This window comes from Lichenostomus cassidix, chromosome 1Aa (genome assembly GCF_008360975.1).
Source record: "Lichenostomus cassidix isolate B80296 chromosome 1Aa, HeHo_3.0, whole genome shotgun sequence".
Taxonomy (NCBI): Eukaryota; Metazoa; Chordata; class Aves; order Passeriformes; family Meliphagidae; genus Lichenostomus; species Lichenostomus cassidix.
In genome coordinates, this window is record NC_139480.1 from 46670852 (window position 1) to 46906015 (window position 235164).

General features: G+C 39.5%; 4 protein-coding genes across 22 annotated transcripts; 2 read left to right on the forward strand and 2 right to left on the reverse strand.

The window, feature by feature from the left end:
• The first annotated feature begins 388 nt into the window (after window positions 1-388).
• On the forward strand, window positions 389-72191 carry ATF7IP (activating transcription factor 7 interacting protein). Of its 16 annotated transcripts, none has more exons than XM_085048021.1 (16): window positions 708-834; window positions 2108-2201; window positions 32535-33586; window positions 35757-35840; window positions 37858-38003; window positions 39152-39289; window positions 40394-40459; window positions 40993-41138; window positions 41648-41736; window positions 43061-43699; window positions 45202-45269; window positions 60316-60394; window positions 65994-66173; window positions 67044-67229; window positions 69459-69568; window positions 70930-72191. In XM_085048021.1, the coding sequence occupies exons 1-16, from the start codon at window positions 735-737 to the stop codon at window positions 71344-71346; spliced, it is 3594 nt and encodes a 1197-aa protein (XP_084904147.1). In that variant the 5' UTR covers window positions 708-734; the 3' UTR covers window positions 71347-72191. The 16 variants fall into 16 exon arrangements, with proteins under 16 accessions (XP_084904118.1, XP_084904136.1, XP_084904149.1 ...); XM_085048022.1 differs by having other exon boundaries at window positions 710-834; window positions 65997-66173; XM_085047992.1 differs by lacking the exons at window positions 708-834; window positions 60316-60394; window positions 65994-66173; ... (1 more) ...; window positions 69459-69568; window positions 70930-72191 and adding exons at window positions 389-600; window positions 46707-57758.
• A 7841-nt stretch (window positions 72192-80032) lies between these two features.
• Window positions 80033-118001, reverse strand: PLBD1 (phospholipase B domain containing 1). Of its 2 annotated transcripts, XM_085048024.1 has the most exons (11): window positions 117842-117997; window positions 111072-111291; window positions 104769-104852; window positions 102700-102838; window positions 96108-96272; window positions 94813-94957; window positions 87945-88145; window positions 87695-87835; window positions 83578-83763; window positions 81805-81911; window positions 80033-80284 (listed from the first exon to the last, which is right to left on the reverse strand). In XM_085048024.1, the coding sequence occupies exons 1-11, from the start codon at window positions 117918-117920 to the stop codon at window positions 80117-80119; spliced, it is 1635 nt and encodes a 544-aa protein (XP_084904150.1). In that variant the 5' UTR covers window positions 117921-117997; the 3' UTR covers window positions 80033-80116. The 2 variants fall into 2 exon arrangements, with proteins under 2 accessions (XP_084904150.1, XP_084904152.1); XM_085048026.1 differs by lacking the exon at window positions 83578-83763 and having other exon boundaries at window positions 117842-118001.
• A 2364-nt stretch (window positions 118002-120365) lies between these two features.
• GUCY2C (guanylate cyclase 2C) lies at window positions 120366-162038 on the reverse strand. 2 transcript variants are annotated; one of them, XM_085048029.1, is made up of 27 exons: window positions 161828-162038; window positions 160786-160898; window positions 159507-159574; window positions 157420-157635; window positions 154877-154998; window positions 153902-153998; window positions 151057-151186; window positions 149706-149841; window positions 148808-148893; window positions 148281-148392; window positions 144832-144913; window positions 143703-143808; window positions 143161-143223; window positions 142534-142605; window positions 141455-141559; window positions 140192-140278; window positions 136018-136150; window positions 134095-134232; window positions 129788-129876; window positions 128983-129074; window positions 127242-127400; window positions 125656-125848; window positions 125093-125267; window positions 124087-124185; window positions 123214-123308; window positions 122517-122593; window positions 120366-120999 (listed from the first exon to the last, which is right to left on the reverse strand). In XM_085048029.1, the coding sequence occupies exons 1-27, from the start codon at window positions 162036-162038 to the stop codon at window positions 120822-120824; spliced, it is 3234 nt and encodes a 1077-aa protein (XP_084904155.1). In that variant the 3' UTR covers window positions 120366-120821. The 2 variants fall into 2 exon arrangements, with proteins under 2 accessions (XP_084904155.1, XP_084904163.1); XM_085048037.1 differs by lacking the exon at window positions 161828-162038 and having other exon boundaries at window positions 157420-157597.
• A 10044-nt stretch (window positions 162039-172082) lies between these two features.
• IFT56 (intraflagellar transport 56) lies at window positions 172083-224083 on the forward strand. Of its 2 annotated transcripts, XM_085048055.1 has the most exons (19): window positions 172083-172192; window positions 172303-172440; window positions 172753-172845; window positions 178274-178388; window positions 193394-193443; window positions 195074-195219; window positions 196444-196615; window positions 197021-197095; window positions 198346-198448; window positions 201535-201590; window positions 203346-203399; window positions 203826-203889; window positions 210880-210968; window positions 214802-214885; window positions 217040-217109; window positions 219527-219633; window positions 221800-221933; window positions 223314-223448; window positions 223529-224083. In XM_085048055.1, the coding sequence occupies exons 1-18, from the start codon at window positions 172190-172192 to the stop codon at window positions 223423-223425; spliced, it is 1665 nt and encodes a 554-aa protein (XP_084904181.1). In that variant the 5' UTR covers window positions 172083-172189; the 3' UTR covers window positions 223426-223448; window positions 223529-224083. The 2 variants fall into 2 exon arrangements, with proteins under 2 accessions (XP_084904181.1, XP_084904176.1); XM_085048050.1 differs by having other exon boundaries at window positions 223314-224083.
• The last annotated feature ends 11081 nt before the right edge of the window (window positions 224084-235164 follow it).

Here is a 235164-nt window from a genome sequence, read left to right on the forward strand (position 1 = left end):
GGACACAAGGAGTGATAAGGGACGAGCAGCGAGCAATGCAGGACACTGATAAGGCAGGCTGGCGGATTTCAGGCAGGCTTTCGAAGGTGTCAGAGAGGCTGCAGAGGCACGCAGCCCAGAGCTGCCGTGGCGGGAAGCTGCGGTAAGGAAGGCAGGAAGGCAGGCAGGCTGGCCGGCTGCTCCCGGCGCCGCCCCTCGGCCCGCCGCTGCGCCCCCTAGCGGCAGCGGCCGCAGCGCGCCCCGGCGCCTCACCGCGCCTAGCCGGGCACGGCCGCGCGCCAAGGGGCGGGGCCACCGCCTCATTTAAATATCACGGCCGTCATTTGCATACCGCCAAGATGGCCGGCCCTGCGATTGGCCGGTTCCGGAGCAGCCCCCCACTGCCGGCCCCTGTGCCCACGGAGGGGGCGGGGCGATCGCGGAGAGGGGAGGGGACACGGCTTCATTTGCATAGCGGCCCGGCGCGTGCGACGCGGGGAGGCGGCGTTGGTGCCCGGAGCGGGTTCCGAGTTTGAATCCGCGGCAGCGGCGGCGGCGGCGGCGGCACGGCGGCGGCAGCGGCCGCTGGGGCGGGAACTGCCGCGGGACGCGCGGGCGCAGGTACCGCGGGGCGCGCGCGGGCGCGGGGACGGACGGGGCTCGGTAGCGGCGCTGCTCGCTGCTCCGCGCGGCGGCGGCGGCGGCGGCAACAGTGCGCACGCGCCGGGGAGCTGCAGCGCTGTACACGCGCCTGCATGGGAGCACGTGACCCGGCTCCAGTGCAGCAGCGGTGGCGCGCGTGCGCGTTCCCGCTGCTTTCGCGCGTTGGCGGCGGCGGCGGCGGCGCGGGCACAGGTGGGTCCGGCGGGGGCGCGCACGGGGAAGCGCCGGCCGGCCGGCCGCCCGCCTGGGCGCGACCCGCTTCGCGCGGCCCGGGCGAGGCGAGGCGAGGCGGCGGCGCGTGTTTGGGTGGGACAGGGGCGCGCCCGGCGCCTCGAGAGCGTGTGCTCGCTCCGTGCCGGAAACAGGGTGGCGTGAGCTGGGCGGTGCTGCGCGCCGCCGGGAAGGCCCGCAGCGGCAGGGCGGGCGCAGGGCGTCGCAGCGCATGGGCTGCTGCAGCAACGAGGGAAAACTGCTGGTGCTGCTCTTACACTGGCGGGCACCAGGGCACAACTTCTCTACCGTATGGACACGCTCGCTCGCTGGAAACAAAACCGTTTCTGTGTGGGAACGGAGAAGGCCGAGTTGTGCTTCTTTGCGTGATGCCGCCAGTAAACAAGGCCCGAGCGGCTCCTCGAGGTGTCATGGCCGCCCACAGCGAGCAACATGGCGGAACAGCTTAAGTCATGTGCTGAGTTAAAGAAGGTACATTCGAACCTCTTCCTTAAACTAGGGTAACTAAAATATCGAAACTTTTCACGGTTGAGCGTTTCACACTTTAATTTCGAGGCCTGTTAGAGGTGTAACTCTATCCTAGAGTAGTTTGCTCAATCATCCTTCTTCCTGGATCTCCCAAGCTTTTGCGGATATTCAGTGGAAATGCTGATAGTAGGACGTCTTGTTGCTTAACAGCAGTCTTGAAATTATTTTACATAATGTCACGTGACTGTGATCCTTACCGTAGACACATTTACTGGAAAAAATGGAGTTGTTGATGGAAAAATATTACCTTAAAGTCAAGGGGTGAGCTGCTCTGCTCTTCTAAGCAGCAGTCAATGAGTCTAAAAATGCAACTTTTATGCAGTTACAGAAAAATATCAGTTGCACATCCAGACATCTTATTTATTGTGCTAATTGGCGGAAGTAGGAGTAGGTATGTTTGTTCAGTATTCCAAACTATACAAGAAAATGTAGTATTATTATGAGTAAGTTTACTAGAACATGATTTTGCAAGATCAAAGTATTTTACAAGCATGCTGTTTGTCTCTCTTTTGGAAGTTTAAATACATGATTGCACTTGCTGCAGTTCATAGCACTTACACTGATGTTTTCAAAAACGGAAGTGTGGAGAATGTGCCTAATCTCTATGTAAATCTGGAATTAATAAATTAAATACTAAGTTTGTGCACAACCATTGGCTATCAATCTAAGAAATAAGCGGTGTTCTAATTAGGAACTGGTTTTGCAGTCCTGCAGGAAGGTATGAAGGAGAGTATTGCCTCAGATACTAAGAATTCCTTGGAGAGGAAGAAACCAAACACAAAAAACAAACGTGGTCTTGGGTAGGTAATTTTTCAGTTTCAGATCTTTGAAATGGCATAATGGTAGTTGTCAGGCCAATCATAAAATGAATTTACTAACGTCTGCATGAGGATTTACACAATTCATGAATCACAGTAACTGCACCCACTGTTTTTTTCTCAAGTATGGCAGCTACCTTATTGTATACTCTGGAGTACTAAGTTAAATTTCTGTGTATATATCATCTAGATAGTATTATACTATTTTGGATTATTGTTCTTAGTTTGGAAAATTTAGTATATTGCTTAGAGTAAAAGGTGTTTTTATTATGTGCAGCTTTTCTACCAAGCGTAGCAGTGCTGAGCTGATAATGTGCAATAGTGTTGTACTTTGCTGTACAAAAAAATTTAGCAAGACTGTCTTGGATGTTGTGTAGACTTAAAACTGATGGTAGCAGAATTTATTGAGGGAAACATACAGTAATTACTATACGCACCAAATTAAACAGTTATTTTGATGCTGTTATTGAGAGATCTCTTATTTTTTATACTGTATGAAATTTGTTTTCAAAAAGATTCTGATTCCAATATATATACACACACGCCTTACTTGCCACATTTCCTATAACTTTACAAGCTGTAGCTTGTATTGTGGTCACTTCACAAACTTAGAAAATCATCATGAACTGTTGTATGTTAGCTTTTCTCTAAAGGTTCCTTTAGTAATGCTTCCATTTGGGACATAAACCACATAGGCATATGCTTTCCTACCAGCATGGGAGGTGATTTTGCCAGACAAAAAAGAGCCTGAATAACTTAAAAACAAAAATAACTTAATTTTAAATACTGATTTTACAGTATCCAGTGCAAACAAATGTTTTATGCATTCAGTGAATTCTAAAATGCTGACTCTTATTTGGTATCTAAATCGTTATTTTCATTGTGTTTGCACATGTTTTCTGTTACAAACTAGAAATACTTCCACAGTGATAAGAATTTGACTAAACCAAATACTGTATTTTTTTTTTCATTGTTTTGAAAAAAAATCATACCATCTAGATTATTTTTAAAATATAGTTACTTCTTAGATGTTTGTGGACTTAATTGTGAGAAGCCGTACTTAGGGCAAAAATTTCAAGTCTATTCATGGAATGTAAATAGTAAAGCCAAAACATCCTTTATCACTATGTTGTTTTTATTTAATAGTTTGCATGTCAATACATTTTTTTTCCTATATGTTCTCTCCTTGGTGTCTTTTCTATGTTGTGGATTCGTTTTATGGTCACATGATTTTGTTTTGGAAATTGCAGCAATGACACATGCGCTGCAATTTTCATAAGGCATAATAAAGAAAATAGGGTGCAAGTTAAAGAATTACTCTGATATGTGAATATGGGGAAATTTTGTTTCTTCTCTGATATATTCTTATGTAGTACTTGTCTTAAATGCAATGAAATCCAATATTGTTAATATTTTTAGAGACATCTGTTGCTGGTCCCTTTGATTGTCGTTATTATGTGACATTACTCTGAGAGATTCACCTATTCACACCAAATAAGTGGTAGCTCATAAACTGGTCAACATGAATGCTATTTTCATTATGTGTATTTGTACTCCGGATGTTTCAGTTCCACTCATTGCCCTGTATGCTGTACTGCATGAAGAAACTCTCCTAGTTCCACTGTACTGTTAAAAGCTGTTTATCAAAGAACACTGACTTACCCACATACAGGATGGAGAGTAAGATAGGGCTGTTGTGTGGAGGAGCTTTTTTTTTTTTTTTTTGATGGCTCATTTAAAGCAGAAGGTTAAGTTGTTTTATAAAGTGATCTTTTTCTTGTCAAGTCAGACAGCTGCAGAATGTCTTAAATTCTGAGTGCAGTTTAAATGTGAATTCTGTAACACTTAAAATTTCTCTACTTTGGCCTTGATTTGAATAATAAAACTTGGTGACTGATTCCAAAGAAAGTAACTGTAAAGTAGTATTAATATTTGGTTAGGAGGATCTGGAATAGAGGTAAAAAAACTTTTGAGTTTTGGTTGTTTCCTTAAGAGCAAAATTTTGCATGATACTGTGGGAATCTTAGTTTTTATCTGCCTTAAATTTTGTGTATTGCTGGTAGTGTTTTTAGATGTGTTACATTTTTTGTTCATGTTCCAGTTTTCATAGTTTTTGGCTTTTTTTTTTCCCTCCATATTTCTGTAGCAACGTGTGTCAGGAAATAATGTCTTGAGTTCATACATACAATGCTTAAGTCTTTGGAAGCATCTAATTATTTAAGTATAATGTTAGCCCACATATTAAACTATAAAAGTGAGTGTCATCAGTGTGTTCATTGTAGGTATGAAGTACCGACATTGGTTATGTAGAAATGGAACCTTCAGAAAGCGTTAGTATGTTTTTATACTGGTGAAGATTGAACTAATGCAATACATTCTCTGTGTTTCCAGGGTGTAAACAATTGAAGTGTGATTCAGAAAGGGGAGTCTGTTTTGTTCATTTGGAGGGGTGTTTTTGGTCTTAAGTTGCATAATCTGGTTTTAGTTAATATTCTAGTTCTTATCTATGTTCTTCCTTGATTGTCTGTCTGGAGATGCATATATATGCAAAAAAACATCCTGAAGTTGAGAATATATTATTAGTTACGTGAAACTTTTATGCAGTTGTACATTTTATGATTTTATTTGGAGTTGTATTACAGAGTGTTAAAAAACCCGGAGTGCTTTTAGTGAAAAATAAATCATAAAATCATAGAATTGTTTGGGTTGGAAGAGACCTTAAAGATCATCTAGTCCCTGCTGTCCTGCTGTGTGCAGGGAGACCTTCCACTAGACCAGCTTGCTCAGAGCCCCATCCAGCCTGGCCTTGAGCACTTCCAGGGGTGAGGCATCCACAGTTTCACCACCTCACAATGCAGTGCCTCACCACCTTTACGTGAAAGAATATTTTCTAATATCCAGTATAAACCTGGTAATTTTCAGCTTGAAGTCACTACCCGTTTCTGTAACTATATCACCTTGTAAAAAATCTCTTTTTTTAGTTCTTCTCTAGATTCTTGTTTGTAGGCACTGGGAGGTCCTCTGAGGTATCTGTGGAGCCTTCTCTTTTCCAGGCTGAACAATCCTAGTTCTCTCAGCATTTCCTCTTGGGAGAGGTGCTCCATCTTTCTAATCATCTTGGTTCCCTGCCTTTGGATTCACTCCAATAGTTCCATGTCCTTTTTGTCCTGAGGACCTCAGAACACTGCAAGTGGGGTATGACCAGAGCAGAGCAGAGTTCTCCTGTGCTGTCCACACAGCTTTTGATGCAGCCCAGGATACAACTGGCTTTCTGGGCTGTGAGTGCACGTTGCTGGGTGATGTCCAGCCTCTTGCCCACCTGCACCTCCAAGTCCTTCTTGGCACAGCTGTTCACAATCTGTGCATCCCCAGCCTGTACAGATACTGGGGATTATGCTTCCATGCAACTTAGGTGTTGCATGCAAGCTTTAAGTTTCATGCCTGCATAAAACTTTAAAAAATGCATGAGTAAAGTTACTAAAATGATGCTTAATTCTGTTGAGAAGACAAATGTGGTTAACAAGCTTATTTTCTTGCTTAAGCAGAAAATTGCAGTGCAGGTATGTGGTAAAAATACCAAATTTGTGCCACAGCCCTTGAAGTTTTCAGAGAAGTCTGCTCATTTCTGGTGCAGTAGTCCAGTTTTATGTGAACGCTGCTTGCCAGTTGTTCTGTTCTTAGTAATTCTTGGAAGACTTGTTGGTTTTTAGTAAATATAATGCATAGCAAGTAGCAAAGATAATTAATACCTGCAAAACCTGCGAAAACAAACAGCTGGGGTGAGGAGAGGCTACCAGTGTTGGCGGTGAGGAAACTTTAAAATTATGTATTGTTTTAGGGGGATAACTTGCTGTCAGTCAGGACATAGGTATTGTCCTTCAGAGCTGTGTGGAGGTTGTCACATCAGCACACAGCTTTAGACTAGCAGTGCCCCTGCACTCAGTGGCCTGGTGTAGTAAGGCACCAGTGATAACCTAAGTAAAGAGCACCAAGACAATGTTTATAAACCCGCAGGAAATATGGATGCACTAGATCCATCGCTTGCTCCTGATCTTGTTTAGTACTGGTCTACCCTTTTTAAAACTGCCAGTATATTTAACAGCAAGTCTGCCCTCCCCTTTGCATTCCTCTCCGTATCTTCTGGGCGTTTTTTTTGAAAGTAAAGATTCCCTGGTGGCATAGCTGAGAGCATGGTACTAACTATACGGTATTAAATAACTGCCTGATTTTCAGTTGTATGTCAGTTTCCATCATGTCACAGTGAAGGAATTCACAACATTGTGTAAATGTATGTATGTTTTATAAATAAGTTCGTTTTGTAGTTAGGGGGAAAAAAGCAAACTGTGCCTTTTATTTTGAGCTGTGCTTGTTATAAATGTCTAAAAGTGTACACAAGAGTTACTAGCTCTTATTTTTTCCATGAACAAACATAAAATAATTTGAGATCTTAGGAAATTTGATGGCTGGATGTAAAGTATTCTTTTGTAAAAATACATTTCTTTAAATATTTAGGTCAACTAATAGAGTTAGTTTGCTCCATGTAATGTGAATTTTTTTCATACTGGAAAAATGTTTTTTCTCTTCTAGATGCATTTTATGAAAGTGCTTTCAAGTAAACTCACACACTGAATGCATAGGTTTTGATGATTATATGACTCTGGTATGGCAGGTAGCTGTTAAAATAATCTGTATATTCATTCTGTCTTTTTGTGCTGTCTCAAGCATTATCTTTCATTTCACAACAGTGCAAAGAAATGTTATCATAGAAAAACCCAAACCAAATAATTCCCCAAACAAACCAACATCCCCCCCGAACAAGCAACCCAAAAGCTGCCATGTTACTTCTAGCTTTGCCTCTAGCATATCGTTATTTCCTTAAGGTCATTTTGAAAAGATGCTGCATTCTAATTTTGTGTTTAAACAATACACATGCTGACTTCAGTTAATGCACTGAAAATCTCATTTATCCATTCTACTAACAAATAGCGTAGACTTAGGAAGAGTCCTTGAATGTTGTGCAGACTTCTGGGGTTTTTTTGAATTTCAGTATTCTCAGTCTCATTATCATGGACTCTTCTTTTCTCTAACTGCTGAAGTAGTTTTTATTTGTGAGGTTCTTGCAGTCCTAAGTGACAGCCAAGATGTTTCGTAAAGTCAGCCTACCAACCTGTGTAAAAATAGGAATAAAGGGGGGTTTAGTGAATGGTGTTTTGAGAGTTCAGTTGAGATACGTACAAATAGCAGTAGATTCTCCTGGATTTTTTCTGTGTAAAAACTGTTTTGTTTGCTTAATGGTAACTGATCTTTATAATCCTATATAACAAAACAAAAAAGATCAATGAAGAGGTTAGTAAATGTGAAACGTGGATAGGATATGGTTTGGACACAAGGATTTGTGGATAATATGCAGCAAACGGGTTTTTAAGTATTTATTTTGAGCAAAAGAAAGTATTCATGCTTTGGCTGCTTCTCTTCTGCCCTTGTGATGTTTAAATGACATAAAGTCTTGTCTGAAAGTCCAGAAATTTCTGTCTGCCCTTCATTCTTTAGGGTAGGAGCCCAAGTATGAGCTGTGGCTCTATGTAATGATGTTAAAGAAGTGTGTGTGAAGATGATATTTACACAGTGTAATAATTAGAGAAACAACAGGGTGCCATTCTGTTGCTTTTCCCGTTTGATGTTTTATAAGAAATTTGGAAAATGGACTCCCTGTTTTAAAATTAAATTTATAACTACAGTAATTGAACTTATTGATATGACAGTAGGATGTTCCTGGCATGTCATCAAAAGAGAACGGAATTAAAAGTTGTTTGGAGTTCTTACCGTAACATGTTAAGTTTAAATTCCATTCTGTAGTCTTACTAAAGTCATTTATTTTCTTGGGGTTTTGATTAGAGAACCCCTATATACCATGCAGAATACCAATGAAAAATGGTAGTCGTATGCTAGTATAGGAATTCCATATTAGTATAGATTCTATCTAATGTTTCCTGGGCCAAAGCACTTTCAGAAGAGTTATTCCAGTCACAATTTTGTGTTTACTTAAATATCAGGTTTTATTTTAAAATTCATTTGTTTAATAACTTTTAACTTACTAACTTCAGTGTATTAACAGAGATATTGAACTCGAGATTTACGTTAATGCACATGGTTTCTTACTATTCAGTCAGATTTTTTGCATCCTTGTGTCTGTTAACGAATCAGTGCTTCTGCATGTTCATAAAGCTTTCTGACAAGCAAGATGTTTGTAGCAACTGAACTGTGACATGGATTCTGTTTTCTCTGGCTCAGGGAAAATGTTCTCTGAAATTTTCTATGAAGTTGTTGTTTTGCCTATTCAAACCTATTTAAGTTATTCAGTTTTTATACATCAAGCTCCAACACTCAGTGTTACAGAGAACGCAGTATTGTACAAGTATACCCTTGGGTTCCAGGTTAGAAGATCTCTATGTTTTTGGAGATACTCTTGAAATTGAAAGACTTGAAGTCAGAATTCACTTTTTGATGTACAAATTTTGTAGATACACTAAAACATAGAATTCTGTTCTATTTAAAGTATTGCTGCTGGGAGACAATCACAGTATATGCATATTTGTTATATAAATGGGATATTCAAGTTTAAATTCTGAAAGCTTACCAGTTACTGTAAATTCCCATAAGCTGATAGTGTAGTATGTATGACGTTCAGAGTAAGCAGCACGGAGTATATAACTGAATAATACTAAATATTTCTTTTGAATTTGTTTGTAAGCTTGATTTCTAGTTTAGTAAGAGGTCTTGGTGAAGAAAAGATTCATTGTAATGGGTAGTTTTAAATTAACTGTAATGAATTTGTTCTCCAGTGTTCACAAATTTGTTTTTTGAAAAATATGTCTTTTGGGCATTTGAACCTCAAGTATATTTTAATTTAGTTTTCTAAATGTGTACTCTCAGAGACAGTCAGTGGACTGGTCTTACATGTAGCATGTGCCCTTTCTTGTACTGCAAGTCATGCCAGTACAAGGACAAAAGGAAAAGCCAGATAGTATTGCACCGTTTTTAAGTTAAAAATACTGACTTTGGTGCTGATGAGTGCATCAGACAACTAATGCTGGCATGATTAATCAATCCTGAAATAACCAGCTACAGCTGGCAACAGACATGCACAGTTACATAAGTTCAGACCTTTTCATAATTGAAGTGGTTGGAGGGCATGTTGTTCTACTTTTTGGGAGGAGTGGCTTAATATGTTGGGCTAATTTTGGATCATAAAGACTATTTTTTGGTAGAAGATTAGGTATTCAACAGTAATTTCTTTCAGAATTGCCCCATGGGTTTTTGCAGGTATTTAGTTTTAAATAGGCAATTTTGGATTCTGTAGACAAGAAGCAGATCTAGAGGAGCTCCCTCCAGAACTGATCCATCATTGCCTCTACAAGAGCACATGATTAGCGGTAATTAACAGATACTAGAGTGAAACCGGTATTGGATTTAATTTTGTGTTAAAATTTTGTGTCTCTGTTTGACAACCCCTTTGTCCCTGCCATAGGTTGTCAAACCAGTTATTCAGGAACTGCTCAGTTACAAGAAGATTCCAGCAAAATTCCTGAAATTATTCTAGATACAGTTTTTATTTGAAAAACTTGAACAACAAACTGCATTGCAGTCATAAAAATTAGATACGTGATTTCTGCAGGTATTGAAGTATTGGAATGTTCTTGAGGTTTTTTGCTAGCTTTCTCATTAAGCGAATTTTTTTTTGTTCCCCAAGTTAATCTTTTATTGGGTAGCTAATATTACAGAATAAATCAAAGTAGATAGAGTAGTAAAAATATATAGATTAATTTCTTAAGTGTTTGGGGGTTTTGGTTTTCTTGGTTTTTTGGGTATTTTTTGTTGTTTTGTTTTGTTTTGTTTTTAAGATGCATTGTAATGAACCTGCTCTTAAAAAGCGTTCCCTAATGTTTGTCAGTTCTGTGCATGATCTGGCTCTGCGTCTGCGACCGTTAATATGCGACATGGATTCCGAACTGCCTTGGAATTGTAAGGGATCAGAAGTATGCCATACAAACCCTGGATGACAGGCCTAGCAGGATTGCCTCTCACTGGTTTTCGGTTTATTTCAATTTTCTCTTTACCAGTGGTGCTGGGTTGCTGCAGTGCTGCAGCTGTGCATTAACCACTTCCTGTCTGTCAAAGAAAACATTGCTCTGCTCACACCCACCCGCCTACCCTGCCTGTGCGGTTTGTTGCAGTGTGGTAAAAAGGAAGGTGCTTTGCCGTGTAAACGTTTTACCTCCTGCTGAGTTGTCACTGAGTGGCTTGAGATGTGCATTGCAGCCTTCTTAGCCTTACTTTCAGTACAGCTGAGACAGAGCAGTTTCAGAATGGCTGACAAAGGGCTCTTCAGTGCAGTTCAGCTTGACTGTGTGCAAATGAGCAGAACTGTTGCCATCACGTGCTCCTGACCTTAGAGGTGAGCACCAGGTCTGCTTTGCTGAGAAGCAGTTTCCAACTTTGGTTAGGCAAGGTTAACTAATTCTAAATACATAAAATACCTTGAAATGCTGTTGTCTTTTATTTTTTGGTCATTTCCAGTGTGGGGGTTTTTGTGTGTGTGTTTTGGTTTGGTTTGGTTTTTGTTTGTTTTGTGCAATTTTTGTTTTTTCTCCCTTTTCTCACTGAATTAATTCACAGACTTCTATCTTGTCTCAGCTACAGGATAGATTAGGTGGGACAGGACAGGTCAAATGCCATAACTGTCTTGCTAATCAAATTATTTTGGTTTGGCTTACCTTCTTACCAGGGTAGAAGAACTCTCATTCTATGCTGTCCGTTTTTCCAATGCTTGCCTCATACTTTAACTGAAATATGAAATAAACTCTTCACGGACTTCATTAAATTTTTGTAACTGAGTGATTAGATTGATCATGTTTTCAATGTGTAACTTTTCCAATGGTGGATAATTACATTGCCTATATGAGTACATTAGAATACCAATAATTATATAAATGTTAACTGTTTTGCAGGTAGCACTTACTTACTACTCAAGAATAACACTACAAGTTTTACAGAATTACTGCAAATGAGAAGATGGATGTTTTGAGGTCTATCATTGTTCCTTTTGTATAACTTAATTGAAATCTGAGTCTCAAAGTGATAGTGGTTTCACATAGCCTTGTGTATTCCTCTGTGTGGTACTGGTTGGTGGCCTAGTCATCCTTTAAACACATTAAAAGGTACTGTTTGTGTCCAGGGAGATAAAGGTAGGAAAAAAGTAATGCTCAAGTTTTTTCTGCTGGGGAGCTGGACAACAGAAAATCAGAAAGAAAGCATTTTTGTTCATTACTGTAATTTTCTTGTTCTGTCTCTTATACCTAGTCTAGGTCTTCATGGGTTCTTAAGTTAAACCAAGGGTAATAAAACAGGGAGGTTCTTGAACTTCTCCAGAAACATATCAGGAGAAGCAGACGAGCTACGTAACTCATCAGAGTGTAGCTCATAGTATTTTCCTGGCTGAAGTTGAACTTAGTGCTAGGGATGTGAAAGTCAGTCTAAATGCCAAAAAGTTTAGCCCTTACTAAGAATTTTTGCACATTAATTTGGTGCTTTCAATATTATCTATAACAAAGCACTTGGTAGTTCAATTAGTTTTTAATGTCTCTTCTCATATATTATCTTCTACAGTTAATGGCAACACAGTGTTTATAAAGACACAAAGTACTCTGTGCAGAGAGTGCACATCAGGCTCTCAGGAGATGTGGTTTCTGTGTGTTTATTTTGTTCATTTGATAAAAAGAAATTTTAAAAGTCAGTAAAATACAGAATTTTTAAGCTGAGATGGACTGGTGATTTTAACTAACAGTAAATTTTAAAGTAATTGGTCATCAAATTTTTCTGCTTTAGGGTAAGAGATAAGTGAGAAAAGTAATGCAAATGTGTGGTTAGAGGGGGTGATGAAAAGTGAGTAGTTACTTTTGCTATTTTTATTGCCAGTGGAACTTTATTTAGTGAATTTGATTTACAGCAGATTTTAGTTCATAGTGGCTTTTTTTTGATTGGGTAATATCGTTAAGATCCTGGGAACATTTGGGTACTTCAAAATGTCTGAAAATTCAAGGCACAAATCCTCATGAAACAAATTTGTCTTGATAAAATGTGAAGTTTTGCCATACATTTACTTCATCTACTGAATGTAGGTTAATAACGTAGCGAAACAATAACCTTCCTGGTTTTCTTCAAGATACTCTGAGTCATCCTGACCCTAGTCTTATAAATTATTACTGAGGTTTGTATTTGTGGGATTTTTAGTCAGTTATTGTTGATTAGTTCCAGATGTTAATAACTCATTGTTCACAGGAAGCAGAAACATTTCATTATCTGAGATCACTAAACCCCTACTTTGTAATCCTTGAAAGGGATGAAATTTTATGTCTGAAACATACTTCACCATACACATCCTGTGGCGGTTTGTTGGTTTTTTGGGGGTTGGGTTTTTTGGTTGGTTGGTATTCTTTTAAAGAAAACAGTAGGTGTACAAAAATTGTCCAGTGCTATTTGTTCTGTTGGTTTAAGATTTGTCTGTTAAACTCTACTTTAATGGGAGCATGAAAAGTATTTTGGATAGTCACTATAAGGAGTGGTTTTTCACACGTATTACGTTTGAGTAAAATACTGTACATTCAGAACACATCTTTTATGTAGTCCTTTTAGTGACTTTTTGTTGCCCATATTTGTTTTTTGTTTCTGTGAGCTGAGTAAGCTTACTCCTGTTTTACAGAAAAAGTATGGAGAGATTGCCAGAGCTGAGAGAAAAGCTCTTGTCTGCATTTCCCCTTCCCTTTGGTTTTGGTTTCCTTTGCTTTTTAACAAGCCATTTTGAACACAGTTCCATTTTTGGAACCGCTGTACAAAATGACTGGCCCAGCAGGGAGCTGTAGTGTTTTGTTGTATGAACTGCAAGAATAGTGTGGTTTGGGTTTTTTTTGGTTGGTTTTCTTTTTTCTTTCCTCAAGTAGGTGTTGGAATACTAAAAGTATGGTACGTTTTGAAACCTGTTTTGCATATGGAATACATTCTCGTTTCTAGAAGTCCAAGTACATAGTAATGCTTCTTTTTATGGTAGTACTAGTAGCTGAAAGCATAATCTCTTCACTCCCATGGTGCTAATACTTTGGGTTTTAATATTAAAAAAAAAAAACCCACCAATTTATGTGCATAGGAACAGGGGATTTGAGTGGATGCTAAAACACCACCACCACCCTGCTTTTATTAAATACATAAATTATATGTTCATGGTTTGAATTAGAGATAGATATGTGTAATGAAGTAATGACTTCAACTGAATTAACTGCTATACATTTTTAATGTGAGATGGATTGTCAGACTGCACTCAGAGTTCTCACGTCCGTGTGTTCTAGAAAAATTAGCTTTGTACTTCCGATAAAAAAACTTGAAGGATAGACTATATCAGGAGTTAAATAAATTGCTAATAGGGTTATAGTCCCCAGTCAACATGATTTTCCAAGAGAAATACAATTTCCAAAAGAAAACCAACAGTTTACCCTGAAAAAGTGTATAGATTACCTTTTCTTTTTCCCCTTGCAAATGCTGTACTTTAAAGGAAGAATTGCCTTTAATTATTTTCATTAATGCACCAATTATTTGGATAGTTTTTCATTACTAAATCGTAGTTGTGTGGAACCATTTTAACATGGCTTGGTTGTTTTTTATGTTCCTCTTAAAATTCAGAATTGTCTCAATTTGCACAGCTGCATCTTCTATTTTGGTAGGAATTTCAGGAGCAAATGATTTCAGGCAGAATTTGAAATGGATTGGAATGGACTGCTGAATTAATGCAATACTGTTTAATGTATGCAAATCTCTTCAAAATAGCTGACTTGTTTGGTTCTTAGGTATTGGAAATAAATGGTAACCAAGCTCTTAGAACTGTTTGGAATCTTAATTACTTAATCACGTTATGATTGTTATTAAACAGTTGAATCAGACTTTCATTTTTCAGCTGTAAAATTTAGTAGATTTTTTGAAGCATGTATTGTCTTTGAAGGAGTTAGGAGTAAGGCAAAATTTTTACTTTCCTCCATCATCTTGATGTTCAGGTTAAGATCAGTCAGCTTTTTGGTATTAGTAAATAACAAAATTGTTCATGTGAAGTTAAGTGAGCAAAATGTGGGGGTTTTGAAGTTGATAAGGATACTCATACTGAGGATTTTCCATTTCTAGAAGAAAGGGAGTGCAGTATTAGACTCTGTTATTGCCTGGAAATTACCCGGTTTAGACGCTTTTTCACTCCTGTTCCGCAACAGAAAAGCGGATACAAATATTGTCAGCCCTCCCTCCCCCCTTTCCTGCCTTTCCTGTTCTTTCTGCTGATACAGGCTTCTGTAAAATATCTTCAAATAAACCACAGCAGCTAAGATAATGGACTGATACACAGTTCTCCACTTCAGAAATGGACATAATTTTCTTTGTTTTTCGAACACCAATGCGAGAAAATTTTGGAAATTACTAAAGCTTTCGTGTACTCTTAGATGAGTAAGAATTCCATCTGGTTTTGGAGAAGAAAAATGGGGGGAGTGTTTTGGACTTCTGTATGTATTTCTTACAGAAGGCTCAGGGCCTTTCATTTTCACTCGCTCTGTGGTGGGTGTTTTTTGTTGTTTGTTTGGGGTTTTTTTGTTGTTTGTTTGGGGTTCTGTTTCAATTTTTTTTTTTAGGTCAAGGTACTAGTGATAGATTTCATCATAGTTATATTTATGGGGTTTTTTGCTTTTATTTTAGACAAAGTTTGTCAATGAATTGCTTCAATATTTAAAATTTTCTGGATTGGGGAAATAATTTTGTGTGACATTTGTTTTCTACCTTTCTATGTCGAGAGAAATCAACGAACATTTTAAGATCTTTGATTAGTACTTATTGAACTTATGCAGTTAATTATTTTGAACACGGCTGGCTTTATTACTTCTGACTGCAACATCTGCTCTTCAAGGTCACCTCTCATGAGGGAGTAGGAAGCTGTTTGCATGTTGGGAGGAAGAGCTCTGTTCACTGGCTGGGAGAAGGCAAAGTCGTAACAGCTTTTAAGTGTTTCCACTGTCGCAGGAAAAATGCGGGAAAGGCAGGCAGACATTTTGGCTTTTTCTGTAGTGGCAGTCACTGCAGAATTATAATTGAGTGCTATGATTTATTCTCAGAGTTGCCTATTAAAAATAAACAAGCAATCCCAAAACAAGCCACACCCCCCCTTCCTCCCCCCCCCCCGAAAACAACAAACACAGCAACAAAACAAAAAACCAACCAACCAAAACAAAAACCAAACCAAAAAACAGCAACAACAAAAAAACCACGAACAACAACAACAAAAAACAAACAAAAAACCCCACCAAAAACCAACCCCCCCCCCTCCGCAAACTGGAAACAGAAAAACATCCCAGTCGCACCCAAATGCTGTGCTTTGGTGGCTGCTGCAGGGTTCCTGTACTTCCCTTGGGCTTGGTTGCTAGCCCTGCGTGTGGCAGACAGAGGCTGCCGCTGCTCTGGGGCTCAGCCCTACCCAAGTCAGCCCACTCTGCCCTGTGTAACCGAATTGGTTCGTTTCTAACTCCTAAACCAATTGCTCCTCCTCTCCGTGAAAACGTTTTGTGCTTGAAACGGAGCTTTGTCATAGCCAGTGGCGTGAGAGGGAGGAAAGCAGACCGCAGGGGTGAGGGTGACTCTGCCCGAACGTTCTGGAAGCAGGGTGGTGCTTCCCGCAGACTGCAGATGCAGCGCTCGCCCGCAGGGCTGCCGGCAAGTTCTGGCACGGATTATCCCTAATGGACTGGAGTCTGGAAGAGAAAATGTTCCTACTTTGCAGTATATGTTTTATTGTGTTGAGAATCATATTATTATTTAGGTATTCGTGCATAGGGCTATAGAGCTGAGGGGAGTGTAGGGACATGGCAGTATTTGGGAAATCCGAGGGTTTTCTTTAAATTTTTTTTTTAAGCAGCACTGGTGCCCTTTCTTTTTAAGCTCTGAAGCTGTTAATCCGATGAATCATTCTGCAAATGACAGGCGTCTCTGAAAGATGTATTCTGCATGCACTTAGATGTGCTGGCATACATAAATCAGTCTGGAAGTAATGCAAGTCAGAAAATGCGGGTAACATAAAAGGGATGTTAATGGCTGTCATTTTAATATGACAGTCATTCTGGAAAAATAATTAGCTTTCCCTTACAAATCACTCTAGGGTTTTGGATGCAAAAGGTGAGTATAAACTGAGCAATGAATGAGGAGTAATTTGCATTGCTAATTATTTTCAGACACAAAAATAGTATCTTTTTGACATTAGGGATGAGCATATTGTGTTATGCTCAAATAACCTAGAACCAACCATTTATAAGCAAATCAATTTTGTAGCAGAAAATGGGACATATAATTTGACTATATGTAGCCTTGACACCATTGGCATTCTGAAGAGGAACAATGCAGGGAACTAGAAGAGGCCAGGGTTGTAAAGCAGGCTCTTCTGGTCCTGAGATGCTCTGCCTTTGCCATGTTCAAATCCACAAGCATTGCTGTCTCCATCACTTTGCTTTTTCACTAAATGGTGCTAGGCTACAACTACAGCTGCCTATGGCTAGATGTGTAGCTAGCCAAACTCAATTTTATTTAAGGTCCCACAAATTCATGTTTATAGCTAGTATAATAGTGTATCTATTTGCATTGGTTCTTTGATAATGTAAGAGTTCTTATAAGGCAGCACATGGGGGGGAGTTTTTCACACACACACTCTTAAAGTCCAGCTCCTTTTTTCTTTCCCCAAGAAGAGTATAATGAATTTTAAAATAGTCATTTATAAAATACAATTTATTAATTTATTTAATGGGACTTGGACTGGAAGGAAAAAGCTTAGAAATTTAAAATTAGCTGTTAGAAGTCAAAGCTGCTGCTGCTGTCACTGTACCTTAAAAGTACGTGGAAAGGTACTTCTTTCTACTTCTAAAGGTACTAATTAAAGTTAAATGTTAAATAGAAACAACAAATTAAATGGCCAGATATGTTACTTGTCAGCATTAGGTTAAAAATGAATTTGTATTACTTGGAACTAATATTTGTTGTTGGAAATCTGCAAAATACTGGAAATACTAGGTTAAGAAAACCTGGTTGCTGAGCATTGTGCATATCTATTTTTCTGGTGTTACTTTTATTACTAGAAAATGACCGTGAACAGTGCTGTGGGTAGCATCCTACTTGAAATAAACTGCAAGGTGAAATTTATTTTGCAGACACCATAGTTAATTTTCATTTATACGAACAATGAGAGCAGCACTTGACTTTAGACACGGATCTGGATTATTAATAAGTAAATACCTAGAAGCTGTATTCTAGAACCCATAGGGAGGGGGAAGGTTTTCCTCAGCAATATCCTGCTGCAATTTAGTCTTGAAATGAGGCCCCTTTATGTAAATTTTTACTGGCGCCAGCTAGCTGTAACTGCAGTCTGGCTCTCTGTCGGCAGCAGCTAACATGTGTCATGGATTTCTCCTTCACACGGGTTGCAGGAGCACTCTGGTTTCTGGAGAGAAAAAGCAGCACTGATGAATATGAAAAGATGTACAAAGGAACCTAGGTGTAATTAGATTGCTAATAAGTGAAAATAGTGAGGAAATTCAGCTTTCTTGGGTTTTTGTCAGTGTGCTGTCTTGCACTGTGCTGTAATAAATCTATGCTTGTTGGTACTACTGTGTGGTATGTGGGAGGTACTTCGCTGCACATAGTTGCTGCAGCACTAATAGTTGGCAGCACAGAAGGCAGTACAAAGAGTACAACTGGAGGCACTTGCATTTGCAACAGTTTCCTCAGAGGCTGTGGCATGCTCAGTGAGCTGCAGGGGCACTCTGACACATTCAGCCACTTAAGTGCAGAAGTAGGAATTCTAGCAGGCTTTAACAAACAGATGTAGGCTACTAACTGAGAGATACAACAGCACAGCTCAGGCTGGCTAAAAACCACTACTCATACTGCTATGTAAACAAAACAAGATCTTAGTATCAAGATGGCCGACCTGGAAGTCTACTTGTAGCTCATAATACTTATGCAAATGAGTTGCATGTCAGTGGCTTACTCAGAGGAGGAAGCTCATTTTGCACGTGCCATCTTCTCACCAGGTAAGAGAAGCAACTCATTTTCTGCATTCATGTTGCATTCATGTTTTAGAGGACTTTGAAGTGAATTTTCTGCTTGGGTGCCCACTGCCCCACTTTGGCACAATGCCAGGAATTAAAATTGAATGTAAGTGGCATTTTATGGGAAGCTCAGAAGTCATTTATTTTGGATGTGATTATTTTTGGGTTGCTGTTTTTAGGGGGAATGTTACCTTGAAATTGTTGTAATATGTTTACTTTAGTAAAACCAAGTACTTAAAAAATATTAGAAAATTTGGTATGGTGTTTTTGTTTGTAATATTACTGCTTTTGTTTGAGTCAAACCTCTGCTGTTGTGCTACTATATTCTTTTTGTCTCTGTAGTGACACCAGTTGATGCACATGGAGGCTTAGCAATAGTGAGAGCTTACCCCGGAAAGGGTGCAGAGTTGACAAAGTTGAATCCGCCAATTGTATTTTGGCTTCATGGTACTATGAAGGATCTTCCTTATCCTAGCTGTAGTTTGAATTCTTTTCTTGTTGAGATTACATGTTGTTAAAACCATGCGATACTGAACTGTTGTCCGTGAATCTTTTCGTATAAATACCTTCACAAATGACTGTATGTAGTTATTAAAAAGTTGGTTTTGTAAATATGGAAAAATACGGTATTTTTATGGTCTTTTCCCCTCAGAAGACAATAATCTTGCCCTAGAGTAGCAAATTTTAACAGAATTTAAGTGTTGTTGATTACATAATATGCTCTAGTGTGGTTATGCATGTAGTGAATGAAATGGCTGCATGGGGCAGTTGTTCTAGTTCTGCACAAACATATTTCTGTTGTTCCTATTTCATAAGTCAAAGTAGTGACAAGATGAGAAACTAGAAAAAAGAGATGGTAAAGGAAAATTATTGCATAAGGAAGATCACTGACCTAGGGAAAAGAAGTAATTGGAGATGAGATGCATGAACAAGCCAACAAAACATGGCCACTTAAAAGCGGACATCAGCTCAAGATAGGGATGTGGAACTAGAAGTAGACAGGCCTGTTTTCGTTGAAGGAAAAATAAGATTAATTGAAGAGAATGAAATTAAAAAGGTAGAAGGATAAAACAGGCAGATAGCTTATTAGGGCTTAAAATGGCAGTGATAGGTACTGAAAGTATTGGAGATATTTCAAAATAGCCTGGGAATTGAGGCCTATGGAGTAAATATGCTAGGAAAGAGAACTGTAACTGCTTGATACTGCAGAGGGGGGAACTTAATAGTAATAGAGAAAGGTAAACTTCTGCATTGATATGGCAGAGGAAAATGCTGCATGCTTGCAATACAGGCCAAATGAGTTACAGTTTGTAGTTAGCTCATATGCTTTGAAACCTTAGATAACTTTTCAGTGCTAATTTAAGATTTGATATAGACAAATGTTGCTTGCCATTTAGAAGTCTGATTATGTGCGTATCAAGACTACAAAAAAGTGCAAAAATGGGCGTGTAAGAGAGTACAAATACAGATGTATGGTAGATTTTCTCAAATAAATTATGCTAGAAATCATCATTAACAACTGTAAAGGTTAAAATTTGACATAAATGTCAAACTTTGTTAGAACCAGTCTTGCTTACATGGCTAAATGAAGGAAGCAATTCAGGGCCCCTCCCTCCTTTTGTGAAGTCTGAGTGTGAGGATGGTAGAGGAGAAATTGCATTGAGTGGGGTGTGAAAAATGTAGAAACGGATGAAAATAAAATGTTCTGGAGGGTACAAAGATCATCAAGTCCAACTCCTCACCCTGCACAGGACAGCCCCAAGAATCACACCACATGCCTCACTGAGTTACCCAAATGCATTTTGAATTCTTGGTTGCCATGACTGCTTCCCTGAGGAGCCTTGCACAACCACTGTGGACAAGCCATTTCAATGTTTGTCCACTCTTGTAGTGAAGAATTGTTCTCTGTATCTGTGTGGAATTTCTCTTGCTGCAAGCTGTGTCTGTTTCCTCGTCAGTGTGCTGTGCATCTCTGAAAACAGTCTGTCTTTGTCTTTACTATGAATGCCAGTTAGTTTATTGTTTATTTGCTTGAGCTTTTTTTTTAAATAATTTTGCTGTGAGTGAGTAAAGGAAGAGGGGAACTTTTTGTCTCCTTCCAGAAAAACATCTCACTTTGCTTTGAAGACAGGCTTAAAAGAATGGCCAACCTCTGAAATTTAGATGACACATGGATTTGAAACAACTGATGTATGGCTTGCCCACTGTGGCAACTCTGCAGCTGGGTTACATGGGATAATGCTCTCATTAAGTCTTCCATGTAATAAAAATTTCTGATATTGTATACAGTTACCTAGTGGGGGTCTGGTACCACTTTTATTGCTAGTTTGACTTAGTGATGAGACCCCACTAAAGTTGTCTAGTTCTCCGCCCCAAGAATAATTTCTGGACTGTCTCATCTTGTGGCTCTTAGCCAGATGAGTCTAAGCCATGAATCTAGCCAACAAGTCCCAAGTGCCTTTTTGGTTTCAGCAAATGGATGTCTAAGGACATTTAGTGGTGTGATGAGCCCAGAAATTATTCTTTTTGTTGTCGTGTGTTACTGTGTCTTCCTTAATTCTAGCAGTTTGCTATTTTTCACCAGACGTGGTGCAATGATTTTGGATATTTCTGTTGTTTCTCTCGATCTCCTCCCTTCTGAAAGGACAGTGGGCAAGGCTTAATCTCCATGCAGCAGAACTTGTAACTGTTGAATGAAAACCTTCATGGTTAAGAAAAGTAAAATACATGGTAATATTCAATCATCTTAATGGCATGCAGTCAGTGACCATATCTTGTTCTTATTCACAGTTGTGAAGACCCTTCATTGCTGGGGTCTTTTTTCTTAATTAGTTGTCAGACCTGCCCTAAAATTGCGCCTTATGTGATGTGTTCCTTTTGTACTTAAATCTGTTTTGTTGGTTTGCTGCAGTGTTGTTTTTTTGGTAGGTTGTTTTTTGTTGTTGGGGGTTTTTTGGGGGGGTTATAATCGAAGAGAGCAACATTTAAAACTGTGAGAAGAGTGACTTTCAAGCTGCGTTGTTTTAGAACTTCAGTGACATTATGATAATTCACAAACATAGCTGTCAGCTGTAGTATAAGCCTGCACTCTGTAAGTTCTGGGGTGGGAGGGGAAGAGGTGCCTTGTGTTGTGCATCAGCAACCCCACAGAGAGAAGGGTGAAGCCCACTTTAGCTATTCTGAGTAGATCTGAACAAGAGTTTTTCTTTGGAAAGATCAGCTGATTGGTGGTGCAGGATTTTGCGCTGACTGTCCTAATGGCAGTCATTACACATTTGACAGCAGTGGGGAGGATGAAACTAATGTCTCATGAGCTCGTTTGCAACATGAGAAAGGTGTAGAATTGCATCTGCTTGCTTTTATTGGGAACAATAAACTGAGTATTATGCATGCCAGCATAAGAGAAGCATGTATATTCCAGGAAGTGCTGCTGACAGTGTAAGACAAATTTTGTAAATATATTGCATTTTTTCAGGGTAAGAAATTATTGGTCAACTCAGTAATGCAGGAGAGGCATTGCAAAACCAAGTCCAAGACTGTTCATTAGGCACAGAGAATCCAGCAAGCATAGGAAATACCAAAATTAAAATGTTTTAAAGTTTAACTTCAGTGCCATTTGAAGTAGACAATCCAGCCTGTCAGCTGGCTTGGACATGTGGTAGTTCCATATTGGTGTGGGAGGTGAGGGGAGCTACCTCTAGGGGGAAGGCCTTGCTTGAGTCTTCTAGAAAGAAGTTGCTGTTTCTAGCAAAGAACTAAGATTCATTTAACAAGGATATCAGAACAGCAACCTATAGAATAATAAAAGTGCTTTAATGAATGCAAATGACTGGCTGATACCTTGGCAGGGGAAAAGCTAATACGTTATATCCCTTAAGAGCTACAGTGCTGCTTGAGTACATTCAAAATCTGACCATCCAAATTTTTAATGTCAAAGCCCAGTTGTTATCGTTACCTGGTTCTTTTGAAATACCAGGTCTGTTAATGAAAGAAGTACATATCCCTGACTTATTAGTACCCGTTTGCTGCTAAGTTTCCCTAGAGGAAGCTGAAAGCACTTTGGTGATCAGTGCAATGGTTGCTTATATGTTTGATTTTAAAACGTTAAAAGGACGTTTTAAATTTAGGTGACACTTCGTATAATTTTTGTTACAAGTCTTTGCAAATGGGAGATATGACAAATCTTTGCCTAAATACAGAATACAGAAAATACAGAAAAATAATTGTCCATCCACTGACCCAGAAGAATTTAATCCGCTATTATACACTTTTACTACGGTAAATAAGGCTTACTCTGTTACATGCTTTGTACAGTAAAAAACTGCCATAGAACTTTATTAGGAAGTGACTGTTTATCATTGTAAAAATGTTAATTACCGGCATTGTCTAGGATCCTTAGCATATTAATACAGTGTGTTACCAGTACTAAAAATATGCCTTTTTTTTTTTCTCCTTCTGTATCTAGTAATGAGTAGAACATTACGTTGACATTTTCTTTTCTAGTTTGCATCATTCTACAACATTAGCTTCCTTTGGAAAACATTTAGCCTCTGATAAATGAAAAAATGTGTTAAGGGACACAGTCTCTAGTAAAATGCAATAGGAGTAGCTAATTAACATCTGCGCATTATGCTACCTTTCCTTAGAGAATGCTTAAAAAAAATAGTCCTACCACTACGTAAAGGTAATAAAGTTTGGGTAAACTGTAGCTTTCACAAGAAATTTTGTGTGTTTTGGTTTGTTTGGTGGTGGTGATGGTGGGATTTCCCCCCTAATTTTATTTTGAAGCTTTTTTATAGGCAAATTTTTGCTTACTTCACTTACTTCCTATTGGGATTTCTGGTTAATTTTTGTGATCCTGTTTTGTTGAATCACTCAAAAGATATCAACTGTCGTCAGCAGTCACTGTGACTGACCACCTGCTTTAGCCGCTTTTTTCCTTTCCTTATTTAATTGTGACAGTCTTGTAGAAAATACCTTTTCATACCAGCAGTGCTTAGGTATACCTTACATATCAGATGGCACGTTTCAGGCTGACAAAGAGCTGGATTAGACAGCTGTACGTGTTGTGTGCGCACTGAGTCCTCCAAACATCTTATGATATTGGCTTTCGCCTGTCTTTAACCAGTTCCATGAAACAGAAACCTGGGAGTGGATGTGTTGAATAGAAAGGTGTGGAAACCTCTTTACTTGCTTCTGCTGCAGTCAGAAGAGTTTATGCTGTCAGTTCAGTACTGCTGAAAGTGAAACTTTTGTGGATGATTCCTGTTTCATAGGCTGAAGTCGTAAAATGCTGTACATGTAGATTACTGGTGGAATTACTCATTGTAGAACATCAATGTGCACAGTATCTTTAAAATCTTGCATTTTGCTTACCTCATTTTGTATTTAATTTTTATTCTCAGATGCTTTCTCTATTTACAGAATTTCTTTTCTTGGTTCGTCCTTACTTGCCCTTCCAAATCTCACACTGTCTTTAATTTTGAGTGGAGGAAATGTACAGGTGTGTTTCTGGTGAGGTGTGATTATAAAGGGATAACTCAGGAGCCGAGAAGAACTCTATGTAAGAGTCCCATCTACTAAGGATTAGGTGATGTTTGTTGTGGTTGTGGATTTACTCCATTGCCATCGCACCAGACCGACATGCGGTATTACAGTAATGGTTTCTGTCCCAGCTTGCTTAGAAACGAAAGTAAAAAAGAAGTTAGCGTACAAATTATAGTAGTTGATATTTTCAGTATATATTTTTGTCATTTAAAAAGCCTCCCCAAACCCTGAGGGAGTTCCGTGCGTGGTGCCTGCGCAGAACGCCACACCAGGATGGCTGCGCTGCCTTGGCCCCTCGCGTTGGCTGAGCCGCTCTCCTGCCCGCTGCAGTGACACGCCCAGCAGCAGCACCAGCTATTTTTAGCCTGTTGCCAGGCAGATTTGGTTTATGCAAAGCAGCTCTGCCGCAGCCAATACCGAGCGGGTATGCAAATCTCTGGCAGTCCCCGCCATCGGGTAGGGAGCTGATGAGAGGACAAGATGGCTGCCGAGGCACTGCCTTGGCCTGCATCAGACACTCACTGAAAGAAAACTCATCCTTTAATGTGGGAAACAGGAAATATTCTCCCTGGCCCGCACATGTCAGAGTCCCTACCAGGCTTCAGCTGGATGAATTTACGGAAGAGCTGGTTCCCTTGCGCCCTGGAGACTTGCCCCCTGCAGCCCTGGGTGCCGCGCCTGTGCGGGGCAGCTCTGGTGAGGCGAGGCAGCAGGTGCACTGCTCCTGCCCAGAAATGCTGTCTTCCACGGGGAAAATACTGCTAACCCTTTCAACCGCCAACTTACTCATAGCTGGTTTATTTCCATTTTAAACTTGCTTTTTTGTTACTGAGAAAACACAATCTTTGCAAAAAATCTCGTAAAAGGCCGTTATGTGTGTGGCAAATGCTCAGTAGCGTTTCAGTGCAGCATCCCCTCTTTTGTTGCAAGTTTTCGCTTCTGCTTCTTCTGGCATTAGAAACGTGACTCTTGGGAACGCTGTCAGCATCAGGCAGCTCACCTCTGAATTCTGATGCCACTGAGCTGCCAGTTGGAAAGGCAAGGTTACATCACTGCAGCTAGTTGCATATGTGATACGGGAACTAGTCTAGGCAATAGACTGTTCAGGGTAAATATGTTCATTTTTTTCATTACAGTAGTTTTATTCTGCATTTCATCTAATAAAAAACAAAGGATGCAAATGTGGGTATTTTAGTGATACCTTCTCAAAGTTGTAGCCTGTTCAATTACTTGAAATCATACATTTAAAATTTATAAATGACAAATTCTTTCCTTATACAAAGAAAAATTAGTGTATTTTATAATGCCTGGAAAAGTCTAAGCATGAACAGAACATCTTGCTTTTTTTCTAAGACTTTTTTTTTCCACAGAGTGTCTCATATTTTTTGATCTGCATGTGCATGAACAATTAATTCAGGTTGTTCAGGTTTTAAGTTTGAATATCAGAAGTAAGTTCTTAGTTGTAGATGAATTTTGGCAGTTAGTGGTATTCCACATCTATGGAATTTTTAGGTCCTACTCATATTCAAGGATAACAGTAAGGAAACTCAAACTGTTAATCCTATGCCAGTGATAAAACTGTAATGTAACATTGCAACTGTGTGTAATAATTCTCATCAAATGTATCTTAAAATTAACAAATTCGACTTTATATTCCTTTTTTTAATGAAAAACCCCATACTTTGTGTTTTATCTTGCGCTAGAAAAGTAATTCTGTAAGAAAGCTGAATTTTGCTGTTACCACTGTTTCAAACTGCAGAACTTGTTCAGTATTTGGAGATCTCACAGCTGAATTGAAAGCTGATGTTTTGAGTTCTTGATAAAAGCTGAAATCTGCAATACTTGTGGGAAGTAAGAAAATACATTATCACAGCCTTATTGCGCTGGCTGAGTTCCAGTCATAGTGTTTTACTAGTTTAATAAGCTAAGTAGCTGTTAAGATCTTGTATGCAGGAAAAGATAAAACTCTCCTAGGAGAATCAGCTTAAACTCCATGTGCTAAATGGTGGATAGTTTCCAAGGGACTTGAGTTGCTTGTAAAAGTTGTCTAGGGAAGACACTCCACTTTTTTTTCCATTTTTCCATGTCCCAATGTATGCAGTTATCTAGGCATAACATGACCGTGTTATGACAATGAACATGTAAGGACACTTCTCCAAAACCACAAGCAGATGAAATATTTTAGCCATGTAAATGGCTCTGACAGTTATTTTTGTCCCATGAGGAATCCATTTTTCCCACAAGGCATTGCAGCCTCGTGGGAAAAAATCTCCAAAATTTGGTATGAGAAACAGGTTCATGAGTCAATGTCGGAGGAGGTATGGAAGACACAAGAGAGTTGCTTAACTTACTGTAATGCCAAAGTGACGAGAGCACAGTTCAAGTTGGTATGTGACATTGTCCATCATGTACAATACACAAGACCAACATCTTAGAAACTGTGCCATGACTTTAGTGTGGTTTAAGAAGGCTTTTAACCATACAGACAGCTGTTTTTCTTAGGCATAGGTACACCTGTGGGCTTAATGTTTTGCTGCATTTCAGAAGGCAGTTTGCAAGAGTGGGGGAGATTGGTTTTCAAGGCAGAATTATACTGCAGGCGTGACAGAACACCAGCTTTCTGTTGGAATACTTAAAAAGCAGCGGCAGTGCGTACGATCTGAAGAAAGGAAAGTTTTCCAGCTGCCATATTTGAACCCACGTTGGATCCCAGCGGTTTTTCTGACTGAGCATTGCAGGAATTCAGCGATCGCCTAAAAATGCTTCTGCGCATTAAACACCCGTTGTTTATCGCGGCTGTGCTCCCGCACTCATGGGTCAGCGCAGTCGTGCAGCTCCAGCTCTCACACAAAAAGCCCTCGGCTTTCTATTGCCTGCCTGGAAAACGCGGTCGGTTGAACGCGCGGCCCCGCGCTCGTGCCCGCGCCCGACGGCTGCCGCGTGCGGCTTGTTGCTGGGTGGAATGTAAGTAGCGCCCGTCTGATTGGCTGCCGCGCGGCCGCTCTGTTCAGCCAATGGGAGGCGGCCCCGCGAGTCCGCCCCGCCGCGGCGCTGGCTGCTGCTGCCGGCGGGGCCCCGCGGGCGCCCCCTGGGGAGCGCTTGGGACACTGCAGGGCTGTGCCGCAGGGGAACGTGCCGCTCGCTGCCCGCACCGCGAACCGCAGCTCGGGACGTGGCGGCGACAAATTGGCTAAAGGGAATTTGAATCACAGCTCACCTTGTTCTGCTTTGTGGGCACTAGGTGAAACCGGGCAGGATGGTGACATAATTTTTTCTTAGAGAATGTTATATTTTTCTCCTACTCCCAGCTAACACTAACATAATTTTAGCCTAAAAGGGAGAAAAATTCAAATAGTCTGTGGTGTTCTAGAAAACATAGTATTTGCACATATTATAATCACGTGACCTCTGTTTTGTTTATTGTGTTTAAAAACAAAGTCACAGTTGTATGTGGAGCTCACTAGGCTGGTGGTGTGTATTGCATTCAGCCAGATCAATAGACTTGTGTTAGTGGTAGAAAAACAAATTACTGGCATGTTATTTCAGCATGCCATCTATAAGAATAGGTGACAAACAGTATTTGTTTTTCTTTTTGAAAATAGTTTTTTAGTTCTTAACAACTCAAAATTGTTATGGACGATTTCAACTGAAAACTGCATTTTATGAACCACTACTTAAAAGGTAGGTTTTATTCACCACTTTCATTCTCTGGAACTCTCCATCTAGAACACAATGCTCATGACCATTTGCTGCCTCACTTTCCTTGATTTGGCTATGCTACGCTTTAAGTAGGCTTGCATATTTGAGTAGTGATGTTCATGATCAGTGAACTTTACTTCCTCTGTGTAGTTCTTGTGTGTTGGCAAACATTTTATGGTCATGGCGCTTTTGGCTAGTCCTGCATGCCCTCCAGGAGCCCTTTGCTGGTGCTGTTCTAGACCCACGATGTTGTGCAAACCCCATTGTGTACTATTGTTTAGACTGCAGTTTCTCCCTCCCCCCCTCATTTTCCCATGACCTTGCCTTTGTCTGCTGGCTGTCACCAGGCAGGATTCAGGCAGCTCCTTACTGATTGGCTTAGCATTTCTAGCAGCTCATGGGCTGCTTAGCTGAGCACATGATCATAGGCTGATCCATACCAGCTAATGCAATCCTTGCTTGCTTTAGTGCTGCATTCTCTTTACAGAGCAATAAAAGAATAAGGAAGTAGCGGGAAAACTTTTTAATTGGCTCAGAAAAGGGACGTTCCTGTATTCCTAGCTGCACTGGCACGTTTTGTGTTGTGTAGCACACAGATTTTGTCACAAGAAAAATTTCCAAATTTTGGAGGGAGGTGCCAATGATGTGCCCATGCCTCACATTAATAAATATATATTAATTTCAAGCTTGAAATGAATAAGAGAATTTTTGTATCCAGACAAATTACCACAATGTATATGTTGGTATATCAAAATTGTTGACTTTAATAGAATCAAAACAAAAAAAAAATCAGCCCGAAACCTACTTCCTTACGTGCAGGAGTAATTTTGTGCTAGTGCACATAAAGCCTTTGTTTGAAATAGAAGGTGCTCCTCCATTGGTGCCTGGGCCATAGGTTTCCTCCTTGTGACTTGGTCAGAGGATAAGTAAAAAAAGAAAATACCCAAGCATCAGGTGAGGGAAGCATTTAACAAACGTAGCTAAACTTCACGTTAATTATTAAGTATAAAGGGACACTACCAAAATACATTAATTTATAATACTAGTAGTTTGGTACGTTTTATTTGTGCATGACTTAATTCAGGTAAGTTGCTCTGTTGCTCTCTGAAGGGGCTGCACCTTGCTCCTTTGAAAGACTGGAAACCAGTATTTCTCAGATGGTGGCGGATTGGCTCCCACTGGTGTGACCAAGCCTGTCTGGACTGGTTACCAACTGATTTGTTTCTCTTTCACACAGCTCTTCCGTGAGATCTGTTCTTTAGCTGCACTGTGCTCCCTTGTGGGTATGGCTGGAAATGCTTTCAATTGGTCTGCTCTGGGACAAGATATTTCACTATTAAAAGATTAACTCAAAACACTGGTTGATCTCATCTATGCTTATAATTGTGTCATAGTAGTCTTTATTGAATATTTTTGGTAGTTTTTATCAAATATTTTTTGGTTGCAAAAGATTATGGGATTGAGTGGGAAAATATACAAGTTACTCACATAACCATGTAAGAACAGAATTTTGAGAAGCATGTATTTCCTACAAGCTCTCTCTAGAACTGTTAGTGCTTAGTTTTTAACTAGATTTTTTAATAACATCCTAAGATAAAACGTAAGCGTAATTTTTAAACGTATTAACAATTCAAGCTTGTTCAGCCTTGTTTTTTTTTTTTTTTTAATAAAGAAGTAAGGATGCATCAATATAAAGGGATTCTGATGTTTGAATTTTTTAAGACTGCTCCTCTTGGCAAATGTAAATAGAAGTACCATGTATTTTCTTATTATTTGTTCTATTTTTTTTAAATATTAATGAAAAATTGCTTCAATGACTAAGGAAATTAGAACAGAAAATATTAATTTGGAGTTATGTTTATTCAAGTGATGCCCTTACAAATTTGATTTTAAGACATCTGTAAATGTTACATTAATCTGCTAGTGTATTTTCTGGTCATAGGAAAAATAAGGTTGTGAATTTTGTAATATATTTTGTAGATTCTAGGTAATACCTGTGAAAGAAAACACTGTAGGTGTGGGAGATCAAACTGCTTGCCTATTGTATTTTTGATGCAAAGGCCAGATTCTTGTACTCTGCTACCAGGGGGCTCTCACTAGTGGGTCACCTATTAGGATTCTTTGGAATTGTTTAAAGTTGGCCAAGCCTGATTTTTTTTCCAAATTGACTCTAGAAGATAAAAATCTGTAACAGCATGTGTGTTGATTATAGGAATTTATATGCATGGAACGTGAGTATGGCAGTGAGTATTGTATTACATGGCAGTTTCATACATACTTTTATAATGATGTGAAAAGGTGTGCCTTCCATTCTGAGCTCTTGGGAAGAAGGAAGGGATGTGCTTTCAAATGCTGCACTTGCACTTCTGAAGTACTACAGATTTTTTACACACTTCTTGTAACTTCAGGTCTAAAATTCTTGTGTTAAATGCATTCTTTTCTGAAAGAGTATGAAGAAACTGTATTCAGTATGTAGACAGCTCTGGAAAAGCATTAACAGCTCACCTGGGGTTCATAGTTCATTTGACTGAAAATGGTTATGTTATGAGAACCTTTTTTCAAATCAAGTAAAGTGATGTTTCAAATCAGTGCTCCTGTAGGTGTTATATTTTGCTCCCACTAGTGGCAATGCAGTAGTAGACAATCCAGTTAAAAAAGGCTAAAAAATTGTCATAATGGTATAGTTGAGAGTCTGTAAATAGACCCGATAAACTTTTTGTTTGTTATCTGTTCCTGAGGTGTGAGTCAAAGTGTTAAGTACTATCAGTAACTCAGATCTGAGAATTCTAGGTTGTTTTGCAGAAAATAACTGAAATTAAGTGGAAGGGAAGTTCAATGTTAAGTTAAAAGGAAATGCAAAAATTGATTTGTGCTTTGTCCCTGTTTTTGTCAGGTCATGTTAACTAAGTGTAAAAGAAGCCTTGTAGTTGTATGGTACATCATGATTATGGGGTCTGCAGTTTGGCTTGATAGTTGAATTTATATTGTATTTTAGAATATATATTCTTACCTTACAATGTAGAATATTGTAGTTGGGGATAAATAATTTCCTTCCCCCAAAAATTGTTCCAAATAAACTAAGAGAGATCCAGCAGACCAAAATGATAGGAGCTAAAGCATGTGGCCTGTGATGAGATGCTGAGGGAGGTTGACAGCTTCAATCTGCTGAAGAGAAGGCTGAAGGGCAATATTAGGACTGCCTAAATAAAATTTGTAGGCAAGGTTGGCTACCAAATGGAGTGGAGCCAAATTATTACTTAGAGGCTGTGGCATCTGTGTTCTGAAATTTGTGGCTTGGTTAATAGAATTAACCAAGGGGACCCACAAGGATTGAGTCCAGCTCCTTGCCTGGCACAGGACAACCCCAAGAATTGTTCCATGTGCCTAAAAGGGTTGTCCAATTGCTCTTGGACTTGTGGTTACTCAAAACTGTCATTGATCTGAGTTAGTGTTGGCAGTAGTCCTGCTTTCTTTTACCCAAAAAAAAAAAAAAAAAACCAAACCTTTATATCCCATCTGAAAAGACAAAATGCAGTTTATTAATTAATGTCTCAGCTCTGTAAATGAAAATTGGTTGGGGGTTGATGCAAAGTGAATCATGCTAAGTAGTTAAAGTGCATCCTTCATCTAATAATTCTGCTGTGTCAGTGTTATAAATGTTTGCCTGTCTGGTGCTTGTGGGTAAGAAAGTCATATAGAGATAACTGCCTGATTATTTTCTCTTTAAATTACTGTTTATATAATTTTTGCATGTTTCTGAGAAACTTAATAAAAGTTATATGCCTGATAGGAGTAACTTACGATGGTTTGTAGCTTCACTAGACCTAAATTGGTTAGCACCAGCTGATTCAAGATTTTAATTGTTGTTATACTTAGTATATAAGAACTTCCTTAGCTGCTTTCTACTCGTGAACATTATCATAAAAAATCCTTTAAAACTAGGCCCTTAGGCAAGACCACATGGGTAAAAAATATATTTTAAAAATCCCTATGGATTTGTTTTGTTTAACGGAAACATGAAATCAGGTTCTGTTGTATTTCAGCAAAATCATTATAGCTTCCTAGGTAATGCTGGATTTAAACTTTGTAGTGATTTGACAAAAGAGATTTTCTAACATTTTTCTTACATTTTTAATAAATATTTTTAGTTTTCCTAATACTTGTGTGGGTAATGAAATGAATATAACTCTGTTGAGGACAAACCCACCAGTTTTCCTTGCAAGAGGAACTTTTTCTACAAGATGCTGCAATACCTGTAGTTTTTATGGCCACAAATAGTCTTAGTAAGGTGTTATTGCAAATGGAATGAAAGTGGTCTAAAAAAATCCAAGTTCATTTAACCGTTGTATAGCTATGGAGGATGAATGTCTATTTTATTTATGCAGAAGAAAGTGGCTTAATGATACATTGAGAAATTCTTTGTATATAATGAAGTTTTCTTAAAAGTGACTTGGTATAAAAATCTTTTCATTTACCCCAGTTATTAATTCTATTTGAAATTAAGGAAATTAAACGTATTTAGAAAGATGGAAATATTCTTGATCCATCAATTTACATTTCTTTCTGCCTTTCCATGAGAAGAGAGGCTGCTGGCTCTTGCCTTAGTATAATATCTATTTTTAATAGAATACTGTGAGGCAAATAGTCTAAAATGTATAGTCAAAATGTGTGACTTCTGTGACCTTTGCATAAATGTGTTTGTGCAGCACATATAGAAATGAATTCACTTTTTTGAGGTCAAATAAAATCTAAGTTCTGACAGGTGTTTCTTTGTTTTTATGATAACATTTCAACTGGTTTACGTTAAAATGTGCTAAACATTGCAGTCTTTCTTAGTAACACTGTAATATGACGATGATAAATTTTTATCTTTACAGTTCTTTCTGAACTTTTTTTTAAGGGCTAAGATGGATAGCACAGAGGAACCTCAGAAAAAAGTCTTTAAAGCACGAAAAACAATGAGAGTAAGCGATCGGCAACAACTTGAAGCTGTCTACAAGGTTAAAGAGGAGCTGTTGAAGACAACTGAAGTGAAACTGTTAAATGGAAAACATGAGAATGGAGATTCTGATATAAATTCTCTGTTAAGCAATACAGACTGCATAGAAGACAAGAAAGAAATTAATGGCGTAGTTGACTTGTGTGTTAACTCTGAAGAAGGAAGAACACCTAATGAAATTAGTGAGGCCAAAAGCCCTGAAAATAGGGCAGGAAATACAGTCAGTGACATAGAACCCAAACCTCTAATGCTGTCTCCAGAAAGCGTTACTCCTGAGCAAGCTAAAGATACTGGCACTGCAGTAAATTGTGAGGCTGAAAATGGAGTGGTTGGTAGCAATAAGGATAACTTACATGAAGAAAATAGTAGAAAAGATCATTTGGACCAAAGAAAGAGTGATATCCCATTGGAAGGTGAAAGTAAATCAGTCTGTGAAGTTAGTGACTCTTCTAAAGAGAAGGGAGAAACAAATGATGTAATTGTTAATTCCAATTCATCTGGTGAGGAAAAGAGGACTGAAGAAGTAGCTATTGAAGAGGCTGTTGGAGAAGCAGCCATCTCTAGCAGTATGGAAACTGACCAGGAAAAACAAGAAGGTAGCACAGGAGTTTCAGAAACCGCTGTTCTGAAGACACTAAATGAGTCAAACGAAAGTCTCTTGGACAATTCTGACTGTATGGAAACAGACGAAATTATTCCAATTTTGGAAAAACTAGCCCCTGCTGAAGATGATCTGAGCTGTTTTTCTAAAAGTTCTCTGCTTCCAGTGGATGACACAGTCCCAGATTTAGAAGAGAAAATAGACAACTGTTTGGGTTCACCATCCAAGCAGGAAAGCAATGAAAATCTGCCAAAAGAGGCTTTCTTAGTGCTGTCTGATGAAGAGGATCCCTGTGATGAGAAAGATGAGAAGAGTGTTGAAGGGATGCTACCAAACAAGTCAAGTCTTCCAGGTAACGATTTTCTAAATTGTCAGTTTATATTCAAATTTGGGATTTTGGTAATTTCTTAGAATAACACACCTCTGGCAGGTTTCTAAATCAAAAAGCCAGTCTTACCCACCAGTGATGTTATGTAGTGTTAGTTTTCAAGGGTGGTCGGTGTTTGAGGTCCAGGGAAAAAAAATAGTATAAAAAAATTGTAGTCTTTGAGATTTGGGTTGTTTTATTTTTTTGTTTGTTTCAGTTTTTGTTCATTTGTTTTGTTGGTTTTTTGTTTTTTTGTTTTTTTTTTGTTGGTTGGTTTTGTTGGTTTTTTTTTAACTTCTCTAGTATTCACTTTTAAATTTATGATAAACAGAGTTAAATAGAGATAAGGTAGGTCCCATAGTTTCTGCTGAGGATGTTACTTGGGTGTTAGCTGTTGTCAGCAAGGTTGAAAAGGTGATACCATTGTTGTGCACTGAAGTCTTTGAGAAACTATTGGAGGTGGGGGAAGCAGAGGGAAAGAAGATTGTGTGTAGTTTTGTCAAAATTGTAGTGTGTTACAAGTCCCTTTTATGAAATGAGCATTACAAATAAATTTATTATCTTTTTCCTTACTGCAGTTAAAGGGTTCTCTTACTGAAACGGTTAGGTTAACTTCTTTCATCTCACCAATGAGAAAATACTCTTGGGGTCACTGAGGAGTTTGCTATGGAGCAAAAATACTAAAATGAATATTAAATACTGGGCTATAGTTTGCAGAAGTTTAAAATTAATGTATCCAGCAATAGTTTTTCAGAGTTTTAGTTTTGGTGGCAAGACAAATTCTTTTAAAATTACTTGTCCTCCATGCAGAACTGAAAAACACTTGGCTTTGAAGCTTGTAACATATTTTAAAGACAATCTAAGTGTGTGTATCTTTCCATGAAATATTTGTCTTTCAGCTGAATATTAAAATCTGTAAATTGTGGGAAAAGTTGTCTTGAACGTAGCAATTCTCCTTTAGATTAATAGGTAAATGAGTCCCTACATTATTCATAACAATTAAATACATTAAGCTAATCTCTAAGTCTTAAAAATCAATAGGCATATGTGTTATGTAATTTTATTACCTTAAATGTAAATCAGAATTGGATTGAAGAATTTATGTTATGAATATCATTTTTTACATAAATAAGAAAAATAAAATTCTCATAATACCAGATTTTTGGGTTTTGATGGCTTCCTTGTTCTGATTTATTAAGTAACTTGTTTTAAATAATTTCAATATTCTTCATAATAGAAGTGAGATTTAATGCTAAGAGAGCATCAGGTATACCTTTGCAACCAGAACTTTCCCTAGAAAAGTTAGTAAACTGCAGTAATAACAAAGTGACTATTGGAAATTGAAGAAGTGTACAGATCAAGATGTGCATAACTATGTTTACTTGCATTCTTATATTTTGGATAGATTTTACTGTAGTCTTAAAAACAGTCTTGTACCTAGCAAGCACAGAAACACAAAATGGAAGCTTGTTTTGTACACATGTGTATAAAACACATAATGGAAGCTCATGGAACATGGAATAAAAATTTTCAGGAAGTGTTACCTTTTTTATCTTTGTGTGTTTGGGGGCTTCAGATTTTTGTCTGTTTAAGCATTTCCTAAACTGTATAATTTTAAATGACTAGTCCTAAATTGTGATACTTCATATTAGCAAGAAACTTCAAATTAAAATTATTATTTGTTAACCAGAGAAGAATCTAGGCCTCTTCTACCATGAAGATTGTGGCTGAATTTACCAATTGTAAATAGAGAAACATATTAGTATTTCCTTACTGAAATTTTTATACTTTCTCCATAAGTGCAAAAATAAGATAAAATAATTTGTTGAGAACTTCAGCAACATTAAAAATACATCATTTTGTTTCAAAGGTAACTGAAACATGTTACCCTGGTAATTACAGTTAGTTATTCTGGTTTAAATGCTAAGCAAATTCAGAAGTGAATCTTAAGGTGTTGCATGATAGTTCAAATTTTGGTTTTGAGGGTATCCCCTTATTTTTTTCATATCTGCATTCCCTTCTTCTCGTACTTATTTCTTTTGCCTTCCCTGATATTTTTTTCATGAGTGTTCTGAAGTCATTCATCAAAGTAGGACTGTTATGAGACTTGTAGGTCTGAGTCAGTGATGCATGGATTTTTTTCTTCTGTTTATAGAAGAGGTGGAGGGGGAGATGAAAAAGGAGTGTGAAGATAAAAAAGAAGAGGTCCACAAAGAAGAAGAGAAACTAACAGAGAAAAGTATGTAATGTTAAAACCGTTATGTTTCGCTGGGTGGTTCTTGTTAGAAACACAGAATCATTGGGATTGGAAGGGACCTTTGATGACTATCTAGTCCAATGCCACTGTTCAAAACCAGGTCAACTGGAGCAGTTTGCTCAGAACCATATCCTGACAGGTTTTGAGTATTTCCACAGATGAAGATTCCACAAATTTGCAGTGTTCTGCTTTGAGTGTTTGACCACCCTCACAGTAAAAGAGTTTTTATGTTTGAGTGGAAATTCCTGTGTTTCAATTGACATCCATTTCTCCTGTCCTGTCACTGCTACTCACTAGGAGTCTTGCTCTGTCTTTTGTTCATTCTCCATCCATCAGGTTGTTTACACACATGATAAAATCTCCCCTAATGGCCTTCTCCTGTTGAACAATTCCAGCTTTTGATGAGAGCTTTGATCTCTAAAACATCTTGGTGACTCTACACTGCACTCTATCCAGTATGCTTATCCAGTATCTTTTGTATTTAGAAGCCCAGAACTGGGCAAAAGACTCAAGGTTCAGGCTCAGTTTCCCTGATTAGAGGGGAATTACCTCTCTCAACCTGTTATCAGTATGCATTCTCAGGCAGCCAAGAATGTTGTTGGCTGCCTTTGCCAACAGGGCATGTTGCTGGCCCATGTTCAACTTCATGTCCAAGAAGACCACCAGGGCCTTTTCTGCAAAGCTGTTTTCCAGCCAGTGAGGTCCCAGCCTGTACTAGTACATGGTTTTATTGCTACCCAAGTGAAGTACTTGGGCATTTCCTTTTGTTAAACTTCATGAAGTTCTTGTTTGCCCATTTCTCCAATTTGTTAGTGTGACTCTGAATGGCTGCATAACCTCCTAGGAGTGTACAAATCACTCCTTCCAGTTTTGTATCAGCTGCAAGTTGCTGCAGATGTCCTCTTACCCCATTACCTAGGCCATGAATGAACATGTTAGTGTTGGTACCAGCAGCATTTGCTGGTGTACATTACTGAGCTCCAGTTGGACTATGTGCCAATAATCAGAACTCCTGGAGCCCAGCAGTTGAGCCAGTCCAGTTATCTAGGCCATACCTGAGGAATTTGTCTCTGAGAATATTTTGGGTGTCAGAAGCATTACTAAAAGATGCTCTCCTCTCATCCACCAAGGCAGTTGTCTCACTGTAGAAGGCTATCAGGCTGAGGATGCATGATTTCCCCTTGATAAATCCATTCTATTCCCCATCACCACCTTCTTAGTAGGCTTGGAGATGATTTCTAGCTAGACTTACTTGCTCTGTCATGTTCTCAGAGATTGAGGTAAGGTTGATAATCCTGTACTTTCCTTGTTAAATAAACTTCCTGAAGATTATTTAAAAGCAAATCTCCCTCCTGTCCTCAAGAACCTGCTGGACACAGTGCCAGAAGCTGGAGGAGTGAATGAAGTCTCTGGTTCTTTTGTACTTCATCACTGACTTTTATAATATAGTTCTGTTGTGAGCCTGTTATTTTGTTAGGTTTTTACTTTCCTTCTTACCCAAGAAATAAAAAAGTTTGAATGCTTTTTCAGTCAGGTGTTGGAGGTACAAGTTAAAACTTCATGGCAGATAAATACAGTTAATTGCTGGCTCAATTAAAAGAGATGTAGTTTTATTTGGGTGGAATTATGAGAATTCCTTTTACAGAAGGCTTTATTTTGCTTCTCAGAAGCCATGTCTCATTATAGCATGGTGGTGATAGGAGCAGGAAAAACTGGAGGGAAGTTTTGGAGAGGGGAATGGTGGTCCTAGAACCATTTTGCATTTGGGACAGCAATAGAGTGAATCACAAAGCAGAACTCACTAACAGGTCAGTAATATACGGATAGCAAAAGGACTGGGTTTGTGCTTTGATGTCATCAGGCATGTTTTCCCAAAGGCATTCTTACTGGTTTAGAATGAAAAGCTTGAACTGAGGACAACTTCTTAGTAAACATGGCATTCTGAAGATACCTGTTTTTTCAAGAGTTCCTCATGAGCAGTTGTATCTAATTGTTCCAGGTGAAGCATCAAAGAGAAAGCGTTCCAAATCTGAGGACGTGGACAATGTTATTTCTAAACATCGTCGGTACATGGGAGAAGATTATGAAGCAGAACTCCAAGTAAAAATTACAGCCAGAAAGGATGTTGACCAAAAATTACAAAAGGTAGAATAGAGATGCAGAGCAAAGAGCATGTTGCTTGTGTTACCATCGTTAATTAGCTGTCCTTCCCCACACACTCCCTTTGTCCCCAAACACTTTCTCTTTTTTGTGGTTGAACACTGAATGTAATTCAAATAACAAAGGTGCTTAATTCATATAAAGTTCTACACAGGCCTCCTCTTAAGAAGAAACCAAATACCCTTTGAAAAGTTTGCTGTACTAATTAATTTGAAATGTATAAAATACTTCAAGTCTCATGTCATTCTAGACTAAAAATGTTAGTAAAGGAGATATCTCACTATGGTGAAGTTTATATGTGATGCACTTCATTGTGTGCCTACTTTTAAAGAAAGTCTATCTCCAAAGAATAGTGTAATCAACCTGGCATTTTGCAGATTTTTGCAGAGCTGTTAATAGCCTGATTGCACCATTGCCATATAAGGAACCTGTGGTCTTGAAGAAAAGAAAATTGTGTTATCCTTCCATTAGCTAGCATGTGTTATAACTTCATTAATTTACAATGGCAGAAAAATGAACCACATTTGTTGCCTTTTTTTTTTTTGGTGGGTTTTTTTTTTTTTTTTTGTTTCTTTAGAAAACTTCTTGCACTGCAGTAGGTATAAAAGGGAGAATAACATTAAATAATAACTTTATCAAGTAAACTTTTGGAAAACCAGTCTTATGTTTTTAGCTTCTGCAAGAAAGGCAACACTGCATTTTTGCTTGGGCAAAATATGTGCCATAAAAAAGGTTTTGTTAAATGACTTTAGTTTCTGTTCTTTGAATGCCAATGTCCCTTTCAAGAACAGAAAAGTAACAGCACTTGATTTGTGTAAACACCACACTTCAAGAAAATATCTTCTGTTTTTAAGGTTGTTTTTATATATACCAAAATTTTATACACTTATACTGCAAGGAAATTAATTTCTTGAATTAATGGCAAACCATTTGTATTTCCCAAAACAGATGTCAAAACTTCTTAGCTGTGCAACCATATGCTTATTGGTGACTATAGATTTACTTGATTGACAGCGTACAACAGTAGTAATTCTTCTGGTTTTAGCAGGCTATGAGAATATTTTCATAGATGGTCTCCCAAATTTTGAGATTGCAGTGTTGGTTTTGTTTTTTTTTATATAACAATTTTGCAGATTATCCAGAGACTGTTAGAAGAAAAACTTACGGCTTTACAGTGTGCGGTATTTGACAAGACTCTGGCAGACTTGAAAACCCGAATGGAGAAAGTAGAATGCAACAAGAGACATAAAACTGTGCTTACTGAACTGCAGGTGAGTGTTTGTGTGTTCAGCTGCATACTAGGGTCAAATTAGAAAATAACTTACTCATTATTTAGTAGTAAGGTTCCTACAGTTGTCAGTAGGGAAACCATTTTGATTCTGCGAGGGGAGGAGCTGTGGTGTGGGAGCAGCAAATACTAATGTTCCTTTTGAGTTGTGAAGCTGTATTTTCCTACTCAGAAGGAGGGAAGCAACCAATTGATCATACAGAAGCCCCAAAGCAGATCTTCTTCTGGCAAACTGACTCATTAGCTGTTAGTAGACCGCTTTTCCACTCTTCTGTTCCATTTAAACATCTGTCCAAAAGTATGAAAATATCTAATGTCTTTATGAAGCTGGAAATTTTCCTAAAAATGGAAACATGCATTAAGGAGAGGACAATAGCACTGGGCTTTTTGAACATTCTACATCAGATGTTGCTTCCCCAGAAAGTAAACAGTTGATGTTCTAGCAAGGAAGCAAATAGCTAGTGTTGAATGTAGTAAGCTTTCCTGTATTCTCTATAGCAAATACGTATGTAGTGTTGGCATGAGGAATATCACAAAATTCAAAGAATTTTGAACTGACAAGACAATGAAAAGCTTATGCCATAACAAATTCAAACAATTCTTTTTGCATTAAAAGAAATACGGAGTTTGCCAGACCAGTTCCTGCTGTACAACTCTTCTCTCTTGTTGCCCCAGACATTTTATGTTGACTTTTTAAGTGCTTTCTAAGACACTTTCCTTATACTTGTTTACCAGTATCTTTAGCTATCAACTAGTGTCAATTTAATAACATCATATAAGGCTTTCATTTATGTAGTTTTGTGTGAACATGCAAGATGGATTCAATTTGTGCAATTGTGAATAGGAAGGAAAATAATTAAAATTGTCTCTAAGATACCTTGATTGTGATACATACATTTGTCTTTCTTCTATAATATAGTTGAAAATAACACCGTTGTACTGTATTTCAAGGAAGAATAATTTCCCTCATATGAAAATAGCCTTTCACTTGATGTCTTAGTTATATATCTTTGAGTAGTATAATTTCTTTGATGCTTCTTGGGGGAATATTTATGGTTTTGTTTGTTTTCATCTTCCTCCTGTTTAGGCTAAAATTTCAAGATTGACAAAGCGGGTTGGAGCAGCCAAGGAGGACTTGAAGAAGAGACAGGAAGTAAGAACTAGATTTGTTGGGGTTTGGGGATCTTTTCTGAGTTAGCCTAAACCTTGTATTGGAAAATAAAGAAAATTTATATGCACAAAGGTGGAACTTGTTTATTCAATGGCATTCACAAAGCAAGTTTGTTTGGTTTGGTTAAAGAAGTCTTAACATCTGTTATGTAGTTCTGATTTGTACAGAAGCTTCTTTAGCCATTGTAAGTGTGAAAACACCTTAAACTGTATGTAACTGAATCTAATTTACTTCAGTATGAAGAGTACAGTGTAAATAAAAGTGAATCCCACTGCCTTGATTCTGAGTAGGGAGAGGGGGAAGAGGAAAGAGAGGATATAGGAGAGGCAGGCAGAAGGACCAAGGAGATTTTGGGTGGTTGTAAAATATGTAAAATTCTCCTGCAGCATTGGCTTCAGGAAATGAATCTCTCACACAGTAGTGGATGGATATGAAGTAGAATGAAAGCATAAGTTTGCAAGCCGACTTAGAGTTGTTCTGTTATGGCACCTCTCTCTCTCTTTTTTTCTGTGTAGAATGCAGGAAGTGCAGGAACTGCAGGAGCTGCAGGAACTGCAGGAGCTGCAGGAACTGCAGGAGCTGCAGGAACTGCAGGAACTGCAGCTGCATCTCCAGGGAAAGCAGCAGCTGAGACTGCAAATGTAAACAATTCCACATATCGGTAAGCAAACCACATCGCTGTGACCATGTTAACATTTACTACAGGATACTTCAGATACTTAATGTCATGGACAATCCCTGTATTTTCTTTATTTTAATTGAAGTGTTCTTCCTTTTCCTTCATTGCTCTTCACTTGTAAAATTTGATTTGCTTTCACAGAAGTCATAAACTGACAGTATTGAATCCATTCTTGGGTAAATTTAGATGTTGTTTTGCATCAGTTTCAGTGGTTAAAAAATTCTGGATAGAAGTGGAAGTTGAATTTCAAGAACAGGAAAATTTTCGTGACACAAGGCATACGTGGTGCAAGCACTTGAGAATTTATAAATAATTGTCTTTTTTTTAGTGGGGCAATACCCAAAGTCAGTTTGCATGAGAAGCAGAAAATGGGTTTAGAAAATCTCAAAAGAACAGCTGTAAAATTAGGATTTTTTTCACCATTGTACTGTTCATAAATATATCATATGTGGCTTATTGAGAGAAATGCTAACTGAAGCTTCATTCCTTAGAAATGCTGGCACAGTGAGGCAGATGCTGGAGTCAAAGAGGAATGTAGGAGAGAGCACACCAGCAACTTTTCAAGCCCCTGTGAATGCAGGTAAGAAACTCCCTATGGACTACAAAAACACATTTCTTAAAAGTCTTACTGCTTTCCATTAAAGGAGTAACCAACTAAACAGAGCAAAACCAATTTTACTTACTTTTTCTGACATGAAAAATCATTATTTTTAGCTCTCTAGCGCATTCCCAGTTAATATTTGTGTAGTGTGCTTATCAGGTATGGGAAAAAATGTGTTGATTTGGCCAGCCAGAACTCCTGGGTAAATTAGATGCTTCAGGAGACTGCATGGTAGGTATGGTAGCAAAACTGGCTGCCAAGAAGTGAAACACATGGCTCAGGCCCCTTACTGTACTTCATCATAGTAGGATACTCACGATAGCCTTCCCTCTACCTAATGACTATAGAAATTGAGTGGGAAACTAAACAGCAATTATAAACCCCATTTCTTATATGGTGTTTAAAAAAATGGGATCTTCATCATGTTGAAAAATGGAATTTCTACATTCAAATTATGTAGGAAATGAAGACTCAAACCCAACATTAATTACATTCATTGTAGTCTCACTGTCCTTGGTTTAAAAATTGCTTAATATTGAATGCTGCATCTTTCCCACAGCATTAGCTTATAGTAGGCATGTACTAGCTTTCAGTAGTGTATTTTGCTCCTGATCTTTAGAATTCATCCTGAAATTTTGTCACATAAAAGTGAATATCTTCTCTGACACATTAATACTTGGTTTTGGTAGAACCTTCTGGATACAAGGTCCTACCTATACAAGGCAAGTTAGTCGTAACTGACAACGTTTTTCTCTTCTTGTTTTGTGAAGCACCAGTTGCTTTGCCATTTCTTTAATTGTTGTTTGAAATGCTATATTTTGTGCTTTTAACAGTTAAATCTTGGAGCTTTTTTCAAGCCTGTGTCATAATTCTTTACATATCTTTTTTCTGCCATTTCTTATAAACAGAAATGAAATATTGACGGTATCTTTAACTAGGCCATTGAATATCAGTGTACAACAGAAGAGTAGTATCTGTAGCCTTTATCTGCAAAAAAAAGTAATTATACACCACCTTTTTCATAGAATCATAGAATAATTTGGGTCAGAAGGGACCTTTAAAGATCCATCTAGTACATCCTTGCAGCCATGGGCCAGGACATCTTTCACAAGATCAAGTTGCTCAAAGCCCTGTCCAGCCTGACTTTGAACACTTAAAATGATAGGGTGTTCACAGCCTCTCTGGACAACGAGTTCCAGTGACTCACTGCAATCATCATAAATTGTTTCCATTTGTTGTGTCGCAGTGAAACTTCCCACTTGATTCAAGTGCTTAATTTTGTTATTTATTTTTTTGTGTGTAGTGCCTGCTCCCAGTCTTGCTGCTTCTCCAGCAGTTGTCAGTGGACATCCTAAACTTCCGACTCCAGTGTCCTCCACCAGCTCTTTGACAACAACAGTTCTTCCCACAGCTAACACGGCTACAGTTGTAGGCACTAACCAAGTGCCTGCTGGCAGCACTCAGTCGGTGTCTGTCTCATTGCAGTCTCTGCCCGTAATCCTGCATGTCCCTGTTGCAGTGTCATCCCAGCCTCAGCTTCTGCAAAGCCACACAGGGACTCTGGTCTCTAACCAGCAGCCAGGCAACGTTGAATTTATATCTGTACAAAACTCGTCTACGGTTGGTAGCCTTACCAAACCTATAGTGTCTTTGGCATCAACTAACACAACTAAACCAAATAACATCCCACATGTGCCCAGTCCTGGTATTCAGAGGACCTCTACAGCCAGTGCTGGGTCAATAGGCACAACGTTGGCAGTGCAGGCTGTTCCTACTGCACATCCTGTTGCTCAGACCACAAGGACTTCTTTGCCCACAGTGGGTACTCCAGGACTTTATAATGCGACCGCCAGTCGAGCGCCCCTGCAGATGAAGATTCCCATCACTGCATTTAATAGTCCAGCTCCTACTGAGCCACCCACCATTGCAGCACCCAAGACTGGTAAGTTATGCTTGAATGTTGACACTGGGGAAGGAAGATAGTGGTCAGAAGGAAACATAAAACTGCACTCTGTGGAAAATTGTGTGTTAACGTGTTTTACAGAGACGGTTCTTCTAGGTTGCATTTCTGTAGAAATTTTCAAGATCAAAATCGTGATAGATCTGTTTCAGACATTGTTGAAAATAATCTCCCCTTAGAGGGAGTCAGCAGTGTAGCTTTGTAAGCTTTGTTTTATTGGAATTTGATTTATATAATTCTTAGCATGAAGTCAGACACTCTTACCATTAAGAACTTGCTATTTATTTTTAATACAGCCTCTTAGAGTAATATTAACTGCCTTTGTGAGCAAAGACATACTGAAGGAAAGTATAACTTAATTTTCACAACACTTAAAAGTAAACAAGACAGGAGAGAAAAACAACTGAATATTAACCTAATTCCAAAGGAATACACTTACAGTATTTAAATGAAGTGTCTAAACATGATAAATGCTCATATAACAATATTTAGAGTAATTATTTTTAAATACTTTTTTTCAAGCTTTGGCCATGCCCTGATAGTTCTCTGCACTTTTGATTTTACATACCTCGAATTTTTTTTTTCTAAGAGGTCTTTAAGATTTGTGAGTGAGTTGCAGTTACAGCAAGTTCCTCTTTGGCACAATATAATGTTAGAAGGAGCTCAAGCAGGGCTTGGTACCAGAACAAGTTTCCTTTCATTTTCCTGTATCTAAGTTACCTATGCTAAAAATGTGCACCCTGGAGTTGGACATTTATATGTTTTATATTGATTCTTAGCTCTAAAGCAAGTAGAAGTGATTTAAGACAACATAAAAAGGACAGATGAGATACAGTGGCAAAAGGGAAGACCTTTGTGTCCAAAGAATGTCCCTCATTTTATGGCATTCCCATAGACTTACTTTATACCATAGTGGTTTTCTCACCAGAATTGAAGCACTGATTAGGGCCAGCACTGTTGCTGATAAGCTCTGGTTAAAATAAAAAGGCACGAGAACAGAATTTGGATTTATATATTTACATCAAATATTACAGTAACTTCTTAAATTGCTCGTTTAATGTTTGGCAGAGCTAATAAAGGTACTCAGTCGCCCTGTCTCAGTTATATATTTTGCAGTCTGTTTAACCATCCATTTTTCAGTCAGTTTTTTAAAATGGAAATATTTATTAATTTTGTTAATTTTCAGTTTAATATCTTATTAGTTTGCCTACAGAGGAAGAAGAGGCTGTAGTTATACTTTGTCCTCAGAGCAAGGAAGCTGCTCATAAAATGGTTTTAATACACTGTCAGACTTATAAGGAAGGGAACACATTAATCAAACTTGAATATACTTACAATTGAAAATTGGGGCTAATTGTAAAATATGTCACATACCGAATGCTTAGTATCAAACAAATTTGAATATTGCCCCCAAATTTGTCTAGTGGATATCAATAATTAGTAATGATTAGATGCTGTAAATGAACAATTTCTTGACCCCTCAGAAAACCAGACAAGCAGGCCACCAACAGATACTTCGGCAAACAAGCGACCTGCTGAGGGAACAACACAGGTAGGCTGTTGACTGTTTCTATATAAAATTCTAAAGTTACAATCCACAGGAGAAAAGTTCTTTACCTTTATTGCTTATAATGAAACACTTCTAGTTTCTTTTGTGCCATCCTTTCTAATTTCTCTCTGTTTTTTTCTTCTGGTTCACTGTGATTTGGAGCATGAGATTCTGATAATTTTGTCAGAAGTTTTTTGATGGGGTTTTTGTAGGTAGATGAGTTGGTAAACCAGGAGCAGACTATAAATTGTCTGATAAAACAGAGCTAACATATAAAGAAAAGCCTGCCCAATCTTTGTCTGAAAGGCTTGAACTTAAAGCTACAAATATTTTATAAATTATTGCAGTGCTCTCATTTCCACACTAATCCAGAAGTTAAAATTGGAATTCTAATGTTTGATTGCCGTATATCATGGGAGGAAAAAAAAAAAGAAAACAAACATTCTTCAGGAATAGCTGCGTAATAATAAAGGATAACTTGCAGTGCTTCTGGATTCCTTGTCTAAGATTTGTTGAACTTACTTTGAAAGTTAATGTTTGAAATTAAGTCATTTAAAATTCTTCATAAATAATTTTCTTTCTGTTTATACATATTTCACAAAGCACCTCATACTTAACTATTGCTGTTAACCCGAAGTAATTTTATTAAGGGGAATAAAATTAATGTATTCCAGCCAACATTTCCAAATTCATTAGTGTCTCAAGGTACAGTTAATCTAAATTGTATTTCAAAGCAAGAAGAAAATATACTGGACAATATTCTGGTTTTCACCTGTTGGAAGTAGTCTGGCAAAGGTAGCCAGTATTTTAGAGTATAAACTGTGCCTCACTCTTTCTAGTAAGGCATTTCATAAAGAAAGGTTGTTTGGAACTTCATTTTTCAAAATGCCTGTGGATTATAGCTATTGAAACCCTTGTCAGTAATTGATATGTAGGAAATCCAGTACCATAATGGATGACAGTAGTACAGTTCTAAGATTTAATTTTCAGTATAAGATGCATAATTTGGAATTTTTCTTCTTCTAAGCCTGAAACCTGGAAAAAAAATGGGAAAAACAGATTGTGTATGATGGTGGTATTTAGCAGCGGAAGGGGAGCTAGGAGGAGGGAAATAAAAGACATAGGATGTTTTCTGGTTTTCAGTCTTCTGTTGTGTAGTGTATGTTCTAGGTTTGCTTTCTGTGAAATCAGTTAAAGCATGTGTAATGCCATGGTTAAAACAGAAGGACCTGATGCATTTTAATTGGCTAGTGAGGCATGGAATTGACATGCCATTCATTGGACAAATCCAGTTAATGCCACCTGCTTTTTGTTATGTAAAATCCAAAGTATTATGTATTACTCCACACTTCGCAGCTGTCAGATCAAAGAGTAGTTCACTGTGTGCCGTATACCTGTGGCATATTTGATGGTACAACTTTGATCAATTGTTTCGAAAAGCAGTTGAAACAGGAAGAGACTTCATCAGAAAATAAAGAAGCAGTAGAAGCAGCACAGACGAATTTTAACTTCCCTGAGGATGTCCTCTTTGGCTTGGAGGAAGAGGAAGAGGATGCTAAGAGCATCAAAAACACGCACAAGCAGACTGGCTGGGCAGCTAACCTGTTAAAACAGTGGCTGGCCAAAAATGGCAAGGATCCTAGCTTTGAATTGGTCCCAGTAAGTGAACTCAATGATATCTTAAGAGAGTTTTATTACACAATAAGAAATCACGATGGAAATACCTACAGTGTGGCAAGCTACAAGTCAATGCGTGCTGGCTTAAACCGGCATCTCAAAATGCCACCTTACAACCGTCAGATTTGCTTAATGAAGGACAAAGAGTTTGCTAGTGCAAACATGGTGTTTGTGAGCGTGCTGAAGATGCTGCGCATGCAGGGCAAGGATGAGACTCACCACCATCCTCCCATAGCTGCCGAGGACTTGCGTAAGATAAAGCAATCTGGTGTGCTGGGTTTGCACAGCCCGCTGGCACTCGTCAACAAGGTGTGGTTCGATTTGCAGTTGCATTTTGCCAAGCGAGGGAGGGAAATTCTGAGAGATCTGGCTCCAGATGCGTTTGTTGTTGAGAAGGACAAGAATGGGCGTCGATACGCTATGTTTAGGTATCCTGGCAAAGGCAAAAATGGAGAAGATCCTCATAAAATGGGTAAAATGTATGATATGCCTGGGGACCCAAACTGTCCTGTTTTTTCCTTGGAACTTTATTTGTCCAAGTTGCCTCCAGAGCCCCCTGCCTTTTACCTGCACCCTCTAAAGCTAACATCAGAGCAAATGCAAGAACAGCCTGTCTGGTACAAAAGAGAACCGATGGGTGTGAACTACCTGGGTACCATGATGCCCAGGATAAGTGTGGCAGCCAGGCTCTCTCAGCGGTACACCAATCATTCTCTCCGAACTACCACCATCCAGCTACTGTGTGAAGCAGGACTGGGGCCTAGAGAAATAATGGCAGTGACAGGCCATCGCTCCGAGTCTGCTATTAGACATTACTGGGGATCTGCAGAGGTTCGCTACAGGGCCTGGTCAGATATAATGGAAAATAATGCCCCCAGTTATCTATATAGGAAGATCCCAAGTGAAGGGATAAAAAAATCAGCATCTAGTGCATCCACCTCTTCTGTAAAACACGTTGTTCTAGAACAAAACAAAATTTTATTCCCTACAAAGTCTGTGGTGTCACCTGGCACTAACTCTGTGGCTTTAGTCCCTGAGGGACACCCAGCTCTGAATTGCAAAAGCCCTGTCCTGATGAACCACAGTTCTTCCAAGGTGTTTCTTCCCAAGAGCATGACCAGTGGGAACCTAACTGCCGGTCCCCTTCAAGGCTGTTGTAACAAACCTGTCTTTATAAAGCGTGTGATAAAACAAGAACCAATGACTTGATGCTTCTGTAATAGAACTGATTTCAAATGAATTGCTAAAATGGAAAAAATTGTTGGATTTGTTTTTTCACTTGGTCTTCTGAGGAAATTTCTTATGGTCTAGTTCAGCAAGAAGTATCCTGTTCGCACTCAAGATGTGAGCTATGGAGCAGAAACTTAAACAGAGCAGGGCTTGGAGTTTGTATGACCTTTTGTGGCAGCTAGGACTCTAAGTGGCTGAGCAGAGCTATTTAAAAAACATTAAAGGGAGATACTGATTTCCACTTAGCTGAAGATATGTTTTCTTCACTAAGAGTGTGGCTTTTATATTTTGTGAAGAGTGTTATTTATCTACCATTTTGTGCCTGCTGGCACTAATGTAGCATCTTACAAATCAAATACTTGATTACTTAAGAGCACCAGGAAAGTAGAAGCTGAATGAAATAGACACAGACACACTACAAATATGTACATACACATGAAAACACCTGGAATTGCTTAACTACTCTCACCCTCTGTTCAAATTGTTGTCAGACCTACCAGAGGATTGTGCCTTTATTTTCTTTTTTTTTTTAAAGCATTCTTCTAAATTGATTTTCTCTGTGGGCTGCAGATTTGCACTGCAGGTCTTTCCTTTTCCTATTTAATATTTTTGGCTTAAGATTCCAGTCATTCTGTTCTCCAAAGGCACTATTGATATGCGTGGTATTAAAACTGGGATCTCTTCAGTTGTGCATGAAATGGGGAAAACATTCTGAAAAGAGCTGAAAACAATTTCTTGCCTAAATTCCAGGTAATTAGAGTTTAAGTGTTGTCTCCATGGCAGAGTGTTTAAGTGTTGTCTCCATGCTTAACCTGTGAGAGGTTTTTTTTGTATTTTCTCTCACCAGCCTCTTCATTGTATTTTGCATAATCTTTGCATAGTCTTTGTCAGTATAATATAATTCACAAGAAATACATCCTGTTCTTCCCTACTGAACCCTGTACAAATATTATTTTGGTTTTAACTTCTTCAGATTAGTAAACTGATCCTGTCATTATATTTTTCATAGATTTTTACAGGTTAGAAATTCTCAGTATAGTAGATGTGAATAATAATTTTCATCATAGATTCTGCCAAGATATTTTCCTGTAAATAAAAACAGAAAATTGGTTATAGAATCACAAATTATGGTAGGTCCACTTTGGAAGAAGAAACAGTGTAGCATTTAAATCTGTTTTCCATTATATTAACTGAATGAAATAGGAATTGCTTTGTCCTTTTCAAATGTGTGTATACACATGCACTGCACACACATGGTTTATCACACTAAGGACTTCACTTGAAGTGTTGCTGTTGCTGAGCAATGGACAAAGTATAGAAGAATCCCAGCTGAAATTACAAATTGACCATGATAATTCTGTGGAGAACTAAATCTCTGAATTCTGTGGAAAACTTTCTTGCTGGCATAGGCCTTCAGATATTGAACGAGATTTATCACTCTGTTGTAGTGTGTAGTTTGTATAGACACTGCTGTAGTTTGTACAGAGGACTTGATGCCTGAATTTTGGAGTTTTTATCTTTGCTGATAATATTTGCCTTTGTTGCCTTGTGTTATTCATACTTAACTGCATCAGTTTTCCAAAGTGTAAGACCAGCACTGTGCTCTATTTTCTGATGGATGATGTTAAAGATTAAAAGGTTTTAGAAGTTCTGTAGTGATCTTATACTCATCTATGATTGAGGTAGTTGATAAGATACTCATTGTAGTAATAATTGTAATTGTTAATATAAAAATTATTTCTGATCAGTCCTACTTCTTTAGTTGGAACATTAATTTTGATACCAATGACTAGAGGAAGGAAAGCATGGATCATTTTGTCAAGGCTAAAATAAATCAGAGATGGCAGAGAAAGTGATCCTTTCTAATGGCTAGAAGAAAAAGTAAAGAAATCCCAGGGCAAACAGTTCTCAAAACATAGGTGAATGGTGCAGTAACATATTCTAGGATATTTTAGGGTGACACAGATTTCCAAATTTTAGGGATTCATAGAATTCATAACTCATTCAGACTGGCAAATTAAATTTCTCGTTTGAAGAAATTTATCTAAACTTTCACCAGGATGGGTATGCATTACTATTCCCCCACAAAAAGTGTTCCTGTCTTTGCCTCAGGCAGTTGCCTCTTCCAGCATACTGGCATTGAACATTTATCCTCCAGAAAAACAAAAAGTATGTTGCCAGGAGATGTTTCTTTTTTGTTCCCTCTTGCTGCATACTGTGGTCATACTGACCACATGCCCTGCTCTGGTTCTGACTGCATCTGGGTGACTTAGTGCAACAGCAAATTTCTGATGGCTTTGTTCTCCAACACAAAACTAGTTGGTGATTAAAACAGAAAAAGGGACTCTCTTGGCCAATCTTGGCATGTCTCTCATTCTTTTTGATTATCATTTGACTTCTAACTTGACTTCCATTCTTGGTTTATAATTGGGTATTTTTGGATGCTCATTTGTTAAATTCTAATTCCATTGGCACCAACTATACAGCATCCTCTTACTACCTTCAATTTGAACCTGATACTTCAAAGCAACTGACTGCAATATTACTAGCTTCCGGTTTTTTGCATGGGAGATTTTTTTTTTTTTTAAATGAGAATGTATTCCTGGTTTGGGATGGAAGTATTATTGCTTCACAAGACCTGGGGTCATTGTTTACTAAGCTTTCTGTTAAAAATGGAATTAAATCTAAGTAGCAGAACATCGTTCTAATCTTCCAGAGCTGAAAAAATCTTTCTCCTGTTTCCCTTTCCACCTAAAGTGTTAAATGAATCTTTCCTACATGTATTTTATTTCTAGAAAAACTGAAGTAAACAGAATGCATATTTTGCTGCTTTTGTGAAGTCAGTTTTGGCTGTGAGTACAATAATATGGGGAGCAGGGGGTCAAGTTTCAAGTCAGTGCTGTTCGTGGCAGTACAGATTATGCTGTGTGAACATAATGAATTCTATCAAAATGGACATGAACTGTACTGCTCAGTTGCAGTATCAGCAGAGAACCTCAAACAGCAGGATAACAGAGTTTCTTGGGTTTTTTCCCATTGTTTTGCTGCTGTACGTGAACCTGGTTGGTGAACCAACAGGTTTGTTTTTCTAAACTTAGATTTAGACTTTGGCTGCACCTTTAATGCAAAATTGTCAATGATCATTTAAAATTCCCTTTAAAAATCTGAATTAACAAAAAAAATCTCCAAATCTGAATTTAACAAAAATCTGAGTATAACAAATATTCTTTGAAAGAAATTATCTATGATTCTTGAATTTTCTAATTAGGTCTTCACCTAAAATAAGACAGTTTCATTTCAGTTGGAAAAACCCCCAAAAAAACAAAACCAACCAACCAACTAAAAATCCCCCACCAAAAAAACAAAGCCAAAACAAAAGAAAAACAACACAAATGAAAAACCAGCACTTAGTCCAAGTCAACTAAATAAATTTTTTAAATACCGGCTGCTATGTTATTGATTAAATTAAATTTCCTTTGATGGAGATGACCCTGAAGACAGTGGAAAATGACTGGTTCCTTATATAATACTTCCACAAATTTAGTTTTGCATCTCATTTTCATAATTCACCTTTCGTACTAGTGTTGTGGATCTAGAGCTTGTTTTCTCTATGTTTTCCTGTTAAGTTTGGAGATCTCAGCTGTTACTTTAAGGGGTACTCCAATTACTTCTTGTTTTTATGAATTTGGTATGATGTCTTAAAGTATGTTACATTTTCTTTGCTGTATGCACCTTATCTGTACCATGTGAAGGGCTCCACTGTGCACAGTGTCAAATACCTGAAGGCATTGGTAGGATGCTTTGAAATTGAATTTGTTCTTGGTTTTGTTGTGGTTTTAGTCTAGTCCCTCTGGTTATCCTGAACTGAACAGCTTCTCAGCAGTTGCTCTTTAGGTCAGTATAGTCAAAGTTTTCAGTAAGGAGCTTGGAGGTACAATTTTGCTTTATGACTATTTCTTCTTTTTCAGCCTTTCTACTTCTTGCTCCACAAGGAGTGGCTGCAGGAATGTGGAAGGGGGCATCTTACTATGCTTGTGTTAGTCTTTCATCTTCAGCTTTTGTCTGTGTACACAGAAATTTAAGGGTTATTATTTGGTCCCAGTCATTTTGCCAATGGTGGGTCCAGCGACTCGGGTCCTTGAATTGCATTTCTGAAGACATGACAAGCACTTTTAGTGTATTGGGATAAATATTATTGTTACAGAGGCAAAGGAATTATATAGCAAATCTTTAGAATGGTTTTAAAGTATTTTAGTACAAATCCCAGTTATAGATACAGGATTTATATATATAGATTATATAAAAATATAGCTGTGATATACTGAGAGAATCTATGAAAGGAGTTTTATTACACTGTAACATAACGTAACACTGAACAAATCTGAACAGGGTTTGATGTGTTAAAAATGTCTGGCATAAGTGAATCTTTAAGAATGTTTGCATTATATTTATTTAAACACCTGGTCAGATGAATAGTCTTTTTTCCTGTTCCCTTCTTTGTGTGCACCTTATCCTCTTAAGGAGCAAATCTTCTTTTCAGTCTAAATTTCATCTGTGCATTTCACTTTACAGCTATTATTAATTTATTAAATAAAAGTCCACCAGTGTCCTATCCATTTCCTATTGTTTCTGACAAACCTTGATTTGTTTGGTTGAACTAGAGTTTAATTTAAGCTATTTTGCTGACTATTGAAAATTCATCTGGTAAAACATTAATAAAGTACATTTATAACTCCTATCTTTACTCTGCAATGTGTAACAAACTTTGTGAGTGTCTCTTGGGAAATAATGTGAGCAAAGTGGATATGTCAGCTTACAGTTTATAAGCAGCTATTAATTCTATATTGTTGAAGCATTATTGATGAATACGTTTCCTTGCATTTCATGGTTATGTCTCTGAAAATAAACATATATAGTTATATATGTAAAATGGGCTACTTGACTTTTGTCTCTGACCCTGGGGTTATGTTTGTGCTGTTTAAAATGCAACTAGTTCTCATCTGTTAGGTGGAACCTTTGCCTGAGACTCATTACAGAACTAAATTATAAAGTTGCGAGCGGGACACCATGTAGCTAAATTGGATGGCTGTTTTAATGAACACAATTAAAACGAGACTTTTAATTGATTTGTCTTTCCCTGGGACTGTATCTGTGTTATCTAAACCACCCCCAGCTACTAAGAGCCACTTTTAATGGGTAAATATACTTGTGTATTATAAACTCAGGTTTGTCATTTGGGGCCAAAAAATTTGGGAGCGATATTAAAACAATCTAACCGATCATGTCATTACTCCAGGCATGGACAATAGCTTTTAAAAGCTGCAGTAAACTAATCTGAAAAGTATAATAAATATATTTACTGTTCAATAAGAGGGTCTTCCACCATCCAAGATGGCCATCCCACATGGTACTTTTGGGAAACTCAGTGAGTCTTGGGGAAATAAGGTAGATGTTTCACTTTCATCAAAAAAGTGTGTGTGCATGAATGTATGTTTGAGTTTATTATATACCCATTTAACTGTTTGATAAAAAGAGAATCACATCTGTAAAAGAAATACTTCTAGCACTGTATCAAGTGTTTCTTTGTAACTTCTAATTGGGGCTGTGATTGCTAGCATCTAAAACCAGTTATTTTGGCAACCAGTCTCTTATTTATTTGTATTGTTGTTAATAGGGGTAGCCAAGCCAACATCTGCTCTTTGCACCACAGAAATGAGAGGGTGTATAGTACTTTGAGGTTACTATGACTGGTTGTTCATTTTTTCCATGCTTGCATTGTTCTTGTTCTGTAGGAAGTGTTGCACAATGCCGGTTAAGGGTGAGGGGAATGTAGCAATCTTGTGAATGCAACACATAAAATGTCTGTTAAAAGTGTTTTTGAGTATTATACAAATACGCAACCGCACACTATCAAAACATGTATTGTAGCACTGTGACATTTTGTTTGTGTAAACTGTGATCTTGGTGAACTGCTTCCTTTAGTGCATTATGATTTTCCTTTTTATGTTGGTAAGAGATGGCAAATGTGTTTGGTACCTGGTTGAGTAGATTTTCATGGCATTTTTGCAAGGCTGGAATAATTACTTCAATTTTGTGGGAGTTACTGCATTGGAAAAAATAACAGTTGAGAAGTGATAAATCTGACACTGAAGCAGTCAGTGACTGAAATATGCTCAAAAATGTGAAAGAAAGTAATTTTCACAACTGCTTAAACTGTGCTTGAAATATGTAATTTTGTATATGGATGACTAAAAATGAAATATTGACCTTATCATTATGCATACAAACACAGCGTGGCCACTCTCTCTACACACACCCTGTTCCCAAACCATTTTTTTAACATCACTCCCCATAATTTAAGATTGATTTTGCTATTATATAACGCCTTGGTGCGTCATGTATTGTTGTGGTGGTGTGATGCTTCATGAGTTGTCTGGTTTACAGCCTCCAGATTTTTTCTAGTTTGTTATAGTAGAAAGTATTAATAATAAAATTGTCTGCACCGTGTCAGTGTGCAACACCTAATCTTCAGAATTTTGGTCTTTACTACCCTGGAATTACTTTTTTATTTTACAATTTATTTTTTTGTTTTTGCAGGTTTTTTCCCCTTAAATTTTCACTTTTACATATTGAAATGTTCCTTTATGAAAAGCAGGTGGCATTACAATCAATAACCTTGTTATCTCTTCGTGATGAACTGAACTATGGCGTTATATAATACCAAAACTTTTTTAAATCATATCTATCGTGTGACTAGAGAAGTGCAAATTAAGAACTTTCTTCAAAATACCTACTTGTAGCTTTTGGTTTTTTCATTTGGTACAATACATGTGCATGTTGTTGAGCTGTTCAGTTTGAGCTTTAGAAGTTTCTTTCCCAGCTTTCTACAATAGTTTGCCATTGGTGGATATGTGCTGTGGTGTTCTAACTTATTCTTTCTGTGTTAAATTTCACAGTTGCAGTTGTGGTGGGAGTTAACTTCTTTTCTCAATATCATGTCTACCATATGTGCTTTTGCACCTCAGTTGTGTCCTTTCTTACTTTTGTTTTTGTTGTGGTACAGCTTTTTTCACAGACACCCATCCCCTCCATTTCTTCTTCTTCTTTCTTTTCAAAATTCCAAATGGTGAATCAACCTCATTTGCAGCAGTAATGATCTGAAGAAGTTGCTGGATTGCAAAGCTAAGGTGATATTCTTTCTCCCTCTCCAGTGTGTTTTAAAACATTGTCAAATGGTCTCTGCAAGTGGAAAAATGCGTGAAATGGTAGTAGCCTGTCTCAATGTCCCTACTTTTCTAGGCAGATGAGGAAACTGCTTCAGAATCCCTTGAACACCAGAGACAACCTTTCATTTTATTGCAAGGCTGATGCCCGATTCCCCTTATTTTTAATTATACTATTTCCTAGCGTGTAGATTAATTATTTGAGATTGCAGTCAATGACATATGGGATATAATGACAGTCTTCCAAAAGAAGGAAAAAAGTTATTCATTACAAAACATTAACACTGGTTTTATTGCAAATCTTAGTTGTGGCTTCAGGTTCAGATGACACCGTATTTAGGCATTTTTGACAAGTTCCATGAATTTTATTACCTCTAAGAGCCCCTTTTCTGTTATACTTATTGTATGAATTTCTAAAATTACTATATGACACTGGTTTTAGAAAGTCGATGTACGATTCTTTTCTTTCTCAAATCAAACTGCCTATTGCTGCTTTTTCCTAGCAATTATCCCCATAAGTATATCTTATTTGTCAGACCATCTGTTTCTCAGTACTTCCTTCAGTTCTTGAAAAGACTTTAGTGGTGGAGATTGGAAGAAAGCAGCGATTATGTTGCCTAGGCATATACAGTAGAAAATGCATGAAATTGTGAGCTTAGGTAATTTTTACTGATTCTTTGTAGAAAACCCTGAATTGAAGTGTAATTACTGAAATATAAATAGAGATTTTACATCATTAATTAAATCAAAGTCTGTTTCTAGTAGTTTTCATGGTAAAGAAAATCTGAAAATGTTACTTTTAAGGAAAAGCTTTGCAGTTAGCACACCTAGAAATACCAATTTCTAATATTGAGGAAAAAAATGCACTGATTTGAATAGTTGCATTCATTTTATGCATACTTTTCATTGTTTTAACTTCCATATGCACAATAAAGCAGTTTCCATGTAACTGATGAACAGGCATTTAGAAGAGGCTATGACATCTCTTTCAGGACTTGGCAGGTTTCACTCAGGTATATGAAAGGGATGAGTATTTACTCTTTCAGTTTTGCCCTTTCTTCTGGGGTCTTTCAGTTGCTGCTTTCAGAAGTTCTGTGCTTGCCATTAAAATACTTTTCCTTCACACTTGCCAAGTGAGATGCCTGCCTGGGGCATTTGACACACAAACAGATCATTTCGTGTTGGTAATTGCAGTAGGTGTGAACGTGACTTTGCAGACTAAAGCAGCTGGGGCAGAGAGGCCTCAATTTGACAAGATTTTCTTTAAAAAACACACTTTTCAAAATAGATCAAGATTGTGATTCTCCTTGATGTGCTGTTTCAGGAAAAATGCACAACACTGAGAATAGTGAAGTAACTTTGCAGTCCACTTACCCCATCCTTCCATATTTGTGCTGGTGCATGCTCAGTTGCTGCACGGCTTGTTATTTTCTTTTCCCTTGCTACCTTTTTTCTTCCTCCTGCTTCTGGTTTTCACCTTCATTTCTGCTCTTAGTTGTACCTTGCAGTCCTCTCCCCCCATTTCACCTTGTGTTTTGCCTTTCACCTCTAAGTTGCATGTGTTTTCTTGGGCTGGATGAATGTTAGACTTCAGTATGAAATGTTCAGTTTCAGGAGATGTTGCTTTTATGCAAAGTTATCTTAATTGCAAATTGAAATTCACCTACCAGTTGAAGACTAGTGATGTGGCTATATTAAAACTGGGAAGTCAGGAAAATATGAAATCTTGTATTTTTCTCACATTCTTCTGACAGCTTTTTTCACATATGTATTTAAAACTCTGGCATTTCAGAGTGGAACTTGTTAGGGTTGAATTTTTAATTCACTTATTTCATTGTTTTGTGTTAAGATTGTTGCACTGCTGACTGCCCTATGACAGGAGAGAGATGTTTAGACTAAGGCAACTCAGATACAGTTGAGGTTAACTGGATGGTTCAGTCCATGATGTTGCTGCTTCCAGGCTGTACAAACTTTGCTCACTCGCTGTGGATAAAACTGGTCCAAAATGGCAATGTGAATGAATGTATTTTGGAGGATCTCGACTTCTTTGGAGTTTAAAGGCACATATATTAAGATACATCAGCTGTAAAAGGATGGAAAAGGGGGTTTGGTAGTTTACATTTCTTTTAAATCTCAGTGTAAACTTTTTTTTGCTAGATTACTATAAATTGCCCAGATGCTGTTGTAAACAATCAGATCTAAGTGCAACTTCTATTTGGTCTGGAGACTGGTGTGCTGGTTCTGACAAATGAGGAAAGGTTGGCTTGGGAGGGTTGTGATTTTGTTCGCTTTGGTTGGGTTTGTTTGGTTTTGTGTTTGTTATTTGTAACTGTGGTGTTTTAAATATATACAGATCACTTTCTATTGCTGTGGTTGTTTTTTTCTGTTTCAGCTTGTGTTCTAAGGTGTGTGAATCCTTTGTTACTAAGACTTGCTAGGCAATATATAGACTAAACCATCAGGCATATGTTTGGGGTTCTCGTTAATGGTTTTAATTATTTCACCAATGTGGCTGCACTGATAAAAAGGTGTTAAGATGGCATCAGCTTGTTCTTGTGCAGAGATCAGCTGAAGCAGTTTCATGTTGTTGGCTTCCTGTGTTTGAGATACCTAAAAAGTGATAGCAGACCAGAAAGCTCTGCTTTTTGACTGTTCCAGTTTCTACCCAAATTCTTGCTGGAATTTAATATTAGGAGCTGAAAGACTTGTTCTCTTGTTTCAGTTTTTAATACAAATGGAAGTGTTGTTCATATATGACTGAAAGTCCAATGCCAGGCTCCCCTTTGGCTTCATCAGGGCTGCGAGCATTCTGAGGTTGGGTCCTCATTTTGCTCAGAGCAGCACATATGAATCTGCATTTCTAATGGGTAACATGGCAGTTTGCTCCAAAGAATCTCTGTTTTAAGGAAGAAAGAGCAGTTGTTTCTCTGTAGCCTTGACTCAAACAGAATTTTGTTGTAAACTGGAGTTTTCACAAGTCCTTGTACTACAAAAATTTCACTGAGAGAATTTCTGGGTAAAATATCATGATAGTAAAAAAGAGGTGCGTGTATTTTCTTGTTTGGTTGGCTGCAGGGTTTAACACCTGATTCCCAGCTCTTCCTGAATTTCCTTTTCATCTCTACAAGTATCTGAAAACGGTGTGTGCCAACACCACAGGATATAGAAAGGGATACTTCCCCTCCTTTTGAGTTTAGGTGGATGCTGCAAATAGTCAAAATCCTGACCTTTATGATAGGCATAATGAGCAGTCTGTTTTGTGTGGGGATGTCCTGCCTGCACCATGTTCCGCTGGGCAAGAAACACAATGTTCAGCTTTTTCATTTTTTTCAAGTTTCCTTAAGATTTTCTTGTACCCCTAAATGTCATTTGAGGGAAATGCATGTTTGGTGAAGTAGGGGAATCTAGATGGGGAGGCTGGGGAGAGACAGGACTTGATGGTGTGCTGTGTGTTGAGTACAGCATCTGCTTGGAGTAGCTGGAATGTGTGCCCTGGATATTTCTTACTCAAATTTGGTATTGTATTTTATTAGGAGAATTTCATCAGTGCCAGCATCAGAACCTAAGGCAAAAAGAAATCAGGTTATAATAACACATAATGAAGAGAACTATCATGTCAGGCACTCCAAATTCAGTGACTGATAATTCAGACAGCTTCTGCTTGACTTTCAGAGTTCCTTAAAGGCTTCAGTTTACCTAAATGAAAGGTCATAGAGCAGATAATCTCAATGCTTAGGCTTTGTGCATCTGTCCCCATCTGACTGCACAGAAAGATCTCTAATATTCCTAGGGTGTAAAATGTTGGCATTTGTACAGACCATGTGGGTCTGATAACTCCTATGCTTTTTTCCGTGTTAATTGCTCAGAGATTTTTGATAATTGTGGTGCTTTTGTAACTCTGTCTGCCCTAAGGAACCTTGTTGACTCTAATCCATAAATCAGTAGCAGTTCAGTCCAACAATAAGTGATAATGTCTTCCACAAAACAGCACAACAAAGAAAAGAAACCACAACTAATTTTCATAGCAAGTTTAAGGAGCTAGATATTGATATAATTGCATTTTTTTCTAGAAAGTATATTTAAAAACACGGAGATATATAAGGCCTCCCCCACAGTTTTTCATCACCTAAGGGAAAATGTTGATGGTCCCCTCAGTCTGACCAGCCAAGGCACAGCAGTTGATCCAGAAGATAAATCTTGTTTGGTGGTCTCCTAGGGCTTTTTGCTAAAATATTTAACTTTTGCAATAGCTTAAAAAAATCCCTTTATCTAAAGGGATGGTCAAAAATAGATTTGTATGTAGAATAATAGAATGCTAAAATTCTAGCATGCTAATGGGTTATAATGGGTGAGAATACAGTAATGAAATTACTGGATACGACCGGAGTTTTCTGATGGCTTTTGATACGTTTTGTAAGCATAAAAGTTCCAGTGTAGCTTTCCCTTTTTCTTAACATGAAGTCAGTGCCTTTGTAAGCACACAGGCCAAGCTGTCTCAAGATAAGTAATACATTGTCCTGAAGACTGCTCTGTCAGAAAGTTACACCACTACAGAGGAGAGCACAGATTACACCTGGATTACAGTGTTAGGAATCATAGTTGAAATATACTTTATAACAGCAAATTGTTATGTATTAACCTGCAAAACAGTAATATGCTACTATTCATCAGGGCTTTTTAATCCTTACAAAGCTGAAAATACTTTAATATTTATTACTGCAATACGGTCATTTGGTTATTGCCTGTTTTTCACGTCCTGGGATTTTTGTCTGAAATTACCTTCTCTTGCTCATTTCATCAGTTCCTTTCTAATAAGTATCAGTTCTGAGACCTCTCCTTCTGAATGTTCAATTTGTGTCCCTTTTCCACCTGTGTTCCCTGGATTTGCTTTTGCAAAACAAAGGAGTTTTGTCTTTCAGAGCGGGAAGGTCACAGGAAATGAATCAGGAGGTGTCATTGATCTTACTCTGGATGAAGAGGATGATGGCTGTTCTCAAGGTAGGTGAAAAATACTTTGCTAGCTGCAGGGATAATTGAGCTGCAAGTGTTATTTCATCCAGTGAATGACAGAAAGGAACAAACTTCTGTTTCTGCCTAGGGTATTTTTTCCCTTGGTGTTTCAGTTAAATAGGACTGTTAAAAAAAATTGTTAGGTGTTAAATAAAAAGAATTTTGCTTAATTTTGTTAATTAAGTCTTTAGGATTTTTACCTTTCCCTTAATTTAAGCATTATTGGTGTCTAGGCTTAAATACCTCAGGCTTGGGGAGTAATTTGAGACATTTGAGCTCTTGATGGTATTTTAGAAAGCTCTTCTAGATATATTTCTTTTTTCTGTTTACTGATTATAATTAAAGACCTTTAAATTCTACAGTTGATATTTAGGCATTAGAGTATTACGGCTTCTAATCTTTTGTTTAGTTAAAACACTTTGTATGCAAGAATTTAAAGACCAAATGCAAACTGTTTGCTTTAGGACAGTATGCCAAGAGCAGAATAAATATAGTCGTGCTCTTATATGCTTTGGCAGTTTGGATGCACTTCATCTTTTAAAAGAAGACATTTCTTTTTATATAAGTCTTGTGTAAATGTAGGCCAGTCTAATTATAGTTAGCACTGGATTAGTGAAGAATGATAGTACTTCAGAGAAGTAGTAAGAGTCTCTACTTAAGACCATGTATTGTGTTGTCAGTTTCATTGGAAAAAAGTAAAAGCACATTTCTACTGCTGAAGATAAAATTTGCTTTCTGTGTGGTCTCTAAATGCATGTCCCTGCACTGCATTCTGAAGTTCAGCCACCTAGAAGTTGGATTCCTTTGGACAGCCTTGATAGTTATTTCTCTAGCTGGTGCATTCAAGTTGTACACAAATGTTCTTAATAGCTTAACTTGCTTTGTATTTATATTACACAAATGTAGGAAATCATATTGGCATGTGGTAGGATTTCTTTCAGTGAGGAAGAAATCATAGAACCATGGAATGGTTTTGGTTGGAAAGGATCTTAAAGATGATCTCATTCCAACCCCCCTGCCATGGGCAGGGACACCTCCCACTAAACCATGTTGCTCAAAGCCCCATCCAGCCTGGCCTTGAACAGTTCCATGTGATGTTATCACCAAAAGGGGAGTGTGTGAGGTGCACACACACACAAGTACTAGGGAAGCATGATGAAATTCAGATAGCTGACTGTCTGGTTCTCTTATCAGCAGAGGATTTGTGGTGCACAGTGAATTTAGTATGAGCCAACAGTGTGTTCTCATTTCAATTTAAGTAAGTGTTCCCCCAGATTGACACTGGTGGAACCACAGCTGAAATACAGCTGTGTGTCCAGTTTTGGCCAGTTTTTGGCTCCCTCTTCTTCAAGCTCAGAAGAGTGGTGGTAGCACTGGAGAGGCCCCACTGATGGTGTCAGGATGGTGAGGACCTGGAGTGCACGATACATTAAGGGGCAGTGGCCATGAGCTGCAAATTCAGGAGGTTCAAGTTCTGCTTGAGGAGGAAAGAAATCACCATAGTGCTGCACAGAGGGATGGTAGAGACTCCCCTCTTGAATGTTTTCAAGATGCAGCAGGGCAAAACCACAAATCATTTGAATTAATTGTTACTGACAGTCCAACTTCAACAAGAAATTGGACTACACAGCCACCAGAGGTCCTTTTCAGCCAGGATTTTGAATTGATGAGTGAGAGGCAGAATAGCTGAGGCGAGCAAGTTTTTATCACTGTCATCTCTTCTGAGGCTTAGTTCTCAAAAAGATAAAAAAGATTATTGCCTTGAGACTGTGCAAGCCTGTCAGGTAAGGTTAACCTCCCCAGTCCTACTTAATATTCTGTAAACGACACCCAGCAGATAGATCAAAATGGATTTGTGGTATGTTTTAAAGTAGCATGTCTCCGTATCGTAATGTATTGCAGCTTATCTTTTTCTATCTAAAACCTACTGAGAGTAACATTTTGCAGAGAGTTTTTCCTTCCCAGTTGCATTAAGTAGATGTTCACCTCACAATAGCCATAAAAGGTCAACATTACAGTTGCCCATGCAACTGTAAAAATGCTTCTCTAGATAGGAGTGCCACAGAGTCATAGCTCCATTACAGCTTAATTCTTGCTCAGTTTCTTTCTGGGGTTTGAGCAAGTGTCTTAAAAATTTCTCCAGTGTGATATTCTGAGATTCTTTCCCTTTAGTTGTCAGGTGTTAGAAAATTGTCCTTCCATTAGGAGGAAGGTTGCTAGGGCTCTTTGCTGATGGGTTAGCTGCTGTGTGTCTCTTCACTGCAGAGCAGAAGCTGATAGTCTGAAGCCAATGCAGATTAGATCATGTTCAGAGTTTGTGTGAGAAGTCAGTGGTTTTTAGAAAAAAATTTTATATATGTTTTCTATGTAGAAACATAAGAACCAAAACCCTAATAAAAGTTTGAGTTTCACCATACAGTGAGAACACAGCACAGGGATTTTTGAGCAAGTTTCTCAGGAGTGTGTTCTGATAATAACTTTGATGTTAAACAGAGGAGGAGTACACTTGTAACAGCTCTTGCATAATCATAAGCATCTATGTACCTTTGGCCAAATATTTTTTCCACTGCACTTTGTTTACAGCAAATGTGGAGCAGGTTTTATTTTTTCTAGATATACACAACCTCAGCATAGAAAATACATTCAGGATTATGGTGTTTACTGCAGGAATATTAGTTCAGTACTAATTCAAATAGAACAACACTTACATAGTGTTCTTGGAAACACTCTGATCCTGATAATTTTCTTTAAAGCATTTTCACCCACATAAAAAGTAAATTCTGTTACTTGTAAAGGCTATTTAAATAGATCTTAGTATCTTCTAGTATCTAATAGCACCTTCTGATGTGTGCAAAAATTAATGATAATGGTGTGTAACTTTTGAGAAACCATGTCAAAAGTAATCTAGATACTTTTCTGTGTGCAAGTATCTTGCAATAATTGCACTTGGGACCTTGCTGTCCACTTTATAAAATATTTGCATAGCACACTGCATCAAATTATTTTGTATGAATATTAAAGCAATTAATAGATTTAGTCTAAAGTGGGTTTGTAGTCTCAGAAAGATACAGAAGTACACTCTTAAAAACAGCTATGTTCTAGTTTTTTATTATTTTGTAGGAAATATTATTAAATACATAATCCGGTTTTTATTTTATAAGGTGTTTTATCTGGTTAGCAGATCTGTAGTTTCCTGGATAATTTTTTTCTTATTCTTGGACATGCCTGTGGCATGTTTGCTGTTCTGTAATCCAACTATACCAGTTATGAGTTAGTACACTGTTCAAAACTCCCTTTTTTGCTATAACTGCAGTGTTTTAGGCTGTTTCTGGCATGGAAATTAGCCCCTCTTTTTATTTTTTATTTCCATTATGTGTATTAAATTAGGAGTTTTGCTTACACCTCCAGTAGTAATGATTTCCATTTTATGCTCATTTCCATAAATCATATTTTTCTGTCTCCTCTAGCTCCACAGTTGTTGTAAATATGATGCTGTGTTCATTTAATATTGGAACTGTTCCATAATTACTTTTAACCTTAGTCCTGTGCTTACTATGTACCCAGTTTCCTTTGCTGTTATTTTTTTCACTTACATAGCCTTTACCATATGTTTCCATTTATTTAATGAAGTCTAGTTGGTTATCTGTCATCATTTCCTGTGGCTGGTGCAATCCTGACCTAGTTTCCAGTCACTGGAATGTCAGCAGGGCTCTTCTTGATTCGTCAAGGGTAAATTAACTTGCTCTGTGTAAAATTAAAAACAAAAGCAAAACTGGAAAAGCCCTCACATTTGTCCAGTCATCTTTCCTTGAACCACATTTACACAGCAGTAAGGTGTAAAGGTTTTTGCTTATTGGATTCTAAGTGCATCTTTTAAGTCATGACTAAGAATGCACTCACATCACTGAAATGACTCAGTGGTAGTTGAGATGTGCATCAGTCCGTAAGCATTCGAAGTAAACTCATGTGTGCATCTCTGCAGGGATCTGTTTGGAGTTAAGTAGTTTACTGAACCCTGAGAAATTTCTCATATTCCTGGAAAATAAAAGAAGCTTGAACCAATCACAAGGCCTGTTAGTTGATGAAAGAGCAGGAAGCATCTTGCCTTTAGATTGCAAAATGAATATCCCTTTACTGCTCCTTTTATAGACTTCGGGGGGAAAAAAGAAAAGAACATTGTATTTTCATCAAATGGCTTCATTGAGGTAGCTTGGCTATTGAGTCTACAGAAGGACAGTATGGGCTGCAATTCATACTGTTTTACTTTTGAGGTCTTGAATTTGGGAATATGGTCTGGGGGTGCTGGTATGCTGGTGCTGGGTTGGTGGTTGGACTAGATGATCTTGAAGGTCTCTTCCAACCTTGATGACTCTGAGATTCTGTAATTGTGTTTCATAGAATCATACAGCAGTTTGTGAAGGGTACTGCTACTTCAAGCTGTTAGTAGCTAAACACAGCTCAGTGAGACCATCAAAATAGTCTCAAACTGCTAAAAAAACCAACATTTTGAGCTATGCTGGCATTAACCTGTTCTTAATGCTTTGAAATCAAGTTCATATACTTAATTGAACATTTTAAATGTGTACTTCGCTATACTGTTATGTTTTCTCACAAGTAAAATGAATATTTACATATTTTCATCTTTATATTCTGTGCTCTTTTACTAAATTAGTGGCTGATGCATGTACAGTTTTATTAGGGAAGAATCCTTCTCAATGACTGCCCTTAAAATCTACTCTTTTATCAAGAGTATTTGTGGTTTTTAGCTCTTCAGTGGTGCCTTCTCTGCCCATTACTACTTTAATGTAGCTGAACTATTCAGACAAAAGCCTCAATTCTTCTCTATTCAACTTGTGCAAAGTCTTGATTAGATACAGACTTGCATTCTAATGAATATTTTATGTAGTCACAAATAAACTAAAGCAGGAAAAAGTATTGCTGTAGTAAACTACAGATACAGGCAATATTTGTCAGTATCACAAGTCAGTAAGTCATGTTGAGGAGGGTGTCAGTGTGATAAAACAAGTTTTCTTTTTAACGTTTTCTATAACTAATAGAGTGATTCCCCCTTTTTTAAGCAAATAGCATGACAATTCAAAATAGCAACAACAGGACTGACTAACAAATTGAACAAAGGAAAAAGTCAGCAAATTACAAAAATGTGTAAACATCAAAGGTAGGCAAGACATTTAGGGAATTATAATTGAGCACTGCAATGTTTAAGCCTTTTAAAGGTTTTAGGATATTTTTTCTTTATAGAAACTTTTAAAGACTTTAGCAGTGTTCCATTGAGTTCGAGTTTCCAGACTGCACTGAAATATGCAGACTTCATGATGATAGAATGAAACAGTGTGGAGAGTGCTTGGGCGGGGGAGATTGTGATGATGAAAGCAAGGAGAATCGAATGAGTTTTCTGCAGAATTGTTTGCAGAATAAAAAGGTCAAAGAAATGTCAGGCATGGAATATCCTCACCAGTCTGTAAATGGGAGAAGATGGAAAGGATTTTAAAACTCTGTGATGTTTGAAACTGATTCAGAAATGAAAATTTCTGTTTGCTATTGTCTATAACTTTATTTTATTTGAAAGCAGATGGCAAGAAGCAGAAGCAGAACCAGAGCCAGGCACCTGCAACAGGACTGAGCATACCCACCCAGCCCTTGACTCGACCCCTGCAACCTTTGCCACCTTTGCAGCCAAGCCCTGTGCAGCAGCCAGGAGTGCCAACAAGTGGCCCTTCCCAGACCACCATACATGTGTTACCCACAGGTAATTAATTTGATGTCCTTGTTTGAGTGCAGTGGCTTCTTTTTTTCTTAAACTTAGACTGCTGTGTGTTCTACATTGTGCTAATCTTTTAAAGTGACTATTCAGAATATTGGAATTGCTTCATAGTTTTTCATTCTAGTCCATTTCCCATAACATTTTTTCTTTTAAATGGATAAAGGAGAAAGGTAGTACTATTGATTTGGAAAGAATTCAGTATCAGTTTAATTCCATAGAGAGGAAGAAATACTGCTGAAGATGGTCACGGAAATTATTAAATATACTGTTGTACCTTCTTTAAGTAATGGGGGGAAAAATTACCAGCATCACTCCTACTTCTGTCCCTGTGCACATGGCAGTTAATTCTTTTGGCAGAGGGAATGGCAAGACTGACATTGAATTTCCATCCCTAGTTAAATATTGCTTTGTAGTGTGATTATGTTTTTCCCTTTCTAAAGAAACATAGATTCTCTTTTTTTTCTTTCTTTTATTCTTTTTCTGTATATGATTGTTGAAGATTGGTTGGCATTGGAATTATCTTATGACTGCTTTGTCCTGCAGACTCTTTGATGGTGGATTTTATATTTTCCACCACTGTCCTTACCTGCAGAATCTTTGCAGGGAGGGGAGGAGATACTATATTTGTATTTTCTGTTAGGAAGCTGTATATATATATAGACATAAATATTTCAGCTGAAAATACTGTTTAGGTTGATTTCATTTTTCTTGCATTATCCAAGGCAGACAGAGACAGTTTTTATTTTACATGGCTCAGATGAGTCAGTTTTCCAAAGGAGATGTGTGCTCTGGAATAGGCATATGGCTTCAAGTCATGGAATTCAGTTTTAGAGTGTGCTCTGTCTTTTTTTTCAGCTTCCACGACAGTGAATGTAGCTCATCGGCCTGTGGCTCCAGCCGCTCCCAAGCTTCCTATCCCCAGAACCCCTGCTAACCATCAGGTGGTCTATACCACTATTCCTGCACCACCAGCTCAGAATCCTGTAAGAGGAGCTGTCATGACCAGCCCAGGCTTAAGGCCAGTGACCCCACAGACTGGAGGTAGGGGACAGTTCCTTCCATGTGCTTCTTACCATGCACTGCTTGGTGTGTTCTACCTGATGGGTGTCGCATTTGGTTTTTTGATTTGGGTTCGTTGGTTGGTCTTTTTACAATACCGGTCATAGTTAGAGAGGTTAGGGGGTTTTTTCCATCTTACAGAGTTGAGAAAACTCTTAGGCTATTAAATAATTCTACCTGCAGGTATATGAATGAAGAAAAATTGGATTTAAGTCATCCCAGGCACTAGCTCTGCCAGTTAAGCATCTGTGGTTGACATGCCAAATATTTTTCTAGGTAGTGGAAGGTAATGAGACAACTGCTACTGTTCTGAGAGAGACCTTTTTTATTTTTATTATGGTGGAAGTTTAAAAGATAATTATGTAGAAAATCATGTTTGATTTCCTGTCTAAAAGTTAGATTTCTATCAGGCGTCCTAATGTAACTCTATAAAAATCTCTGATGTCCTGTGCTCAGCAAATTTCCTTCCTTTCTCAAGGCCTGAAGTGATGAAATTTCTCACCGGATGTGTCAGAAATTGATACATGCTTGAGTTTCCTTGAGTGGAGATGTTGGCAAGTTCCCCTTGACTTTACAAAATGTGTTAACTGATATCCTCTCCTGGCAGTAAACTCATTTTTTGAAATGAGTAGTAGATGTCAAAAATAAGGAACTTAAATGATATTTTGTTACAAAGTGGTGGATTTTAACTGCCTTTTTTTTTTCTCTCCACAATTTCTACACTATTTATTATTAAAGGTGTTATTTTAACACCTTTATGTTTAACATAAATTTCCCTGTTCTAGTGCACTGAGTATGAGCCTACTTTTGTGACATCCTGGTAGTGATGCTGCTACTGATGTGTATTGGTTTATATTATCATTGCAACAGCCTGTAGTGCCAGTAGCAGATGCTTCTGGAGTAAAGTTGCTACACATTGTCTTTGAAAGATTGGCTGTGAGAACCCATTCAAAGTGTTCTGCAAATTTCAGTTTTGTATTTCTGCCTCAAGTGAGTAGTACCCCTACCTAGAAATTATGCTACATTTGTATGTTACATCTTAAGGCATTTCTGACCATCTTCAGATGGTTGTAATTTCCTGAGACAGAACTACAGTCTTATTAAACCGGCATATTGTATCGGATTGTCATAGATGAGAAGTAGCCAGCTCAGGTAGCTGTTCATCCTACAGGAGTTTGCACAGCTTCATCAGCTTCTTAGATAGATTGCAGTAGGAAAAAGATGTGAAGCACCGACCCAGTGTTTAGCACTTTAGAATAAAAACATTAGGATTTAACACTCTGAGCTCCCTGCCTTGGACTCACAGATCACACAGACTTCTGACACTTACCCCTTATAGACTGTAGCTTGACGAGTGCTTATAGAGAGAAGAAATTGCCATACAATAGCTGTGGTTTCCTGATAATGTGTTGCTCTGTGAGCTTGTCTTCTGGAGTATTAGAATGCCTCAGTGTCACACAAGTGTGGAACTAGGGTATGGTAGAGATTGTCCCAAATCTTTTACTTCTAGACAGAAATGGAGGGACACTCTGGGCAACCCATAACAATGAGCAAAAGCTTTTGAGTTCACAGAACATACATGTTCCAACAGTGAACAGATGAAGTGTTACTGAAGAGAATTAGATGTGGTATAAAATGAATGAAAGCTTGGTAGCTTGCAAGAGTTTTGGATATTATTTACAAAGCTGTAAAACTGTCTAGTTTATTCCTGCCAGGCAGGTCAGTTTGCCGTGGCAATGACTGAAATGGTGATGTCTGTGTGTAATATCCATCATGGAGTCTGTTCTGTGCAGGAGGATAAGCTTCTTGGACAGTGACTTAGCTTTTTTTGCTTTCTGTGCCATCCACAGCACAGCCTTCTGAGTAGATAACATTGTGCTGCAGCAGCATTTCTCTTCTCCTTTCTGAATCCCAAAATGATGTAATTTTTCTTTTCATACTTAAGCCCTGTATCTCACACGCTTCTCCTCCTCACCCGTTTCTTTCATACTACATAGTGAAAGAAAGCACTGTCCCCTCTGCAAACACAAGTGCTTGCTCTCTCTCACTTTCATAACTTCAGGGAATAGGTGATTTTGTCGTTATGCAGTGCTTCATCAGTCTGCTGGCAGCCAGATGAAATTTGGCTTCATCCAGTTGAATTGGTCTTCCAATGTAGTTTAGCTGCTCGTAAGTACTGAATGCTCAGAGTGTTCCCTGTGCTCCTTGCAGGTATGACAGTGCGAATGCCTCAGACAACCTACGTTGTGAACAACGGGCTGACTCTGGGCTCTGGAGCTCCTCAGCTCACGGTGCACCATCGACCGCCGCAAGCGCACACTGTGAGTGGAAATCACCTCGTGCAATGTGCAGCCTTGGCTCTGCACTGGCACCTCTCAGGCTGCTGCTTAGTGTCAGCTGCCCTGTAGACACTTCTCAGCCAGTTCTCATGCATGGCACCACCCAGTCACATACAGCAACTCCTGCCCAGAATGGTAGCAGCTGTGCAATCTATTAGCTCACCCTGGCCTTCTCCAAATTACCAGGAGAACATACTGAGAAACAGTGCATGAATTGTCTGTAGGTGACTCATGGAGTGAAGGGTACAGAAGAACTGCCACTAAAATGTTTAGTCATGGTTTGGCTATGAATTGGGTAACCAATTTTTCAGTACAGCTGTTTGCAAAACTGAGGTTATAGAACAAAGTACAGACAAAATCCCCAAGGTTGCAAACAACCAAATTCTGGAGGTTTTTAGTCAAAGTTGAGGGTGATTACTTCTGCATCACCTGAAACCCCTTTTGATAATTTAAGAATTCTCTCTGACTCAATTTCATTTCAAATACATTGCTTGCACACTCACTGTTGGGCAGTCACATTACTTACGGTGTCCTGAAGTGGTAAATGTATTGCCAGGAAGGTGGTTTATCATCCTTTCAGTCTAGACACCATCAACTTAATGCACTCTCCAGTGATAAATAATAATAATAAATGAAACAAATATCATACAGAACACTTAAGATGCCAAAAATTACCCCATATTCCAACCTGAAAGATCCCAGGCTTGAAGCATTGTAATCACATTCCTAAATTTATCTTCAAGAACACAAATGAGAGACCTAGGACTGTTTTTGCAATATAAAAAAGAAATATCCCTGGAAAGACACATTTGTGCCCTTATTTCAAAATTTTCTGAGAAGTGAGGCTGAGCTTTTGTGATCAATTTAAGAATCCATGTTGCACCATTAGCCTTTCTTCCTTTGGTGACTGAACATGTGTCTGTTGAAAAGATGAGTTGTCAGCTTAATGCTTTGCCTGGGGTGTGTTGGGTAGTGTGGGAACAGCAGCTCAAATGTAGATTGGCTCGAAGTCATTGTAAAGCTGCCTGCTCAGTCCTGGAAAAGGGCAGAGTGTTCAGTCCATCCCCTCCCGGCTGGCAAGCAAAGAGCATATAGGGAAATTACTGTGGCAATGGTCATTTGCACAACTGGGGATATATATGACAGTAACTTACAAACTTATGGCATCCTTGGTCCCACCCCTTCTCATCATTTGCTGCTGCTGCCTTGCCTCTGACTGAGAGTTGTGATGGCTGGGGGATTGCAGGCTCATCTGCTTCCAGTTAGCTTGGGAATGATGAATTAAAGTCTCTTTCCATTGCTATAGACTCTGACCTTTCCCTTATTTCTCTTATGCTGCTTAGGAGCCACCGCGCCCCGTGCATCCCGCCCCGCTTCCAGAGGCACCACAGCCACCACGGCTGCCCCCAGAAGCCGCCAACACTTCTCCACCTCAAAAGCCACAGCTGAAGCTGGCCCGGGTGCAGAGCCAGAACGGGATTGTGCTGTCATGGAGCGTGATGGACGTGGACCGGAGCTGTGCCACTGTGGACAGTTACCACCTGTACGCCTACCACGAGGACCCCAGCGCCACCATGCCCTCGCAGTGGAAGAAGATCGGGGAGGTGAAGGCCCTGCCGCTGCCCATGGCCTGCACTCTGACACAGTTCGTGTCTGGCAGCAAATACTACTTTGCAGTCCGGGCTAAGGATGTCTATGGACGCTTTGGACCCTTCTGTGACCCCCAGTCCACAGATGTGATCTCTTCCCAGAGCAGTTAAACTAGAGATCTTTGGACCCTTTGAAGCTGTCCTGCTACCAAGAATTACCGCAGTTTTGGGAGGGGTTGATCCCATGCATGTAATTCACCTTTAAATCCACTCTGCAGGATTATTTTAGACAGTTGTGTGATACACTACATGAATTCAGAACCAAAAGAAAAATAAAGTCTGACCTGCAGCAAGAGAGCTTGTTTCTTCTGAATAGTTCATGTCATGGGCCATATGAAAATTTTGTTTTTCCCTCCATGACAGGTGTTCTAACTAGATACCTACTATCCTTTATCTCAGGGCATCCTGAATGCCTGGGATTCTGCTTCAGAGTGGAAACAAAATAGTAGATTGCAGTTTTTCTGAAGCAAAACATGCACATCCATAATGTCTACTGAGACACCAACACAAGGGCAGGAAGGATCTGCCTCTTGCCCCCCACCAGTGAACAGGCTGTGGCGTGAAGGGTGATTCAAGGTCTCACTTTTTGTACTGGAGGCTTGAGTGGTCTGGTCTTACCTTACGAACTGTAATAAGCTCTCTGAGGGGAGGGAAGGAAACTTGGGTCTGACCAGAACAGGTATGTGTGTAAATTTGGAGGTGGTGGAAAAAAAGAAAATAAATCACCCCACAACCTCCTACCTCTTCTAAATAAGAACACTCCTCTATTTTCACCATCCTCCCCCACTCACCTTGGGAGCATTCCCACATCAGATCTGAAACTGAATTGTAAAGACTGCATTCACACCTCTCTAGTTCAGACAGTTTCTGCCCCTCCCCTCTTACATCCAGCCCTGTTTTTTTAGATTTATTTTGTGCCTTAAAGAATAATTTCAGAAATAAAATGTAGCCAGATACCTTGTGGTGTTCTTTTATTTGCTTGGAGTTTTTTTCCCCCTTGCCCTTCTAGTCTGTTACCAGTGCTTCTCATTTTCTAGACCTGCAATAATTATTATTTCTGTAAAGACAAGAAAGTGTAACATCTGCTGATGGTGAATTTGTTCTTATCTGCAGTATCATTCAACCCTTTCCTCACTGTAATTCTTGAGTAGTTGTTTTTGTCCTTTACAGACATTCTTTTCCACCAGAGCCTTTCCTGGTTCTTTTGGGAAAGCTGTATGCTGCAATTCAGCCAAAGAACAACCCCTGTGGTGCAGCGCCATGAAAGCTTCTACCTGTTTGCACTCATTTGGATGCTCAGTGAGTACAAAAGGAGGACTCTGCTTCTCTCTTCCATCACCTGCCTGCCTCTGCAGAAAGCCAACACAGCCAAGGGAGTTTAGAAACTATTTTAGACACTGGCCTAAACCTTTGAGTGATTGCAAATGTTAATGGATGCTTTCATGATGCTTCTGAGCTGAGAAAAGAAATTGGTGCATCTCCCCCACTGTCATTGACATGTTTAACTTTCTGTTCACAGAACAAAATTGTAATGCACCTGGACAAGAAAGTACATGGAAGGTTTTGATTTTGGCAATTTTCAGTTGTATTCCTGCCCTACAGAACCAAACAGTGAGTTTAGAGGGGAAAGGTTGTTCTTTTTTTAATCCATGATATAGCAAAGCTGCAGAGTACAACATTTTTTATTTCAATGCTCTCTTTCTCAAAACCAACAAATTGAAGTGTGAAGCAAGACTGAAGAAGTGTCACAGAAGTTAAATCCCTAAACAGGGCTGATGAAATATGCTGTGAGATTATGGGTTCTGTAGTTGTTGTTCCTTTTGAGAACTTTTTAACTTCTTACAGTTAAAGAAATGGCACTGTAGACCTCTGGTTTACTGGACTCCTTCATGTAGCTGGGAGTCTCTTCTGTGAGGTGAGTAATGAATATTCTCTGTATGGAAACTTGCATTTAAAGTATAGCAGTTCTGTTGATTTGGGCAAGCAAAAATTCTGGCTAAATCCAAGTACCCTCAGAGAAGGTTGACATGGTGTGTGAACAATGTGTAACCCTTCCTTTGAACTACAGTTGTCCTTGTATTTCTGATGCCAATCAAAAATGCCTTGAATTTTTCTGTTTAAATGTTTTGTTTGCCTATTTCAAGGAATAATTACTTAATAATGCATTTAGTCTATTTATGGAAATAGATTAAATTTGGGTTCTTATAAAGACATAAGTTCTGTAATAAAGATTAGAAAAGTTCTTTCCAGTTGATGGCTGTCAAATTGGGCAATTTTTTTATTAATGTGTTTTTGAGGTGGTACCAAAGAGCCATTGGCCATATCAATACTATGAAATTTTATGGTTTAAAAGTTAAAATAAATGGCATAAGTTCTAGGTTGTATTCTCATGTTTATTTAGTTGTGATTCCAGCCTAAACTATACATGAGCTCTGCTGTAGCTTGAGCATGCATTTAGATCTCCCTTGTTCTTAGGTTTTTCTTTTTTGGGATAGACAGGGGATGCGAGTCCTGCATTAGAACCTTTTTCTTTCCTCCAATGGAGGTATTATTAAGGATGGTCTGGCATTCCATGTAGATTTTTTGTGGGCTGCATCATTAGAGAAAGAAGACTCATATTTATTTCCTTAAGATTTAGTTCTTCACTGAACTGGATATAAAAACTGGCTTCTGGAGTAACAGATCCATTTCTGCTCTGCATAGCAGCAGTTCAGTTGTTTTGGCAGGATTTTGTGAGGCGTTGTTGCTGACCAAAGACATCTCAGCTCAGGGGTGAAAGATCACTTCCCTATTGTTGATCCCAGCAGAGCTGTTAAAGGTCTGATATCAATATCTTGAGCAAGTACTGGGGGAGGTACCTGATAAAGCATGGCTTGACTTTGAGATGCCTAATTTGGTGTGGAGACCTTCAAGGGAGCTGCTCCCTTCATCACTGATGCCCAAAAGAGAGAACTTTGCCATTTTTGTGAAGTCATTGTCACTGTGAAGCAGATCTCTGCAGTGAGTATTCACCCCTTATGCTAACAAACAGGAGCAGTGCTTAATTCCTTACCTCATGGCACTTTTCCCCATGTGGTTGAGTGGCCAGTGGTTTTATTATCCTTTATCTCCCAGAAAGAATAAAGCTATTGAGAAACTAAATTTCTCCTAGCAACCATCAATCAGAAACAATTTGTTTCCTTTAGCAGACTTTATTTGGCAGTATTACCAAAATATTTGGGACCATTCCATGCAGGTGTGTTTATTTTGTGCTTCTAGACTGGTCTCTTCATTTATGAAAAGTGTCAGTTGTCAATAATCCACTTTTAAATATGTTAAAAATTTCTATATGGCATTTGAGTGGAAGAGTTGGGTTTGGTTTCTTCTCTGCACTTTGTGCAAGTTTTTTCATCTTTCAATAGCTTGATATAAAGTTCCTGACTCTGTTTTGCTGCTGCCTCTGTGTACATGCAATTTCAGCAGTCCCGCCTTGAACCGAGTTGCCCATGTTTTAACAAACAGCACCAACTAGAGCTGTGTTTTCCATCCTCGTTTACTTAATGTTGTGGTTTAGGTTTGGGTTGTTTCCTCTGTGTGATACAAGGGTATTGGATGTCCAGGTTGAAAGTAATTTGAGTTAGTTTATCTACTTGGAGAGGAGCCCTGCTGTGGAGTGCTGATGGCAAAATGCTGTTCTGCATTTCTCCTAGTTACAGCTTCATTGGCCTCCTTTATTTTGCTGTGTGTCTAAAAAACTTTATTGGATACAAGAACCTAAATCCTAGGAAGGGGCAGACTGCAGGTATAGCATCTGTCCTGTGTCTGCAGTGGCAGCTTCACGAAACACAAGGATGCAGATCCCTCAGCCTGTAATTACTTCCATGCTCTGAGCAGCTTCCCTTCGAGTAGCAGTTGGTCTTAGATTTTGCTCCTTGGAATTGTTTGTGCTTCCCTTGGCCATGTTAGATCACTGAGCACAAGCACTGAGACACCCATTCCCCAGGTTTTTAGCATGAGGCTGGAAACACCCATGACATTCTCCCTGTAAAATTAAGGGGTCTTGCCCTGCTTCCTTTGAAAACAAAGGCAAAACCCACCCCTCAGTCTTCACTGGGACCATGGCTGGTCTCTAGTAAGATCCAAACATCATTTTGTACTGTAACAGAAACCCTCACTTCAGCCATTCCTTGATGCTGTTTGTCTTAAATTAAAATCCTTATTATATGTAGGGATGGGTCACATCTGCTTCTGCTCCCTAAACAGCCATTCCCCAGGATGAGTATTGCATACACTGTACAAAATCAAGCTGTGATTCTGCCTTCTTATAAACTCTTCAAGTATTTTCCTTTTGTTGGAAATATCTATGCAGGTGTTTTAAATAGAAGCTTGATATATTAAATGTATATTTTTTTAATTTGTTGATTTGGGTAGGGGTGGGCATTGTATGAAAACACTGGAGGAAGAGGTGATCAAATGATACTAAGCCAGCCCTGCCATGCAAATCTGTTCTCTTCCAAAAATCTTCCAAGCAGAGAAGGAAAAAAAATAAGGATAGCTAGGAGAAAGCAAATCAATGATTTTTCCTTTCCATCCCTTTTAAGTTAAAAATGCATCTTTATTTTTCATTGTCATTATGCAGGCTGAGCATTCTTCTTTTTTCTATACATATACACATGCATATATATATATATAGATATATATATTTGAAATGCTGTCTTAAATTAATGGGGTGTAGCTGTAAATAAGATAGCTGGGTAGTAGCTGTTCAGAGATTCCTGTTCAGCATTAGTAATTTATTGGCTATTGGGAGTCAAATGTGCAAAATCCTTTGTTGGGAAACTCCAAATCTGATTCCTTGTTTTGTTTTGCAGCTGGACTTGTAAATGCAAAAGAAAAGATGTAGGACTCATTTAATGTCCAATTTAAACTGGGCAGTTGCCAACTTTCCCCATTTTTGTATGTACTGTAGATTAGTCTATGTCTGTGTTAACTGTAGTGGGGTTTTGTCTCACAAGCCTGGAATTTGTACTTTGAAATAAAACTACTGGGTTTTTAACATTTTGAGTCATCTGTGCTTAGTTCCTGACACCTCAGGAATCAGCTCTCAAAAAAAGAGCCCAGAGTCTGCTCTTCCTCTTCAGAGGTGTTGCCACCTTGCTCAAGTAACATTGAACACCAAGGATTTGGCTTTTGGTCATTCCCAGGAAGTCACCTGCACGGTGCTGCCCTCACAGAAGCAAAAAACCAAAGCAATGCTGTAACTTCTGGAAAGTCACCTTCCATGCATTTCTGCAAAGCCTGGACAGACATAATCAAGTGACTTGCACCCCAAAATTGCCGCACACGGATACAGGAATGGAAATCCAGTTGCTGGTGCTGCTCTCCTTGCCCTCCAAGATGCCAGCTTTGACCTCTGGAACAATGGTCATTCTTTCAGCAAGAGGCTTCAGCCAAAGTACTGGAGTTTTTCAGAGCACCCTTCAAGCATGAGTGCCCACTCACCTGGCCAGGGAGCAGCTGCTGTGCACAGCATGAAGTGCAGCACTCAGGGATGATGAAATCAGGATTAATAAAAATGGTGTTCCAGTGCAGACATCCTGAAGGGCTCTGCCCCCCACCCGGCTGCTTCAAGGGTAGAAGCCAGGAACAGCACCATGACAGATGTGCAACTCATTTGGGACCAATAAACAGCTGGACTAGATGGCAGTCTGGAAAAATCTACCTCTTGAAAAATCAACTCTGCTGCCAAAGTGTAGAGAACTCAAAGCACTTAGAACGTGGAGTTACTGACATGCCTACGCTGAGTTAGTGCTGAGCCTGTACTTCAAGGGCATATGATTAATTTGTGATGGTAATAATTAGTTTCCTTGCACTTACTAAAATTTGCTTCAAGTCACACTGACCAGAAGATGATGGACTCTTGTGAAGTGATGCCTCAGCACAATCCCACTTGAAAGCCCTGAGTTTCTCAAACTGCCTGTTTAGACTAAGAGTATATGTACTGCACATAGTGTAGAACCTGTGTTTTATCATCAAATAGAGCATAACCACTCTGCTCAAGCACTGCTGTAACTGCAGTTCCTGCTGGAGTAAAGCAAAGTGAGTATGTGAATGTGCAGAATACTCACTGTTTGTTGCAGGGTGGCTTTGGCACACACTCCATGGTAGGTCTGGAAAGATGTGCTACAGCCTCGGAGCAGAATGTGCAAAGTCCATCTCTGATGCACACCACTGATACTTCTACTAAGGAAACTGGAAAAAAAAAAACCAAACCAGCAGCCAGCTGAGAAGCAAATCTGAGCCAGCAGCACAGCACCAGGACACTGCCAAAGGAGTGCTGTTGGTTTCTTCCTGGAAGTACTGTGCAGCCTGGCCTGGGCAGGCACTGGTAAGACTTTGCCCTGATGTCTCCTGCTACAGAGCAGAAGGTGTTGTGACAGAATGTGGCTGTCACATTCTGTAAGAGCTGAGGTCATGCAAGGTATGATCAATAGAAGCAGGAGGGATGACTTTGCCACTGGATTTCAGAAAAGGGGAATGGTAAAACAAGTGAAAGCTTGCATTAAATGTGAAATTTTGATGGTCGTGTGGGAGGAGTGATTTTCTCCAGGTATTGACTGAACAACAGGACTTTTCATTACGGCAAGAGAGATTTATCACAACCACTTCCACCTTCCACCTCCCCACCAAATAAGTCCCTCTTCAGCCAAACCTGGAAAACTGAGGATAAAGTCAGAAGCCACCACACTTGGAAAAACCTGGAAGCAGGTATGAAAAAAGGGGCAACTTCTGCCACAAATCCTCTGCTTAGAGCATACCTTCCTTTTTTCTTTTTTTTTGCCAAGTGGGATCTGCAGAAGTAAGATACTCAAGATGCTCCAGGAGACCTTTAAACTTCCTGCAGCTGCCTGAGACTGAAGCTGCCAGTTCTTTTGCAGCTGTGCAGGGAAAAGGAGCTGGACCTGGCTGCTGTGGTCAGGGCTGGCAGATCAACCCAGGCTGGCCTGCCAGCAAAGGAAGCACATAGGACAGCACAGCAAAAGGAATCCAGTGGCCTTTAGCAGCACAACCAAAGGTTAAAAACATAGTCACAGTCACATGGATTCCAGTCCTAAGGCTCACAAGGTCCCATTGACGTGAATACTTATAAAAAGGGACTCTTAAAAGTAGAGCTCTGTTTGCCTGCAGCTCTGGGTTGGAGCACAAAGCAGGTCATGCCTCAGGGTAGCAGACTCAAGGTGAGAGAAAGGCAGAGCTGCCATTTCCATGCATATTAGGCATGTCATGGGCACATCACATGTGCCACACAGCTCCACTCCCTGCAGGTGGAAGCATCTAGCTGTGCCCTGGGTCAAGAACACTGTTCACCACAGAATCCATTGGCAATTTCCTGGTTCCTGGGAACCAGCTTTTAAAGAGTACTTCTCCATTTGTATTTTCATATAAAACTGTGTGAAAAAGCAGTAAATACATCCTGTAAAGTTGCTGTGTTGTCTATGAGTGACAGTGAAGTCAAGCCATCTTCCAGCCCCTCTGTGCTTCCAGTTTCAAACAAGAAGCTGACACTTGGTCCTCTGCTTGCTGGAGCTCAGATTCCTGCACTGCTCTTTGTGACCCAACTCCATTCCTTCTTTTAAGTGTCCTCCTTAATGCCTGTTGCAGCCTGTTGAATCCAGGTCAATTCAATCCAATCTGTGGCAGTGGCTCCACCACCACATGGAGGAGGTCTCTGCTCCACAGCATCTCAAACCTACCCCCTTCTACCTCAGCAAACAAATCAGTCCCTTCATGGATTTTTCATCCTCAACAGCAGCTTTGCTGTAACTTCTGGTCTCCCTCTTCCCTTGGCAAAAATCAGCCTTACTGTGACAGCCAGATATTTAGGGTGGAACCTCACCCACATTGCAGTAGCTCACTCCCTTTCCCATCACACAAGCTAAACTCCAGAGGCTTCATTAAAACCTCACACTGCCCATCATTCTTCACCTTCATAACATAGGGCAGTGCTGTGCACTGTTTAGCTTGGACCATCAAGGACAAGAGGAAAGAGCTGTTTATTTTGTTTTACTTAATTACACATATAACATCCAGCACAAAACAGCTCAGTGACTCAACTCCTTGGTGTAAACACATGTAACTAAGAGTAATGTGCACAGCCCTGGCCCTCACAACCATCTCACTGTCACATTCCCCTGCCACAGCTGAGGGAACAGGCAAACATGTCACTGAGCAACTGCATGGGCTGATCCATTCCAAGAGGGCTGATCCATTCCATCCCTTGTAAGGATCCATTGCATCACATTTTCTGTCCTTGCAGCCTGACATTGCCAGCTGCTCTGGCCACACAAAGGAAGTCTTGCCAACACCACTGAAAGTCACATCCTGAACACAACAGACTGATCTGCCATGGAAAACACACCCTTGACTTGCTCTGCTAGTAACATTCCTGGATGGGAAGCAACTTGCAGCACACTACTCAGACAAAATGCAGACATCAAGCCAGCACTGAGGTAAGGCCATCATGGCCCAAAGCAGCCACCAGCTGGCTTGGCCCAGCCCTGGAGACAGGTCCCATGTTGGTACTGGATCACACTCCCTGGTGGCACTGCTCCTCACTCCTGCTCTAGGAACAGCTGTGATGATGGCTCAGCTCACCAGAAAGCTGCGCCACCTGCTTCTCATCAATCCTAGTCAGAGGAAGGGCCACCCAACCAGCTGCTCAGAAGAAAAGAACATGCATTGGGCTGCAGTGAAGCAGCCAATATCAGTACAAAGAGCCTAGCAGGCAGGACATGGGAAGGCAGGTAAGGCACAGGGATGTAGACATCCAGGTCGATTTATTACACACAAGAAATAAAATTTCCATTTTAAAAAAATCCACTTGTGGATACTGATGCTGGTTTTACAGAATCGGCCTCATGGTGACAAAATCAAAGTTGTATGACTCTGGCAGGCCCTGGTGCCGTGTGCGGTTGAACCTCCTCCAGGTGAAGACAGGCAGCCCGCCCTGCACTGGAGGACCATTGATGGCAGAGGCTGTGAACGCTGCAGCCAGGCGGAAATCCGACACCTGCAACGAAGGACAGGAACCCGGGGCAAAAGGGCAGCGTGGGGTTTGACACATGCCCAGCCCAGACGGCAGGAACAGCTCCAGGAGATTTGATTACAATAAGGTGAGAGAAGCAAGCAGAGGGAAATGCATACAGGCAGCAATTCCTCCCCTGTGCAGAAGCATCTCCAGCCACACAGCAGCCAGTGCTGAAGGGCAGCAGCAAAGCACAAGCCCACACTTGCCCTCTAGCCCTTGCACTAGCCAGGCTGAAAGAGCCAGTGCATCTGCCCTCAGGACAATCCTCCCTAGGTTTATGGGGCTGCAGCAGGCAGATGAGGGGGGCTGGCCTAAGCTCTGGTGCATTAGGCACTTGGGCCATCCCTTGGGGCATTCAGGGTAATTCAGGAATGGGGAAATGCAGCACAGAGTTAATACTGCTACCCAGACTCTGCCCTGTTCCTTCATTGTCTCCAAAGAGGTCCCCAGCCTGCTCCATCTTCCCGAACTCAGACACTAAAATTGCCTTTAGGGATTCTAACTGAACAGGTTTGGCCTCTGCTCTGGCTTATTTCTTTCAATGCCCTTCTTAGGCCCCTTTCCCCCCCCAGCCCAGCCCATTCCCCTTGCCTAACTGGGGTGACTAAGGCACCACTGCATGCAGTGACCAGACCCCTCTATGCAGCCATTTTCTGCATTCCTCTTGTATTACCCAGCTCTGGAAGCCTCCCATTGTCCACTGTAACAGGCAGCTCACCCAAGTTTGTGCAAGCTGGCTGGACACAGCAATGGAGATACCAAAATAGCTTCCCCAGGCCCATCTTAGCAACCAAACTTGTAATCCAGAAATGCAGCAGGCTGGACCCCACAGGATAAAACATTGTACAGCTTGCCAGCACACCAGGGCTAGACAGCTGCTTACTTGGGCATTGTCCCTCACAGTGAAAATACCATATAACCTCCCCAAAATAAATCATGCTTTCTCTAGGACAGTGGGTGTAAGGATTTTCCCACATTGTGCTAAAATGCAAAGTGATCTTCACCAAACTTTTCAGAAAGCAGTTTTGCAGAGAGGTGGAGCCCCAGAGCAGGGTAGCTCACTAGAGAGCCAGGCTGTTGTAAACGTAAAGCTAGACTGTAACCACATTCCTGTGGGCTCTGGGAGGCAACCACACAGTCCCCATGAACAGGAGGCTGAGGCTGTACAACAGTCACCTTCCCTGAGTGAGCTGAAGACTCATTTTCTGCTGTAAGGCTTTGGGGTTTAACTCCTGAACACCACAAGCTCCCATGGACAGTTGTTTCACACACCTCCCCCTGTATCCTCTGCCACTGTGCCAGGACTGGTGTCAGGGACAGGAAATGAGACTGCAGAGAATTCCCATCTGAAGATGTGCCCAAGCACTAGAACAGCATGAAAACAGGGAACAGACATGCCTGGCCATGCTTGCCCTAGTGCAGGGAAACACGCTACAGGTCTGACAGGAGCACGAACAAGCTGCAGCAAACATTCAGCAGATGTTGAAATGGAGGTAATTTACCTTGGAGTCATAGCAGCCTGCAGGCACTGGTAAAGAAGGATTCAGGTCTTCCCGGCAGCAAATGGTGTTGCAAGGATTGTGTTCAGCATAAGGATCACGCTGATAGTCTGGGGTGAAATGTGGTGGGAAGGGAGGGAAGGAAGGAAGGAAGAAAAGAAGTTAATCCCCTCACAAAAAGCTAATGCCAGGTATTGGAGCCACTAGTAGCTGGGCAACTGCACCCTGTCACATTGCTCTTGTGCTTCTCCCTGGGTACCAGCTACAAGTCAGTGCTCAAGACAGAATATTAAGTAGACAAGTTCCTAATCCAAGGACATACAGCTATTTCTGCATCCCAGGGGCACCACTGCCAACCTCTAACCACAAACAATTGCAGTTCCACCTGATGAAATTCCACATGATGAAAGCTTGTAGAAACAGGAGAGAAAAGCAGAAGAGAAAGCGAAGTGGCAGGTGGAGGGGAGGGGGGGAATGGAGCAATGAATGGAGCAATTGTTTTCCTGTTCTGGACTAAAATAAGCGTCAAGGAGCAAAAACTTAGAGCACCCACTGCACTAACTGCAAGACAGGAGGGGAAGGTAGACAAGTTTCAGTGTCTACAAGCACTCTGCTACTCACAGCTCAGACAGGAACAATACCCACCCTGGGAGAGGCCACCCAAACCTTGAGCCCAGTAATCAGCAAGCTCCCTATAATTGGGAATAAAAATATAGCATCTAAAGCTATCACTAGTTTGAGACAGGCTTAGCCAGAAGTTAATTAAGCTGGGTTTAATCCAGTTAAGGAGAGCCCTGTCAGGAAAACACAACAGAACACTAGCTACTGTTCTGGTTCAACCCCTGCTGGCAACTAAGTACCGCACAACTGCTCATCCACTTCCCTCCAAACCCCACCCCTCATGAGATGGGGAGGAGAATTGGAAAAAGTTAAACTCATGGGTTGAGATAACAATTTAATAATTGAAATAAAGTTAATAATAAAAAATAATAAAAACTAAAAGGGAGAGGGAAGGAGGGAGAGAGAAATAAACCCCAAGAGAAACAAGTGATTCACAATACAATTGCTCACCACCTGCTGACCAATGCCATGCCCATCCCTGAGCAGTGATCAGCCCCTTCCAGCCAATTCCCCCAGTTTACACCATAAGCATGAGGTTCAATGGCATGGAATATCCCTTTGGCCACTTGAGGTCACATATCCTTGCCATGCTCTGCCAGCTTCTTGTGCATCTGCTTGCTGGCAGAGCATGGGAAACTAGAAAGTCCTTGACTTAACAACAACTAAAACATTAGTGTGCTAAGTAATGCTTAAGCTATCAACATTATTCTCATACTAAATGAAAAACACAGTACTGTATTAGCCACTAAGAAAATTAACCCTACCTGCAAAAGACCATCTGTCTGAACATGGAAAAAGACATTAAGTTTTACACTGAATTCTCTGGTCTGATCTCATCTAACAGTTGCTTAGGCTGTAAGCAACTGTAGGTGATGGGAGTCCACAGGGTCTCTTGGAGTACTCTCTCTTGGAGTCAGAAGCTTTCTGGAAAAGTCATACAGCAAGCCCATGGCCCTTGCTCTTGATAGAGCAATTTTAACTCAGTTTCCTACCTTGAAAATAAACTTGTGTTATCTTTTTGCTTTGTGTGTATTCTGCATTTAGGGCAATATAACTGATCTGCATGTGAGGCTGCAGCTTCCCACCATAATCCAAGAAATAAAAGTAACACTGCTTATTAAGATCAGCTCCACAGTACACAAATATGTGTCTTACTGTTGTATCTCATGATGTACTTCATGCTTTCCAAGTTGGTCACCTTGCCCTGGTCTCGACGGAAGATTTTTGCTCTTGGAGCAAGCTCATAGGAGAAATCCATGCCGTACTTGACAACGTATGATGCATACCCACTGAGATTGTAAATCTTTTCATGGAAAGGGATATTGTATGAAGGCCAGTAACCTGCCAGAGACAAACCCCAATCTGTTAATCACGTAGGAAAGCTGAATGCTTTTGCTTATATCAGAAAATAAACAATTTTCCATGTTGCACTGCCTTAGCAGCATGTCCAGGAACACAGAAAACTGGTTTCAACACAGTAAGGCAACAGTAACTGGCATGACAGGGGTTGACTCCCAGTGTAACACCCCTGGAGACTGAATGTACCCAGGCAATCCACCCCCAGGCTCAGGACTCATCCTGCAAAACAGCTGAGATCAGACCTGCAGGAGCCCAAGATGAACATGCAGCATGGCCACAGCCCTCTTGCAGAGGTTTCCCTGCTGGACCTCAAAGGACTGCAAGATCATTTACCTCCACCAAACTTCAGTGAGAGGCTTGAAGTCACTCTGGTTTTGCCCCCTTCCCATCTCACCAATGGAGAATAAGACACCACGCTGATATGTCAGGGATGGACTGACACACACAAACACACACAGAGCACAGAGCTACTCAGGGTGAACAGGAGGCAAGCCAGCACACACACACGTTTTATGCAGTGGGAGTTGCACACAGTGATAAAGAAAGATGGAGGGATTGCTGCACATTTGCCAGTAGCTGTCTTTGAAAGTTAAGAAGTAATTGATCAGCAGAGCAGAGCCCTGTTCTAACTTTTCCAAAAGCAATTCTGCAGTTTTGTTAACTCTTGAAGAACAAAGGTTGCCAGGCAGAATTCCAGAGAAGAGTTTTAGTAAGTGACTTAAAACTGCCTGAAACAAGACCACTGTAGAAAGCTCTTGTAAAGAGCCAGGAGACCTTCCAGGTCACAATCTGGATGAAGGAAGTCCCAGAATTAGTAAGAATAGATACCTTAACATAAATTTTTTTCTTATTTTTTAGGCAGTGAGTATATAACATGAACGAGGCCCAACAGTAGCACACTTTCAAGTTCTCTCCAAAGCACTAACATTCCCTGTTGCTCATTCTCAAAGTGCACACATCAGGATTTGGCTTAGAGATTTACTGTCTAGGCACTGGTAAATGCAGTGCTCCACGTATTAACACTAACCCAGCACAATGTGAAGAGTCTGGCTGTAAGATGCTCAAGAAAATCAACTGGGAGCAATATATGCAAATACAAATCAAACTTCCTGAAGGACAGATATGCACTGGAACACTGCCTGGGCAGAGGCCTCTCACCAATTTGGGTCCTGCCTAGGATAGGGAAGACAGGAATACCCTGTCTGCTGGCATTTGCTTACGTGACCTAGAGCCTGCCTGAAGGAAATAGGTTGTGTACAGGCTGTGTTGTAATACAGTCATCTTCCAGAAATGAGCAACGTGCCAGCCTCTAACGACGCAGGCTGGAGGATATGGATACAGCAGCTTCCAAACCAGTGGGGTTTAGCTGAGATTCAAAAGGTGCTATTGGCTCACATGAACACAGTGCATACAAATGACCCCTCTCTCTCACCTGGAAAAACTTTTTGTTAAAATTGCTAAAACAGAGGAAGCTATTGAAGTTCTCCTCCAGCAAGAGCTCTTCTGTGTCTTGGGCTCTGCAAGACTGCAAATCACATGCAGAGAGCACAGCAGCCAACCTAAGCAAGGCTTTACCCACGGGCTGCTGTAAGCCAGTGAAACCTGGCAGGGTGCACAGGGACAAAAAACAAGCCGAGAGAGGATGTAAGATTGAAAGGGCAGGGAGCGGGATGACATGAAGGCAGCAAAAATTCCCTGAATCAAAATGCTTCCCTGCTCTGCCCATTCAGAGCAAAAGACATCAGCAATATCGAGAGACAGAGCAATGAGAATATTGTACATATGGTGGAAGACACTGAGATCCCACATTTTGCTCTGATGTATTGCTTTTGAGGTATTACTCATTTATCATCAAGAAACATGAACTGCAACCTACTCCTGTGACCTATTCCTTCACTGGAGATAGAGTTGTCCCTCCCTCACCTCCTGTAAAGGATTCCTGAGTTTTCTCTGTCAACATGCAGAAAGCACCTGAACATCTTTGCACCTGAACATCTTTGCCTGGAAAGGGCAATGTAAGAGATGCCTGGTTTTGAGAACTCATCTGCATTGGCCTACAAAACAAGATGACAGAAGCCGTAAAGAAAAAAATCTTTCCATTTTCAAACCTGTGTAAGGAAATGCTTCCTTTTTCCACAGTACTACAGCAATACCTGCCTTTGTTCACCTGAGATTTCAATTCTCATTCTCTGTTGTTTCTAGGTTTTTGCTTCAAAGAAACTTAAAAAGCCAATGCAGGTGGCAAACTCCCTCTGACCAAACTAGAGTGTTCAAAGTGCATTATCTTTGGACACCAGCTACAAGGCAATGATGGAGTGTGCCAGGGTCAGCTATTCTACAAACACTTTAGGACAGCATTGCTCTTGAGAAAGGTAAACCTCCTTCACCTGAGCTGCTCCAAGCACCTGGGAAGAGGGCAGGGGCCTCCAAGGGACTTGTCTGGTGTCCTGCATGGCATGGAGGAGTCCAGATCTGCTGCTTACAGGAGCAGTGCTGGCTTACAGCAGCTGAGGTCTCCAAGACTGCACTTTGGCAGTGTTTAGCCCACCCTGTGTGCTAATGGCTGTCCTCCGAATGTTCAAACTCCCAGAGACTGACTGCTCTGTTATGCAATACACACAAGGTACATTTAGGTATCTGGGAAAAGACATACTGTAGGTCTAAAGTAATGTGTAACCTCTATTACATGCTGCCACCTTTGAGAACAGAGCAGCCACAACATCTCAGAGGGAAGAAGTGGTCATTGTGTGCCCAAGCCCAGGAGCTGGGCTCAGTCCCATAGGGAATGAATGCCACCCAGCTGCTCCAAAATCACTGCCAAAAAGGAACTTGGGGTACCTGCCAAGCCTGGCCTATCTGCACAGCTATAGCACTGCCATGATGGGGTTGCGATCTATCACATATGCGAGCTAGAGGGTCTCTAACAAACAGCTTCTTTGTCCATACCTCATGCACAACACAGCATTGAGAAGCCCAAGGCAAAAGAAGCCAAAAGAGCCAAAAGATGCATGACAGAGACAGAGGACTTTTCCAAATTACCAATAAGAAATATAATATAAAACCATACTGACAATGTGGCAATGCCTAGAGTAAGCCAGAACTTTCCAGAAGAAGCTAGACACAAGGAAAAATTTCAAAGGGAAACAGTCCCAGTTGCTAACATAGGTAAATTTCTCGTCATTTTGATGATGAGTAGTTCATCAATTTACCTCCTCAGCATGTGGTTAGAGGAGGGAGCACAAAGCACCAGACACACTTAAAACTCAGGCTTTTTGTTGCTGATGTAAGTGTTTAGTAAACACTTGTGAATTAACCTGACAGTGAGTGTTTTGCTTCACGAAGATTTTTGTTTGTTTTCCATCAAGTTGTTGCTAGTCTTGCTAGGAACTTAAAGAACCTTTTAAAGAGCAAATATTTGTCAGGAAACAGAGATACAGGAAAGTTCAGGAGATGAATTTAACATAGAACTTCTTTCATATTCAAAAGCTCATCTTCTTGCAGGGTGACCCCCTCAACAACCATTTCAAGTAGCCCACAGCATCTGTTATTTAATACTGCTCCAAACAGATCTCACATTTTCCCTCATCAGTCTCTAAGACAGGACAAAATAATGCCAGAAAAAAGGCAAGGAGGCAAACAAGCAAGGAAGCAAAGTCTATTTTTCCCTCCTCTGCTTCTAGGAGACACAGATGCTCACTGCATTGCTGCCACAGCACACTGGATAAATGAATGCATTGCAGTTGACCCAGATACAGAGGGATGCTCAAACAAAGCTTTCTGAGGGTTGCTCACACAAAGCTTCCTTACTTTAAACTCAGAACTAGTGTTCAAACCCTCCCCTGGAACAAAGCACAATTCTCAGTTCGCATAGAGATGGTTGTCCTACGCCAGTAACTACTATAGGATCTCTTACCTTTCCGGAGAACGTTTGTTTGATCAGAATACTCCACAAGGGTTGGGATCTGCTCAACAATGTACAATGCACCATCATCAAGGCTCCTCTGCAGCTTGACCTTCTTCAGGTCTAGAACCATGTACTGATTGTTGTAGGTTCCTGGGTATGAGAGCAGAGAGTGTTACACGTCCTGCCAGGGGAAGGAAACGTGTACAAGAGGTAGAGGGAATCACCTGTTTTCCTAAGATGCATATGAAGGTGTACTTACCAGAGTTGCACTTGGAGAAGGTCTCTGCCCAAGTTCTGCCATCCTTTGCCATCATGTTGGCAATGCGGACCCTCTGCCAAGCTAGCAAGGATTCAGGCACCACTTGCTTAATGAGGGTTTCATTGAAAACACTGTTGGTAGTCTGCAACATTACCAGGCCACTGCCTAGTATGTAAAAGTCATCCAGGGACACCAAAAAGCCTTAAACAGCAATAACACAAAATTTGTTATCTTTGTGAACCTTTGATATACTCATAGAACAAAACAGATAGAGAAGCCATGAGGATATGAATGAGTCAATGCACGTGTGTGTGAAATCAAACTGCACAAAGATTAAAGATGAGGAGGTAACTTCTGCAAGAGCTTCAGGCCCACCTGTCAACACAGTTTGCAATGAGAAACTGTGTCACACTTTCGAGACACCCAATTCTTTGTCTAATGCATTTGCTTTGTGCTTGTATGCCAAGCTTGGAAGCTTCTCCATAAATCAACCTATGTCTTCTGCTGAGGATTACATACACTAAATGCCTAGAATGTTTGTTTCTAACAAATAAATGAACTAAAAAAATCTAGAAACTCAACAATGAAAACCAAAGCAAAGTACAAACTCCACAAAGACATTTTCATCAACCAGTTTCGTATTTTTACTCTGTAAAGACAACAGAAGTTAATTTAACTAATTTGAAGTAAACCCCTTCTGTATTAAATCAAGCAGAAGAGTCTTCCTTCTAGTTTAACCTTTTACCATCTAAAGTATTCTTAAAAGCATCTCCAAGAAACAGATACCTCTTAAATCATAACCCACATCCTGTGTATGAGGAGAAGCTCTACCTACTCCTCTTTCTGACATGTTGTCACTGGGGTTTTTTATGCCTACGAGCTCTGCAAAGTCAATACAGTGATGGATCTGTGGGCAGGATTCCCTCCCAGGTTACATGCCAACAGAAGTACTAGGTCCAGTTGCAAATCCTTCACCAGGAGGTGGCATACAGAGCTGCAAAGGTCAGCTATGCCTTGGATAGCATGGGGACTACTTGTACAGCAGAAATAACTTGGCTTTTAGATTACTCAGCAGATACATGGCTGCCAGGCTGGGGAAAAAGGTTGTTAACTGAGCTCCAGATGGCGAAGTCATAGAGAGCCTAGACTCCTGTAAGGAAGTTTTTAATAGTATCAGGTCTTCAAAGAGTACAAAATGCTCAATGTTGTGCAACACCGTAATTCTTGAGTTCCTCTGAGAAAGCCTTCTACAGCAGGCTTTATTAGTGCACTCTGCAAACAAAGGTCACCCACCTATGACAGCAAAAAAGACAACCCAGCTCTGCCTCCTGTTCCTGCGCTTTTATCAAAAGGCAGACCACCTTCAAGCAAAAGTAATGTTTAAGGGCCCTATTTCAGCAAAATTTCTTTAAAGTTGCAAATTCTCAAATTAGAACAGATCCAGGAAAATACACTTTGTAGTCACCTGTTCTCTAAAAACGTATGACTATAGAATAGACAGAGAATCTTGGCAGCTGGTGTTTTACGCATGGAGAGAGAGTCAATTATGTACATTATGTACATGAGCAGCAGAGACCTCTCTCAAGTAAGTAAGGCAAGAGGAACACCCTAAACCTGGCTCTGCCAGTGTATTTTATACAAAGGCATGGGATACTCCAGCAACAAACTGCTGCACAACAAGTCAAGCACTTGCCCAAACAGAGACAAGAAATGAAATTGTTAAACAATTTTGATGTGAATTGAGGATCAGTTCCTGTGGGTGACAGTGACAAGTGTCCTACTTTAAAACAAACCAAATAGTTTCTTTCTTCGATTTTAATCAACAGCTGAGATAAATCAGAAAAACTTGACTCAAAACAAGTGCTAACACAAGGAATGATGCTGAATTAACTGGAAGTTGAACTCTGTAATTCGAATAAATTGCAAAGCTCAGCTAAGCTGAAAAGAAGGGGATTTCCTTCTGGGCCTTAGTATTTACCAAGTTTTATCCTGCAGTGTTTTATAACATAACATGCCCTCCATGATACACCATCACTAGCCTAATTATTCCAAGATGGCATATACCGTTTTGATTTAAGGCACAGGCAACTCTGAAACAAAGGAAAGCTAAAACCAAAGCACCAGGTTTACCCACAGTAAAGACATCCACAAAAATAAAACCTGGGTAGAGAAGTCTAGAGATATCAGCAGGTATTTGATATCCTCTTGTGCCATTCTTCTCTTTTTAAGTGTGTATGAGAATCCGTTGTAATTGAAAGTTACACTCACTGTACACTTCTATTTTTTTTCTGTAAAACCATCTCTGTAAACCCACCTCCCATTTTTGTCAGGAACACTCAGTCAATTTTTTTTCTTTTTTTTTTTTTAACCTCTCCCTCCAATGAACCTGACAACTCCTACATAGAAACAAGCAAAAGTACTTCTCATTGCATCTTCTGGATCTGAGCCATTTACATTCAGTTTCCAAACACCACTGGAAAACTGAAGTTTCCAGAGTCTGGAGTTTCACTCATCATGACATTAATCAGCCAAGCAAAGCAAAGTATTTTTTGCAATGTGAGCCAGTGTTCTCCAGAAAGTCAGCACATCAAAGAGCATGTGGGTGGCAGCACGTTCCTGGCAGCTATTGTTCCTAAAGAGGTAGACTGTTGCTTTCTGAACCAGACAGCATCAGCTTTTTTTTGGTGTTTTAAAAGGTCACAGTGCTCATTCAAGTGCAGACAGGGTCAGCATTACAGGCTGGAAGTCAAAGTGATGAGGTCTAGCCCACCTCTCAAGGATGGGAGTAGCTCCTGGCTGAGATGCCCAATGCTCTGGTGTATAAACACACTTGAATATGGGAAAGTAGAGGTATTCTCTGGATTAGCAGAGAATCAGCAGCTGCTTCTCCTGTCAAGACTGAACACCCAACAGCTGCTTTCCTGCCACTTGCACATCTCTCCTAGGCACTAAGAAACAGGACATCCCACACTATGGCTCTGGTCTCTCGTCTCCAAACTTCACCAGACACTTTGCTTTGCTTCCCTCCAGGTTTTAAACTGATGTTGCAGGAAGCAGGGAAGCAGGAAATGGTCTGGCAATACCTCATGAGTAAGCTGGATCCCTGAGAACAAGAACTACCACCCTTTTCCATGGTTTGTTCCTCCCAGCTCTTCCTCAAGCTGCGGGGAAGGATAATGCTGTACTAACACCAGATTACTTCGAAGCAGGAGACGCAAACTACCACTCTCTATTCCTGCCTTAGCAGCAGATGTGTAGCCATCCATCAAGACAACTTGTGCCATCTTACTCCTATGTCACAGCCTAGTGGAAGCAAGAAAGATCCCAACAGTGGACCAGAAGAGGAAAAGTAGCAGTAAAATTCTTCAACTCTTCAACTGTTTTGTTTAAACTGCTAAAATCGAATTAACATACTTTAAAAGATTGTGGCTCAGCACAGAGAAAGTAGTTCACTATCCAAATCAGAGTGATTGGTCAAAATTACACACTCCCATTCTTAAATGGAGTTGAAAAGAGCTCCATCCAAATGGATGGAAATCCTGGAAGCTGCAGCCTCCCTGCTATCCAAAGAAAATAGCAAATTTTATCCATTAGTTTGGCTAATTTCTTTGAATGTTTCAATGGGCAGTGTAAAGAAGTGACTGGAGCTGGGGGAAAAGTGGTAGAGAGGGAGGAGACGTGCAGGTTTCTCTCCGATCCACCACTAAATATGTCACACAAAACATAGCACCTACCTTGTCTCTATCATCCCTTTCTTACTACTTCAAATGAGCACAGCTTCACTCAACATTTGTGAGGAACAGCAAGTCTCTGTACAATTTAAGTTCTCTCTGCTATGCATTGATTCACCAGCCACATGAGGTACTTATGTCCAAAGCTTGAAGAAGACATGAAGCTCAAGCTTTCAGTTCAGAGACATTCCTCCTTTCCAAAGGTTCACAGAACTGTCCTACGTGCAGCTCTGCACAAAGACTGTCAAGAGCCTTCTTGTGAAGAGCAGAGTTCAAGTGAGGATTAAGGTGGGTTAGAGTAGGAATGAGCAGCAAGTGAAGAAATCATTCTGCAAAAACAGAGCTTACAACTCCTGTTAATTCCCACTTGACTGTGCCTCTGCAGCACTATGGCTGCTCTGAAGGAAAGAAAGCAGCAAAGAGAAATATGCTGTTAACAATGGACATTTAAACATGGTGGCAGAATACTGATAACTGCTGGGGCAGCTGGGATGGACTCTAATTCCTGCCTGTCCTCCTACCAGCTTAGTCACAACACAAGCAAAGAAGTGCAAGGCCCTCCAGCTGTACCACAATGCACACCCTAACACACATCATGGTTAGTCAATAGCCTCAGAACCTCTAAACTGAGTCACAGAAAACACCAATTTTTGCAATCTAGTAGGCTGTCTTTTGAAATTCAGTAAATAAAGAAATAATATGGATAGGTTTACTCTGTGATCCCAGGAGAAATCATGGATTTGGCACATTCCTTTTCAGAAGGCAAATGACCCCTTAACTTTTTCTGACACAGCTTTTGGACAGCAGCATAGTTTTACTTTATATCCAATCTTACTGGATGACAAGAATCTTTGAATTACTCAGTTAAGTGTCACTGAAGGCCTGGAAAGACATCTGTCTTTTAATGCTCTCTGTTTCCTCCAAAAGTCAATACTTCTATGTTCACAGGATCATATTACTATTCAGGAGAAATTACTAGGTTGGCCTTTCTTACTGGTTCTTAGTGTCTGTCAGGACGGAGAATAAGAGCAGGAACATTTATGCAGGGAGACATTACAATTGCTGAGTTGAACCATGGCCAGGACCTGCAGAGTCAAATGCTCTGAAAATATCATCTCTCATCATAACATAGAGCAGAGGAATTTGGCAGCTCCCTCCTTCCTACATGATGTCCCTAGAGCATTACTAGGCCAGTGCTTACTCATCCCATGGAAAACTGCAAGTCTGTGAACTACACCCACAGCTAATGCAATTTGCTGCAGTCAATGGACCATGCCTGTCTAGTGCTTGTGATAGCACCCTGTAATCAGGCAGCCAGTGAGCACACTGTGCAAACCACAGGCCTCTCAAACTTCACTGTAGCCATGGGAACTATGCTTTGCAACAGTTCTCACTCAGTTTTGTTGGTAGAAGTACACCTGCCTGCATCACTATGTCAGAATCCATGTGGCAATAGAGAGCTTTAAAATAAGCCATCTCTGCAGACCTCAACACTCTCAGGGAAGCACACTGGAATTTTGCACGCCAATGAACAGACCTAAATCATTTCAGCACAGCAGTAGTTGATTTTCAGGTATCCTGCCACACATGCCTTATCAGTCTCATGAAAACAGAACCTTTGTATTTTCTTATGCAAAGAATCCACAAAAGGAACAACTGAAAGGCATCACCACAGCCATGCACTAAAAATAAAATAATAAATCCTCTGTGTAACTGATCCTGATCCCCAGTTTTGAATCTGCAGCACAATGCAGCACACAACAGAGCCACAATATTGCTAAACAGAGCCACATTCCTGTGAAGTGTAGTGCTATCATCAGTACTTCTGCTGAGAGATATGAGAGCCAGAATAACCTTATGAACATTCATGTGATGAACAGTGCTCAGAAACCTTTGCTTTCTACTAAATTATACAGACTTGGCAAAATTCCTTGCAACAAGAGAGCAAAATCCCCCCAAGGCAATTGCAGGAAACCCAAGCTCTTGAAAAGCTCTTGTACACTTAACAGACATTCAGACTACCTCTATCCCTTCTTCAAATTAAAAATCTCAGTTGTCAGAAAAAGTTGCATTCCTGAGGAGAGATCACTGAGGAGGGTTAGAACCCCACAGAAAAAGGCTTTTTTCAATGTGAAATTAATGCAACTGCTTTTCAAAACATTTTCTCAGTCACAGTCTCACGAGTCCCTGCCATGAAGGACCCTTGCCCTGGTAGTAAGGAACCATAACTCAACAAAGCACATTTTGAAATCATCAACCAATGAAATTTCACGAGAATGAGATAGTCTCATATGGTACATACTTCACTAAAACGTTTTATGAAGATTCTTGAGTGTTTGGATGATATTTTTGAGCTTGAAATTTCACCCTTAAAAACTTATGCAATGTCAGCTCTAAGAAGGAGTAATAGATTTGCTTTGTTTTTCACATTCCCATTTCTTGGTGCTGTTCTGTAGCAAGTACACATATTTTGCCACTTAAATATTACTTGCTGGTGGATTTCTGACATTTGGCCTAATCTTCCCAAAAGAGACTCTAAATATTTTGGCTGGCTACATTACTAACCAAACAAGCATTAAAAAAAAATATTCCCCTCTGCAACAGCTTATAGAGAAGGTGGAAGAAGATGGCAGGGGGGAACAAACCAACAAAACATCTGAAGGCTTCTGAACCCAACATCAAAGCAGCTGATACACTTTCAAACCGGGAGTGTTTGATATTCAGGAATAATCCCATTACAGCATGAGTCATGTCACAGTGGTCAACAGAAGTGCTCAATATTGTTATTTCCAAACATGTGAATGCTGTAGGCAAGGTGAGGAGTTCAACACTTGAGATGACTGCAGACTACACAAGAAGAATTCAAAGCAGCATGTTTGTGCCAGAGGTAAAATATTTAACCACTACTATTCAGAGCAGTGAATGTGATTAAACAACAACAAAAGACAACGACAACAATTTTCAAGACAGAAAATTGAACGTGGCATCTTGTCCTCTTGGAAGCTAAAAGTTTTATGGTAGATTGCAGCCAGTGCTTGTTGAGTTACCATCCATTTCACAGACAAGGCAACTACAAAACAGTAATGTGGCCCCTGCCAAACTGAGTATCTACATTATTTTGATTTTCTTGACTTTACCTGGGTAACTGCTGAATGAGACACGGCCGGTACTGGTGTATGGATCAACTATATTGAAATTCCAATGCTTATATATTCTCAGTGTGGCTGCATAAGTAAACCAGCTAGAATGGGCAAAATATATATTCTCATATCCAGGTAGAACCTGGAAAACAAAAGCAGAAAGATTAATAATTTCAGACCCCATGATATTCTAAATTTTTCTACTTGATAGAAACTGGGATAACTACTTGTTTTAAGTAGTTTGATTAGTTGCATTGTTAAAGAAAGAGCAGGTTCTTGTGTTTTTAACTGTGTACTACATGAATTTCTGAAACCTCTGGAAACAATTCTTCCCCATGTGCTGTTTTCAAAACAAAACACCTTGGGGGTTATTGGGAATACCTGCATCACACAGCATGTTTTCTCCCCCAGTTTCATTTTGAATATTTGTATTCACATATTCAGATCAGATCTTTGCAAATCTATCCAACATTAATTTAAAGCATGCTGTTTCTGTGAGAATTCCACTGGTTCACTCTGAAGTGAAGTACAGAAGTAAATGCAAGTAAATTCAGTTCGAAAAGGTTATACACATATTGATAATACATCTCTTAAAAATATTTCCCTGGCTCTACAATTTATTATTAGCTCAGAAACCTCTTGCTGTAGGCAAATGCTTCAATTAATGTTTCTCAAATTAAGGTGAATACTGTTGCTCTGTGATACATGTAGTCTCCAGATAATGATTAATTAATAATTTTAACTGGAAAATTTAATTGCCACCATGATGCATCAGTCACTTATCTTAAAAACGTGGGGTTTTTTCTGTCATCACTCCCATTGGAAAGCCATTCACTACCAACAGAAAACATCAGCCACTTGCACCCATTTGTTTTTATGTTAGCACTGTCCTTTAGTTTGAGTCATCCTTTTCCTTTTCTCCCTGCCTATTTGCCCACGGTATTTGTAATCATTCACAATATTCCTTTTCAGACTTCACTTCGCTAGATGAAATGAGTTACTCTCTTCCAGTCTCCTCTCCACGGTAGTTCCTCATTCCCTACTCATTCTAGTAGCTTTCCATCATACATGTCTGTGGCTTTGGTCTTTTCCCTCCCCTCAAACCCAAGTGAGAAAAACTGGACACAAAATCCTATGGAGGCACAAATGACTACTCCATAAATTTGTCTTGATCATTGACAAAAGTCCCTTGCTTTATGCACACACAGCATAACACAGGGAAGACTCCAAAAATGATGACTCGTGACACTGCAAATCAACACAGTCACTGGAGATGAAGTTCTGGTGCTCACCTTGATCAGTGCAGAGCAGTGTCCCATATCCCACTGGTATCTCCCATGGCCTCCTGGCTCCCCATTGCATTGTCCACCCCGTGCAGAATAATCAAATAATGCAGGAATAAGGTCCAACAAATCTCCAACTGCATTCAGAAACTGGACATCAAAGTTGCTCAGTGGCTGAGGAAAGAAGAAGAGAGATCACAAAAAAACCACTTTGAGACAGAAAAGCATCAAGACAGCCTCAGTGGTTAGAATTTTTCTTTTGCTCCCAAAGGAAGCTCTTGTATGGTCTATGAAATGCCTACTGACAAGATGCTACTACTACAGATGCTCAAACTCAGTAGGGCACCAGGCACTGGGGAAACCTTCGGGGTCTGGCCCTTGTAGTGGCATTACCAGTGCTACAATTTCTGAGGAAAAAAAGAAGACATAACTGTAACTTATAAAACCTTAGTGTGTGTTTGCAAGCAGAATACCAATCAGTCTGCTGTTAGTGGTACACTGAGGTAAGAGTAAGATTTTTTGTTTATCTAGATGTCTTTGAAAAGTCTTACACTAACACTCTTGGGAGCCCTTGAATGCTTATAAATCTGCAATTTAAGATATCCTCAGGACTGAGGAGGAAGAAACAAATGAGGGAAACAACATTAACAATATAAATCAAACTAGCTGAAAAAGGCAAGTCAGACAAAAGGAACTCTGCTATGTGCTTTTGATAACTCCCTATGGTTGGAGCTAGCCAGGGTTAAGAGGGTTAACTACACACAGCTGGTTGTGCAACATGCTCTTTAGAACCTCTTCTTACTTTGCCTCTGCAAAAATAAGAGCTTAATAGTGGTTTAACCTCAACCTTCAAATACTGTTTTCTAAATCTTTCCTGTTCTTGCTTTCACTGTGCCTTTAGTTAAGGCAAGGCTTGAGGAAAAGAAGTCAGAACACACATTGCTGTAGGGCTGTGAATAGTAATTTTAGAATGCCACATAATCATATAGCAAAGAAACACATGGCTTGCAATATAAATCACTGTTATTAAATCAAATAGGTGACCTCTCTACAAACCCCAATAAAGTGGGACAAGGAAAAATTAAACAGCATCAAATTAATTTACTTTTTATTCAGAAGGCTGAATGCCGTGTTATTCATCTGCTGTTCTGGCAGAGAGAATAACCAACAGGAAAACCAGAAATAATGTAAACTCCAGTCCATGTATCCCATGGGAAGGAATTAAACCTTCCCCCAGTGCTTACAGAGACTAGCAAGAGAAATGAGCCATTCTGACAACTAAAACCCCTCATGGCAGAAGGCCCCCATAGCAGCTATTATTTGAGGAAGACATCCTAAATAAACTTTCATGTCTATTTCATTGCTTTAGTTCATCATGTTTTTGCTGTAAGGATCCAAAGATCCAACATCAAGAGAAGTGTCTTTGAATAGTTTTAAGCAGCTTAGAGGTATGAAGCATTTACTAACCAGTCACAACTTCTATTTCATTGGAATGGATATAGAGAGACTTGGCACTGTTTTAACACCATTTTCCCCCATCCAGCTGCACTGAAAACCCACCACACAAGAAAAAAAAAAAGCTGTTTCCCATTGTCTGATTCACTCAGACATTACTGTAGAGTACCACCAGGAAGGGAGCAAACTGGCTTGCATATGAGCTTGCTCAACCAGCCCCAAGACATTTTAATTGTACTTGACATCCATTTGCTACCACTCACTATTCTTCATAAAACCTGCCTTCACTGTAATACCTACAAGCAGCTACACTGATACTCCTACAGCATCAGTCAGAATTGCCTGTGTGTTTTAAAAAAGTTTCACATTTCTGTACTTTCTTTCAGTCACTCCAAGTCAAAACATCTGTAGCTTTTAGGAAGTCCATTTAAATTAGAACAAAAGGGCCAAGGAATGATGCTTTCTGAACAATAGGCACAGAAAGGTGTCCAGAGTGCAGGAGGAAAGACGCACTCAAAGCACGGGTTATGCAAATTGCTAAGGCATTGGGTGGGATTAGGTTGCTGACTGCCAAAGCCAGCCAAAATATCAGAGATGCAAAAGGGGGACTAGGTTGTTAAGCATCCCCTAGGGTTCATTTTTTAAGCATCCCCTAGGTTTTCATTTCCCTTTAGAGGGCCAAGCAAATTTTGTTCTACTTTATTCCCAAAATTCATTACTCTCCTTGAATAAACCTGGTTTTGTGTGTAAGACTGTCTGATGTGACATCACATAACCACACTGCTTCTCTGGAGTCTCAGTAAAACAATGCATTCAAACAGAAGACACAGGAATCTGTACTGCAGGCCAAATTTGGGAGTTTCAGGAGTGGGCTGGGGCATCTGCAACAACAGGGCTGAGAGCCCAGTTTTGGAAAAACTACAGCTGACTTCTAGGATATATAGAGAAATCTTCTCCATGAGGAGTTAATCAGCATCCACCAGCAAGAATTAGACCAAAAAAACTTTGCATCATAACAAGTGCATAATATGGGGCATATTACAATTTTTTGTTATCACCTACTCCCATCTCACACAGCAATGTCAGGAAAACTCCTTGTATACATGGTTTACATCCTGAAGAAGAGTGAATGGATGAGCTAACTGACAAGCAGAGAGGTGGTAAAGCCACAACAAAAGTCCTTTTGCTAGAATGTGTGGCTCCTCCAGGGTACTGTCCTGAACAGCAAAACAAAAAAATCAATTTAAGTTTGAGTTACATCAGAGGTAGGGAGAAATAAACTTACAAAGGGCAGCAGGAAGGAGAGAACCAGCCTTAAAGGCTTGTTTACATGGGACATTAAAATGGACAAGTTATTCTATAACAATTGTTTTCCAGTAACTTCTCCAAGCCTGAGCATTCTCTGTACAAAATAAGGAACTACAAATAGAGAGCTATCCTGGAGTCATTCTAGTATTTAAAACTCTGACACCTCCTTATTCAAGAGTAATATCCCTGTGTAGACAAGCCCAAGATTAATCACAGCGTTGGTAGAGCATTAGGCAGATGAAAAGGCTTTATGTTGTTTGAGTGCCCCTCCCTCAGAAATTGTCTTGACAAAAGGGTTGGGTTTGTTTACTGGATATAAAATGTTGCTAAACCAGATGGAATAATGTCACACTTGAAGATGTATTCAAATTTTGACATCACTCTTAATGATACCTGTAAATATCAAATTCAAAATACAGACATTTACAATGTACATTGTCCTCATGCAGGTCTTAATGGAAGCACCTACCTAAAATAGTCCTCAGGAACACAGACTTCATGCAATAAAAACCTAAAGTTTAGAACAGTACACTACAAAGCATTTGCTTCATAAAGAATAAAAAAAGATATACTAGTGCTACTATCAAACTATTCAAAGTCGAAATTTTCTTCCTGCAGTAAGGCTCAGTTACTTGTGTTAGATACAATGGTCCTACAATATTCAAGTGAAGTAGATGTGAAGTTTAGGGGAGAGGACAAAACCAGAACATTTCAGACTGACTTGTGTGCATATAATACAGCACTCATGTAAGCAGTATCTGGATCTGGTTTCAAACTACCATGCATACTACCAGACAATGCAAAGTCAGACCTGTCACATGTCTTCCTCAAAGTGCACATCAACTAATCCACCAAATGTAAAACTCCAACCACTTGAAAGTTCAAAAAGGTTATGTGTAGTGCTGTTGAGTAAATTTGAAATATGAAATGCATAAAATTCAAAGCAGATTAGCTATGAAACAGCTTGTTTCCATTCTCCTGAGAAGGAAACAGTACTATACAACTTTGCCCAGGGCTCAGCAATCCACAGACTTTGGAAACACAGCTCCTTTTCTTCATCCCCTTTATCTGTTTTAGCCTATTCTTGTCAACCAAACGACTTCTCAGTGTTCAGGAGGGCACTTTGCCCATGTAAGATCATTGATGATGCAGGGGAACATAACTTCAAAACCCATCTCCTCCTCCCCTTCTCTTTTGCATGTCTCTGATATTTTGGGAGTTAAGGGGAAAAGCTTCCCAGCCTTTCTTCTCCAGCAATTATTCTTATTTTAAGCTTAAGACAGTGGGAACAATTGCCCTCTACATATACAGAATAATTAGTTGAATTTAGAAGTACAAATAGCTTTCCCAACAGCAAGTAGAACATCAGAACACCAGGCAACAAAATACAGACTGTCACGTCCAGTTTTGGCTTGGTTTTCTTTGAATTTTTGAGGGTTTCTATTGTTTTGTTTGGGTGTGGATAAAGAAAACACCACAATTCACACACGAGGTATTTTTAATATTTCTGATGTTCATTACCACCATGAATCTGAACTACCAGAGATCAAAAGATAAACTTCTTCCTGATGATGATAACCTGAAGACAATAAACACAGGGAAGGGATTCTTTTTTTTAAGGAAACGAAATAGTATCTACCAAAAGAAAGAGGTAAGAAGAGACTTTCAAAGCACTAAGGAAAACATGGAATAGGAATGAGATTTGCTTTTAAAAACATGCAGAATTTGTTACAGAGACTTTCACTAAGAAATTTCTTGGATTTTTTTTTAAGGTAGGAATTGAGTAACAGAAAAGTAAATACTTGTTACTGGAGTTGTCAAAAAAAGTATCAAACCAGTTGGGTTAATTGAACCAAAGTACAGTACTTAAAAATAAGAAAAAAATAACCTACTAGGTGAATTTATTTGCATATCTTTGGATGGCAGATTTCTTTAACCACAAGGAATAAGGAAGATACTGGTGGTCTTTTTGCTTGTTTGGTTGGTTTTTGAGTTTAGTTGGGGCTTTTAAGTGCCAACAGTTTACAGAAGCTGGGTTGATTCTCAGATAAATTCATGTGTCAAAGCTAGAATACTAGCCAGGAATTCTGCATCTGCACCTGTTTTTATTAACCATGTAAGCTTGGAGCAACAGTCTTCAAGCTCTGTTTCCTGAAAGAGCTCCTAACAGCAGTAAATATGTACATTCACAGCACTGTTGTAGCCTAATCTCACAAAAATACTTGAAAAGTAGCATGGTAACCAACAAAATGAACTACCTGTACTTTTACAGAACTGTCAGGAGGTATCATTTTGATGCCAAGGAAAACCAAGGACCTAGCTGCAAGAGCAGCTGTCTAAAACGTACTCAGAGAATGATTGATGCTAATTTACTGGCTGTGGCAAAGGGAGGAAACAGCAGCACCTTTTCAAATAAAAAACAGATACACAGTGAACATTTTTGCTTTGAATAAAACTATATGCATCTCAACATAGGTGATAATGTCCAAAGCTAAAATTGTGACTGACACAGAAAAGAGTCAAAATAAATCCCACCAACTGCTCCAAGCACATTTGGGAAAAGAAAAAAAAAAAACCAAAAACCAAAACCTCTCTGCATTTAATTCAAGAATAGAAGACACAAATATTTCAGCCTGAACCACACACCTGAATTTCACTAAATGCACCATTTTTATATAGACATGCTGGTGAGATCTCTAAAAAGAGGATAAAAATTATTCAGACATTTCAGAGGTCAGTGCTTTTTAGTATCAAACACATAGTTAAATAAATCCAGGCATTATGAAAGGAAATTACTGTATTATTTTCCTAGAAAGTCAATGTTTCTAGTGTTCTCCCCTACAAACTCAGGTCCCTCTGGATGGATTATTATTACAAATACCTTTTTTTTTTCCAGTTTGAGCTGGCTCCCCATTCATGGAAGCCCCAGAGTGAATTGTATGCAAGAAAGATGTACATTTTACTAAAATGCAATTGTTTACAATTCAGGACTCCCAGCTTCTCAAAATTCTTGGTATGGTTAACCCAGGGGAAAAGGTCAACTACAATTATTCAAGTCCTTCCTCTCACACTGGAAAACCAATTAGACATTAGACTTTAGGTCAGCATTATAATTGCCATATCTCTACTGGAGTTAAAGGAGTTCTGCTATTACATACAAGCTGATGATCTAGAATACAATTCTAATTGAAATTCAAGAAAAACAAATGATGAAAAAAACAAAAAAAAAATCCACCACAAAACAAAACCCCAAAACCTATCCCATCTGACCTGCCACAACACAGACCATCTCTTTTGTAACCATGTACTTTTGAGACTTAAAAGACAAAAAAGGAGAAGTCATTTAGTGAAGTAAAACATACTATAAAATAGAAAGGCTTTTAGGGTTTGAAATCTAATGCTTGGAAATAAGAATGAAAGCTTTAATGCACTCCCTACATGCTGTTTCAGGTACTCTGATTCATTCTGTTGCAGGTACTCTTTATACCTAAAGGGTCATTTGCTTAATAACAATTATAAAGTGACAGCAATAAGTGCTTTAGAAGTGTCTGTCCTTCCAACATTCACATGCACACAAGAGCCACCCCAACCTAGTCAGCACACAAGTGCCCAGGGTTCCAAGTGCCTTGTGAAGAATCTGGTTACATCACCCAAGTGCTCAGACACATAACCTACACTGAACAACCAGTAAAGATTGTGCAGAATGGAGTGCAGAATGAGTACTTGCCACTAAGTATCCTACTTTTGTTTTTAGTTTAAAAAAGAGGATCCCCTTCTCCCATGTTTGTCCACCACCATCCCAGCCCCAGCTACTGAAAAAGAGGTGCAGTAGTCTTACTGATTTTTTATGTAGTTTAGCCCATTCGAGGGCTCCCATGTACAGACCATCCAACTGTGCAATAATATAGCCAGCATGCCTCCAAAATGGATCATCCTTATTATTTCTGATTTGTTGTCTTGTCCATTGATCTTGCTTCCTGCAGAACAACAAACAAGTTCGGGTTTTCTCAGGATTTTTAGAGTATAATTGATAATGCAGGGAAGGAAGGAATATATTATGACCCAGATGAACCAATCTTATTAGAGATCTGAGGCAAAACATGCTTGGGAAATCCTGCAGATACAACATTATATCCTCCAGGTGTAAACATTCAGACTTATGCAAAAATACCCTACAATTATGTGCCTCTACCAGATTTTGGTGTCAAAGGAAGAGCTGGACTCCATATTTGCAGGGGACTTCGCTGTAGCAAATCTAGCATCCCCATATAGTCAGTAAAGGGAAACAAGCATTTGAGAGGTCAGACAAACCATTCCCTTTTAAATGTCTGTTAAAGAATAAAAATAGACTGACATTTGAAGAGCCTCCTTCTCTCCCCCAGGTTCAAGTGCAATGAAGGCTTTCTGCTGGTGGCACTCAAACACTTCCTGAGAGCCACTGCTGTGTTCCTCTGAGTATCAGGTGGGAGGCCAAACAAATGCACCCTGTGCCAGATGCAGTCAAGAGCCAAATAACCACAGGTTTAGAGCATGAGGCAACACAAGCTGAACAGATCCTAGGGCAAGAGCTGCCAGCACTGTAAGGATCTCTCAGAGTTCTCTCTTCTGCTGTGCACAAAGGGCCACAAAAGAACCACAGGAAATGAGGACCAGATACTGGCCTTTTCCACCCTCATGTGTCTATCCATCCAGCACTACGTAAAGTAGCAAAATAGACAGGACAAACCTGTAAAGGAAGCATACTCTTCCAGCAGTATATGAGTGATAAAACCAACCAGAGTTAGCTTTCTAGAAGCAACGAGATGGAAGAAGTATGTCCAAGGAAACAGGGATATGGTCAGAGCATTTAGGGCAAGGACTTACAAGACAACACCATAGCCCATATTGCAAAACTGCTATAAAGTAAAGCAGTGAGGCAGGAGTTGTGGATACAGGCAATAGAAAAGTAAGACAAGGCCACCTAGTATTGCCCCCTTCCATCCAACAATGCATCTTAGGGAATAGAGCTGCTATGCTGTGTCATTCTAGAGAAAAACACATACATATTGATATGGTAGCTATTCCATTTTTCTCAAAAGGAGGAGCACAGCAATGTTGAAAAATGATAGCAAGGGAGCACTAAGATTTTTTGTTTATTTTTTTGGATAAGCTAAAACCAATCAACTTTATATATGCACACCAATAACAGAATTATTTAAGTATATAACCCCTTGTGGAAAGGACAAAACAAGGCAAAGATGAAAAAAACCAGTCCCCATAAGTGACTGTTTCACAGAAATATTTGTAATGGAAAAAACCCACAAATGTAAGGAAAGTAAAATAATTGGTAATCCCAGCTGAGTTTCTCAGTACCTGGCCTGGTTCTTCTCCTACTTGTAGTTTCCCCACCAGTGTAGCTGCATTATTCCAGCAGAATTACTTTTGAATTTTACAACTACAGAGAAAAGTGAATCAGGGCTTTTCTGATTAAAACAGAATTTACATTAGTGGTAGAATAAACTACTAACCTAGCAGAAGAACGGAAGGATACACAATGCTAAAAAGATTAAGGTGGATTAATTAAAAGATTAACGGAAGGATAAAGAGATCACTGCTCAGTGTAACACTGAAAATATCAGCTTTTCAAAAAAGGGAATTTTACTAGAATGACCTTCAGAATTCATTGACATTATCCACACCCTTTGGTAGCAATGATTTTAAACATTTCTTTGAAATAATCAGAATTAGGGAAATGTATAAACACTTCATGTATATTTAGAAAATTTATTTTAATAATAATGACAATCAGAGGGAAAGGAAGCATGCATTTTCCTCAGCCCACAAGGAAGAGAATAAAAAAAGCTTGAAAATTTTGTCATACTCCAACCCCAAGTCTTGACTAACTTATTTTAGCAAATAAATACATACGCCATAAAATTCTGAACTCCACTCCGAATGGTGGGAGTCTTAATTAGCTGTGGATACATATTTGCAGCATGGTCATACATTTGCCTGAAAGAACAAGAGTAACAGGAGTTATTCTTTTGCATCTTCTATTTACCAACCAGTTAATCAATACCCCTTGACAGACAAGCAACCCAGTACACAAAGTAAGCTTTTCCTACTCACAGAAAATTCTCCAGTGCATGACAAATAGCAAAAGTAACACAAAAGGATTGTTAAAATTTTACTTAAAATGAACGACTTTGCCAATGCCTGCTCAAACTCCTGCACAATGGAAAGAAGATAAGCAAGAATGAGACTGAACTACTTCATAGCAAAACTGCACATTCAGGGAATATTTGCAGGCCAGAGGCATCTTAAAAACATTAGCACATTAATTTAAGCACAACAAAAATAGTTTTCAGGAGAGCTATTCTATTAGGAATCAAAAAATCACAGAGGCGAAGGTAATATAATTGGCTGATACAGATAATTTCACTATTCAGAGAGAGAATTTCAGCATGGTATCAAGCAGGTTTTACTTGCCATTAACCATATTCCTTTCTGTTTAAGCTAAGTATCTCCATTTTTAAGTGTGTATAAGATGATCCTACATGTTAACACAGAAACTCCTACTCATGGTAGCCCTAAATAGATTCAACTTTGTGGAAACCAAGATTCTTGTGTTTTTTTCTGTTGTTGAATTCAGTTAGCTGTTTCATCCACATTAACTATTAGAAACAAAAGCTGAAAGGGTTTTGTTGCTTGGTTGGTAAGGGTTTTTTGGTTTGTTTTCTTGAAGTGAAGTCCTTCAGGATGAAATCAACTGTCAAAAAATACTCAGGAGCGCAGAATTAAAGTTACCCTTCCATTTTAAGCAAAATGTAATTGTCTGATCCAAGCCAAACCAAAATTTCAACATTTCATAATGTGAGTCAAACTTAACCAACATTTTTTTTAGTCACCGGTTTAAAAAAAAAAAAAATTTTAAAAAGAGACATCAGCAGAGCACTTTTTTGCTGAGGTCTGGAGTTGATAGAGGTAGAATTACATCAGTCATCAGTACATTTATCTCCCACCACGTGCTGAGAGAAAGAAAACAGCACTGAGAAACAGATAGAAGCCTCAAGAAAAGCACATGCCAGCAGGGCAGAATTCCTGTAGTAAAACTTATGAGGGCAGCTTTCTCTGGGAGGGATGCAGACAGCAGCTCTTCCCAGTTTCCCTCAGGGCATAATTAGAGAATAGAGACAGAGACTATTCAACAAATTGCTGATGATTAGAGAATCATCCACTAACCTTCTCCCCTCTTTCTGTCCCTTGCCCCATTCCCAGACTATTGCATGAATTTGATACCATAATCCTGCTGCTTCTTATCTCAGCTCTGGTACCATTCTGACAATCAAATCTAATTGTCTCACACATCCAAGCAAAACCAGCAAAACCCAGCAAAAATGTGACTTAGTTTTATTTGTGGTTTGAATTAGGTTGTTATGTAGACAGATGAGCAACAGAGCCCTATAATGGTCATAGATTAACTGATCCATGAAAGAGCCTGATCAGTGCCAGGGCAGACACAAATTGGGGGGACTGGATCTGTGGAGGAAGGTGCTGGAGCAAGAGAGGGGAGCATTCAGCAGCTTTGCACCATCACATTTTCCATAAAACTGCAGCTCCAGCATCAATTTGAGTTCTACAGTTTCCTGTCTCCCATGTATCACGAGACTACGTGATATAATCATAACCTACTTCTCCAAGAGGACAAGAAAGTTGGAAAAACAGATCAATATTCTCCACCCCTGCATATTTGCAGAGAATTTGGCAAATAAAGATCCCAAATAATTTTAGGAAGGGAACTAGAGCATAACATACTTCATACTAGAAATCAGAGCTCTCATGTCACTAAAGAGGAGCATGAGCTGGTCCATCTGGCAGATGATAATTTAGAGATTAGAGCCAGATGAGGAAAATAAAATCCAGTTAGGAGACTAGCCTAGCCACTGCCTAGGCCAGGACAAATTATCAGGCTTCCAGACACAACCATCAGCTCTACTCTCTATTTTGAACAAAAAGGTTATGCAACACAAAGAAGATTTTACAGCACTAGTACCTTTAAGCTGTCATGACTGTTGTAGACACTTAGTTCAGAATCATATGACTGAAAACAGCTTCTTTAATGGCTTTCACTCTTTCATTTGCTAACAGAAGACAGACAATTCCTGGATTGATTTTTTTTTTAATGACCAAAGTTATCAAGAATTTTTCCCCCAGTTGCTCTTTTTAGCTTTTTTTTTTTTTTTGTAAGGGCATTATTCTCTGAATTAAATTGGATCACTATAGTAAGGTGCAACTACATCTAAGTCTAAACACAAGGCAATTGCAAATCTGGGACAAGAATTCCAAGCCTGAAACCAGAAAAGCAGAGTCCTGCTTCTTTAAATTAGCAAAGAAGATGACAGGACTCAGGTCAGCTGAGGCTATATGAGGAAAGAGTAAAATTAATGTTGCTTCAAACTTAAATACTGCTCTTAGGCACCTGGCATGCCCCAGTTGGAACTGATTTAAGATAATGTCACAGATTTAGATATGCTCTAGGCCACTAAGTAAAGTCAGGCCTCATTAATGCTTCTCTGTTAGACACGGGGAAAGGAAATTCATACCTAAGAAAGCCAGAGCAAGTACCTTGGCTGGATGATATGATTGGACCTTATAGAAAGGTGAGAGATTTGGGATAAAAACATGTATCTGGATCTCAAGACACTGCAGGCACTATGACTGAATTTATCCAACATTTAACTAAGCATGTTAAAAACATACAGATACTCTCACACTCTGAAACACACATCAACACTAGAAAGATGAAGCATGCTCTAGAGAAGACTTACATTTCTACCATCACTGGAAAACTTGTCTCACTGGCTGAACTATTATTTTTTCTACCACTGACCTATACAGTCAGAGGTGAGATTAATTTTTCCCCAGTAATCCAAGATAGAACAGTCCTAGCAGGTTTTGTATTTTGATTTTTTTTTTTAATCTGGTTGGTTTACAGTCTGTTTAAGTTCCTACTATAGGCAAGGCATATACTTTTAAGAGAGATACTTTGTCACCCTTTTGCTTACATGTTAATGGCCTAGCTGTGTCTGGAAACTCTCCTTCATGCCCTAAGAGTAATATGAGATCTGAGCTAGCTGAGAATTCCTGAAGGTCTCCAAACTGCATTTGGAACTCCTGCTGATCCAACAGCTTCTGCAGGAAGCTGTACTTCAACATGGGATCAGGCACCAGCATTTCCTTCCTATTAATGCATCACATCAGAGCTTTTCCTAGTAGGACTTCTAGGATTTCTGCACAGAGCCACCCTGGGTCTAACTTCATGGAGTCTTTACCACATATGGATGCAAGACAGCTGGAGACACTGGAGTTGTTCAGACTGCAGGTAGCCGTGTACCAAAAGGCTCTTCAATTACCAAGCACACCCAATGTTTTCACATTGCAAGGCTGTGCCTGAACCACCTGAGGTTCTTGTACAGGTAAATCACACAAGAGTCTTCACTGCAGCAGCTACATGGCTGGCAATGCAAGTAAAGCCTTCCCCAAAGCTAAACACATACCTACATTCTCCCTTGTTCTTACCAAGAACTCAAAAAGGAAGGTCAACTGGGGGCATGAATGTGTGCAAAAGTAGAATGAGAGTGTTTAGAGACACCTTCTCTAAGGAAGGCTATGATGGTGCTAGAGAGTTTCCCTGAAAACAGGCTGAATGGGCCAGGCAGCCTGATGGGAATTGAGTTACAGACCGAGAAAGGCTGTTTACCAGTTTTACTTCAGAACACTTGTTTAACTGTCCTATAGACAGAACATGCATGTTAGTTAGAATTAATTAGAATTCTCTAAATTTCTAGGCAAGATGAAGAAGAAGTGGAGCTCTGAGTGCAATCTTAACATCCACAGACTTAGTGAGTCCTCACTTCTCCTGCAATTTAGGGAATTGCAAACAGTGTATAAAAGGATTCATTAGTTGCAGTTTACCAAATAAAAGACCACCAAGGTCATGCAGCTAAAACCTGAAGTAATAGGTTCTCTGTCTTCTCAAGGGCCAAGACCATAGATCGCTATTTCATCTCTGCTCTTCACCTGAAGCATTTTCAAAGGTATTCTTAGCTTCTGGAGAAGCCTTCTTGATCCATAGCTTTACACAACCTGACAGAAAAAAACTTGCATTTGTAATCCCCAGTTACAGGTGGACAATGGGGCAAAGAAATAGCAAAAAAAAAAAAAAAAAATTCGACAGTATGTACGATATTTGATATTCATTTTATTGATGGTACGCCTTTTCAGGTTTTGCACTTGTCAGAGGATTTCCTCAAAAAGTTTCCCCAGAAAAGAAAGGCTTTAGCTACTTCTGGTTTTGCATCTTAACCCACTCTTGCACTTATTCTCCTTTAAAACAGCTGAATGTCCCACTTTGCTTAAAAGCCTAAGTCTCAAGCCCTGCTTTTCCACATTAATACAAACCCTCAGCTTCACTTCTGTTCATTATTAGTTCTGCTATATCCACTTCATTACAAAGGGCCACTCAGTCCTGGAGCTGTTAGCCCTACAGTAAAATAAGCCAGGGCTGGGAACCTCAGGAAGCACATGACCTGGAGAAGGCAAAAGCCTTGGGCAGAGTACTTCACTTAACGCACATGGGGGAAAAGAAATCTCCCTCCTCTAAAACTTAGCCTAGAATAAGACAGGAAATAAATCTCTGCAGACACTGTTTCACATTCAAACCACATTTAAAAGAACAGACATATACTTAAGTTTGTTTAAAACCCAGGAAGACACATAAATCTACTGTGGAGACAGAAGAGGAACAGGGTGTGAGTTGCTGCTACTAGAACACTAATTGCCATCTAATTGGGCTTAGCACGGACTGGGCTACCTGTAGTATGACGAAACTTAAGCTTAACCACCTGTTGATTAATACACCTAGTTAAAGCCTTAGTAAAAACAAACAAACAAACAAAAAAATACCAAACCAAAAAAATCCAAAAAAACCCCCAAAACCTGTTGAAAAATACCCAAGTTTAATATTCTAAATGTAATGCTAGCATTCCCCAGATTCAGGGATAATTTACATAAACTGACCAAAGAGTCAAGACAGTAGCCTCTCACACCAAATAATCCAACAATGTGCATTCAGATCTCTTGTGTATTTAATTTCCTTTCCTGTCTGGAGTACAGGTTGTGCACTATGAACTTTAGGACTCCTTCACGCTCTCAGAAGTGTTTTGTTACTGACAAATATTAACTTACTGAATTTTCTTTGTACACTTCCAGAGACCTAGCTGCCTCACCAGCAAAGCCTTCTAGAGACTCACATTATCATATGATCAGAGAACTATCCACCAATACTAACTGATCTTAAAATCTCTTACTAATTAAATGAATGTCATCTTGTCCAGCAGCCATATCTCACAAATGTTTAGCAGATAACCTTCCCTCACTGGCCTGTTCAACACAGCCTATGTGTCTTTATTTCAGTAATAACAAAGTTTGTTTATTTTTTTTGGTTGGCTGTTTGGGGTTACAGATTTTCTTATTTTATTTTTGGAAAAAAAACCTCTGCACTGGATTTGTAACAAGCACAAAATTCTGCCACTTTTCATAGATGTGCACTGTGGGAGAGACTCAGTTCCTCAGGGTATTCAGGAGAACACTGACCCTTCTAGACATACACCAGTCTCTGCCTTCAGGCCTATAGTATATATTTTATTTTTTCTTAAGTTGGCCAAGACAATTCCCCACCCTGAGAAGTTTCAGCTCCCCAGCAGTTTCTTGATAGTATTTGCTGAAAAAGGTCCTTTAGGAAGCCCTGCAGACCTTGCTAGGTCTCCCTGCCTCATCTGCTCTCAACTGCCTGATCAGTCACCTAACTACAGGCTGGAGAAATAAATATACTTTCTGCTACTCCTTATGCACTTCCTTACACATACACTACGTTGTGATTACATTACTTAATCAGTAATACAGATACAGTACTCATCTATCTCACCAAGGTGTTGGGAAAGCCTGCAGGATGAGAAGGGGAGGACACATCCTGATCCCGTAATGAAGAACCTATACTTTGTACCTGCTACTAATTAAAAGAACAGCACACAACTGCAAAATGTGTTTAGTTTAGATTAAATGTTAGTTTAAATGGATGGGAATTTAGGTCAATGAAAGCAAACAGAAAATCTCACTACTACAGAAATCCCCTGGAAGTGTCATAAATTGAGTTGCTCCTGAGATACTTACGGAGCTGTGAGATAGCCTTCCAAGAAGCCAGCAACATACATAATATCTTCATTGCTCAAGGTCTGGGTGCCATAGCCTGCTCTGATCTCTAGGACACCCCAGCCTGTAGTCTGTAGACTGTTGTTGTAGAAGCCATAAGCATCTCCACTCCTGTCCAGCGTATTCTTGACCTGGAGTATTTTTTCAGCTCTATTCCAGTACACAGTTGCATAGCGGAGTTCTGTGGCGGAGAAGAAAGGGGACAAGGGAAACAAACAAACATGAGAAGGTGGTTCTTATGCAATTCTGAAATGTCAAGACAGTGTTTTGGCAATCTAAAAAAGTTAACTTTACAGCTTTCCCTCAGGCTTATTTCTACTATGGAGATCAACACTAAGGTTAATGTACTGAAAAAGGGCATGAGAACCAACTGCAGTTTTACAAAAGCTCACAGCTACACAGTCTCACGTTATTCTTCTGTAAGTTATCTACAACTCTTTCAGTGTACAGCTCCCACATAGCTGAGTGCTGACATAAAACTCTGAAAAATGTTTCCTTACTTGGCCCAGAAGACAATCTATACAAATCTTATTGAAAGCAAGCAACTTTAGAAGACAGCATGCCTTAGCAACTGCAAAGGACTATAAGCTACTGCTGACTTTGTTTTGCACCTAAAGATTCAAAAAGTTGCAGAAGTTTTCTAAATGGACTTTTTGAGTAACTAATTCTGGAGGTAGCATAACAGAAGCACTAAGACTCAGTGGATCACAAACTTAAAGACAAAATTATATATACATATATATACACAATATACAGAATGTCTATCATCCATCTGAAATAGAATTGATCCCAGGCACGAAATGAACAGGAAGGAAGGGTACTAGACTGCTCAGAGTCCCACTAGATTGTTCAGAGTTCCATTTGGACTGCTGTTTTAAGAAACATTCTTAATTACTTGTGTTTCAATCCTGCAAAGCTGAAGAGCAAAGAGCAAGGTAAACTGCTTTCTGAAAATAAAAAAAACAACCAAACAAACAAACATCAAAATAAAAACGTCCCACGCCCTATGATTCTAATTGAATCATTCCTAAGATGGGCTGTGATTAAATCAGCTCTTTATTCATGACTGATCAAATCACTACTACAGTATTGTAAGTGAGAAGAGTTAAAAAAAAATCATATGCTAGAGTTCCTGGAATTATTTGAAAAGTTTTAAACAGTCCTTCTGAATAACTGCACATCCCTCTGGCATATCATCAGCAAACTTGCTGAGGGTACACTCTGCTCCATCACTGAGGTCATTAGGGAAGATGCTGACCAGCATCAACCACTTGTTACAAGCCTCCAGCTAGGCTTTGTACCACTGTGCACTAGGTCAGTTTTCATGATGTACTGGAGACACTTCTCATGGGAACAGAAAATGCATTGGCAGAATCAGAATTTTAGTAGTGAAAAAACTTTGCTTTTTCAACGTTCTATGAAAAGAAGTTGTTACATGAGTCTATTTAGAGATGAAGTCATTTCAGGGACTTGGAACACAGTGTTTAAAAACATGTTTTTTATCTGCCAGGTACTGAGGCTATTTTAAGGACTGAGACACAACAGACTTTCAGTAACTCTTCAAGCAGCTATGAGTCTAGTTTTCTGTTGTCTCTTTAATGACCTTCTAGCAATGGATTCAGTAATTTCTGCTTTAGGTTAAAGGCAGACATGGGAATTACTCAGACTGAAAAATCTGTACACAGAAGCACAGGCTTCATCACTGATCAAAGTCAATGGCCACCTTACAAAACTAAAGCTTACATACCAAAAAAGTCAGGGAAAAGGAGGTTCTGGGAAGGAGTGAGTCAAGGGGTCAGAGCAGAACACAACTTGCCTTGTCCAGCAGTAAATGGGAAGGCTGATTCCAACCAAGAAAGCCATTGCAGGGCAGAGGAAAGACAGGCTACTTGCACAGTAAATGAAGATGATGAGAAATAGGTGAAAAGAGCAAGAACAAAGTAAGGCAAAATATGACCATCTTTCCATCTCTTCAGGAGGCTTTGGAGAGATGGTTGGAAGTCAGGATGAACCAGGGCAGCTGGGTATTGCTATTAGTGCCTGCAAACTAAATAGGTATGTCAGAGAAACTGTGTCTGCCTAAAGCAAAATAGCTGTTGCTTTCTGCTGTAAAAGAATGTGGATGCCAAAGCCAGACAGAGCTATCTGACACAGGTACTCTTACACGGCAGGCTGGGTTTCTTTGTTTTATGCTCTACCAGAGCATGAACATGCAGAGCTATTTTCAAAAGTCAGAACAAACTTTTCAATTATCCTTGGAGTTTGCCCTGTGCCAGCTTCACTACATGACAAATTTAAACTGGAGAGAACCAGGACTCAAAGAGGATGGGAGGGAAGGGGAAACATTAAATTACAGGATCATTTGCAATAAACCTTGTGAGACCTTTAAAGGAATAGCATCAAGGTAGCTGTTACAGATGTAGTTTAACAACAATGCTGGAATACATTATTTCCCATTATGGCTTTTTCTTTTCATTGACTCATTATCTCATTTCACCTTGCAGTTGGAATTAAAACTACAAGCTTATAAACTTGTGTACACTACAATGTAATCAATGCATTTCCTACCACCTACCATCTGTTACAATTTTATTCTGTGTTTATCTAAACAAGCAGGACTGCCTTTGCCAAGAAAGCCATCCAGCACTGAAATAACAGACAGAATCTGGATACACAAGAAGCACCCACACATCTTCAAACAATCCCATTTGAGTTTGGAAAAAACCAGGAACCTCCCATTGAGTAATACTGGCATTTTTCCATTCATTTTTGGAGGGTGAGGCAGGGGCCCTGGCATCTCTTATCCCAGCAGTCATATTGGTCAATTCTTGCATATGAAACAATTGCAACGTCTCCATGAACCTACAAATCATCCTTTCATCATCAAAATTAAGACTTCTGAGTGTTCAGCCTATTAGGACTCTGAGGAACAGAAAAGACTGTGATAATCTGTAACTATTCCATAACAGCATTGCTCAGAATAACCTAAATGAGACACCAAAGTACACCCTATCTAATGTGATGAACGAGTCACAGTCCCAGGGGATAGGGTAGGGCAGTGGAATCACCTCCATGCCATCAGCCAGCCAGGAGAATTGCAGAGCATCAGCAATGCAGAGTTCCACCACAACCACCAGTGCGGTGAGAGAATGATGAGCAGAAGTGCAATGACAGAATAAGCCTGGAAAAAAGAATTCCTCCTTCTTTCTGCAGTCAGTAGAAGGAAGGAACCATCCTTTGGGAGGAACCATCCTTCAAACTGCCTGTTTTTAAAGATACATCAGCCCTTCTGCCAAAGATATATCCAGAAACAGCAACTATAGTTAGGACAGTGCTGGAATTTCTACAGCAAGTGAGAAATATCTGCTTTTTGTGAAAATTATTCCCTAAATAATAGGAAAGGGAAGATATTTCAGCCATGAATAGGAGGTGGCAGTAGTCCCTTTGGCTTTTAAGCTGAAATGTCAAATCTGTTCTCTGCCTTTTGGGCTCAGTACAGGTGTTTCCAAGGTTATGTTAAAACTGGAGACTTGTCTTTTGTTTGGTGACAGCAGGAGAGTAGAAATACATATATGTCCATTAGAATATGAAACAAGCAATTAAAGGAAACACTAAGATAGAGGACTGACACAAGGTGAAACAAGAGGAAAGCAGATGCTGATGAGGACATGAAAGAATGGCAGTAATTTGCAATAAAAGAACAGAATTGGCAGAGAAGATGAATGAAAGCAAAACAGTACAGAGATTGCCCAAGACCTTCAACAGGCACACTATTACTAATATTTATTAAAGAAATTATACCTACAAAAATAACACCTGACATGCCTTAAGAATGCCAGTAAAATTCGTTTGGCAATATGCAACAGCTGATTTTTCCTTATGTTTTCCCAGTCATAAGTTGTTTTTAAAGCATGCATGTATCAAGTTAGGCTATTGGACTTTATAATTAGAGAAATGAGTAGAACTCTTTTCCTTGTAAAGGAAAAACTACAAGGTCTGGGAGCGAGAAATAATATTCATATTTTTCCTCAGTCTGAGAAATGAACTAACCCACAAGCAATGGAACACTGGTTAGTTCACAGGTAACAAGCTAAATTAACAATTGTGAGCATTTCCCACTAATATGAAAACTACTGGTTTCCTTAACTACTAATTTAATCTATATTTTTATCTGTAACTTTCCAAATGTGAAGCTATTTTTCTGTAGAGGGGTTCTTCACAGACTCCACCTATAAACTTTCCAGTAAATAGGGAAGATATCACTCTCCTGTGTCACTGAAAACTACTTTTGCATCACTCCAAAACACAAATAAATCTAGAACAAAATTGTACATTTGTTTTCAGTATACCCTTCCTTACAACTAATGTTCAGTAGTAAAGATTATATTATCACAGTACAGCATTTAAATATTTCAGATTAACAATAATAAGGATATTTCTGTTCAATTTTTTAATTTGATTGAGCTTGACCTGTTTTTCCATTAAAAATTTTATAGACCCATAGAATGTTAAGCATTGGAAGTGACCTTAAAGATCATCTAGTTCCAACCTCCCTACCATGGGCAGGGTCACCTTTCCCTAGAGCAGATTGCTCAAGGCCTCATCCAGCCTGGCCTTGAACATTTCCAGGGATGGGACATCTGCAACTTACTTGGACAACCAGTGCCAGTGACACCACCCTCACAGCAAAGAATTTCTTCCTGTATCTAATCTCAGCCTGCCCTCTCTCCATTTGACAGTATTGCCCCTACATGCCCTTGTAAAAAGTCCACCTCCCTCCTTGTTATAATCCCCCTCCAGGTACAGGAAGGCTGCAGTGAGGTCTCTCCAGAGCCTTCTCTTTTCCAGGCTGAACAACCCCAACTCTCTCAGCCTGTCCTTGTAGGAGAGGTGCTCCACTCCTCTGATCATCTTTGTGGCAGTCCTCTGGTCCCGCTTATCCATGTGTTTATGTTTTTTGACATTTAATTTTACACTAACACCTTTTAACTTTACACTAACACCTTTTAAAAAGGGTGTATAACTCTAAAGAACAAGTGAGATTTCAATATACAGTTATGACTGGAATCCATTACAAAACAAATGTTAAGTATTTCAGGGCTCCTTTAGAGATTAACTTAAACCACACAAGAAACTAACAAAAAGCCCAGTAATTTTCTAATAAATTATTAAACGCTTTCTGGATCTGCTTGAATATAAGCCATCTGCATTTTCTATTCTACTGGCCTTAATTACTCATCCTATTTCCTCATGCAGTTCAGGTCTAAGTAATTTTTCAATTTGCTTCCAACAGGCCTCTCATTATTTGAAGCCTAATCCCCCAATTTGTGCTTACATCAGAGCAAAGCAATATCCAAATGTGAACTATCAAGTAAGAGTTTCAGTCTTTTATGGTTTTCATGTTCACAAGTATACTTACTAATAAAGTTTAGCAAATGCCGCAGATTTGTCAAAACAGTTATAGGTACCTAGTATAGGTCACCCAGAGAGGACACAAAAATAACCATCCAACAAGTTGCTTCACTAATCTCAGAGAACTTCAATTTAAATCATATTAGAAAACGTTCTGCAGAAATAGTTTCCAAAGTGTATAATGAAGAACCTTCAAGGCATCCAAAATGCTAAAGAACAATGAACCAAATTAAAAAAAGGAATCTAGACAATTCACAATGTTGAAAGCCATTTAGTCTATTAAATAGCTTAAAGGCAATTCTATTTGCTCCACTGTAGTTCTCTACTGGTAATTCAACTATGTTAGAAATCAGTTGGGTATTAGCTGAAACTACTTCATACCCTAAACCTCCTTTCATCTTCCCTGCATAATTCACAGCTGACCCTTCCTTCAGTTCTCCTAACTGAAGTTTTTGCCAATCCAGGTAAAGTTTTAAAAGTATGTCTGTAAGATGAGGTACGACTGTCCACAAAATGATATGCTCACATTTTGCACACATTGAAACTACTGTTAGGTGAATTTCTCCTTGGTTTGTGGCAAATAATACATTAACTGGGGAATTCCTATAAGACAAGCACCGAATGCAGCCCTTAGAGCCTTCAGAAATTATTGAATGCAGCATAAGACGGAGATACTGTGTCCCTGCCCAAGGCAGCGTGGTTGGAACAGAATGATCCTCAAGGTTCCTTCCAACTCTAACCATTCTGGAATTCCGTATGAGTTCTGAAGCAGACCGTGACCTACACCCACAAGGTTGCACTAAAACTCTATTACTCACAAGTTGCAGCATGCTGTAGGCCACAGCACCACAACGAAGTCTTCATCCTGAATGATTCCCTGCATATTTCACGGGAAACCAGCACGGCTGGGAGCTCATGGCAACTTCCCACCTGTTGGATCCTCAGTTTGGCTCCCCGCGCCCCTCCTGGGAGCCCGGAGGATGTTGTGAAAGCGCCGGCACCGAACACCCACAGGCAGCACGGCCAAGCCCGCCCGGCCGCCGGGCGTGAGGAGCTCCGGGGTAGCCCTGAGGGGAGAGCCGCAGCCCGGCCTGAGGGGAGAGGGGGCCCGGCGGCCTCGCACCCAGCGCCCCGGCAGCACGGCGTGGAGGCGCGGCTGCCCCCGGGAGAACCGCAGAGCCTGGGTCGGGCTACCCCACCCCACCGCCTGGCAACCCCGGGGCCGGGGACACTGGCGGGGCAGCCCCGGCGCCTCCCTCCCACCCCGTCGAGAGAGCTCCGGGCCGGCCGGCCGCCCCCCGCGCCCCCGCTCGCCTCACCTGCGCGGCCGCCCGCCGCCGCCCACAGCAGCACGAGCGCCCAGCAGCAGCGGCACACGCCGCCGCCCGACCGGGCCATGCCGCCTCCTCCGAGCGCCGGGAGGCGGCGGGACTTTAAGAAGTTGCCTTGCTCGGGGCAGGTCTCGCCGCTGCCCCCGCCTCCTCCGGCGCCCGCCCCGGCCGCGGTGCCCCGTGCGGGAGGTGGCCCTGCCGGCGGGACGGTTGTTCCCCGCACCGGCCGCAGGGATGTGCCCCGGGAACGGCGGCATCTTTCCCGCCCCGATACCTGTTTGGAGACCCCGAGGCTTGGCTGAGGTGTTGGGGATCACTCCTGGCAAGGCAGTGAGGGGAGTCCCGGGGCTGGTGCCTGTGGGACCCCTGGACTTCCCGAGGGTGATAACCCTAAAGGGGGTGAAGGTTTATCAGTAAAAGCCTCCGAAAAGCATCAGGAATTGGGCGATGCCTTGTCAAACTATGCGTTTTGCTTCACAAGAAGGGCAGCTTTCAGCCCAGTCGCGAACAGCAGAAAAAATGAGGGACGGTAGATAGAGACAGCTTTCCGTGGGGGTTTTCCCTTGCACCCACGATTCAGACCGTTTTGAGGCACTACCTTTTTGTCTCTCCGAGCTGGATATTCTACCATTATCCGAAAAGGACCATTATTTGGACTTTGCGTTTCAGTAATTGTTTAAGACAGTTTGAATTTGATACCGGTGCCTGTAATAGCCTCATGTAACAAGGTCACATGCCAACCAGTTCGGGCCAAGTAGCAAGCCTTGGCCCCAAGCCCGGGGTGAGAGCACTTATCTCCAGGCTGCAGGGATCCTTCCACACCTATCACTGCTTTGTTCTGGGCTACTTTTCACATAGAAATAAATAAAAAACCAGACATTCAAACCAGAAAATAGGATTTCTTAAAAGAGTAGTTAAAGTTGAATTTATTGTGATATGTAAGTATGTCACGTGCAGGGACAGAACCACGTAGAAAACAAATCTACCAGAAGATGGGTCCATCAACTCATTGCTAAGGCTATTTATCTTCACAAAATGATACGAAATTTATCCAAAGAAGGCTGGAAAGGGCCGCTGAAAACTAAGCACTATTAAAATGAATCTTCTCAATCAATGTCAGCAGACATTTGCTCATTTGCTCTAAAATAATTTGTATCTCAGAGGTGTCAAGGATGGAACCCATAAAACTTCTCTTTAAAAAGAAGAGTTACATCACTTGTATCATTTCAAAGATATGAACAGCTCTGCTTGGGGTAATTGTAGTGATCGGCTTGATGAGTCCAGCCCTTGTCACTGCATTACAGCTACACTTACTGAGTGTTTCAAATACAGCAACTAGAATAGCCCAGCGGTGCCCAGCAGCACAGCAGTCACACCCAAGAATGCAGACATGGAAACAAAGCTTGTTGATTGGCACCATGAGGCACAAAATAGCATACTTTATACTTTCGTTGTACTGATATTCTTAATACACATCAGTTTTAGAACATCAGGCTTTGGTTTTTTTTTTTTCTATCCTCATCCCAATGAATGTTTCCATTAGGACACAGACAGAAAATGGGATGGGATTAATGCCAGTTCGAGTTTCAGACTGGTGATATATCATGTGAAAGCTGTGGCTGTTGGTTACACATTTTCTGCTATTTGTCTGTATCATGTTCCTGAGTGTAGGAATTAACATTTATTAGGTGAGAGTATAAGCCCTGCAGCACCTCATTATTTAATTTTCCCAGTAATCTTTGCACTTCAGATCTGTCTATTTACAACTACATTCTTCTTTTGGGGGGTGGGTGTGTGTGTGTGTGTGTGTGTGTGTGTGTATTCTTACAAAGCTAACTTATCTTAACAAAGAGGCAACTGGATTGCTCTTTTTTCATTCTTTTTATGTTGTTTAGTTGAACAGAAATGCTATTCAAAACTATAAAAGAATGATTTTGCACAAATTTTATGGTTTGAATAGTGACCAGTATTTGACAATGGTGGAAGCAGTTCTGCTTTGAAAGCGAACAATTCAAAAAAGGCCCTTGCAAAAGTAGATGTTATTCACTCAGTAGATGTTATTTCTTCATGTGAATGCTGATTTTCTTTTACATGTGCCCCCTGTGCTTTTCTTGTTTTTTAAAGCTGTTTATTAATATCAGTGCCATGGTGTCAGTTGAAAAGCGAGTCATCTGAGTAAAACCTGCTTGACTGTAAAACTGCATCCAAAAGCTGAATTGAAAAGGTCTGAGGTTAAGAAGTCCAAATAATTTTATTTCCTTAATTTCTGTTTCACTTCTGGTTTTGGGACAGAAGCAGAAGTGGTGAAAAGATATGAAAGTGTGTTGTTTTGCAAGAATGGCAGTTTCATTTTACAGGCCGAGGAGATTCAGATGAGCTTTAGAAACCATACTTCTGGAATAATCTCCCAATGCCAATAACAGAAGTGTTGTCTCTTGAGCAAAGTCAGCTTGATTAAACAAAACATGAGAGACACAGAGGAAAACAACAGAAGAAACAAAACAGCAACATATCCAGGTTTTACATATGATATATTTAATTATATTTTCAAATATATTACACCAAATATTTCTTCAAATAAAAATTACAAATTAAATACAACAGCTAAAAATCATGACAAATTAAGGTTTTGCTGTGAATATTTTCAGAAGTGGATTATTGAACTAGCTATTGCAGTTAAAAAAAAAAAAAAACTAATGAAAACAAAACTCCCCACTATTTTCCAAACTCAAGTGCAAACATTTTCATTTACCACAAATCATGCTGCATGTGTCCTAATGAAGTCATTCAGCAATTCCAACATTACAGTGAAGAGAGGTTTGATTTACTGCTAGCAGGTCGAATGGTAGAAAGGATGCTTGAAAAGGTGTTCACTTTCTCCTCTAGCTGAGATTATAAGCCTCCAGCCTCCAAATGAAGTTGTCCAGAGAGTTGCTGCAGCTTTTTGAGTCATACTAGACATCCAGTTTTAAACATATGTGGTAAAATTCTCTGTGCTGACCAGCTGCAGGTATTCCAGGGTACCTGATCTACGGTAGCTAGCTACCCGTGAAAGCTCCTGCGCCTTGGATCCTTCATTTTCCCTTTTCTGAAGACTATTGGTTATCATCTCTGCCAAGTCATCATGTAACCGCTGCTGATTCTCCCTAAAATAAACAGGATGGGGAAAAAAAAAAAAAAATCAGTGATTCACACGCTTTTAGTGATCCCCAGGTCCCCAGAGACTTTAAAACATTTCTATCCCATGTTTATCTTAATGACATTCACACACTACTGATAAAAAGTGTGAGCAGGACCAAATTCAGGCTCTGAATTTGGGAATAGAAATCAGGATTTTCATGTGAGTTTTCCAGATAGTATGGATCAATGTCTTTGCACAGGAGGTCTGTAGCTGTGTCATTATTAACCTTAAAAAGTCACAATCACATGCATAAAAAGGAAGACACAAATTAGACTCAACCCCAATCAAAATAGTTTTTAGCTCTCAACACCGTTACTGGCACCAGGACTTTCACTACTCAACTTCAGGTGGCTTTCAGTAATAGAGTTGCCATGGTTTCAGAAATTTCTCCAGTCTATCTGGCTTTTGGTGGAGTACCCCACAACTTTTATTGGGCAATCCTATATGAGGAAGTGAAAACAAAAACATCACTGTGATCCAGCTCAAGAGGTATGGTCAAACGTTGAAGGACACGTTGTGTAAGACACAAAACTTACAGCAGGAGCAAGCTGTAACATTTACTTATGCATTTCAGGACAAGGCAAACACCAATTTGCAATATCATTGCTTCAATTTGTAATGAAACACTGTCATTTCAAAGCAGATGGCAGCAAGTTCCCACTTAGTAAAGAGGAATTGTACAAAGGTGTTTAGAGCAGAAAGTGAGGAACTTCCACATTTAGTGAGTTTGCAGGAAATAAAGAGGTACTCATATGCAAAATAGACACAAAAAATGCAAGTTTTCCTGACTTCAGTTTTGCATAGTTTCTCAAAAACACCACTGCCACTATTGCTCTATTTTATTCAATTATAATGCAAAATGATGGCTCAGTTTCAGAACATCAACCTCATATTTTTTTACTGATAACTTCTCCCCTATGTGTTAGAAAGTAAGCTCTTGCTCAATTTTTAAAGACTTTACTCCTGTGCAGTATTACAGTAACTTTGTCCACCTCTTGAAGCAGAATAGTGCTTGAAATCCTTCAAGTTTCACTCCTCTTACAAATTCCCCCACAAGAGCTCACATGCAAAACTTGGTATTACAGAGCTCTCTATTCACATTCAGTTGCCATTCAGTTGTGGTTATACTCTTCCTGTACTGTGACATACAGGTGCCACTGGAACTAAATTCGTGGGAAAATTAATGTTTTTCATTTTCCTATCCATCTCTTGCACTTATCACATCAACAACTTGTCCTGTTAAGTCTTACTTCCAAGGAAATGAGCCTGCTAAACATTTATAGAGACAAATAACCTTCAGCACACACAGAGTCCCATATTATGAATATTTACATGTTTATATGCACATACACTTAAGCCTCTAACTACAGAAGACAAGTTCAATGGTGTAAAAAATCTACAAGTGCCAAGGGGGAACAATACAGGGTAAAGCACAAAGAATGGGAATTTCTCTTCCCTTTTCACATATAAAAACCATCTTACACAGAAGGAGGTGTTGGGAGATTGTATTTCTTGTCCTCAGTACCCGTCAACCAGTAGGTAATTTCTGTGCCTCTGCCCTAAATTAAGTATGACAAAGAAAAGAAAGCACAATTTTGGGATTAGAATTCAACTTCCTGTAGTTAATTTACTTAAAGACTCTATTGCACATTGCCACGTTTGCCTTCCCTTATTTCAGTAACTGATGCTGACACCAAAGGATTACAAATCAGATTTGCAAAGAAGAATGGGGAAGATGCACCTACACACTCACTTTCTTGTTCCATAACCTGAAACACAAGTTGTGGGAGAGGTGAGCTGTGCTGTCTGCTATCAACTCCCAAGGACAGACACGTGTAATAGATTGAAATAAATGGATGGGTAGATATTGGAGCATTAACAAATTAACACTAGATTCAGCTTCCCTTTCAGCAGATGAATCCACTCTACAATCTTCTGTTCCAAATGGTATGTTTCATTTATTCTCCACATCTTTATGTTGCTTTAATTTTTAGTTACAGAGCTCTGCATCATTGCCTGCACTGTCCTTCTAGAAGTCTCTTCAACCACTACAGACTGTGATACCAATTGATCAGTAATCCTTGTTCCCCAGCTGTTAATTAAATTCTGGGGCACTCTCAGCTATACAATACTTTTTACTGTCTTCTCTGTGTTCATGCATGCACCTGGCAAAGGTTACCTTCAAGTACGTTTCTCCTCTCTCTTCGTACTGGAATTGGCAGTCTGTTCTCTTCAGGATGTTAATTGTGGAACCACTTACATGAATCCTTAAAGCTAAAAAATAAAGAGAAAACGAAAGCTCAGCCTGGAAACATGCCATATGCTCATATGAAGTATATGTGAAAAGTGGTGCTATAGCAGGAGCTCCTTCAATTGTTATCAGCATAAATTCTGAGAGCCAAATTAAATCAGAAGCAATTACACTGCAGAATGAAAAATCTGAAAAATCCACTACATAGCATATCTAGGCAGGAATAGCTGGTAGAGCCATTGATCTGAAATACAGGTGACAATGGTATCTGTAGTAAAGATGTCAAAAGGAAAAAGAGTAATTGTGAGTGACCTATATAGAGAATGCTCATGTGAAGACACTGGGCAGAAGGAATTAAAACTGGCTCTTGCCACAGTTCCCTAATGGTGAGGTTGATGATATAATTGCTTCAACTTAAAATACACAGTGACTATATTTACACAACAAAGCTGTAATACAATTCTAGGTCAAACTAAAATCTACAGTTCATAGAATAAAATTAAATGCCAGACACATAAGTATCATATCTTCCAGAGGAACTCAGGCAGTGACCCAGCCTACAAACTCCCTGTTACCAGCACTGAAACATAAACAAGGAACAACTCTTCATTGCCCAGTGAAGCGCCCACTGTCACTTTGGACAATTAAATAACTGGTAATCAAAACAAATAGGGCTTCTTTATATTTAAAACTTCTGCAAGCTGATAATAAATTGTTCTCAGCTGAAAACAGACACTTCAGTCACAAACTAACCAATAGCCTTTGGTCCTGTTACACTGACAGCTAAAATTAAATCCTTACGCAAGCCTGTGGATTCCATCCGTGAAGCTGTGTTTACTGTATCTCCAAACAAACAGTAACGAGGCATTTTTATTCCAACCACACCAGCTGCACATGGACCTAGAAATGGGATGCAGAGAGATAAAAAGGGTGAATCGAGAGACTTGATTTGTTTGGCAGGTGCCTCACTGTTGCAGAGCAGTGCAGTGCCTGGGGGAACTCTGCATTTCTCACCAACGGCAATACTTTGTACCTCACTTCCCACAGTATCTTGTGATCTCCCACTACAAACCAAGCCTAGCTCTCTTATTCTTGCATAATCCAGTAAGAGCATAAAAAGGACATGGCTGCACAGTATTAATTGTATTTAAGCATGATTTCTGTGCATAAAAAAGAAGCATATTCATTAACTGTCATGTTTTGAGGCAAGAGAAAACTAGAATAAGCTTCATTATGCAAGGGTGCATAGTGGTGCCTCAAGAGGCTTCCCAGTGCCTCAGTCACTTTCTCTGATATGTTCCTCTCCTGCCAGCTGGTTGAAGAATTTCCCAAAATTGTTGAGCTATCTGGAGTTCCCCTTTGACAAAAAGTATTTTTATAGATAAATTAAAACATTAATTCCCACATAGACTCAACAAAAATTGACTCCAAAGGCATAAAATATAGGCCTGCATTTTTTGTCTAGATAAGCATAGCTGGCCATGACTGATGTCCGCTTTGGTCAGGGAGGAGTAATATGTGCAGGCTTATTTGATACAACTGGTTTAATCACACCAGGAACAGCGGCTGTTGCTCATCCTAGCTACTGACTTAAGCTGTGAATTAATGGCTGTGGACTGTTTCACTACAGCAGGAGCAAAAGAGTGACATTCACTTCTATTACTCCCTCCATGAACATTTTTTTTCAACCTGATTCTTTGTGAGGAGAGCAATTGTGTATGGTGTACTACCAGATCTTGTATGGGTGTCAATTCTGTTCAAAACTGGGCAACAACATTGTCACTGTTGATGTAGCACTACAGTGTACCAGAGTGAATTCCAATGCGAATCCAAACAGGCAGCCCTGGCAGATGTCTCAGTTCAAAAGATCCCATGAAGCTGAGGATGTCCAGAGCCATCATGGAGATGTCTACTGCATGCCGGTTGCCATTCCTGTTCGGTAAACCACTCACCACCATGTAAGCATCACCAATGGTCTCCACCTATGGAAATAAAAGCAGAACTCACTATTTGCAGACACAGAAAAGTACATCTTTAGTTAAAACCAGAAAGATTTTATCAGATCCTCTTGTTCACGGTTAAACATTTCTTCCCCAGAGAGTAGGATTGATTAGTTTACGGTAGCTGACACTGTTGGGGTATATGAGTGTTTATAACTATACCCAATATTCCAATTAATGAATGTGTGATCACCTACTGTAGGAAATTTGATATAAGTAGGCACAGTGAAAGCATATTGAAATGAAGTAATCCTGACCTGTTTTTTCTCTTTTGCTTTGCTTAGAAGGCAGATTCCCAAATCCACTGCATCATGCGATTTGATTTGTGTGTCCACTGGTTGTAAATGAGCACAAGTACAGAGCTACTTACCTTGTAAACATCATGATGGTCAAGAATGTGGTCAAAGTTCTTGTAGATATCATTGAGCATATCTACCACCTCCATAGGGGTGCTGTATTTGCAGAGCGTGGTGAAGCCAACAATGTCACTGAAGTAGATAGTGACTTCTTCAAATAGCTCTGGCTCTACCAGGCCAGTCTCCTTCAAAGACTTTACTACTGGCCTGTGGAAATAGAGAAGGCAGGAACACAGATGAGTAGCTTTTACAATTTAAGGTATTTTTTCATCCAACCCAATCATAGTATTGCTTTCTGTGTAGGAAACATCAAATAGTTTGCTGAAAACTGCCATTGTGTTCACATTTTAGATGCCCATAATGCCTTTCAGCGAGGGACCTCAAAGGACTTACTAATCGTAATTAATGGCACTTTCAAAATCCAAGTGTGTGAACAGCCATGAGGAAACTGAGACACAGGCAACTGAGCTTCTTGGTTAAGGGCAGAAACAGGGATATTGAGTCAAATTTAAAACTGAAATTCGGAACTACCTGATGTGTAGACTACATACTACCTATGCAATAAGTAAGAACAGATATATTTTTCTGTTTTCTCAGCCTAGAAGTAATTTCATCATAATAGTTACATCAACTCATCCTGATTTCAGATGAGATATCATAGTCTGATAATTTTATGGAAGAAAAATTCAATACTATGACAGTCAATGTCTATTCAGAGGGACCTTCATTTTCTTGCAATTCTAAATCCAAGAAAATATCTGTTCCTAGTGGTGATATTGGAAGAGAATAACTGAAAGAGACCCAGAAAATTATAGGTTTTGCACAGTGTGTTCCATCTACAGTGAAGCAGTAATAGAGTAGTAGGAACAACAAAGAGTGGGAGGTGACATGAATTCCTTGTCACACTGTCTATACAGCCAGATCATTCCTGATTTTCCCCAAAACTGGATGGAACAAACACTTCTTTTTTTGTGATGAGTCATAAAACCAATACCCTGACAACTGAAATACCCTTGAAACTAGTAATGACATACCAGGATAGTTTTACTATTCCAAATGTATGCAATACCAAAATTACTGGTATTACCAATACTAGAGTATCAGTTATACTTGTCCTATAGCATATTCTGAAGAATCCATCTAACCCAGTATGGCCCAGCCAGCCTCAGCCCCTCTCTTGCATTGCTAAACCACAGCCTGAAGTTAGACTCAACTCCTGTTCTTCAGCTAAAGACATTCCTTCTACCTAGCAGGGTGCTGGAGCAAGCCAGAGCTCTCTGATGTGGGATCACTGTAGATCTCTATTCCCTGGAAGGCCGTGAAAGAGAGGCTTATGCTGGAAAGGGGGATCCTGTGCATGAAGAAATGTTGAGGAAGGTAATGGGTCCCCATACCATCTTGGCAGGAAACTCCACCATAGGGTGGAAGCTCAGGGACAGCTGCTTCTCCTCTCCTTCCTAGCAGGATTAGATTAGACAGGAAGAAAATAGAACATTTATTAACATTTATTAACATTTATTAACATTGATCCTATCCCCTACTCTGCAAGAATCAGATTTATGTAAATAAAATGCCAGTGAAAATCCTCCTGGCCAGTTACCTTGGAAGCAACATGAAGTTAAGCCTGTCTGCTCTGTCTCGTTCTGCTTTGTATAGCTCTGTCCTTTCCTCCACCAGGTGTTCCAAGTTCCGGGAGTACAGCTGTAGCCGCCGGATGAGGGTATCCATGTAGCTTTCATTGGTCTGGCCATGGAAATTACTGCAAATAACAGAATTACACAGGAGTCAAGAGGAAAGATTGATAGATGTACATTGTTGAGAGTAGCCAAAAGGAGGCAAAAAAGCAGCAACAGAAAACTTCTCCAGTGTTTTGACTTCCCTGTAGTTAGAATGCAAAGTGCCTCAAGTGCGTCACTCTTTTGCTTGCTTGGAGGCCTTATGTAGATGAATTGAAAGTCTGTGATCCACACTCATCAGCTGGAGCTGGTAATTCTTAAAGCACCCTTCCTTCACCTAACCCTGCTAATACTGTCAATTCGAGATTACCTTGGGTAGTCCAGAAACATTCATTTGTAAAAAGTAACTGAGAAGCTCAAATTCTGAGAGGAAGCTAAGAATAGTAGGTAGAAAATTGCATATAATGTTTAGATGGGGACTTCAGCCAGAAGAACTAAGGCAATTTGGGGCTGTCTGTTTAGAAGACCAAAGAATACAGTGGAACAATGGACAGCCCTGTGGCTAGTTTTACTCACAAAATCCTGCACCCTCAAGCCTACTAACCCCTAGAAACAAAAGTGTGGTAACAGAAGCCACTCAAACCCCTGTATGTCTGGGCAGCCTGCACTCACCAAAGCAGCCTGAAAGTAATTGGGACCAGGCTGTCTGGAAGAGTCAGGCTCATATTGTATCCAACTGGACTTCAAAATCACTCTTACTGTAAACAAATTTTATGTCAGGGATGCATCCTCTTAGACGCACATGAGAAGAACACCATATTGCATATGACAAGAGGCAACCTCTTTGCTTTTGTAGGATAGAGGCTTAAGAGCTGAACCAGGAGGCCTCTCTATTCAGCTGCAGAAAGGTTACTCAGCTGATACATTCAGTTATGCATAGTACAGTTGTCCTGCCCACGTGAAGTGTAAAATGATGCAAGAACTACTGGGGTTTGTTGATGGAGAGAGTCTTAAAACTGGGGAGCAATTTCCCACAAGAAGTGATTAAAAGCTCAGTGTTTGGTCATTGGAATAACTAATTCAGTCCAAATTCTGCAGGAACAATGCAGCATTGTCCAGGTGAAAGGCCTGTGTTACCCCACAGGATTTATACAGCTATGACCCTTATTATTTTCCCAGAACTTTGTACCACTAAAACCCTGTAATTAATACATCTTGTGAGTTACAACCCCACATTTCTAGTCAGCTTAATTTGGGACCATCCAAACTTTCAAATCATCCTTCCAACATCTATGTGCATTCATATACCGAAACTTAGATGGCATGAGTCACTGTCCAACTCTTGACTAGAGACAGGGAGTGAATTACTTGATTGGTTTAAATCCCTAATTATCCAGCTTGCTACTTTCATAATGTACCAATTTGAGGTATGGTGATCATCTCACCCTCACTCAGCTTGTACATTGTACACAGGTGTATGTATCCATATGCACTGCTCACCTACTTTTCTGCCAAAGAATAAAAGACGATCTAAGTGAAGATGAAGACACTAGGGTTTTGCACTGACTGAATCATAATCACATCAATTTACACACTTAAAAATATAAGCTTTCTAACACAGGAGGAGTTTGGCACATCTTAAAAAACAAAGCCCCTGCTGCTCACCTGAATATTTTAGCCAGTGTATTCTCAATTTTCTTAAAGTCAGGCCTTTTCTCTGGATCTTCCTCCCAGCAGCTCTTCACTAGTGTATATACCTTCAAACAAAAATTTAAGGAAAATTCCACCTGAATAATGGATATAGACAGAAAGTAGCACTAAACAGCACTAGTTCATTAGGGAATTTCCAGTTACTCCTGATCAGCAACATATTAAATTAAGTGACTAACTGTCTTGAACTTATGATTAGAACACTCACTGCAGGCATCTTAACTCTGTGATTACTAGTGACATGATCTTAACTTGAATTTGCAAACACAAATGGAAGGCAAGTAAATGGATCCAGTCTTGCCGACTGGTGTCAGACACAGCTACTGACATGGTGGTAAATGCTGTGGTAATTATATTTCCAGTATCCCGAGTTTGGGATTTTTCTGAAACTGGTGATTCAGCCAAAAAGAATGGGGCTCATTGCTGAATATGTAAATGTCTACAATACAGACATTTTCACCTGAGCAAGAGGCCATATGGCAGTATCAGTAGAGAGAGGTAAACTTGAGGTGTAATTTATCCCGTCAGAAAAGTGTTAGAAAAGTGGCACAATAGAAGTGTCGGTTTCTTTCCAGTGAAATAATTTCCATAAGTTGTATTTCACATTGCTGGTAACAACTATAGAATGCAATTTCTTCCCACAAGGTTAGGGCATTTGGCATAAAATGTATAATTTTCACCTTCCCAAGATCATGAGCTCTAGTTTGGCCAGGACTTCCACCCTTCACCCAGAAAATGACTCAGTTAATTATCAGCTTACTTCCATCTGTCTTTCTCCCACAGTTTCCAAGGTCAGGTCTGGTCGGAAAGGCTTTGCTCCTTTGCCACTCTCCACTCTGTAAAGTTTCTCTAATACATGAAAAAGATCAAAGTTTTAAACAAAAAAGCATAAGAAGGACATTGACTGCATATAGCAGTCTATGATGTTAAAAGGTACTGCACAAACAGAAGTCTTGGAGACAATTCCCTCATTTTGATGAGACTTTCAACTTTGGAGCTTTTCTAAATATATGGCACAAGATCAAAACAGGCTGGCTTGAAGGCCCCTGAAAACAAAATGAATAGAAATGGACATGAGTATTTATTGGTCACAGTAGACATGGTTATGGCATCTTCCCAAATGAATGTTGGGCATTATTAGTGTGCCTCTCAGCATGAAGTATAATTGTAGTAAAAAACAATGTGAAAAGCCCGTTGCAACTTGATCAAAAGTGTGGAGGCATACACTGCTCATTAGAGCAGTTCGAATCATCCTGCAGATGCTAAACTTCCTTAAAACTAAGCTATTAATATAAATGGGTTGAAAGCATTGCATTTGTTAACTCATTTGTACTCTTAGTCATTAAATCCATTCTATGAAAGTTATTTGGATTCTGAACACATCAAAATCAGGCTGCATTAGCAAAACTCAATTTAAGCACAGTAAGAGAGAGATAAAGCAAAAACATCTTCCTTTGTCTTTCTTCTGCAGACCTGAAGGATTCCAGAGGGGGGATTTAAAAAAGAGAAGTAATTTTTTACCTGTGGAGTAAAGGCAACTTGAAAGGGATCTGTGAATCAGAACAGATCATTTATTAATAATGTCTGATTATATCTGGGATACAATTTTACTGAAGGAAGCATATAATGACATGAGGAAGATTTGTAATTGCAATGGTCTAGAGCAGCTAAGGATGCCTAAGCATGCCCGATGTGCATGATCACCCTAAAATGATGCAGCAGCTTCCAACTTTTTGGTACAGAAATTACAGGCCAGAGAAGGAGCAGAAAACTTGAATCTCCCAAATGCTATAGCGGGGAGAGACTGCTGACAAGTCTTTTATGGGCTAAGAGACAGGCAAGTCTATGTAGGGCTCATGGATGCAGGAGGAATGTGCTGGATTTCCATGCTGGACACACACCTGAGAAGAAGTAACAGCACCTATTAGCAGTAGTACAATTAGTCAGTGGCAGAAAGTAGTGGAACAAGGAGGCAGCTTGTACTGAGCGTGGGTATGTGGCAAGATTTCAGAGTCTTGAGCAGTGAATGAGGTGTTTCTGCAGAAGAGTGGAGTAACAAGACGGGGAACAGCTTCTTGCAGAGATGTCAGTGAAGAGGACTGTGACCTACTTATTTCTGCACCCTAGAAATCCAGTTCAAACCTGTTGTGGGACTTCTTTTCTCTCATTAGCAGCAATATTATTGTACATTAAGTTGATTGATACATATTTTCACATTGGGAGAATTGGATGAGTAACTGAAAGTAGAATTTAATTTTTCTAAGTTGGTGGATGGAGCTCAGATATGGGGGTTTTTTAATAAGTCTTTTAAAATCTGAACACAGTCCTTGCTGCTGTCACTTAAGCCTGGAAGAGCAGCTATATCACTTGCACTGAAATATCAATATCATCTCTTCTAATTTGCAGAGACTAATTTCTGATAGCCTAGCCATTGAAAAGCTTTCTCTGGTGACTTAAAAACCAAATGAATCTAACATACAACAGAGACACTTCTTTGTCCATTACCACTGACTCTAATTTGGGGGTTTTCTTCTCTCTTTTTATCTTGGGTATTCGTAAATTAATGGTCACCCCAAGTTTGAGCTACTGTCTTCCAAAGTTGGAAGACACAACAAATAAAATGCAGAGGTATTTGAACAAGTATGGTTCACTGTCTTGCTCATCTTGGCTAATGAATGAATCAGGCATTTAAATGAGGAGCTACTTCAGCAATGTGTAATAAAACTAATTCCTTTCTGTTAAATGAAATTTGATGAACTGATGAACACATTTACTCAACTTGCATAATCAAAAGTCAAGAATAACACCAGAAGCCATTAGATAAGCAATAAATATCTTAGAAAGCTACTAGTACTTTTATGGAAAAAAGGTTTTGTGGAGAAAACAATCTCCTCACTGAATGGAAAATTTAAAATTTCAGCTGAAATTTACAAAGCAAGTATTTTTTTAAGGTATAGTGGACCCAGACTTACCAAACAGGTTTCACACCTAGTAAGTTTATTGTTGCCTTACCTCACATATTGGTATGTGACTATCTCCAGCAACAGCACTTAGGTGCTGTTAGGTAGCTAGCTTAGGTGCTACAAATTCTTTAAGTTGGAAGGATTAACCTGATGATATTTGAAAGAGACAGTCTTCCCAAAAGGGCAAAATGCAGTGTTAAGAAACAGGTCAAAGATAAAACAAGGAACCAGGTTCTGACTATGACAGCCAGGGTCAAACACAGAGTAGTGAGGATGCCACCACACCTCAGAAAAGCCAAGAAACACAATGTCTGAGGCTAACTTAATAACCATTAAAACAACACAGAAAGACTGTAACTGCTCAAAAAGCAGTTAAAATAATATTGTTTACTATGGATCTGCTTTACAAGTCAAAATGAGCAAGGTAGACCATTGCACTTTCCTTTCTGCATGTTGGCAATATTTGTAAAATTCTTAGATTCATGAGGATTGTGCCTGCCTCTTCCCAAGAAAAAGGAATAGAAAGGTTTTATTTTCTCTACCTTTTATTACATGTGGAATCCTGAAGAATTTGCTTTAAGGGGAACAGGCATTTCTAATCTATTTTAGATCTACATTTATATTATAGAGATGGTGATGTGAAAAACTGTTTTCCCAAATATGGACACAGATTTGTGATAATGTAGGATGATGAACATGCCCCAGAAATTATTCTCAAATGTAACTCAGTAAAAGAGCTATTAGGCTGCTCGAGCTGCTGCTCTAGATGTTATAACAAATGTGAGGTTGATCTAACAGAATGACTCAGAGGTAAAGGCAATGTCTAAATTTGTTGTTGGTAACCGTTGTTAGTCACTAGGAAAATCCCAAACCCACACATGTTTCTGTGTCAGTTCTAGTATATAATAATGCCAGGATTCTGGGAATTGGGATCGACTGGGCTGGATAGGGGTGGATATTGTCCTGGTTTTAGCTAGGACAGAGTTAATTTCTTCTCAGAAACTGTTACAGTGTTTTGTTTTGGATTTGGAATAAGACTGGTATTGATAACAAACTTATGTTTTGGTTTTTTGCTGTGTTTATCCTAAGTCAAGGACTTTTTTTTTTTTAAACTTGTCTCAGACTCTGCCAGTGAGAGGGTACACAAAAGAAACTGGGAGAGAGCATACTGGGACAGGTGACCCAGACTGACCAAAGGGATATTCCACATAAAAGAATGTCATAACTGGCATATAAACTGGGGGGAGTTACCTGGAAGGGAGGATGAGCTGGGTTCAGGAAGGAAGGGTCTGGTATCGGTCAGCGGGCAGTGAGCAATTTCATTGTTCATCACTTGTTTTTCCCTTTTTATTATCATTATTGCTATAATTTATCAATAAGATTGTATTTTGCTTTATTTTCAATTATTAAACTGTTCTTATTTCAACCTATAGGTTTTACTTTAATTCTTCTCCTCATTCCACCAGGGGGAAGGCAGGTAGAGAGGGGGTTTTGAGCAAGCGGCTGTGTGGTGCTTAATTTCCAGCTGGGCCTAAAACCACAACAGCCACTCAAAAACAATGCCACAAAATGCACAATACAGGCTTTAATGGATGCACTACAGGAGGAGATGATTTTCTGAGAGAAGTTAAATTGCTGAAGTTAATTATAACTAGCTTGACTAAAGTCTGAATTGCCAGTTTTTAAATGCCAACTGTTCATGTGTCATACAGCTGAGTTTTTGTTGTTCTGTGTTGACAATGCTGATTTATGCTGCCTAAAATGAATGGTATATTACATGTTGTTTACAAGTCATAATAGAAAAACCTTTGTGGCCTTCAAATGTTACAGTAAGTCTGGACAGCATTGTATAATATTAACTTCTGTAATGCTGTCGTCCAAGTGAGAAGGGAAGAGAAAGGGCAAGAAAACTCAATGCAAACTTTTTTTGCAGAAAAAACAGGGACACTTGTCCCCACTGTGAGATCCTTTGAACAGGCAGAGAAAGGAGCAGCTGTTCAAGCAGTTATCAGAGACAGTGCCTTTCACAAAACACGGACAATAGGCCAGTTACAGCTACAACTATCCCAGCAGGCTGCAATAGAGGAGAAATCTGTGGAATTACCTCTGCTGTCCCGGCAGTGTCCGGTGTAGAACGTCTCTCTGCGCAGGATGATTTCTTGGGCAATGATCCCATAGCTGTACACATCACCCTTCTGAGATACGTCAGCGTGACGGAGATGCTCAGGAGCTGTCCACAGGTCTGAAGATCCAGATGGCAATGGGGGATGATGTAAAGGGGAAAGGGAGAGAAGTAATTGAAAAAAGGGTGATCCTTCTCAGAGCATCCACAGGCTATAAAGGTATTTGCTTTTACTCTTTTCATATCCAATCCCAAACCCATTGCTATTGTATACTTCCTAATTCAGCATTTTTCTTGAGAAATTGACATCTATTCAGGTTAGATAAACCTCTGATGCAGTTTTCAATTTTCTGGGATTTGCTGACCCTGCTACTTTCCACTGTAGGTGGAGACTCTTACACCTTCAGAAGAGTTATATTTATTGGCAATGAACTTGCTTTTCATAGCTATGTTTCACAGGCTTCTTAGAAATAGCCCATGTATCTGTATAAGACCAAGGAATGCCAATGCTATAATAAAAAAACCCTGAGCCATAAATTATTGAGCTAGGAGATGCAAGGAGTTTTTTATACGTGGAGTCTGATGAGAAGACTCCAATATTTCCCAATGGCCTTGATATCATGAAGCTATTAAGATAATGCTCAAGTGCTTTTGAGCCTGGCATGGTATTATTACCTGCTCATAACTACTTGCTTTCTACAGAAATTATTAATCTGTATTTCTAGTGCAATGAGCACCACTGCACCTCAAAACCAGAATGCTGCCGTGGTACAACAGCTGTGACACAATGGTGACATACCATAACTGAACACAGTGACCCTGAAGACAGTGTTATGATACCAGGCTGCAACATCCAGCCACAATGAATCTGTAGATCTCTTGTGAAACAGTTTTCTTCAGTAAATAGACTGAGTAGCCAGAAATTTTGAGGCTGCTTAGCAGCAATAAAAGAACATAAATACATTACAATGTAATAATAATAATAATAAAATGAAATAGGAAATTTGTAAAATGAAGAATGAATAGAACATTTATGTTCAGTGCACTTTTCTTAGTTCTTTTTTATGTTCTTATTGCTACTCGTGAGTATGTTTGTGTCTGAATGGAAAAATTTTCTCCAAACCAGTCGCAACCAGTTTCTTTTCAGGTCGTATGCAGCAGTTACAGCACAATGCTGTGCTTATTATACCACAAGCTCTACTCTACAGATTCCTATGACATAATTTCACATGGGCTCATCTTTTCACTCCAGATCAAGTAAGAAGGAGAAGATGAGTAGAAAGGACTATTTTACAGAAATATTCTATGAATTTGAGGTGAATAGAAATGTAAAGAAAAGCTATTAATATTATTCCAATCTAGTTGAGTTTATATTACTAGATTCTTACCTAAGGAATGAAAAACAGAGTTATCATTGCACATCAATACAAATTTCTTCAAGGATTATCAGTCATGCCTGTTAATGTTTAAATGAAATCACAGAGCACTGTGGTAACACATGTATCTAATCAATTACAAGATTTAGGGTAAATTAATTCCTTTTTCTTTCCACACAATTTCAGTATTATTGCTGAAGATAACTGTTTGCATGAAGGACTTGGATACTGAAAATGTTTCTTACATCTCAGTCACAGGTTCAATCTCTGTTTTCTAAACTAAAAGTTGAACATTCATCTTTCTTTCCTTCCTTCTCACACTGCCTAATTTCTTTCTCTACCTGCTAGTAATTCTTTTACTGTGTTATTTAAGTTAAAAAAATACAATGGCTGCTATAATATGAATCAAAGTTGCACTGCTTTGTACTGTATACAAGATGTAATTAGACCCTGCTGGTCTATGAGGATAAGAAAATTCCATTGGATTGAAAACCATGACAGAGAGTCCAGTTGGGCATTTTTTTCTTACCTTTTCTTGGAGGCAGAATTGAATTACAGCCAAAATCAGTGATCTTTACTACCATGCGATTGTCTACTACACAGTTTGTGGATTTGAGTCGACCATGAACTTCAGTTTTGCTTGAGTGCAAGTAAGACATTCCCTGTGGTTGACAATAAAAGAGACAGAAAGCACAACTATATGTGAGACACTCAGATATTATCAGACTCAACAAGAACATGAATATTAGCATAATATCTGTGCAATTAAATGTAATTAATCTGCAATGGATATGCATAAATCACAATTTCCTTTCATATTACTATTTTTCAAAGGAGATATCCTTCACAAAGGATATATCTTTCCAAAATACTAGGAACAGTCAATGTTAAGAAAAGAGGAAATGGATCGTGTAATGGCAGGCCATCCTTCCTATTAGTTAACAACAGTCTGACATAGCATCTTGGGTTTTGTCAATATTAGAACACAATTAAGTAATTAAGGAAATGTATTTCCTCCCGCAAAAGTTTAAATTTCACTTGCAATAAGTGGGTTTTTTTGTAAATTTAATATAGATTTCTTGGAATGTCATACAAAGAAGTGCTTCCAACTACATGTTTATCCAACAGACACAATAGGTGTGAGAAGAATTGCTCCTTATGTCTGTATCATCTTTGAAGATCACCACACACCACAGACATCATTTGAAACATTGCAGCAGGTTCTATTACTGCAAAGCAGAGGGCATCAATACAGAGTGTTAGATGATGCATTAGGGCTAAGATCAGACAGGGGATCAGACTAGACAATCATAAAGGACTCTGCTGACCTGACTGTTTATGGTTTTCTCTGTACGAGTCCACCAGCTATCTATGAGCTAAACTTAAAGCGAGCATGAGGCCTGGCTGATGCAGTTTCACCTATATTTCCTGAGATTCAGACTCTTGACTCACAACATATACAAAGGCGTGTAGCTTGCCCCTTTTTACTCATCACCCCTGAAATTATCTGATTTCATCTAAGACACTCAAATACGGTGCAATACATGAGAAGGGACTAGCACTGAGGCACAGCAGGAAAAGAACACTATTAAGTGGGCATCATCTGAAGGAGGGAGTAGGTATGCTAATTTGTGCCCTCTTGCTATTATTTATACTGTTTCATCTCACTCTTCTGAACCACTTAAACTCACACCTACTTTTAGCCTACTGCTGGTTGTTTTGCTTCCTATAGCCCTCTTTCCTTTGTCCTCATTATATGAAGTACAATCTATAACCTGTGGAAGCCAGAACAGGCATGTCCTATCTGTTTAGTTTTTTCTCTGAACGATCTTCCACTTAGACCCCTACATGTATAGCTCATCCTTTTGTATAATTGATAGATAGAATTTAATCAGCGTTACACAGCTCATGTGGTCATGAATAACTGTATTCATTTTTCTGGGTTTTCTTTTCAAATAGCAGGTTGCCCATAATTGGGAATGGATCAGCACATGCTACAAAAGATCACCAAAACATGAGCTGAGTCTGGGGCACAGCAGATGTATGTCTGAGACACCAACAGCCAGCAAAAGATGCAATCTCTGGAGAATGTTGTTGGACTGGTTATCCTGGACCTATCTAGACCATGCCAAATTTACAGAGATAGTATGCAGGCTATACTCAAGGAACACATTTCTTGATTAAGCAGCATCCACTCCTGCTGATACTACCCAGGACATCTTTCCTGCTTTAGGCCCTATTTCCTCCAGCTGCGCCTTCTTCCAGCTCCTGCTTTCCTTAGCCAGGAAATGTTCCCATTGCTACAGCAGAATTCCCATTTAATATCAGCATCAAATGACAGACAAAGGTAGTTTAGGTTTCATCATCCTAACACTTTCTTGTTAACAATTTCTGGAGGCAAAAGTCTTACAGATGTATCTGATAAAATTTTCCTCTTTCCTTCCCACTATCCTGTGCACCTACCTGAAAACACAAAACCTATAAAGAACCCACAATGTGATTTTCAAAATTTATAATGACTTTCACTACAATATTTCCAAATATTTGAGTATTCTTGTAACCTCTGCTTGGGAGCTCTGAAGCTTTAGTTCTGACTGACAATCTTTTTCCTGGCACAATGCAAGAATATTACAATCCCTTGCACAATATCCTGCAGCAGCCACTTATTTAATAAATAGTATTGCAATGACAGCGTATGCACTAATAACTACAAGGCTTGATTACTGCAATTCCCTCTCAGCAGACCTTTCATCAGAGCTCTTTGGTCACATGTAGCCAAATCCATGTAGCTACAAGGTGGTGCCATCAATCCTAGAGACAGCTATGACAGCCAAAAAAAAAAAAAAGTAAATTAAGTAGATTTAGGGCTTCCCCTTTGGCCACCCCATCTTCTTTACTGAATTAGAGACTGCTCTAAGAATAGTCATCACTTGCCTATTTGTACCAGGGAATACAAGTGATCCAACCTTTATTCAGAAACAGATGCAGCAGCTTCTTGTCCCAGATGAAGAGAAGGCATAATACAAGAACTGTTCGGGCAATGGTAAAAGCAGAGCGTAGGAAAGTGGTGGTGTGGAGAGTGAGAAGCATCTCAAAAAGAAGGCAAAGGAACTGCTGGAGCTGATCATAGGCATTCTGGCTGCAGCTGGACTTGAAAAGGATAGATACTGAGATGAGAGGAATTGGAGCTGAGAGGCCATGAAATTACTTCTGTAAAAAGAGAAGCCATTCAAGTAAATATAGACAGGGTGCCTGGAGATTTAGAAGATGTGGTTTGGGAAAAGCAATACAAGAATTTCATGGAAATGTCTAGATCCCAGAAGCTTCCCCACAGTATCAAGTCAAGGAATAGGAGAGGTTGGCAGATCATCCGAACTATGGTAGTCTTCCTGATATTCCTAGGCATATACAAGTTTTCAGAAGATTTTGTGAACCATCTTTACTAACAACTAATAATGCTCAGGAGCCATTCCACAACAGATGCCATGTGCCAATCCATCCTCAGATGCTATGTCCCCTTTACAAATGGTGCAGCAAATGACTGGCAGTGAAATCTCCCGCCCAGTGCAGTCACTGGGCATTCAGTCCCTCCCTTCAGAGGGACTGGGATTTCTCTGTCCTAGTCAACAGAAACAGTACTTATCCTTATTTTCTAAGGAAACACCTGAAGCTGAACTGCAAAGGGTTAAAAAATACCCTCGGTTTTGGTATGCTATAAGGAGAAACAGAAATTCCCCTGCCGCTATTTAGAATGAAACTTAATGCTGAACGTTAACTGAACTTGAAAGTCATTAAAAAGGCCAACAAACTATGACAATTTGGATTAAGGGGGCTTTAATAAAGCACAAGATTTTCAATATCTCTTTAGAACAGACACAGTGAAGTCATTCATCATGGAGACCAAATCTGAACTGGTTCATGTAGGGAAACAGGAGGACCATCCAACCGCAAACCAGCAATAGGAAGGGGAGAGCAGTTGAACACTAGCAAAAAGACAGAAGTGATTCTCTACATTATCTGAAGGGGTATAATGAATTATTACACCTGTGAATCACAAAGGCTCCTTACCTACCAGCTAAACAGTTACTAGTCTCTAACATAGAATAGAAATTCCTGTACTGTGCATATTGATTTTTCCTACCACAAGGGCCTAAAAAGTAAAGATCTGTTGAAAGCTACCGAAGCTTTGGTTTCTGTACAAGATTAATTTCTTCCATCTCAAACTGCTTGAAATGGTGAGAAAATCAGGATGGTACACAAATACTTTGTTTAGAAAAAGTTGATCCCATTTCTGGATACATGTCAGAACAATTCTATGATTTGAAAAAAAATACAGTTTTGCTTTGTATGCTTCACCTGAGGCCACAAAGCAGTGTGTTTTGCAGAGCTTGTAACTGCCCTAAGCCCTACTTTTCGCAGTCACTGGTCAGCAGATTATAACCCTCTGATCTTTGGGCCAAATTTCTTTGGGGTATACTTTATTTATTTATAAATAGCCCAAAGCCAGTTCTGGTCTCTGGTTTCCTGGTTCTGGCCAGGAAAGCCGCTGGCTTCTCCTGCCTCAGATACCTGTCCCCAGAGGAGAAAAGAGTGGAAGGGCATACAGCTCTAGGAAAGGAGGAGAAGACCTTGAGATCTTCAGAGGAACAGTTTTGCAGGATAGGACAGGTTGATTAACATTGCACTGTCAGCAGTCCACTTACCTTGGCAATATCATACATGACAGAGATTTTAAATTCCCAGTCCATGAACGTGCCATCAGGGTAGGATATTTTATCATTTAAAACATCCTATTAAGAGAAGAAAAGTTTTTCAGGGAAAAAGCAGAAGATGAGACATGGGTATCCCAACTGCATGCCTTTCAATCAGCAACTTTGTTTTTTATAGAGAGTATGTGCACTAGAACAGAAGTTGACTCAAAAAAAATAGGGAATATGAGATGCATATTAAGTTTACACTAGAGCTAGAAAAGTGAGGGCTCCAGAAAAGAGGGTTTTGTGCAATTAGAAATTGGTGCATTTGGTCTTGAAAACAAGCCCTTAATAACATAAAATAGCTGAGAAACAAATGGTCAAGTTGTGCAAGAGGAAGGGAGATGATTTTCCATGTTCTGTGCTCACAATCCATTTCCTACCAATTTACTTTGAACTTGTAAGGCTAGGAATAAACTGTTGCTTTATCTTTGCCTGACAGTCATTTACAGTTCTTTCAGTCCCTATAACATCCATTGCTAAAAGCAAACTTCCATGAATATGCCAGTTTACCAGAAAAGAACTCAGAGAGAGAACTGTTATTTTGCTGCCTTGCTGTGCAATTGTTCCAGAGGCCACTGCTACTGATGACAGTCTTTGTGTGATCACAGAAGCAGAGACAATATAAGTGCCTGCAGAAGAGCTGAAGATTATCACTTCATGATTAGCACTGAAATAATATCGGTAGTAATAAACCATAAGTCTTTTCATAACTTCTACCAGCATCAATTTACCATTTCTTTTTATAAACAAAAATTAAGGGTTGTAGTCCCTTGTAATACAGAACTTGCCATTTTTTCCCTTACTAATATGGAATATATTCTTTTTTCTATCCTTGCACACTCTGTGGTATACAATCACTTCAGCAGAGACAACAGCTACAGCTTGGAAAATGAAGAAAAAGTTGTATCCTATATGCTTCCAATAGGGGATACAACACCAATACTGGCTGTTGCTGTGGCCTGAGCCTGTATTTTCCTTGCCTCCACCTCACCTCATCCTCTTGCTGCTGAGAACCATCAAAGGGACACAGCAGCACCTGGGGAGGGATGGAGAGAACCAAGCAAGGGAGAGGAAACTTTGAATCAGAAACCTGCCACCAAATGCTCAGTCCATGGCTGCTCCATGAGGGCCAAACACATAGTGATGGGGATTTTTTTCTTACTTTGAAATTTGGTAATTTAGGGGTTGAAGGAGACCTTTAAAATTCTTTACCCGCAGAGAACCTCTTTCGCAGTACTCAATCACCCCAAAGATCATGGTGTCTATCTTCACAGTGCCATAGAACTTGGTCAGGTTGTAATAGTCAATCTGTAGGAGCTAGAGCAGAAACATTTCACCTGTTTTTAAAAGCGATCATTTTTCACACAGAAACACAGGTCATGGATGTTTGTGTGACACAGTTTTTTATCTCAGGCCCTGATAAGATGCATGAGTTTCCCTTACACCAGAGCGTACTAAGGCACTGAGTGAAATATTTGAAGACATTTGCCATTCCAGAGCCTTCTGGATTAGGAAGATAAGAGTGGCTGCTGTTGGATACTGCAAGCTAATTCCAGAATGCACTATAGTATCTATTATTGCCTCTCTATCAAACCTCCCAGCTGACCAGAATAGTCATTATGTGTGACAGAATGTTGTGAATCAGTCAGTAAGTGGGCAAGTAATAAAAAATTAATGATGCTGCATGATATTATGGACTTTGTCCATTTAAATAGACAACTGGAGTTTACTTTGAGGTATTTTTAGAGTTTATTGAATTCACAATATAGTAGTGTTGTGTAAAAGGAAAATCATTCAAAAAAAGATGCAGTACTGCAGCCAAATTAATCTCCCATGTTGAACGAGTCTGTAGGCAGAAGTCAGCAGAGAGTAACTTATATTTAAAGAGCTGCACTTGGCATTCAATAATAAGATTTAACTACAACATTCTGCTACTGATGAATTAGCGTGATGTGAGCCAAAAGAGTGCAGTGCCTTTTAGCATCAGCTATAAAAGTTGATTTAGTAAGGCCATATGACAGCACATGTATTTAGTAAGGCCATATGACAGTGCATTAATTACTTCATTCATCCTCAGCTTGACTGGCACACAATTCAGACTCTGAAGTGGTGATGAGATCACATAACAAAGATAAAGTTCATCAAGCAATATCCTTTGAGGAACTCATTACCCATCCACCTCACTAACATGCACAAGCATATGGCTGTTGGAGTTGACAGTGGAAAGCAATGACTTTGCTCACAGACTCTGTCCCACCCTGCTGTGTCCAGTTCCTGCGTGCAACGGTTACCTTGTTCAGTTCTATTTTTTGCTTCTCTGAGAAATTACCATCACTGTTTTTCAGATCTTTTAGGATCACCACCTGAAGGAAAAATACCAGTGGGGAAAAAAATCATAGGTTTAGTACAATAGCAATTCATCTTTCTTTTCCAAGAAATGTCCATACAAAGAAATACTTCAGAAACACCTGCCTACTGCTTCACTGTTGGAGTTTCAGTTAATCAGCTAGTAAGTACTGGAGTTATATTTTCTTCAAAGGATTTAAATCTATCAATTATGCAGATTTTAACACAACAAGAATATACCTCAGTCAGGCAGATAGCTCTACTGAATGCGCAAGAATTGCCATGTAAATGGCATGTCCTCCATTAACCTATTCATGTCCTCAGCACCAAAATGTATCAGATTTCTGGTCCCTGTTTTTATGCTTTTGTACTCCTGGGCTAGGGGTTCATGGAGTCCAATATTTAGACTTCTGTCAGTAAACAAAATACAAAGCAGCTGATAGGGAACAAACAGCTTACTCCTTCCATAAGAATAAACCATTTTGCAAGTTCATGGGAGGTGGAATGACCTCCTCCCAACAAATGCCCTCCTAAAGGTGAGGAAGTGAACATGGACACTGCAGTCAGGTTACCTTCTTGTCATATTTGCCCTGGCGCAGTCTCTGGGTGGTGTCACGTCTCTTATCTTCATCAATCTGAGAACAAAGAAGAATAATTAACTTGCAATTATCACCTACATCTCACTTGACAGGTCCAGAGAGTAGTAATGCCTGTGTGTGCCACAGAGAAGCATAAGCCTCTCTCTCTAGGGAGGGCCACTACATGCCACAGAAAGTGTGGGACATCCATGCCACTCCCAGTCCCTCCACCTGCTGTTTTCATGCTCTTGGGCATTACAGAGGCATAACAAAGCACAGGGAAATCATTTGGAACAGAGACTGGAAGTCAATGCCCAGCCCATTCCCCCATCACAAAAGGAGCTTTACTGATGGGAAGAGGTATATTCTATAAGGGAGCAATAGATGGGGAATAAGCTCTTTTTCTTCAATACAGCAAGCACAGGTTTTTAAAAAAAAAAAAAAAAGTTAACAGATCCTAGTCCTACCAGAGCCGTGTCAAAACCCCAGCACTGACAGAATCCAAGATCCAGATTTGGGCACTGTGCTTCTCTTACCTTCAAACTAACATGACTTGTCTCACTGGTCTCCAGAGGCAAGATTTCCTCAGGTGGTATATGGGACCATTTCTTCCACCGGCGCTCATTATCTCTCCTGTACTTCCTGAAGAACAAGAGAAGTCTTTTGGAATATCCTCCCAGTGACCCGAAACCCACAACAGGAGATTAGGACAGGGCAGCATCTAGTGTCAGGATGACACAAGGATGGTGCGTCAGGTTGACAAGACTTGAGCACAAGCCCTGTGGCTCTCATCCAGTTTTCCAGTTTGAGGATACTCTTAATTCCCCTAGCTTTGGGAAAGCCTAAATGCTCGTTCACTTCTGTAGCAGAACAGAACAGATTTAGCAGATGAACTGCCAGGCAATTGCCAGAGTCTCGGGCAATTTAGAAGAATTTAAAGCATAAAGGGCCATCTGGATTTTATACATGGAGTCTACTTGGAAGAGACGTCCCACAAACAAATGCAAGGCAAAGGAAATCCTGCCATCAACAGTGGGTAGTAAGAACTGGTGTGAATACAATGCCTGGAGAAGAGGTAACAACAGTGTTGAGGTGAGATGCCTTTTTGTGGGTGTCCCTTGTATTCTGCACATTTTGTAAAAATGAGGGAAGAGTCCTTGGAAAGGGGAGAAAAAAACAGCTATCTCCTCTGCAGAAATTCAGAGGAAGCACTGTCTTGTCTTAGAGAATAGCTACAAGACAGCTAGTGCTTATCAAATTACTTTCTTACTTGTGCAAGTCCTTCCTCCATTAAAAAGCATACAGGACTGACTGGAGAGTTTGCAGGAGAATCCTAATAAACTGATGACTGCTGGGAAATGCTTCAAATGGCAGAACCCATACTACTGACTAATAACAGAAATATTCCCTTTTTCAATACATTTTTAGCATACATTTGCCTAAGAAAGGGAAGGCCAACAATTGCAGTAAGAACTGTTATTAACCTGTCATAACAACACTATGGATGCAAGCACTACTTGGCATATACAAGAGTTCAGACTAGGGGTAACCACATAGGTATGTAAAGTAAGCTGATGAATGGCTGTTCAAGGAGAGATTAAAGGCATTGTCCTAGCTGGAAAACTGTTCAAGGACAAACAAACAGAAAGCCAAAAGAGTTGGTACCTTAGAATCAGCAAAGAGATGATCAGAACCAGAATCACAATTCCTGTGAGTGTAAAGACAGCAATAGTCAAGACGTGGGGACCTGCAGAAAAGCGAAAATGAAAGATAAACAAACCTGACAGAGGATGCTGAAAAACAATATTGTATTTCAGAAATTACCCTCACACACATGTACAATTCACAGTAGCTTACTTACTTACACAGTAGAATACATTTTGGTCACATCCAAATTGAGAGGCTTTGGTAAAGTCCAGCACTGCCCTGGGATGACACACCTTGTCTCTTTTAATGTAGGATGAAGCATGACCCAGAACAGCACAGTCTTACATCCTCACCAGAGGCATGGGCAATCTGTAGGATCACCCAAGCAGTGGTGCTACTGAGAGGACAGTACTCTTCAGTAGGAAATTAATATGCTGTAGAGGGAAATTAATCTGGTGGCAGCACAAAGCCAGTAAAGCATCCTTGGAAGCTGCCAGGTGCCAATCGGTTTGAAAATCATGTTGTTTGGCCAGCTGAGGACTTAGATCCAAAAACCACAGAGCACACAAGGGTTCTAATCTTGAGCAGGCAGACATTATGAACAGGGCTGGGAACTGACTAAGGTTTTAATTTTGATTGTCCTACTATGGAAAAGCAAACTGAAGCCTGTCTTGTATCTCTTCTTGGAGCTTGGGGATACTAGGAAGGAAAGTTGGCAGCCACTCCTTTGAAGAGTAACAGGCCATTATCACAGAGCTTCAGCTGGTGGCCACAGGTCTAGAGTGTACCTACCTTACTGAGCAAGTATCAGGCAAAAACGGCAGAGGAGAATCCAGGTTTGCTGATTGCCATGTTGATTAAGGACAGTAAAAGAGCTGAGTTATTAACCCTTACTGAGGCTAATACACTTCTGCCTGTGCCCAGAAACAGAAATGAAGGCCCACAGAAAAAATCAAGTGTAAAAATTAAGAAATAAATTAAAAAATTTACACATGCTAGGCTGCCTTCAGAATCAAGCAGCATTTTTGAGGAGCGATTTTGAATATACCAATTTTTGCGCCTGCATCTGATAGAATTCAGTTTATGAGCTCCTCTGGGTTTTGGACCCAGATTTCTGCCCTGATTTTTCTTGTTCTGGGTATCACATCTCCCCACCTTCTTTCAGTATGTTCATCAGTGTCAGGGCCTCATGGTAATTTAATATTAGTCTGATGCTCTTTGTTGAAAACCACCAGTACTACTGTTTTCCTCCACAAGTTAAGTCACCACTATAAAATGAGAGATAAATGAGAATGTGGAAAGACATTTTGTATGAAAATTCCCTAAAAGTTAAGGTTTATGAATTGTGGCTTGCAGCTTAACAACGAACAGATTACAGCTCCCCATGGAAGCACAGTGCGACCATAAAATCCTTTTCCTGAGGTTCTACTACCACCTTCTGGCTCTTAGTATTACAACAGGCAGAGGGAGAGTGCACCACAAATTAACTGGTCCTCTGGAAGTAGAAACGTTTGTGTATTGAAGACTGATCTTACCCAAGTTTAGAATGAGGGTTAAAACTTTCTGAATAAGGGGGAAATGCGTCTGAACCCCTCTTTTTTTCACAGAATACTAGGAGGCAGAACTGGGTCAGCTGTTCTCAGTTACAGCTTAGGAAGGAGCAGGGCTCTGGTTGTCTGCTCTGTTCACCTCCGTGAAAGAAAAAAGATACTTCAGGTTGGAAAGTTTAGAGTGGCTTTAGCAAGGCACAGTGATTACTTAATCTTTGACCATTCTCCTTTTTTGGGGGGATATATTTATTTGGAATCACACTGAAGGACAGCTTATTTTTTTTAAATGGGAAAACAAAATAATCAAGTGCCTTTGAAAGGCAGTTTTACTTTAGTTTAATATGGCTTGGCCATAGTATCAGGCTTTAGTTAAGCCTGATGTTAAGCTACTGACATTTGTATACCTTGGCTTTCTTCAATTCCCATTTTTCTTTTCCCCTTGTGCAGCAGCTTCAAATAAGGACATGCTAAAGGGAATATTTGAAAGGTACAATGATCCACTGACAACACATCATGTTGTGGGGCCCCAAGGGATGGATGAGAATGGGACTGGAACAACTCTGAGAAGACAGAAGCCAGAAAGCACAGAGCTCAGGGAGCTGGTGCAGGGAGACCCTGTGGCTGATATGTGCAGTGTTGCTGTCTCTGCACCAACAGGAATCACAGAATTCACCAACAGGAATACCAAGAGAGACAAGAGATTTGACCAGAAATTAAAAATGAAAGCTCCACTGAAATCCCTCTGCTCTTCCCAGAGCTGTCTAACTGGAGTCTTATCAAAGCTGCTGCCTCATCCTGGTAGCTCCCATGGGCCCCTGGCAATGAACAACTATTCCTGTCTCTCATATGAGGAATAAGGCTTAATTTAAGGGCATTTACTTTACTGAGGAATAAAAATGTTTGAATCCATTTTACCACCTTACTGTGAATGGATTCTTAGTTAGCAGAAGGTGTTTATCTCTCCAATTATGCCTTGCCTATTCCCTAACAGAGGTATGCAGTACAGCAAATTAATGGGAAACCTTTAGCAGAGACTTTTAACAGCAGCATCTCTGGATTCTCACTGATGGAATGGCTCAGGTGAAAGTTAACCCACTGTGCACTAATCCTTGCAATTACTGCCACTGCAATAATTTTTATTCTGCATATCATACACTGAAGCATACGCCCTTCCATTGCCAATCACCACGTGGCAGCAATCTTAAAGGGGTAAACAATCTCAGTCTGATCAGACTGACAAGGTTGTACTCTGCTATGCTGAATAACAAGGGGCTTCATCCATTCTATCCAGGAGTCACCAAAAACTCAAAAGGAAAGGAGGTTTCTGGGATTTGAGATTTAAGGTCTGGGTGTAAATAGAGCCATAACCTAGTTTCCAGTGGTCTTTCTTCAAAGAGTCGGCTCTTCTCAAAGACTCCTCCAGAGAAGCACCCTGAATCTACACAGTGCTGTGTCCTCTCCCCAGCTCCCTACAACAAGGATAACGGAGTAAGCAGAAGCCACCATGCTCCAGAGATACAGAAATGCAGAGTCAGATAACTCATCATAACCTTAACTCTGCTGCCTTTTCTGAACGCTCTTTCACACCACCACCATTTTCTAGTGAAGATTGTTTGTTTGGAGGTGACGTCTTCTGAAACACTCCATGGTATTCCACATAATCACTGGTACAGTGTCAAGTTAACGAGATTTAGTATTAGTACCTAACAGAAATAAAGGTTTTGAACTGGACTGGAGGCAGAGAACATGAGGGGATGAGGGAGGAGAAGGAAAGATGCTGCTCTGCACCCAGCTCATGGTAGCACTGGCTGGAGGCAGCGTGAAGGTGGCATGCTGGATCACACAGCAGGTGGATCGCAGCACTGTGTGACTTGTCTTCAAAGAGGAGATAGGTTGTAGGTTGGATGGATATCTCACCAGTGCCTGGAGTATCACTGGGCAGCTTGTGGTTCTTCCAGATAAAATCCGGAGTGTTAGTCGCCGCATGCGTCTTGTTGGTTTGAGTGTTGAAATACAGAAGAGGTTTGAACTACGGAGGTAGGAGGGAAGAAATGCAGTCAGCAGCTGTGTTCTCCATCACTTCAGACTACCCTTAATAAATGTACTGCCCAAATTCAAAATAATTTTCTTGCTGCAGAGGTGCATTTCTCAGTGTAGCCATATGTTCAACTGCCATATTCTTTCTCAGTCCTTCCCTCTCTCTGAAAATAAATTTACCAATCCCACAAAATAGCAGTTGCACTTCACTTAGTGAATCACCAGATTCCATCAATCCTGTCAGTCTCCAGCACACCTCACATGACCCCCTTCTGGCATGCACAGCATGCCTTGGCACTCCACCACTCCTGCTGTAGTTATTTTCATCATTCTTATGCAATAGTACAGGGCATTTTGTTTCTCCTTTCATATATAAGGTGGCACAGTTGCACCCTGGACATACGTACATAATTTGCAGTCTGTGACGTGTACAGCAGGGTCAGATTTGTATCAATGTCTCCAAATTCATCTAGAGTCACAGGACCCAGTACACCTGCAGACACAAGTAATTAGTCAGAGGGCTTGCATTTTCAGAAACACAAATATGGAGCAGGAAGGATGGGACAAATAAAAGGGTTTCTGATACTCAGGATACTTTTCTTCTGCGTGTACATGCTAGATACATATCAGCTCAGCGTGGCTCTACTTCTCTTTTAATACCACACTATGTTTTCTCTACAAAATCATATAAAATGCGTTGAACTGACTGCAATGAAGAGGAAAGTCTCCCTCTAGCTATAGGCTGTCAGGTTTCTTCAGCATACCAAGAATGTCAGAGTCACCTTCCTTGAAGAGACCATTTAGCAACAGCTGGGACTATACTCCCAGAGTGGTAATGTTTTCACTTCTTTGTGTAAATCTTGCCTCTGCCCTCTTCTTAATGATTGAATTCTGTGATTTTAAGCCCATGGCCTACAAAGCAAAAGTCCACTGGTGACAGACAACTTGTGAGAGGAACAAGAAAGTTGACTAAGAAGAGCCAACCCACTGCCAGCTGGCCTACACCCACACTGCAGGCACCCAGGCCTACATGGCTTTGTAAACTGGAAAAGGTTAAAGCTACTTCATTAAGGCTTAGCCAAGTGACTTCAGAGTAATTTTGAACACCAAATACTGAACATAATATCCTTGTAAAAATTATATAAGAAGAAAAAAGACTGGGAATAAAACTCATTGAAGGGCTTGGACTTGTTCAGTGTAGAAGTGACTTATCCTAAGAGTCCCATTAAAAGAATCACCACTTTAAAATCAAATTTCTTCCCCTCATCAATTTAGTGAACCCTGCACAGGACCATATTTTTTTACCTTCAAAAGTGGTATTTCGGAATTCATTGATTAAACTGAAAGGTGACACTGGGCTCTGGGAGACAAGAAATTTCTTGAGACTATGTCCAAACAGCAACACTGCATTAAAATAGCCAGCAAGAAAGTCATCTTCCATCTAGAACAAACGAAAATAAACAATGGCTGGTTTAGAGTTCATGTTTCTGCCGTAAAGGTACAATAACTTTGATTGCCTCCATTTGGCCAAAACTCCAGCATGGAAGACCAGAATCTGCTGAACACTGAGTGAGTACACGGCAAATGCCACATCGATGTTCTCACTTTGAAAAAGAAAGGTAAACAAAATATATTTTTGATGTATGAAGACAGGGAGGTGCTGAAAACTTAAAAGAGGCCAATGTAAAGGTCTGGCATGCTGATCCTGGTGGAAAGGATTCAAGAAATCCTGCACTGTAGGCTCTTGGCAGTTCTGCTTTGCTCAGTGTGTCCCAAAGACCCTGGCTTTGGATTAGAGTTTCTGTGCAGATAATTCAGTGTGGTGCCAGCAAGTTTGGGCTTCCAGGTGGCCACAGCTCAGGGGCAAGGAGCTGTGCCAGAATTTCCAGCAGCCTGCCATAGAGCTGGCACCCAAAAAGCATTAAGCCCAGGCTGGGGGATCTGGAAGCCCTGTAAATCCAGCCAGAAGCTTCAGGCTGCCTGCTGGAGAGCTGGAGCTCAAAGTCACAAATCCTGAGAAGAACTCTACATGAAAGACTGGGTTCCTGGGCAGATGGCAGGAGTACCAGTTTCACTAAACAGATACAGCATTTCCATAGTTTCTGCTTTCCTGGAAATTTTAAAAACCCCACTTATTTCCTACAGAAAAGAATGGTTCCTGTTTCTGAAGTTTATCTGCAAAGCCACTGGACAGCAACGGCAATGGTTGTCATCTCTTAGACATATCTAATGCACAGAAAAATTACTAAATTATTTGTTCTGAACTTTCCACGTTCACATCTCAATTACACATATAGATCCTTCTTGAGTGATGCCTTGAAGCTACATGTAAGATTGTCAGTCACTCAGATGTGGAGCTGGAAAACCATGTGCCTATGTCTCCCTCACACCCCGTGAATATGACACTTGCAGAACAAATTAAAAGCTTGAGTTGAACTTCACAAAGCAGGAATATTACAGCCTGCATGTTTGCCTTATGATAGTATATTTTACCATCATTACATCAGGACAAAATGTAATCCTGCAATAATATAAGGAAACATCAGCTTAGAAGCATGACAGGGGATGATTACAGCTGCATTTTTAGTTTTCGTTTCCTAGTACATGAATGTGAATGAACTGAATGCAATAATCAAATATAAAATAGTGTTCTTACCAGAATGTTGTCCTCAATTTCTACGTAGTCTCTAATTACAGTATTGTAGCTGTAATTAGCTGGTGGCAGAGTCAGGACAAGTACATTGTGCATGTAATCAGCTGAGATGTTCTTCTTGAAGTACACGTTACTGCAAAGCAAACCACAAGAAGCCCACGAACACTGAACAACAGGGTCAGTGGTATCCATGACAGAATCCCTCACCTGTCCCCAAAAGCACTGTTATTTAACAGGTTAAAGCAGTAGTTCAGAACAGTAGATCTAAAAATAAAATTTCATCATGCACACAACCGTTCCTATTGTTCATTCCCTGATGCCAGCTTTTGTGCTTAAATATATCAAAAGGTAATATCAAAGAGATCTGGCAATCTGACACTCAAAGGTTGTTGTGAATTACTGTTATTACTGTAACTGTTTCTGTCCTGTTTATTTCCTCTTTTTTTTCAAGCAGAAAACTCAGTTTCTCCTTGGAATCCACAATACTGCAATCATAGTTTCTTCATGTTACTGTGCCTGTTTCTGAGATCTCCTGCACTCTTTTTGATTGTTCCTCTAATTTTGATATTTCCTGCTAGAATTGACCACAGCAGGAGCTGCACTAAAAGCATTTAACAGGAGGGCATTAAACAGTTACAGAGGTGCAGAGAGCAGATTATTGGTTTATTTGTTTAATTCAGTGAGATAGGAAAATCAGAGGAAACTGTGTCAACTTGAAAACTCTGATAAAACAAGCAGAGGATGTTGTAGCTTTCAGGTATATTTGGTTTCATCACCCTGACATGCCATCTGGAAGTGCTTCACAGACTGGCCACCACCGGATTCACACGTTAAAGAGGAATTTAGCAATACATACTAGCGTCAACTAGCAGCACCTGTCATTGCTATGGCCAGACTGATAAAAAGAAAATAATTGTTTGAGCCTCCTCTCATTATTTGTGTTTGATCATCCTTTTACTTTTTCAGCCAGTACTGTACTAAGACTTTTTGGAGATCACAGGCTCTGCTCCATGGCCATCTGACTAGATTCTGACACCAGAGCCCTGTCCCTGCCTTTCCCTGAACCTTCTGACTTTTACATTACATTTTTCACCCTAAAGAATTTAAAAATGTTTTTCATCCAGGTTTGGACTGAACTAGCCAGTTGAAAAGGAAACTTCATTAGACTCCACCAGACTGGATAATCCTCCAGCATCCCACCTTTCTTGAAGGAGGCTTAAAGACTGTGTTTGTGTCCTGCCTGCCAGACAGCTCAGAGCCGAAGAAAATTTAAATCTATCACTATGTCAGAGGAACTTCACTCCTGGAGAAGCACAGGACTTTGTCTACTCTCCTTCGTACAGCTTTCCATCTAATACATCTGCCTGTATTTTTTTTTTGTTTTTGTTTTAAGAAGGATAACATGAATTGAGATACTCAGCAAAATAAAAGGTACGTAGAAAGTTTAAGAAGGGCAGCATATAAAACAGCCTGAAGCAGCTGGGTATATCAGAAGGATGCCTATGACAGCAAAGAATCCCCTAATCACCCTCACCTATTGTAAAGCAACAACTATCCATGCAATACCAGTACATTAAAACACTCACATACACAGTTCCCATTGTACATTTGCAAAGAAATAGGAATTAAGGCCAGTTGCCTCAGGAAAAGCAACTGGGGATTCCTAGTGCCTGGATAATATTATGGAATGCCAAAAGCTCTTAGAGGCACTTCTGAAAAGTAGATATGGTGAACCTGAAAGTGTACAGGATAGAGAAAATCCTGTTAGAACCTGAACCACAGGATCCAGTTTGGACCCAAAGGTTAAATCTCTGAAGTCATCAACCCAGAGTTTCTCAGAACTGACCTGTTACAGTCAGCTTTAGACATGAGGGCTGTGAAGTCCCACTGGCCCTAGAAGTTCATGGAATCTTTTTGCTAGACCAACAGTGAAGTAAGTAACATCAAGACGTGGGCACACACATTTGCCTTGTGATTATCTGTCTGTCTGTCCATCCATTCATCCATCCATCCAATTATACTACCAGCACAGTCTCAGGCAATTAACTTTCACCCAAACTGTGACTTGCTATGGCAACTGGAGCTATTCCCAAAACCCACCCAGCTTAGGTATCTACACTTAGTCGTACAGATGTGAGCTGTGCTGTGTCACTTAGGCTTAGGGCCAGAGATCAGCTCTCAGTCCTCCTATACAGCCAAGGCTTTTGAGCATACCATTGGTAAGGCCAGTTTATGTTAGACCTCTTCTATAAAGATTTTTGTAATTAGTGATATTAAGAGGAAATTAAACAACAGAAAACTTAGGTTGTATACTAAGAAATTTCTCTGAGAAGCTGTATTTCTGTGGTTAGAAAGATGTTGAAGAAATGGTTATAAAGTGCAAGAGTTATAAAGTGGGAGCACATTTGCATCACCTAAATAATTGAAAAATTGAATAAATGGAGTCTAGAAAAAAATACTGTAATTCATATTTACATAATTGCCTGGTTTTGCAGAGTGTATGAAAAATGTACCATATCTCAAATGAACCATATTTCATGATCATTCTGACTTTGGACTCTGTGCTTCTCTCATGGCTTCCTGCACCTAGGAGCCCACAGGACAACATTAAACATACCTGCTCTGTCACTGCTTTAATCAAATATTATATGCAAAAAAAGGGATTTTGTGCCATGAATTAAACACTAAGCACCTTACATAAATGGCACAACATGAGAAAAGACAGCAATAGAGAACATTTTGTGGAAAAGCATTTCTTCAACAAAACAGTTCCACTCAGACTATTTCCATTATCTGCATCTGTCAGCCAGCTACAGAGAAAAAAAGAAAAGCAAAGGTGATACTTTACTTGAAGAGATCTATCAGGATGATAACAATGTCATTATCCACCTTCTCTGTCCCTAGGTCTGTGCTGACGTCCTCTGGAGAGCCACACATGATGATCACTACAAAGTGAACAAAAATGGAGACAGATTGGTGAGATGTACAGACAAGAAGAGGATGCTTGCCTGTTCCCCCATGCTTGAGTAGCAGGCAGTAGAGCAGCTCTGGGCTAAGGCACATTATCTGTTCTGTACTGGGGCCTCAGCACAGAGCTGCAGCCTCTCTGCAGTAAAACCAGGATATCTGAGGGGAAGTGGTAAAAGGTGCTTCAACACCTGCAACATTTTCTGTCTGATTGCACCAGAGCACTACCATTATCTCACTTAAATAAGCATTAGGAGTTGTGGTGCCATAACAGCTGCTGAATAGGAACATTTCTAGCTTAAATACCATTCAAGTAATGGTTTCATTAGCTTGCTTACTCTCGCACTCACTTGGCCTGCTGGTGCCAGGTGCTTAGTCTTAGGAGAAGATGTGGTATTTTTAAATTCATTTTTCTAGTTTAGATTAATCATTTCCAGAGGAGCGCCTTGATGGTAAAATTATGTCTATAAATGTACTGGCACTGCAAACACATGAATGATAGAGAGCTTGCAACATCTATATTCTTGTAGTTATTTAAAGCCCTTTTTAGGAGAAATTGTGATTCCTGGATTTCTGAATCTCTCACAAAAAGGAGCTTGTGCCTCAATGGGATAATTTACCCCAAAAACTCACTGGAACCAGGATATTCCTCCCTATTTTATGAGGCTGAAGAGAGGAATCTAAGAGCTTTGTGACATTTTATCTTTACATCCATGTAAAATGGTATATCTCTGTTTCCACCATTTCTGGTTAAAAGCTTATCCTATAATCTAATTAAGGGGTGGGTTTGATTTCCTCAGAAAAGCAACTCACTTGCAGGGACAGCAGGGACAGTGCAGCCTCAACCCCTCCTTACCATTGCTTTTCCGGTTTGGATTTTTCACTGTTTTTTTAAGCAGCTCTGGCGTTCTTAAAATATCCTTGAACTTCAGTTTTTCAGAGAACTCTGTGATTCCAGCATCTAAAGCATTCATGTACCTGACAAAGGGAGCAAAGACATTGTCAGGAAATTGCTCTCATTTTCCTAAATCAGCCACAGTGCAAGGTAGGCTGTTCAGAGCACACAGGAGTGTTTATAAGATGGTATGAAACCTTTTCTACAGCAGTAAAAATCAATACATGGCATGAAAGATGCAGAAATGCTTGGAAAGTCAACCAGAGGTATTCAAGCATGGCTGTACAAAGGATGGGTTTGGAAAATCCAATAATGTAGTAAAACATTAACAATTAAGAAAACAAAATCAGGGATATAGGGAAATTGCAGGAAGTGAGACTAACAGGGAAGAAGAGCCAGGAAGTTCTGCTACTTAAAACATCAGTGGTAATGTTAAAAGGCACACTCCTATGAAGGTTCAAAGGAGTAAACAGAAGCTACAGAAAGAACTGAGATAAAAACCACACGTGTACTCTGACTGTGAGAGAAGTAAAGGAAGAAAAGTAGCAACAAAAAAAGCCAATACAAAATCAGTTAAAACTTGAAGGGAAAAATGAGCTCAGCAAAAGAAGCAAGCAAGTAAAAGTTTGCTAAAAGACTATGGAAAAGCAGTCAATTCCTGAATCCTATTCTGGCTTCAATATGTTGTTTCTGCGAATAGATATTCTGTCTGAAATAAAGTTAATGCAGAGGGAAAACCAAAAGACGTCTCTCTGTTTTCAAACTACATAACCTTTGATCTACCAGCACTGAGATCTCAGTCCTAAGACCTACTAAATACCTTCTACTTCCTTTGTTTACTTTTTTCTTTTTAATTTTTTTTAACAGAATCATTAACTATTAATTTACAGAAACATATGCATAGTTGAAACATAAGCTGATTTTGCTATCACTGTATTCACTTATTTTTATATGTATATGAGAAAAACAATTAGCTCATGTGCAAATACTTGTGCTTTAGAGAAAATAGATCTTTTAAAATTAGACTGTTCAAAAACCTTCAAGTTGACAGTTTCTATTAAGGCAGAATGAGATGCATTTTTACAACTCAATTAGGATGAAAAATGGGCAGAGATACAAAATTAATTTTAATTTTTTTGTTGTTTTTAATTCAACAATAAAGGGCCTTGAAAAATTCTGAATTCATAAAGAAGGTCCTGAGCAGAATATTAATAAAGGTGCAATAAGAAACACTTGGAAAGGTCAGAAATAACTTCCATGCAATTGTTTCACTGAAAGGTATGAAACCTGCAGAATTGAAGGGCTAAAGTGTGTGTAGTGCATTGAAAATTACAGCTGCAAACATGGAGGAATAGGGATTGTGGTAAGAGGTGAGTGAAGTGCACTGGAATTTCAAAACATCAAAGAGAGGTAATCATAGCAATTACATAATGTGATCACGTTGATATCTATACTAAGAAAGAAGAAGAAAACAATAAAAGCTCATAAATATCTACAAATGAGTGGCCTGGAGATGAGGTTTTAGGCCTCTTAATACAGAAAAAAAACCCCTTTAATTCTGTATCCAAAATATTCCATAAGTATATGCTTCTATCACTCTGAAGCAAACACAGTCATAAATTTTGCTTAGAATTCTGCGAGTTCCTCAGGTTATGAATTAGAAATATAAATAATAGTTATTAATACATATAATAGTTATTTCCATGAACTCTTTGCTACCTTTGAGCCACATTTATAAAATTAGAAGAAATGAGATGATTTTTTTAAAATTAATCAGCTTAGTATGTCCCTAAATTGGAAAAAAAAATCAAAGGAGCATAGAAACACATCAGCTGAAAGTTAAATAAGACTCAATTATAGAACAGTAATTCTAAATATCGGTATATTAAAGAGTCTATTTGTCTAAAAGCAGCCTTTGTTTTCAGGGAAGGAGAAAACCCAGCATTTCAGAGAATCAAGCACAGCCTGATGTTTCAGGTCACAAAGTGAAAGCTGTCCCCTTTGCTCCAAACTGGTGAGAGTATAGCTTAAACTCTGCAATCACCGGGGTACTTTTGTTAGAGGAATGATACAGTTCAAATTTTGGAAATGTTTTGGAGTAACAATGTTGCCACACATTGAAGTCATTAAAGTGGAGAAACATTTTAAGAGCTTGGTAAGAGCCCTGACCTAAAAAGGCATCTATGGGGAGCCTGAGGGAGGAGCCTCTCATGTCACACTATTTATACCAAGGATGCTGTTAACAAGTATTTCCATCAGAGACATGTGGGCTATGCTGTCCAAGGGAAAAGCCAAGGCTTGCAAACATTTAAAACAGACTGAGAGAAACATTCAGGTAAGTGCTACAGCTAGAAGGTACAATTCATCTTTTCCTCCTCTCATTCCTTGGTAGTAATAAGGCACCTCCCAAAGTGTAGGACTGAAAGAACAGTTTGCAGAAACCGTATCTGAGGGTGGAGGCCACATTTATCAACAGTTGGGTCAGAGGTGGATCCAGATCTTACCAGAGGCATGCCTCTGAGGTTTCAGTCCTCTTGTAAATGTAGACAGATTCCCAGGTGGTGGTTTTGAACGGCAGGCGAGAATTTTTCCAAAAATAAAAGAAGAATTGGTTCACTTTCCTGGCTGGGGTCAGAAGGCGGGTTAGGTTTACTTTGTAGTCACAGGACAGTCCAAAACTCCCTACAGAGATCAGAGGCATGCTCAGTACTGTTTCAAGTCTGAAGGAAGAGATAAGAGGACAAGTATGAACAGATTGCTGCTGCACCAAGGCAGCTACTGCCTGATTTCCACGCTCAACTCCCTCTCCTCTTGTACCCCGAGTTAGTTTAACAGCAATTTGAACCTGAACCAGAAGGATCCTCAAGAACACAAGCAGATTTCAAGTCTGCATTGGCACCAAAAAGCCCTGTTGAACTGCTCTAGGCAGCTTCTCTCACTGTCCCCAAATACCCTGCCCTTTTGGGTACCACACACCATTTCAGCCCCAAAGGTTGTGACAGAAGTCCAAAGGCTCAAGACAGGCTTCTGCTCCCTGGCTGCCATTACCATGGGATGGATTTAATCTCCTTATTGGGACAGTGCTGCAGGGTGACAGCTTTTTGCCATCAAAAAAGCTTTACTCCTACAATTCAAAGGAAAACTCTTTTCACAACAGTGTATTCTTGGAGCTTTACAATAGCAGCAGTCAGGGAGAAAAAAACTAAGGCAACCCTCTGCTGACAAGGAATTTGTAAAACAAAGATCATTTTATACACAGAGGCAATAAGCATTTAAGGATAAAATTATATTCCTGGATGCTGCAATCCTATCAGACTAGACTCAAAATATTTCAGTTCTTGTATGGTGTTGTTTCGTAACAGGAAATTTTGCCTGCAAAAACCATGGCCATAAGAGTTCTTGGCATTATTGTGACAAAATTTTATTTTCCACGAAAAGTCCACTTACCCAATTACAGGGTTTTTACTTATTGCAACAAAAACAGACATACATGACGTAATAAATAATGACAAGGAGTGTATTCCACTAATTAAACAGGCTTTTTTTCCCCCACAGAATATAAGATAATAGATTATTTCAGTTAAAAGGGACATCTAAAAATCATGCAGTCCAACTGCCTGACTACTTCAGGACTGACCAAAAGCTAAAGCATGGGTATTCATAGAATGGTTTGGTTTGGAAGAGTCTTTAAAGCTCATCTAGCTCCAAAAGCCCTGCCATGGACAGGGACACCCTCCACTAGACCACCATTGTCTAAATGACTTTTAAACATGACAAACTTAAGGCATCAACCATCTCTGCAGGAAGCCTGTTCCAATGTTTGGTCATGCTCTCACTTAAAAACATGCTTCCTAATGTCCAAACTAAACCTATCCATGAACAGCCTTGAATCATTCCCACTTGTCCTGTTGCTGGATCCCAAGAAGGGATCAGCACCTCCCTCTATACTTGCCCTTCTCAGGAAGCTGTAGAAAGCAACAAGGTCTCCCCTCAGCCTCCTTTTCTCCAAACCAGACAAACCCAGTGCCCTCAGCTCCTCACAGGACATGCCTTCCAGCCCTGTCACTAATTTTGTAAGCATTCAAGGATCTTTGTATCTTTCTGAAATTGTGGGGCCCAGAACTACACACAGTGCTCAAGGTGAGGCCACACCACCGCTGAGTAGAGCTGGATAATCACCTCTCCTGCCCAGCTAGTGATGCTGTTTCTGATGCACCCCAGGCTAGGGTTTGCCCTCTGGCCTGCCTAGGCACACTGCTGACTCGTGTTGAGACTGCTGCCAACCAGCACCCCCAGATATCTTTCTGCAGGGCTGCTCTCCAGCCACTCCTCAATCAATCATTCAACTTATGTCAGGAATTAAAAGTTTCCCTACTAAAGCTAGGATTCTATCAACGGCTTTGGAAGGGGATTTTCATCCCCCTACCAAACATAGTGGCTATAAGAGTCTCACTGCCTTGACTGTAGACCTTGAGGTGTCTGATGTATACTACACATCAATACCTCTGTAGGTTTGCTGTTCACAAAACAGCTTTGCTCAGCAGCTGACATTTTTAACATCACAATATTAGGGGGAAGAATTGGTACTTACGAGACCATTTGGTAGGTGGCATAAGTGCAAGCAGGTCCTATGACAGCACAGCCAAGTGTGCCAGAATCCTGCAAAGGATCAGAAATGGTCATTTGGGGTAGGGCAGAGGACTGGCAGAGAGAGGAGGATGGGAGAATGAAGAAAATTGTAGGATTTGAGGAGTCACAGAATTTACCTAGCAAAAGCAAGAAAAGAGTAGGAAAGCAGCTACAGAAAGTTTAAAAGAACCAACACAAAGGGGAAGAGGAAAAAATCACAGAAAGCCAAAAAAAGATAGAGTATGACATTTGGTAAGATACAGAGAGCAAGTAAGGATTAAAATGTTGTTATAACTACACATTCGAAATTACACACTCCAGAAGTGTTTGCATTTGCAGAAGACAGGGTGGTTGGAATTCTAAGGTCCTCTGTATCAGAAGAATAATTAAAGTGCATATGAAACTAGTATTTAAAAAAATCCTTCCATCAGACCATCAAATGAGGCCTGACCTTTATCTTTGTGTGTCAAGAGGGACAATTTCTTAGCAAAGACTAGAGCACGGCCATAAATTAGTAGACTTGAAAATTCACATTGGATTGACAAAGTTTCACTCAGAGGTATGAAAATCCTCAGAAACACGGCTTATTCTAATGAACCAATTTTAACGGCAGCTCTTCCTCATATTAAAGTATTCACACAATTTCTCTCTCACGTGACTTCTGTGATTTCTAGTGAGAAGCAAGCACTTTATCTTTGCCCTTTGGGCATAGTTTCATAACCATTTCACTGGTAACAGTGCCAGCCTAATGATTTCTCTGCCCGCATGTCCCCATCCTCAACACAGCTCTCTCTTTTGTGTGTTGTGTAAACTGATAGTGCATCTGATCTGATTCACTGGATCAGGATCTGATCCAGTTGGAAATGGACCTTTTTGCTCTGCTTGGGCTGTTTTAAGTATTTGAGTTGTTGGTTTGGGTTTTTTAGTTAATTGTTATTTGTTTTTTTTTTAATGAATTGCTCTGGCTATGTGACCACATGACGAGTTGTGCAGATTCAAAAGGACAACTTAAGCATAGGAAAAGGAGCCAGAAGCTGAAGGCAGTCTCTGGGAAGGATTTATAGAATCTCTCTCCAGTATTTGCCAGTATTTTTCATAAAACATATAGCAATATCTTCTCTTTGAAAACTTCACTTCCCTGTCAAATTTCTTCGGAGCTGAATAACAGGATCAAAAGTTAATAAGGAAAGACAGAGACACACATGCACACATAGACAGAATGGAAGAAGTCTGCTACTCACATAAATGGTTTTGATAAGCTCCACACCTTCACAGGTGCTAGTACGGCAGCCTTGTGAGACATAGAGTGATGAAGTAAAGGAGTGGAAGGTGGCATCAACTGTAACATTTTCTCCTGTAATGCAAAGGTTAAAGCAAACAGCATCATGAATTGCAGGTAATCACTAATACACTATTATCCCTCTTCTGACACAGGTCTGAGCAGCCTGGCACTAGGAGGTCTCCCTGCTTCTGCAAAGTCTATGTACAATCTAACCCCGACTACTATGGATGTGACTGTGAAATCTGCTCCTGTGTGGACTGCTAACTTCTGTTGAGTGTTAGTGCTTTCAGTACAAAGTACTTCTAGTGTTGGCCACTACTAGACAAATTTTTAGGGCTCTGTAGGAAGTAACTGAGAGATCACTTTCCAGTAAAATTGGACAAAATCTCTTAAACTAGAGGGCAGAAAGGGAATAAGATATTTTTTTGGAACCTCTTTTTCCCATTATATTCTGGATTGACAGTAGATTGGCAATGGTGAAAGAAGAGATAAAATATCAAGATAAATAAAAGCAACATGACTCTAAAGGAAGGAAAAATATGGACTGCAGGTTCTTCACACTGCAGGTCGTGATTTGATCAACAGATAGGGTCAAGAGGAAAATTATTTTCAGGAAGTAGCGGCTAATCCAGTTAGGAGAGGAAGCAAGGGGATCCCAATTACTGCACTACAATGGATCACTGGTCTTGTCTGATCCAGTTCAAGAATTTCTATGTTATCAAAACTTCTAAACTTCTAAAAAAACTGCTAAACTTCTCCAGAGAAGCATGCACGAACAATCTGCCCAAACACCATGGAAACATATATGGTTCTGCCCATCTGGAGAGCACTTCCATTAATACAAAGAGAGGTCATTATTTCCATAAGATCTACACAAGATGGACAGCCAAGGAGCCTGTCTGAGAAGCAACTTGCTAAAGGTCAGATGACTATAAAACTGTGACAAAAAGTGTGACAAGAAACCACAGCAAGAGAGGGACACCCGACACCCCTTGCCTTACCTGTCATCTGGAATTCCTTCCGTACCTTTTCCAAGGCTTGTTTCACAGCTAACTTCAAACTATGAGTACTTGATGGGAAATCCGAATAATTCATGAGCATCACATTGATCACATAACTCTTGTTGTTACACCGATTTGAACCCACTTGCTTCAGCAGCTGCAGTGAGGAAAACAAAGGCCAAATGGCCAGCACCAACACCTGTTGCTTCATTGTTGCTCAGTTTAGACCCATTATGTGTGCTCTTCCATTTCTTTTTGTCTTCCAACTCTCTGTCTTTCAGTTACTCTACATCGGTTTTGTTCCTGGATAGAATGAAAGAGATTTCCACTGTGAAGATTCAAAGACACGCTGTGTGATTCTTCTTTTCCACACTTCCTTATTCCCTTCCCTGCCTTCACCTCTGCCCGTGCCTCCAGTGTACTAGATAGCACTTCAAGGTGAAAAACTAGAAGCAGCAAAACTCAGGAAAAGAGAGAGGCTAAAGGTTGCGAGAATGTTTGCTCATGGAAAGGCTGAGGCTATAAACTGAAACATGACCAGAAACCTTGCCTGATAAGTGCACTAACTCTTCATCACAGCCATAAGCTGAGAGAAGAAAGGGGAGGGGACAAATGAACCATAAAGACTACTCTTAAAAATGGAAATAAAGTATAAGGTCTGTTAAAGCCTAGAGGAAAACAGATGGTTACTTCATATTTGCATTGCCCTACATCTCTGATTACACTGCCACATTATCTCTGCTCATAAACCAAGGGTGTATTTTCCTCTGTGATACGTTACCAGTTTCATTCCTTTACCTTATAACACAGAAGAACCTTTTGTGTTGGCAAAAATGTCTCACTTGCAATCCTTCAGACCAAAGCCTTTGTTTCTACTTACAGACTCAGCACAAGGCATGTCCACTCATACTCTCCCAGCACTGTGCACCAAAGCACTCCAGGTCTGCCCCAGACACATATGTTTCCTGGCAGCAGAACTCTCATAGCCCATTCCCACCTCCTCAAATGGGGGCCCTAAATATTCATATGTTGTGTGAAGAACCTCTTGTATCAGGTAAGGATTAGCAAAGCTGAAGGCCACATCTCAGACCTGTGGGCCCAAAGCTAAATTTTAAATGACATCACTAAAGAAGTCCCTCACAAAACAAGAACAATAACAAAACCTGCAAACAAACAACAACAACAAACCCACAAACAAACAAAAAAGCCCCACCAACCCACAAGCCTGAAAGATAACTATAGACACAAAGGAAACAAATTTAAATAAAGTACTGAGTGTGCTTTTACTGAATATGGGGTGTTTATGCACACCTGTATTAGCTTCTGTTTTTCTACTGAAACCTACACTGAGGCTGCCAGATAATAAATCACTTTTATTACATTCCTGAATTAATTTTAAGACAAATAAGGAAAATCATGAGAAACAGTGTAAGTAGCAGAGATTTTGGTATAAAACAAGACTGCAATTTCATGGTTTCTTTCAAAGCTTGTATTTAAAAGGTATTGAATACACCTCAAATATATTTGCACAGACCTTTTTATGTGATTCTGTTTTAATACCAAATTCTTATTGCTTGAATCTTTCTAATACCCAGAGAAGACCACGACCCAGCATTTAAAAGTAGTCCTTAAACACCTCTGCATATCTAATCTAGCATTTGTAATTAATAATACAGTAATTCTAAATTAGCAGTCTGTCATATAAACATGTGGACTAGTATGGCTGGCTAGAGCCAGACTCAGAATGGAATGCAGTTCTTCATGCAGAGATCATCTGCTCATCACTGGTTCATTTTATTGGTACTTCCAATGTCCTTGAAACTTATCCATATAAGTCAGTAAGAGATTTATCATTAACTTCAGCAGAGCAGGATTTGCATTTTTACACTCTTCTTAGCCTATCTGGGAGAAACAGTCAGCATGGATAATGCAACTAGAACTGAGTATTTTACACAGCTGGTCACACAGGGAGTATGGAATGGCACTGAGGCCTCCCTGGCTTTGTATCTATTAATGTATTTATTTGGTTTTCACAGCAGCTCAAAACTGTCCTTTAAAAACAAAAGTTAAAATCAGCTACAGCCTTAGCACAGCATTTCTTTTTACTCTCACCATTAAGATGGTCCCACACCACCACAATGTCACAGTCCCAGCCAGAATATGGTACAAATTAATTGCTGACTTCTCAACCTTTTAATTGCCTGGTGTGTGAAGTCTCTCAATGCCAATTCCCATGATAGGAGCACCCAGTGACGTGGAGCAGCAGGGAGTGTGGCAGGAGGCAGCGACTTAGGATGAAGCAAGCTCTCCTTGAAACCTGCCAAAAACCACACTTTCCCTTCTACCTTGGGGCTTTGGACATCAAACACAGCTTCCTGGCAGACTGATCAGTAACATCTGCCTCATGGCATAAGACAGACAAAGAAAAGCTGTGGCATTGTACTGTAAACATGACAGTTACTGATACTATAGATGTTCATGAGGGTGGAGAGAAGAAAAAGTAAATAAATGAGTCATATGTGTAAAGCACAAAATTTGATGGGCTTGCCACTAGCAGAAGCAAAAGCTTCTGTTAAGTTTGTGCTTCTAGCTGCTTCTGCCTAAGGGATTGTTAGTCCCTGAGGAATAGAAGAGGTGAAACTAAAATGCCAGTCCATTCAGTGTCTTGGCTGCAGAACAAAGTTAAGCTCCCAGGGATCCCAATCAACTTCATCTATTTATTTCGTAATGTCCAATCTAGCAGTTTATAAACTCAAGAGGTTAACAGTGATACAAACCAGACAGCTACCCAAAGAAATCTTCTGTATCCCTCTAGGGCACTGCCTCCACTATCTCAGCAACTTTTCTCCAACAACTGTGAGCCACCTCTCACACTTCCAAGATTAGTCACCGAAGGATCAAGTTCAGAAATGCAGAAGATAAATTACGTGTTGGAGGGAAAAAGAAAGCTTTTTGACTCCCATAGATGACTGCAGCTTTAACTAGAAATACTGGCTTACAAAAGAACTACAGGTAAAGGGAACATCCTGAAGGCAAATGCAAATAACTCTGCTTCTTCTGAAAGAATGTCTCTCATGACTGGAGAAACAGAGCAAGAAATTGAAATACCAGCAATATCCTGCCTAAGGTAACCTCTCCTGACAACCCACAAAATTGTCCCAAAAACATCTTTAAAGCACACCTTCTATAACTATTTATTCTCTCTTAAAAGTGCTGAAATTTAATGACCATCTACAGAATAATGTACTAAGAAACTGCATCCGACATCCCCAGTGCATTCTTTTTAGTTGTGATTTCTAGGCATCAGCTACCGCTATTATCTTGACAGAAAGGTAAAAAAGATCTCAGCATTACATATCTCCACTATGTGCAAGTGTCTATCCAAGAAGTTGGTTCTTCGGTGAACATCAGCTTGAGACCCTCATCTTTGTAATCCTAGCATGATTAACAGCTCAAGGAGGTCTCCCCTTTAATCATTGTAGTTTATCACTTACTTTGCCTTCAGAAGTACAGGGATGATTTCCATTCAGATAGGCAGGCCCTGTATTTATCTGTCTGAAGAAAAGATTCAATTCCTCACCACACCACCACCATTACCTGTCCATATATTGCATAGCTACAAAACATCATAATAATTCTCTTTAGGTATTCTTACAGTGTGTGTTAGATTAGAAATACCAACTCAAATTAACTCACCAGAGAACTGTATCATTTGTTTTGGTGAAAAGTGACTTTTAGTGCCTGGTTCTACAGCACTTTAAAGCACTATATTTGTTCTGCCCTCTGATTTATTGGATAATAAACAACTAGATATTACAGGGTGTACTTGCAACTGATAATCAGCACTGACTTCCTGATCTAAAACTACTCTGAGAAGTTCTCTCAATCTTCTGGAAAAGTCAAGGACACTCATAGAAAAGAAGAGCAAAAAATTCCAGAGACTTGTTCTTCTCTCAGCCTATAAAAGATTATGGTCTATAGAACATTTTCCACTCCTTTTTTTTAGTACTGCATGTGACAGGGCTTTGCTCATTTCAGTGGCTTATCTTTTTTTTTGTACAGGGTCTGAAAGTCCTGAAAAATGGGAATGATAGGCCAGCCTGGGCACCACAGAGTCCCTTTGCCTATCAGCTCATATTGTAATTGCAAGTGCATGATGCACTGTCTCCAACACATTTACCACTTTCATTTTGAGGATCTTATTACTGGCATGCAGCCTAATTTATTTTTTACTTAGTTACAAATCATCATTTTCACTTGGCCACTCATAGAGGAGAAAATGGACAATACGGAATTGGACAATTTGGAGACAATATGGAATGAAAATTGCAGAAATCTCAGAAGAGCCAAAGAATTAGGTGAAGGTATCAAGTGCCTGCAGTCAGTCAAACTGCTACTTGCAGCAATTGTTACCAATAGTCCTAAAAGGTCTGAAAATAACACAAACACATTGTCATCTTTTCTTCCATTTCTTTGATACCAAAGACAACCAATGTAGTGTTTTTCAAGCTACTATTTTCTAAAGAAACATGCATTGTGATACAATCGTCTTATTTTGCAGAATAACATATTTTGGCAATGTCCTTTAAAATGGATTTTTTCCTTGAATATTTGGTACGATTATTTCTCAGTGTCATTTAATTACAGTTGTTATGATCAGCTTACGTTTTTCACAATTCCACATTATTTTTTATTTTCTCCATAGCCAGGAACTTTGACAGTACACAAGAATATGAGGCTCCATTAAAATAAAAGAGATGCTGCAAGTCTCCAGCATCACAGAACTGAGAAATGTGAGAAAAAAAAAATCTGAAAATAGAAATAAAAGAACAGCAGATCCCTCTACATTCCTAATTTTCACTTACTTAGAAAACAAATTTCCTTTATTTCAGTGGCCGTGTCTATGTTTTTTAATAAGTGAGGTTGTCAACATTGTTTCCATAAAATACAGGATTTTTAATATTAAATATACAAGAGACCTTATATGTTGTAGTAATTGATCATATTTAGCCAACAGGATAAATGCTGAAAAACTTCAATGTTGTTTTCAAGTTCTACTCACTAAGTCTGATTCCAAATTATTGTGGTTGGCTGGGACAGCTTTTATGCTGCCTTTAAAAAGGTTTAGAAAATCAGGTTGAAGGAAAATGAAGTAGAAATGTCTCAGTGTCCCTTTTTTCAGTTTTGTTAGAAGTTGGAATCATAAAAATATGGTTACAGGCAGAAAATTAAAAAACACTGCACTGTAATGTCCATGTTTATTTAATGTCAGTAATTTATAGGTATCAAGAGAAGAGTATAAAATGTCTTCTTTAACTTTCAGTATTAGAGAAGAGATCAAGGACATGAAATAATGTTTTTCCATTTTTAATTTTTAATTTTTTAATTATTTTTACAATACTTCTGCTACTACTATCTAGACTTAGAAGACAATAATGTAAATTTTTATGAATTTAGCTGTAGAGTATGTATATATACACACATACATAGCAGCTGTATACATGGATATAGTATACATATATAGCAGCTGCATAGCAGCTACGATAATCTTCCAGAACTGATTTTTTTCCCCTCATTTCCCACACAAGAACATAAAGAAAGGCTTTGCAAACACTATTCTTTGGGACTGGAACCAACACCTGACAAGCAACAAGCCTGTAAACCAGCATATAAATATGTGGGTCATGTGATGCATGATCCTGAGAGTACAGCATGATCCTGATAATATTGCCATTCCCATGGGTTATTGGGAGTTAAGGTTGCTGCCATAATTTAGTTGCTGACACAGATCAGAATAAAATTACACTGCAAAGCACTGACTGTTCTCGTGAGAAGCTACCAATCTAGTAAGAGGAAAACTACAGATATGGATAAGAAAAGTTGTGATTGGAAATGCTCATGTTACCAGCAGCCTGGGTGGTGGCACCATCTTCCCATTGATCAATTATGTTGCCACATACCAGAAAATGAAGCTAAATATGTGATGTGTCATAAATATCTAGCTCAATTAAGAAAGTCTTCTTCTTTTTAACCCTTTGCCAACAGATTTACATTTTGATGTGAATATTATTTATCCACCTAACTTGTATACTACAAAAACAAATAGTAGGAAGTCTCTCCTCTTAACTACTGTTTTCTTTCTCTAAAGGACTTTGTTTCCAGAGTCACAGGACATATTTATCTTTTCAGTGTAAGAGAAGATACGGAGGTTTGCCTCTGTTCTAAACTCAGCAGGATACAGCTCTGTCAACAAACAAATGTAAACTATCCTTAATAGGCAAACATCTGTTCTGTTTATCTTTACAAAGGTAAATGGCGTGAGTATCTAATAATTTATGTCTTGGACATACACTCCAGTTTCCTTAAACTCTTTTGATTAAACATTACACATGTTTATACTATGTGATGGGATGGAGTTACAAGATTTTCAAGCTAGCGCACACTTGATCCTGTAAATCCAGATGGCAGTGGAACACTGTGCAAATATATCAGCACACATCCTGAACCAGTACAAATGCATTCTTTGGGACATAGTGCTTGCAGTGATGTGGCTTTCTGGCTTGGATAGGTCTGCGTGGACCCAGCTAACCATGCATTGCATTTTCAGTTCTGACACTGACTCATGCTGGATCAGTGGATTGTCTTGCCTCCCCTCCTTTGGTTCTACATACATCAACTTCTAAAAACTTACCTAAATGTAATGCTAAAAACAAGTACATGGACAGCTTTTTCATTAACTTGACTGAAACTTGATGATAGGTGTATGCTGGAAATAACAGAAAAATTCTGAAGGTGCATTTCCCACAGACCCATAAAAATCACAGACATAAAATGAGTGAAAACTAAAGAAAGTTTCCCCTTCCCAAATAACGATAAAAATGATGAATTTTCATGTCACCATTTGGAGGTCTTTAACCAACGTGGCTGTTGTTGGCTTTCCAGAGCTGGGAAATAGAGACTGAACAAAAGCATTAAAGGTGCACATGGTCTGTCAACTTACATATTTCTGCTTCTCTCATCACGGGTGGTCTATCCAGGGTAGATTCAGGCTCAGAAGTTGCTGACACCATAAAAAAAGAAATAAGTATTCTTCAAGTTCCTTGCTTTTAAAGGGATAATTTCCCATTTTCTCATCTCAAGGGACTGCCTTTGTAGCTGTAGCAGGGAGCATTTCATTGCTCCCACTTTTGTTTATCATTTATCTTGAGATGTCGTCCGATGCATTTTCAAAGGTGTAAGACACAGAACATGGTGAGGCATCATTACTTAAAGAACGTGATCTAACCCAGACATTGTGGAAATTGAAGCACATGATTGCTGCAGATGCAAAGGTCATGTCCCGACCTCTTGCTTTGGTTATATGACGATTATGATTTTTTCCCCCATCTTGCTTTAGCTTTCTCCCTTCTTAAATTTCCTTCCCTTCCTCTTCTTAGACCTCACTTTCCACTCTCTGATTTTTTAATTTAAACACTCATTCCACTCTCTGATGCTTAACTTGGTGTTTAGTCATGGGTGCATGACTTGCCTTTTGCTGCCATCAGAGTAACTCCCATTCTCCCATTCTCTCCCTGCTCCTCAGTAACTCCCAACTCCCATTCTCCCAGCGATTCTGTGTGGAAATAAACATGATCATTAATCATTTTACAGCTCACAGACTCAAGATAATGGCACTGGCTAAAAGAACAGTGAAGGTAAGAACTGCAGCAGTTTTCCGGTATTATACTAGAGTAGACAAACCTCTTGATTTGTCTTTAAGTTATGAATTGGCATCTTAGTATTTTGTATGAGGAAAGGATTATAACATCTCCACCTACTTTGTTCTGCATCTTAATAATAATCTCTGCACTGGACATGCTAAAAATATTTTGGTCAATTTGATGCTGCTATCACTTTTTATCTCAGTTGACACTATGCTTTTTGTGCTCACAGCTAACACACAGGTACTGCATCTCTTTTAGCTCTCGTGCATTCCCCAGCTTTGGATCCACCACACACAAACTGAAGTGGAAGAAACCAGTGGAGCAGCTGAGAGCTTACTTTCATTTGAGTCAATATTTTAGCTGTATTTATGTCAATTCTTAGTACAAAAAGATCTCCTGAAAGAACCTCTGTAAAAAAACATAAGAAAGCCATGTAGTAAAATTAAATTTTCAGTTACTTTTTCTTCAGAAAAATAAAATAATCTTGCCTAATTTTACTATCTGCTTGCTTGCATTTCAGTCAAAAATATAACTCCTTCATCAATGACATCCTCTGCTTCTTCTGTTTCTCCTGCTTTACCCAATAGACTTTAGCACTTGTATAGTAAAAAAAAAATCTCTAACCAAAATCTTCAGTTTTCCTAGCTTACTGTACAGAGCCAGAATATTCTATGACACTACTGAAAATTACTTTGAGGTATTTACAACCATTATTATTTTCTTTCAGTTTGAACTGAAGTACTTCTGAGGTATTGTTTAAGATATGAAACAGAAAAGGCATCTTACAATAACCCTGTCAATCTAGAGGATTTTTTTGATTTCACATGGTTCTGAGAAGACTTACAAATCTTCTAGCCTACTGAAATTATTTTTCAATTAGATAATAGAAAATCCTAGAAAAGTGATGAGGATAGATATCTGCATTATATTATTCAGTTTGTGCATACAATATAAAAAAAAACCACTTGAAATCAAATCTCTGAAAGAGCAAATAATTTCAGAATTATTTATGAAAAATTAAATTTCTCCTCACGGAAATAATACTTTGCATAATAGAGAAGAGCTATAAAAGGAGACCAAATCACTGGCATACGTTCTTTATCACTTTGACTAAGTAATTAATAATTAATTTCTTGCAGAGAAATCCTTTGTGGGAGAGTGGATTATCTGCCTTCCTTCCTTGTGGCCTGTGGTATGAAAGCACATTCATTAACAAGGGACACCATTATGGTGCTGCTGTGCTCCAGTGGTTCCTGGCTGCAGGGCAACCTCTCAGACAGAGCTGTGAGCTGCGTGTATCATTCCAGGGTCAAGCCATCTTGAAGAGATTGAGAGACAGTGAATAGGGAACCACACTAGTAAGAAGCAGCACACAGTTCTTTACTGCTGGTCTATGGTACAGATTACTGGAATATGAGAGGGTATATCTATTCATACCAAAAAAGCTGGTGTTTTTTTTCTCCTGATGAAATGCAAATTTTTTTCTTTTCAAGGAAGGCAAGAAACTAGAAATACAGATAGTTCATTAGTCCTATCCATGGACATGTGTTTTTCAGTTAGCTGATTTGTCAACAGTAGTGTAATGTTTTAGTCCTCTGCACTGAACTTTCTAACCACAGAATCATTAAGGTTGGAAAAGATGTCTATGGTCGTTGAGTCCAACCATTAACCAAACACCGCAGGTCCATCAGTTTCCCATGTCCCTAAGTACCATATCTACATGTCTTTTGAGCACTCCAGGAATGGTGATTCCATCATTTCCCTGGGGAATCTGTTCCAATGCTTGACCACTCTTTCAGTGAAGAATTTTTTTGCTAATACCCAATCTAAACCTCCAATGGCACAACTTGAAGCTGTTTCCACTTGTCCACTTCCCCTTGCGAGAAGAGACCAACCCTCACCTTGCTAAAACCCCTTTTCAAGCAGTTGGAGAGAGGAATAAGATCTCACCTGAGCCTCCTTTTCTCCAGGCTAAACAACCCCAGCTCCTTCAGCCACTCATCATTATGTTGCAAAATGTGGAATATGTAAAAATTTTCTTAAGAAAGCTGTTCTTTAATGTTTGATCTTCGTGGCCTCTTGCACACCAGGTGAAAAAACCTATTTTGGGACAACTCGACTTATGCTCCAGCTCCCTCACCAGCTCCCTGCCCTCCTTCGGACATGCTCCAGCCCCTCGCTGTCCTTCTTGTAGCCGCAAGCTGCCCACAGGACTCGAGCTGTGGCCTCACGAATGTACAGAGGCTGGCCACTCCATCTGCCCGAAGCCAGGATGCCACTGGCCTTCCTGGCCACCTGGCACAGCTGGCTCAACGTTCAGCTGCTGTCACCAGCACCCCCAGGCCCTTTCCCACCGGGCCGCTTTCCAGCCACTCTGCCCCAAGGCCGTAGCGCCGCATGAGGCGGTTGTGACCCAAGTGCGGCACCCGGCTGCTCAGGCCAAGGCCCAAAGGCGAGGAGAGGAGGATCCATGGGGTTCGGGGAGGAACCAGCGCGGTTCTGACCGAGGGGCCGCAGCGCAGCCGGAACCCTGCGGACAGCCCCGCTCGTCAGCCGGCGCCTTTTCGCCGGCGCCTTCCGCCGTCCCGCCGTTACCCCGCAACGGCGCCGCCAGAGCAGCGCAGCGCGGCGCAGCGCGGAGCTCGGGCCCGGCCGCACGATGGTGAGGAGCGGCGGGGCGCTGAGGGATCGCGGGGTGCTGAGGGGCGGCGGGGGAGGCACCGCCGAGAGCGGGCCCCGCTCTGAGCCGGCTCCTCTTTGCTCTCTGCCCAGATGCTCTCCCGGGCCAAGCCGGCCATGGGGGATACCCCGCCGCCGGGAGAGAGGCGCAGGAAGAAAGGCAAGGAGGTGCCACAGCTGGAAGAATTCTTGGCCCAGAGGGACTTCACCGGCGCGATCGTCTTGCTGGAGGTGAGGGGCTCCCCTCGGGAGAGCGGTATCGTGGTGCCAGCCTTGTTCCCTCAGGAGGAGCCCTTCCCTTGCCTTGTGTCGCTCTGCACCCTGCAGCACCTGCTGCTCCTCGCCTCACACAGCCGGGGTTGGGCTGAGCGCTGCCTGCTGCTGTCCTCCGAAATGAGAAGGCAGCTCCACCCCGGCAGCATCCAGAGCTGTCAAACCATCCGTGACACATGATAGTGACACATGGTATTGCTTTGGTTATATGCGGGGCTTTAGAAACTGTGGCAGCTGACTAAATTCTTATGTTCTTTGTTGTCTAAAAAGTTTAAGCAGCAGGTGAATGAGGAGAAGGAGGATGTCAGCCTCTGGATTGGATACTGTGCGTTTCATCTGGGTGACTACAAGAGAGCTCTGAAGGTAAGGTGGGGAAATCCTGCTCCCTGAGGATGGAAATTGGGAATTGTGATAAAGCAATGACAACAGGAGGAAGATAGTCTGTAATAGGGAACAGCCCTGCCAGCCACTTAAGGTACAAATGTATAGTAATGAGGCAGATGCTGTGGATTGGACTGAGGAAAAAAAAGGTATTTGCTTATGAAAATAGAGCTTTTTTAATGTTGTCTTCTGACTTACTTAATACTAAGCTCAGCAGCTTAATTTGTTCTCTTGAGTGTCATATTTTATGTCCTAAATCCATCATTCCCTTTTTGCAGCTAGGTTTCCACACTTTCATTTTTCAGGTTTAATTATGTTTTTGTCTTCATTGTGTAGCTTATCTCTGATATACATGATAAAATTCTTTCTATAGAGGTTGCTGCCCCTGGCCATTTAATGTATTTTATTGCTCTTCTTTACTTTTTCTTGTATTAGGTAATTTGATTAAATGAGGCATTCTTATTCTCCAAAAGCTATAAGTCACTAAAATATATGTTAATTATTCAAATATGCATGCATTTTAATATTTGCATCTTAGAGTTCTGTGTGTCTCTTCACTGTGAAGTATAACTGAAATATAACTGGTTTTGCAGTCTTTTAGCTTGCTTTCCCCAGAATCAATATTAAAAACAGATGTTAATTTAAGGTATTAATGCAAGATAATAAAAAAAGAAATAGATTATAGGACAATGATGATATTTTCTCTCTTAGATAAAATGAGGTGTTTAACTATAGTAATACCTGGTCACATGCACAAGATGCATGCATGAGGTGAAAACTCTAAAGCTTCCAAGTAAGAAAGGCACAAGGCACTCTGCACTTTAAGAAATTGAAGAGAAAAACATCTGTTGGATATACTAGAAATGCTCAATGAATCAAATTGACAGTATGCACAGTACAGAATGTAGAATAGCAGTACAGGGCATCATGATAAGTTAATATTCATGTTTAGAATTGTGAAATTTAAATATTATTACTATAACAGTCAGTTGCTGTAGTTAATTTATATGTTGGCATTAAGTGTTAATAGGTAGCAAAATTTTTAAAAAAATGTTTGTATACAAATGAAAAATAGCTTGTAGTTTCTTTAAAATAAGAAATAAATTCTGCTTTTTGAAATGCCCAGTAGATGCTTTTCTAGCCAGAGTAGATTTTATGTTTCCTTCAACAAAAAGGCAACTGTTTTTTTTTAATTTTCCTAGTTAGTTTTTGCCTGTGTGTGATTTTGTGGTGTTTGATTCACCACTAGGTGATGCTGTTGATTCAGGCTTTTAAATACTGCAACATAGTCTTTTTCCCGTTTTTCTACCCGAGAAGAGACGATAAAAGATTTGCATGAACGTTTTGTAGTTTGATTGTTTGTCTGTGTGTGTTTTAAGTAAGAGATCACAGGGCCTGTCTTTTCAGATTTAAGGCTGGTTTTTTGCACACTGATGAGTCCTGATAGCATTGTCATTTTGTGGTGACACGTGGGAAACGAGCCTGTGCATCTCAACCTAGTTTCTCTGGGGATAGAACACTCTAGTTTTAATTTCTAAGGCTGTAGGTATCATTGCACTGTGGAGACTGAACTTTCTTTTCAGTTATCAACTTCGATGCTGAAGTGTAAAATGCTGTTATCTCATCTGCTATGTTTACAGAGGTGTTGTTGCTGTTTTCTCAAGGACAAATTCCATGATAATCTATACCCTTGAGATCTTGGAGCACTCTTTGGGGAGTGCCAAAAGCACTGTAAATAAAAAACTGTGGGTCAAAGATTCTGCAGAATTCTCCAGAATGATATTGCACATTGCAGTCTAAATGATTCACACTCCTATGTGTTCCTGAAACCATCATGCACCGCTGGGAGAAATGGGGAAAAAGTGAAAAACACACAGATGTCCAGCTCCAGGAATAGCTTCAGAGAGAATGACAGCAAAATCTCACATTCATGTGAGAGAATTCACATTCTCTTATCACAGGCACACCAGCAACAGTTAGGTATCCTCTCGGTAGAGCACTAACCTCAGCTTCACTTGGGTCACACTTTCTCCATCTGAACAGCAGATGCTTTTCTCAAAGGTTATGCTGCTGACACTGGTCTGGTGGGATCATCCCTACTGCTGTACTCCAGTTTAGAAATGGTGCTGCTCTGGGATAGACTCTTCCCTGGGGACTGACTAGCTTCCTTCACAGACAAACTTATTTTCACTGAGTAGCTCATGTCTTCCTAGCATCTTGTGGCTACCAGAGCTTCCGTAGTGGATGGCAGTATCAAAATAGTTTTCTGTAATCTTCCACATCTGCTATCCCTAATGGGGAAAACCCATCTGTCTTTCTGCAGCAGCTGCCACTTGTTCATAGCTCTAATCTTAAACCTTTTCTGAAAAATTTTCCAGTATCACCCAAGTACCAGAACTAGACCATGAGGCGAATGGTTTTGTTTCTGATCTGCCTGATCTTATAAATTGAATCTCTTGGGACCTTAAGAAAGTGAGGGTTTATTTTATATGTGTGTATATATGTGTATATATATATATGTACACACACATATATATATTAAAAATACGTATATTAGAGGTTTTAAAAAAAATTAAGAGACAAATTGGCAAGGGCAGGTGCCCTTCTTTGCTGGGCTGAAGAACAAGTTTCACACTTGCAGTCTGCACTCTCTGCCTTTAGGCACACAGGATGCTGGCATGGTGTAGCTGCTGGATGTGGTAATGCCATTTTGGCCCATCAGCTGCACACATGAGAGCAAAGAATAATCCCCGGGCCAGAGCCTTCAATGCATTGTTTCTGTCAAAATCCTACTAACTACATGCAGCCAGCAGCAGTCTCTCCAATCTGCCACCTCCCTCTTAGCAGAGAAGTAGGAGTCATTCTGCCACTTCACTGAACAGGGCCTCTTGCTGGCTTGGCTCAGGGTAATTTTAGTCAAATAGTAAGTCATGGAAAGAACAGGTTTATACTATGGTAATTGTTCATCCATGAGCACTGTCTGGTCATGCTTGAGTAATTCTGTGGGAAGTGTGAGAATACAGGTACACTCCAGTTCCTGGCAGCTGAAGAAAGCAAAAAATGGATTTTTTTAGCTCTGGGAGTTCACTAAGCTTCTCTATCATGATTGTTGCCAGTTAGGATAAGTATCTCCACACCTCATTGGAGCACATGTGGAGCAGCCATGTATGTTGGCTTGTTTATTGGCTCTTCAGCATCTGTGTTTATGGGCTTGGAGAACCCAGACTAGTAATGAGGGCATTGAGCTGGCCCTCTGCATTGTCAGTACGTGTCCATAGTTGTAGGCAATCAACCTGGCAGACTGCTTTTGGGGAAATTGCATGTGTCTCGTGATAAAGGCATGAGGAGGAGGAGTGTAAAATAGCAAGGAGTTGTTAATGCTCCTGGATGGCAAAAGTATTCCACAGGTTGACTGTTAAGGACAGCTTTGAGGGTATTTAGTTTGGGTTTGTGAGTTTATTTGGAGAGGAGGGGGGAAGGTTCATGTGAAGTATGTCGAATGGCTTTCAGTGAGGAACAGAGCAAGAGCACATATTCTGGCCACATGGCCAGAACTACAGGATAAGGAGCATTAATAGTCCTAATTTTTATTTACTGAGTTTCCATAGATTCACGTTGGTACTCCTAGAACACTCATTATATATTGCTTGCTTTGAATGGCCAAGCCAGAACATGACTTGTGTTTATGCACTTTGTCTTTTCTAATTAATCTGCCTGAAGCCCTAGCCGAAAGAGACCTTTGGGTGCATTTAATCTGAATTAATTTTGAAAGATTCCAGATGGTCCCAATAAACAGCAGTGGCCTATCTGTCAGAGCTCTGTGACAGGTCTATGTTAAGATTAAACTGGCCTCAGTAGGAAAGGTTGACCTCTATGTAAATGTTTCCTTTTTAAAAATAGTAATCATCACTGTATTAATATTTATTTATTGTAAATATTGTTGGATGGCTAGTCCCTGAAGTACTAGCAAGACTGAGCTGGCTTTTAAGGGTGCTGCTTACTAGTATCTTCTCTGTTTGGGAGTGCAGTTTACTTTTACTTAGCAACAAAAAACTAATTCTTTATGCTTGCAAACTCTAAACTTTATTGTTGTCAGCATATTTCTGTTCTTGGGATTTGGGCATGGCCTGTTTTATCTCATGCTGTACATATATATCTGTCCTTCTTCCCAGAGGTAAGAAGTCTCCCACCCTCAGTGGCTCAGTCTGCTAAACTCCTGCCTCTGTTTTTGGCACCTATTGTTACACTGAGAATAGAAGTTTGTCTTCAGGAATATAATTGTTTAGCAGCTGCAAATTTTTGTGCATTTAAAAAAAGTAGATTGAAAGATTGATCTGTTAAGTTTTTGCTGTTTCTCACATAACAAGAAATGAAGCAGTTTATGTGGCAGAATGAAAGGAAATGTAATGAATGTGGGTGTGTAGGAAATATCAGAATATGATATCAAGTGCCTTTCTGTCACTGTTGGCTGTAAATCTTAAAATGGGAAATGGTAAAGTTAGGAACAGGTTATTAATATTTACTACAAATTGCTAATCTTTGTCTGTAAGGAAATCTTGAATTTGCCAAATAGCGACTTGTAGGCTTGTATTGTAATGCAGTGGTCTCCAAATAATTTTGCTCATGTACCCTTATCAGTGAAAAATTTTGAGTACGTACCCCCAATGTATATACACGCATCCATACATTTATAAATTATATATATGTACCACTGTACTAATACATAATTAAAAAACATACACAAAACTAGGAACTAAAAAAAGGACGTGATAAAGTTAAATAAACACTATTCAAAATATTTATTTTAGTTACTAAGAGTATAAAAAAAATTATTCTTGTACTTAATGTTATTATGTTGCATAACCTCAGATTTAATGCACACTTCCGCAGGTTTTATATACACTAAGACACTACCTACAGGTTTACAAAAACATGTTTAACACTTGCTCCAGTAAGTACTCAAAGAGATTTCCGTGGTGTTTATGGCTCCCAGGCTTCGACTGAAGGAGAACTTAGAAAAGCAACAGGAGTTGGTTATATTGATGCCTTTATAACTTACATATATGGGGGTTTATAAATGTAAATAATATATATATAATAATATATTTGCAATATAAATATGTTTTATATCTCTGTAACTTTAATATTGACAGAAATAGTGTTCACACATGATGGTTTATAGCACTGCTTGTCCCTGTGGTCTGTTATACTGCTGTAAACAAAAAAGAGTTAAGGACGTAGTTTAAAACATAATAGTTTTGTTGTAAGGGCTGCAATGAACTTCAGAATAAATTGTTTTATCTCAGTAATTTAATGATACACTGTAAAATCGTGGAAGAGAGAATGATATTTAATACAAATATGCATTATTATGTATTTTAAAAAAAATTAATCCTCTCTCCTGTTACAGGAATATGAGGCCTTAACCAAGCAACCAACTTGCAATCCAGATGTTTGGGTGAACCTTGCCTGTACGTACTTCTTTCTGGGCATGTACACACAAGCAGAACAAGCAGCTTTGAAAGGTGAGATGTATGGCTCTGTTGGAAAAGACTGCTTATTGATTTGAACACTTACAGTCATTTCCAGAGAAAGTATGTAATAAAATATACTTTTGAGTGAAGTTTTTTGGGTTTGGGGTTTTGTTTGGAGGTTAGTTTTTCAACTTTCATTAAACAGGAGAATTGTGATGCGGTTTCCTTCCTAAAAATACCTTGGGAATGTGGAGCAGCTGGAACTAAAAGCAGCATCTGGAAAATCATTTCTCTTATTAATTTTTAAATACAAAACCCAGCATATGCCAACCAGCAACAAAAGGTTACTTTTCTTTTGACTGAGTCTGTGTTTCTGAGGCAGTGCAGATGAAGCGAATTAGGCCAGTCAAATTATAAAAAAGTAAGCATCTGAGAGAATTCAGCATTCTCCCTGATGAAGACAAGAACTCTGTTTACATAGTTTGAGTGACTTAGTAGGTGGTCTCCTTGCCTTATAAGTCAGTTGTTAGCTATCTGATTCTTCAAGGCATGGAGTTCAATAGTCATATTATTACAGTTCTGCTTTAATCTGAACGTGCCCGGGATCATTTGAAGAAGAGGAATGGAAATTAGATTCCAAGGCAATTTTTACTGCCTAAAAATGTTTCTGCAGTTTAATTTTGTTGCCCATCACTTTTTATGTGTCTTGGTGATTTATATTGTTTTCTGTAACCATAGTATCTCAGCACTGTTTAAGTAGAATTAATAGTAGTGATATCTCAGTCAGCTTCTGACTCTTGCCTTCTTAGGATAAAACTCTTATTGAAGAATGAGTTTTCTCCTTTTTTTCATTACTCTTCTTGTCTTGGGCTGAAAATATGGTAGGAAAAAAATAATTGTCTGCTTTCTTCTGCTGTGAAGGAGTGCCTTCCAAAAGCAGAGCTTTGTAGTATTTTTTTTTAAATAATTAGATGCTCATATCCCTTTAAAATCCTTGGAAAGATCATGCTTGAATCCCACAACTGGAAATCCTTTTTGTTTTCAAATGTCAAAAAATCTCATGCAGAGTTTTGTGATTTGTATTGTTCAAGAGGTTTGTAAATTTCTAATATTCACAAATAATTTAATCTTTAATGTACCACAAATTTGAGCATTGGAGATTGCAATCTAGAACTTGAAGTGAATCTGAAAATAAATAGGCAATAGAGCTTGAGGTGTTACTGTGACCTAAACCATGGAGGAAGCAAGCAGCTGTATCCTGTATCGGTTGGAGTCATTGTCATCAGTTTCACATCTTGTAAATTACAGTAATCCATTCTAGAGATGACATACACACAGCTGGGCATGCACATTTATTAACTGTGAGCTGGAGGTGAGGGAAGGTTAACGTTTGTCGTGCCCCTTCAGATTAGTTAATAGTAGTATGGTGAGTGGCAGAGTAGGAGGTACAGTTAGTGGTACTTGGGTGCTGGAGGCAAGGGTAGGAATATTAAGAAAGCAAGAGTGAGAGGGAGTCTAGCTGGGGGAGGGAACAGAAAATAACTGAGTGGTCACGTTTGTTCAGTTCCTGATCAGTTCCTGATTTTATGTGGTTGTTTAAGGGGGACAGCATGCCAGTTTTTATAAGGAAGTGCTAAACCTTTCTTGTGAGGACTGTAATACTGATGATTTCTGGCTACTTTAGCTTGGTGGCGAGGCAGACACAGCTGAAGATTTGTAACACTTGTCCTTTCTCCACTGAAAGCTTCCAAGTGTGGTATATTCCCCTTTCAGTCTTTCTTTTATTGAGTTTAAAACTTTTTATTTTTCCTAAGTCAGATCCTCTTCTAAGTTTTTTTAAAATTTTAGGATTACATCAGTGATGGCTGTTTGCAATATAGTATTGACAGCTGAGGTCAAATCATCTTGTGGTCTCTTCTATGGTTTTGCAAAGATCTTGAAGAAGCAAAATATTTCCTTTGATATAGATACAACAGGTAAAGTCTTTAGAAGAGCACTGTTTATCCAATACTGCCTTGAATACCACTGAAAAAATGATAGGAAGTGGTAATGTTAGGCTGCTTACCATTGCTATTTTGGGATTATTTTGCCTGAATTCTTGCATAGTGCATGCTGTTTATTGCTGCAGTTATGCCAAGCCCCTGAAAGTAGCATAGTGCTGAAACAAATTAAGGAGAGCTAATTTAGTTTCAGCTATAATTCTAAATTTCTACAGTGACAGAATCTCTGTGTGAAAGTATCAGCTAGCTTTCTGGAATAGGTTTCCCACACAAACATGTAAATATCTAGAAATCAAGTTCTTTCCTGCCGTGTATTGTTGCTGTTGCTTAAGAAAATTATTTTTAACCATCATTCCATTCATGAGGGAAAATATGCAGGATACTTAAAAATTAGGAAATTATTATTAAAAGCCATGAGGTAATTAATACACGCATACAATATATATGGTCCACAATCTCTTGTGGAGCAAAGTTTTGTCTTTATTTTATTACAGATGTGAATTGATCTCTTAGCATTTTGTTACTTAATTAAAACTTCATGGTATAGAGAGGATGGGGAGGTGATTAAGGACAGCCAGCATGGCTTCACCAAGGGCAAGTCCTGCCTGACCAGCTCAGTTGGCTTTCTATGGTGGGGTGACTCCATCAGTGGGTGAGGGAAGGGCTACCAATGTCATTTATTTGGACTTCTGTAAATTTTTGACATGATTGCCCGCAACATTCTTCTCTCCAACTTGGATAGCTATGGATTTGATGGGTAGATTGTTAGATGGATTAGGAAGTGGTTGGAGAGTCACATCCGGAGGGCAGAGGTCAACAGCTCAGAGTCCCAACGGGCATCAGTGACCAGTGGTGTCCCTCAGGAGTCCATATTGGGATCAGTGTTATCTAATATCTTCATTAGTGACACAGACAAAGGGATCAAGTGCACTCTCAGCAAGTTTGCAGATGATATCAAGGTGAGTGCTGTGGTTGATGCACCTGATGCCATCCACAGGAATCTGGACAGGCTAGAGAGATACATCTGTGCAAACCTCAAGAAATTCAACAAGGCCAAGTGCAAGGTGCTGCACCTGCATTGGGGCAGCCCCTGGTATCAACACAGGCTGGGGATGCACAGATTGAGAGCAGCCCTGCTGGAAAAGGACTTGGGAGTGCAGGTGGACAAGAGGCTGGACATGGCCCAGCAATGTGCACTCACAGCCCAGAAAGCCAATTGTACCCCAGGCTGCATCCAAAGCAGCGTGGGCAGCAGGGTGAGGGAGGGGATTCTGCCCCTCTGCTCTGCTCTGATGAGATCCCATCTACAGTGCTGCATCAGCTGTGGGGTCCCCAGCATAGGAAGGACATGGACCTGTTGGAGCGAGTCCAGAGGAGGCCACCGAGATGATCAGAGGGATGGAGCAGCTCTCCTACGAGGAACGGCAAAGAGAATTGGATTGTTTGGCCTGGAGAACCGAAGGCTTCAGAGAGACCTCACTGAGGCCTTCCAGTACCTAGACAAGGCTTACAAGGGAGCTGAGCAGGGGCCATTAACAAAGGTGATAGGACAAGGAGGAATGGCTTTTAACTGAAAGAGAGTAGGTTTACATTAGATTAAAGGAAGAAATTCTTTACTGTGACGGTGGTGAGGGGTTGCCCAGAGAAGTTCCATCCCTGAAAGTGCTCAAAGGCAGACTCAACAACCTTCAGAGCCTTGAGCAACCTGGTCTAGTAGAAGGTGTTCATGTCAGTGGCAGGGGGGTTGGAATTAGGAATCTTTAAGGTCCCTTCCAACCTAAGCCATTCTATGATTCTCTCAGGAAAGAATAAAATATGAATATCAAAAGTCATATAAAAAAGAATTACTGTGAATATAACCTAAGAAGTAGAGGAAAAAGGCAATAAAGAAAAATCCCTCCTTGTAGGTTTTTCATTACAGTTGTATTTTACCTCCTCTAGACTTTCTTCCAAATTCCTGTCAGATTTTTCTGGCTTCTCCTTTTCCCCTGCTGTCTGCTTACATTGCAGTTACTAATGTTCTTGGTTCTGAGGTAAAGGTAGAGTTACTTCCAAGTCAGCTACTGTTTTGTAGTCATCATATAGTGAAGCTGCCAAGTGATGCTTTGTTTACTCCTTTTGCATCTGTGTTCTCATATGTTGGCAAAGCATATGTTTTCTGTGCTGTGGGTAGCCAATCTTGTCTTGAGAGAATGAGGCTTAAAGTATTGATTTTGATTTACTAAATAATAATAACAATGATTTATCATTTTTTTCATTAAAAACTAGTACTCTTATGTTGCATTCACAGTTCCTGTGCCTTGCAAAGGCCAAACAGCAGAAACTCAGCCTGGCACACTTGGACTGTCAGCCTGGCAACTGATCTGAGTGTTTAGAAGTCTGCATAGTGCTCTCAGAAGCTGTTGGCTTGCATTAAGAAAGAAACTAAGAACTAAAACTGTTCTTTTAAACCACAAAATGTGCACATAAGTGGGGCTGCAGTTAAGTCTGTTATGAAAAACAGTCTTTTTAGGATAAATGGAATCTTAGAATTAAATTTAAGATTCATGCACAGACAGGGTTGTATCACTGAACCATTCATTAAAGTTGGGGGTTTTTTTCATCCCTTCCAATTTTTGATGGGAAAAGCTTTGTAATTACTTTACTTCTTTACATCTCTGCATGTGTCAGATCTGAATGTGGTTTAACTGAACTGAGAACTCATTTTACAGCCTATACTGGAAGGAGCAATATTGTACAAAAGCAGAACAGAGATGGGTTAGTAAGAACAATGACATTTTCCAAACCGGTTTTGCTTATTCATGAAGGAATGTTTGTCAGGTGTGAAATAGTTGTCCCCAGTGAAAATGTGCAAGCAGGTGTGTGGAACAGTCACTGAGTTTTCTTTTTCTTAGAATTGCATGTTCACCTACAGAAAAATTATCTGCCTCTTGCTTGTACTGTATTTCTTGAGAACAGTAGTTATTTTTGGTGCATTTTAGCTGAGGTTTCCAACCAGCCATTTCATATATGGAACTTAAAAAGTGCACAACTGAAAATACCACATGTTTGGCTCTAAAAGCTACCAACCTTATTTTTTTTGTTTTGTTTTTTGAAGTATAGTGGAAGCTACAGCCCAGGAATAATTAATTTGATGATCTTTAATTTGTTGTGCTTAGTATGACTGAAATGAAATGTTTATGTATTGCAAGTAACTGAACATAGCTGAACTGCTATTTAAGTTTTGTGGAAATGGGAAAATGTCAGTGAATATCCTCTGTAAATTTCATTCAAGAAAATTCTGAACAGTTGAGCTATTCAAGTGCATGTAAGTGTAAATCTCACTGCTGGGCCATGATTTTTTTTTTAACAGTTTTCCCATTCCATTTCATTTTCCCTTCCACCAGTGAAACTGTGGTTTTGAGGCACAGAGGGCTTCATTTAGCTGCTGTATTCAGGTGAGCAGGGCATTGTTTCTCAGGGACAGGAGAATGACATTTCCTCTGGTCGTGTTTTCTACTGTCAGGATGGAGCCTTCCCAGCCCTGCTCCATTCCTACCAGCTCCTACTGTGTGTGTTTAAGGTGTGTTCTATGATGTGTGAAGGGCTGCTACAGCATATGCATTATGTGCTAGATGGGATTTGTTAATGCTGGATGCATGACCAGCATTGCCTTGCACTCTTATGAGAGGGCATAAATGCCAGATTGTCCATGACTATTTTGTCATCTTGTTACTGCCTGAGACAGCAATATGGAACTCACCAAGAGTCTGAGCTGCCATTTCTAGTGAGTTTGACTTTTTGTTTAATAATCAGTGAAGAAAAGTCTCTTCATTCTTACTGTAGCTGCTTATTATATTTTAACAAATACTTCACTAGGTGTGCCTGGACAAACAGCACTGATCATGCCAAAATTATAGCAAGGGAATATCAGTGCATTTCCTAGGTAGAAAGAGATCTATCCTATCCAGCTACCTCAGTGCTTGAGTACAAGGCCAGTGCTAGACCTTGAGCAAGGTCTGGTTTGTTGCTGTGCAGTGTTGTCATCATGTTTGTTATGATCCCAAGACTGCTTAGTACTCATTAAAACAAAACAAAACAAAAAACTAGAGTCATTGTCTTAAAAAAGTGGAGCAGGAAAGAAGATTGTGCTTCATTGTAGCATTAATAGATCAGTGACAATGAAATTCAGTACCAGCAGAGAATAATAAAAGAACAAGCCTAGTGTCTCTTAAATGTCCCTTAAAAATCATCATCTCTGATGAGGCAGTTGTATCACTTCCTGCTCCAGTGATTGACAATGTCTTTATCCAATATTCATAACCCCATTCTTTTTGAAAACTAATCTGACCTTGTTTATATTGTCTTCCTTGAAGAATGCATTTGGCGCCAAGAGAAAAGAAACTGCTGATATTGAATGTTTCCATATTTCTGCTTACTATATTGACAGGTGTACATTTGTGGGGGGTTTTAAGCAACTTATTTTAAAGAATATCAGATAGCTAGTATCATATAACATCTTATGAAGCAGGACATTTTTCCACCCTCCATATATCCATGCATGACATGAAAACTCAGATTTCATCTTTTGCCTGTTTTTAGGTGTTAAATAATGTGGGCTGACCCTCCAGCTTTTGCCAAGAAGTAAATAATTTTGATGTCAGATCAGATGCCAGATTTGTAAGAGCAGCCTGCATTCATTGGTTGACCAATGTGAAACAAGAATTCCTTGATCTAGGCTCTTGACAGTATTGCTTGCAAATCACAATTTTCCCAGTGAAATTAATGCTAAAACACACTCAAAAGGGGGAAAAAAATGGAAAACCTACTTGAAAAAGGAGCACTGTTGTTTTTACCCATAGTGCTGTGATTATACAATATGCTATTTTCAGTGTAAATCCCACAATCTTTGTCCCGGGTTAATGATAAGACTCTCTCCTCCGAGAGCGAAGGGCCCCGACACCCCCTCCCCCACCCACAACAGAACCTCTCAGATGAAAGTGAAGAAAAAAACTATTTATTTAACAAAACCACGCAGAGTGCCCTACAAGGCACAGGGGAAGGGGAAAAACAAGGTGAAAGGCAGTTATTCAACCTGATTAAAAAGTCCTTTTCTCAGACGCAGTCCCTCTCCTCCTCGCCCCCACCCGGGGCCGGGTGGAGCTCCCTGGAGAGCTCTGCTGTCCTCTGGCCCTCCTGGGTCTCCGGGTGGCAAAGCAGATCGAAGAGAAGGGGTCCAAACGAGGAAAAAAAGAAGAAGAATGGAAAAAACGGGAACAGAGCTCACTCCGACCCCCGTCCAGCACGCAGTCTCTGCCGAGCCACGAATCCTCCCCCGGAGCGAGGCTTGGGGAAAAATGTTTTCAAAAAAACCCGCGTTTCTCTCTGCGGCTGGGTGCAGTTAAAGAGACAGGACCACACATTTTTTTCTTTCTTGGGCATATAAGCCAACAATAGGGGATAAAGGATTATCATATCATCAATCCAAGACATTCCACCCCTTATTCCATAGCGTTGGCTTAAGGCCCACCTTAACATCTTCCAACTTCAAACACACACATATATATATACACATATATACATATATACATATATACACATAACTATGTACAAATAATGTCACGAACGGTGAACGGTGGTATGTTGCGATCCCAACCTTACATGTGGCCTTCACCCAAAATTAAATTTCCCTGAGGGACACATTGTGTTTTTCCATCTTCCTGCATTATCCACCAAGTACACCCTGGTCCCTGAGCAAAGACAACCCCACGGATGGGTTTGTCTTTATGTGAGGCAGAATCAATCCAGACAGTTTTCCCTAACAAGCCTCTGGCATGTACTGCTGGGACCTTATCTCCATCCACTGTATGTAGAAGCTCAGATTGGGCAGGACCTGCTCGGTTGATGGAGCCTCGGGTGTTGACTAACCAGGTGGCCTCTGCTAAATGTCGCTCCCAATTCTTATAAGTTCCCCCACCCAATGCCTTTAGGGTGGTTTTTAACAGTCCATTATACTGTTCCACTTTGCCAGCGGCTGGTGCATGATAGGGAATGTGGTAATTCTCTCAGGGGTACCATGCCTCCACAGGACTTGGTTTTCAAGGCCCAGGATGGTGTTACAAGCAGTGGCATGAGGCACAGGGTAGGTTTCCAGCCACCCCGTGGTGGCTTCTACCATTGTGAGCACGTAGCGCTTGCCATGGCGGGTTTGAGGCAGTGTGATGTAATCAATCTGCCAGGCCTCTCCAAACTTATATTTTGACCACCTTCCACCATACCACAGGGGTTTCACCCGCTTGGCTTGCTTGATGGCAGCACATGTTTCACAGTCATGGATAACTTGAGAGATGCAGTCCATGGTTAGATCCACCCCTCGGTCTCGTGCCCACTTATAGGTGGCATCTCTGCCCTGATGGCCTGAGGCATCATGGGCCCATTGAGCTAGGAATAAATCTCCTTTATGCTGCCAATCCAAGTCTACCTGGGACACCTTTATCTTTGCAGCCTGATCTACCTGTTCGTTGTTTCGGTGTTCCTCATTAGCTCGACTCTTGGGGACATGGGCGTCTACATGGCGGACCTTCACAGGTAGTCTCTCTGCCCGACTAGCGATGTCTTTCCACTCTTCAGCTGCCCAAATTGGTTTTCCCCTACGCTGCCAGCCAGCCTTCTTCCACTTTTCCAGCCAACCCCACAGAGCATTGGCTACCATCCATGAATCAGTATAAAGGTAGAGCTTTGGCCATTTCTCTCTTTCAGCAATGTCCAGGGCTAACTGAACGGCTTTGAGCTCAGCGAATTGGCTCGATCCCCCCTCTTCTTCCCTAGCTACTGCAACCCGTCGTGTGGGGCTCCACACAGCTGCTTTCCATTTTCTTTTTGTCCCTACAAGACGACAGGAACCATCAGTGAAAAGAGCGTAGCGTGTTTCATCTGCTGGCAGTTGGTTGTATGGTGGGGCTTCCTCTGCACGGGTCACCTGTTCCAGCTCCTCTTCCTCAGTCAGACTAAAATTTTCACCTTCTGGCCAATTTGTAATTATTTCCAAAATCCCAGGGCGATTCAGATTTCCCATACGGGCACGCTGTGTGATAAGGGCAATCCATTTGCTCCATGTGCCATTGGTGGCATGATGAGTAGAGGGAACCTCTGCTTTAAACATCCACCCCAGCACCGGTAGTCGAGGTGCCAGGAGGAGTTGTGCTTCTGTGCCAATTACCTCTGAGGCAGCTTGGACTCCTTCTTCATATGCTGCTAGGATTTCTTTCTCTGTTGGGGTGTAGTTGGCTTCAGACCCTCTGTAACTTCGGCTCCAAAATCCCAGTGGTCGACCTCGGGTCTCACCAGGCACCTTCTGCCAAAGGCTCCAGGACAGGCCATGGCTCCCAGCTGCAGAGTAAAGCACATTCTTTACTTCTGGCCCTGTCCTGACTGGGCCAAGGGCTACTGCATGAGCAATCTCCTGCTTGATCTGGGTGAAGGCTTGCTGCTGTTCAGGGCCCCAGTGGAAATCGTTCTTCTTGCGAGTTATGAGGTAGAGAGGACTCACGATCTGGCTGTACTCAGGGATGTGCATTCTCCAAAAGCCTATGGCACCTAGGAAAGCTTGCGTCTCCTTCTTGTTGGTTGGGGGGGACATTGTGATGATTTTATTGATAACCTCAGTAGGAATCTGACGCCGTCCATCCTGCCACTTCACTCCTAGGAACTGGATCTCTTTGGCAGGCCCTTTGACTTTGCTCTTTTTTATAGCGAAACCGGCTTCCAGGAGAATCTGGATTACTTCCTTTCCTTTCTCAAATACTTCTTCTGCTGTGTCCCCACACACAATGATGTCATCAATGTATTGCAAATGTTCTGGAGCCCCACCCTTTTCTAGTGCAGCCTGGATCAGTCCATGGCAGATGGTGGGACTGTGTTTCCACCCCTGGGGCAATCGGTTCCAGGTGTACTGCACGCCCCTCCAGGTGAAAGCAAACTGAGGTCTGCACTCTGCTGCCAGAGGAATGGATAAAAATGCATTTGCAATGTCAATAGTAGCATACCACTTTGCTGCCTTGGACTCTAGCTCATACTGGAGCTCCAGCATGTCTGGCACAGCAGCACTCAGAGGTGGAGTCACCTCATTCAAGGCACGATAGTCCACAGTCAATCTCCATTCTCCTTCGGATTTTCGCACAGGCCAGATGGGGCTGTTAAAGGATGAATGGGTCCTGCTGACCACCCCTTGGCTCTCCAGCTCACGGATTAGTTTGTGAATAGGAATCACGGCATCACGAGTTGTCCGGTACTGTCGGCGGTGCACAATCGAGGTTGCAATTGGTACTTGTTGCTCTTCCCCTTTCAGGAGTCCTACTGCAGATGGGTTCTCTGACAGTCCAGGCAAGGTGTTCAATTGCTTAATGCCCTCTGTCTCCACAGCAGCTATCCCAAATGCCCACTTGAGTCCCTTTGGGTCTTTGAAATATCCATTTCGGAGGAAGTCTATACCCAAAATACATGGAGCCTCTGGGCCAGTCACAATGGAATGTTCTTTCCACTCTCTTCCAGTCAGGCTCACCTCAGCTTTCACGAGGGTCAAGTCTTGTGATCCTCCTGTAACGCCGGAAATGGAAATAGGTTCTGTCCCCACATGTCTCGATGGGATTATCGTGCATTGTGCACCAGTGTCAACTAAAGCCTCGTATTCTTGTGGCTCTGATGTGCCAGGCCAACGAATCCACACTGTCCAAAAAATTCGGTTTTCCCTGGCCTCTACCTGGCTAGAGGCAGGGCCCCTCTAACCATGGTGGGTATTTGTGTTAGAGGTTCCTTCCACGGAATCAGACATATTGAGTAGAGCTACTTCCCTTCTGGTGGAGTTCCTTCTCTGAGTCTTGCCCTCCTTCAATTCACGCACTCGTCGTGCCAGGACAGCAGTGGGTTGTCCATCCCACCTGTTCATGTTTTCTCCACTGTCACACAGGAAATACCACAACTCATGTCGAGGGTTATATCCAGTTCTCATAGCTGAGGAGCGTCTGCGTGGGGTAGCAGAACCTCTGGTCTGTACTGCTGAGATTTGGAGAAGGCTGTCTTTAATCTCTTTACTGAGTTTCTCATGATTCTTCTCTATCTTATTTTCTAGTTTCTGCAGATTTGTTTCCACAGCTGAGATTCTTGCATTCATTGGGCTATGCAAGACATCTGCATACGCTCGGAGTTTCCTTGTCATATCACGCACAGTCTCATGCCCGTCATCTTGCTTCATAATGGCTAAAGCAGAAGCATACCCTGATGGCCCAAGCTTTAGGAGTTTCCGCCACATCACAGGTGTACATTCTATCCTATCTGGGTCTATAATCGGATCTGGGTTTGCTATGTCCTCTGGGAAGACAATTTCTACCACTGCCATTTCTCTCAAGCGTTGAATCCCTTGTTCTATGGTTCTCCACTGGGTTTGTTGCGAATAGAGATCGTCGGGATGTAGGTATCTGTCCCTCGCAGCTCTGATAGCTCGTCTCCAGAGGCTGCTGCAGTCAGGCCCATCTCGTATAGTTTGGTTGATATCTGGGTCACGTGACACAGTCCCTAAATCCCTTGCCTCAGTAGCATCTAGAAGTGTAACATCGCCTGCAGCATCCCAAAGACGGACTAACCAACTAATCACAGATTCATCATCTCGTTGGACATAATCTTTTCTTAGGCTGTGAAGGTCTCTCACATTCATGGATTCAACAATGACCTCTGACTCAGTTGCTGGCCTTGAGGGTCCCTCCCCACTGTCATCTGGGCGATCAGTCTTAAATTGGGCTTTCCTGCTCCTTGTAATAGGAGCAACTGCCATTGGCTTAGGCTCCCTTACTTCCTGTTCTATAATATCTGACAGTGTACGATAAGCATATGCCAGGGCCCAACATATTGCACTGCAGTTGTCTCTGCACTTCTCTTTCAGATACTTCCCCACCTCAGCTGGTCTCGGGATTTGTCCAAGGGGAAATTCCCAGTCTATTGGATCAGAGAATTTCTTTAAAGTTTTACCTATGTCCTCCCATACTCCACACCATTCAAATTTCCTCACATCTGGATTAGGTGCCTGCTCCTGCTCAGCCCCTCTGGACTTCTCAGCCCTCATTCTGGTAACACTGAACATCATATACACGGAAACTCCTAGGTAAAGCACCTGTACTACCAAGTTAATGGTCTCTTTAACATCCAGGGGAAACTGAATATTCTCAAAAGCTGATATACCAGATTTAAAGGGAAAGAGATGGGTGAAGAGCCAGGAAGCTTCACCCTCTACTTCTCTAACAGGTTGGGTAATATTACTAACAAAACTCCAAAACAGGTTACTAAAACTAGAGGAGGAAACTAACAGAGCATGTACATCTTTAACTGTTTCCCATACCTTCTTACAGATCGTCAGTATCACACACATTACTATAACAAGCCGGAGTCGTGTCCCTGATTGGTGGAAATTATACATTAGGGACAGGATTGCCCCTACCTGTTGGTAGGGAAACAAACCTATGTGCCAAACAGACAGTATTACATCAAACAACCTCCCATCAAACAGCATAGTGACTACTGATGGCTGTAATTCAATACCAAGCGATTAAAACCAGAATGCAATTATTAGGGTTTTTTCTTCACTTTCTCTAACCCCACAAAAGGTGTAGAACAAGTAATCGAGGCCCCGTAAGTTGGGCGCCAAATATGTCCCGGGTTAATGATAAGACTCTCTCCTCCGAGAGCGAAGGGCCCCGACACCCCCTCCCCCACCCACAACAGAACCTCTCAGATGAAAGTGAAGAAAAAACTATTTATTTAACAAAACCACGCAGAGTGCCCTACAAGGCACAGGGGAAGGGGAAAACAAGGTGAAAGGCAGTTATTCAACCTGAATAAAAAGTCCTTTTCTCAGACGCAGTCCCTCTCCTCCTCGCCCCCACCCGGGGCCGGGTGGAGCTCCCTGGAGAGCTCTGCTGTCCTCTGGCCCTCCTGGGTCTCCGGGTGGCAAAGCAGATCGAAGAGAAGGGGTCCAAACGAGGAAAAAAAAGAAGAAGAATGGAAAAAACGGGAACAGAGCTCACTCCGACCCCCGTCCAGCACGCAGTCTCTGCCGAGCCACGAATCCTCCCCCGGAGCGAGGCTTGGGGAAAATGTTTTCAAAACAACCCGCGTTTCTCTCTGCGGCTGGGTGCAGTTAAAGAGACAGGACCACACATTTTTTTTCTTTCTTGGGCATATAAGCCAACGATAGGGGATAAAGGATTATCATATCATCAATCCAAGACATCTGTCCTGCTTGTATTTTTGGAGTCTTTGATGACCAAGTGTTTTGAATTGTGAAGGGTGGTTGTGGCTGAACTTTCTCACTGAAGCACATGTGGGCTCCATGTGCAACTCTTCTAAACTTTGATATTAAAACCTATCAATTAATGCTGGGGTACATGTGGAATGAAGAGCACACATTTAAATTAAGGTACTCTCATTTTCTAACTCAGTGGATGAAATATCCAATCTCTCACATCAGTTATACTACTGCTGCCTATACAATACTTATTGTAGATCAGAAAAACTTTCTGTTCTTTAATAATTAGGCTAAAGAGAATTCCCACGTATATCCTAGACTGAAGACCATATAGCTTCTTAACAACTTGACACTCTATTAGAAGTATCTTACAAGATGTTGTGGTTTTGTGAGAATGCTCTTGTACCACCTTTGTATTTTGGACTTCTGTTCTAGCAGTTCTTTAAAGATACACTACACTATCCTCATTTTTTCTAGGAACATGCTTGGTAAGGAAAAAAAGGAAGAAATAGTTGCTGTACTTACTAGAAGTAGGTGGGTAGCCCTGCACTGCAAATCTGATCAGAATGGCCTGGGTTTTGGCACTGTCCACTGTGTTACAAAGTTTACTTACTTCATGGAGAAAGAGCTAGAAATCTGGAAATCTCTTCCTAAATTGCTTAAAAAGCCTAAATTCCATCTTCAGGGGGTGGTGGGGAAGAGGGATTGGTGGTTTGAGCCCTCTTTCATGGTTTAGGATGTCAGAAGAATTACAGCCTTGTGTTACAGGCTATTGCTTTGCTAACTCTGCACTTTTGTGGCCTTTATAAACACAGTAAGTAATTCTGCTTTTTGTAAAGATTCCATGTACACCCTTTCTGTGGAACATGGTTTGCCAGCTGGTTGGTCTGAGCAAGAATGAGAGTGCTCATTAGGCTAGGAAAAGTACAGGAAACAAGGGAAGGCTTTTTTGAAGATTGCTTGCAAAAGAAATGAATAGCTCTGTCTGACGAGGACATTTGTCGCTCTTGGTGAAGCAGAAGGCTCTAGTGACTTAAAACTGCAGTTAACAATTTGTGTCATGGAGTGAGTTCAATGGAATCCTTAATCCTGCTAGAGCAAGAAATTTCATTAGCATTACTGGCTCTAGAAAGGAGAGCCTTTATCTCCCTTAAAATCTCTTGCCATATCTTAGTTTGAATCTTACGTACTCTGGCCGTAAAATTCTTTCATGGGCCTTTCATTTCTAAGGACAGAAGAAATAGTAGAAGTCTAATGTAATGTGTATGCCTAACAAAATAGTAGCAGCACTGGGTTTTTCAATACACTAGAAGTTGACAAGATTATGGAATTATAAATCACAACTTCAAATGTGACACATCATAGAAGGAGCCTTGAGTTTATCTGTTGCTGTTTTTTATTTTGAAAAGGTGCTATCCTTGTGTGTCACAAAAAAAAACCCTGAGAATTATGCAGAAATCACTGCATGGAAATGATAGTGCAATTCATAGAAATTTTAAGGCTCATTGAAGCTGGAGCCAATGAAAAATTATTTTCAACAGCGATTTCAAAAGAAATAGTCAGGGAATGAAGATAAGAATGAGGAAGACCTCTAAACCACTCTAAAATTGGTAGAACCTTCCCCGAGGCATGACCTGCAAAAGGCTCTCAGTGAAGAACTGTACTTGGGCTAGTTAAGGAAAGAATTATGGGTGCATTCATGTCTGTTGAGAAAGAGAGTTAAAAATATAAAGAGATACCCTGAGTAGTTCATTACAGCAATACTTACTGAGTTTCCCTTTCAGCACCTAAGAGTGGTCTCCAGAACCGTTTACTCTTTCACCTGGCACATAAGGTATGATGTCTTTTCTTCACTCCTGCTTTGTTTTTTTTCTTTTCAATTTGCTAATGTGTAATATATGCTGGCAACCTGGCAGAATAATTAAAATGTCTGTGGTGGCAGGAGAAGAAATGTTTTTCATAACTACCCTACTCTATTAAAATGAGGAGAAAGCAAGTGTGAAAACATGGTCTTGGACTAGATGCACTCAACATGTTTCTAAGGAGATACAGTTCACATAAGTCATACAGTAGGAGCATAATGGTATTTTTGATCACAAGGAGCATGAAAACTTAATAGAATCAGAAACGTAGTAGCCACTATTTTACTTTTTTTTTTCTAAATGTACCAAGTTTTCCTAATTTGCAGCGCTCTTAGCAATTTGACCAAAATGGTGTACATGCTATTACTGATCCTTCTAAGTAGTTCAGTATCCAGGAAGTCATATTGTTAATAGCATGAAATTTACTTTAATTTCAACAACAATTAAGTGCTTATTTCACTTACCACACATAGCTATCTTCCCTTGAATTAGGTTTTGTACCATCCTGTACAGAATACTTGACAAGTATTCTGCTACTAAAGACACTGACTTAAAAGAAAGTATAAATCCTGAATCTTGGCTTTGATGTCAGATTCTCTTAAATATCTGTTAATATTAAGAGAGGAAATCTTAAACCATTTTTTCAGTGGCACTGGCACTTACAGATGTCTGTGATGAACTAGGAATTGCACAACTTTTCTTTATCTACTTAGTCACTGGAAGGAAAAGGTTTTACTGAAACTATGAATCACATTGCCTTTAGTTCTGTTAAGCAACTTATCTTGCCTTTTAACTTGAGTATCATTTTGTGACTGGCTCAAAGAGGGAGGGAAAGGATTTGAAGAAAACTAGCAGATAGATGGAAAAACAAATACATAATATTAGAATTTGTGTCTAAGAGAAATTCGTAATTACTGTTGAATCAGCAAAACCAGCAAAGGGAAGCAGTGGAGTAAGTGCTTTGAGGAGATGGGTTAGGTAAATAGCCTCAACTACACTACAGTAATACAAGTATAATGGGTATGTGTAACTCTGTTCCTTGTTTTTGGCCTTCTGTGAGTGTGTTTATGTGCTATTAAGCAATACTTTTTAAAATAAATCATTTAATTAAAGAAACTGGAAACTGAAGGCTGGTGAAAGTGAATTTGTTAGTGCTGTAAAGAAGACTTGTGAGAATTAGGGCTTGTGTGTTGGCAAGTCTTGTGTTTTTCTGCTATCATGAGACATTAGATTTGAATCTACAAACAGCAAAGTTTTTGCTGTCTTGAATAATTACAGTGAGATTTTGTGTTGCAAAATTCTGTTTGTGAAATAATTAATTCAGCTCTTTCCCTCTTAGCTATCAAAGCACGTGACATGTAATTATATCTAAATCACACCTTAAAGGAGAATGTGTGCTTACTTTTAGCCTAGTATTTATCCAGTTTGAACTGATCTGCCTCTTTAATGTTTGTCTTTCTCCACTGGTCAAATTAAAGTAACAGAGGTTTTCCAGATGTTTAATATTAATCCTGCTGTTTACTAGCAAGGACAGAACAAACCTAGTTAATGAAAATGTTTTTCTTGCTGAACTCATCTGAGAATGTGTCACACTCTTTCTAGTTCAGTGATGAAAAGAAACTGATGAGCTCTCACCAGAATCTGCAAGATGTTACAGAAGATCAGCTTAGCCTGGCATCTATCCACTACATGCGGTCTCACTACCAAGAAGCTATTGATATCTACAAACGCATTCTGGTGGATAATCGGTGCGCACCTCTAAACCTTATTGGAGCATCTGTGTTCTTGTTGGTATTTAAATTACAAATAGTTGCTTGGTTTCTGAAAGTAGGCATTTTCCTCAACTGCTATGTCCCTTTCCCATTGCAGAATGTGCACTAGTTGGAGCTCCTCAATTTTGTTCATTCTAAGTATTATTGAAAGAGAAGCCTGCTCTCTGTTGTTTTCTTTTAGTGAAATGGTTGTGTAATTCATTCTGATATCTTTTTAAAATTTTGTTACTTATTTATTCTGAAATGATACGTGGTTATGTTCATGCTTTGTCTTTTTTTTCCCCTCTGATGTCCAATCTTGTGACCCTTGCTTGAATTACTGACTCCTCCTTCACTTCTTAGCTTTCTAAGGAAGGGTTCAGTTCTTGGGTTTTATGTAGAATTCCCTGCATTCCTTAAACTCTGAAGTTCTTTCCTTTTCTGTTTATCCTCTATGATGCTAGTTGATGGGTTTTTCTGTCATGTTCTGCAGATTTTTAGTTCAGAATTTAACAAGGAACAAATTGAATTCTTAAGTGGCTGGAAGTGTTTTTAATAAAATAGAAACTGCTGTCCCAGAATACAGCTATCTTTTGGCAGTGTCTTCTCTTGAATGTTTCAGAGAAATCCATCATAATGCATGTATCATGTAATGTTTGGGGAAGAGATTTTAACCTCCCAAGTCCTGCAGAAACAATCACTCAAAGCTAAATGAGTAACCTTCATAACAATTATCCTTTTACCTACAGTTTTCACAAATGCTTGTGTTTTTCTGTGTCTAGTTCTTCTGGCTTGACTGCTTGTAATGGCAAGGATTTTTTGAAATAATTGTACTCTGTACAAACTTTTATGTGCATATTAGATGTCTTTGAATGTATTGCTTAGAAAATCGTGTTCTGCCAGGCCAACAATGGTGCTCATGTTCTGCATGTTTCCTTGGTGTGAGGTTGCCACCATTTCCCAGACTTGCAAACCAAAAATTTAGTTGGTAATTCTTAGAAGCTGCAGTAGCTGCTGTGGAAAAAAAACCTGTGGATCTGTCTTAGCTAACAAACTAGAGAAGCTCTAAGCATTTCTCAGAAACCCCGGGTTTGATGTGCTTGTAAAATATGTATATATGTGAGAGTTTTCTTTTTATTTACTGATTTTAATGCGCTGTAGTGGAAAATGTTAAACTATCTGGTGGAATTTAAAGGTTCTCTTTAATCCTCTTTCCTGCAGGGAATACCTGGCTCTGAATGTGTATGTGGCCCTGTGCTATTACAAACTGGATTACTATGATGTATCACAGAAAGTGCTAGCTGTTTATCTTCAGCAAGTTCCTGACAGCACCATTGCTCTTAACCTTAAGGCTTGTAACCTTTTCCGACTTTACAGTGGGAAGGCTGCAGAGGTATCTGTTGGACAGTCCTTCAACTCACCTTTAGTTTAGTTTAAGATTCCATGCATGTTTCTTTTGCTTTGTATCTGTCTTAATCAATAATGTTGATAATGGCCTTTGCCTTGTCACTGTGTCCTTTAAGGGATGTCACCTGTTTCAGTTTCCCTGGTGTTAACCCATCTGTCTGTATATGTGCACAGTGGTCTTACCATTTTCCCAGTATCCTTTTGATTTTGTGTTTATATGTATTACCTAGTTGCTAAAATAATTACATAGAAGTGGGACGGCAAAATCTTCTAGCTATCCAACACTGATGAAGTTGTCTTCTTGTCAGCTTTGAAGCTCATTTGAAGCTTCACTTAGGCTTCTATACGTTTTTGGTTTTATGTTAAAAATTTGGAATGTATGTAATTCCAGGCAGAGCTCAAGAACTTGACAGACAGTGCCTCATCATCTTTTGAGTTTGGCAAGGAGCTCATTAAGCACAATCTGGTAAGTAATGCATTTCTGGGATTTAATGTGAACTGCAGTCATTTGTAGAACTTTTTTTATATATTTTTTTTTTTAAATCGTGTGATTTACTATCCTCAGGCATAACATTTTCATTTTTCATTATTCATAAAATTGAATATTTTGGTAATTGCAGGCTTAATTGAGTCTCTGCTGCCATGTAAGTCCCATTCCAGGACTTACTACCAGTACAATGAATGTGCCATCAAATGTATTTCTTTTCTCCTGAATTTTTTCCCTGACAGTTTGAGACTGTGTCAAGAAAATAATAATATTATTGCTTTTAGCCCTGAAGGCATATTAAAATAATATATGTTATATAAGAATACCTTTGCAAGATACTTTGTGGAACCCACTCAATAAAGACACTGTAGAAACAAGTCAGGATGACCCTGGCCTCTGTTAACACCAGAACAATATAAGTGGAATAAAGAAAGCTCATGAAAATGGCCTTCATCCGAAAAGTACTAAGCAAGGAGTTCTAGGAAAAAAAGATGCTCATAAAACCAAAATACTTGTGTGTTCTGCAGTAAAAGAGTCACAAAGAATAGCTCACGGTTAATTTTCCTTTCAGTGGTATTATTTTGCTGAACAACTGGTAACAGTAGATTGCTCATATTTAATGATGGGCAGTTTCTTGCTTTGTCATTTTTCAAGAGCAATCATAACTTAATACTTCTTTCCCCAAGAGTTAAAACTGCTTTCAAACTGGACTTTTGTAAGTTCACATTGTTTATTTTGTATGTTGGTATTTTTGCCAGTGCTTTATTGAATAAGTACCTTAGATCTTGTTGAAGGAGCTCTCATGTGAAACTGGAGTGTAATTGACTGCTCCTAATAATTTTAAGATCCTGTGTCATTCTAAATAAATGTAGAGTTGTTAGCTTTTTCATATGAAAAGATCATAAGCAGTTTGTAATTTTGTATGTGCTCCCTTCACTGAGGCTATATTGTTCTTTAAAATCTTCAATATATAATGTATCACTGTTTTGAGCTGCTAAAAGCTGAAATAAGTTAATCTTTACATATGGATTAAACACTTACATTCTTCAAAATAAAGATTGTCACACATTATAATTCCATAGCTATACTAAAGCAGGAATTATGCTAATGCCAGAGCCACTGACCTTTTCCTACTGTTTATATAGGAATTTAAGGATTAATTTTCTTGAATTAACATATCATAGGAAGATTCTTATACATGGTTATCAATATGCTGCTTTTCTCTGCAGGTGGTTTTCCGAGGAGGAGAAGGGGCTTTGCAGGTCCTACCTCCTCTGGTTGATGTTATTCCTGAGGCAAGACTGAATCTTGTGATTTACTATCTCCAGCAAGGTAAATACACCTTCCTCTGGCTCTTTCACAGTTTCAGGGATGACATTCATTCAAGTCAACTTATTTAATCCTTTTTTTTCTTTGCAGTAAAATGTAATTTATTTCACTTTCTGTTCCTCTGGAAAGTAGTGAAGTAAATATTCCCATGGCTTGCAAAGAAGGGCTTTAATACTGTACAGTCAAAAAAAAGCCTACTTCAGCAGAGTATTGGAGATTCTTGGCTTGCAGGATATGGCTTTGGGAATGGTGGTGTTTATTTGTTTCTAGTGAGGGAACCTCTCCTCTGCCTGAATATGTCAGAATGGTAGCCATATGTCCTGTGAAGGCAAGGACAACCATTTCTGTAAATACAGCACAAGCAAAATGTGAGTCAAAGTGAACAAGGTATTTCATTAAGATCTACTTTACAATTCTTAAAGAATGCAGGTGGTAGCCAGAATCAGTTGATAAGAATTTTCTACTTGTGTCTTTCTTTGCCAACTTTTCTGAATTATATCTGAGTTTTTCAGAGCTTTTTTTATTTTTTTTTTTATTCTCCCAGTGTGTTGTTTTATTCAACAGTGGGTTGACTGGCTGTGTGATTCATGGCAGGTCCAATTAGATCAGGTCACTTAAAGCCTTGTCCAGACAGGCAGAACTTCCTCTGTTCTACCTTGTGTCCACTGCCTTTCATCTCACTCTGTGGAACCTGTCTCCATCTACTGTGTACTCTCCTATCAGTTAATTGTAGACAGTGATAAGATATCCCTTGAGATCCTTTCTCCTCTGAAAGCTAAGCAAACGTAGTTCTCTCAGTTTCTCCTCAGTCCCTTTCCTGCCTTGGGAGCCCTCAGGTGAGCTCACTCCAGTGTTTCAATGTCTGTCTTGATTGAAGGATCCCAAAACTGGATACAGTACTCCAGGTGCAGTCTCACAAGTGCCAAATTAAGAATTCCTTCCTTTACTGTGATGGCTCCATTCACGCTAATATGATCCAGTGTGCACTTGGCCTCCTTTGCTACAAGGCTGCACAGACTGCCAGATTGCCTTTTAGCCAGTCAGCTCCCCATCTGACTTGCTCAGGTGTGTTTCAAACCAAGCAATCTGCAGGACTTCCATTTTGCCTCCACTGAACTTCATCAGATTTCTTTCAGCCCGTTTTTTTTTCAGCCTACTGAGCTTCTTCTCAATATCTGGGAGCTTCCTTTACAATCTTTTATCACTTGCAAACTTGCTCAGAGTACACTATCCTATCATCTGGATCATTAATAAAAATAAGTTAATAAAGAGTATCAGTCCCTGGGGCATTTGATTAGTAATGAGCCACCTGTTGGATTTTGTACAACTGATCACTGTCCTTTGGTAGTCCAGCCAGTTTTCCATCCCCTTTATAGTCTTGCTTAGCCAGGCCTGTCTTTCAAGTTTGTATGAGAGACCATGTCAAGGTCATTGCTTAAAGTCAAAGTATACAGGAAAAACTACAATTTCCTTATCCACACAACCAGTCACGCCCTGAATTAGTGAGTACATTTTGGCATTGGTAAATCCATGTCTGCTCTCCTCAGCCACCTTTCTGTCCAGTCTTATTGTTGCCAGTGTCACTGTAGGCTATGTTGGTACTATTACCAATTATCTTGCTCAATAATATTGTTGATAATAACATATGTTTCACATTAAGTTCTACTTACACGGAAACAAAGTGCACCTCATGCATCACTTAAAAATCAGTCTTGTTTACTTGTATGCTGTTAACCTTGCAGTAATATTCCTTAGTTAGGTTCTGCTCTTCACTGAGGTATACAAATTACTTGTATACTGACAAAGAAGGTCAAGGGGAATTCAGACTAAAACCTCTTTTCTAGTTTGGCTAAGTCTTTTTTAAGTCTTGCTAGGGTAACAGCATTGTTAGGAAAGTTAGAAATTCTTACTTCTAATAATAACTACAGCTGTCTCTCCAAAACTTGAAAGGTCTCTGATAAAGGTAGGCTTGTGCTAATTAATACATGCTCTGAACTAGAATGACTGAAGCACAAACATGCATCCTATTTTTTTCAGCTCTTCAGGGTAGTGGCTTCTAACAGGATTTGAAGTCAGTTGGTATCCTGCTGTAATCTACTCCAGTGAGATTTGCTAGTTGCTTCTGTTGGAGCCTGAAGACCATCGTTCTCTGTTGATGGTCTACACTGATAAAAATAAGGGTTACTGTCATTTTTTGGGGGGATGGTGGTGATCTAGCTGGTGATCTGAGCTAGCCAAAAATATAAAACCCAAAAACAACAACAACCCCCCCCCAAACCTTTGGCTAGTACATTGTGCTGCCTTACTAGGTGACTGCTCACAGGAATAGGTCAGAAAGCAGAGGTGATGGGGTGGGAGCCTGGCAGCACCAATGTATATTGCCTTAAGTGGCTGAATGGATTGTATGTTCTAGTTTTGTTTGATAAAGGCTTGTTTGTGTGAACAGTTGGTATAATTCTGTATTAACAAAATTTTGCCAGTAACAGAGGATCTTCATTAGTTTGGTTTACAAAGCCAAACAGAGTGCCAACACCTTTTTTAATTTAGGTAAAGTTTAGGATCTATTCGGTTTGTATAATTCTTGTATGGAAAGGAAGTTTTTTAATGATTTCAAACTTCACATTTAAACTTCTATACTAGTAGTGCTTTTTCCTTGTTAATTAGGATCTGCTAGAAAAGATGAAAAAGGAAAAGATGAAGTTTCCCTACAGCATCATGTTACCCTATTCTCTTTGAGGGGTAAATAAATAGGAGAAAACAAAATAGAGGGAGATGATGGATTTATTATTTTGACCTTCTGCTGTTGAGAAGGCAGCCACTGGATTATGAGCAAAGGGGACAAATAATCTCCACTAGGAAAATTGTAGTAATAAAGGAGCTATTACTCATTCTACGTTTGTTATTTGTGTTCTAGAAAACTATCACCATTGTGATAGAAATTCACAATGATTTATAGTTACCTTTCTCCTCCTGTCTAAATGGTTTATTTCTTAGTCTATGACTTTTGGGGAATGTTGTAGAGGATGAGTGACTTGTTCTAATACTGTGTGCTGTTGGGTTGTCATGCATTCTAATGTCTGGCATTTCAGATGATGTGCAGGCGGCTTATAACCTGATTAAGGACCTGGAACCTACAGCTCCACAGGTAATTGGAAACTGATGTCATGGCACATAAAGACAGAGGTTGTAAATTGACATGAAATCTGCCACATGCAAAACTGGTATCTTGAGGACAGCTTGACCCATTCCCACTCTTAAAACTCTTGTGTTTCCATCCCTTCATCAACAATAAATTTAATGTGTATGCATAAAATTTATATATGTGCATATATGAGTACTTAGCCTGTTTATTACTGTGCCACCTGGGTTCAGCTAAGAATACAGCTCTGTTGTGTGTGGCCTTGATTTTGGGGAATGGACCATTAGTGCATAGGTAAAAGGCCTCTTCCAACTACAGCTACTTGTCTGCCTGGTGGAGCTTTCATCCCTCAGATTTGCTAGCTCAGATGCTCATATGGTTTTTCCTGAAGCCATTTCAATAAAAATGAGCTAGATTAGATTAAAATAAGTGGTATTTTCTAATCCCATTATACTTTGGCCGCCATGAGTGAAAACTGAAGTGTCCCTTGGCTGCTACTGTAATTTTCTTCTGTGGCTGTTCCAGCATCTTTAGTCTCTGATTTATTCCTCTTTGCTGTTTATTTTCCAAAGGTCACATAGCTGGGCATAAAAGGGACCTTTCATGAGTCTGCATGAGGAATTAGATGGAGGGAGGGAGGGAAAAGGAAAACTCAAAACACAGATCCGGTGATTCTGTGCTGAGGAGTGACGAGTGTCTTCTGATGTTGCTTTACATTCTTGCATTTGTCAGTACACCAAAACTTATTTGAAGAGTTTTCTGCAGCTCTTGGTCCTGTTGCAGCCTTTGTTGTTCCAATATACTTGGCTAATAATTCTTGATCACATTTTGAAACGAGAATCTTTGTGCCTTTTTTTTTTCCATTTCTCACTCATACTTGTAAGGAGCTCCCTGCTAAGACTTGCAAAACTACTTATAAAACCTCCTTGAGTACTTCTCAAATTTCTTCTTTGTTGCAATGCCTGTAGGATAATAATTTGGCATGTGTAAGACAGTTGATGTGTTAAAATGATTACTTACTATCCTGGCTAGTATTCTCAGATTGTTTCTTTACATTCTGCTGTTGATCTCTTGAAAGATGTCTCTCTTCTGTGTTTACCTCTGTGACAGGGCTGTCCTGGTTTATCAGGAGTACCTGCTAAAACAGGTTTATAGATACAACTCTTAATCATAAGATTTGTGTAAGAAAAAAGAGTCTGTCACATGCTGAGAAAAACTTGTTTGGAGAAGAACTAAACTATATTTGTTTCTTGTACTACAAGTTACAAGATACGCAGCTTCTGTTCCTAATTTTGGTAGAGTAACATGGCCACAGAGCACAGACCTCTGGACATTTTTTTCCCTGATGAGAAACACTGTGAATTTTGCAGCAGGCATGTCAGTGGTTATGGTTAACCAATGTGCATATTTGAAAGGGAATCTGTGCTTTAGTATAGCAATAGTGCACTTATTTGTTGATATGATGGTGAAGAGGTCATGAAAGGATGTTATCATGTTCCTTCTGTTGCATTGTCTTTGACCGTAAGACTTACCAGAAAACACAGTGCCCCTTTGCATCTAACATATGTAGTAGAAGTGACTACCTAGCAAGTAGAGTATATTAGTACTGTGCTTAAGCACTACTACAGTAACCAGCTACCTACTAAACTCAGTTGGGATAGGGTTGAATTTATGAAGAAAATAATGTACACATAGGCTTTTATGTGTCTTCCAAAATCTTCACCGTGTCTTCTCTGATCCCTTTTAATATTTTTTTCCCAGGAGTACATCCTCAAAGGGGTGGTCAATGCAGCACTTGGACAAGAAATGGGTTCGGTGAGTAAAGCCCGTGAGGTTCTCCAGCTTCTCCAAGAACAGAGTGTGAAAGATCTGTTGGAACTGGAGTGGAGGGAAAGAGGCAGTCATTTCTTATTTAGATTCCAGGACCTCTGAGTCTCTTAAACTCCTTCTGTACAATAATCAGACCAGAATGAGTGAAATGCAAATTTCTGTTGCTGATCTTGATAATAAATCCAGATGAATTTGATTTCACTATCCTGTTTCCAAAAACTCCATTTGCTCTGTACAGTGTTCTTCTTTATCTAGGCACATAGAGTGGCACATTTACCTTTTCTGTTTTTGCATCAGCCCTGGTTTGTCTATAAGTTGCTCTCCAAGTGTTCCTCAGAGCATTGTTTTCACTGTGTATTGTAGTTTCAACTCAGGAACTCATCTTGGATTTCTTTTTTATTCCTCTTACAGAGAGATCATCTGAAAATTGCTCAACAGTTCTTCCAATTGGTGGGGGAATCAGCCAGCGAACGTGGTATGTTTGAAATGTTCTTTTTCCATTAAGTAACCTGTCTTAAAATATCCAAATATATACCATCATATCTGTGTCTAACTGTTGGCTGTTAGCAGGAATATTGCTAGGAATTTTGTTGCTATAGGATGAGTTTCAGAAAGTCTAAATTGTAGTCTAAAACAAATTTGCAAGTTTAAACTAGAAGTCTCGGTTCTAAACCTTAGTATAGGACTTCAGCTGGAAAAGAGGCTGTACTGCAAACTGCAAGTCTTTGGTGAGAGACTCTTTGGCAGCTTGCCTTTGCCTAATAATCCCCACTATAGAAACAGAAGACAACAGCCTAATTAATTAGATGAAGTGAGTGGCTGAAACCTCACAGGCAGAGAGATATGCAGGTACAAATCTAGGACCACTAATAAAAGCCTGTCAAGTAAATAGAGTCCTAGCATGGAGCATGTCCTGAAACAGAGGGTCATAAAAATGTAGAGAGGAATTTGGCTACAGGGAGAAATGGAAGCTCTGGGACTAACTTTGTGCTTGAATAAGAGAAAAAAAGAAGGCATTATAACCCACCTATCACCACCCCCCAAAATCAGTATATTTTCAATATTTAGTTTTAATTACTCAGTAATAGACCAAACCAAGACCTTCTCTTCCCTTCTCTTTACCAAAACCAAAAAATTCAAATAAAAAAGATCAGTAGCTGTAACATAGAAATTCAGACTAAGTGGGGCTTACCAGTTTCCTTTGTAGGCAGTGTCACTTAGTACTGTTTCTTTAGGTGTGTAACTTGTGCATGTTTACAGTGCAGACAGCTCATGGTCCTCAGAGACAGAATGCTGTCTCCTGTGCCTGTAGTGACTAAAGAGAAAGAGCTCCAGAGACAGAGTGGCATCAGTGATGAGAGTTTCAGAAATTCTGTTGAGCCATTTTATTCTGTTCCCCTTGCAGCCCTGGTTCTATTGTGGTCATGAAGGAGAGAATTTCACATGGGAAGGCTGGAAGTGGTTCCATAGATGAGATTTCCCTAACTCATTCCTTTTGCATTGATGCTATCCCTTCAGAGTTGGGGTCCCAGAAAACAGGAAGAAACAATGAACTATAGCAGTGGAGGACTTGGTTAGTGGGAATATAGCTAATTGGGTTTGCCATGCCTGTGAAATCACAAGTGGACTGATAAAATGGTGGTGCTGCCTGTAACAGTCATGCAGGTGTGACCAGAGCACACATGGATAAAAATAACATGGAGATAGTCAGGGAAAAGATATCCTGAAAGGATTGCTTGTAAAGATATAGCCCAAACCCAAAATTGCCAAGTCTGAATTTTATTGTGAAATATTTTTAAACTCATATGCAAAATAAAGGTAGAGGCTGACACTTCAACCTTTCTATGGTTGGGGAGGGGTGGAAATGGCAACAGAAATGTAGTACAATTAGGAAGGTGGATTTCCTGAAGAAAATGAGCATATGGGAAGGATTGGTTCCAATCAGAGGTAAAAGGAAGCATCAGTACTGTAAGCATCTTACTCTCTTGGTATGTCCATGTAAAAACTGCTTTGTCATCTTCTTAAAAGCTTGTGGGAGGAAAATGCCATACAGAATAGCACACGGTTCAGGCAAAACAGTGTGAGGGGTTTTGTTTCAACTCAAATGAAGAACAGATGAAGGTCAACAAGCTGTAGATAGGAAGTAGAAGAGGCAAATAGTTCTATTTAGGTAGGATATAACAAAAGACCAAACACATGAAGCCCAAGTGTGTAAGTGTTTTTGTACAAATATTAGATGTTTTCAAAGAAGATGAATGAAGTGGAATGCCTGGTTTTAGAATAGAAAGCTAAAAATTAAATAATTTTTAACATGATAGTGGAAAAGTAACATGTAGGATATTGTTCCTGTTTAATGTACAATGGGGATTGTACATAAATAAACATAGATAAATTGATTATGCCAGTGGAGAAATAGTTCTAAATATTATAGAAACCTCTCAAAATAAATATCTTTTCTTATCAGTGAGTAAAATAACATTGTTTTCAATTATATGTTTAGTTGGCAATTCACCATATTGAAGCCAAATTATTCACCAGCCAGCCCAAATGAGAACTGTGAGTGGCATATTAAAGAGGTTACAGATATTATATAGAAAGATAAATAATAGTTGGAGATTTCCATTCTGCCCATATTGACCTAATAAATGTGAATTACATGGCATAATAAACAGCATTAATTTTTCTCTTTTTCTGAGAGAAAGCACAAGAGAACAGGTAGCTCTGGACCAATACTGAGATTACATAATACCTGATTTGAAATTTTATGATGAGACTACAATTCTACTACAGTCATTTAAGCATAATCAAATTCAAAATCTGTGTGTTAGCAAATAGCTCAAAAAAGTCACCATTACTAATCCTAAGAAGAGAAGCTACATAATAACCTTTCTCATTTCTAACAGAAAATTTACAGTGAGATAGCAGTGAAAAGGATAAAATGCACCTGATTTGAACACTTGAAAGAACCTTTTGTTTCTCTAAAGAAAGGGTTTGTATTCATAATTAATGAGCTATAGGAGACAAATAATGACATGACTAGGTTTGCCAATGGTACAAAATTACCCATAGTAGTAAAAATAAAAGCTTCCATAATTATGAAAGATGTGAAAGACTATATAAAACTGGGTAATAACATGCAAATTAAATTTAGCAAAATTATCAGAAAAGTTGAAGAGTATCTTAGAAATTGATGAGGAAAGAAAAGACAAACCAAAAGTAATTACTGTGTCATTGTATACAGATACTATTCTTTTCCTTGAATACTGTCTGCAGTTCTGGCTCTTAGATTTCTTTAAAAAATGGTAGAACAAGAGGCAATAAATACAGCAAGGATGATCAAAGAAAAGGGATAGCTTCTTGAACTAGAGAAGGAGAGATTAAATAAAGGAGGATACACGGGCTGAAAAATGATGACTGTTTATATACATCATAAAGGACAAAGAAAAGAGGAATAGAGAAGAATTATTTACTGTACAATACAAAAATCAAGGAACATTCACATAAATTATCACACAAGACAAAACAAACAGCATCAATTAACTTTTCACATAACACAGCTTATTCGGTAGAGAAACTTGTGAGAACCAGAATGTATAAAGAAATTTGTACATGAAAAGTCCATTGGCTGTTTAATATAAATTTTTCAGTGATGATTAAGAATTCTCAGTGCAGGTTGTTGAAAGCTGGGAGAAACTTCAGCAGAAGTGCCATTACATGTGAAATCAGAATATCTTCTTTCTGTAGCTCTATGTTCTTATTCGGGAAGCTCTGAACTAGACAGACTTTGGATCCAATGTAATAACTTTTATGTTCTTTGGTAATTTAGCATATTAGCCACTATGTTGTATACTTGTGGTCATTTTTGATCTGCTCCCTTTGGGTGGATTTAGAATGGAGAACAGAATTCTTGCTGTTTGTATACTTGGGCTTTTCCTAAGTAGCTGGTCTGCATGTAGCAATGCATGTTCAAGCATGTAAGTCATGCTTCAGCACTTCCCACCTGGCCAGTCCTGGCAAGGACCTAGTATCACTAGGTACTTCAAGGTCTCCAGCAAGTTACTTAGCTGCTTTTCAGATTTACAATAGAGAAGTAGGTTGTTGCTTCCTAGTGTGAAGAAATCCTTTGCTGTGTCTTTGCTTGCAGTTGGGTCTATGTCCCAGTTTTGCCTGGGATAGAGTTAATTTTCTTCTTAGAAAATGGTACAGTTCTGCACTTTGAATTTAGTATGGGAATAATGTTGGTAACGCACTGATGTTTTAGTTGTTGTACAGTCAAGGACTTTTCAGTTTCCCATGTTCTGCCAGTGAGAAGCTTCATGAAAAACTGGGAGAGAGCATGGCCAGGACAGCTGGTCTGAATGAGCCAAAGGGTTATTTCATGCCATAGAACACTATGCCCAGTACATAAACTGGGGGGAGTTGGCTGGGAGGGGCTCATTGTGGTTTGGGGCGGGACTGGGCATGGGTTGTTTGGTGGTGAGCAATTGTGTTCTGGATCAATTGTTTCTCTTGATTTTTATTCCTCTCTCTCTCCCCTTTTTATTTTATTATTACTAATAATATTTTATTTGAATTATCAAATGGTTCTTATTTCAACCCACAAGTTTTACCTTCTTTTTCGGAGGAGGAGGGTGGAGAGAACAAGCAGCAGAGTGGTGCTTAGTTGCCAACTGGGGTTAAACCACAACAGTCTACAAGTCTTCTTATTTTAATGTGGGTTATCAAAAAATAATGGATTAAAATTAAGATGTGGGGTATTTTTTCTGACTTGCTTTTGTTAACTATAGAAATCCCATGACTGCATTAAGAAAAAGCAGCAACAGGAGTTTAGGAAGAATACAGTGTCACTTATTTGTAAGGTCATTTGGAGTCATCCATTAAGCCCTTTGCTTTTTTTAATTAGAGCTCTGCTTTGGAGGTTCAAGGAACACGGGGTAAACCGAGTTAATGTGCAAGTCATTTCCATTAAATGTACACATTTTATCTCATGTTGGATGTTACGCACTTTAACAGGGGACAGACGAAACACAGGAAAAAAATCCAGGAAGCATTTAGAGTGTAGGAGTCAATATTCATCCTCAAGCAGCAATAAATAACACCCAAACAGCACGTTGGTTACTGGGGATCTTTTAAGCTTAATAAAAATTCTTCATCTTAATGACGTGAAATGGAGCAGACGTTACAAAGAAGGATATAACTAGATTCTTATAGTTAGTTCCCATTCTCTTCTGTTAGAGTCTCAACTGGGTGGAAAATGAAACAGATCAGATTTCTTTTAAGGAGGAAATGGGGCAAGAGAGACATCAGTGAAAACAAATTAATATTAACATTTCCATTAAATGCAGTGCTTCTGGTGCTTAGCATAACTTACAAACTACCCCAAAACGCTGCAAGCGTAATGAAGAAGAACACCCCTTCTGTTTTCAGTGGTCCTCTTTTTTTAGGCCCAATTCAGGCATATTTGATGTTGGGTGGGAGGAATGAAACATTCCTTCTGAACTTCATGCAGTCTTTTCTTTGAGGTTCTCTTAGGTCACCAAATTAATTTTTTCAAATGACAAATTTTTCCTCTTTCTGCATGAGTCACGTGGGGTGAATTAGAACTATAAAATTCTAGTTTTTCTATCACTAGTAGTATTCATTACTGAGTTGTATGAGATACACAGATGTGTTTTACTAATTTAGTTTTTTAGACGAAATCTTTCAATAAAGGTATGTGGAGGATGGTGTGCTGGGATAATAAAACTTTCTGCCAAAATGTGGATGTAAGAATAAATATTAAAATTTAGAAACTCTTGAATCATATATGAGAAAATTATGCTTCTGATATTTTGTTACTGTGATTCATTTTTACTAAAAATGTCTCCCCAGTTTTAAGTCTTCTTTGCATGTTTTGCATTTTTAAAATTTTGTTCAAAATAAATTGTGAATTTATGAACTTCAAAAATCGAATATCAGAGAAAAGGAGCATTTCTGAGTTATCTGTAGTCGTGTTACTCTGTGTTTCTTTGCTCTTTTTTATGTTGTAAAACTGTTTCTGTTATTGTTCTGTAAAAGCATATATTTGTAGTGAAAACTATGCCAGTAAGGAGGGATAGGACAGATAAATATGCAGGCCAGTTTCTGCTCCCAACCGAACAATTCATAAATAACCAAATAGTCTTCTGAAGTTGGAGATCTGAATGGTGTGGTTCATAGGTAAGGATTGATTGTCTCTATATGGAAATGATAGGACATCCAAGCTCAGTATCTCCTCGTGCTAAAAGATAAAAAATGGGAATATTTTGCATTCCTTTGAAATGTCTTTTGAGATGTTCTGTAGTGCTTTCCAGGAATAATTACTACCCTGCCATATTTAAAGGAGAATATACAGTTTTCCAGTTGAATGCTCAATTTTGTGTGGTGGTATGGAGTCAAAATATAGGTCTTTAGTTATATGAAATTTCTATATACAGAAAAGTTGTTTTCATTTTCTGATGTGATGGGTTGATGGTAACCAACATTCAGGGACAGATTACTTCAGAGATGTTGGTAGCCTTAGGATCTTATCTCTTGTCACCTTTCCAAACTGCACAGAGCAGCAGCCTCTGTAATGATCACTTGATATGGTGGAAATAGTAGTGATTTGACATCACTTGCATTTAGGCCTTCCCAGCTGCTACTTGGGTTCATCCATCTTTGCTGGCTGGATTTAACAAAAATAAGTCCTGATATAAGCTTACTTCAGAATCTTTAAAAAAGCTTTGAAATAGTTTTTGGAGACACAGCTTGCAATGTCGGATTAGACGCAGCATAATATGGTTGCAACAGAGTCTATGAAGACATAGATAGCAGCAAAGTTTAGTGACACCCATTTGAACTGATATGTCTAATTTATTTATGGCTTTACCTCCTGTGAGCAATGTGGTAATCCCAAATGCATGGACGTTAAATTTCCAAACTGTCTGATATCACTGAGTATTTTGCCTGTTCTGTATTAGTTCTTTTTCATAACAATATTGTCAGTATAGTAAGTTTACTCTCTTTCTCGAACTAAAATTAAAATATGTAGAGTTTCTTTGTCCAGGATAACTGAAAAGCATAATTTTAAAGAAAGAAGGCTAATGGGGTTAGAATAACAAACTCAGGCTGTGTATGAAGTGTCATTTCCTAAGAGTAAAAATAATTCGTGGTAAAATTATGCTTCATAAATTGTGTCATGGAAAAGGCTTGTTACTTGTTATTTGTCTCTGTGGAGTTTGCTGTTGAATAAAGTCTTGCAATAGTTATTGGATGCTGTAGAGAGAGGTTGACAAGATGAATTAATAGCTTTTTTCTAACCTCTCGTATGGTATTTGCCTGAAAAGGCAAGCTGCACTATTTTTAGAAACTAGCTGCTTTCATAGGTGCCAGCAATCTTGGCAGTGATTTCCATTACCATGTGTTTTTAAATGCTAGAAATTTGCATTTCTCTTTTGAATTTTAGATACCATTCCAGGGAGACAGTGCATGGCCTCCTGTTTCTTTCTTCTTAGACAATTTTCGAATGCCCTAATTTACCTCGACTCAATCAAGGTTAGTATTATTGTTTAGTATTGGTAGGACTGTAATGCATGGTATCAATACCTTTAGATTGTATTATGTGAGACACAATGGAAACATAAAAAGATACTAAAACAAAACAGTAAAAATAAAACACAGCAGTGACAGCAGGACATAAGTGGTCAGTACAGCAAATGGACTGAAACATAAAGAAGCAATTTAGAAAATAGCACCGTGGAGTATAGTGGGCATGATGGTCTCATTCACACTTGCAATCTAACCATTATCAGGCTTTCTGGGGGCATCACAGAAGATAAGGAACATAATTAAAGGAAGACAATGAAAAAATGTATATTTGTGGGGAGGGCAGCATGGAGGAAAAAAAAGCCCAAATGTTTTCTTAAGACTTACCAAGTGAGTGATGGAGGTTATTGTCACTGGTTAATAACTGGGGACAACATTTTAGTGAACAAGACTGTGTAAGGAAGAAAGGACATGAAGGACTCTGAAAGTAATAACATTTACATTTTACAGGGAAAGCAGTCGCTGAAGGGCTAAAATAGGGCAGTATTACCAAAGCAGTAAGTTAGGAGTGTTATTTTTGCAGAAGTTATCTGAGTACTGTGCAGACAATGTTGCATTTTTCAAAATAAGAGAACCCTGAATTCAACATCATGTAGCATGATCAGATCACCAGTGTTCTGAATGGGTATAACTTACAGATACACAGTTAGAGGAAAGGAGAGAGGGAGGCTGGAGTGTGATTATGGATTAAATGATTGCAGTCTTGTTCCAGTGGTTTGAAACCACACTTGTAAGAACTCTATTTGGTAGAAAGAGGAATGAGAATCTTTAAAGAAAATTTTTGGGAGATTCACAAGATGAGCATAATTACAATGTTCTAAGGAGGATGAGATCTAAAGAAAAACATGTGGATGTAATGGTGCCAAAAGCAGCTGATGAGTGAAAAATGGTGAAGGTGTAGTGTTTTTAAACTTTGTCTGGAAGGAGACCTTTGAAGAAATCCCAGTGGTTCTAGCCACTGGAATGGCTGCAGTGTAGTGGAATGAAGAGGTACACCACTGCCACCCCAAACTGGAATATGTATGTAATTGAAGAAAAAGGAATTAACAGTAAGAATTGTTTTGCCTAACTTGAGTCATCTACAAGTTGGATTGCTAGTTAGAACTGGTCATCTGGTCTGAGTTTATAGCCAGTGGATATAGATGCTGATTTCCAGAGAATTCATCCTGTGTCTTTCTTACATTTACAGTGCAATGAATTAACCCACAGATATGCTCAGCTCTTTCCATTTCCTTGAAAAGGCTCTTAAACAACTAGTTCTAACCTGAAAAGGTCAAAGTTAAATGTGATTACAAATCACCCCCAAAGTATATGGGACAAACATTTAGTGCCTACTACCACTTTTCTTGCTTGTTCCTTTTGAGGTAACTGATCATTCTTGTACTTTTTCAGCTGTGACTAGCCACGCTCAGATTTACTTAAGTAATTTCCCTACTCTTTAGGACTCAGGGCTGCAAATAGTTGTTTCTGTACCATGTTACAGGGAAGGTATAGACGGCTTTACAGTTACCTTTGTGTTTAATTTACAGGAATAAGCTTCAGTAGAATCTCTGCTGCTCTTAAAATGGAGCTGCCCTCTGTGAAGATTATTTGCTTGATATTCTCTCAAGAAACACCACCTTCATGATCAGTTAAAACTACTTTAGGCATAAGAATGACTCAGAGGACACCTTATCATAAATGTATTGCCAGCTGCCCCAAGGGTGACATTATAACACTGTCAGAGATAACTGAGAAAATAACCTGATTCAGGCTCAGCTAAGTTGTGGCCAAAATGGGAATTCTTCATTTTTAAGTTGGGTATCTGAGCATCTGGTTGAAATGGACATCGCTCAGAGGACAGTTTTATGAAAAGATTGAAGACCTCTAAAAAGACCACAAAAGAGTAAATTCCAGTGCATATAATGTGGTTTAAAAAAAACCAAAAAACCAAAAACAAGCAGAAAACAAGTGATCTAGCTGCTGTGAATGTGTTGCACTATCAGTAGCACTTGTTCATTTCTACTGGTTTTGGTTTTGCAGTAGATCTGGTCTCTAGCACTTATATGGCCAGGACAGAATGACACATTTGTTGAGTTTGGTTGCTGCCAGAGGTTCTTTTCCATTTTAATTAAAAAATACAGTGGGGACTACTTGAACAGAAGAAAGCATTCACGCAGTAAAACTTGCATCTGTCTCACCAGCTTTGCTTAACTTGGGACTTGTGCTGATTCACATGAAACTACTGTTGAGAGAGAATTCACTGAAGTGTCGTAATCCTCATATGGTGAAATACATTAGTTCACCCTAAGGGTACTGAAATGTTTTCACAAACTGAGCTTAAGGTTCATCCTCATGCTTTCATGCAGTTTGCTGTATTTGCTGGCTTGTGGACCCTCACATAGACTGTTTGGGTGAAACCTGGATATTTGGCAAATAGTGGCAATCCCTCACCTTTCCTTTCAAGGCACTAGCCTGATGTATGTGGGTGGACTGAATCAGTACACTTTGTAGATTGCCTGTGACAGTGAAGGGAAGAAGTTCCTCGGTGTCCCTACATCATGAAAGAAGATATTCCCAGGAAAGGGATTTTTTCCTTACTTCCTGTATCTTTTGTACAGTCCCAAATATGCTTTTTTCCTCCTCCTTACTCTTTAAGGAGGGAACAAAACAAAAGTTTGATCTTCCTACACATGTTCTTTTTCCTTTATAAATGTTATATAAGGAAAATAATTTCTTCTTCCCTACACCTTGCTGTTATGCACCCTTAAAAGGGAGGCCTTCTTGAATTAACTGTATTGGATAAACCACCCTCCTTTTTTCCCATGCTGTTTCATAAGCACTGCACCACTCCCGAGCAAGGATCCTCAGTCCCATTCATGCTTGTAACTGGTATTTTGTTCTATCTTACTTCTACCAGCTCTACTGGTCCAGCAGTGTGGGATAGTGCTGAATGTAGAACACAGCTGATTTTTGGTCATCTGAGTTACACTTTAGTCTGACCATGATCAAATCTAGGCTCTTCTGGTCAAACCCAAACATCAGCCTAACCTGTACCTTTACATTTCCTGCTTTGACCCATGTAGCTTTTCAGAAAAGATACAGCTAGTTCAGTCTGGTGTGTCCTAAACCAGATGTGTCATGTCTAGTATTATGGGGAAAAAAAACCTTAATGTTGCACTTCAGCTGGAAAGAAGAGTACCTGTAAGCAAGGCTTGCTTAAGGTAGTCCAATTACCTGATGTGGTGTCTGCTTACAGGCTGGTACTGTGGCTCCACCTCCACCCTGGGATCCATTGTGTCAGATTAGCATCCATCACATAACCAGATGCACAGGATCTCTTGATAAACCTTGACAAGTCTTGGAAAAACAAACTGTTCATCCTCTTAAAGACTCAAGGAAGTCAACTGCCTATTCAGCCACCCTAGTGGTGAAATAAATGCTTGGGAGGTGAAAGAGACCATGGCAGCACAGCATGTCTTCACATGCCCCAAGTGAAAATTATACCCACAGAAGCTGCCGCTGCAGTTTTGGACTTGGAACATTTTCCAGATCTCTCATAGTTAATATTGTGGAATGTTTCAGCAGTGTTTGTAGTCACGAATGTAGGATGGAAAAGCCAGTCCATAATTTTTCTGCCCACTGTTTATAAATACCATATGTTCCTAATGTGGGATTTTCTTCTTCCTTCCCATTGCCTTTATATGTTCTGACTTGGGGTGATGGGGGTATTTTTAATGTTATTATACCATGGGAGGAGGTTTTCTTGTTGCATTTATTTGGGGTTTATCCATATTTTTCAGAGTTACTTCTACAACAATGACACTTTTAATTTCAACTATGCCCAAGCCAAAGCTGCAATGGGCAATTTTCGTGAAGCTGAAGAGGTATGTATTTATTTTCTTTAAAAAACAGCAATGGCAACGTTTCCCCCATATTCCCCTCTTTCCTTCCTTTTCTTCACCTAGGTCTTCAAGTTGGTTGAAAATAAGCAGGTTCTGTGGAACATCTTCTTCCCCTTCTTAGAGGAACTGAATCTTGGTGAACATTATTCAGAAAAGATTATCTTGCTAATCTTGTAATGTGAGGTATATGGGGAGTCATGCTGCTTATGGTGCATCAAAAGAATGCTTGCAGCTACCTCTAATTGATCAAAGAATGGCCTCTTAATCAGATTTTCTACGCTTTGTCTGGGATCCCAGGCACTCTTTTTGTTCAGACTGAGTAGGGCATGCTGAGTAAAAGACACTGAATCATTAAGAGATTCTAGGTGTCCCTAGAAATTTGTGTTTTAAAAAAAAAATCTTCCTCTGGGATATGTGGGAGGAAAAGAGGAAGTGCTCACTATCTTATTCAGGAGCATTCAGATGCAGCTGGAAGAGATTAACTTCTACACCCAGTACTTTTTATGTCTGTGTGCAGCAGAAACTTAATTACAACTAAAATATGCAAAAGCAAATAGCTATTATGGAGGTGGAAGGAACATTTTCCACAAGACCAGAAAAGAAGACAAGCCACAAAAAAAAATCCCACACCACATAGTCTATAGTGAATCATATAGGTTTGGTTGGTTTGGGTTTTATGTTTTGTTTTGTTGTTCCAGTCTTTCTGACTTTTTAACTATTGAGATTTGTCAACAGAGCTTCCCTGGTTTTACAGCTTGTCTCCCCCTCCATCCCAACCCTCCCATCCAGCACCCTCACCCTTTAATTTCTGTGACCCAAAATTGCATCTCTTTTTAAGAAAAATATCCAAGACTGTCAGGAAAATGGACACATATTTCAATTCACCAAGCTTTCAATTCACTTAGCCTAATAAAAATCTTCCAAAATTATGTTAGCAGGCTATGCTGATTCCTGAAACTCCATAAAATTATAATGCTATAAGTAAGTTTTAGCAACAAGTAGGCAATGAAGAAACACAAAGGTGTAAACTGCTGTTAATCTACATTATTCCTCTTATGTTTTTTAGAAATTGTTCTGCAGAAACTTGTGTTATATAGGTGATGCATTTAAATACCAGTATTATGTAATTAAATTGATTTATCAGGCCTCATGTCAGATCTCGGGTTGTGATGACACTTCCATATATAGATCAGCCTTCCCCAGTATCTCATAAATTTGTAAAACATCTACATATAGCAGTTATCAGTTATTTTAAAGCATACCTCCCTGGACATGATAAAATAAAACATATGATAAAGTGCTACTTACAATGATAATGCTGCTTTCTTTTTATTTCTTCCCTATTACTCCTTCTCCTCCCCACCTAAATTAGGGGATCAGCATTGTTTAAGCAATACAAATGTCAGTAATTTGTATAACTCACTGTTCCAGGGCATACATGTATTCCTAAATAGGTATTTTGAGTTTTGCCAGTAGCATCCAGTATAGATACAAATATGCTTGAGAGAGGCATAAATAGCTTTTTTTTCCTATGAGCAAAGCAGAATACATTTTAAAATGTGTAACTTCCCCCCACTCATCCCTGTAGATGTCGAATGTAACAAAAACATATTTGTACAGTAAGGTACAAAAGAGAAATGCTTTGCCTCAGAACTTTACTGAAACCAAAATGGTTAGAAATGGCTTACTGCAGACCTGGAATGATCTCTGACATGTATGAGAGGAAAGTCTCATCTATATGTGAAACTTCTGGTATTTCAAGAAGATGCTAATGTAATTGCTTGCACGGCTTTCTAAACAAACACATTCCAAATAGCTTTTCCCACAGGCCCGGTGTTCCTTTGTGCTGTTTGTGTTGCATGGCCGCCCACTGGCACTTGTTCAGGGCAGCCGCACCCTGTGCACAGCTTGGTGCTCTGAAGCTGCACCAGGCCCTTGACAAGCAGGGCGCTGTGTGAATCCTCCACCTACCCCACAGGGATGCCCCTGCACTGCACTGGCATACCCAAACGCTTCTCATGAAGCAGTTGCTTCTGTGATTTAAACCTTATCTGTGCGTTGAAATGAGGAAGGTTTGCCTTCTGTTTGTTTAAAGGTACATGTATGTATAATCTTTTATTTTCCTTCTTCCTGCAGGCATTCCTTTTGATCCAGAGCGAGAAGATAAAAACTGATTTTGTTTACCTTAGCTGTCTGGCTCGCTGCTGTGAGTCACTTTACTCTCAACGTTGCAGAACACACATCCTCCTCTATTGCGTCAGTCTTGGCAATCCACTTTCCTAATTGAATTTAATGTTGTAGGTGGATTCAGGACTATGAAAGTGAAAAACTGATTGCACTAGTTATAGTGTGGGTGGTTATTGCACCTTTCATACATCTGGCTTTTATAAGCAATTACTGCTTCAGTGCCATGCTGTTACAGTACTGTCAATGCAGCTTTGTCCTGACCAATGACCCTTTTTCTTCTCAATTGTCTACTCAATTGCTTGAGTGAAGACTTTCTGTCTTAAAAGACTGAGTTACAACTCTAGAATGTTCAGAGTAAAACACAAAATAGAAGCATTTATGCTGGGTCAGGCTCAAGGGTCTGTGCCTCCAAGGTTAACCAATGTCAGATGCCTAGGGAAGAGAAGAATCAGGCAAGCATACATAGTATTTTTCTTCCTACCATGTTACTCTACATGTAGTCAAAACTCCTGTGCCTGAGAGATATCCTTTATAATCTCCAGCATGTGTTTTGCTTCCAAAACCTCTTCTATTCTTTCCTTGAATCCAGGCAACTTTTGCTGTGTTTAATATTCCATAGCAAATCTTATTTACTTTTTCTGAACCAGTTTTTAAAACATTGCAGAGTACACCTCAGTACAGAGACAGCTGCAGTGCCACATACTCAATAGTATAGAAGTGAGCTTTTCTAGTGAATCGAGTCTGAGACTCCCTGGGCTAATTAATTTTCTTTACAGTGCCTCAATACAAAAATGTTGTCTTGTCAAACCATTTTCAGCAGTTACACCTGGAATGCAAGTATGTATGTTTTGGGATGTTATGCCATATTACAAATGTAGTAAACATCTCTTAACATGATCTTTCCAGACAGGCACGTCACACTTAGGGATGCCTATCTATGATTCTATTTTAGCATGTGCCAGTTTATTTCCTTTTTAATTAAGTTGCAGTACCTGGTTGTGTTTGAGTGTTTTATATATGTTTTTTTTTTTGTTAATGGGAATGATGAATATAGTTATCTTTTTGTGTCAAGTATGTGAATTACTAACATCACATTATAATACATTAATGTCAGAGTACAATTAGGGATTGAGTCGTAAGCAGTTCAACACTGAAATATTTCCAAGGGGCAAAAAGTACCAGAGATGCATCTTTTTTTGCATGACAGAATGTAATTTTTTGTTTAGCATTATAGTACTATTTATACCAAATTCTTCTTGAAGAGAAAGAAAAAAAAACATTGGATTAGGACAGAACTGTATTGCCCTAGGTAGATAGATTGGTGTTTGAAAATTGAGAACTGGCTGTTTGCCACTGTATATGGTATCTGTAGCTGATGAGAGATAAATCTGATTTGATGTCTTGCAGCCTCCTAAATGAGAAGTGTCTATAAATTCTGTGATTTGGTGTTACTTGTTTATTGTTGATCATCGCCTGTTCTACCTGCAACATAAGTAAAGACACAGTGGGCACAGATATAACAAGCTAAACAGTCCCTCTTTTGAAAGAGCACAAGTGTGGTCCATGTGTGAATAGCCAGGTACTCTCTGAGCAGCTATTAAGATTTGGAAAAGAAAGGAAAACTTAATTTAATTTCCTTTTCTCACAGTGCTTGAATGAGCCTGGAATTATAAATACCAACCTCAGATTCAAGAGAATGGCTTTTTATTGCCAGGAAATAGAATCTTTGTGTTTTAACACCCTAGTAGAATTTCTGCTCACTAAGATAGAAGATTCAGATTCATTTATTTCTGTGTATAGCAGTGATGTTTAAAGACCAATGAAAAATTCTAGTCATAGAAGCAAATTTAAAACCAGCACAGGATCTCAGGAATTTAGAAACATTTTTTCTAGTAAATGCATAATGACGAGTTTTGTTATGCTTGGAGGGGCTTCAAACTTTGCCCTCTCCTTGTGATTTGTTATGAATCATGGGTATTCAATGTTTAGGCTAAGGTTGGCACCAAGTATTAAAGACCTCAGTTTGGTGCCCATTAAAAATTTTTTGTGTGTAAGAACACATAATCCTAAGTTTACCATCTAAGTGGATTGCCATAGTTCATTGTCCTCCATAAAAAATTTCTCTGTTGCTTTCCATTCTGTTCCTTAATCAAATCTGAAATCGTGAGAGTTGTTCTTATTGCTGCATCTGTAAAATATAAATTAAGATGTAAACACCACAGTTATTCCTTTTGACATCTGTATTCTCTGCGGAATTGGCTGTTATCACTACTAAGGCAGAAGATAAGGACAGGTTTCCCTTTCCAGCCTCATGCTCATGGCTGTGGCATGCTTTTATATTAAACAAAGAAATGCAGGAATATCTGTTCCACCTGCCACTGAATATTGTGCGTGGCATATTCTTTTCACAAATCCAGCTTTTTCTTGTTATTGCAGATATTATGAATAAGAAACCACAGCTGGCCTGGAAGCTCTATCTGAAGATGGAGACCTCAGGGGACTCCTTTAACCTATTGCAGCTCATTGCAAATGATTGTTACAAAGTGAGTTTTCTCTTTAGAGCTTGGCGTATGGACATGTTAATTCAGTGATTGTACCAACAGTCATTTTTTTTGATACATTTTATCACTGTCATCACTAGTGGACTTCTTTTTATAACAGCAGAATGTCTAATAATAGGAATGAGTTGGCAAGGATTAGTCAGTATTTTAACCTACAGGCCTTCTTGATAGAGAACCCGTAGATTAAAATGTTAGTAAATTACTGAATGCTTGAGCTATCAATAATGATAACAGTTTCTTCTCCTGCTAGGGATTCATTTTGGGTAGAAATGACAAAAAACTTCTAAGGGAAAAAATCTAGCAGAGATTCAGCGGTGAGCCCTCATGCTGCTTTTTAAATTTTTTGTTGTTGTTGTTGGGACAGTATTATGTTTTTCTTAAAGCTTGTAATGGCAATGGGAGATACTCCTTATGATCTCAGAAGCATTATTCTAAAACGGAAGTAATTATCTCTTGTACATCTTTCAAGTACTCAGTTGCCATCTCACCCTCAAAGTCTTGTTGCTCAAGCAAGTGACTATGCCTCTGGTGTTTACCATGCATGCAATTTGTGAAAGCAGGTTGACAATCAGACCTCATGCAAAATCTCTCTCATGACCATTTCAAGTCTCACTTAAATCAGTTGATTGCTTTGTCTAAATTCTTCTCCAAATCTTCTTGTCCTGAAGAGGAGAAGCATCTCCACATTTTGGATTTATCTTGAGTTCTTAAAAGCTACATTTGTAGAACTAAATTTTTCAGCCAATTGTGTGTCTACATATGGCTGTAAGTGACTGCTCCAAAATTGTTACTTTAGTATTATAATTTGTCTTTCTACAGTAGCAGCTGTTTCTACCTCTTCCACAAATTGTCAAGGTCCATGTTGGAATTTATGTGGCGTTTTTCATTACATTATATTGGAGGTCCACAGACAGCACCAGAGGTGTAACTTAAGAAGGCAGTTGCATTAGGCTTTGCTCAACAGAAAACAGAATGAGCATGGATGGAGCAAGGTCAACAGTGTCCTGAGACTTGGTGCAGCTGGATGCCCATTGCTATGCTGATAAAGTTGTACAGTGAGAAAGCAGAGATGCAGGACTTCCACCTAATTTCTTGCTGCTTTTTATGGAATAGCTCATCTTGTCCATATGGGGAACAGCACATGATTTAGGGTGAAGCATTTCTTACTTTTATGTCATATACAAGGAGAACATTAAACCTGTATCTGCTTAATGGAACTAGATCAGATAAAAATTTGGATACAAAAATATTCAAATTTTTCTTTTTAGCCGGCACATCTGATGCTGTTCATGCTCACTAACTTTATTCCCATCTATTTAAGAATTTACCAGTCACCAGTGGTTAAAATCAACATTTATGTGAAGAAAAGAGAATTATTACTCATTCTGTAGTATCTGTGTTTCTCTGACTAAAGTTTCCAAATGTAGCTCCCACAGCCTGAATTTTTTTCTCTGCAGGCTTCCAACTAGCAAAGGATGGGAGGTTGTGCTCAGTCTGCCTTCTGTGCTCTCTTGTGGGAAGATGCTAGTCACAAACAACATTGCTATTTAGGCTTGCCCAAGTGGAGAACACTCATACAGCCCACGAGAGATGCTGACTTCAAAAGCCACAGTCAATGTGGTCACTCCTTTTGCATTGACTGTTGCCAAGCAACTTACTTCTTGTTACCAATTACAAGTAGAGAACCTAAGACAGAAAAGATAGGGTATACTGGATTTTCCTATGCTAAGGAAAATTTTGGATTTTATGGTCATATAGTCACTGAATCTTTTTTTGTATTGTACTGTAACAGTGAAGAAAAAAATTTACGTTAAAGCCAGAAGTTAATAAAGTATGTGACCATGTCTACATGAGGAAATGTGGTTTTGTTTTCAAATGTCTGGACTAGTTTGAGGTTGATATTCTGTCAAGGGCTTTGGTATAGTTGGTATGACTAGATAAGGACACCACAAAAACAATGTTATAGTAACACCTGTTATCCCCTTTTCCCAACTGAAATGTCCCTGTTCTGTGTCACTTGCTGTCTGCAGAAAAACGGGAAAATGTACATTGCTTCTACAACTTACTGATAATTTCAGAAAACTGAGCTCAATGTTTTTACCCCCCTCCTGAAAGGTGGACAGGAATAATGTTTCACTTTCTATGCAGGTGGGCCAGTTTTACTATTCAGCCAAAGCGTTTGATGTTATGGAGAGACTGGACAATAATCCTGAATACTGGGAAGGCAAGAGAGGTGCTTGTATGGGTGTATTTCAAATGATCATAGCTGGCCGAGAAGCAAAGTGAGTATTCCTTGTTGTATCAGAATTTATTTTGCTTTTTTCCTGTTTTCAGCTAGCTACAAGCCAGAATCATAATCTCAGCTTTAGGACTACATATCATCTTCCAATTCTTTATTGACCTTTCAGAGAACAGACACTCTGGCCAAAGGCTCCATATGCAGTCTTCAACCTGAAGTGTATCTTCCACACCAACAGTTACAGAATATATGGTGGAGAATCACTTACCAGCGAGTGTTATGAACGATAAGATACCAAAATACATTAGTCATCATACTAGGAAAAGCTAGATTGTAAATGTAGTTGTATGTTGGTGAACTGCGGGAAAACAAGCTCATTTCATGTTGACGGCATAAGAATGGAAAACTATCACATGACATTTTAAGGTGCATAGAACAGAACTAAGGGAACATTTACTCAACACTGGAGGAAAGACACAATTTCTCTAAACAATGAGTAGATGAGACTGTGTTTTCATTAAAATTTGTCTTCTGAAGACACTGACCATGTCAGACAAATATATTTATTTGATGAAAGCTTAAAGGAAATCATCTGTGTTACTGATAATTTTGTTTTTGGCCCATTTCGTTGGATGGGGGAATGAGAGAGAGTAGTGAAGCTGTATTTAAGAACTGCTCTCTTGTGAATATTCTGCTGTGATGCCATATGGCCACTGTTCTCTGGCCAAAGTTGCTGTTTCTTACATGACTGGTAGGTGTGTATCTTGGCTTCCACACCTTCCTTCTATTCACTTCTCTGCTGGAATAATCTCATTAACTACTCTACCTTTCAAGTGTCCTTTTAGCAATCACTGCAGCAGATGCAGTAAAATACAGCTTGCCTGTTTTTCAAAATGTACAATCAGGTTCTTACTGTAAACTAGCTGGCAAACTGCAGTAGGATTTATATAGGTTTAATAATAATGAGTTTATCCTATCAGGAATGTTGATTTCCATGTTATTTGTGTTTATGTCTATTGTATTTGTGTATTGTTATGTGTAAAGTGTTTTGGCAGCATTAAGCTAGATGTTGCCATACTAAAGACTAGAAAATAACATTTAAGATTTTTTTTTAATGTTCAGTTTGTTCTGGGGAACTATTTTGCAAGAGTGAGGGTATATATATAAATACAGTTAATTAATTACATTTTGCTGATTTTTTTTCTTTTAATTTCTTTACAGTTTTATACAAAACCTTTTTTTGGTTGTTTTCTTTTGTCTCTGGCATCTCATCTTCTGTGCCTTTTAACCTATTCCTGCACTGCAGATGAGTGGATCTCTCTGTCTCGGAGGGCCCATGTTTTGTGAAATAGTTCGATGTGGGAAGTTTATTGTATCAGTTTGGTCTAACCCTCTCTTAAAACTTTGCTTTTCACCTTTGTAGAGACACTCTGCGGGAAGTACTGCACCTTCTGAAGAGCACTGGTAATTCTCAAGCAGACTACATCGTTCGCATAATGAAAAAGTGGGCCAAGGAGAACAGAGTTGCTGTTTAAGTCAGTGTCACAAAATGAACCAGGTCAGTTGCTACTCCATGGCTGGCTGCAAGACAAGGGTCTTGGTTTCTCCTGTGCATTCTGGTTATCTCCTTGCTTGCAGGACTTCATACATTCAAGGTGGTTGACCTGGCTGAGGAAGAGGTCCTGCAGTGAGATTCAAAACATTCAGCACGTTGGGGTTTTTTTAATCCAAACTTTATTGGTATTTTTTCTGTTGCACTTATTTGACTGACTGTATTGTTCAATCTCACTTTGAAATTTAACACTCAAAACATTTATTCATGCTAATAGTTCATGTGAGAAATCTATTTAGTTTTGCAATCTGATGGATAAAAATATCTTTTGAATCATTTTCTTCAGCATTTAGCACTATCATGAGAAATACATTCATGACACTTTTGGATTTATTATACTCTCCTCTTTTTTAAGGAGAACAGTTCAGGGAATACATAATTCTAAAAGAAGGCAACAGTTGTAACATAAAAATGTGTTATACATTTGGTAGTAAAAACCATTTGTATGTTATTTGTAAAAGAAACTTTACATTTTATAAATTTTTAAAATACTTAAGTATTTTTTTCTCTTTTGAGGAGAATTCAGAATACCATATTTTCTACTGTCTGTGCATTGATTAAAGATCTTATTTGAATCTACAGTTGAATGTTTGATTGGTCTGTGTTGCTTCATACTGCGAAAGTTGAAATAGTATATTCATTTTGCTGTGGAAAAGGGCAGGTTTGTGGCTGGTTGGTAAATGCCTGTCATTAATCAGTCAAAGGCAAGCCAATGACCTTGATCCTGATCTTATGGTAGTTTGCTGAAACTAAGGCAGCTGGGTGTATATGGAACATGCACACCTTCCTGCTACATAACATCTGGTTTTACTGCTTTAAGCAAAAAATGTATCATCATTCAGGTGCCTAGAAGTACATTGATAGTTGTGATTACTTGGATTTACATCTAGAAACTGATCCATCATGCTAGCAGCAATAAGCCTTTCAGCAGGGATGTACACTCTTTTACACTTTTACACTCATTCAAAAGAGGTGTGAAAGGAGCAGTATTTTCACTGAAAGCAGTTACAAAACACTTTGCACTCATAAACGGCATTTTTCTTTCCCATCTCAGTTTAATTAACTTGGAAACAGATTGGGAATACAATTATGAATCTTGGTACAAAGCTTCAAAAAATCAAGTTGGTGGCTTTGTAGCAGATGTTAAATGCATCTAATTATTCCCTTTATTGAAGCTTAACCTGCAGGAGAGCTGAAGAGCATCCAAATCCATTACAGACCATTTTACATGTTGGTTGAATCTTCTGGAATAAGTGTGATGGCTTTGCAGCATAAGGGCTTGGGGGCCAATTTTAAACTCTCTTGTCTGTGACCAGTGAAGAAGTTTTTTAAAACCTCTTCACCTTTATTTACTGTAGCCATAATGTCGTATTTGATAAGCTGAATAAAGTGAGGTTTAGCACGGTGCATTTTATTGTCTGGTAATAAAGCTTTTGTCATTTAAAATATAGCAGGGGACTGCAGGGCTTTGCCTTGAGCAGTGATGAAATAAGGTATTTTACATACTGTCCTAGCATTTAGGTCTTGTAATAGAACAGATCTGTAGGTACTATAAAAGGCAGAACAAGGAAAGTACTGAAATACTGGTATTTATTTTACCTTAGAAATACATCTAGAAGGTGTGTAACATTGTTTAATTATGGAACAAATTCATGTCATATCCAAAGAACAGAGAAGTTGTATTAGCTGATACAGAAATGAAAGGTAGTAAAGAATAGATAAACAAAATTTTATCCCTGTCCATCTCCATATTTCCCTAAACCATGGAAATTTAAGGACTCAAGGTACTCTAGGTAGGATGGCTAGGAGTGAAGGTAGATGTGGGAGAAAACAGGAAAAGTGACCTATTAGAACAAGCAGGCAGTGAAGAATGCATGTGCAGAGTCAAGGAAATGGGTACATTTATTGGGTCACAAGTAAGTGAATATAAAATTGAAACAGTGGCATTTCAGATAATGTAGTGAAAAGAAGACTAAGGCAGAAAGAAATTGCTACATCATTATAATTTCAAGGAAGAGTATGGAAATTACAGTTATTTCTTACACTCTGAATAAGCATCTGATTCTGGGAAAATAAGATACAGAGAATGCACAGAAGGTACTGTGCTAGCAGTCATTTAACAGTGACTAGTAGAGAAAGCCAAACCCCTAACAGCATGTAACTGCTTTTAGTTGGGTGCTGACCCGTTCCTGATGAATAAGAAAGTCAAACTTCAATTAAAGTTGTTAGAACCTGAACAACAGCTATGACAGTAACATCTAAGTGAATTAAACTGGAGGTGGCAAGTTCACTGTGAAAGAAAACTCATGTCACATTCTAGCTCTGGACTGTAGCAGGCATTTAGGTTTATGTGTTCCCTCAGCTTGAAGCTGGCTCATTGGTCTTCGTAAGAAAGCTAAGTGTGAATGAGGAACTTGGCTATTAGGTAGTCAAACACAAAGGAAATAATTACAGATGTAGCTGTTGCTACATGTAGCTTCACTGTATGGGAGCTATACATACACTGAAGAAAACTTCTATATTTTGCCCACTGATTTACTCTTTAATAATTTTTCCTCTGTATTATCTCGAGAAGTAACTTCCATTCACACTTTTTGAAGTTTCATTTCCAGATTTCTCTCTTCCCTTTCAATCTATTCATATGATCATTGAGTAAGTAGATAATTGCATTAAAGTGTTACCAGTAACCTTAAAATCAAGTCATTAATTGACAGCTAGATAACCTAGACACTACATAGTGCAAGATGTTAGATTTCACCAGTGTTGAATCCAATAACTAACTAAACTTACCATAAAATATTTGCCAGAAAAACTTAAGAGTCTTAATTTCAAGAAAAATTGAAATGAAAAATCCATGGTTTTTGCAGTTTATTCGAATGGTTAAATCATATTTGCTCTTTTATAAATTGTACCTTAATTCTAAATTCAACTTATATAGCCTTGTTTTCTAAAATTCGATTCTTCCAATGTTCATAATTGTTGTTAGCCATTAAAGCCTGGCATTCTTTGGTTTGGTTTTGTTTTTTGGTGGTTTCCTTTGGTTCTTTTTTTCATCTTTAGGTATGCAAAAAGTGCAGCAAGTCAATTCTTGTTTGTATGAAAGACAGCTTCCCTTGTAAACATGTTTCCTAGGCTGGAAAACTGGCAATTGGTTTGTCAGCTGATTTTTTTTACAACATGGCTGTTCAGCACTGGGCATAATTTATCATTGTATGTAACACTGGAATATGCTCCTCCATACTGCTGCTTGCTATTCTCCTGCATGGGTACTCAAAGACTGCATTCACCCTTTTTGCCATATTATCATGGGGGAAACTTGCATTAAACTCCTTCTTGACTGTGATATGACATCTAGGGTTTTTCGAGAACTGGTATTTTCCAGGATACAGTCTATCCTTTGGAGGAGACAGCCTACCTTTTGTTCTACAAAAATACATTTTGTTCAGATTGGCTCAGTATTCCAGCATCTGCAGATCACTCTGCATGACTATCTCATCCTCACTAATTACTAGGCTGTTTTTCTGTAGCTATTTATTAGAGCTGTTTTACAGCTATATCTGGGTCATCAAGGGCTATATTGGATCCTCCATACTTCCAGGACCCCCAGAACATTGTTAGTGATGACTGATGGCTGCTTTTCATCATTTGACATTCTCAACTTACTTAACATGTACCTTACAGATACTGTATTATGCAACTCTTTAAAATTATATATAAGACATCAGTGTGTATTGCACCTGTAGGAAGTGCAGTGTTGTTATATTCAGCTAAACTTGTAAAAGATCCATGTCCTAGGAGATATTTCACATTCATTATTAGATGAGCCTTACAGCATTCCAGGGAGACTGATAGAGTCGAGTTGCTCAAGTGCTTTTACAGAATTTGAAACAACTCTTTTTTTGGCCCTGTAATCACATTTAGTCACACACTCAAAGGTTACCTTTGACTTTAGGCTTTCATTTGGAACAAATAAAGCAGGCATTTCACATCTCTGGGCAAGGGACAGATCCTGAATTCCTTATACGTCTTGCTTAATTGATGAATTACATTAGCATCTATTTATAGACTCAAACATAAAAATAAAGTCTACATTTAGTAAGAGCTGTGACTTTTGAGAGGGCAGTGTATTCTTCAATAAAAAGAGAACTTCAATTTCAGTTTATGTTTACACATTGAATTGTGCTTAGGTGCTCCACATTGTATTATTCTTAGTAATTATTTAGGAGAATTTAAAATAATGCAGTAAAATAAATAATGGTCTTTAAAATATTTTTACAATAGATCTTCAAGACCCTGGGACTCCAGTTATTTGAACAGGAAATATGCTGATAGTTTGTAGTGATTCTCAGATAAATGCTGAATCAAACTAAAAAGTGGGATACTATGTCTGCTGTTGTGTCTAAATTGCACTTCATGAACCTAGGACTTGTATTGAGTTTTTTGTAGTCCTTAAACCACATTTTAAGCTGGTCCTTAACTGGAGATGAGTGATGAGCCCTACACTCCACCATCTGCTCCTTGATTACTGTCAGCAACTTCTATGTGGTCAGTTCAGTGAAAAAAACCACACACAATAGTGCAGAATTATACAAGGTAACATTTGAAGAATACATGTAATAATGCTGACATTGTTTACATCATGTAGAAAAGAACTGTACTCCAGTTCCGACAGCTGCATTGCTCATTGTAACAGCTACAATTTTCCTTGATGATTTTGTCCTTCTTAAGCATGATGGGATCATTATGCCTATCTACTCTAAAGCTACTTGTAGTCTTTTTCTTGCCTTACATTAATGGGTGAGGCCATTAAATGGGGAGCCATTGTGTGACAAAACTCAGTATCTTATTTGCAGAGCTGGTGAATTAACTCATATCACATGATGTCATTGTGTCTCATGAATCCACGTGTGAAAGCTGTCTCTAAGAAAACGTTACAAAAAATAAATTACAAAACCCAATAAACCAAGTCATAAACTGCCTCATATATGCCCATACTGGTGATTATCCTAATGTTTTTATTCCACCAATCAGTCTTACTTTTGTCTGACTTACTCATGATGCCACACATGCTGAACTTAGTCATTACTGAACAAACTGAGAAGTTGGTTGTTTATGTAGAACTGTGGTGGTTTTCCCCACCATTAAAGGCAGAAGAGCTATTTTCCAGTCACAAGAAGGTAATTTTAATTTCTGAGGCAAGCTTTACCACACCCCCCACTCAGTTTAGCCAGTTACTCTCAAACAAGTTTTATCACTGTGTCCACTTTTCATTCTGCATATTCTCCTTCCCTACTGAGTATTTTTCCTTCCCATCTACCCATTAACATGATGGGCTTTGCAGGACTACCAGACTACTGCTAAAGTACTGCTGTTTTCCACTTCCCCCTTCCTCCCCTTGCACCACCTCTGAGTGTGACTTGCCTCACTCCCACTTCACAGGCATTCAAGGCAAGATATTTTCAGATTCGTAAAATGCTAAGTCCTGTGGAAGACTAGAAATCAGTAAGACACTAAGAATAACTCAGTCTCCTAAAACAGTGAGGAAGTGTTCAGATAAGAGTAGACTGTGCAATTACTTACCAATGTCAGGGTAATTCTTCTAAGGTCAGAAAAATTACAATTGAAATAGAACTGTTATACAGAAAATGTAACTTGTTTTCACAAGCATTTCGGATATGTAGCGTCCACTCTATTCTTAAAATTGTCACTTCTATTGCTGCTATTCTACACTTGTTCTAAAATCTTCACATTACATATGTCTTCTCAAAATACAACTTGGGGTGGAAAGAATTAGTTTTATAAAATTTCATTTGTCTATTTAAATTATTCATATATGGAAAATCGTTTTTCATATGTAATTTTTCAGATGCTATTTTTAATGCTGTGGCAAATCAAAAGCAGCTTTGTGTTGAATCTGCAAGTTTGGTATGTAGTTCATTCTCGGTGATAAATAAGTGCTTTGCTTTTTTGAAAGCAATTTGGCTTGGAAATAAAATCATGGAAGTATGAAAATGCTGAACTGCACATGCAAAGTATGCTTTTGACTATTCTGATGGTAAGCTTGTGTGAATGTTAAAAAAATGGTAATTTGCTTATGCAGTCACCCTCAGCTTTCTGTGATAATGTGCCCTTACCTAGGTGTGGAACTTACATAAGTAAAAGCAGTTTCCAAAGTGCTGAGAGGCAAAAGAACTTGGTTAGGAAATTGGAATTTTGGTAAAATCAGTCTGAAAGTGAAAGGAGGAACAAAAAAGAAAAACGTTTCTTCAAGGTCACAGCCAAGTGTTATGTTGTATGTCTATAACTTCTAGAAGGTTGCTTTGCCATCTACATATGTGTATTACGTGAAATTCTCATTTTTGGGAGGATTAATGTTGCTCGACAGTTGTTGCCTAAAGAGTAACTATAAGAATTTAAAATATTTTACAGTATTCAATAAAATGAATAAGTTTCCTATAATCATTATATTTCCATATTTATATTTCACTAAAAAACTAGAAAATATCACTGTGGCAAGCATCCAAGGCTTGTCTAGCCAGCAGTCTGCCTGAGTCCGTTCTCAAGGATACCGATAGTGTTTGTCTTGTCCTATGTCAGCACCCACAAAAGAAACCCTGAGCAAAAGCAAATCTGTGGCACATTACCTTTTGTGCTTCTGATAATTACTTCCAGACCCTTTAACCTCATTTAACAGCATTACTAGTGCTTTTAGTGTAGAAATTCCAATTCAAACTGAGAACTCCCTACCCAGGTAGTCCTTGCTTGTGTTACAGGTGGGTGGCAGAGCTACGGGAAATGATGACTCATATTCTTATGTGGCTTTCATTACTATGGGGAGAATAAAAGCAGCAGACAACAATACAGAGATAAGACAATAACCTGATTCCAAAGTTTCAGACAGCCTGGTAATCTTCGGCTGCCTCCAGGGGTGCTGGCCTGATGGAACAGGCTTTTCATCGAAGATAAGCATCCCATGCCACAAGTATCTGTAAAGAATGGTGCACATGAGGAAAAAAGTGAGGGACAACTCCCCAGAGTACATAATCCCTCTCAATCTCTGTAAACATCTAGGGTTTTTACACTTTCAAATGAGCAGGTGTGAATCATAAAAGAGCTACCATTAAGGAAGTCTTTTTCAAAGACAGTTCCTCTTCAGTTTTAAACTCTGATTAGGTATGGTTTAAGTGACAGTCACAATCAACACATAACAGGCAGATGCTCCTCAGTTTAAGTTTCTTTGCCAGTTCATTGAAGTCTGCTCCCTTTCTATATACTTGTATTTTTAAAGGAAAGTGCCTGTGTGTGTGTGTGTGTGTGTGTGTGTGTGTGTGTGTGTGCATGCACATTACTGGGTACTCCTCTACAAAATCCCTTCTTTGTTTATTTCTGATGTAACTTTCTTGTTATTTTTTCTATTTACAAAAAAGTTCCAGGATTTCAACTAAAAAGTTATTTTAAAGAATCATTGAATTGTTCAGGTTGAAAAAGACAACTTTACGTTCATCGAATCTAACCATTTACTCAGCACTGCCCAGACCACCACTAAGCCATGTCCCTAAATGCCACATCTACACAGCCCTTAAATACCTCTAAGGAGTGTGACTCAACCACTTCCCTGGGTGGCCTGTTCCATTGCTTGACAATCCTTTTGATGAAAACATTTTTCCTAATATCCAATTGAAGTGTCCTTTGATGCAATTTGAGGTCAACTCAGGTTTGTTCAAAGCTTTTCTTGAAGCTCTGGAGAGGAGTCCAGTGTCTCTTAGGCTCAGATTCTCCAGTAAGTGAGGTTTGAGCAGTTCACAGGGAATAAATACCAACAGATGGGATAAAGTTCATTACCACAGCTCCGCTGCCTTGGAATTGTAACAAATGAGTATTACTGCCCTGTCAAAGGATATCTTAATTACCCAAAGCTAATGCATGCAGCCTTCCGAGAGTGAATATGGCATTTCTCTACCTGCCTACAGTCCTTCCAAACAGTTTACTTCACTGAAAGGTATACTTCAGACTTCTTAAGGCTGTGGCAGGCCTGCTGATAACAACTCTTAAATACATGTGCCTGAGGAGAGAAAGCTAGAGCTATATTCTTCAGGAGACATTATTTTTACTTAAAAGGACAACAGTCATTAAAACATGAGGGGGAAGGCTCCTGCAGTTTTCCAAATGGTGTGAAGCGCATTGGTGTTTCATTTTGGAAAGAAAGTGGGTGGATTATTCCTTGATTCTGGATCTGGCAGAGAGCAACTTAGTAAAGCTGGAAGAGAGAAGAGAAGTTAAAAAAAAAAAAAAGCACACGAATTCAGAAAGCCTCATTAAACAGAAGACCAGCGATGACAGCCATGTTGTTGGTGCAGTGGATTCTTGTGATGCAGCAGCAGTTCTACTAAAAGCTACACAAACACCAGCCTACCTACAGCTGTATCATCTCCTGATACAGCAATGGAAGTTGCAGCTGCTGTGGCAGCAGTTTCAGTGAAAGAACCACAACGATCAACAAGATGTGTGGTTGAACCATAGAGAAACCAAGGATATAGTGAGGAAGCAGCTGATGGTAAATGAGGATATTCTCACAAAAAAGCCCCAAACCAAAACCCACACACACAAACCCCACAACAAAACAAAAAACCAGCCAAGCCTAAACCTGGTGGAAGTGTCTTGGAGACTTTTGAGTAATGGAGATGTGACTGCTATCAGTATGAGTTGGCTACCTGTACAGCCCCTACCTCTAATGTCGATTCCTTAACTAAGAAAAGGAGAGAACAAACTGCCATCCCATGCCACCCAACTTCATAATATTATTATATATGCAGAGTACATTTTCTCCTGCATTCCCATCCAAGGACAACAGGCTCATAGCTCATGGAACTAAAGTAATAACCTTTGAAGCTGAAAGCAAGCTCCCTGGAGACAGAAGTAAGTGATGATAAGGACAGTTCTGCTTTCTGATGGGACCCTGGGCCTGCTGCTGTGGGCTCTCCAGCCCAGAGGAAGCTGCACAGCAGTTTCCATGAGGTCCAAGAGAGCAGCAAGCACTGGTCTGTAATGAAACAGGGTACAGCTCTGACTCTACCACAACCAACACTAACAGCCCAAAAGGATGAGAGTGCCACAGACAGACAAGCCAGCCCAAAGCAGAGCAGGAGAATCCCACCTGCAACAAGGTAGAGGCCTCTGTGGCTTGCTGGTCTGTCTCTGTTGTTTTCTGTATTGGAAACAAGGTCAGGTCAACAAACTGCTGCTCACTGATGTGGCTGTAGCACCTGCAGTTCCAAGCATCCACTTTGTTTGATCTACTCATACTGGCTTTCACCAGTGAAATGAAAAGCAGTTTCAGTATCACCTCAAAATTACTCTCTTTGTGCAGTTGTTACATTTTTTTAAACTATTAATGTGTCTCTCTGTGTCCCTCAGGTAACATACAAAGGGAAGGCATCTTGTATTCTATGTTGCGCTATTTTAGTATGGTCATATCCTGAGAGAAGTCAAAGTAACTGGCAAAACATCTCTAATTACTTTAAAAAAATGGCATTGTTTTTGTATTGCACTGACAAGTGCAACATATTATACTATGTACAAACAATACCTGAGATGGAGCTTAATGTCAAAGAACAAAACAGATAGCAAAACAGAAAAAAAAAAGGATCAATTACAAATTTAACTCCTATTGAAACTGTTTGAAATAGCACAAGCCTGGAACTGTTCTGGTATACACCAGATTCCTTGAAAACTTACCATCTAGTGAATTTGGTTGTTTTCTTTTCCAAGTGGTTCTAGTATCTTAGACCGAAAGTAACATTAACACATTCCAGTAACTACTATGCTTGGATTTGCTGCCAAATTTCTTTCTGATTCAGTTCAGCTACTTAGATCCAGAGCAAGCTCTTTGGTGACGTCACTTTAAATTCAAAGATCCAGAACTAGTGTTTGTCTACTTGCATAAACAAGTATTAAACCTTATAAAAATACTATGTGCACGCCAAGATGCTTAGAGGTTAGATAATATAGAAATACAAGGGTTTATTTGTCTAAATAAACTCCTAGGAGAGAGGAAGAAGGGGCCTATGAATTACTATTTCATAGTAACCTTAGAATTGAAAGGCTGCTTCTAATATCAAGGTCTGCAATTTCAGAACAAATGGCCACCTGAAACTATTTCCAAGAACTACTTCTGGTTTTCTCTGTAACCCTACCATGGGTCAGACGATGATTGTTCCTTTACAGCTTATTTTTTCCTACTTAAAAAGCATGTTAAAAATCTGACCAAGATGTGCTTCCAGGTGTATCTACACTACAAGACAATATGAATCCCTGGATTCAGATACTTGTAAAACTAATTTTCTTGTGGAGTACCTGCCCTACCTTCATTACTTCTGAATAAAGTCCCCTATATCTTAGGGGCTGAAAGACAGAATGGATTTTTACATTGTTTACTTAAAATACACAGTTTATCGTCATCACTTTCTATGGATATATCTAAGCATTTCCTGTGAATAAACTACCTCTTGTATTCTTCTTGTACTTATTTCAAGGTCTGGTCTCCCATCTGGTAATTGAAAAGGAATGGTCACCAGAGCTGCAGAAGAGCCTGTGATTTCCACATAACATTTCTGTTTGATGTGCAATAAATTGCTCTTTTTCTGAGGAAAGGCCCCTTTTTGCCATCACAGGATTTAATGACATAGATGACACATAAACTTTGACGAGAATTGGAATCTTCCTGGCAGGGTCCGCAGGTCTGGAGCTTAGGGATGCTCACTCAGTTTGAATCCAGAAATACATTGCCTAATATGTGCATCAGCAGATAGCTGTATGAAATTCTCAACAGGAGAACAACTGTGACTACCAAATTATTATACTGAAAGTCGAAACATATCTGAGGAATACATCTACCTCTACCAAGCTTGCTAGTCACACCACAACATGCAAAGCTTTAAGATAAAATAAGTCCCTTAGACTATGAAGCTCAACAAAGTTTCAAGCTTCAAAAGGAGAGTTTACATCTCAGATGGGGTCAGTCATTCCGGTGACTAGCTGCTGCAAGCAGTATTTTGGAATGCCCTCCATTCCCTGTTAGTGACGTTGTAACTTTCAGTGACATTGTTCTAGTGTCATGCATCTTCTCTGGAGTCTAGATGAAATTAAGAAGTCAACTCAAAAGACTTCCTATGCAATGAGAGGAAAACATCAAGCACAGTGATGCATGCAATTTGAAAAGTGGAGTAATGTGATGCACAGAATAGTCTGTTATAATTATCTAAAATGATACACAGATGTAAAATTTTTGCTTTGTATGAGTACATTTTCTTAAAAGAATAAGCCCACTCCTACCTAATATTTCTGAGGCTAAAAAAAAAGCCCAAAAAATGGTAATGTCTTCTTCTCTGCTCCACTGACGCTGGAAGATACAATGTTCATGATGTTCATAAGCTTCCTGAAACTTCGCATTGCCTTGGTGGCATATCTCCATCTGGAAATACCAGCCATCAGTCTGTCAAAGTAGGTGGTGACAGACTGAAACACTTGCAGTATTTGCAGGCAGCTCCTGCTCATGAGGCAAGTCTCGCTGCTGCTCAAACCCTGCCTTCCTTGCGTTGCTCCCTCTCTCTCTCTGTCGAACAGCTCTTTCCCACCCACCCGCAGCTGCTCCCCACAGACCTGG

What these genes read in the sequence shown, in the direction of transcription:
- ATF7IP (XM_085047980.1), top strand. Translation starts at nt 735, where the DNA reads ATGGGAGCACGTGACCCGGCTCCAGTGCAGCAGCGGTGGCGCGCGTGC. An exon ending in AAACAAGTCAAGTCTTCCAG is followed by an intron (nt 33,587 to 35,756) that starts GTAACGATTTTC and finishes TTCTGTTTATAG; the next exon opens with AAGAGGTGGAGGGGGAGATG. An exon ending in TTGACCAAAAATTACAAAAG is followed by an intron (nt 38,004 to 39,151) that starts GTAGAATAGAGA and finishes ACAATTTTGCAG; the next exon opens with ATTATCCAGAGACTGTTAGA.
- PLBD1 (XM_085048024.1), bottom strand. Translation starts at nt 117,920, where the DNA reads ATGGCCCGGTCGGGCGGCGGCGTGTGCCGCTGCTGCTGGGCGCTCGTG. An exon ending in ACTGCTCTGCACTGATCAAG is followed by an intron (nt 94,958 to 96,107) that starts GTGAGCACCAGA and finishes TTTGTTTTCCAG; the next exon opens with GTTCTACCTGGATATGAGAA. An exon ending in AACAAACGTTCTCCGGAAAG is followed by an intron (nt 83,764 to 87,694) that starts GTAAGAGATCCT and finishes TGTCTCTGGCAG; the next exon opens with GTTACTGGCCTTCATACAAT.
- GUCY2C (XM_085048029.1), bottom strand. Translation starts at nt 162,038, where the DNA reads ATGAAGCAACAGGTGTTGGTGCTGGCCATTTGGCCTTTGTTTTCCTCA. An exon ending in CGTCACAGACTGCAAATTAT is followed by an intron (nt 148,393 to 148,807) that starts GTACGTATGTCC and finishes CTACCTCCGTAG; the next exon opens with TTCAAACCTCTTCTGTATTT. An exon ending in TCATGTATGATATTGCCAAG is followed by an intron (nt 136,151 to 140,191) that starts GTAAGTGGACTG and finishes TGTCAACCACAG; the next exon opens with GGAATGTCTTACTTGCACTC.
- IFT56 (XM_085048050.1), top strand. An exon ending in GGAATCAGCCAGCGAACGTG is followed by an intron (nt 203,890 to 210,879) that starts GTATGTTTGAAA and finishes TTTGAATTTTAG; the next exon opens with ATACCATTCCAGGGAGACAG. An exon ending in ATAGCTGGCCGAGAAGCAAA is followed by an intron (nt 221,934 to 223,313) that starts GTGAGTATTCCT and finishes TCACCTTTGTAG; the next exon opens with AGACACTCTGCGGGAAGTAC.